We start from the raw sequence: 243,793 nt of genomic DNA, 5'->3' as shown, positions 1-243,793 counted from the left end.
CTCAGCTGAAACCAAGAGTCCCATGCACTTAACTGACTGGTCCATCCAGGTGTTCCTAAGATTTTATTTTCAAATAAGCTCTATAGCCAGTGTAGGACTCGAATTTAACACCCTGAGATCAAGAGTTGCATACTCCAACTGAACCAGCTAGATTAAATAAGATTGAGTGTAAAAACCTACAGCCTGTAGGTAAGAAAAACTTACTAAGACCTCCACAAATGTTAGAGGTTTGTTTGTTTTTAAGATTTTGTTATTTATTTATGACAGAGAGAGATAGAGAGGGAACACAAGCACAGGGGAGCTAGAGAGGGAGAAGCAGGCTCCAGGGCTTGATTCCAGGACGCTGGGATCACGACCTGAGTTGAAGGCAAACTCTTAAGGACTGAGCCACCCAGGCGCCACAGTGTTCGAGATTTCTATTATTATTGGCCAACCAGAGGAAAGAGTGGGGATCATTAGGAACATTTTCTGGACTGAGCCTTAAGTAGAAGGTTGTGAAGGAAAGAGAAGGGTGTTCCAGACTGAGAGGAAATGCCTTTACCAGGGGTTGACAGGGCATGGTGTGTGCTGGAAACCATACAGCACAGTGGCTAAGAGTGCAGAATCTGAAGTGGGGTGGCTCCACTTACTAGCTGGGTGGCCCTCAGCAAGTCACTCAGCTTCTGGAATCTCAGTTCCAGCACTGGCCGAAATGCATTCTTACTGCAGTTTCGTGCAAGGGACTCACTTGGACCTCAACAAATGCTGATTTCGCTTGGACACCATTTCTCCTCGGAACTGCGCTGGTGCCAGACAGGCAGTGGCAGTGAACCTGGGCTGGGCGGCGTCTATAATGAATAACAGCCAACACCGGGGCAGCGGCGTGGCTCAGCCAGTTGAGCATGGGCTCTTGATTTCCGGTCAGGTTCTGATTTCAGGGTCATCGGCTCACACTTCGCGGGGACTCTTCCTGAGATTCTCTTTGTCCCTCCCCCTGCTTGTGCGCTCTCATTCTCTCTAAAATAAGTAAATAAAATATTTAAAAAAATAATAGCAAAACACATAGAGGGTTTTCTAAGTGTCCCAGACATCGGTCTGATACCCTGACACCTCACGGTAGTCTTAAAAGCAGGTATTAGTGTACCTTTTTTCAAATGGGGACACTGAGGCACAGAGTGGCTAAGTAACCAATGAAAGGCTAATCACGTTCCTTGCCCACGAAGAGAAACCCGCCAAACCTCACCCGCCAGCAGCCCAAGCCCGACAACTTTACGCGCCGGCGTCTCCCAGAACCCCGGGGCGGGACCAAGTGGAGGAGGTCCCGCCCCGAATGGAGGAAGTCCCGCCCCCGGACTTCCGCTCCAGCCCTCGCTGGCCCTCCCTCACCTAGTAGGGACTCCCGGTCGGGATGGCGGAGAGCGGCGACCGCGGCGGGCAGCAGGCGCCCTGCGGGTACGACAGCTACCGCTCGCCGCTTGCCTCCCGCTATGCCAGCCCGGAGATGTGCTTCGTGTTTAGTGACAGGTACAAATTCCGGACCTGGCGGCAGCTCTGGCTGTGGCTGGCGGAGGCCGAGCAGGTAACGGGGCCACGGGGACAGGGGCCGGGCTGGGAGAGGCGGGCCCGCTCGGCACGTGCGCGGCTCGGCGCCGGGCTTGGGCTTGGACTTGGGCCTGGGTCTGGCCCCGGGCCTGGCCCCAGGGGGCAGCTGCCCCGCTATTTTCGGCCGAGTATCCCTTTTCTGAGGTGCTATGGCCTGAGGAAGGTCAGGGCAGGAGGCCCGGGAGCGACACCTGTTGCCTCCCTAGTTTAGACTCACAGAGGGTTAGGGACGCGGAGGCGGCGGCGAGAAGTGCACCCTGTGGTTTTAAGGCTTTATCTTGGCCATTCCTGCAGGAGTACTCCGCTGACCACGGACTCTGAGCGCTCCTTACGTGCTCGTGTGCTGTTCTAATTTCTTTACACATCTTTTCCCGTTTAACTCGTAAAAACTTAGCAAACTAGGTGGTGCCTTTTCCACATTATATGTGGAAATTCCACGTGGTATGGGCGAAATCAAGCCTGTGATAGCCACGCGCGTGGCTCCTAACCATTAATAGCGGAACCGGGATGTTAACTTGGGTTCATTGCCGAGCCTGAGCTCTCAGCCACTTTGTCTTCCACGGTGCCTCGATGGAGTTAGGGACAGGAGTGTCACTACAAAATTCGTATTTCCTAGGCCGCTATTTCCCGTCCATTCGGCTGCGTTTTGCCTTTCTAAGGAGGGAGAATCGGGGTAAGGGATTATTTGATGGGATTTCTGGTGTCTTTTTTTAAGAGCTGCATATAAAGCTGTTCAGCTCAGCGCTTTCAGAAATAGCTCCAGAGGGGCCTTCCCAGAGGATTTGAAGGAAGCTGAAGGTGATCCAGAGAGCTATAAAGTTTCGGAGGAAAATGCCACAACAGGCAAGATGGCAGTGTCCTCTCAAAGGGCATCAGTAAACTTGGAAACAATCTGAGTGCGTGCCTGGGACCGAGGTATAGCCGAACTCCCCAAGCAGAAAACTCACTAGATTTTCCACTTCCCCTTCATTGTGCTCAAGAAAATTAAGTGACATAATAATAGAAGACACATTTATCATGTCTACTGTATGCCAGGCACTGTCTTAAGACCTTGCGTACTGGGACGCCTGGGTGGCTCAGTTGGTTGGACGACTGCCTTCGGCTCAGGTCATGATCTCGGAGTTCCGGGATCGAGTCCCGCATCGGGCTCCCAGCTCCACAAGGAGTCTGCTTCTCTCTCTGCCCTTCTCCTCACTCATGCTCTCTCTCCCTGTCTCTCTCTCAAATAAATAAATAAAATCTTTAAAAAATAAAAATAAAAATAAATAAAAAAAGACCTTGCGTACTAATGGCTCATTAACCCTCAGAAAAATCCTGTATAGTAAGTACTGTTTTACATATGTTTGACAGACGACAGAATGGAGACACAGAAACTATCATCAACAGCACTTAATACCACATGACACTTTTACAAGTATGAAGATAGCTTCATCAACTATCGGCTAAGATGACAGTAATGGGTAGAAAAGGACCTTAATAGGGTGTTGTGATTTATCATGTACTGGCATGTACTCTTTTCTCTTTCATATGATACTCCATTATATAGATGAGGGTAGTGGCATTCAAAAACGCCAGGATCACCATAACTAGGAAATGTCTTCTAGCAGGAATTGAAATGTGGAGTCCTCTGAATATGCATTCAGATTTCAGATTCAGATTATGCATTTCCTCTGCCGAATCAGCGCATTGCCTGAAATGCATACACGTTTGGTATAATCTGAGTTTGGAATATGTTAGGGTGTCGAAATTAGCATAAACTGCGCAGTGATTTTTAGTAGCTAAGAAGAAAATTGAATAAGAGATCGGGAGGAATGCAGAAAAGCAGGGTTAGGGTAGGGGATGAATTTCAACAAGATGCCTTGCTTGGGGGCAGGAAGCAGTTCCGCCACACTGCCCCCTGCTGCTTTGCTTTGGAAGGAGACCTGAGATACCTTCTGTTGTCATAAATCTTGGCCCCTATAGCTACCTACCTGAGCTATCGAAATTTGGCTAGTGTGACTGAGGAACTGAATTTTTACTTTTTAATTTCAATCAGCTTACATGTAAATCGCCATATCTGGCAAGTAGCTACCGTCTTAAACAAGATAGGCCTTCGATGCGTGAACCTCCCCAGGGTCAAGGCTTGGGAGTTTCAAGACAGGTTTGAGTGAATTTCACCAGTCTGTGTATTTAGCACTTGAATCCAGGATTCTGACCTGCCTCTGGGCTGCAAGCTGTTTTTTGCCAGCCTGGTTTTTCCAGTGATGAATGAATGTAAGATGTTTATGTGTTTATTTTCTCAATAACTTCCTGTAGTGGTTTTCAGTTTTACTGAGTTTGCTGTATGTAATTTGTTGGCAAAACCAGTTGCAACATTCTTAATTCTCCTTTCTCAAAGTAAATCCATCTGAGTCAAATGTAAAGTTTTGACCTAGATCCCTCACTGTGGGCACTTACGGGCCAAGCACTAAGGGGTAAGCAATAAAGACAACAAACTCTCCTCTTATGGAGTGTACATTCTAGGGGGAGGGACAGGCTAATGCGTTTGTAAAAGTGTCATGTGGTATTAAGTGCTGTAGATAAATTTAGGTTAAAGGGATAGTTGATTGACATATAAGAAGGATGTTTCATTTGGGACTTGGGAAGGACCTCTTTGAGGTGATGACATTTGAGCCCAAAGACCAAAACATGTGAGCCAGGCAGAGATATAAAGGCAGAGAGAACAAAGATCAGAATATATTATTGCATATTCTGGCATTTACTTAGAATGTAATTTACATTATTTAAGAAAATCGTGCCCTCGGGTGCCTGGGTGACTCAGTTAAGTGTCTGCCTTCTGCTCAGGTCAGGATCCCAGGGTCCTGGCTGGTTGGGGAGTCTGCTTCTCCCTATGCCCCCCACACCCACTTGCTGGAGGGTGCAAGCTCTCTCTTTCTCTCTCTCAAAAATAAAAATTTTTTTTAAAAAGGAAAAAAAACCTCATGCCCTCCAGGGAGTCTGGGTAGCTCGGTTGGTCAAGCATCCAACTCTTGGTTTTGGCTTGGTGGTGATCTCAGGGTAGTGGGATCAAGCCCTGCGTGGTGCTTCCCAGGCAGTCTGCTTGGGATTCTTTCTTCCTCTGACCCTCCCCATGTACATGCATGTTCCCCCCCATAAATAAATACAATCTTTTTTTTTTTTTTTAAGACTTTATTTATTTATTTGACACACAGAGAGAGAGAGTGAGCACAGGCAGATAGAGTGGCAGCAGAGGCGGAGGGAGAAGCAGGCTCCCCGCTGAGCAAGGAGCCCGATGTGGGACTCGATCCCAGGACACTGGGATCATGACCTGAGCCGAAGGCAGCCGTTTAACCAACTGAGCCACCCAGGCGTCCCTTTTTTTAAGACTTTATGTATTTGAAAGAGGGAGAGTGAGCGAGAGAGAGAGTGCGGTGCATGAGCAGAGGGAGGGAGAGAAGCAGACTCTCCTGCTAAGCAGGGAGCCGGATGCGGTTCTTTTTTTTTTTTTTTTTTAAAGATTTTATTTATTTATTTGACAGAGATCACAAGTAGGCAGAGAGGCAGGCAGAGAGAGAGTGAGAGAGGGAAGCAGGCTCCCTGCTGAGCAGAGAGCCCGATGTGGGACTCGATCCCAGGACCCTGAGATCATGACCTGAGCCGAAGGCAGTGGCTTAACCCACTGAGCCACCCAGGCACCCCGGATGCGGTTCTTGATCCTAGGACTCTGGTATCCTGACCTAAGCTGAAGGCAGTATCTTAACTGACTGAGCCACCCAGGTTCCCCATAAATAAATAAAATCTTAAACAAAGAAAACATGGGGCACCTGGGTGGCTCAGTGGGTTAAAGCCTCTGCCTTCGGCTCAGGTCATGATCTCAGGGTCCTGGGATCAAGCCCCGCATCAGGCTCTCTGCTCTGCGGGGAGCCTGCTTCCCTTCCTCTCTCTCTCTCTCTCTCTCTCTCTCTGCCTGCCTCTCTGCCTACTTGTGATCTCTGTCAAATTTAAAAAAAAAAAAAAAGAAAGAAAAGAAAACATGCCCTCCTCCCCATGTACTTTTCGTTGCCCCCAATTTTATTTTTATTTTTTCTAAAGATTTATTGATTTATTTTAGAGAGAGTATGTGCGAGGGAGGGAGGGGTAGGGGCCAAAGGGAGAGGGAGACCAGCAGATACCCCCGCTGAGCAGGGAGTCTGTGGCAGGGCTCCCTCCCAAGACCTTGAGGTCATGACCTGAGTTGAAATCAAGAGCCCGCATGGCTCAACCAACTGAGCCACCCAGATCCCCACCCCAAATTTGAATTTAAGAATTGGGAGGTGGGGCATAAATGCTAAGATGAACCATTTTTTTTTCTTGGGGTCACTTCAAGTCGTTGTGACATTTGAGGTTATTTTTTTTGCTTTGCCTGTTCTGCAGACATTGGGTTTGCCTATCACAGATGAACAGATCCAGGAGATGAGGTCAAACCTGGACAACATCGACTTCAAGATGGCAGCTGAGGAGGAAAAGCAGTTGCGACATGATGTGATGGCTCACGTGCACACGTTTGGCCACTGCTGTCCAAAAGCTGCAGCCATAATTCATCTTGGCGCCACCTCCTGCTACGTTGGAGACAATACGGCAAGAGCCTCTGTTTAGTTTCCACTTAGGGTTCAGTCTTCATAATGGATTTATGAATTTTATGTGATTTTTGTCTAACTTTAGGAAGTGATTCCATAGATCATTAGCTCTAGGGGTTTCATAAACTCAGGAATTTTCTGCTTTTGTTATCCTTCCAATCTAAACTATAAGCCCCTAATGACTTCCGTAATGGAAGACTGGCAGATACAGTTTATGCATTGGTTGGCTGGACCCAAGTCAAGGTCTTAGTGTTTTAGTGGCAAGGCCATTGTCCAGACGGGGTTTCTTTCCAAAGTCCTTTATAACTCTTTATTGTAACTTCTGGGGTGGGGGGAAAGGTTTGCATTAGGATTCTTTCACAAAACACTTAATTGGCAGAGGAGTTTATCGTCAAACATGAAAAAGTAATATCACATTTTCTTAAGAGTTTACTAGGCCCTTGGCAGTATTCTGACCACTTTATATGTCTTACTTCATTTATTCTTCACAACCATAAGAGAGGTGCTTTTATCTCCATTTTTCGACGCTTTTTGAGGTGTAGTTTACATACCATAAATTTTTCTATCTCAAATGTGCAGTTCAGTGATTTAATAAATTGTTAGAGTTCAGCCTTCACTTCAGTCTGGATTTGTGGCACATCCATCACGCTGAGGAGTTCTTATGCCTGTTGGCAGTCAGTTCCCACTCCTGCTCTCCAGCCCAAACAACCGTTGACCTGCTTTCTTTCTCTGTAGTTTTGCCTTTTCTGGTAATGTCCTATAAATGGAATCAGAATGTGTAGTCTTTTGGATCTGGCTTTATGATTCCTTTCTCTACGGATTAGGACACTTAGGTTGAAGAACTTGCCTAATGTCACACTGCTAGAAAAGATACACGCCCAGGGAGAATGGCTCCAAAGCTGTGCTCTGGATCACACTGTGCCGGGGGGACCAGAAGTTCCATTCCAGATACCCTTCCAAGTCAGAAAGAAGCCACTGATTTTTAAATTGCCCCAAATACTAAGAGTCTCAAGTGGTACATAATTAAAGGCATCTGTGTGTAATTGGTGACTCAAATAATGGAATAACTACAATCCCTTCCCTTGGAATACACTTTATTTTTTATTTTTTACATGTACCCATTGTGTAGTTGGGCTCCGCAATTACTGTCTCATGTGAGTTGGCCTGAAATGCATATCCTATTTCCCTCAAGGACAGCTTTAAATTTCCTAAACCTTGATATTCTGGTTCATGTCTTTTTGTTGTTGTTGTTATTGTTGTTAGCAATGGTAGATGTGGACACAGATAGGGGAAACTAATGGAATGTGCCCCCTGGAAGCTTCTCTGAGACTCAGGAATTTCTCTGGGAGCTCGGTGACCTGGACATCTTCACAGTATTCAGGATGGAAGTTTGCCCCGTGACTGTTTTCCAGTCATTTTAGATACCGTCTACACTGGCCTTTGGGGGTATAAGGGTTTTCTTCCTTGGAGATTGCAGAAGTACTGCTCTCCAGGTTGATGTGCTTTTAAAACAGTAACCCGAAAAGAACAACTTCTGTTAGGATCTTCTGGCTTGCATGGAGAGGAGCTTATAGTGAGATAAGTGGCTAGCTGAGAAGCCCAGTTGCGAGGGCTAAAAGGGGTTATGTAATATTGTTTGGGCCAAGCTGTTTAATGTGAGACCACTGCATTTTCCTTTGCAGGACCTGATTATTCTTAGAAATGCATTTGACCTGCTTTTGCCAAAGGTAAGGAGTTGGCAGCAGTTTCCTGTCAGTCCTGGTTTCCCCAAGATAGGACATGGCCCCACTTTCAAATAAATCAACACAACGTGAATATAAATAGGTTGTCTTTTACTCAGGCGAACGATCCGTGTCAGATCTGTAGAACTAATTGTTTCTTTGGGTTAAAATGCTCTAAGCAAATGCTTTTTAAAACATAGCCTTTATAAATAAGTAAATAAATAAAATAAATAAAACATAGCCTTTTAGGAGTTCCTGGGTGGCTCAGTGGGTTAAGCGTCTGCCGCAACTCAGGTCATGATCCCAGAGTCCTGGGATCAAACCCCCTGTGGGTTCCCTGCTCAGCTTGAGCCTGCTTCTCTGTCTCTCTCTGTTGCTCCCCCTGATTATGTTCCCTCTTTCACTGTGTCTTTCTCTGTCAGATAAATAAAATCTTCAAAAACAATGAAAATATGGGGCACCTGGGTGGCTCAGTGGGTTAAAGCCTCTGCCTTCGGCTCAGGTCATGGTCCCAGGGTCCTGGGATTGAGCCCCACATCGGGCTCTCTGCTCCGCGGGGACCCTGCTTCCTCCTCTCTCTCTCTCTCTGCCTGCCTCTCTGCCTACTTATGATCTCTGTCTGTCAAATAAATAAATTTTTAAAATCTTAAAAAAAAAAATTTAAAAAATGAAAATAAAACATAGCCTTTTAAATGAAGGAAGTTAACTACCTGCTTAATTGTTGGACTATGTGGGTCAGATTTGTGATTTTTTAAACACTTTTTTTTTTTTAAAGATTTTATTTATTTATTTGACAGAGAGAGATTACAAGTAGGCAGAGAGAGAAGAGGAAGCAGACTCCCCGCTGAGCAGAGAGCCCGATGCGGGACTCGATCCCAGGACCCCGAGACCATGACCCGAGCCGAAGGCAGCGGCTTAACCCACTGAGCCACCCAGGCGCCCCAGATTTGTGATTTTATCCTGTTTTCTCTGCATGAGCACATAAGTGATCTTTAAATTGTGCAGAAAAAGTTCATGACTCTAGGTAGTCAACTCAATTTTCAAATATTGGTTGCTTTGAACTCATGAAGGCACTTTGGGATACAAAGATGAAAAGATATGCCTCTGCCTTCCACAGGCTGGAGATCTAATTTACATTGTCTAAATTTTTATTTATATTTATATAATATAAATTTATATTGTCTAAAAGTTTAACTCCTGATTATATAACAAGCTCACAGTGAACTCATTCTTCTCTACATGGTCTTTCCTACAGCTTGCTAGAGTGATCTCTCGGCTTGCTGACTTTGCTAAGGAACGAGCTGATCTTCCCACCTTAGGTTTCACACATTTCCAGTAAGTGATATGATTACTTCTTGGGACTTGGGCTAGTTTGTGTACATTTGGCTTTCATTTCTTTCTTCAGTTTCCCTTCTCTGTGGAAGCCTGGAGGTGAAGAATCTCAAAACATAGTTTAGCAGATAACTTGGGATGCTTATGAGGAATGAACCTTGTCCCTACCGTAAAAGCTAGATTCTTAAGAGTTCATTGGGGGAACATTGGGAAATCTGGATCAAGAGCCGTAGAAAATATTCATGCTCCTTGATTTAGTAATTCCATTTTTAAGACTCTAGCCCAAGGAAGTAATCTAAATTATGCAAAAAGCCTTATGTACAAAGATCTTTGTTAAACAACATGTTGGTTTTGGTAGTAAGCATTGGAAATAATCTAAATGTCCAGAATAAGAGAATAATTAAATAAGGTATAGTATGTACTATATTCATAGGCTAGAATAATACGCAGCCATTAAAGTGATGCTTGTAAGTCTAATACCATGGAAATATGCTTAGGTTAATGTTGTAGAATAAAGACCGCATATAAATTGTATAAAGATTGGAAGAAAATACACCAAGATATAAATCCTGATTTATCTCGTTTGTGGCATAATAGGATAATTACATTTTTCCCCTATAAAGTGTGCACATATTTTTATGATTATCAATTAAAATCCTTTTCAAAAGCAGAGAATGTCATTTTTGGAATGCTAGAAGCGAACTTCTAATGATGACATTCCAGTAGTGGCGTGTTAGCATTTGCCTTACATTTTAGTGGGATATCAAGTGGCAACAAGGATATTATCTCCTATAACTTAGGAGAGGCTGTTGAGTTTAATCTTCTCGAAGTTCAGGTCTGCATTTCTCGGTAGCAGAAAGCTGAGGGAATTGTCATGAGGAGTCCGTGTGCGGTATGTGGGGTGGCCATGACGAACGTGGCCTTCCGTTGGCTCCTGAGCTTTACCTGACTTGCAGCTCCTCTTCCGCTCCTGTGAGTAGTGGAGAGTGTCCAAGAACACGTGCATCCTGGTTGTTCCTGTGCGCGGAGCGTGATGAGGGCACCTGCTGCCCCAGTTAGCAGCATTAGGCGCTCAGAACAGTGCTGATGCGTGGGTATCACCTCAGCATAGTCAGTTCCTGCACTTAAAATGCAGCAGCTCTGGGGCACCTGGCCGGCTCAGTCAGTCGAGCAAGTGACTCTCGATCTCTGGGTTGTGAGTTCAAGCCCCACGTTGTACATGAAGCCTAGTTAAAAAGGTCGGGGGCGGGTGCCTGAGTGGCCCAGTGGGTTAAAGCCTCTATCTTCAGCTCGGGTCATGATCTCAGGGTCCTGGGATCGAGCCCCACATCGGGCTCTCTGCTCAGTGGGGAGCCTGCTTCCCCCTTTTCTGTCTGCCTGCCCCTCTGCCAACTTGTGATCTATGTCTGTCAAATAAATACATAAAAAATCTTAAAAAAAAAAAAAGAGTGGGGTGCCTGGGTCAGTCAGTTAAGCGGCTGACTTGGTTTTGGCTTAGGTCATGATGTCAGGGTCCTGGAGCCAGCCCTGCATTGGGCTCCCTGCTCTCTCGTCCCTTCCCTTCAAATAAATAAACTTTTAAAAAGGGGGGAAAGGGAAGCAGCTTTATTTATTTTTTTTTAAAGATTTTATTTATTTATTTGACAGAGATCACAAGTAGGCAGAGGGGCAGGCAGAGAGAGAGGAGGAAGCAGGCTCCCTGCTGAGCAGAGAGCCTAATGCGAGGCTCGATCCCAGGACCCTGGGATCATGACCTGAGCCGAAGGCAGAAACTTTAACCCACTGAACCACCCAGGTGCCCCAAGAAGCAGCTTTATTGAGATAAAATTCACCCTTTTTAAGTCTAAAATTAGTGATCGGGTTTTTTTTTTTTAAAGATTTATTGATTTTAGAGAAAGAGCGTGAGCCAGGGGAGGTGCAGAGGGAGAGACACTCTCAAACAGACTCCCTGCTGAGCACAGAGCCTGATGCAGGGCTTAATCCCCTGACCTGAGATCACGACCTGAGCCAAAATCAAGAGTCGGATGCCCAACTGATGGAGCTGCCCAGGTGCCCGTAATGCGTGTTTTTTAGTACATTTACAGAATTACATAGTCACCAGTACATAATTTCAGAATATTTCCATCACCTCTTAAAAAAACCCATACCCACTTACCAGTCAGACCTATTACCCTCCTTAACTATCCCCTGGCAGTCACGATCTATTTTTCTGTCTATGGATCTGCTGCTTCTGGATGTTTTATTTAAATAGAGTCATGCAGTATTCCTCTTACTATGACTGACTTTGTTTGCTTAATGTTTTCAGGGCTCGTAGCATGTAGAGTGCTTCGTCTCTCTTTGTAGCTGAAGTGGTGGCTATACCAGATTTTGTTTTCCATTCTTCTATTGATAGACATTTGAGTTGTTTCTACTTTGTGGCTGTTATGTGCAATGCTGCCATGAACAGATCAAGCAAAGCCATCCGTTTATATCTTTCCTTGTAGCAGTAATCTGCTAGCGAGAGTTAGCTAGAAAACACCGTGAAATTAATGAGGGACATACTGTGGCTCATGGTATGCCTTCATGATGCCAGCTGTTCATGTCATTAGCCTGACGGAAGTGAAAATCCATCTGGGATGAGCTAGACCATCTATTAGAACTCCAACCTTACTGTAGTATATTCATACTTATACTTTACATTCAGAAACAGACCTGCAGTAGATTGATTTAGACTTAGGACGGGGAGCAAAGCCCTCGTCTGTTACATTAGAGTCCGTTGGTTATGTCTGTTTTGGGGCTGTTCTCCACAGCATGGCTAGCTCCTTCTCAGACCTTGTCTCTCAGAGGCCTTCCTTTGTTGACAGTCTAGAGTAGCTTTCTCCAATGTCCTCATTATTTTATGTTTTCACATTTCTGACCAAAAATCAGTAGTTACTTCATTTGCTTGTTTATACCACAGTGTGAGCTCCATTGGACAGGAACCTTCTCTGTGTTTGCTGTATTTTCAAAACCAAGAACACATTGGATATTTGGCAAGTGTTTGTTACATGAGTGTATTTGACTTGCCAAAGTCTGGGAACAAACAAAACAGACATTGTGCCTGCCCTTCTATTGCCTCTTGATGATAAAGAACTATGTTAGAAGACCTTTAGTTATATAATCATTGAATATTTATAAATGACATTGAATTTCCTTAACCTTATTTATTCAGACCTCTTAGCTCTGGTTTTGTCTACACCATTTTCTCTGTCTCTTACTTTAATTCTTACCCTTTCCAGGGATAGCAGTAATTGTTCAAAAAAGGAATGAAGCTTTTATGAAGTAAGTCCTTGGTTTGAGACTTCTGTGTGTCCTTCTTGGGTCATTTTCAGGCCTGCTCAGCTGACCACAGTTGGGAAACGTTGCTGTCTTTGGATTCAGGACCTTTGCATGGATCTCCAGAACTTGAAGCGGGTCCGAGATGACCTGCGCTTTCGGGGCGTGAAGGGCACCACTGGCACTCAGGCCAGCTTCCTGCAGCTCTTCGAGGGAGATGACCGGAAGGTATTCTGAGAGCAACTGGGGGACAAGGAAACTCAGTGGTGAGAACACCAGAAACAAAGCTGACCTCCAGGATGAGAGGAGGATTGATCTTGGGATGAGTGGAGTCTTTGGACCAGAGGAGTACCACGGGTTGAAACCTGGGCAGGATGTTGAGATGTTCTCATACTGGTCACACCTGTTTCTACAGGGAGGTCTTTTTCTTCCAAGGTAGAGCAGCTTGACAAGATGGTGACAGAAAAGGCGGGATTTAAAAGGTAGGTAAATGGGAAAAGTGTTGGCTTCCCTATTCCCTGTTAAGTGATGAAAGCCCTGTGTTCAGTGTACCTCTTGATTTGACCCTAACTTTTTCTTCCTTTGTTCTTCTGCCCATTTCCTTTTATCTCTGGCCTGGGTTTTTATCTTCTTACAGTCTAGATTCTACTTTTTTACAGTCTATAAGGAAAAAGGAAAGTGTTTACTTCTGAGATTTTTAGAGTAGTCTCACCCACATCACGGTCCTCCCGTGGGTTCATCTAAATCTGACCGTTTCCACTGAGGGCCACCAGGCTTCACCATGGCTGCTTGCTGCACGCATTTCCATCAGGTTATGACAAGGCACGGGTACCCCAGGCCCACACCTCCTTCTTGGGCCTGGGTGTTAGGAAGAAGGCTGGAAGAACAGTTTGTTTCAGAAGCATGTTATCAGTGAGGTCATGGGGGCTCAGTAGGACCTAATATACCAGGGAGACCAAGCTTTTGCTTAAGGTCTATTTTTGCTCATTTGTTTGACACGGTCACATTTTGAAAAAACTTTTTTTCCCAGATTTTATTTGTAAGTAACCTCCACACCCAGTGTGGGGCTCGAAAAACAACCCTGAGATCAAGAGTTGCGTGCTCCGCCAACTGAGCCAGCAGGTGCCCCTGAAATATTTCACTTATGATTCTTTTCCATTTATTTCTAGGGCTTTCATCATCACAGGGCAGACCTACACACGGAAACTGGATATTGAGGTGCTGTCTGTGCTGGCTAGCTTGGGGGCATCTGTGCACAAGGTGAGTGGTAGAAGCAGTTTGTGGGAGTGGGGCTGAGGGCTTTGCATACCGCAGAGAGATGGAATTTGCCTCAGACTTCTATCTAGACTTAGCTCTCGAGAGATGTCAGACTTCATTTTCACTGTCTGGGGTCTGCAGGTGACAGCTCTGAAATTAAGTGTGTCAAAAGGCAGGACTAGCTCCAGCGTTCTCATTAAAGCTCATCTTGCCTTGTCTGTCCTTGGTGTTCTCCAGCAATGTTCCACACCGTTTCCGTGCTCCCTTCCTTGTTATCCCTGCTCTTCAAGAGCCAGAAGGAGGCTGAGCGAGATATTCTCCAGGAGCTCTTAGAGAGGACGTGCTCACCTCCTTCATCAGTCTAGCCCCTGCTCCCAGAGTCCTGCGCACCAGCACTGTGGGACGATGCCTGTGGCCCTTTCCCCCCAGATTTGTACCGACATACGACTCCTGGCAAACCTCAAGGAGATGGAGGAACCCTTCGAGAAACAGCAGATTGGTGAGTGTTCTGGGAAGACGTGGGAGTGCTGCAGAGATGCTGGGAGGCCGGTGGGCATGTGTGAATAGCTCACCCAGCAGTGTGCTCGGGCACTCACTGTCCTCTGAAGTCTCTGCATTTGCTTCACCTTGTACGTGGCAGGCTCAAGTGCGATGCCATACAAGCGGAACCCTATGCGCTCTGAGCGGTGCTGCAGCCTCGCCCGTCACCTGATGACCCTTATCATGGACCCGCTGCAGACGGCCTCTGTGCAGTGGTTTGAGCGCACACTGGATGATAGTGCCAATCGGTCAGTAGAAGGGGGTGCTGTGTACAGCAAGTTGCGGGGAAGACCAGCAGAGGAGCCTGAAGGATGTTTTGAGCATCTGTACATTTTCTCCTTGTTGCCACGGAGCCTAGAGGGGTCTTCTTGTCGCCGTAGAGGCTGGAGGGGTCTCCTTGTCCCCACAGATCCTGGAAGGGTCTAATAGGGAGGCAAGAATATAGAACAGTGTGATGCGTGTTAGGATCATTGTGTGTGTGAGATAATCTCTGTGGGAGCTAAGATGGGGGAGTAGAGGAGGGTAGGGGGGAGGGGGTAGAGGAGTCAGGGAAGGCTTCACAGAGGAGGTGATGCTCTAAGACTCAAGAAATAACAGACTTTTTTTTTAAAGATTTTATTTATTTATTTGACAGAGAGAGATCACAAGTAGGCAGAGAGAGGGGGAAGCAGGCTCCCCGCTGAGCAGAGAGCCCGATGCGGGGCTCGATCCCAGACCCTGAGATCATGACCTGAGCCAAAAGCAGAGGCTTTAACCCACTGAGCCACCCGGGTGCCCCAGACTTTTTTTTTTGAGATTTCATTTATTTATGTATTGAGAGAAAGCAAGAGAACACAAGCAGATAGAGGGGCAGAGGGAGAAGCAGGCTCCCTGCTGAGCAAGGGTCCGACTCAGGGCTCTGTCCCAGGACCCTGGAATCATGACCTGAGCCAAAGGCAGACACTTAGACAACTGAGGCAGTCTGGCGCTCCACACTGTACTTTTTTTTTTTTTTTTTAAGATTTTATTTATTTGTCAGAGAGAGAGGGAGAGCAAAAGAGCACGGGCAGACAGAGTGGCAGGCAGAGGCAGAGCAAGGAGCCCAATGTGGGACTCGATCCCAGGATGCTGGGATCATGACCTGAGCCGAAGGCAGCTGCTTAACCAACTGAGCCACCCAGGCGCCCCCATACTGTACTTTTTTAAAGTAGTTTCACATTACTCTGGTTTGCTTGCATTGTAGTAGGATCTGAAAAAAAAAAAATACGTAGTTAAAGCTAACTCTCTGGGATCTTTGTGTAATCCAGGGAATAAGACATTGATGGAAATAAAACGTGTGAACTCATTCCGAAGTCAGCCATTGCATACTTCCCACCAGGGTGTGACCTAATCAGATGTGCCCGCTAAAGCACCCTGTAACAGTTTGGAGAATTGGATGTAAGGGGACATGAATCTGGTCAGAACACGTTAGGAGGCTACTTTGAAAAAAGCTAGGTGCACAGTGGCTTTGTGATCAGAGAGGAAGGGTATGGGTCTAAAATTGGGGGCAGAGGGCGCCTGGGTGGCTCAGTGGGTTGAGCCGCTGCCTTTGGCTCAGGTCATGATCTCAGGGTCCTGGGATCGAGCCCTGCATCAGGCTCTCTGCTCAGCAGGAAGCCTGCTTCCTCCTCTCTCTCTCTGCCTGCCTCTCTGCCTACTTGTGATCTCTCTCTGTCAAATAAATAAATAAAATCTTTAAAAAAATAAAATAAAATAAAATCGGGGGCAGATTGGCCGACCTTGGTGGTGGAGGAGTGAGAATTAAAATCATGATGTGGTGTTAGTGCCATTTACCGAGCAGGAGCCACAGGGAGCAGAAGAGTGGGTGTGACACGTGAGCAGGAAGCAGTGGAAAAGTGGCTGAGTGCAGTTCAGGGTTTGAGGTGCCTACAGATCCACCAGGCGGAGCTCTCCAGTGGGGTGTCTGATCTGGCACGGAAGCAGGTGGCCTGGACAAGGGGTGATAGATGGCGGGGTCATCAGGATATGGGGGTAGCTGAAGTCACGAGATGAAAGGAAGTTGTCCACGTAGTACATGTGGCGTGACAAGTCAGTGAGGCAGCTTCTTGGGACACACCCTACATGTCACTCAAATGGGTATTTGTTTAAAGAGATAACTGAACGGGCTGTTTGTTTTCCAGACGTATCTGTTTGGCTGAGGCATTTCTTACTGCAGATACGATACTGAATACGCTGCAGAACATTTCTGAAGGATTGGTGGTGTACCCTAAAGTAAGATGCCTCCATTGAACAGCAAAATGTTGGGGGGAGGGGTTGAATTGTGGGAGGGGGAGTGTAATCTCTTTCTGCTCTGGAGTGAATATGTTTGGGGAGCTGCATCCTGGTCCTACCTGAGCACATTCTGGAGGTGATGACATAAGCTCTAGAGAACTAACCCTGGGATCCACAGACATGTTTGTAGAAGAGAGAAAAGGAACTCCTTTGGCTTACACTGTTCATGAGCAGGAATCATCAGCTGTGGCGTGACTAGCAGAGCAGACGATTTCCTTTGCCCGTTTTTAAGTACCAGAGGCAGATGGGTTCATTTCCGTTACTTACTTGGCTCTTCAGGTTGGGCATAGGAATTTGAACAAAGTTCCAGTTTCAGAAATCTTTATGATGAAGCAATTTTTAAAAATTTATTTAAACCAGTATTCCTTTTTTAAATCAGAATAATACTTTGAGGAGGGTAGCCGGGATGGGAAGGATGGGGTGGCCAGGCGATGGACACTGGGGAGTAAATGTGCAGTGGCGAGCGCTGTGAGCTGTGTAAGACTAGTGAATCACAGACCTGTACCCCTGAAACAAATAATAGGTTATATGTTAATAAATAATAATAATACTTTGGATTAGAAAGAAAACTGAAAAATACACTGTTAATGAAAACGATCCATTCTACTCTCTGTCTTCACAAATACGATAGTTCATGTCCTTATGTGCATTTTGCTGGTCACTTGGATCTCTTACTGCATGTGTGTGGCTTTGTAACCTTGAGCCATCTTAGGCCTGCATTCATTCTTCTAGGTAATTGAACGACGCATTCGGCAAGAGCTGCCTTTCATGGCCACAGAGAACATCATCATGGCCATGGTGAAAGCTGGGGGTAACCGTCAGGTTTGTTGAGCCCTCATGGTCCTGGATGAGTGGAAAGTGCACCTTTAGTCCTGTTCTCCTCCCTTAAGGAGAATGAAAACATTTCTTTCTTCACCCTCAATCATGGTAGTGGTACACAGCAGTAACCGTATTCTGCCATAGAACAGGCTTTTCTCTAGAGAGTGATTGTGGTGAGCTTGGGTTGTTAAAAGCGAATCACTTAGTCACCTGTAGAAAAGGTCCACTCCTAGTGAAGGAATTAGGTCTGAATTTCCAAACAGGAAATGGTGGGGGAGTGGGCAGGACAGAAGAGCACACGGTTCGTGAGGCTTTAGAGGAGGGAGTGCAAGTTGGGCATTTACTTCAGGTTCAGCCTAGGATAAGGTCAGAGGGTCAAGATCTTGGAATCAGCCTGTGAGGGGAACCACTTCAGCCTAGAAGGGCTTTGTGTACCAGCCACAGACAGCATAGATGTGATGTTGGATGACTTCTTAAGATGTTCAGATGCCCTCTTAGTAAATAAGCCAACCATACCTCACTGTCTTCCCAGGATTGCCATGAGAAAATCAGAGTGCTTTCGCAGCAGGCAGCTGCTGTGGTCAAGCAGGAAGGGGGTGACAATGATCTCATAGAGCGAATCCAGGCCGATGCCTACTTCAGTCCCATTCACTCCCAGTTGGACCATCTACTGGATCCTTCTTCATTTACAGGTCGTGCATCCCAACAGGTAAGCACCAGAACGCTTCCATAGTGCTGTAAGCCTCCCCAAATGCCCTCTTTTTAAAAATTTTTTATTTTTTAATTTTTTTTTTTTTAAAGATTTTTTTATTTTATTTATTTGAGAGAGAGAGACAGTGAGAGAGAGCACGAGCGAGGAGAAGGTCAGAGAGCGAAGCAGACTCCCCATGGAGCTGGGAGCCTGATGTGGGACTCGATCCCGGGACTCCAGGATCACGCCCTGAGCTGAAGGCAGTCGTCCAACCAACTGCGCCACCCAGGCGTCCCTATTTTTTAATTTTTTTTGAAAGAGCCTGTGCAAGTGGGGGCTAGGGCACTGGGGGAAGGGCAGAGGAAGAGGGAGAGTCTTAGACTCCACACCCAGCATGAAGCCCAACACAGGGCGTGATCTCATGACCGTGAGATCATGGTCTGAACTCAAATCAAGAGTTGCATGCTTAACCAAGCCATCCACGTGCCCCCCAAATGCCCTCTTTTTACACTGCTGGGCTACAGAATACAGAATACTATAGAATACTGTCTTCAATGTTTCTACTTTTATAAGAGGTACGATGAGAATGAGGCTAGTCAGAAAGCATTCAGAGCAGGCTAACGTGATGATTTGGTTGTTTTGAGCTGTCTTAAGTATTTCTCCCTGTGATTTCTCTGAATTCTGGTCTGGAGCATGTGGTATAATGGACAAAGATTAGGTTTTACCCTCAGGAAGATCCGTCAGGTTCCTTCCCTGAACGGATGGATGGCTTCTGGCTTTCATTGGCCGGCAGGATAAGAATACATATTTCACAGGCTGGTGGTTACATGGATTAAAAGACCTAGCACAGTGCTTAGTGCTTAGTAAGTATTTAGTAAATGTCATTTTCCCTCTTGGTCTTTTAGAGACTGTAAGAGCTAATTCAAAAAGACGTATGAGTGCAGACTAGGTGCTCATTATGCATTCAGATACTATGCTTCGTTCCGGGGGTCAAAACTTGGTGGGGAAGTCTTATAAGGAGGTCATAACACCAAGGAGGGCCTACAGGATTTGTGGGAAGCACATTCTTTGGGATCACAAAGGAGGAATAGAACAGCTCTAAAATAGGAGAGGTCCAGAAAGGCTTCCTGGAAGACTTGACATCTGAGTTGAATCTTAGGGACAAGTAGGAACTGGCATATAACATAGTTCAGCATGGGAGAGAAACTACAACCATTTGAGTGTTGCTGGAGCACCAAGTGCCCAGAAATAGTTACAGGCTTTCAAGTTGGAAGACAGACTGGAGGCAGGAGACTAGCAAGGAAGCTGCCAGAGGTGGCCACGCAGTACATGATGAGGGCGTTGAGCCAAGGTGGTGGTAGATACAGATAAGGGGAGAGATTGCAGGGCCGGTTAGGAGGTTAGTCACTTGGCAGCTGGTTGAATGAGGAGGAAAGAAGCTTGGTTTTAGCTTGGGGAACTGGGTGGGCAGTGGGGAGACCAACTTCCGCTGGGCTGGGCTGCTTTGTGGGGAAGCACATGGGTGCAGGGTGGGTTGAGCTGCCTCAGTCCAGGGCCAAATTCCTGACAGGTGGTTGAGAAAAATGGAAGTTCACTGGTGGAATAAGAGCTTTATCAAATTGGGGCGCCTGGGTGGCTCAGTGGGTTGGGCCTCTGCCTTCGGCTCAGGTCATGATCCCAGGGTGCTGGGATCGAGCCCCACATCGGGCCCTCTGCTCAGCGAGGAGCCTGCTTCCTCCTCTCTCTCTGCCTGCCTCTCTGCCTACTTGTGATCTCTCTCTCTGTCCAATAAATAAATAAAAAATCTTTAAAAAAAAAAAAAGAGCTTTATCAAATTATTTCTCAGTGATATAAACGGACATTGAAAAAAGCGTTACCAAATTTACATCTTGACATTTTCTTTTGTCTTACATTTGCTTTCCTTTTTGGCAGGTGCAGAGATTCTTAGAAGAGGAGGTATATCCCCTGCTGAAACCATATGAAAGTGTAATGAAGGTGAAAGCAGAATTATGTCTGTAGCGTTGGAAAAAATTAAACAAGAAGTCGTTAGCTTCATTAACTTTTATTGCTGAGTCTTGGCAAATGTTATTCTGATGCCTTATTTTACCTTTTACCTGTCACCTTAAATTGATACGGCGCTTTTTTCTTTGCATGGTGCCTTCAAATTCTCAGGGTTTACAAAGCAGAAATCAATCATGTTGGGGCGCCTGGGTGACTCAGCTGGTTAAGCATCTGACTCTTGTTGATTTCAGCTCAGGTCATGATCTCAGGGTTGTGAGATCAAGCCCCACGTGAGGCTCAGCTCTGGGTGTGGAGCCTGCTTAAGATTCTCCTTCTCCCTCAGCCCCTCCCTTCCTCTCCCTGCTTTTCCTCTCTCTTAAAAAAATAAATTATGTTGAATTGGACTCTTGTGTCCTACAGCAGCACAGCCTGTAGTTGATAGTTCGCTCTGTTCTTTCAGGCATGTTGTCCAGCTAGCCTAGTCTGTTTCACCTGCTCACTTGATCATGAGCGAGTAAGCAAACCCCTGGTCCTCTCTTCTGAAGGTAAATTTGATCTGTGTCTAGCAAAGTAACCTGGACCCTGATTCAGTATGGTTGGATGCCTTTGGTATCTGGTTACGTTCTGCTAGAATATGTAATGAAAGTCAGGTACAGTGAATTTTCAGGTTTACTCACCTGACGTTGTACCCAGGCTGACTTCATCTTTTGGTAAAACTTATATATCAGAGAAAAGCTAATTGGGTCTATTGATTTCATCAGGGCTTTCGACAGTCTTTAATCCTGGTTATACAGATCGATAGGTAATTGAACCAGCTGTAGCCAAAGATCATTAGGAACTGCCCTGTACCTAGAAAGGGAGCACTGGTTTATGGTCCATAAACCTCCATCCTCAGCCCTGTCCAATTCCACATAATGGTTTCAGCATAGATGAAAATGAAGAAAGTATATTTATCAGATTTGCAGATAATACAAAATTAGGACAATACATGTATTTGGTAAGATAACTAAAATTTATCTAACCTGAAATAGATTGAAATGATGTTGCCAAAATTAAGAGGAAGAAATTAAGATAGATGTAAATAAATTTGGCTTAAACTTCACTGTAGTCTTACTGTTCTATACCTATGGCATTATGTTCTAGTTTTTTTGTTTATTTTGTTTTTAACATATAATGTATTATTTGTTTTGGGGGTACAGGTCTGTGATTCATCAGTCTTTTTTTTTTTTAAAGATTTTATTCTTTATTTGACAGAGAGAAATCACAAGTAGATGGAGAGGCAGGCAGAGAGAGAGAGAGGGAAGCAGGCTCCCCGCTGAGCAGAGAGCCCGATGCGGGACTCGATCCCAGGACCCTGAGATCATGACCTGAGCCGAAGGCAGCAGCTCAACCCACTGAGCCACCCAGGCGCCCTGTGATTCATCAGTCTTAAACAATTCACAGCACTCACCACAGCACGTACCCTCCCCAGTGTCCATCACTGAGGCACCCCCTCCCTCCCACCCCCCTCCCCTCCAGCAACTCTCAGTTTGTTTCCTGAGATTAAGAATCTCTTCAGTCTTCAGGTTTGTCTCTCTCTCTGGTTTTGTCTTGTTTCATTTTTCCCTCCTTTCCCCTGTGATCCTCTGTCTTGTTTCTCAAATTCCTTATATCGGTGAAATCATATGATAATTGTCTTTCTCTGATTGACTTATTTCGCTTAGCATAATACCCTCTAATTCCATCCATGTTGTTGTAAATGGCAAGATTTTGTGTGTGTGGGTTTTTTTATGGCTGCATACTATTCCATTGTATATTTATATATACCACATCCTTATCCATCCATCTGCTGATGGACACCTAGGCCCTTTCCATAGTTTGGCTATTGTGGACACTGCTGCTATGAACATTGGGGTGAACATGCCCCTTCGGATCACTACGTTTGTATCTTTGGGGTAAATACCCAATAGTGTAATTGCTGGGTTGAAGGGTAGCTCTATTTTCAACTTTTTGAGGAATCTCCATACTGTTTTCCATAGTGGCTACACCAGCTTGCATTTCCACCAACGGTGTAGGAGGGTTCTCCTTTCTTCGCATCCTCACCAACATCTTTCGTTCCCTGACTTGATAATTTTAGCCATTCTCACTGGTGTGCGGTAGTAAATATCTCATTGTGGTTTTGATTTGTATTTCTCTGATGGCCAGGTGATGTTGACCAATTTTTCATGGGTCTTTTGGCCATTTGGATGTCTTCTTTGCAGTAATGTCTGTTCATGTCTTCTGCCCATTTCTTGATTGGATTATTTGTTCTTTGGGTGTTGAGTTTGATAAATTCTTTATAGATTTTGTGTACTAGCCCTTTATCTGATACGTCATTTGCAAATATTTTCTCCCATTCTGTTGGTTGTCTTTTGGGTTTTTGACTGTTTGCTTTGCTGTGCAAAAGCTTTTTATTTTGATGAAGTCCCTATAGTTTATTTTTGCCTTTGCTTCCTTTGCCTTCGGCAATGTTTCTAGGAAGAAGTTGCTGTGGCTGAGGTCGAAGAGGTTGCCTGTGTTGTCCTCAAGGATTTGGATGGATTCCTTTCTCACATTGAGGTCTTTCATCCATTTTGAGTCTACTTTTGTGTGTGGTGTAAGGAAATGGTCCAATTCATTCTTCTGCATGTGGCTGTCCAATTTTCCCATTTGTTGAAGAGACTGTCTTTTTTTCCATTGGACATTCTTCCCTGCTTTGTCAAGATTTCTTGACCATAGAGTTGAGGGTCCATTTCTGGGCTTTCTGTTCTGTTTGATTGATCTGTATCTGTTTTTGTGCCAGTACCATGCTGTCTTGATGATGACAGCTTTGTAACAGAGCTTGAAGCCCGGCATTGTGATGCCACCAGCTTTTGTTTTCTTTTTCAACATTCCTCTGGGTGTTCGGGGTGTTTTCTGGTTCCATGCAAATTTTAGGATTATTTGTTCCATTTCTTTGAAAAAAGTTGATGGTATTTTGATAAGGATTGCATTAAATGTGTAGATTGCTCTAGGTTACATAAACATTTTCACAGTATTTGTTCTTCTAATCCGTGAGCATGGAATGTTTCTCCATTTCTTTGTGTCTTCCTCAATTTCTTTCATGAGTACTTTATAGTTTTCTGAGTGCAGATTCTTTGTCTCTTTGGTTAGATTTATTCCTAGGTATCTTCTGGTTTTGGGTGCAATTGAAAATGAGATTGACTCCTTAATTTCTCTTTCTTTTGTCTTGTTGTTGGTGTATAGAAATGCAACTGATTTCTGTGCATTGATTTTATATCCTGACACTTTACTGAATTTCTGTGAGTTCTAGCAGTTTTGGAATGGAGTCTTTTGGGTTTTCCACATAAAGTTTCATATCATCTGCCAAGAGTGAGAGTTTGACTAATTGTCAATTCACATGCCTTTTATTTCTTTTTGTTGTCTGATTGCTGAAGCTAGGACTTCTAATACTATGTTGAATGGCAGTGGTGAGAGTGGGCATCCCTGCTGTGTTCCTGACTTTAGAGAAAAAGTTCTCAGTTTTTCCCCATTGAGAATGATATTCGCTGTAGGTTTTTCATAGATGACTTTGATGTTATTGATGTATGTACCCTCTATCCCTACACTGTGAAAGAGTTTTGATCAAGAAAGGATGTTGTACTTTGTCAGATGCTTTTTCTGCATCTATTGAAAGTATCATATGGTTCCTATTTTTTTTTTAAGATTTTATTTATTCATTTGTTTGACAGAAAGAGATCACAAGCAGACAGAGAGGCAGGCAGAGGGGGGAAGCAGGCTCCCCACTGAGCAGAGAGCCCGATGCAGAGCTCGATCCCAGGACCCTGGGATCACGACCCAAGCTGAAGACAGAGGCTTTAACCCACTGAGCCACCCAGGTGCCCTGAGAGTATCATATGGTTCTTGTTCTTTCTTTTATTAATATATTGTATCACATTGATTGATGTGTGGATGTTGAACCAACCTTGAGCCCAGGAATAAATCCCACTTGGTGATGGTGAACAATCCTTTTAATGTACTGTTGGATCCTGTCAGCTAGTATTTTGGTGAGAATTTTTGCATCCGTGTTTGTCAGGGATATTGGTCTGTAATTCTTTTTTTTTTTTTTCCCCCTGGGTTTTTAATTTTTTTTATTTTTAGGATTTTATTTATTTGACACAGAGAATACAAGCAGGGAGAGCAGCAAGCAAAGGGAGAGGGAGACACAGACTTCCCACTGAGCAGGAAGCTCAATGAGGAGCTCTATCCCAGGACCCTGGGATCATGACTTGAGCCAATGGCAGACTTCCAACCGACTGAGCCACCCACATGCCTCTGTAATTCTCCTTTTCGATTGGGGTCTTTGTCTGGTTTGGGGATCAAGGTAATGCTGGCCTCATAAAATGAGTTTGGAAGTTTTCCTTCCATTTCCATTTTTTGGAACAGTTTCAAGAGAATAGGTATTAATTCTTTAAATGTTTGATAGAATTCCCTTGGGGACTCATCTGGCCCGGGCTTTTGTTTGTTGGGAGATTTTAGATGACTGCTTCAATTTCCTTACTGGTTATCAGTCCGTTTGGGTTTTCTGTTTCTTCCTTGTTCAGTTTTGGTAGTTTATATGTCTCTAGGAATGCATCCATTTCTTCCAGATTGTCTAATTTGCTGACACATAGTTACTGATAATATGTTCTTAAAATTGTTTGTATTTCTTTGGTGTTGCTTATGATCTCTCCTCTTTCATTCATGATTTTATTTATTTGGGTCCTTTCTCTTTTGTTTTTGGTATGTCTGGCCAGGGGTTTATCAATCTTACTGGTTTTTTGAAAGGACCAGCTCCTAGTTTCGTTAATCCGTTCTACTGTTCTTTGGTTTCTATTTCATTGATTCCTGCTCTGATCTTCATTATTTCTCTTCTGCTGGGTTTATCCTTTATTTGCTGTTCTTTCTCTAGCTCCTTCAAGTTTAGGCTTAGGTTGTGTATTTGACACTTTTCTTGTTTCTTGAGAAAGTCTTGTATTGCTATATACTTTCCTCTTAGGACTGCCCGTGCTGCATCCCAAAGATTTTGAACAGTTGCGTTTTCATTTTCATTTGTTCCCATGAAATTTTTAAATTCTTCTTTAATTTCCTGTTTGACCCACTCATTCTTTAGTAGGATGTTCTTTAGCCTCCATTTATTTGAGTTCTTTCCAACTTCCCTCTTGTAATTGAGTTCTAGTTTCAAAGCATTGTTGGCTGAAAGTATGCAGGGAATGATCCCAGTCATTTGGTACCGGTTGAGACCTGATTTGTGACCCAGGATGTGATCTATTCTGGAGAATGTTCCTTGTGCACTAGAGAAGAATGTATATCCTGTTGCTTTGGGATGGAATGTTCTGAATATATCCGTGATGTCCATCTGGTCCAAGTGTCATTTAAAGCCTTTATTTCCTTGTTGATCTTCTTTAAGTTTTTTTTTTTTTTTAAGATTTTATTTATTTGTCAGAGAGAGGGAGAGAGAGCGAGCACAGGCAGACAGAGGCAGGCAGAGGCAGAGGGAGAAGCTGGCTCCCCGCCGAGCAAGGAGCCCCATGTGGGACTCGATCCCAGGACACTGGGATCATGACCTGAGCCGAAGGCAGCTGCTCAACCAACTGAGCCACCCAGGCGTCCCTCCTTGTTGATCTTCTGCTTAGATGATCTGTCCATTTCAGTTAGGGGGTATTAAGGTCCCCTACTATTACTATAGTGTTATCGATGTGTTTCTTTGATTTTGGTATTAATAGGCTTATATAATTGGCTGCTCCCATGTTAGGGACATAGGTATTTTTTTTTTTTTTTTAAAGATTTTATTTATTTATTTGACAGAGAGAAATCACAAGTAGACAGAGAGGCAGGCAGAGAGAGAGAGGGAAGCAGGCTCCCTGCTGAGCAGAGAGCCCGATGCGGGACTCGATCCCAGGACTCTGAGATCATGACCTGAGCCGAAGGCAGCGGCTTAACCCACTGAGCCACCCAGGCGCCCCGGGACATAGGTATTTAAAATTGTTAGATCTTTTAGTTGGACAGACCCTTTAAGTATGATACAGTATCCTTCCTCATCTTTATTACAGTCTTTGGTTTAAAATCTAATTTATCTGAAACAAGGATTGCCACCCCAGTTTTCTTTTGCTGTCCATTAGCATAGTAAGTGGTTTTCCACCCCCTCACTTAAAAGCTGGAGGTGTCTTTGGGTCTAAAATGAGTCTCTTGCAGATAGCATATTGATGGGTCTTTTTTTTTATCCATTCTGATACCCTGCGTCTTTTGATTGGGGCATTTAGCCCATTTACCCTCAGGGTAACTATTGAAAGATACAAATTTAGTGCCACTGTATGGCCTGTAAGGTGACCGTTACTGTATGCCGTGTCTGTTCCTTTCTAGTCTGTTACTTTTAGGATCTCTCTTTGGTTAGAAGACCCCTTTCAATATTTCCTGTAGGGATGGTTTGATGTTTGCAAATTTTTAAAATCTTTGTTTGTCCTGAAAACTTTTTATCTCTCTCTATTTTCAATGACAGCCTAGCTGGATATAGTATTCTTAGCTGCATATTTTTCCTGTTTAGTGCTCTGAATATATCATACCAGTCCTTTCTGACCAGCCAGGTCTCTGTGGATAGGTCTACTACCAATCTTATGTTTCTACCTTTATCAGTTACAGACCCCTTGACCCCAGACCAATCTTATGTTTCTACCTTTATAGGTTACATACCCCTTGTCCCAAGCTGCTTTCAGGATTTTCTCTGTCTCTGAGACTTACAAGGTTTACTGTTAGATGATAGGGTGTTGATCTATTTTTAATTGATTTTTTTTTAAGATTTTTATTATTTATTTATTTATTTGACAGACAGAGATCACAAGCAGGCAGAGAGGCAGGCAGAGAGAGAGGAGGAAGCAGGCTCCCCGCTGAGCAGAGAGCCCGATGCGGGACTCGATCCCAGGACCCTGAGATCATGACCTGAGCCGAAGGCAGCGGCTCAACCCACTGAGCCACCCAGGTTCCCCTATTTTTAATTGATTTTTTAAAAAAGATTTTATTTTATTTGTGTATTTGAAAGAGAGAGACACAACAAGAGAGAGAATACAAGCAGGGGGAGTGAGAGGGAGAAGCAGGTTTCCCACTGAGCAGGGAGCCTGATGTGGTGCTTGATCCCAGGACCCTGGAATCGTGACCTGAGCTGAAGGCAGACACTTAACGACTGAGCCACCCAGGCACCACTATTTTTATTGATTTTGAGCGGGGATTCTCTGTGCCTCCAGGATTTTTATGCCTGTTTCCTTCCCCCAGTTAGGGAAGTTCTTCGCTATAATTTGCTCCAGTATACCTTCTGCCCCCCCCCCCACCTTTTCTTCTTCTTCTGGGATCCCAGTTATTCCCAAATACTATTCTGATGTTATGTCTTATATTATCATCTCTTGAATTCTCCCCTCGTGATCCAGTAGTTGTTTATCTCTCTTTTTCTCAGCTTCTTTTTTCTCCATCATTTGGTCTTCTATATCACTGATTCTCTCCTCTGCCTTATTTATTCTAGACGTTATAGCCTCCATTTTTTATTGCACCTCATTAATAGCCTTTTTAATTTCAACTTGGTTAGATTTTAGTTCTTTTATTTCTCCAGAAAGGGATTCTCTGGTATTGCTATGCTTTTTTCAAGCCCAGCTAGTATCTTTATACTCGTCATTCTGAACTCTAGTTCCGACATCTTACTAATAATGTCTGTATTCATTAGGTCCCTGGCAGTCGATACTGCCTCTTGTTCTTTTTTTTGAGGTGAGTTTTTTTTTTTTTCGTTTTGTCATTTTGTCCAGAGAAGAATAGATGAATGTGAGAACAAAATGCTAAAAGGGCAACAATGACCCCAGAAAAATAAGCACTAAATGAATAAGAAAAGACCCCAAACTGGGGGGAAAAGAAAAAAAAAGAAAAAGAAAAAAGAATATTGTCAGGCTGGTGAACAGAACAGAGCTCCACACTAGATTTCGGGTGTATTTTGGTCTGTTAGAAGAACATGCCTCCCAAAATCTTAACGAAAAACATATTTAAGCAAAAATAAGGGTAAATATGATGAAGGGATGGAATATGACTGTAAAGATGGAAATTAAAAATTTTTAAAAAGGAATTGATAAGAAATTCGTTGAAAAAAGAAAAAAGGGAAGAGAGAATGTGATCAAGTGGGAGACTAGAACAAAGCCGTACAGTAGATTTTGGGTATGTATTTTGGTCTGTTAGAAGAAACCATGCCAAAATTTGAAAGAAAGAACATATATATACAAAAAATAAGGTTAAATACAATGAAGGGATAAAATATGACTGTAAAAATGAAGATTAAAAAAAAGATTTTTAAAAAGGAATTGATAAGATGTTGGTTGAAAAGTGAAGAAGAAAAATTCGAAAAAATAGGAAAGAAAAAAATGAAGAAAATTTAAAATTAAAAAAATTAACTTGGGTGGCACCTGGGTGGCTCAGTGTGTTAAAGCCTCTGCCTTCGGCTCGGGTCATGGTCCCAGGGTCCTGGGATCGAGCCCCACATCGGGCTCTCTGCTCAATGGAGAGCCTGCTTCCTCCTCTCTCTCTCTGCCTGCCTCTCTGCCTACTTGTGATCTCTGTCTGTCAAGTAAATAAATAAAATCTTTAAAAAAAAAATTGTGTCTCTTGGGGCAACAGCTACTTAAGTGACTCTTCTTCCTCTAAGTGGTATATGAAGCACTGATAGGTTTTCGCCTATAGGATCGAGTGCCCTAACACTCCTTTACCACTCCTCATAGCACGACACAGGACAAGGCTGGCTCTCTAGTTTATCTCTGTTCCTCAGACTGGCTGTCCAAAATGGAACATGGTAGAGCAAGATGAGAGAGGAGTAGGAGGCCTAAATTTCGTCTGGTCCCAGTTATTCAACTAGATAGTTGCCAACCATTCTGAACACCTACAAACCCAACAGGAGATCAAAGAAAAGAACAGCAGCAACTCTATAAACAGAAAAGCGACCACTTTCTGGAAGGTAGGATGTGCAGAGAAGTGAATCTGAGGTGATATAGGGAAGACAGACCGTGGGGGTTGGAAGCCTGTCAGCGGGCTCCCGGCAAGTGACCGAGCAGCAGAACACAAAATAAGAACTTTTAGAGGTCTGCTCCGCTGAGGGACGTCGCTCTAGTGGCTAAGCAGGGGGTGAGCCCTTGCAGGGACAGTAAAGGGGTCACAGAAGGACCAGGGGTGCCTGAGTGTGGCAGAGCTCCCAGGTATCAAAGCAGGGAAGGGGGCTGCAGAGGCAGAGCTAAGGTGTGGCTCTCAGCTCGGGGCTGCCATAAACCGTGATCTGCAGCTCAGTTTGGTCACTACTCTTCGAGCAGGGACCCCACAAGCGGCAGATCTAGGAAGACTCACCTTCCTCCCCGGGGAAGGAGCGGTGTGGGAGCGCACCGCAGAGATCTGCTGGGTTTCAAGACTCTGAACAGAGTCGTGTTCCAGAGATAGAAACGCTCGGTCACAGGCTGGGTGAGCCCGGAGAACAGCCAGAGACAGGGAGTGAGCGACTGCTTATCTCTGAGAATTTACTGAAGAGGGGGCTCCAAGCTCTCGGCTCCTCCTGGGCCATAGACTGGGCGGCCACCATCTTCATTTCCGTCCTCCAAAGCTCTGTGGAAAACGCTCAGGGAACAAAAGCTCCCAAGGGCGAACCTGGGCAAGTTGCTTAGCCTGGCCCCTGGCAAGGGCGGTGCCATTCCGCCTCAGGCGAAGACATGAGAATCACTGCAACAGGCCCTTCCCCCAGAATATCAGCAAGAACATCCAGCCAAGACCAAGTTTACCAATCAATGAAAACTGCAAAACTCCAGCGTGAAGGGAATATAGCACATAGAACTCATGGCCTTTTCCCCGATTCTTTAGTCTTTCCAAGTTAATTTCCAAGCGGAGGCAGAGGGAGAAGCAGGCTCCCTGCAGAGGAAGGAGCCTGATGTGGGATTCGATCCCAAGACCCTGGGCTCATGACCTGAGTGGAAGGCATATGCTTAACCAACTGAGCCACCCAAGCAGACCCCAAGAGACACAATTGAGACCCACATCCATTGTGGAGAGTCAGGCTGGTTTGGGCCCATACAGTGAAGCTGTTCTGAGTTAGTGATTCTCCCTTCTGCCCTACCTCATTCTTTCTCTTCAGTTCAGTCAGCAGCCAAACTGCCTAGTTGTCAGGAATGGGGATGTTGAGAGGAAAGAGGCTGAGTTGACTCTAACCATATACAATCAAAGGTAGTCCGGAGTAAAGAGCTCAAATATTAGAAGGGAGAATAGGAGACAATCCTTGAACCCAGATTCTAAATGCAGTTCAATGTGGTAAGGAAGCTTGGAGCCATAGAAGGTCTCAACTCTTTCAGAGACAGTTTATTATTCTTGTGGTTTTTTTATTTATTTTTATTTTTTATTTATTATTATTATTATTTTTAAAGACTTTACTTATTTATTTGAGAGAGAGACAGTGAGAGAGAACATGAGCGAGGAGAAGGTCAGAGGGAGAAGCAGACTCCCCATGGAGCTGGGAGCCCGATGTGGGACTCGATCCTGGGACTCCAGGATCATGACCTGAGCCGAAGGCAGTCGTCCAACCAACTGAGCCACCCAGGCGCCCTCTTGTGGTTTTTTTAAAAGGTTTTTTATTTATTTGATAGCACAAGTAGGCACAGCGGCAGGCACAGGGAGAGGGAGAAGTAGGCTCTCCACTGAGCAGGGAGCCCGGTGCGGGACTTGCTCTGACCCAGCTGAAGGCTGCTGCTTAACCAATTGAGCCACCCAGGTGCCCCTTTTGTGTGAATCTTGAGAGGACGTTTGAAACTGCTAGGTCTGATGCAAGGAATTAACTCACTGGGCTCTACTTCCCGAGCATTCTGTCTACTTCCTTCTGGGCCACCTAAGAGGAAGCAGCTACTGTCAATGTGTCTTTAATCAGAATTTAGGTTTTACACCAGACACACGGGGTACCGCGTACCACGGATTTTACTTAAATTTTCTCACAGAAAATAAGGAAATAAGGTGACAGTCTTGTGATGATTGTTAGACGTCTGATCTTTAGTAATTGGTGATTTTTTTTTTAAAGATTTTATTTATTTATTTGACAGAGAGAGATTACAAGTAGGCAGAGAGGCAGGCAGAGAGAGAGAGGAGGAAGCAGGCTCCCTGCTGAGCAGAGAGCCCGATGCGGGACTCGATCCCAGGATCCTGAGATCATGACCTGAGCCGAAGGCAGTGGCTTAACCCACTGAGCCACCCAGGCGCCCCAGTAATTGGTGATTTGGCTGGTTTTTCTTCCTGGGCAATTTGGGTGGCTTTATTGTGTCTTCTTTCCTTTTCTACTCTCTTTTGCTTTTATATTAACATACTGAAGTTATACTATCAAATGTAATTTTGTTATCTGCTCTTATTTTCCCATTTAACATTAAAAAATAAAAAAAAAGTTTTTAAGTAATCTCTACGCTCAGCATGGGGCTCAAACTTAGGACTCTTAAAATGAGTCACATGCTCCACTGACTGAGCCAGTCAGGCCCCCTCCCCCCCAGTAAACATTAATTAAGGGCATTTGGATGGGCTGCAGGTTGGCTGAGAAGAGAACACTCAGGCCTTCTCAAAATTAGATTGAATTCAGTTAACCAGTGATCTGAACTCCAGGATCTAAATCATGTAGAAATCAGGATCTGGGCAGCTGTGGGGTAACCATCTTCTGTTCAGCTGCAGTCAGACACCGGGTACTTAACTGCTCTATTCCCCAGGCTGATGGTAGATTTCCTCTGGTAACCCGGAGAGTCTCCTGTCCTTACGTGGAAGCACAGAGGGTACGTGCCTCCAGATTGGTGATGTAAATCCTGGATGGATGTGAGGACTAGCTGGCTGAATTTGTGTAGCATAGGGTCTGACATTTTTGAAGAAGGTACTCAGGAAATGATTCTCCTTTCTGAGCCTGGGAGAGTTCACCAGCCAGTCAGGGAGCAGCTTAAAATTTGAGGAGGAGGCTGTTGTTTGGTTTGCCCGCCATAGAAGAGAGTACTGAACTTGAACCAGCCAAAGAATGGGGAATGAGTCAACATAAAAAATAGGAAAAGTTGGGGCACCTGGCTGGTTCAGTTGGTGGAGCATGGGACTCGTAATCCCGGGGTCATGAGTTCAAGCCCCATGTTGGCATAGCATTTACTTAGACAGAAAGTAGAAAAGATAGTAATAAAGTTACATAATGAAATACTGTGTGGTTTCTTGTGGGATTAGTTTAAGGTAGTTTTAATTTTCTTTTAAGTTTTGTGTATTTTTTCAAGGTTTTTTTTTTTTCTTTTTAAGATTTTTATTTATTAGCATAAGTGGAGGGAGGGGCAGAGGGAGAAGCAGACTCCCCACTGAGCAGGAGCCCAACGTGGACCTTGATCTCAGGACCCTGGGATCATAGCCTGGGGCAAAGACAGACACTTAACCAACTGAACTACTGAGGTGCCCCCTTTTTCAGGTGTGGGTTGTTTTTGTTTTTGTTTTTTTTTTAAAGATTTTATTTATTTATTTGTCAGAGAGAGAGAGAGCACAGGCAGGCAGAGGGGCAGCAGAGGCAAAGGGAGAAGCAGGCTCCCTGACAAGCAAGGAGTCTGATGTGGGACTCAATCCCAGGACTCTGGGATCATGACCTGAGCTGAAGGCAGCCGTTTAACCAACTGAGCCACCCAGGCATCCCCTTTTTCAGGTTTTTAATGCAATTTTTATTTAAACTGAATTTTATAATATTTTTATATTGTAAAGATAATACAAAGTTTCCATATACCCCACACTTAATGTTCCTTATTAATGTCTTGCATTAGTATAGTACAGTCATCACAGTTAATGAATCAATATTATTAATATGTTATCAAAAAAGTCCTTAAGTTTTTAGATAATGTCCTTTTTTTGTTCTAGAATTCCCATTTAGAACAAATTACATTTAGTCATAATAACATTTTTTTTTAAGATTTTATTTATTTATTTGACAGTCAGAGATCACAAGTAGGCAGAGAGGCAGGCAGAGAGAGGGGAGGAAGCAGGCTCTCCGCGGAGCAGACAGCCCGATGCGGGGCTCGATCCCAGGACCCTGGGATCATGACCTGAGCCAAAGGCAGAGGCTTAATCCACTGAGCCACCCAGGTACCCCATAATAACATTTTTAAGTGCTGGGATTTCGTATATATTGCTTACAAGCTATATTCTTTATCAGAGGTGTGGTCTAATGGACACAAATTTTAGCTCAAATTTAGCTTATCTGGAACATAACCAGAAGTCAAGACAGAATTTGGGGAGCGTGACTGAGCCCAGTGTTTCTATCCATGAATGATCTAGCCTTTCATTGCTGTGGCTCTATGGTCCTGAGAAGTTTAAAACAATGAGAAAACGTAATACCTCTCCCACGGCTTTAAACACTAATTGTTTGGGCGCCTGGGTGGCTCAGTGGGTTAAGCCGCTGCCTTCGACTCGGGTCATGATCTCAGGGTCCTAGGATCGAGTCCCGCATCGGGCTCTCAGCTCAGCAGGGAGCCTGCTTCCTCCTCTCTCTCTGCCTGCCTCTCTGCCTACTTGTGATCTCTCTCTGTCAAATAAATAAATAAAATCTTAAAAAAAAAAAAAGATTAAAAAAAAAACACTACTTGTTTAACTTAGTAGTTTTCCTTTAAACTTCAAAGAGCTGTAATTAGGATTATGCCAATCGTAGAGCACAGGCCAGGTGTACTTACAATTATTAAAGCAGGGGGACCTGGCTGGCTCAGTCAGTGGAACAAGTGACTCTTGTGATCTCAGGGTTGTGAGTTCGAGCCCCAAGTTGGGCGTAGAGGTAACTTTAAATCTTTTAAAAAAAAAAAAGCAAAATTTAGGGGCGCCTGGGTGGCTCAGTGGGTTAAAGCCTCTGCCTTCAGCTCAGGTCATGATCCTAGAGTCCTGGGATACAGCCCCACATCGGGCTCTCCGCTCAGCAGGGAGCCTGCTTCTCTCTCTCTCTCTGCCTGCCTCTCTGCCTACTTGTGATCTCTGTCTGTCAAATAAATAAAATCTTTAAAAAAAAAAACAAAACAAAATATATAGGGCGCCTGGGTGGCTCAGTGGGTTGAGCCTCTGCCTTCCGCTCGGGTAATGATCCCAGGGTCCTGGGATCGAGCCCCGCATCAGGCTCTCTGCTCAGCAGGGAGCCTGGTTCCCCTTCTCTCTCTGCCTGCCTCTCTGCCTACTTGTGATCTGTATGTCAAATAAATAAATAAAATCTTTAAAAAAAAACAACCAAAAAACAAAATATATGAAGCAGAAATGCAAACATAAAGAGCAGATCTCAGAGGAATCCATTTCCTAGTTCCTAAATAAGTTGCTCATTTCTTTCAAGAAAGGAGTTAAATCATACCTTACACTTAGAAAGCATTTCTTTAGTGATAACCTGGAGGAACTAGGTATTTACAAGGTATTTTTACTCTGTTCCAGATGTCATACTTTAAGACTTATTAGAGGGGCGCCTGGGTGGCTCAGTTGGTAGGACGACTGCCTTCGGTTCAGGTCATGATCCTGGAGTCCTGGGATCAAGCCCGGCATGGGGCTCCCAGCTCCACGGGGAATCTGCTTCTCCCTCTGACCTTTTCGCTCGTGCTCTCTCTCACTGTCTCTCTCTCAAATAAATAACTAAAATCTTAAAAAAAAAAAAAAAGTTTATTAGAGAGGGGGAGAGAAGGAGAAAGTCCTCAAGCAGACTCCCTTGCTGAGCGTGGATCCTCATGAGCTCGATTCCAGAGATCACTATCTGAATCAAAATTAAGAGTCAGCTGCTTAACCAATTGAGCTATCCAGGCGCCCCCAGATTTCATGGTTTAACCCGTTTTCTTTTTCCGACCCTACTGTGTACTGGGAGTACAGTGGTGAATGTCAGTGCCCTCCTGGAGCTTATGGAGCAAAGGTCTGAATGGCTCCATGGGACATACACTGTTTAACATCTGAACACATGTAAAGTCCATTAAAGCACCACTGAGGAAAGGCGCTTTTGAAATGTAACTTCAACAGATCCACACTGCTTCCCTTGGTTTTTTATCACCTTGTAAGCCTCCCTTCGTCTGCAGATACTGCTTTTCCCACCAGCCTGGTGCCTGGCAGAATTCCTTCAATATACTTGGCTCTATCCACTCTTCCCATGGCACAAATTGAGAAGGGCTTTGCCTTGAGTGGCATCCTAGGAAGCTTTTAAGACTGGCATTTCTCTCTCTTTTTTGTTGTCTGACTAACGGAAGTGAAATGTATCTATAGAATTCTCGCACAGCACTTAAGAAAGTTTCATAGAATCATTAGGTCATCTGCCAGTTTTTAAAAGGAAGTATTGGTTTTCTATCTCCTGTGGCTGTTGGACATACCTAGTACTTTTTAAAAAATTATCTCTACACCCAGTGTGGGGCTTGAACTCACCACCCTGTGCAGAATGAGCCAGCCAGGTGCCCCCGCCCTACCCAGTATTAATCTCTGATAGATGTTCCACTAGAATGCCCCAGTATTAATCTCTGATAGATGTTCCACTAGAATGCTGGAGGCGGGGGAGGGCTAGAAGCTTTATTTGGCAAGTGTTGACAAGTCCTTAGTTCCTTATTAAGTGTGTAGGGAAAGTTAGCAAAAATGAAATGCTAATGACTTATTGCAAAAACCTGAGGGGCCTGTGCTGAAGCTAGCATTACTTAACCATTGAGTTTTGACACCTCAGCTGGCGTGACAACTGTCTCAAGAAATTGTGTTCTCCCATAAACTTAAGAAACGTAGCCCCTGCTACAGTTGTGAGATGAGAAAAAAGGATGTTACCAAATTAAAAAGGCTGGAATTCATTGCTCTAAGACAATGGGTGTTTTGGGGGGTGGGGGTGTTTTAAGAAAGAATTTGGGAAGGAAAGTGAAGGTAGCCCCAGAAACAGGGTTCAGATCTCTGCTCTGCCACTTACTGGTTTTTCCAATTTACTCTGTAAAATTCAAATTATAAAATTCACGGAGCTTCCGTAGGGATGTAAATAACGTGAAATTGCTTTGCAAAGTGAGCACAATACAGTGAGGTCCCAACTGAGATTGCCTTGCTGACTCTGTAGACTTTGCCAATGGTCCATTCCTTCACCCAGGCATCACCCCCCTGGAACACCATTGGGAGCCCATGCTTAGGTTAATAAGCTGCTCTAAAACTAAATAATCTCTTCCGGGTAGGGAGAAATTTCTAGGAGAACACTCCTGAAATACTATTGTAGCTTTTGATGACCTTCTTTCTCTTTTTCTTTCTTTTTTTGTAATTTTTAAAAAAGATTTTATGTATTTATTTGACAGAGAGAGGTCACAAGTAGGCAGAGAGGCAGACAGAGAGAGAGAGAGAGAGGGGTAAGCAGACGCCCCTCCAAGCTGAGAGCCTGATGCAGCACTCGATCCCAGGACCCTGAGATCATGACCTGAGTGGAAGGCAGAGGCCTAACCCACTGAGCCACCCAGGTGCCCCGATTTTATTCTTTTTAAGTAATCTCTACACCCAACATGGGGTTCAAACGTCAACCCCAAGATGGAGTGGCACGCTCCACGGACTGAACCAGCCAGGCACCCCAACACATTCTCTTCAGGATAGAATCTGCCGTCTACTAAGACCTGGATATCCAATGGAGATGGGCCTGCTACCTTCCTGGACTGTTCATTCGTACCGTGCTTTAACATTTTTTCAAACAACCTCTAGTTCTCACAGGCATAGGTTCACATTTTCATTTCATGGATGAGCTAAGTGTTAGCGTGGTTGAGTGACCCAAACACAGCTTTGACTACGCCCACTGCTTTACACATGGCGGGAGAGTGAATTTTTCCGGCATGCCCTCAACCAAATTTTTTTTTCCAATTTGTGGCTCCTTGCAGGGCTTGTGAATTGTGTAAGAGTGGTTCAGGCTGCTTTAGGGCTGGTTCTGTACACCTGTGAAGAAGGCACTTAAATATTTAGAAAATGAGCATCAAGTAAGAGCCGCTCTTTTCCAGAGTCCTGCCTCGTCTATTCCGCATCCCAGCTGTTGGTCTACCCCATATTGCCCTGAGCTCCTCGGGCTGCAGTGAAGACGAAGGCCAGTGGGTATCGCTGAGCTAAAAAAAAAAAGGGTTTGAAGGACTTCTGTGCGCCCCCTGTGCGCCGTTCGCCAGGGGACCGGGTCTCAGCTCGGAAAGGAGGCTCATGTGTGGGGTCCGGGAGCGCGCAGACCCCAGTGCCGCCGCAGTCCACTGTCTCCAGAGGACTACAGCCCCCAGCATGCTCAACGGCACCCGCCCCCGCCCCCGCTCGGCCCAGCGCGCGTGCGCGGTGGCGCGACCGAGCGCTGACTGGGTCCGAGCGGTGGAGCGGCGAGCCGGACCTGGGTTGGCGCTGAGGTGGCGGAGATTTGGGGCTGCGAGGCAGCTGGACTTCCCGCGCCGGGCAGGTGAGTGCGGAGGAGAGGTCGGCGGTGACTCGCTGGGTCTGCGAAGCCCGGCGCCCACACCTGCCCCTGAGGTGGGGTCGCGGGGGCGGCTGTGGAGCGACCGACTGAAGGACTGACAGGCAGACGGGGCAGACGAGGGGGAGAAGCACCGCCCGCCGCCAGGAGAGCGGCGGAGCCGGACCTCGCAGGTGCCCGCGTGGGTGGGGGCGCCGGCAGTGGGCTCTGGCGGGCGGGTGCGGGGCCTCCGGGGCGGCCGCGGAGCTCGGACCCGCGTGTCGCTGCGCCCCCGCATCCCCGCCCGGGGCGGGGGCGGCTTCCCAGTGCGGACCGCGGGAGCGGGGGCCACCGGCGCCGGAGCCTCCATTTCCTGGGGGCTCGAGTCCGAATAATACCTCCCCGTGAGCAGCTGCGAGCGGGTTTACAGAAACCGCACCTCAGGCCGGGGGCGGGGGCGGGGGGGGGCGTTTTCTTTTTCTTTTCTTTTCCTCGGGCACATTTAAGCTGTTGGCTTCCTCAGGCTTAATTCGTGACTTGACGTTGAAGAGTCAGGTCCGGGGTCAGAGCACAGGCTCAGATGCAGGCAGAGACTCGCTGTAATGCGTGTGTTTTAACTTTGGGGAAACTGAGGCATGTATTAGCCGAGATCACTCAGCGTGGTTAGGGTTGGAATTCCGAAAATTTTACTTAGTTTAATGATCCAGGATGCTTTTTCTGTGGAGGATGAAAAGATGTTTTAAAGTTTCTTTTCTGTGACGGGCGACTGTCGTAGGTTCCAGTCTCGTGCTGCACGTGAAATTTGTGGTGTTGCCGGCTCTTTGGTTTTGGTGGGTTGTCAGAGGTGTCCTGAACTATTCTTTGCCCTTCTTTCTTATTTTTCCTTGGTAAATTCAAGTTCCTGATAAGACTCTGATTCACAAAAACTGAATTTCCAACCTTGACTTGTTTACTTGTAGCTTTTATTATTATTATTATTATTATTATGATTTTTTAAGGAAGATTTTATTTAGAGAGATTGAGATGAGGCAGGGATGAAGAGAGAGGGAGAGAACCTGAAGCTGACTCCGTCTTCAGCATAGAGCCCTATTTGGGGCTTGATTCCCCCCTCCCCAAGACCACCTCCTGAGACGAACCCGGTCACACAATTAACCGACTGAGCCACCCAGGTGCCCCTACTAGTAGCTTTTAGTGATTATGTTTTGATTAAGTTTGTAGATAACACATGTATTTCCTACTTCTTTTCGTCCTCATCTTCTTTTCCTTATCTTCTAGTTTTCTCTGAACTCTAATCAGTAATTATATCATCTTTGTTCTACGTATTCATATCTGTTCTCGGTGATTTATTTGTAATCTCATTCTAAATGGAAGTATCTTTCCTGTCTTCCCATAATCCTAGTTATATGTAGGCTTTTCATCACTAATTGTCACAGTAGCCTGGGCTTTAGTCCTCTTCCCTGCGTCCCTTTTTTTTTTTTTTAAAGATTTTATTTATTTATTTGACAGACAGAGATCACAAGTAGGCAGAGAGGCAGGCAGAGAGAGAGAGAGAGAGAGAGGAGGAAGCAGGCACCCTGCTGAGCAGAGAGCCCGATGTGGGACTCGATCCCGGGACCCCGAGATCATGACTTGAGCCGAAGGCAGCGGCTTAACCCACTGAGCCACCCAGGCGCCCCTCTGTGTCCCTTTTTAAGCATGGAGATGTGTGATATGGTTAGGAGGAAGGGCGTGAGGTATTTCTGTCCATCAGATATGGGTAACAGGTGAACATGACCCATGGCCAGACTATTAACTTTAGTATATGTGCTACTGAAGTGAGCATGAGGGCACTAACTTTAAAAGGCTGTGAATAAAAAATACTTAAATATTTTTTTTTAAAAAGCGTGCTAATCTTGTGAATTTGGAAACTTATGAGATGACAGAAAAGTTGGTGAACTGGAGTAGCACTCATAGGAATGACTCTGACATGAGGGTGAAATATTGAGAAAGGAACTCAGGAGAGAGCTAACTCTCTCTCTCTCTCTCTCTCTTTTTAAAAGATACTATTTGAGGGACGCCTGGGTGGCTCAGTTGGTTGGACGACTGCTTTCGGCTCAGGGCGTGATCCTGGAGTCCCGGGATCGAGTCCCACATCGGGCTCCCAGCTCCATGGGGAGTCTGCTTCGCTCTCTGACCTTCTCCTCGCTCATGCTCTCTCTCACTGTCTCTCTCTCTCTCAAATAAATAAATAAAATCTTTAAAAAAAAAAAAAAGATACTATTTGATAGAGAGAATCTGAGGCAGACTTTGCACTAAGTGCAGAGCCCCATGTGGGGCTTGATCCTGTGATTAGGACATCAGAACCTGAGCTGAAACGAATTGCTGGAAGGCTCGGCTGGCAGATCCACTCTGGCATCCCCAGAACCCTTCCTTTTATCGGAAAGCCATCTTTCTGTGCCTGGGGTGGATGCTGGGAACACCTTGTTGGCTTAGGAAGTTAAACAATGTTCTGTGTTTGTGTTTTCGGTTTCTCTCTTCCTAGCTCTCAATGAGTTTTGGCAGGAGCCCAGAATCTTGTACATTTGATGATTTAACATCAGTTTTATCTGCTTGTTTTCCAGATTGTCTCTATTTCCTCAGCTGATGACATTAGTAATTTTCCATAGTAGCCATTCATGAGCTCATGCAGACTGTCACTAAGAAGTGGAATAGCACAGAGGGTGGTACACACAGAAGAAATAAGGATCCTGTTTCTTTGTCATCACATATTGCACATAGACTGGGATAGGAAATCCGCACTGAAGCATGAGCTATGTAGGAGGGGTTAGAAAACCAGAGTCTAGGCTTCTGCATACAGTAGTAGTCATTAATAGCATTTATTGGATTTCTTCTGTTTGCCACATGCTGTCATTGTCACAGTGAGGTGTAGGTATATCATTCTTCTTATGTTTAAGTTGAAGTACAGAAGTTAAGTAATTTGCCTACAGATGTAGTGAGAGATAGGGTCAGATTCAAATTTACGCCTATCTGACTCTGTCATCCCTGCTCTTTCTACTCTGCTATTTATTTATTTTTAAGATTTATTTATTTGGCAGTCAGAGATCACAAGTAGGCAGAGAGGCAGGCGGTGGGGGGGAAGCAGGCTTCCTGCTGAGCAGAGAACCCAATGCGGGGTTCAGTCCCAGCACCCTGGGATCATGACCTGAGCCGAAGGCAGAGGCCTTAACCCACTGGGCCACCCAGGCGCCCCAAAAATCTTTCTCATTCTTAAAAAATATATAAAACTTTCCTGTGATCACATGTCTCCTTCAGACTACTTCCATTTCCCTCCTTTTCCTTTCTTTCTTGACTTGTTCTTGGAAGAGCAAACATTATTCCCCTATCTTTCTTTGACTCATTCATTCATTCAATCTGACTTCCACCCTCTACTCTGTGGAAATGTTCTCATGAGCTCCACTCAGCTATTTATTGAATGTTTCCTGTACCGTCTTCTAGACATATAAAGAGGCTAAGACATGGTTCTTGCCCTGAGGGAGTTTAGGGACTAATGAAGGAGAAAAAGAATTTCACTCATGTCAGTATGATGTGTTAAACTGCTGACCAAGCAATCTTTGCTCATGGGACTTGGAAGAAGAACACTTCACTGAGAAAGTGACACTGGACTGCTGACAGAGATGAACCCTAAACCGTTGCAGACAGGGCTGTCAGGACTGCATGGTTAGGTGTGGAGTTTTAGGAGAAGCAGTGTCTTTGCCTGTGGGAGCTGATACCGTCAAAATATATAGTGTAGGTCTTAGAGTCTAACAGACCTGGGAACTGAGCCTCAATTTCTTTTTTATAATACCTGCTTACAATGTTAAGCTCTATGAGAGTAGAGCCTTTATCTTTTTTACCACCTCACCGCTGTCTTCTGGAACAGTGGTAGGTGATCAATAAATATTTGATGGATGAATACCTCTTAGGATATTGTATTTAGAACATGAATAGTACTCTTAGCACCCCATGACTGAATGAAGCTTACTGTTAGTGTGGCTTATGAACTGATTATGAAGACACCATTGCTTGAACAGTATACATATAATCACCTCTCCTTCTTTTTTTGAACATTAGGTTCCTTGATGGTCATATTCATAAATGAGGAGTGACCTTTTTTTGGTAGGCACAGTTAACTGGGTCTTCTAACATTATGCCTCTCACAGTTATAAACATAGTTCTACTACTTCTCAGTGTGATGCACGTGTTCTGTGGGTGTTTCTTTTCCTCTGCTAATGTGAATTGTTTGGGAGGTTAACTTCTTTGGAATCATTAAATAACTTTGTCAGTAAGAGTAACTTTAGAAATGAGATTAAGGGATGCCTGGCTGGCTCAGTTGGAGCATGCAACTCTTGATTTGGGGGATTATAAATTCAGTCCCCATGTTGGGTATAGAGATTACTTAAAAATAAAATCTTTTTTTTAAAAAGAGAGAGATTGAGGGGTCGCTGGATGGCTCAGTGGGTTAAGGCCTCTGCCTTCGGCTCAGGTCACGATCCCAGGGTCCTGGTATCGAGCCCCGCATTGGGCTCTCTGCTCATCTGGGAGACTGCTTCCTTTCTCATTCTCTGGCTGCCTCTCTGCCTACTTGTGATCTCTGTCTGTCAAATAAGTAAATAAAATCTTTTAAAAAAAAGAGAGATTGAAAGCTCTAATCAGAAGGCTTACACTTGGGAAGGGCCTGATTTCCAGTAAAGCTAAGAGAAGGCTTTTTCTTAACAAAACGATAGGAGTATTCCTCATTGTCTCTAGATACCTGGTTAGGCTTCTAGCTAATATTCTAAAGATATGTATCAGCAGTTCATTTTCCCTCTTCTTGTATTTGAGTTTTGAGTTTCATTTGTAAATACCCTTAATTTGTGTGACTTGAGTTAAGGGTTAAAGTCCAAATACCACTTTTTTTTTTTTTCCACTTTCAAAGTCTGTGGAGTACAGTAATAAGGAGTAGCTACAGCAAAGTTCAGATTCTGCTCTACCACTTTAAACTTTGAAAACTTTGGGGCACCTGGGGTCTCAGTCGGTTAAGTGGCTGCCTTCTACTTGGGTTGTGATCCCAGAGTCTTGGGATCAAGCCCTGCATTGGGCTCCCTGCGCAGTTGAGAGCCTCCTTCTCCCTCCATCTGCCACTCTGCCTACTTGTGCTCTCTCTCTTAAATAAATAAATAAAATCTTTCAAAATAAATAAATATTAAAAAAAATATTTCAAGCCAAGACAAGATGGTCACTTGGAAAGAGTAGTATGGGTTTAGTAATCTAATGGGTAGTTGTACTAAATGACCTATAAAGTTTCCTTCAATTCTGAAATCTGTGTTTTTGGACTCGGAGACATAGAGATCAGTCTAGAACAAACCATTCTTGCCTTTCCCTACTCTCCCACCTTGGTCTCCTCTGTTCCTGCCTCACTACAGCTATCTGTTGCTCTTAGCTCTGTCCCAGACCTCTGCTTCACTCGGCCCCTCACTTTCTTCAGGTCTTGGCTCAGATTTCATTTTCTCATGGAGTCTTCCCTGAACCCCTCATTTATTATTTTTTTAATAAATATTTTATTTATTTGAGAGAGACATACACACACAAACACATGCACACACACACACAGGGAGAAGGGGCAGGAGGAGGGGCAGAGGGAAAGGGAGAAGCAGGCTCCTGCCAAGCAGGGAGCCCAACATGGGGGCTCGATCCCAGGACTCTGGGATCATGACCTGAGCTGAAGGCAGACACTTAATTGACTGAGCCACCCAGGTGCTTCTGAACTCCTCATTTAAAATAGCCACTTTCTGAAACTGCCTATTCCTTTTCCTGTTTCATTTTACTCTGTAGCACTAATCACCTGGCAAACAATATAGTATCTTATTTATTTTTTTAATTACTTGTTTCCCCTCTAGAATGCCAGATTCTAGAAAAAAAGGGATTTTTTTAAAAAAAGATTTTATTTTTTATTTGACAGACAGAGATCACAAGTAGGCAGAGAGGCAGGCAGAGAGAGAGGGAGAAGCAGGCTCCCTGCTGAACAGAGAGCCTGATATGGGGTTTGATCCCAGGACCCTGGGATCAAGGCAGAGTCTTTAACCCACTGAGCCACCCAGGTGCCCCAAAAGGGATTTTTTTTTTAAAAGATTTTATTTGTTTATTTGACAGACAGAGAGCACAAGTAGACAGAGAGGCAGGCAGAGAGAGAGAGAGAGGGAAGCAGGCTCCCTGCTGAGCAGAGAGCCCGATGCGGGACTCCATCCCAGGACCCCGAGATCATGACCTGAGCCGAAGGCAGCGGCTTAACCCACTGAGCCACCCAGGCGTACCCAAAAGGGATTTTTAAAATCTGTTTTGAGCACTGTTGTTATCCTTATCACTTTAGAACAGTACCTGGCACATAATAGATACTCAGTAAATATATGTTGACATACATGAGTGACTATTTCCTCAACACAAAATCTCCATTGTGTGTGCTTTTTGTTCTGGGAGCACACCTCATTCTCTCAACTTTGGATCTTTTTCAGTTGCTTTCCTTACTCTCTGGTGTCTTTTTCTTCTCTTTGGATCATAGCACTTTAGGACTAGAAGTCTGAGATGGTCCCCTCATAAGGACTAGAGATCCCAATATCATACAGCTCAGTAATGACAGAAATGGGGAGAGGGTGGTGATTGACAGTTAATCTCTTTATCAAACTGTAATGTCCCTGAATCTTGTCAGTTCCTTATAGTGCCTAGTGCAATGTATACATATCCCTTAATGAGTTATTCAGCCAATAAATAAATATCTGTCTCCTTTATGAAGGCTTTTCCATATCAACCTATAGTTATCTCTTTGTTTCTTTGAAACTCGATTAATATTTGTGGTTTATTCTCTTATTTTTAACTGGCCTTGTGTTTGTTATTTCATGTGTGTATATTTGCCTGGTCAATGGAATTGTAATCCTGTGGACACAGACCAGATGTATCCACTATAAAACCTAGTCCTGGGAGGCAGTGTAATAGTGAAACACAATGTAGTAGAATTTTCTGTGATGATGGAAATGTTTTTGTGTGATTGTTAACATTTTCTTTATGCGGTATGTGTGTGAGTGAGAGAGAGAGAGAAAGAGATTAAGTAATCACACGAGTGGGAGGGGTGGAGGGAGAGGAAGAGAGAATCTCAGGCTGACTTCATGCTCAGCGTAGAGGCCACAGTGGGCCTCAATCTCGTGACCCCAAAATCATGACCTGAGCTGAAACCAAGAGTCAGACACTCAACCAACTGCACCACCTATGCACCCCTATTTATTTTTTATAATCTCTGTACGCAGCTTGGGGCTCGACTCATGGCCTCAAGATCAGGTGTTGCATGCTCCTCCAACTGGCACAGCCAGGTGCCCTTGGGCATTCATTTCTTCATTCATTTGGGTTTTTTTTTGTTTTTTTTGTTTTTTTTAAAGATTTTATTTATTTATTAGAGAGAGCGAGCACAGGCAGACAGAATGGCAGGCAAAGGCAGAGGGAGAAGCAGGCTCCCTGCCTAGCAAGGAGCCGGATGTGGGACTCGATCCCAAGACTCTGGGATCATGACCTGAGCCCAAGGCAGCTGCTTAACCAACTGAGCCACCCAGGCGTCCCTCTTCATTCATTTGTTAATTGTGAATTGTCCAGCTATTCCACAACGAGTATCTATGACTTTTATAACCAGAAAATGTATTAGTAGATTTGTGTGAGTGGTATTTTTTGGTGTGTTTGGTTTATTTTTATTTTGAGATTCAAGAAGATGTAGAAAATGCTATAGGCAAATAAACAGAATAGTAAACTTTGGAAGTGAGTTAAAGTTCATTTTTCAAATAAACGTAAACCACAGAATGGAAATGTATTTAATTTTATGAGGTATGTCTGTTCTTTAAGAGTTGCTACAACTTTTATTTTTATAAATTATATTTTCTTTTCACATTAATGTAAAGAACACAAGCACATTATATTCATCCATATGGAGAAAAACCAAGTCCTTGGGGGAAAGTTATAGGAAAATTTTACTAATCTATTTAAACCATTAGGAAAATCACAGGTATTTTAACAACACAAGATAACTGCATTTAGGAACTGGAAAGTGTAAATATATTAACTAAAATATATTAACTATACAACATTTAAGAGGTGAATCTAGAAGCTTACTGATACAACAAAAAAATTCCAAATTACTTTATTGTTTTTTAAAGATTTTATTTATTTATTTGACAGAGAGAGACACAGTGAGAGGGGGGACACAAGCAGGGGGAGTGAGAGAGGGAGAAGCAGGCTTCCTGCTGACCAGGGAGCCAGATGTGGGGCTCAATTCCAGGACTCTTGAGATCAGGACCTGAGCTGAAGGCAGAGGCTTAATAACTGAGTGACCCAGGTGCCCCAAATTACTTTGATAAAATGAGCAATTAAGATCTAATGGAGGGACCTGGAGTTTATAGATTTGCTTGGCCACTGTGGCCAGAAAGACCAACAAATACATGGGACATTGTTCAGAAATGTTTTGGAAACAAAACAGAAAATATTATTCCATCCTTTATTTTATTTTTTATTTATTTATTTTTTAAAAGATTTTATTTATTTATTTGTCAGAGAGAGAGGGAGAGAGAGTGAGCACAGGCAGACAGAGAGGCAGGCAGAGGCAGAGGGAGAAGCAGGCTCCCTGCCGAGCAAGGAGCCCGATGTGGGACTCGATCCCAGGACGCCGGGATCATGACCTGAGCCGAAGGCAGGTGCTTAACCAACTGAGCCACCCAGGCGTCCCCATCCTTTATTTTAAACTGAGATCGCTCTGAGTACTTTTTGCTTTTCTGGTAGAATGTAGATTTGTTTAGCTTCTAGAAGGATAACTAATAAGCATGAGAACCCTTATCACTACCTAGCATTATATATAAATTACTGTGTAATTTATTAAATTACGTTAATTGTTATTTGACATTATGGATTCATTTGGCTGTCTCTCTACCCGACTAGGCTAAGAATTTTACAAGGCAGGGATTTTGTTTTGTTCTCTTCTTTTCCAGAGTCTAAAATGGAATCTGACCCAGAGTAAGCACTCATTATGTTAAATGAAAGAATGATGCTTGCCATATGAGATTACAGTAAAAAGATGAGGTCTTGTCAGTTTGAAAAGTAAAGGGTGGGAGGAAACTGACTGGAATTTACAGTGACATTATATAAATAATAGCTGGATGTATTACCAGTTCTTTAGTTTATCTGTTGCTGTGTAACAGTCACCCCAGAACTTACTGGCTCAAAACAACAATCTTTGTTTTTTAAGATTTTATTTATTTAGGGGCACCTGGGTAGCTCAGTCATTAAGCATCTGCTTTTAGCTCGGGTCATGATCCCAGCATCCTGGGATAGCCCCCACATTGGCTTCTCCCTCTTCAGCCCCCAGGCTTGTGTTCCCTCTCTTGTTATCTCTCTCTCTCTCAAAAAAATAAAATCCTTAAAAAAAGAAAAAAAATATTTATTTATTTAAAAGAGAGAGAGAGAGAGAGTACAATCCAGGGAGGGGATGTGAGATGGGAGGGAAGAGGCAGAGGGAAAGGGACAAGCAGACTCCCCACTGACCAGGGAGCCTGTCATGGGACTCAGTCCCAGGACTGTGGGATCATGACCTAAGACAAAGGCAGATGCTTAATGGACAGAGCCACCAAGCACGTTGATCTTTCTTTTTTTTTTTTTTTTTAAGATTTTATTTTTAAGTAGTCTTGAAACTGGCTCAGTTGGTAGAGCATGCTATTCTTGATCTCAGGGTCAAGAGGTCTAGCCCCACATTGGGCATAGAGCATATGGGATAGGTTATATTCTTGTGGCCCATCTTTGAGGAAAAATATTTTCTCTAGGCTAAGTATGTATAACTGTGGTGAGGTTCTAAGTACTTTCTCTGTACTTCAGTCGGTAGGCACTATATACTGTAATTTACTTGATAGGGAAGGTGAGGCTATGAGAGATTAAATATTTTACCCAAAGGTCACACAGAAAACAAATCGTCAAAATTAGGACTTCTTGCTCCCATGGTACCATGTATAAATAAGATGAATATTGGGGCGCCTGGGTGGCTCAGTGGGTTAGGCCGCTGCCTTCGGCTCAGGTCATGATCTCAGGGTCCTGGGATCGAGTCCCGCATCGGGCTCTCTGCTCAGCAGGGAGCCTGCTTCCTCCTCTCTCTCTGCCTGCCTCTCTGCCTACTTGTAATCTCTCTCTGTCAAATAAATAAATAAAATCTTAAAAAAAAAAAGATGAACATAGATTTCTTCACCAAATCCAAAAATTCTAAGGAAGGTATATTCATGTCACTTGGCAAACATGTATTGAATCTGTATTAAGTACTAACTGCTAAAGAGGCTTGAAGGAGCTTCCACGTTACTAGAGTTAAGGTAGACACAACTAGTTAAAAATGAGAGAGATGTAACTATGTTGCATTAGATGGGGACAAGTAAATGTTGAGAGGACTCCAGAAAGCTTCACGGAAGTGGCATTTGAGTTGAGCACTGAAAGATAGAAAGAATCAGGATATTCAGAAATGGGAGGTGGCCTTTGAAGCAGGAAACAATCTGAATAAAGATCTGGAGACATGTTGAGATGGCAGTGAGTGGTCCGGTGGCTGAAGCAGAGGGCACGTGCAGAGAATATAGGAGCTGACTCAGAAGGTGGATGGGGGCCGCTGAAGAAGATGAAGGAACCCTGAAATCAGAGCTGTGCGGCAGCAGAGATTCATCCAAAGTTTGTTTAATGTGAATGGAAAGAGTCTGGAGAAACAGAAACCTGTCAGGAGATTCACCATAGCCCAGAAAAGTGAGGATCTGAATTAAGGCAGTGGAGACAGAGATGGTTAGAGATACTTTTAAACATAAAATCAATAGACTTTGCAACTGATTTAGTATGAAAATAAGACAAAAGTAAGAGAGAAATTACCCTAAAAGCTTAGAATCTGAGAGTCTTAGAAAAAGAAATAGGGGGGTGCCTGGGTGGCTTAGTGGGTTACAGCCTCTGTCTTCAGCTCAGGTCATGATCTCAGGGTCCTGGGATGGAGCCCCGAGTCGGGCTCTCTGCTCAACAGGGAGCCTGCTTCCTCCTCTCTCACTTGTGATCTCTGTCTGTCAAATAAATAAATAAAAATCTTAAAAAAAAAAAAAAAAAGAAAAAGAAATAGGAAAATCAAGTAAATCATCTGGGATAGAATAAAAATAGATTCATTTGAGAAAAATAAATTTCCATGTGTAATGGATTAAGTCAGTTGGAGCCATCCAGCAGGAAGGTGGGAATTTCAGGAGTGTTTCCATGGCTAGAGGTGGAGATTGTGGCGTATCTGTAGAGCAGCAATAGCTAAATCCCTCTTAAGAACAGGAACAGATTCTCAAGTAGGAATCCATTAGGAGTGGATTGAAAAAGAGAAGGCTGATTTGGGGAATATCTTTCTGGGGAGTCAGGGGGGAAGAAGAGGAGTCAGCAAAGAAGCAGTTAAGTAAAGAAGGAAAACCAGTGTGTTCAGTGCTCTCAGAGTCGTAGAACAGTTTCGAGAAACCCAGGTAAGTCAGCAGTCAGATGCTGCGAGGAGTTTAAGGAAATGAAGCCAAAGGAAGAGGATTCCGTATGGTGACAAGGAAACCACTGGAGACTTCAGAAAGTCTTTGTGCAAAGGGAGGAAGCTAGGTGGAAAAAGCCCAAGGAATGAGTTGACTGAGGAGGCATGGTTGCAGGATTCGACTCTGCCTTTGAAAATGTGCAGAGCAGGGCTCCTGGGTGGCTCAGGGGGTTAAAGCGTCTGACTTTGGCTCCGGTCATGGTCCCGGGGTCCTGGGATCAAGCCCCACGTCGGGCTCTCTGCTCAGTGGGGAGCCTGCTTCCCTTCCTCTCTCTCTGCCTGCCTCTCTGCCCGCTTGTGATCTCTGTCTGTCAAATCAATCAATCAATCAATCTTTAAAAAAAAAAAATGTGCAGAGCAGAGGAATAAGCTGGAAAGGTAGGAAGTTTGAGTGGGTCCAAGTGGCTTTGTTTGGGTTTGTTGTAAGCAAGGATGAGGGGGATTGGAGCATGGGCACTGCACTTGAAGCCAGCAGACAGGAAGCTGGAGATGCAGTGAGGGAAATGGTGGAAGGTTTATTATTAGTGGAGGACTTAGCCTGGGAAGGAAGGAAGGCTACTTCTTCCTCTGAGAGGAAGTTGGAAAGAAAAACTGTGAAAAGATGGGGCAATTTTGACGGAGGAGGTAGAAGTTGAGGAAGCCTAAGCCAAATGACCTCAACTTCATTAAGGTAGAAACCAGGTCATCAGCTGGAAGGGACTAAGTGGCAGCAGAGGACAGTTGGGCGCCTAAAGAAACAGGGGAAAAGTTTGAATGTAGCACTAAGGGAAACGTGGTAGAAAGTCATTTAGAGAAGAATGAAAGTCCAGCTGAGCAACAGTGAAGGTAAATCGCTTGGAGCTTGTTTCCTGACTTTGTACTGGAGTCACGTGGGCTAAGAGAGCAGTGAGCAGTTGAGAACTTACCTGAGGCCGGATGAGGCAAGAGCTTCAGTGATTAGTTCAGAGTGGTAGTGTGATTCCTACAGTGTGGAGGTTTTAACTGTGTGGGCCTGATTGTTTAAATCAGCAGTGTTTATATGAAATACACAGAGCTAGCCCAAAACGGTAGATTATCTAATGGAAGGTAGGTCCAAAAAAAAAAAAGTATGGTCTGCCTAACCCCAAGGTTACAGCAGGAGGAAAACTTCTCGTAACATCTCTCCTGGGATTTCTGTTGGTAATGATGTTGGTCTGAGTGTGATCCAGTTTGCCTGTTCTCGTGTTTTTCCCAAGTTTTTGATTCAATTTTAGGTTGGAATCGTGGAAATAGGAGACTTAGCTTCTGGTCTGGCTATGTCACCTGCTCACAGTTTGGCTTTAAATAAGTCTTTCTACTTCTTTGTCCTCAGTTTCCTTTTTGGGGGAAGAAAGAAAAAGAAAACGAGAGGGACATACTCAAAAGATCCTTCTAACTGTGTCATTCATGACTCTGTCATTCATGGCTGTGCTAAATGCCTTTGCACTATAGCTGATATCAAAGAAGCTAATGATCTCTATAGGTGCAAGTCTGTTAGAGAAATTCATTTGCTCCTATAATACGGGAATTTATCTGATTTATCTGCTTAATCGGTCTGCAAAAATTGAGTTTCTCGATCCAGGTGCTTGTGTTGTGTTTTAACTTGGTCTCCACTGGGCTTCATACCCCAAGCCCAAGGTGTTTTGTTCTCATACACCCACAAGTCTCATGGGCTTCCCTGGAGATTGTGCTGCACAATTGCCAGTGACAGCTGTGCTGGTCAATGTGGGACAGAGGGTCAGCTTAGCACTCGGCCCTGACTCAGTGTGTGACATGGGTAAGATGCTTAACCCTGAGCCCTGGTTTTCTAGCATTCGGTAAACAGTCAATAAATAAATACATTATTCCTTCTTTAATTGGCACCTCCCTTCTAATACCTCCATCCGTTCACTGCCACAGAGTAAGGAGGAGTGGATTACCACCCTTCAGAGTTATTATGTAGGTATTTTTGTATCTGCAAATGAGAAATTCCCAGTAATTATTTAAATGGCCTGGCCAAATAAATGACTTAAAGCAGTTTGTTGACCGCTGTGGTTTAACTGTATGAGGAATAAGGATTTTGTTAACTCTCTGTCTTGTTCCTTTTAAGTGCCATAAGCTCCTTAGTATAACACTTTAAATACAAATTTTTCAGGGGCCTTTTTTTTTTTTTTAAAGATTTTTTATTTTTTATTTGACAGAGAGAGATTACAAGTAGGCAGAGAGGCAGGCAGAGAGAGAGGAGGAAGCAGGCTCCCTGCTGAGCAGAGAGCCCGATGTGGGACTCGATCCCAGGACCCTGAGATCATGACCTGAGCCGAAGGCAGCGGCTTAACCCACTGAGCCACCCAGGCGTCCCAGGGACCTTTTTTTTTTTTTTTTAAGATTTTATTTGTTTATTTGTCAGAGAGAGAAAGAGAGAGCACAGGCAGGCAGAGTGGTAGCAGAGGCAGAGGGAGAAGCAGGCTCCCTGCTGAGCAAGGAGCCCGATGTGGGACTCGATCCCAGGACATTGGGATCATGACCTGAGCCGAAGGCAGCCGCTTAACCAAGTGAGCCACCCAGGCATCCCATCTCAGGGGCCTTTTTGACAGCCCTCGAGGAGCTTTATTTCCTCACAAACTCACATCACTATTTTTCAGAGCTATCCGAGCTGCAGTTGACAGTTGCTAACCGTTAGTTGTTTTACTCCTGAAGGGGTTGTCGCCACCACCTCTGGTAGTCGTACTGACAGGAGGGCTGTGTAGTACCTTGCCTTTGCTCTCCTTCTCCTCATCTGGGCACTGCCAGGCTGTAGGTCTTAGGCGTATGCTCCTGGAAAGGACTCAGGGAAGTGACTGGACTGTCTCAGATGATTATTTTATGGAAAGACCTAGAGTGGCTGAGCATGGGTCATGAGTCTGCACAGGAGAGCTGCATTTAACTGAAACTGCTGTGCTGGATTCTGGGGGGAGGGTCCTGCTTGCACAGTCTGTGCTCGGCCTTGCACAGTCACACCTGTTGCCTGAAGGAGCACCCTCTCTCTCTGGTCACAAAGAAAATATTGACTCAGGGATGGGAAAGCAGTCCCAGCTGTAAGCCTGTGGGCCCAGGAGTAGAGAACTGATTACTGGAGTCACCACGCATCTGCTGATGGCAGTTTGGAGGAAAGCAGTTGAGGAGTGTAGATGATACAGTGGATTTTCACTTCAGATGTCTTTGGCACTAAGGGAGATAAAAGCTGAAGTGAATTTTAAAGATACATTTATTTGAGAGAGGGAGAGAGTGCGAGCGCCACGGGACAGGTGGGGGGAGGGGCAGAGAGAAAATCCCAAGCAGACTCCCTGCTAAGCACAGAGCCTGACACAGGGCTCCATCTCACCACCCTAGAGATCATGGCTTGAGCTGAAATAATGTCAGAGGCTTAACTGACTGAGCCACCCAGGCGCCCCGAGGGTGAAGTGAATAATACACGTTTTCAACAAGAATGTCTGTATGACTGGAGTGGGGAGCCAATTTAAAAAGATGAGCACCGGGCGCCTGGGTGGCTCAGTGGGTTAAGCCGCTGCCTTCGGCTCAGTCATGATCTCAGGGTCCTGGGATCGAGTCCCGCATCGGGCTCTCTGCTCAGCAGGGAGACTGCTTCCTCCTCTCTCTCTCTGCCTGCCTCTCTGCCTGCTTGTCGTCTCTCTCTGTCAAATAAATAAATAAAATCTTTAAAAAAAAATAAAAAATAAAAGATGAGCACCACCTGCTGCCTTATCATGGTGTTTGGTGGGGCCCAAGTTTCAGGACTTTTCTTTACATACTGCCAAGTATCTGTTTCATTTAGCAGCATGTTTTGAGAGAAAGCAGAGGGTTCCGAGGTCTGAGAGAAGCATGTTGTGGCTGGAGCACAGAGCATGCGCTGAGGGCGAGTGAGAGGCAGGTGTTGAGAAATGAGGCTGGAATGGTGAGCGGGGACTACTAGGTCAAGAGGGTCTTGTACACCACATTAACAAACTTGGACTTTTTCCTGAAGTCAGGAGGAAGAAAAAATGTTTTATTTATTTATTTTTAAAAGATTTATTTATTTTCAGGGGACCAGAGGGAGATGGAGAGCGACAGTCTCAAGCAGAATCTGTGCTGAGTACTGAGCCCATCATATGGCTCAGTCTCATAACCCTGAGATCATGACCTGAGCCAAAACCAAGGGTTGGTTGCTTAACCAAGTGCACTACCCAGGTGCCCCAGAAAAAAAGGTTTTAAAAGGAAGGAAACGATTTTATTTATTTATTTATTTATTATGAATAAAGTAAAGATTTATTTGTTGGGGCACCTGGGTGGCTCAGTGGGTTAAGCCTCTGCCTTCAGCTCAGGTCATGATCTCAGAGTCCTGGGATCGAGCCCTGCATCAGGATCTTTGCTTAGCGGGGAGCCTGCTTTTCCCCTCTCTCTGCCTGCCTCTCTGCCTACTTGTGATCTCTCTGTCAAATAAATAAATAAAATCTTAAAAAAAATAAAAAATAAAGATTTATTTGTTATACAGATGGGGAGAGAAGAAGAGCATGCAAGCAGGGGAGGAGTAGAGGGAGAGGGAAAAAGAATCTCCACTGAGATGCTCCTGAGAGTGGAGCCCCAGGCAGGGGTTGATCCCAGGACCCTGAGATCTCCACTTGAGCCGAGTCAGATGCTTAATAAACTGAGCCATCGAGGCACCCCACCACTTGCATTTTTTTTTTTTAAGATTTTATTTATTTTATTTGACAGAGACAGATCACAAGTAGGCAGAGAGGCAGGCAGAGAGAGAGAGGAGGAAGCAGGCTCCCTGCCGAGCAGAGAGCCCGATGCGGGACTCGATCCCAGGACCCTGAGATCATGACCTGAGCCGAAGGCAGCGGCTTAACCCACTGAGCCACCCAGGCGCCCACCACTTGCATTTTTAAAAGGATTTCTCTGGCTGCGGAATAGAGAATAGATGGGGTGTGGGGTGCAGGGGGCATGGCTGGAGGCAGAGATCCCAGTTGAAAGACTTGTTAAAAACCAAACGATGACAGCCTCAACTGGGAGATAGCAATGGTTGGACAGAAGGGGAAGTTTGAAAAAACATCCTGAAAATCCTAAGAGTTGAGGGATGGAGGTGGGAAGATGGAGAATCCGTTAACAATGAGGTCCAATTCCGGCTGGAGAAGGGGGTAGATAGGTTGTGATGCCAGTCTCCTGAGATAGGGACCATTGGAGGAGGGCAGGGTTCACAGTGACTTGATTTGCGAGCGTGGTGTTTCCAGGAAATGGAGGAGTGGCCCAGGAGGCAGTTCGATGTGTCAGCCTGAAGTTTGGAGAGAAATAGGTTGTGGAGATAGAAATTGGATCATTTGCCGCTAGATATAAATTGAAGCCATGAGAGTCAGTGAGTGTGCAGGGAACTGGAGGAGGAGCCAGGACAGAACATTAAGTCATTTTAAGAACCAGCAGGGAAGGAACTGGGAAAAGAGACTCAGGAGGAGCAGCCAGCAAGGCAGAAGGAGAAGCATAGGGTCATGACCCTTGCACACTTGTATGGTAAGAACTAGTGTTGTTGCTGGATGTAATGAACATCCAGCTGCGGACTGGCCTTTAGTAGACCGGGCATGTGCTGAGGGTACTAATAACACAGGGACAAAAGATACAATGAAGAAGTGGAAGGAAGTCGGTATTAGACATTTTATAGGAACATAGCAAAAGTCATCTTGGAAAAAATCTAAATGTTGTTGGACTTCCTCATTTTTATTTTTTTAATTTTTATTTATTTATTTATTTTTAAAGATTTTATTTATTTTATCTGACAGAGAGAGATTACAAGTGGGCAGAGAGGCAGGCAGAGAGAGAAAGGAGGAAGCAGGCTCCCTGCCAAGCAGAGAGCCCGATGTGGGACTCTATCCCAGGACCCCGAGATCATGACCCGAGCCGAAGGCAGCGGCCTAACCCACTGAGCCACCCAGGCGCCCCCTCATTTTTATTTTTATAGTGATTAAAGAAGGGGAATACCTAATCTTGTTATCATATGGCTTTCTGAAGGTCTTTAAATTTTTTTTCATGCTTGACTTTGAATAGGTAATGCATTCAAATACTTTAGAATTTAAAAGGTACAGAAGTGTATTAGGTAAAAAGTCTCTTTGCCACCCAGTTACTCTCACATGCAGCCTTCTAAATTTTATGTGAAAACTTCCCCTTCTTTGTGCAGATGTTTACTATTCTCGCTGTTTTGTTCCTTGCTTTTTTTACTTAGCAGTATATCTTGGAGATCATTCTGTATCAACACATTAATAACTGACCCATTGTTTTTTGACAGTTGTACACTGTTCTATTATATAGATGTTGTGTAACTTATATAAGTTCCCTACTAGTGGATACTGAGGTTTTCTAATATTTTGCCATCACAAACAATGCTGTAGGGAGTGTCTTTCTATAGGAGTCATTTTGCTGAAGCGTAGGATAAATTACCAGAAGTGGGAATGGCTTGACAAAAGGACCTCTAAAGATGATTTTTTCCCCCACAGATTTTATTTATTTATTTGATAGAGAGAGAAAGCACAAATAGGGAGAACGGCAGGGAGCCTGATGTGGGGCTGGATCCCAGGACCCCGGGATCATGACCCAAGCTGAAGGCAGACACTTAATGACTGAGCCACCCAGGTGCCCTAGGACCTCTAAAGATTTTAATCCAACTCTGCTTATTTGGCATTTGGAAAGCCTGCAGTGAATGGTAGCTATTATTAAGATAAATATGTTATGGATAGATTTGTTATATGTTATAAATAGTTTATTAATGTGTTTTATGATATGTTATAGACAGGAAGAGGGGCATCTGACACAAACCTAAGGTAAGGGGGTGTGTCAGAGAAGGCTTCCTCCAGGAGGAAATGCCTGGGCTGAACCTGGAGAATGAGAAGTCAGGTAAAGTGGGGGGCCTTTCAACCAGAAGGAGCCTGGCACAGCAACTCACAAAGGAGCATGTTGTACCTGGGGATCTTCAGGAGTATGGTATACCCTCCTCATGCAGTCAGCACCTGCCATGGGTCAAGCTCTAGGCTAGGTACCAGATATAGGGCAGATATGTACATATGCAAATTACAGTATAGTATGAAATAAACAGTAGGAGCATGTACAGTGGTTAGTTTTATCATAGTAGGGAGGTAGAGGGCATGGAAGTTGGAAAGGGAAGGTGTTCCAGGAGGTCACATCTGAACTAGAATTTGAAAGAATGGTCAAAGGGTGGTTTACCCCAGCAGTTCCCAGAGTGTGTTCCCTGGACCATAGCATCAACATCACCTGGGAACTTGTAAGAAATGAACAGTCTCATTCTACTCAGACCTTCAGATTAAAAAATTCAGCTTTTTAGGGGGCGCCTGTCTGGCCCAGTCAGTAGAGCATGCAATTCTTGATCTTGGGATTGTAAGTACAAGCCCCACGTTGGGTATAGAGATTGCTTAAAAATAAAATATTGGGTCACTGAGGGGCTCAGTTGTTAAGTATCTGCCTTTGGCTCAGGTCATGATCCTACAGTCCTGGGATCGAGCCCTGCATCCAGCTCCCTGCTCCGCAGGAAACCTGTTCTTCCTCTCCCACGCCCCAGCTTGTGTTCCCTCTCTCGCTATGTCTCTCTCTGTCAAAAATAAGTAAAATCGTAAAAAAATAAAATAAAATCTTAGGGTGCCTGGGTGGTTCAGATGGTTAAGCATCTGCCTTCAGCTCAGGTCATGATCTCCAGGTTCTAGGATTGAGCCCCACATTGGGCTCCCAGCTCAGAGGGGAGTCTGCTTCTTCCTCTCCCTCTGCCTCTCCTCCTGCTTATATGTTCTCTCTCTTTCAAATGAATAAATAAAATCTTTAAAATATAAAATATTGTTTTATTTGTATTTTTCTTAAAGATTTTATTTATTCATTTGAAAGGGAGAGAGACAGAGGGAGCACAAGCGGAGTCGGGGGAGAGGCAGAGGGAGAAGCAGACTCCCCGCTGAGCAGGGAGCCTGACGTGGGGCTCCATTCTAGGACTTGGAGGTCATGACCTGAGCTGAAGGCAGACGTTCAACCATCTGAGCCACCCAGGTGACCCAAAAATCTTTTTAAAAAAAGAGGAAAAAGTCGGGGTGCCTGGGTGGCTCAGTGGGTTAAATCCTCTGCCTTCAGCTCAGGTCATGATCCCAGGGTCCTGGGATTGAGTCCCTCATTGGGCTCTCTGCTTAGCAGGGAGCCTGCTTCCTCCTCTCTTCTCTGCCTGCTTCTCTGTGATCTCCATCTGTCAAATAAATAAATAAAATCTTTAAAAAAAAAAAAGAGAGGACAAAGTCAACTTTTGGGGTTTTAAAAAGTCTTCCAGATGATGAATATGATACATTCCACAGTTTGAGAACCCTGGGTTGAGATTGTTTAAGGGAAAGGGAAAATATTGTAAAATTCAGGAGCCATAAACTCCATGATATTGTTGAAATGTAGCTTGTATTTTCAAAAAGTAGTTATTTTATATACAAATCTAAGGAAATGAGATACATAAAACTTCTGTGTTACATAATCAGCTGAAATCCCTTATCTTGAAATTTTAATAAAATGGATGCAAGCCCTTATAAGCCCACATTATGTGAAAATTCCAGCACCCTCCATCTAGATTTTTCAAATTTAATTCATTTAGTCCTTGTAACATCTCTGTACTGTAGGAATTATTATCCCTACTTTTAGACCTTTTATTTGGTTTTCCCCCAAAACACCTTCAAGGCTCTTAATAGTAGGGCAGGCTTTACTAAAAATAGGAGATGGCAAAGGGATTTTACCCTGCAACAACACAACTTCAGTTGGGTTTTGGATTGGCATTCTGTCCCCTCACCCTTCAGACCTCCACCCCCAGGCATACTGAATGTTAATGTCTCATAGGTCACTTTGTTCCAAAGGATGCAGCTCCTCACCTTGGTTTTGGACTTCTCTTCCTTTCCTTTTTATGCTCTGGGCCACTTCTAGTTCTCTCTCCTGCCTCCAAAATTTTTTTTTTTTTAATCTTTATTTATTTATTTATTTATTTGAGAGAGAGACAGCGAGAGAAAGCATGAGCAAGGAGAAGGTCAGAGGGAGAAGCAGACTCCCCCATGGAGCTGGACGCCTGATGCGGGACTCTATCCTGGGACTCCGGGATCATGACCTGAGCCGAAGGCAGTCGTCCAACCAACTGAGCCACCCAGGTGTCCCATGCCTCCAAATTTTTATTCATTTCTTTTGCTAGGCAATTGATAGATCACTTTTTTCTTCTGTGCCTTTAAGGTTTACCTTCCGCCTTTAAGGAGCTTATCAAAATACTTTCCAAAGCAAAGATAAACCCCCTCTCTGGGAAGCATTCTGGAGCCAACTATTAAAATAATAATTCCTTGGGGTGCCTGGGTGGCTCAGTGGGTTAAGCCTCTGCCTTCAGCTCAGGTCATGGTCTTAGGGTCCTGGGATCAAGCCCCGCATCTGTCTCTCCGCTTACGGGAAGCCTGCTTCCCCCCTCTCTCTCTGCCTGCCTCTCTGCCTGCTTGTGATCTCTGTCTCTGTCAAATAAACAAATAAAATCTTTAAAAAAATAGTAATTCCTCACTGTACTATAATGATAATATTGTAAAATTTTAAGTGTAGGGGTCATTGGGTTAATTACCTTGCTACAAATGGCACCATATTAAACTCTAATATCAATAATCTGTTATTAACCTAATCTCATCCTTTGATTTCTTTTTATAAAGCTGACACCTGAAAGTAGAAAAAGCAGATTTTCAAAAAATCCAAGTCCTCTCCCAAATAAGGATTTTTTTAAAATCTTTTTTTAAATCTTTTTTTCTCCCCCCCAAAAAGATTCATTAATTTCATTTAAATTTTTTTCAAAGGGAGAGTTCCTCACAACATTTTTTTTTTTTTTTAAAGATTTACTTTATTTATTTGACAGAGAGATCACAATTAGGCAGAGAGGCAGGCAGAGAGAGAGAGAGAGGAGGAAGCAGGCTCCCTGCTGAGCAGAGAGCCCGATGCGGGACTCGATCCCAGGACCCTGAGATCATGACCTGAGCCGAAGGCAGCGGCTTAACCCACTGAGCCACCCAGGCGCCCACAACATTATTTTTAATCCAGATATTGCTCCTAGGTGCTTAAATGTATCAACAGATGACTAGATTAGTCAGTTACAGACTGTAGCACTATAAAAACTGCACAGTTACTGGGGAAAATGCTGATTATTTAGTGTTCAGTAGAGAAAAATATTTTAAAATCTATAATGTTAGATTAGGTGTGTATATGTATAGGGAAAAACCAAAAGAAAACATAGAAGGGAAGAAAATGATTTGATGAGGTGGCAGACTTATGGCAGAATTTTAAAAAATTTTAATTTCCATTAATGTTGTGTAAGTACAAAACTCAAGAGAAGATTGCAGAACTTCCCTTCCCATGAGAAACCCAAGAACTGTCTGTACCCCAGAGATTTTCCTCTGACCTATCTCAGATCTATCCTGCAACCGTTTATCATGTGTTTGTATCTTACTGTGTTCTCAGTGGAAAAGAATGTTCTTGTGCAAAATGCCCAGAGGAAATGGAAAGAAGTGCTCCTGAGCCTTGGGCTCTAATCCCACTTGACCCCAGCTCAGGTTGCGGTGCCTGAACTGTGGAGAAATTCAGGGTATAGGGAAATATCTCTGTAAAAGTTTTGGATGTGGAAATAGCATTTTTCTTTTACAGCCTATCTTTAAAATTGCTGTGCTTTTCTAATTTCCCGGTTTATAAGCATCTTTTGTCCTTTAAACTGCTTTCAGTGGCTTTGCCTTTGGAAAGTCTTGCACTTGAATGTAATAGAAAGCTAGGCAGTGCAAGTGAAGTCAGACCCCTGGGGATTTGGTTCAGCCTTCAAAACAAAACAAAACAACAAAAACCTGGTGTCTTGGAAGTATGAGTTTTAAACTATTGTCAGTTGTTTTTCCAGTGATGACTTAGATTGTTGGGGGGAAACTTGCTAAGTTGAAAGATGACAGACTTTACCTTTTAGCAACTTAGGCAATTCCTAACTTCACATGTTGCTAAAATGCTAAGATGTAAAATTCATGCTGAGCTGTGTTAGTAAAATATTAGTTACAAATGAGAGAGAAAGGGTTCCTTTTCACAGTTATAGATCAGCTATTTCTAATAGTTTGCACCTTTTTTTCACTTTTGCTTTTTATGGTTTTGTGTAAACATTAAATCCCTGCAGAGATGGATATTTGTGGTAATAAGTAGTATTTCTGTTGGAGGAAGAGAAAGGCAGGATTTAGAGTATCTGCATAGCTGCTGTGAGTTCAAGGCTCTGTTTGTAGACCTCGGAGCTTGTGGAGGACACTGCCTTAGTCCTCAGGGTTCCACTATACGAAACTGTAATTTTTAAAATTGAAGTATGATTCATGCACCGTAAAAGTCACTTAAAAAAAAAAAAGATTTTAGTTTTTAAGTAATTTCTACGTACAGCATGGAACTCGAACTCACAACCCTGAGACCAAGAGTCACATGCTTCACCTGCTGAGCCAGCCAGGTGCCCTAAATGTCATCCTTTTAAAGTTTCCAGTTCAGAAGTTCTGTGTGCAACCATCACTGTTGTCTAGTTCCAGAATATTTTCATCACCCACAAAAGAAAACCTACAGCCATTAGCAGTCCCTCCCCATTACTCCCTCCCTCCAGCCCCTGGCAACCACTAATCTACTTACTATCTCTATGGATTTACCCATACTGGGCATTTCATATAAATGGAATCATACAGTACATGGTCTTTTGTGACTGGTGACTGGATTATTTCACTGAGCATGTTTTCAAGTTTCATGTTGTAGCCTGTACCAGTCAGTACTTCATTTCTTTTTATGGTTGAATAGTATTCCATTGCATGGATGTATCCATTTTGTTTGCCCATGCATTTGCTGATGGACATTTGGATTATCTACACTTTTGGCTGTTACAAATAATGTTGCCATGAATGTTCAGGTACAAGTTTTCAGGTGATAAAGTTATTTTTAAGCAATACCTCTGTATTTTTTCAAAAAGGAAAACATTAAAAATCAAGACCAATAAGCCCCATCCATACTCCTACCACCTAACCCAGCAATGTTGCTTTTATTAGTACCTCCAACATGTAGGTATTGTATTTTAAATGGGTGAAATCATGTACTGTCTTTATGTTGATGTCTCCACTTTTCTGTTCTCTCTACAACTCACTCCAGTTGGATTTTCACCTTCAGCATTAAAATTTAAAACTCTAGTCAAGATTACCAAAAACCTCCAGCTTGCAGAACCAGCAACCCATTCTCTGTCTTCATACCACTTGACCTCTGCATAGTGCATGACACTGATGATCTCTTCTTCCTCCTCCTCTTGATTTCTTTTTTTTTTTAATATTTTATTTATTTATTTGACAGAGATCACAAGTAGGCAGAGAGGCAGGCAGAGAGAGAGGAGAAAGCAGGCTCCCTGCTGAGCAGAGAGCTCGATGCGGGACTTGATCCCAGGACCCTGGGATCATGACCTGAGCCAAAGGCAGAGGCTTTAACCCACTGAGCCACCCATGCGCCCCCTCCTCTTGATTTCTATAGCACTACACACTACTAGTGTTCCTTCTACTACACTGGCTACCCCTCAAATTTTATTTCCTGTTCTTTTCCTACCTAACTTCTAAGTATTGGAATGTTCTAAGATTTGGTTCTAGGCCCCCTATTCTGCATTCTCTCCTTGGCCATGACATCTAGTCCTAATGATTCCCAGATGTAGTTCTGATTTCTGTGAACTTTATATTCATATATACAGTTGTCTACATGACATCTCCACTGAGAGGTCTAATAGGCATCCCAACTTAGCATGACCAAAGCAGATCTCTTGATTCCTAACTCTGAAACTTGCTCTCCCCCGAGTCTTCCCTCATCTTTGTTAATAGGACCTACACAAAACCCAGAGATCATCACTGATTTCTTTCTTTATTCTTTATTTCTGTTATCTACCTCTGCTCCTCCAGATTATATCCAGAATCTACTTAACTTGTCACTGCCTCAACTACTTTGGTTGGAAATACTGTCTCTCACCTGGACAACTATAATACCTTCCATCCTTAACCCATCTGTAGTTCATTCTTCACACAGCAGCCATTTTGATTTCTTTAAAACCTAAATCAGACCATGTCATGCCCCTGCTCAAAGCTCTCCAGTTGCTTTCCATTAAAATAAAATCCAGCATTTTTGCCGTGGGTAGTAGGCCCTGAAGGTGAGTTCCTTCCTGTATCTCCAGTGCTGTCTGCTATGTTCCCCTCATCACTCTCCCTCCAACTGGCCTGTTACTTCTCCAGTGTAATAAACTCTTGTTGTTCTTTAAGACCCTTGCACAAGCCATTTCTTCTGCTTCAACTGTCCCTCTCGGTCTCTGCAGAGCTGGTTCCTTACCATCTCTGTGGTGTCAGATAAAATGTCATTTCCTCAGGCCTTCTCTGACCATCCATCAAAAGTAGCCCTTCTGCCTATGTGTCACTCTGAAACCTATTAGTCTGTTATTTTCTTCATAGTATATACTATTACTCTGAAATTACCTTATTCACTTACTTACTTATTGTCTGTTTTCTGTCATCAATATTAATAGCCGGCATTTAGTAAGACATGCTATGTGCCAGGTATTGTGATAAGTATTTATTTACTTTTTCTCATTTGTCATCCCCTTTTACAGATGAGAAAACTGCAGGTTCACAGGAGCAAGAATTTTGTCTATCTTGTTTTACATGCTAGCACTTGTTTATTTCCTAGAACATGGAACAGTGTCTGGCACATGGTAGTTGCTCAAAAAAAAAAAAAAAAAAAGATTGGATAGATGAATGAAAGACTCCCAAATTTAATCTCTTTAGTTCTCACAGTTCTATGGAGATGTACACTTTTATATCCAGTTACCAACTTCTTGCCTCCAATTGGATATCTAAGAAACATTTACATTATCCCTCAACTCATAATCCCTTCTTCCCTCAAACCTTTTTTTTCCCACCCTCCTCCATATAAGGGCATCCTCATAATCCCAGGATTCAGACCAGAAACCTAAGCCTCACTTTTGCTGGCTTCCTTTCTTTGTTCATCATATCCCATCCAGTGGCAAGGCTTGTTGATTCTTCTGATTCTATCCTGAATCCATTCACGTCTCTTCATCTCTACCTCCACTGTCACAGCTCCCATCACTTGTTTCCTGGACCTTGCCCTTCCTCACTTGTCTCCGTGCACCTACACTTGTCTCTCTACAAGCCATTTGCCGCACAACAGTCACATCTAGGGCCCTTTGTGGATGGATTCCCAGTGTCCTTAAAATCTAAATCCTTTACCGTGACCTACAATCCCTTGGTGATCTAGGTGCCTCTACCTCTCCCATTTCCTCTTATTGCTCCTCTCGTTCATTGTGTTTCAGTTGCACTGGGCTCCTATTTCTCCAAGGTCTTACCTATTTCTCCAAGGTCTTACCCACATCAGAGCAGAGCATTTGGATTTGTCATTCCTTCCGTCCATTCCTTCCTCCACTCCTAGATCTTTGCAAGGCTACTTCTTGCAAGGTCTTACCCACATCAGAGCAGAGCATTTGGATTTGTCATTCCTTCCGTCCATTCCTTCCTCCACTCCTAGATCTTTGCAAGGCTACTTTCCTGTCCGTCAGGTATCAACCCAAATAGTACTTCCAAGATTCCTTCCCTGGATTTTATATCATGTCAGCCTTTTGTGTTATTCAGAGTACCTCCCACACTAGGGAGTTTTCATTTATTTCTCCATCTGTTTGTTTTCTGTTTGATTTTCCCCCTCTAGATTGTAAATCATTGTTGCCCTAGCACATAATATGTATTGGAGAAATATTTGGGGAGTGAATGACTGAAGGATTTACACATTTCTGGGTGTCCATTGCAGCATTATAATGTTTTCACTTATTCACTTAATGTTAGACAATAAATAGTGTACATATTTCCTTAGTCCCCACCACTGGAATTTTTATACTCTTGTGTCTGGTTTCTTTCACTAAGCATGATGTTTCTTTTCTTCTTTTATGTTAAGGTATAATTTACATATGATAAAATTCACTCCTTTTAGTGTGCAGTTCTGCAAGCTCTGGCAAATACAGAGAGTCATGTAATTACCAACAGTCAACATATAGAACAGTTCTCTCACCTCCCAAAATTACCCTGGAGAGCTAAGTAGTTAACTCTTCCTCCTCCTCCCATCCTGTAGAAACTACTGGTCTATTTTCTGTACCTATTGTTTGCTTTTTCCAGGGTATCCTAAAGATGGAATCCTGCAGTATGTATCTTTTTCAGTCTGACTTCTTTTCTTTTTTTATTTTTAAGTTTAGTTTTGTTTTTTTTTTTAAGATTTTATCTACTCGACATAGAGATCAGTAGGCAGAGAGGCAGGCAGAGAGAGATGGAGAAGCAGGCTCCCTGCTTGTGGAGCAGAGAGCCCGATGCAGGGCCCAATCCCAGGACCCTGAGGCCATGACCTGAGCCGAAGGCAGACGCTTAACCCACTGAACCACCCAGGCGCCCCGACTTCTTTTCTTTAGCGTAATACATTTGAAATTCATCTGTGTTGAGTGTGTCAGTAGTAGTTTTTTTGTTTTCTTGTTTGTTTACTGATCAATCCATTATATGAATGTATCACAGTTCTTTATCTGTTTACCAGTTAAAGGACATTGGGTTGTTTTCAGATTTTGGCAATTATGGATAAAGCTGCTGCAAACATTTACATACAGATTTTTAAAAAAAGATTTTATTTATTTGACAGTGAGGAAAGGAGCGCAAGGAGGGGGAGTGGTAGAGGGAAAAGCAGGCTTCCTGCTGAGCAGGGAGCCCAATGTGGGGCTTGATCCCAGGACCCTGGGCTCATGACCTGAGCTGAAGGCAGATGCTTAAGATTGAGCCGCCCGGGCGCCCCTACATGCAAGATTTTGGGAAGCTAAAGTTTTCATTTCACTCAAATATACCTAGGAGTAGGATTGCTGGGTTATCTAAGTTATGTTTAACTTTATAAGAAACTTCCAAACTTTCTTCCAAAATTGCTGTGCCATTTTGCATTCCCACCAGCACTGTAGGAGAGTTCTAGTTGCTCTGCATCATCGTCAGCATTTGATGTTGTTGATGGTAGTGTTTGGTTTTTTATTTTAACTGTTTAATATTTGTGAGGTAATATCTAATTGTGGTTTTAATTTGCATTTCCCTAGTGACTAATAATGTTGAGTATTTGTCTGCATACTTGTCATCTGTATATCTAATTTGAAAATGTTTCTTTTATCTGTCTATTCATTTAAATAATCTCTACACCCATTGTGGGGCTCAAACTCACAACCTGGAGATCAAGAGTCTTGTGCTCTTCCTACAGAGCCTGCCAAGCACCCCTGAAAATGTTTCTATTTGAAACTTCACCCCTACCTTTTAAAATTTTTTTTTTCTTACTGAGTTTTGAGAATTCCTAATATTCTGGATACATGTCCCTTACCAGATATCTGATTTGAACATATTTACCATCTGTGACTTTGATTTAATAAAGTCAAATTAATCTTTTTATGTGTGTATATGTCTTGCTTTTAGTTTAAAATCTAAGGAATCTTTGCCTAACTAATGTCACAAACATTTTTTCCTGGTTTTCTCCTAGAAGTTTTAGTGTTTAGAGCACCTGGCTGGCTCAGTCGATAGAGTATACAATGCCTCATTTCAGGGTCATGAGTTTGAGCCCTACATTGGGCTTAGAGCTTACTTTAAAAAAAAAAGAATGTGTGTGTGTGTGTGTGTGTGTGTGTATGCGTGCCTGGGTGGCGCAGTTGGTTGAGCGTCTGACTCTTGGTTTCAGCTCTGGACATGATCTTATGGTGGGAAAATCAAGCTCCACATTGGACTCCATTCTCAGGGCAGAGTCTGCTTGAGCCTCTGTCTGCCCCTCCACCCTCCACTCTCTCTCGGTCTCTTTCTCTCTAAAATAAATAAATAAATAAATAATAAATAAAGTTTCAATGTTAGGTTTTACATTTAGGTCTGTGAGCCATTTTGAGATTAAATGGATTAAAAAATCCATTTAATTTTTTGTATATAGTGTGAGGTATGGAGTAAGGTAAATTTTTTTTTTTAACCAATGGCTATCCAGGTCTTCTAGGACCATTTGTTGAAAAGACTATCCTTTCTCCATTGTATTGTCTTTATATTTATATTTATTTATGTTTATATATACTTATAAATATTAATTTATAAATTTATATATATTTATGTTATATATATATTTATGTTTTTTGCTGAAAATTGATTGTAATCATTTCTGGGGCTGCCATAATAAAGTGTCACAGATGAGTGATTCAGAATAACAATAATATTATCTCACGGTTTTAGAAGCCAGAAGTCTGAAATCAAGATGTCATCAGGGCCTTGCTCACTCTGAAACCTTTAGAGGAAGGATCTTTCCTTGCTGTTTCCAGCTTCTGCTAGCCCCACATATTCCTTGGCTTGTTACAGTGTAGTTCCAGTCTCTTCTTCCCACAGTATTCTTCCCACTGTCTTTCCTCTGTATATGTCTATGTCCAAATTTCCCCCTTTTATAAGGACAACAGTCATATTGAATTAGGGCTCACCTTAATGATGTCATCTTAAGTTGGTTAAATTATAAAGACCCAATTTCCAAATAAGGTCACATTCTGAGGTACTGGGGATTGGGACATCAACATATCTTTTTTGGGAACACAGTTCAACCCATAACATTAATTGTCAATATGTATGGATCTATTTCTGTACTACTTATTCTCTTCCATTATTCTTTATGTCTGTCGTTATGCCAGTGCCACAATGTACTATAGCTTTATAGTAAATATTGAAATCAGGTAGTGTGAGTTCTCCAACTTTCTGCTTTTTCAAAATTATTTTGAGTACTCTGATTCTTTTGCTTATTCATTTAAATTTTGGAATCAGCTTGGCCTGCTCCTATCAGCTGCCCAAATGTCTCCATTCTTTAGTCTCTAATGGTCTTCTCCTTATCTGTCAGGTAGACTCCTGTTCATACTGACTCAAAGTAACACCTTGTCATAGAAAGAAGCCTTTTACAGTAGCCAGCCTCCAAGATGGCACCAAATGTTTCTACCTCCTAGTATTTACACTCTTGTGTAGGCCCTCTCCATAATGAGCCACAGTTAACCTCTGTGACCAATTATGGCAGCAGTGACCATGTGTAACTTTCAAGGACAGGCCATAAATTGCATTGCAGCTTCCATCGTCTCTTGAATCACTTGCTCTGGAGGAAAGTCAGCTGCCAAGCTGTAAGGACACTCAATGGCCCCATGGAGGGGCACCACCTTGAAAGTAGATCCCCAGGGCGCCTGGGTGGCTCAGTGGGTTAAAGCCTCTGCTTTCGGCTCAGGTCATGATCCCAGGGTCCTGGGATTGAGCCCCGCATCGGGCTCTCTGCTCATCAGGAAGCCTGCTTCTCCCTCTCTCTCTGCCTACCTTTCTGCCTACTTATGATCTGTGTCTGTCAAATAAATAAAATCTTAAAAAAAAAAAGCTTACAAAAAAAAAAAAAAAGAAGAAGAAAGTAGATCCCCTAATCTCAAGCCTTCAGATGACTGTAGGCTCAGCCAACATCTAACAGTAATGTCAGGAGAGATTCTCCTCTTTCATGAGCCAGAATCTCCCTACTGAGATGCTCCTGAATTTCTGACTCATAGAAACCAATAAGAGATAGTAAATGATTATTTCTGTATTAAGCCACTAAGCTTTAGAGTAATTTGTTATGCATCAGAGATCCCTAATATACCTTCATGATTCTTCCCTGCCTTGAGTTGGGGTTTTCTCCATATGTTCCTATAAAGTATTGTGAATTAAGTCTATCACAGACTTACCTCTTAGCATTTTTTTTCCTTTTTTTTTTTTTTTTAAAGATTTTATTTATTTATTTGACAGAGAGCATAAGTAGGCAGGCAGGCAGAGAGGTAGGCAGGGGGGTGGGGAAGCAGGCTCCCTGCCAAGCAGAGACTATGATGCGGGGCTTGATCCCAGGACCCTGGGATCATGACCTGAGCCAAAGGCAGAGGCCTTAACTCACCGGGCCACCCAGGGGCCCCCTCTTAACATTTTTATCCCTTTTTCTTTTTTGGCCAACTGACACCACATGACTAGGCTGCATCTTGTTTCCCTCCACAACCCTGGCACTCAGAAGTCTCTCAATAAGCATGTGTTAGATATATTAGATGAATGAATGAACATCAGCGAATGAAAAAAAAAAAGTAAATAAAAGTCAAATTTATAAGTAATCACTAACTGGTGTTTGATTTACCCCATATTCTCCCTTCTTCTGGGGGTGTGGAAAACAACAATCTCCCTACCACACCTGAGCCCATACTTTTTGAGACTGCTTCCTTTACTCTTTCTGACTACATAATTCTAGGAAGCTATTTACATTTATGTGACTTCATTTCTCTGAGCCTAGTCATTTGGTTCTGGGTGAACGCAGACTTGAAATGGACCAATCATTAACACTCAACAGCCACTGCCAAACATGAAAGACCAGGCATGAGCACTTTTCCCAAAATGGCCTAACGAGTCCCTTCTTAGATATATTGAATTTGAGACCTAGAGGCCCACGGGGGGTCAGCCCCTTTGGTGATGGAAGCATTCATATATGTACAAGCACAAATGAAGATATATATATATATATATATGACAGCCTCTAGGATCTGTAGTGATATATCCTCTTTCATTCTTGATTTTGATAATCGGTGTCTTCTCACTTTTTTTCTGGTTCACTCTGTCAGAGGTTTATAGACTTTTTTTTTTTTTTTTTAAAGATTTTATTTATTTATTTGACAGAGAGAGATTACAAGTAGCCAGAGAGGCAGGCAGAGAGAGAGAGAGGAGGAAGCAGGCTCCCTGCAGAGCAGAGAGCCCGATGCGGGACTCGATCCCAGGACCCTGAGGTCATGACCTGAGCCGAAGGCAGTGGCTTAACCCACTGAGCCACCCAGGCGCCCAGGTTTATAGACTTTATTGATCTCCTCAAAGGAGCAGAATTTGGTTTCATTGGTTTTTCCTCTAGATTTCTGTTTCCACTTATCTAATTTCTATTATCTTTGTTACCTATGATTTTTTTTGTTGTTCTTTGCCTACTTTGCTTTAAATTCACCAATACATCAAACAACTTAGATAATGGACAAATTCCTTGTAAGTGCACAAACTACCAAAACTCAAGAAGAAAAAGACAGTCTGAATTGCCTTAACTCTATTAAATAAGTTATTTTTGGAAACCCTTCCACAAAGAAAACTCCAGGCACAGAATGCTGGTATCTCCCACTGCTCTTCCCCTGTTTGCCCCCCCCCCCAACTCCCTTTACCTCTGGCAACCATTAATTTGTCCTCTGTATTTACAGGTCTGTTTTTGCTTTCTGTTTGTTTTCTTGTTTTATTTTTTGGAATCTACGTAAAAGTAAAATCATGTATTTGTCTTTCTCTGGTTTATTTCACTTAGCATAATATTCTCCAGGTCCATCCATGCTGACATAAGTGGCAAGATCTCATCCTTTTTATGGCTGAGAAGTATTCCATTTGTGTTTGTGTGTGTGCATGTGTCTCTGTGGGTGAAGAGTACGTCGCCTTTATCCATTCATCTATCAATGGACAGCTGGGTTGCTTCCCTATCTTGGCAGTTGTAAATAATGCAGTAAATATAGGGGTGCATATATCTTTTCAATTGAGATTTTTTTTATGGATAAATACCCAATAGTGTAATTAGTGGATTATATAGTATTTCTATTTGTAACTTTTTGAGGAACTTCCATACTGTTTTCCATGGTGACTACACCAATTTGCGTTCATTACCAACACTGCACAAGGATTCCTTTTCCCTGCATCCTCATCAACAGTTGTTTCTCTTGCCTTTTTTATTCTGCCTGTTCGGACAGATATAAGGTGATATTTCATTGTTGTTTTGATTTGCATTTCCCTGATGATGAGTGATGTGGAACCTCTTTTTGTTTGTCTGTTGACCATCTGTATGTTGTCTTTGGAAAACTGTTCAGGTCCTCTGCCCATTTTTTAACCAAATTATTTGGTTTTTTTGGTGTCAAGTTGTGTAAGTTACTTGTATAATTTGGATACTAACCCTTTATCAAATATATCATTTGCAGATGTCTGCTCCCATTTAACTGGTTGTTTTCTTTTTGTTGATGGTTTCTTACCTCGCCCAGAAGTTTTTTATTTTGTATAGTCCCAATATTTCTATTTTTGCTTTTTTTCCCCTTGCCTCAGGGGACTATCTACAAAAATGTTGCAAAGGCCAATTTCTTTCTTTCTTCTTCTTTTTTTTTTTTTTTAAGATTTTATTTATTTATTTGACAGAGATCACAAGTAGGCAGAAAGGCAGGCAGAGAGGAAGGGAAGCAGGCTCCCTGCCTAGCAGAGAGCCCAATGCAGGGCTCTATCCCAGGACCCTGGGATCATGACCTGAGCTGAAGGCAGAGGCCTTAACCCACTGAGCCACCCAGGCTCCCCACAAAAGCCAATTTCAAAGAAATTACTGCCTATGTATTCTTCTAGGAGTTTAATGGTTTCAGATATCATATTTAGGTCTTTAAGATTTTAATTTTTTTTTTAAAGTAGGCTCCACATCCAGCATGGAGCCCAAGTCAGGGCTTGAACTCACAGCCCTGCCTGAGATCAAAAGTTGGACACTTAACCAACAGGGGCACCCACGTGCCCCAAGATTTTAATTTTTAAAGCATTTATAGTAGTTCCGTTATTATCTTACTCAAGCCATTCTTGGGACTTTCCTGGCCTTGCACTTCTTTCTCCCAGTTAGTTTTTATCAATAGTTTTTCTGTGTCCTTTCATTTTCTTACAGAGAAAAATAGTCTTTAGGATCTCAGCCATTTAGAATACTTATGGCAACCCTGAATTACTGTCAAGAAAATTAAAATAGTAGGTCAAGAGTGGATGAAGTATAAAATATCCTTGATCTGTATCAAGATTGAGCACCCCTTGTCAACACACACAGATTTACAGCGATATCTGACAGTCTTTGCTTTGTGAGCAAAATTTGTCTTACAGGAAATCGTAAGATTGGCAGACTAGGGAGAAATATCCTGGAGGCAGAGTAAAAAGATGCCTTTAAGCATGTAAATTTAATTTAAAAAATTCCTTCTGTAGCACCACAAAGTTGCTTGCGTTTATCCTGGTTTTCAGAAGTTTGCCTCTCAGTACCCTTGTGACAACAACAGGGCCACTGGTGACGTGGCTAACTTCTTAGCCGGTTTTTTCGGCTTCCAGATGGCTGCTTTCAGGAAGGTTTCCATAGCAACCAGAGGCTGGAAAAACCTGCCCGCCCAGCTTAGCAATATCATATCCGGCTCCTGCTGGGAACTTGGAGACTCAGAGCAGTCGGTGGGAGATGTGGCAAATATATATTGTTGCAGAGACTCTTTAAAACAGACCTAGAATCCGACCATCTCTTGCTCGTCCCATCAGAGCAAAGCCAGTGTCATTTCCACCAGCGACACAGGCAAGCCTCCTGTTTGCAGCCTTCTCTGCACAGCAGCCAGAGAGCTTTTAAAACCCAAGTCTTATTCAGTTTCACCTCTGCTCAGAACCCTGCTGTGATGCCCACCTCACTGAGAATAAGATCCAAAGTCTGCACACAGTGGTCCCGTCCTTCGTGACTCCTGCTGTGTCTCCCACCCCAGTTTGCTCTTGCTTTCCTTATTCCCAGTCCATTGGGCACCTTGCTGCTGTTCCAGCCTTCCAAGTATGTTCCTGCCTCAAAGGCTTTGTGCTTGATATTCCTGCTGCCTGGATCCCTTTTCCCTCTGATGGCCACATGACTTGATCCCTCCTTTCCTTCTGTTTTGGACTTTGCTCACATGCAACCTTACCCTCAGAGGCTTTTCCTGACCATTTTATTATACATAACCCCAGTCTTCTCTACACTCTAGTTTTACCTTCTTTATTTTTCTTGTACTGTAGTTATCATGATCTGACTCAGCTATTTTTATGCTTATTGTCTGATTCTCTAATGTAATGCCTGGGGCTTCTGATTTTCACCATTGCATCGCAGCCCTTAGAACCATGCCTGGATTGTGGTGGCACTCAGGACATGTTTGCTGAGTGAATGAGTGGGAGGCAAGCCAAGATGAGAATTGTCTTCATGTTCCCCTCAGTTCTCCACACCAGAGATAGCTCATTTCCTCCACTGTCAGCAACTCCTGCCTCCTTCACAGTTTCTGTGTCCCTCTGGGAGAAACCTCCTCTGTGGTGTCAATGAGGAAGACGCTGGTGATGATCTAGCTGGTGGCTGTGTGACATCTGTTCACCAGGCAGGATAGAGAGGTGGCATGGTTTTGTAGGAGGGCACGTGGTTGGAGTTTATTATGTGGGTCTCTTCTCTTATTTTCTTCTGTATAATGAATGTAGAGGTACCTACTTCAAAATGTGTTATAAGGATTGAATGATGACGGGATTTTAAAACTTCTAGTTTATTCCCTTTAATGTAAAAATAGGAATTGCTCCATCCAGCATGAAATTCTCATTTAAACCTGGCCCTACATATCTGTTAAACTGAAGGAAAACATTCTTTTTATTAAGATTTATTTATTAGAGAGTGCATGCAAACACGCAAGTGGCGGTGAGGGGCAGAGGGCGTGAATCCTCAAGCAGACTCCCCAGTGAGCATGGAGCCCCACGCAGGGCTCAGTCCCATGACCCTGACATCATGACCTGAGCCAAAATCAAGAGTCGGACACTTAACCACTGAGCCACCCGGGTACCAGGAAGACATTCTGTTTTCAGTATTATCCTTATGCAGAACAGACAAGCTTAGGATGGCCAACCTGTTAGGGAAGTTGATTCTGCCATCTGGCTGTCAGTTCTTGTCTGGAAGCAGGACAGAGCAGCTCTCCTATTGGGCAGCAAGGCCTCCCTGATGAGCAGTTAGTCCAAATGTGGCATGGTTGGGTTGTGTCTGAGGCAGGAGGAGAGGTTGGTCACGACCTGAGCTGTGCCCATATGAGCTACAAGATGACTCTTTTGCCCCCAGATTTGCAAATGTGTCTTTAAAGAGAACGGGGATTTTGTCGCCTGCCCACTATGAACATATATGCTCAAGTTAAGGGTCCATAGGGTGATGTTTTCCCAAAGCTCCCTTTGATTTTTCTTTTTTGCTTCTTTGTCAGTCATCTGATACTTCTGGTCTACCAGAATTCTGTGGCAGAGGGTGTGCAGAAGGTGAGGTACTGCTATGGGCCAGAGTAGCAGCAGCCTCCTGAAAAATGGAAGCAGAAGACATTTCTTGAGGTCTGGATCTGGAGGAACATAGTTTCAAACCTGGAAGGCAGCTTGTCCCAAAATATTTCAGCTACCTTCGTTTCTTTCTTTTTTAAAGATTTTTATTCATTTATTTGATAGAGAGAGATCACAAGTAGGCAAAGAGGCAGGCAGAGAGAGAGGAGGAAGCAGGCTCCCTGCTGAGCAGAGAGCCTGACGTGGGGCTCGATCCCAGGACCCCGAGATCATGACCTGAGCCGAAGGCAGAGGCTTAAACCACTGAGCCACCCAGGCGCCCCTACCTTCGTTTCTTTTACAGAGTCCAAGCCTTTATTCCCTACTTGGGAATGAAAGCCTTAATATTCAGAAAAGACTGAGGAAACTGCTCCAGAAACTACATTTCTGTTGAAGCTCAGGTAATAATAGATTCTTTCTAGATCTACTAGGAGCAGGTTACAAATGAGAAGTTAGAGAGTTAGAGGACACCTCAAATTGATGTTTTTTTCTTTTTTAAAATTGAGATATAATTTACATGCTATAAAATTCACCATTTTATTTATTTATTTATTTTAAAGATTTTTTTTTTATTTATTTGACAGAGATCACAAGTAGGCAGAGAGGCAGGCAGAGAGAGCGAGAGGGAAACAGGCTCCCTGCTGAGCAGAGAGCCTGATGCGGGACTCGATCCCAGGACCCTGAGATCATGACCCAAGCCGAAGGCAGCGCCTTAACCCACTGAGCCACCCAGGTGTCCCCACCATTTTTACTTAAAGTGTGCAATTCAGTGGTTCTCGTATTTCATGCTGTTATGCAACTATCACCAGCATCCCATTCTAGAACATTTTTCATCACTCCCCAAATGGAAACCCTGTTAGTGGTCATTCGGTCTCCCCCAACCCTTGGTAGCCACTGGCCTACTTTCTACCATTGGATTTGCCTCTTTTGGGCATTTCACTTAAATAGAATCATACAGTCTTCACCCTCTTGTGAGTGGCCTCTTTGACTGGACGTAATGTTCTCAGGGTTCATTGGCAGAGCCGCATGTGTCAGTACTTCGCTCCTTTTTTCTTTTTTAAAGAGTTTATTTATTTATTTGACAGAAACACAGCAAAAGAGGGAAGAGAAGCAGGCTTCCCTCTGAGCCCGGAACCCAATGTGGGGCTTGATCCCAGGACTCTGAGCCAAAGGCAGATACTTAACAACAGCCACCCAGGTGCCCCTGGTACTTTGCTCCTTTTTATGGCTAAATAATTTTCCACTATATGTGTATGATCCAAACATTTTGTATATCCATTCATCAATTGGCTTGTTTCTCCTTTTTGATTATGATGAATACTGTTGCTGTGAACATCCATGTCCAAGTTTCTGGGTGGTTGGACATGCTTTCATTTCTCTTGGGTGAGTGACTACAGGAGTGGAAGTACTGGGGCATGTGGGAACTCCGTGTTTACCTTTTTGACAGACAGCCAGACTGTTCTCAGCAGCAGCTTTTTCATTTTCCATCTCACGCAGCAGCTGCAGTGTAAGTGTTCTGCTCTCTCCATGTCCTCGTCCACACTTACGGTCTTTCTGGTCACAGTCTTCCTAGCGGGTGTGAAATGGCACCTCACTGAGGTTTCAGTTTGCATTTCCCTGATGAATGATCTTTTTACCTGTTGATTGGCCATTTACATCTCTTTGGAGAAAAGTATGTGGAACTTTCACCCATTTTGTCTTTTTATTGTCGAGTCCTCATTTTTTGAGAGGACAAAAAAGGGACAGAGGCAGGAATTTCAGTGGTAATAGGAGAGATCTGGATTAGATCACAGCCTCCTGGTTTCCCAACTATAAGGTTAGCGGAGAATGTGGTAGATGTCAGTGCTGGGCTTAAGTCGAGGTACTGACTCCCCAGTGGAAACCCCTCAGAAGCTAAGTAGTATTCTGCTAAATGGTTCCTCAAAGATTCTAGCTCAGAAAACCTATTCATGGAGGTTTGGCTGTTTTGTCTTTGCTTTTGAAAAAGCATTTGCCTGAGCCTAGGGCATCGGGAAGCCTGTGTGTATAATTCTTTCCTTTAATAATGAACGGAGCAGGCACTCCTCTTGGCTCACGGAGCTGGTAACCTCGGTTTTGTAGCTTCTTCAGAGTGTTTCATGTATCCTGTCCTAGACAAAATGTTCAAAATAGGAGGCGTTTATTTCAAGTGTGACTTTTCCTTCTCACTGCCCCTTGGCCAGCAAAATCAGTAGTGGGTGGAAAGAACTCCCAGGAGAGCGGCTGCATTATAATGACTTTCCCCTCTACTCTCCTACCAGGGCAGATATTTCTGGACCAGATGAAGCCCGAGGAAACTTCCAGCTGTAGAATAGGCCAGGAAGCCTTCTGATTGTGGATTTGCAGAAGACTTGCCCCACCTCTCCACACAATGTCAGGTGGGAGGCAGGCCCTGGGCTGGAAATGGGTGAGAGGCTGTCCAGAAAGAGGGGGGGGTCTCACTCTGGAGGGCCCACCCAGTGGAGTGGAAACAGGATAGACCTTTGAGGATGAGAGGGTAAGAAAGGAGGAGGTCCTCCTACCGGACATCAGGGTTACCACAACTTTTCATGGCTCAGATCTCCAGGTTCTCTGAATCCCTCCCTCCAGCCTGCAAATCCTCACACTTGGGGGGAGAAGAAGCAAGGAGATGAAATGCTCCTTTTTTTCTTTTCCAGAAAGTTGCTTATTTTTAGGTGTCTTCCCCTCCCCCATCCATCCCACTTTCAATGGAGTAGTCCCTTTTCTGCTGAGGCCCTTGTTAGGGGTTAGTGGGGGATGTCCCACCTTGAATTTTCCCCCTGAATGCCCTGCATTTGCTCAATTTCCTATTCCTGATCCTCCTTGATTTTAGGAAACCACATACCTTCTGCCAGTGGCCCCTTCTCAGCCCTGACTCCGAGCATGTGGCCCCAGGAGATCTTGGCCAAGTACATGCAGGTACAGCTCTGTGCCCAGGCTGTGGCGCCAAAGGGAACCCACTGCTTTAGGCTTCCTGGGAGGGTAGGGGGTAGCCACCCCACTGTGTTCACTTGGGCTCAGAAGCGACCATCAGAGATGGCATCTTAGCTCCATGTCCTCTGGGAATTAGTCATTAGGTTGGAGGAAGAGTATTAGGCACTGTGTGCTCAGTATATTATCGAGACACAGAAATGCATAAAATCTCCTCTTTCTTATCTTGATTTTATTATCTTTGACCTCTGAGGATAGCAAGGAAAATGCTGGGCCAGTCCAAGGAGGTGGCGGCCCCTGCAGCTGAGTGATGACCCAGAGGCTTCAAGGAAGGGGTAGCCTTTGATCCGAGTCTTGAAGGCTGGTGGGATTTCAGCAGGCAGCAGTGTGGGGGGCACCTTCCAGAATCGGTGGTCCCGGACTGGTGGCCACACAACTGACTCTTCCTAATCCTGCTTCTAGAAGGAAGAGTCAGTGGAACAGCCAGAGTTCTGCTACGATGAGTTCGGTTTCCGCGTGGACAAGGAAGGTAAGATGGAGCCCCTGGTGTGTAATCCTGCTGCTCTCCGTGGGGAGGACTCTGGTGACTCTGCCTCGTGCCGCTGTGACCTGGGCTCTGGGGGTCTCATCTGCTCCTGAACTGACCTAACAGTATCCCCCTCAGAGCAGCTCTAAATGTATGGAAGCCTCCGAATTAGGTAAATTTTATTGATCTACTGAATTAGGTAAATTTTATTGATCTTCATAGGACAATAATAGCAATAGTTTTATTGTAGTGAAGTTGAAAAATACAGAAAATACAAATTAACCCATTATCCCATAACCTAAAGATAACTGCAGACATTTCACTTTGTTCCTTTCTTGGCGGTGTGTGTGCGCGCGTGCATGTGTACTTCTCATAACATGTTACCTACATGTTTTTCTACAGCTCTTCTGTCTCTTAATGTTATTTACCATGAGCATTTCTTCTGTCAGTTAAGACCTCTTTAAAGCTTAGTTTTCAGTGGCTGCATAATATGCCATTACAATGCATTGGTCATAATGTTTTGTAACGACTCTTCTCTGACTGGGCCTCCGGGCCATTTCCGTTGTTTTCTACTCTAAATACACCTGCTGGTTTCCACACGGGCTGTCAGGAAGGCTGCCTGCCAGAACCCGGGACAGCCCGTCACGGGGATACAACTATGACTAGAAGATTCCAGTGGGCTGAAGCTGGTCCTCTTCAGGTCACGCTTAGTCCAATTCTGACAGAAGTTTTCCTTAATCTTTGGTTTGTAGGCGGGTACTTGGAAGTTAAAAAGCTGGGCCTGTGAGAAACACAGGGAACTCTCTGGCATAATGGAAATATTCTCTATCTTGATGGGGATGACATTTAGACATTTATTTACTGATAGTCACCAGAGCGTACAGTTAAAATTTGTGCATTTTATTGCATGTAAATTCACTGAAGGTGAAGTTTGGCCAAGTTGAGGCTGAGGGCGTGGCTGTCGGACGAGTGAGGACGTGGGAGGCTACCGCGCTCTGAGGCCGCCTGGTGGGCGCAGGAGCTGTGGGCCGCGTTCGTGCCAGCACTTCGGGGACTGCCTGCGGCTTGTCCGCTCTGCCCTGCTGCATCCCCCGTGCCTCGAACAAACCTTAAAGTGGTCTTGGTCTTCTGGAATTCCCGGGCAGTGAACAGATACATGCCGGCAGCAAGAAGGGCCGTGACGAAACCGGGAGCTGTGCAGAAGGGGGGTGGGCTGTGTGCGAGGGGATAGAAGGGAAGGCCTCTCCCGGGAGCCATGGGACGGAGACTAGGACGAAGCGAGGCGGGGAGCACAGCTCGGGGAGAATAACCCATGCCCAGGCCCCGGGGTGGGAGTGGGTTTGGCGAGGCACAGCTGGAGCCCGGGCAGCGAGGGGAGAGCCGGTGGCGGACGGAGGGGCGGGGCTGAGAGCCCGCGGTGGCGGGTCGTGCGGCCTCTCGTCGGTGAGCCCGGGACGCCGGGCTGTGTCTGAGCGCGAGCGCTTCCTGCCGGCTGAACGCCTTCGGGGAGGCACGGGTGCAGACGAGGGTGAGAAGGCTGGACGGTGACCCCGGTGGAAGCTGATGGCTTCGTCAGGGGCTGTAGTGGGAGGTGGGAAGAGCAGGGAGAATCTGCCAACAGGACTTTGCTGGGGGATGAATGTGGGGGAAAGCGGAGGAGCAGCCAGGGGCGCTTCGGAGCTCGCAGCGCGAGCAGCTGGAGATGGAGGTGGGTCTGCGGACCTGGGAGGGACCGGGCCGGCCAGCTTTGGGGCCGAAACTCAGGAGCTCGCGTTCGCTCATTGGTCTGCCTGTGGGACGTGCGGCCGGAGCCAGGGGACGCTGTCGGAAACGTGGCTCTGGATCTCAGTGGGGAGACCTGGGCACTGGACGCAAAGGCCACAGCCCGCCCCTGCTCACCGCTGCCTCTCCCGGCTCTTTCCGGGCAGATGGCGCCGACCTCGGTCCCAGCAAGCTGCCGGGGGCGGCTCTGTTGGAGGACCCCCCGCAGAGGCTGCGGTGGCAGGCCCACCTGGAGTTCACCCACAACCACGACGTGGGGGACCTCACCTGGGACAAGATCGCCGTGTCTCTGCCCCGCTCGGAGAAGCTTCGCTCCCTGGTGCTGGCCGGCATCCCACACAGCATGAGGCCGCAGGTGAAGCAGGGAGGGACCCGCTGAGGGCCCGCATCGGGGAAGCGGGGGGGGGGGGGGGCGCAGACGTCCCACCGAAGCTCATGCTGCCTCCCGCTGCAGCTGTGGATGCGGCTCTCTGGGGCCCTGCAGAAGAAGCGGAGCTCCGAGCTGTCCTACCGAGAGATGGTGAAGAACAGCTCCAATGACGAGACCATTGCTGCCAAACAGGTGAGGCTGGGCCAGCACCAGGGGACCCTCAGAAAGAACTTTCTGGTCAGAAACTGTGTGGGCCTGCAGGAAGGCGGTGAGCTGCCTGGGGTTATCGGAACCTGCCCTTGTTGGTCTCTTGGATCACGCCTGTACTTCCTGGGTCCTCCGTAGGCAACAGGGACAATTGTCAAAAAGACCAGCCCTGGGTGCACATGAGGATCACCTGGACATTTAAAATACCCATTTCCAGGCCTCATTCCAGAGATCATAAATTCTGTAGCTCTGCTTTGAGGCCCAGGGAGCTGGAATTTTCTTTTCCTAAGTGACCCCTGGTGAATCTGGTGGCATCCGCTACACACTAGCCAAGCTCTAATCCTGAAGACAGGTCAACTTGGACCCAGAGTTTAGGAATCCTCATTCCTGGGTGAAAGGCCTGCCTGGGGTTTGTTCCGCACAGGGGCTCCCCAGCCTCCCTCACAGGGGTGCCTTAAGATGTCTTCAGCGTGGAGGGCGGTGTGCGCCTCCAGGCGTGCAGCTGTGTCTCACAGGGGCTCTTTGTGGGTGGGCCGCTGGCAGATTGAGAAGGACCTGCTCCGCACCATGCCCAGCAACGCCTGCTTCGCCAACGTGAGCAGCATTGGGGTGCCCCGCCTGCGCAGGGTTCTCCGAGCCCTGGCCTGGCTCTACCCAGAGATCGGCTACTGCCAGGGCACAGGCATGGTGAGCACAGCCCAGAAGGGCCAGGGGGTGTCCCCAGGGGTGTTGGCCAGGCCCCTGCAGGTGAACAGTGCCATCCAGGGCAGTAGGGTGGGCGGTGGGGCTAGGAGCTGAAACCCCACGGTGGGCTGGGGCTGCCACATGCGTTGGTTCCACCCGAGAAGAGCCCGCATCTGGGATGTGACCTCCGGGGCGGGGGCGGGGACCTCTTCTAATTCACATGGAGATCTGGGTACAAGCCCCTTGTCCTCCTGCTCTGGCCAGGTGGCTGCCTGCCTCCTTCTGTTCCTGGAGGAGGAGGACGCTTTCTGGATGATGTGTGCCATCACTGAGGACCTGCTCCCTGCGTCCTACTTCAGCACCACTCTGCTGGGCGTCCAGACCGACCAGCGGGTCCTGCGCCATCTCATTGTGCAGTACCTGCCCCGCTTGGACAAGCTGCTCCAGGAGCACGACATTGGTGAGGGGCCAGTACCCACCCTCTTCTTTGGAGTCAGGGGTCCTGTGACTGTGGCTCAGACGCTGCAGATCTGAGGCCTCCGGACCCGGCCGGCAGGGGACCGGGTAGCTGGCCGTGTTGGGAGAAAGAAAGGAGCTCACCTGACAAGGGCCAGGCCCTGAACACAGCAGCACACGGAGTCTTTGTGGTGCTCTTGTGCTCTGATGCTCCCTGACAGCCTGTCGCCCTTCCTCTTGGAGAAGGCAAGGCCACTTGCTGCTTTTTGGGAGCAAGCTTTCTCCCCAGCTTGTGGACCTGGGGAATGCCCCCTCCCCTTCAGGCTGCCCCATGCTGGTTGTCCCTGGTTCCAGCCACGGAGGACACAGAGGCTTTGGTCTGTGTCCACAGAGCTGTCCCTGATCACACTGCACTGGTTCCTCACGGCCTTCGCCAGCGTGGTGCACATCAGGGTGCTGCTGCGCCTCTGGGACCTGTTTTTCTACGAGGGCTCCCTGGTGCTCTTCCAGACCACGCTGGGCATGCTGCGGCTCAAGGTGCTGCCGGAGCCCTGTCCTGCCTGGGGCCCCTCCTCTGGGGGGCTGCCGTGGGGTTTCGCCTTCAGCATCGTGTGGCCTGACCACTGGCCCCTCCTGGGAGGCCCACGATGTGGTGGGGTCCCCCAGGGCCCGGAAGTCCTTGTGTCAGCTTGGTCATTGGGAAGGTCACCGGGGCCGCTTGCAGGCCTGGCATCTGGCAGTGACGGCCCCTCCTGTCCTCCTTCCCTTGCATGGCCCAGGAAGAGGAGCTGATCCAGTCGGAGAACTCGGCCTCCATCTTCAACACACTGTCAGACATACCTTCACAGATTGAGGACGCGGAGCTGCTGCTGGGGGAGGCCATGCGGCTGGCCGGCTCCCTCACGGATGTGGCCGTGGAGACGCAGCGTCGCAAGCACCTGGCTTACCTCATTGCAGATCAGGGTCAGCTCCTGGGGACCAGTGCCACCACCAACCTCTCGCAGGTAGGCCCGTGAGGGAGGAGTCCCCACCTCACCCACAGGGTAGGGGTCCCTGAGGAAGCCCTGAGAGAGGCTGCGGGGAACCCACCAGCCTTTCCTGCTCTGCTGCCCCCTCCCTAGCCTGGCCTCTGGGGGCCCGGCCAGACCACAGCTGTGCCAGGACCCGCCGCCTGGGCCTCTGTGCATCTCCGCTGTGACCTGACCTGTGTGGGCGTAGGACACACCTGGCTATGAACTGACCACATTTCTGATGCTTGGAGCTGGCCGTGGCCATTTCAGATGAGGTGGCGTGCGACCCTGGCCCCGGGAGGAGCTCTGCTAGTTCCCTCCAGTGCTGGGGCACCCGCCACCCCACCCGGCTACCCCCGACTGCTCCCACCCTGCAGGTTGTGCGTCGCAGGACCCAGCGGAGGAAGTCCGGCATCACCTCCCTGCTCTTCGGTGAGAACTGCTGCGGGAGCTGGTTCCAGGCTGGGTTCAGTGGCTCCTTCCCTCCCAGGGACCAGAGTGCTCCCCACCCCAGTCGGTGGGATGGGAGCGTAAACTGGGGACATCCATCCTCAGACCCCTGCATGGACCCGCAGCTTACTTGGAGCTGTAGGGGGAGGCTGGCGGGGGCCACGCCTGCCATAGTTCTCTGGGGCTTCCAGGGGAGGACGACCTGGAGGCGCTCAAGGCCAAGAACATCAAGCAGACGGAACTGGTAGCTGACCTCCGGGAAGCCATCCTGCGCGTCGCACGCCATTTCCAGTGCACAGACCCCAAAAACTGTAGTGTGGTGAGTTGTGGGCTCCACGTGGGGGCTCTGGCTCCCCAGCCTCATTCTGAGGTGCCAAGGCCCCGGCAAGGAGGCACCTCCCCCTTAGCAGGCCTCTCTGCTATTCGGGCAGGAGCTGAGCCCGGACTACAGCATGGAGAGCCACCAGCGGGACCACGAGAACTACGTGGCGTGCTCACGCGGCCACCGGCGCCGGGCCAAGGCCCTGCTGGACTTCGAGCGACACGATGACGACGAGCTGGGCTTCCGCAAGAATGACATCATCACGGTGTGTGGGGCGTGGGGAGCAGGAGCCCCTGGGCTGTCCCCCGCCCCCGGCTGAGGGTGCAGCTGTATGGCTGCGGGCCCCGGGCCTGGGCAACCAAAGCTCTGCTTCCTCCTCTTCTCCGCCGGCCGAACATGCAGATCATCTCTCAAAAGGACGAGCACTGCTGGGTCGGGGAGCTGAACGGCCTGAGAGGTGAGGCCTCCGTGTGCAGGAGGGGCGGGCTGGGCAGGGACCCCACGAGCCGGGCCGCCCTCCCCGCCACCTCTGGCCCCAGCAGGAGCTGCCCTCTCTCGGCCGGCCAGCCTGCCCTTAGGCCCTTACGCCACGGGAGGTGTGGGGACGCCGGCCGGCCGCTTCTCACGGGGACTTGCTTCTCCCACAGGCTGGTTTCCAGCCAAGTTTGTGGAAGTCCTGGATGAACGGAGTAAAGAGGTGAGGGGGTGCACGAGGCTTGGCTGCCCGTGGGAGCTGCTGCTGCCTGACCTTGGCACGTGCTGTCTTGGGACAGTGGCTGTGGGGATGGGGAGGGGGTGGCTGGCACCTCTCAGACCCTGTCCCCCACCGTCAGTACTCCATCGCGGGGGATGATGCTGTGACAGAAGGCGTCACGGACCTTGTACGCGGGACCCTGTGCCCAGCTCTCAAGGCCCTGTTTGAACATGGGCTGAAGAAGCCGTCCCTGCTCGGGGGCGCCTGCCACCCGTGGCTGTTTATTGAGGAGGTCAGTGGATGGCCGGACCCCAGCCCCCACCATCCTTCTCCTTGAGCCCCCGGGCCCTCTAGAGCTGGCGGGGGTGGCAGGGTGCACTCAGCTGGACCTTGTGGCTTGGACCCAGTGCCTTCCCTGGTGTCCCTTACACTCACCTTGCCCCCCAGGCAGCAGGCCGGGAGGTAGAGAGAGACTTTGACTCGGTGTATTCACGCCTGGTGCTGTGTAAGACGTACAGGTAACGGGCCCCGTCCCCTACCCCGTGGCCCCCTGGCGGTCCCCGTGCGTGGAGGGCACAGCCCGGGCCACGCATCCTAGGGCAGCGCCGGCAGCTGCAGTCCCTCCCTCAGGTTGGATGAAGATGGCAAAGTCCTGACCCCGGAGGAGCTGCTCTACCGGGTAAGCGGGGTGCTGGGTGGGACCGGCCGTCTGGGTTGGCAGCTGGAGCCCCCCGAGTGACAGCCGTGCCCTCTCAGGCTGTGCAGTCTGTGAACGTGACCCATGATGCCGCACACGCACAAATGGACGTCAAGCTCCGGTCCCTTATCTGCGTGGGGCTCAAGTGAGTATCTCTGCCCACTGTGGGCCAGTGACGGTCCAGTCCGACGAGCGGCAGCCTGGGCTGTGGCTCTGGGGGGCAGCGGGGTGCCCGTGAGGTGCCCCCCAGAGCCACAGGACCTGGAAAGACAAGGCAGCAAGGGTGACTCCCAAAGGCCTTTCTCTAGTACTCGACCGGCCGCTGTTCTGTGGGCCGGGGAAGCCACTCACAGGTTTTGTGCCCGGAGAGGGGGGCACCTGCCTGAAGGGAGCTTGGGCATTTGAGGCCCAGACCCAGGCCAGCGTCAGTGCTTCCTGCGTGTGGCTCCCCGCGGAGGGGGGACGGCCTCCGGGGAGACGAGCTCAGAATGTGGCTGTGGGCGTCACTCCTGGCCCGACCAGCAGGGCTGAGGTCCCTGTGTGCAGCAGGTGGCGGCCGAGTGTCAGAGGAAAGAGCTGGGATGGGACCGAGGGGCACGGGGGTGGGGGGATGTGGGGGGCCGTGGGGACAGCGGGCCCAAGAGTCTTCCAGAGGACCGAACCCGGAGCCACCCCCTCTGCAGAGACCTGGCTGAGAGGGAAGGCGCGGTCCGCTGAGGTGTCGCAGAGGGGAGGGAAGGGCTGGGGCGGGCGGGGCGGCCCACTCTTGCCCCCTGTCCCCAGCGAGCAGGTGTTGCACCTGTGGCTGGAGGTGCTGTGCTCCAGCCTGCCGACCGTGGAGAAGTGGTACCAGCCCTGGTCCTTCCTGCGCAGCCCCGGCTGGGTCCAGATCAAGTGCGAGCTCCGGTGAGTGCCCTGCCAGGCCGCGGGAGCCCCTGCCCCGTGCTCCGGGGTGGGGCTGGTGGGGGCAGAGCTGACCTGAGCGCCACCGACGGCCTCCCCGCTCCCTTCCTCCAGCGTCCTCTGCTGCTTCGCCTTCAGCCTCTCCCAGGACTGGGAGCTTCCTGTGAAGAGAGAGGTGTGTGCGCTTGGGGTTGCTTCTCGGCCCCCCAGCCCGCCGTCCCCCTGTGGGGTCTGCCTGGGGCGGGGCAGGCCAGGCGTCTCGTGGCCGATCACCCCAGACCCTAGGTGGGTGGCCGAGGCAGGGCCTGGGGGGGCGGACCCCGAGTGCCGGCATCCTATGGTCCCTGAGCCCCTCTGGCCCCCCGCCCCCTTGGGTTCCCTCGCTGTGGGCTCCCGCACCCCTGCCGCGCGCGCAGAGGCTGTCCCTGTGTGCAGGAGGAGAAGCAGCCACTGAAGGAGGGTGTTCAGGACATGCTGGTGAAGCACCACCTCTTCAGCTGGGACATAGACGGGTGACGCTCTTCCTCCAGCGGCCTCGTCAAGCCCGGGCTTCCCCCACCCCGTTGGCTCCCGAGCAGCCCCTTCCTCAAGCAAGAAGAGAACAGCACGGTCCTGGCCGGCCTTGGGCCTGCTTGGGGATGGGGTCCAAGGCGGCCCGGGCCCACTCCGGGCTGTGGGGGTGAAGGGGAGGCGACCCTGGAGCTCTGGCCAGGCACCGCGGCACGGTGAGCGGGGACCCCACCTGGGACGCGCGGAGTGGCCCCAGAGGCCAGCGGGTGGCAGGAGCAGAAGGTGGGGTTGAGTGGGCTCCTCCCAGCGCCTAGGGGAGTGCTCGGCCCGGGTCTCTGTAGAGACCCCGGCCCCAGTTTCAGAGTTTGTACCAACCAGAAACCGTGGGAGGAGGTGGACAGCCATCTCGGTTTTGTCCGCTTTTGCTCAGGAAGGGGATGGGGTGGCTCAGGGCTCCTTGGTCTCTCTGGTTTGTCAATAAATTATGTCCTTGGGAAAGCATCTCCCGTCTTCTGTCCAGCTAGGGCCATAGAGCTGTGTGTCCCAGGTTCTGTCCTTCCCGGAATGGTCTAGAAAGCCTAGGACCCAGCCATACCACCCGCCTTTTCTGTGGATTGAACAAAATGGACCCAAATCAGTGTTTTTTAATTTTATTTTAAAAAGTCCACACAGCTTCCCAACCTCTGTCCCAGCCCTGGTTTGGGGCTCCATCCCTAATCCCGTTAGTGACAGTGACCCGCCAGAAGGGAGGCTGGGCCCTAGGGCAAGAGGAGGCCGCAGCTTAAGGGCCGCCGGCCCTCCGATCCCAGGGCCACGGTGGCTGCAGTGAGGCAGCGGGACGGAATGTGGGTGGGTGGCCAGGAAGCACCTCTGTCCTCGTGGCACTAGTACGGAGCAGGACACAGGCGGGGCACAGGCCGTGGCAGGGTGTCTGCATGTCAAACACGCGTGACGGGGCTGAGGTAAGCTGCGTCCAACGCAAGGAGCGGTGGTCTGCAGGCCCTTCTGTATGGTGCACAGGACGGGAGGGAGCGCCAAGGCCCCCCCAGCCCCCAGGAGAGACGGACAGGAACGGATGGCGGTGGGGGGTAGCGCGGTATGTACACCTGCCCAGGAGCCGCCCGCCACCAGCCGCTGAGGGATACACTACACCAAGACACTAAGATGGCAAGGGGCTCCCCTCCCAGGAAGCCCGGGACCCTGGGGTTGGCATCACGGAGAGCGGGGACGTAGAGGCCCAGCTCGTTTCTTCCCTCACAGGGAAGAGGGGAGAGAAGGAAGGAAACCCACCCCGGGCCTCACGGGCCCGAGCACACGGTGGCCGGACCGCACCTCCGGCCTCACAGGAGGTCGGCGGAATGGCCCTGGCCTGTCCCGGCCGCCTGACCGCAGGCCGACCCCAGAGCTGGTCCCGGGCGGCTTCCCTCCCTGCTGAGCCCAGCCAGGCGGCGGCTCGACCTGCTCCAGCCTCCCGGGGAGGGGAAAGCAGGGCTCGTGATTGTCGGGACTCGTGACCACGTACAGGCGGGATCGGGCCGAGGGAGTGGGGCTCCCAGGAGTTCCCGAGGCTCCCCAACTTCCAGCCCCTCCCGGCCCGGCCCCGCAGCCCGAGAGCTACAAGCAGGAATCCCAGTGGAGCTGCAAGTCGTGACCGTCGAGGAAGTCCGTGGAGAAGAGGCTGGGCGCGGTGGTGCCGAGCGGGGCCAGGCTGAGCACGGGGCCGCCCGACGACAGCTCCAGCCAGTCCATGCTGTCCAGGTGGCCGTCGGCCAGGTCCAGGCCCACACCGCTGGGCTCAGGGGCAAAGTGCAATTCCGAGGTGTCCATGGGAGAGGGGGGGTGGTCCAGGATGGCAGAGCTGCTCAGCATCTGGCTGTGGAGGTCGTCGATGAGGGAGAGGGGCTCTGGCCCCTCGTGCCCGCCCGTCAGCAGGGGCAGCCCCGTGCTGCTCTCCAGGAAGTCCTCCAGGCGCCCAGGGAGGGCGGGTGAGCCCGAGGGAGGAGGCGGCGGCGCCTGGGGGAGCTCGGCAGAGGGCGGGGATGGTGTGGCCAGGGGCGACCCGCAGGTTGAGGGGGGCTTCTCTTTCCCTGATAGGGAGGGTGGTGGCTCCTTGAAATCTGCTGAGATTTCTGGCAAACGAGAAAGTGAATGTGTGTCAGGAACCAGGCCGGAATAGGACTGGGGCTGGCCCTACTTCACTTCACATACAAAACGCGAACTCCAAATGGGTCAAAGATCTAAATTCAGGAGCTGAAACTATGAAACTCTTAGAGGAAAACGGGAAATCTTCATTGGATTTGGTAATGATTTCTTGGTTACGACACCAAAACACAACAACAAAAACATTAATTGGACCATACAAAAATTTCTAAGTTTTATGCACCAAAGGATGCCATCAAGAGCAAGACAACCCGCGGAGAGGGAGGAAATGTCTGCACACCACGAATCTGGTGGTTCATGCCCAGACTAAAGGGCTACAGCTCAACAACAAAACCAAACCGGAGAAGGACGCCACCATTTCTCCAAAGATCTGCAAACCCCTAAGGCCAGAAGATGCTCGACCTCGTTAGTCCTTAGGGAAATGCAAATCAAACCCACAAACGAGGAGACCCCTCCCCACACCCAGTAGGGCGGCTTTTTTAGCCATCGGTGATAACAGTTACTGATAATAGTATCGATAATAGTATTGGTAATCGTGCCTGTGAGGACGTAGAGAGATGTGAGCCCTCGCGCACGGCTGGTGTGAACACGGCGCAGCTGCCGCGGACGTGCAGCGTTCACAGCAGCGTTAGGTGCAACGGCCCCAGGGAAAACCCGAGTGTCCCTCGCGGGGGAGCAGATCAGCACAAGGTGTTCTGTCCCTACAGTGGGATCTCATGTGACCATAAAAAGGCAGGAAACTCCCGACACCTGCCACAACACGGATGAACCTTAAGCATGCTGTGCTCTGTGAAGCACGCCAGAAACCGAAGGACACAACGGGATTCCACTGAGCGGCGGATTCCGAGCAGGAAGTACGACAGGTTCCCTGGGGCTGGGGAGGGGAGGCGGGGCGCTCCTGCCTAACACGACCCAAGTGTCAGTCCAGGATGATGGAAACGTTCCACTGACAGATGGTGGTGACGGCTGTACCACACTGGATGTATGTAATGCTACTGAATTAAAATGGCAAATTTTCTGGGCGCCTGGGTGGCTCAGTGGGTTAAGCCGCTGCCTTCGGCTCAGGTCATGATCTCAGGGTCCTGGGATCAAGTCCCGCATCGGGCTCTCTGCTCAGCAGGGAGCCTGCTTCCCTCTCTCTCTGCCTGCCTCTCCATCTACTTGTGATTTTTCTCTGTCAAATAAATAAATAAAATCTTTAAAAAAAAAAAAAAGTCAAATTTTCTGTGTATTTAACCACAATAAAAAAAAGTAACGCAGAAGCAAACCAGGCTTGCTCCCTCCCTGGCCCTCTCCTGCCTCTCACTCTCCTCCCAACCCAGCCGGAGATGCCTGCCCGTCTCCCCACGCCGATCTCCCCACGCTCAGTCTCCCCAGATGCCCACGCAAGTGCCTTCTCAGGGCCTTGGTGCCTCCTCTCTGGCCAGTTCCGTGTTCGTTCCTTAGGGGGCGGGCAGCACCCCCAGCTCCCTTTCTCTGCTCCGTCTTCAGGGCTGGCGCTCCAGGCCCGGCGTGCTGGCCTGCTCCCTCTCTGCTTCTGGCGTCACCTTTTTCCCCCAAGAAGCCCGAGCGCTCGCAGTTTGGGTTCCTGTCCGGACACCGGGAACTCCCCAAGTCTGCTCCCAGGCCTCTCTCCCCGGCTCCAGACTAGCCTTTGGGGCTGCCCGCGAGCACCGCCGGCCCAGCAGCCTCAGTGCCCGCCTGCGCTTGTTAGAAATGGGCCTCGGGCCCCACTGCAGACTCTAGAATGCGAGGAGCCTCCGTAAGGTCAGAATCCGTGACGCTGGGAGTAACATCAACTCTTCAACTCTGGGGGATTTCTTTTTTGCGATAAAACTCACCATTTTACTTATTTAAAAATCTTTAAAAAATAAACGATCCCTACACCCTACAAGGGGTTCGAACTCAGAATCCTAATCTCAAGAGTCGCATGGTGCCCATAAAGTTCACCATTCTGAAGCCGCAGTTGCACGCCCGAGCTCTCGCTTAATCCGTACCGTCTCGCGAACCCCGTCCCTACCGCCTGCAGCCGGGCACTCCGAGAACTTGCACACGCGCTCTGCCTCCTTGGCCGCTGCCACCTATGAACTCCCCCCAGCTCCTACCAGACGCCGAGCCCCCCGACCTGCCCTCTGCCCTCCCTGCACGCAGGGAGCCCCTCCGTCAGCATGCGAACAGGCCGGCTCCTTGGTCCCTTGGCAGGAAACGCTGTGCAGAGAGCTCTCCGGGCTTGCTGGCTCCTACAGCCCCAGGCCCTTACCCACGGTCCCACGGCAGCAGGCTGAGGTCACTTCTCCCCCGGCTGCCCCTTGACAGCCCCGGACTTTAGGACTTCACGGTCTCGAGGGCACCCTCCCACTCTGTCCACTGCGGAGCGTCGTCTGCTTGTGCCCCGGGACTATGCCTCATCCTCCCCAATCTCACCCAAGCTCATGGCTCCAAATGTCACTCTAGATGCCAACAACTGCCCCGCTTGCCTTCATGTGACGCCCCTGCTGGGCGGTCTCAGGACACATCAGCCCGAGGCTGCACGGGCGCACCCCCAGTGCACGCCCTGGGGCGCCCCGGGGCGGTCTTAACAGCCGCATCGGGGCAATTCAGGCTAAGCCCCTGGTGACCTCCATGGCTGCCCTCCTGCTGTCTCGCCACATCACACGCCTGGTCCAGAAGGAAACTGACGGGCTCTCTGAGGTACACCGAGACTCCGGTCCTTCTCCGCCTCCTGCTACGGCTGGCCCAGGCCCCCTGGATCCCCAGAGCTGCCTCCTGGCTCCTCCCCTTCCGCCTGAACCACCCGCGACTTCTCTCCCTCCTGTGCCCGTGCCACTCCGCCAGCATTCCTGGCCCCCCAGGTGCCCCCCAGGGAGCTCGACGAGGTCAACTCAAATGCCCCCGCACACCTAAGACCCTCCGCGCTCCCTTCCCAGCTTTCTGTAGTTACTCCCCACACACGGCATAAGCTACTTGTCTACTACGCATTTCCTCACACAACTGTGCAAAGGCAAACACCTGTTTTGCACATCGTTAACCCCCAGGCTGCGGGCACGGGGCCCACCACGCAGGCGCTGCTGGGTAGAGCAATCCCTGCCGGGGGGCCGCACCCCAACCGCTGCTCTTGTCCAAGCCCTGGAGACGGTGTACGTCTCAGCTGCTGCTACGTCCAAAGGACAAGACCCGTGGGCCCCTGACGCGTTCCGTGACGGAACAGAAACCAACACACCGAGCAGCCAGGGCTGAATGCAACCCACGGAACAAGGAGGAGGTTGGCTGGGGAGTCGGCGCAGGGAGGCCAGGCTTTACCTCCGCTCTGAATAAGAATGTCAAACAGGTCGTCCATCTGCTGGCTGGAGGAACCGTTCTCCTGCAGAACAGAGGGGGAAGAAAGGTGAAAATCTAGAACAGGAGGCCCCCAGCCAGGCTCAGGGCAGAGCCCCTCACTTGCATCCTGGAGCTGAGAGCCGGACCCGCAGAGCCCACCGGCGGGCTCGTGAGGGCTCCCAGAGCTCGCTCCTCGGTCGGGCCAGGCTCTGGCCCATCTGCCCGTAATGCCCCCTCCACCCGCCCGGCCTGGCAAGGCCTCCTCTGCCCCCGTTTTCCAGCTGGCTTGGTGGGGGTAGGGGGGTTGGGGGAGCCCAGCCCAGCAGCCTAGGCGAACGCCCCCCCGCCGGCCAGGCCTCAGTCTACCTTCTTCACCTGCTGTCTGGGCTGCTGGCTCACGGCTTCCTCATAGCCAGGCGGCTCCTTCTTCAGCAGCAAGGCAGGAGTCCCAAAGAGGGGCTGTGATGGCTGCTCTAGGTCCATTTGGGCGGGCGGGCCAGGGGCTGGAGAACCAGGCTGGGACGAGGGCTGGACGGGAGAACGGGGAGAGAACCGGTGGTGGGGATGAGGGAAGCAGGCCCGGGGCCCAGCACGTTCCAGGAAGGCAAGGCGGGAGGCGCCCAGCTTCTGGGCCAGGACAACCAGCTGCGGCACTGGCTTTTGGGAAGCTTCCATGGAAGCCACTGAGGAAGAAGGGGTCCGGGCTGGGGGAGGCCCTGCCGACCGCGGACGCTGTAGAGGACAGGGCCGGCATGTGGCTGCCTGGGTTTGGTACAAGGCACATGGGACAGGGAGGGGCGCTGGGTCCACTGTCCCGTCCCCACCCTTCCTGCTGGAGGCTGCTCAAGGGCCATGGTCTCCCATCCTGAGGTGCCCAGTTCCCGTCACAAGTCCACTGTCCCCTCCTCCAGCCCCGAGCTCTGCAGGGCTGAGAGGCCACACGAAGCCTAAAGTAGCCTCACCTCTGGCCCAGGCTGGGCAGAGGGGCTGGGCTGAGAGGGTGGCAGCAGCAGGGAGTCAACTGCCAATGACGGCTGGGCTGGGGACAGCTGGCCTCTCCCCGCCCCTCATGGGGCCTGGCCCACCCCCACGGTGCGAAGGCAGGCCTGGGTGGCGGCTGCTGGGGGGCCCTCCGCCCGGGCACAGAGACGGGCAGACCCCGATGGCTCCGCCTCACGAGCGCGGGGCCTCTGGCGGCTCCCTCCATCCTCCCGACTCTTAGCACGTCCCCTGGTCGCACGGGGATGGCAAGCGCTCACGCCGGAGGACTGAGTGGAAGGGGACGGAAGCGAGCACAACCTGCCCAGCCATGGGGCTGCCCAGTCGACGGGGCTGTCACCCTCAGTGTCCTCACGCTCCCCTGCGGCCGCTGCCCCCCCCCCCCACCCAGGTACCTGCTGGGGGCTCCCGCTGGCCAGGCCGGGGCTGTCCGCGTTCTTATTGGTCACGGTGAGGACAAGGTGGGTCCCTGCGGAGTCAGTGATGAGGGTTGGAGGCGGGACCCCCTCTATGAGGCCGGGGCCCTGGGGGCCCAGAAGCAGCTGCGGAGCGGGGGCTGGCTCGGGCTCTGGCGGCGCGGCTTCCTGCTTCACTACCACGGCCGGGGGCGCCGGGGGACAAGTGTCTGCGTGGTGGGCAGCGGGGGCCGCCAGGCTGGGGCTGAAGGGGTGAACGGGCCCCGGGGGCTGCCGGCTCAGCTGGCAGCTGGAGAAGCTGTTCTCCTGCTTGACGGGGGCGCCCCGCGGGCTGGGGGCCGGGGCCGGCTGCTGGGCCCGCTTCTCCTGCTCCAGCTGCAGCCGCAGCCACTCCACGAGCTGCTGCTTCTGGCGCAGCATGCGCGTCAGCTCCTCGATCTGCTTGTCCTTCTCCTGCAGCATCTGGTCCTTGTCCCGGCCCTCGAGCTCGGCCCGCACCCCGGGGCTCAGGCAGCAGGAGCCGGCCCGGGGACTCTCCTCCTTCACGAGGATCTGCAGCGGCGAGGCCTGCAGGGTGAGCTGGGTCAGCGGCGAGGTCACCATCTCGCCGAAGGCATCCCCGGGCGTGGAGTTCTCGTCGCCGGTGCTGAGCAGGGAGCGCTCCGAGGGGGTGGGAGACACGGGGGGCGTGGAGCCCGTGCTGCCGAACTTCACCACGCCGTTGCCGGTCACCGTGGCCACCACCACCTCGGCTGGGGCCAGGCCTGTGGCCACCAGGGCAGGCCCCGTGCTTAGGCGGGCAGCCGGGAAGGCGACCACCACCTCCCCAGCCTTGGGCAGGATGGAGGGGGTGGCAGGGCCCTTGGGGGCTCCCGGGGCAGGGCCGACTTGCTCCTGGTATGCGCGCAGACGCTCGATCAGGTCCGTCTTGGTGCCTGAGACGGGCAGCGACCGCAGCTTTAGCTCCTGCTTCAGCTCCGCCACCTGCAAGGGGCGAGAGTCAGGGGGGCAGGGCGACAGGGACCACTGGGTCTAGGCAGGAGGGCAGCCCCGGGGGGTGGGACGTGTGCACCCCGAGCCCGGCCTCCTCCCTCTCCCCGTCCTCACCACAGGAGGGGCCTGCCTGGAATGCCTGCCCCCCGGTCCCCCACCCCGCTCTGGGCATGACATAGCCTCAGCTGTCCCCAGCCCCAGCACGACAACTGGTGCTCGAGTACTTAAATACTTAATTGAATCACCTGGATTTTACGGATGAGAAACCCAAACTCGCAAAAGTCAAAGAATTTCAGGACCCCCACTAGCGAGCAGCGGAGCCGGACATTAGCCCCAGTCTGATGGGCTCTGAAGCCGCACCCGGCCACCAGCACAGGGGCTGCGCCTTGCTGGGGTCGGAGCCTGACTCAGCGGGGGTCGGTCTGCTCCGGAGCACAAACACTCCAGGGAGAACATGCTCTCTTCCACCTTCTGCCTGGGGCAGAAAAAACAGGCCACGCGCCAGACAGGACCCACCCTCCAAGGCCACAGGTCCTGAGCAGGGTCCGTGCCCCAAGAATGGGCCATTCTTTTCCCGAGGAGATGCAGCAGATTCAGTGGGCGTTAGCGGACGGAGTGGAAATGGAAAAGTTTGGGGAGCCGAAGCGGACAGCCCCAAGTGTGACTCCTGACCACCGCCAGCCAAGCTCTGCGACCTCAGGCAAGCCCCTCGGCCCTCAACACTCCGCCTGCTCGCCCTTCAGCAGGGGCGACACTCCTGTGTCTATGCTGCACAGCAGACACCAAGGAAGACAAGCCGTACAGACGAGGTCGGTGGGCCCCAAGGCCCGAGGCGCTGGCTGCACGATTGATGGTACCGACCACCATGACAAGGCAGGCGTCGTGGAGGAGGGGCCGGGCAAGCCACGGAGCAGGCTCCAGCGGCCTCTGCTGGAGGAGACCAGAGTCTGGAGCTCGGCTCTGCCTCCCATGGCCGTGGGCCTGGCGCCGGCCGCTCTCCCTACGGACAAACACTGGGCCGGGCCCGTGGAGATGAGGCTGCTGGCGGCCCCCGCGGGAAGGGGACGCGGGAAGGGGACGCGGGAAGAGGGTGCCCATCTACCTTCATGTCGTCCAGGTTGGCGGGCAGGGCTCCCGGCTTGCCGCTCAGCGAGGCGCTGTTCTGCCGCGCCAGCCCGCCGGGCCCCGGAGCACCTGAGCTGGAGCCGCTACTGGGAGCTGAGAGGCTGCGTATTGGGGGGGCCCCGGCGCTTCCGGGGGCCTCGCCGGCTGGCCTGCAAAGAGAAGGCAGGCGTGAGCCCCGGCCGGCAGCGCTCTCGGGGAAGAGAGGGGCGCGGGGCAGGCGGATTCAGACCAAAGGGCCCTTAAAGATCTGGGCTTCACCCGCCCGGGCCTGGCACCGGCCGCTCAGGGCGCCTCCGGGCGGGCGCGGCGGGGGCGCGTACTTGGGCGGTGCGGGCAGGATGGTCTGGTAGTTGTAGTGCTGCTGCTGCTGCTGGTTGAGGATCTGCAGCTGCAGGAAGAGCTGCTGCTGCTGCAGGATCCGCGCGTAGGACGAGTCCATGGGGGGCGCCCCCTTGTCCTGCTTCTGGTCCGGGGGGATGTACTGGTGGTACTTGAGCTTCTTCACCTTTGGCTTCAGCTCCTTGGCTTTCTTGCTGCGCTGCGACTTCTCGCTGGCAGACTTGGGTTGGCTTTGCTGGGGACACAGAAGACGGGGGGCGGGGGGGGGAGCGGCGCCATCAGGGAGCAGTGAGGGGCTTCTCAGAAGGCCCCCGACCTCTGCCCAGCTCGGTGCCGCTCTCCGCTCCCGGGCGGCTCCTCCAGCAGCAGCGGCCTCGTCAGCGCCCACAGGCGTGCCAGGGATGGGGGGTGTGCAGCTTAAGGGGGGGGGGGGCGCCATGCGCAGCCCCACTGACTTAAAAGAGCCTCTAGCCCGGAGAGAAAAATCGAGCAAATGCCACTGTGACCATGGCCTGGAGCAAAGTGTGGACAGGACGAGGCAGCAGCAGCCGGCTGGCGGGATCCTGCCCTCCGCAGCGGCAGCTCAGGGCGCAGGGCGCTGGGGGGTGCCGCGCCGCAGAGGCCAAGGCGTTACTCGGAACAGAGGAAGGGTCCATGATCTAGTCACACCAGTCTCTCAAACACGCAGTGCTCAAAGAAGGGCACCAGTTGTGTGACAAGAGCAGAGTTGGGGACGGATTCTGGGGGCAAACACTCTGACCTCGGTGGCCAACCATGAACACACCAGAGAGGCCGAGAAGGGCCGTGATGAAGGACGGCCTGGGCACTGGGACCCCAGCGCGGCTCACTGCCTCCTCTGGGACGGGGGAGCCACAAAACCTGAAGTTTCCTGCCAGCAGCAGGGCCTCAGGGCCTCGCAGAGATGGTGCAAACAGGGAAGGCCTGGGGGTGGGGGCGCCACCCAGAGGGGCACCAGGGAGCCCCACAAACACAGAGGCAGCAGCCGGAGGCCCCCGGGAGGGCTTGGCTCCAGCAAGGGAAGGGGAACCAGGACGGCTCCCAGGCTGCGAGCAGCCACAGAAGAGGCGCACGGCTGGCTGGAGACCCCCAGCCGGGCCAGGGTCTGTGCGGGGGGCCAAGTCCCAGAGACCCTGGAGGCAGGCGGCAGGCGGCGGGGGGCGGGCGGCGGGGGCGGGGGGCCCTGGGCCTTGGTGCTGCTGCACTTAATTCACCTCAGTGCCCGACACAGTGTCCCCCCCACGAAGGTGGCCTCTCACGGGCTGGTGGTGAGCCCTGCCCCTCAGACGTGTTCTCTTAGACCTTGGAGAATAAAAAATGCCCAGGGGCACCTGGCTCCCTCCGATCTTGGAGTTCAAAGTTCAAGCTCCACGTTGGGTGCAGAGATTACCCAAAATAAAATCTTTCAAAAACCAAAATGCCCGAAGTGGCCTTCCTGTGACCTCAGGCCCATCATTTCCCTTCTCGGTTGCGTCCCTCACAGAGCAGACTACGACTGCTGCCCGGGGTCGGTGGCCCAGAGGCGGTGTACCGGGGGTGGTTTCATGGGCGACAGTGGAGTAAGGGCCAGGAGGGCCCACCCAGATCCAGGCCCGCCGCGCCCAGTAAGCAGTGGCGTGTGACAGCCGCAGAGAGAGGAGAAACTCCCACATTACCTCAGTGACCTTCGCCAGTCCCCGACCCGGGGGGACATATACACCCCACTCCCTGCAGCTATCCCCTGCACTGGGACAAAGTCACAGCAGGGCCTGGAAGGGCCCTGAAAGGGGAGGGAGGGCAGTCGGCTGGGGACCTGTACCTTAATGAGCGTCGGGGTGGGCTTGGCCGCGGGGGCTGTGGTTCCGTTGGTGAGGCTGGGAGGCAGAGGCGGCTGCTCTGCCAGGAAAAGTGTTTCTCCGGATTCCGGGCCCAATGGGAGTTGAGACACAACCTGACAGAGGAGGAGGTGGCGTGGCCCCATCAGGCAGGATGGGGCCGCAGGCGTCTCCCCCAGCACCGGCACTGCTGGCGGGGAAGAGGGGGAGCAGGTGGTGCAAATGGTGGGCAAGGACCAGGGGAGGTGAGAGGAGCAGCCCGGGGAGGGGGGCAGGGCAGAGGGAACGGGAACACAGAGACACAGAGGGCAGGGAACAGGTCACTGAACTGTACGAAGGAGAAGCGAGCAGGTCTGGGTGGTGCAGGGACAGGCCAGGGAGCCTCAGGGATCTCACTGGGAGGCAGCCCCAGGCAGGCGGGCTGACTAAGGCAGCCGAAACGGGGCCCACTGCCAACATCTCCGGGACCCAAGCAGCCGAGGCAACACCCCGGCTTCCCCGCCCCACCTGGCCCAGGTGAGACCTCACTCTGGGCAGCTCCAGCAAGTCTGGGGCCCTCGGGGAGCAGGGAGAGCATCAGAGGGGTGAGCTCACCTGAGGAGGGGATACAGAGGTGGCACTGGGCAGTGGCTCGCTGGCTCGGGCTTCCAAGGGCGACGGCACGGAGCCCTGGGATTCATGGCTGGCAGGCTGCTCAGGGGATAAGGCGTCACTGCTGTCCTCGTCGAAGGAAGAGCTGTCCGCTACTTTCGGGTAATTCACCTGGCCCACTGAAAGCCAAAGCCGGCGTAAGACTCCTCCCCCAGCCAGGCCTGTCCCAGCAAGGTGCCTGCCCTGTCCCCTCTGCCCCCACCTCCACTCCAGTGAGGCAGACAGGAGAAACCCCAGCAGCTGACCTGCTTGCTGGGTCCAAAAGAGCTCCAGGAAAGCCCCTCACCACCCGGAAACACAGGCAGGAGAGCGCTACTACCATGCTGTCCAAGTGCTGCCTCGTCTTTGACTCTCCACTGTGTCCAATCCTCAGAGTCAAGTTCCACGCTCCCTCCCTGGAGCCTGTAACCTCCACCATCTCATCTAGATGTTTCCCTGCTGTTAAAGGCACTCAATGTCCATCCTATAGTGGCACAAACTCTCCTCTTCCCTCAGAGGCTCGTGGACCCGGCAGCGAAGGCTCAAAGGGACCAAGAGCCCGAGCGCCCAGCTCCTCTCCAGGCTGCCTCAACCCCCTGAAAGGCAGGGACAGGCTAAGGGCCTCCAGGAAAAGGTACGCCTCCCCGGAGAGGTGGAACAGGGTTACTGGACTAGTGGTGACTTCCTTTTAGTGGCCTGTGGCTCCTGGATATCGAAGGCCCGGCAGCGGCAGCCACCAGAAGGAAACCCATCCCGCTGGCTCCAAGTGCCCTGCCCTCCTGCACGGCCAGGGTTCTGGCTGGGGCCGGGAGGGAGGAGCAGGATGGCCAGGGCCCTGGTGTGGACATCCCAGGTCACAAAAGGAAGGAAAGACAAGTAGGATATTTCAAAACATTACATCACAACCACCCGCACGGCACTGCTGGGGTAAGAAGTTCTGCCTGGGGCCTGCTGTTCACACGGGAGGAGTGGAGGCGGGGGTCAAGGCCAAGGTTAGCTGTCTGAGGTGTCTGGGCAAATCCACAGCGGTGAGAAGACCGTCGATAGGGAACAAGAACAAACCAGGAACTCTCCCAGCAGACTCTTCCTCTTCAGAGCCACGACCGGAGGCTCCTCCCTCCCCTGGCCCAGGAAAAGACAAATCTGGGCTCGAACCTGCACCAGCCAGCAGTGGCAAGGGCGCCAGTCACACCCACTGCCAGGGCTGGCTCCCACACTCCCTCTCCTCCGTCCTGTCAGGGGCCGCACACGCCGCGCGTGGGGGGCATGGAGCGCCACGACTGCCGTGTAGCCCAGGTCACTGACACATCTGGGTTCTCCCGGCATCTCGTCCTCCCAGCAAGGAGATGTGCCACCGGAGGTGCCACCGGGCCCTTTATACACGGCTGCAGGCAGGGGTGGTGGAATCTGGGACGGCGGGGCTCCTCCTCTGGCTCCTCCCCGGAGCGCGGTGCAAGCGGAGCCAGCGGCCGGCCAGCGGCCCAGCAGAGTCCATTTCCCTCCCTACTATGACTAGCTTCAGGCCAGGGGCAGGCTGGGGAGAGACAGGGTCCCTGCCCTCTGATTTTGGCCCAGTCCCCTCTGCTCAAGGGAGACACAGACTCTGTGGAGATGCTCAGGGCAGACTTTTTGGAGAAGGGGCCTTGGCACGAATCTCCAGATCAGCTGGGGTGGGCCGGAGGCGCGGGCGGTGGCGGGCTGTGGGGACCGTGCGGGTAAGACAGCGGGAGGTCGGCCTCTGCGAGCCCCCGTCCTGCCCCCATCTTTACCAGGGCTTAGGACCGCCTCGGGCCCCTACCCCTTCTCCTCCTCCTCCTCAGACCTGGCCGAGTCTCTCCCCTCCCAGGACCCATCTCCTCCTCTGACTCCTGCCTCTCAGCCACAAATCTGCACTTCGCCTGGCCTGAAACTCCTTCGCAGACCACTCGTTCCACCTCGTTCTTCCCTCTCCACTCACTTCTTGAACAAACGGCCCGCATCTGCTGTCACCACCTACTCGCTCCCCAGCCCGCAGGATCTGGCTTTGGCAGGCAAATGCTCCTGTCCCTCAGGTCACTAAGGGTTAACAGCTGCTTACCGAACTAGCTTACACCCCCTCCTCAATCAAGCCCCGCTCCCCTGCACCTCCAGGCCACTGTTCACACAGTCCCCTCTGCCTGGAATGTCCTTCTGTACCTTCTCCACTGGGCAAGGTGGAGCCCACACGTGTCCTACCGTCTGCCCGACTTCTCCGGGCCTTCCCACCATACCCGTCTCTGAGAGAAGCCTGCGTGGGCCCGGCTCGCACTGTACCTGACACACCATTACCCCCACGCCCTCACCACAGCGCCTGTCCCCTGGTCCGTAACGAACGAGACTGCTAACGGCAGCAGCCCTTCTGTGAGTCCCTCAAGACGCCCAGGACCTCCGGGCCCTTTATACCCATTATAGCCCGTGGCCCTGCAGCCTGTCCCGTGAGCCAGGTGACTCAGCTACTAGGTCACAGGACCGTGGCCTTCTCATTACACAGCGCTGGCATCTGACCAGGAGCCAGGCTCGGAAATCGCATGTTCCTACGACAGTCTTCTCGCATCAGACTGAATTCTTGGAGGGCAGCGTCATACCGTGTTGATCTTTGTAAACTGCGTGACTTCACACAGGGCCTGGCGCCATGCCGACTCTCACAGTCTGGGTGGCTGAAGAGTCCAGAACTGACTTTGGCCTAAACACAGGCCCGACATTAGGGGCTGCTACGGAATTCAGTGAGGACCAGGGCAGGAGAACCTGGAGACGTGGTGGGATGAACGCCGGGCGAAGCCGGGAGCCAAGAGGGCCACGGGCCCAACTGGCAGAGCGGCTGTCGGGGCACACTGGCTTCCTCCCACAGCGCAGAGGCCCGAGAAACCAAAGCCCCCTCTGACCCTGAGCTCACAGCCCAACTTGGCCTGCTCTGGGGTCTGTGGTTCCCCCCGCCCCGCCCTGGTGCTCTGCCCAGATCTAACTCCTTACACTGGAGGGAGCAGGTGAGCCTCATGGCAACCTCCCAGGGGCAGGAACGCACAGCCTTGCCCAGGTCCAGGTCTTAGGCCCGCTGGGGCCAAGAAGACACACTTGTACTAACAATGACCCAAATCTTAAGGAATCAGGTCCAAACACCTACCTGTGGCACACAAGGCCCTGGCACGTCCTGGACTCTGCCCACCTCCCACCTCCTTCCAGCTCCGTGCCCAGGCCGCTCCTCGCCCTGAGAGGCTCCCCATCCCTGGAGCCCATAGTGGACTTGAATTCCAACTCATCCCGCAGCCCCAGTCCTGGCCGTCATCTCTCCCGAACCAGCCCCCTGGCAGGGCCGGGATGGGGACCCTCCTCTGTGTGCCCAGAGCAGTCGGGGATCCATCTGGCACAGCTATTGCCTCTGGCATGGTCCTTGAGGCCGCTGGGACTGTTCCAAGCTAACACAACCTGCTTCTCAGGCTCTCACACTGTGCGCCTCAGTTCCCCAAGGTGAAGCAGGAGGTCAAGCAGCGAGAAGCCCAGAGCCCCTTCCTCCTGCATCCAGCCCGCACGTCCACTCAGGGTGCCTGGGGCCTCCTCACCAATGATGGCTTCTTTCAAGCTGGACTCCACAGGCAGAATGTTCTTCTCAACCAGCTCCATGGGGCCCGGCCTCTGTGCAATCTTCTCGTTGAGATCATCAGCCAGTCTGGCTCTCTTCAGCTTTAGCTGCTTGGCCTGGAGGGAAGGCTCGGCCGAGGTCTCTGCCCGTGGGAGAGAATGGAGTGCAGGAGGATGTAGGAATGGACCTGGCTCTACCCTGGGAACTCCAGAGCAGCTCTCCTTCCCTCTGGGGAAGGAGCAGAAGCCATCAGGATGCAGAGAGTGTCCCAGGCAGAGAAGAGCGGCCCAGCCTTAAGTTCTACAGAAGGGGCCCTGACTGCAGACAGAGCGTGGGCACAGCCAGTCAAGGTCACTGGGCACGGGGGCTACAGAGCGGAAAGCCAGTAGATGAGGGAGCCCTCCTCGCCCTCCCTCAAGCCTTCTTGGTTACGAAGGCAATTCAGTCCCTGCTCTGGGTCTCAGTGTCTCTGTCTACACGATGCAGGGCTCAGACTAAGGAAGTTCTCCTCCAGACTCAAAGCTGAGTCAAAACTAAAAACAACTGGATACGTTCACACTGCTTTCAGCAGCCAAAACAGTTCCTTCCCTAGAACGTGGACAGAAGTGTGCGCCTGGCCAGGCGGACACACCCAGGACGCGCTCACTCGGGTGTCGCAGGTGCTCACATGAATGCCGAATGGATGTGAGAGTGAGGGAGTGAATGAACACAGAAAGGAACTGCGTTTTCAGAAGATTCTGGAGAAAAGGCTTTCATACCAAGGGATGACAAGATCCAGGGCCACCACGTGGCGAGGGTTGAGAAAGGGCAAGGCAACCCAAGAGAACGTGACTGTGCTGCTCCGGGAATCTGCAGAACCAGTGTGGCAACACGGCTCTGCTGTTCTACGGTGTAAAAGGCCTGGCTTATGCATTGTGCACAGAAATGGGAGTGGTAAGGAAAAGGGACAAAGAAATGTGGGGGAAGTGTGGTGGAAGCAGCAAGGGCATGGGGAGAAAGCAGTTCGAACCTCACATACCTTCCAAAATATGCATCCTGACCAGCTCTGATCTCTCCGGCCGGGAACGAATCTTCCGTTTCAGATAGTCCTCTGTCTACAGAAAAAACATATCAAGAGGATCTCAAATCCAGGATACAAGTTATGACATGGATCCTCTGTGGGCTCCCCCCCGCACCCCCATCTTAGCCTGGAGCCGCCAGGGTTCTGAGGCAAGGGGAGGTCTGGGGGCCCTGCATCTACTTCCAGTGCACCTGCCTACCCACCCCTCTCCCGTCAAGACTACTCGTTTCTCTGAGGCTGAATTACTAAAGTGTTTCTTAAAAATCTACTACTTGTACTATCATAAAAGTAATACATGTTCATTAAGGAAAATGTAGAAAACTACACGGTAAAACAATAATAAAAAATTCAATCACTCCCTGTATTTTGGGATATTTATTTCTAATCATTCTTCCATGCAGATGTCTCATTTTGCAGAGTTGTAATCATAGTGAACATAATTTTGTATCTTGTTCAAAAACTGTAACGTATGATATCATGAGCATTTTCCATTCATTCTGAATGGCTGCCCAACAGAATACTAATTCTGATACATGGTGTCATTAAGTGTAGTTTCTCCAAGTCCAATGCCCTCATTTCTGCATTTCTGAGACGCCAGGCGAACTGAAGCGTCCCCTGACCAGTCTCCGCACCAGCCCACTGCTGAACACCCAAGAGGCCCCAAGTCCGTCTGACTCCAGAGTCTGTGGCTCTTAACTACAGCACCAGAATTTTTCAAACCACAGGTCAAGACCACGAGTAGGTCAAAGCCAGCACAGAACAGGACAGGACAAGGCAGACTAGCGTTGAGCAGAAAATAACAAGCCAGAGCGCACTGCCTGTGGGAACAGTAAAGCCCGGGCGCTCGCCTGCTGCCTCGGAGCCCTGACCGGGCAGCGTGGAGCCCTGCAGGGGACAGCTTTGCATCTGTCACTCTGCCCCACCTGCAAAGGGCACTGAGACTGCCACAGCAGCTGCAGAAGATGGCAGAACAGGAGTCGGACACCACAGGTCTTCCCAGGCATCAGAGGGAGCCGTGTTTTCTAAGCCACCCGACATTCTGAACTGTGGACAAGCTAGAATGCAGCACTAATTAAGAAAATACCTGAAGTCCACAGACCAAGCTTTGAGTCTCAGCTTTGCCACTTACTAGCTGGACAACTGAGTTAACTTCTCCCAGGTGCAGCTATGAAATGAAGAGAAGAGAACCTAACCCCTAAGAGCCCAAGTGAGCAGAACCAGGAGAACGATATCAATTGGCATGTGGAAGTAATCGGTAAGTAACAGCGGTTCGACCGAGTTTGTTAGCTCCTTGCCGACTCGCGAAGCAGGCCAGGTAATGGCACCAAGTCTTACAGCTGGGTCTGGGGTCCAGACGAGGCCCCCCGCCCTGTATTCTCCACTCCTCCCAGTAACTACACCAGTGCAGCTTGTTACTGCTTTGGTTCCTGGTGTATGACCTCATTCTTCCCACTCACTCTAGGAATTAATCATAATTTTCCTTAGAAATTTTAAAGAAATAAAATAAGAAAGACAGAAAAATGTCTCACAAGTATTTCAGTCTCTGCAAGAGCTGTGGGTCTTAGGGAGCCTGACCTGTATGGTCCTCTACTAGGGAGGTTCTCTTTCCTTGTCTTTTATGTAAAAGAAAAAAGTGAAGGGAGTGGAGGGGAAGCATGGCTGGTGACTTCCCCATCTCTGCCCACACTGGGCAGCAGAATATCCCCCTGAGGCCCCTGAGGGAACTGAAACCAAGGGGGGACGAGGCAGCAGGCCAGGTGCTGTAGCAGGAACTGGGGCTCAAACTGGGGGCTCAGCTTCTGCATCCACTGCCTCCAGTGGACACTGGCTACTCAGGGCACATGGAGACTGGTGAGGTTTCTTGCCCCTCGGAATGCCCTTCCTGGAGAGGCATAGGCATGGCAGCTGAGGATGTGGAAGACCAGTCCTCAGCAGGCTTTCCCGTGGCTGGTGTTCGCGCCCCGACAGCTATAAAAGGGCAGGTGGGATGAAAGATGGGAACAGACCAGCGGTCTCCAAAGCAACAGAAGGGAGGACTACTGATACACCCTTAAATGCAGAAAAGGAGAAATCTTGATCCCGTATCACTTCATGCTGTGAGACGGCGGGGGTGGGGACGGAACAGAAAAAAGCAACGCTTTGTGTCTGGAACTGAGGTGTGGGCTGGCTGGAAGGAACACACCAGCCATGGATGCACTGGGCTCTGCAGGCCCTCGGGGAAGAAAGGCCTTACCCTGGCCCTCTCCAAGCTCCTTCTCTGTTCATGAAACGCAGCTGGACTTTTCAAAGCTGTTGGGAAAAGAATCATAAAACAATTACTTTTATGAAGCATCATGTGTACAGCTATAATTTACACTGGAGAAAGCATCTTAATTCAAGTTAATTTTAGCAACACCAGATCTTATCAGCGGAAGTGAAGAAGAACATGGCACCTGAGTAAGCACGTATCTTTCACGGTTCAGCTAACCCCATTACAACAGTTTTGGTTAGTTCATTCCTAATGAGAACAGTCACTGCCTACGCTCGGGCTCTATAAAGTGCACAAATGGAATACAACGTAAAAAAATATCCTGGACCCAAGACTTGACCATTAGCTGCATAATCCTTATTGACCAGTCAACCCTCCAAGAATGTGTGCTGGGCCCCAGCTCACTCTGGTAAAGACAGGGACACAGACAGGACCACGGCTGTATGCTGGGTTCACCTTACTTTTTCGACCCAATTCGGAATCATGAAGTGACCAAACTTCCACCAGAAAGACCTACGTCTGCTTGGATGCCATTTCCTTCTTCACTTCAGCTAATATAACAGTGCTGCTAAAATTACCTTAAATTTCATCTCTGAGGGCTAAAAGAACGTCACAGTAAGTATATGGTTGACCCCGGCGCACACAACCAGCAGCTGACAGGAAGGGCTCCCTACAGACCCTGAAGCCTACCGCTACACAGACCACAGCTCTTGAGGCAGCAAACCAGACCAAACCAGGACGAAATCTCAAATGCGGCACAATGAAGAGAGTTTTGTATCAAACACTTGGCTATAAAGACAAAGGATGAACTGGGACACCATGAGGGTGAGAGGGAAAAAGGCCTGACTCACTTCAAGTAGGGAACAAGAGCAATAAGAGAGAAATGTACAAGACAGCGGTCAGTTTCACTTCTGCTGCCCTAGGATTTCAGAAGGGCTGTGACACTGTGTGTGGAGGTAACTTTTGATAGGCTGCTGGCCGTGGTAGGAGCACAGGGGAGACGCTAAAAGTAGCAAAAGCACAGATATGACCCTATCCTGCCTGGGCCTTTGTGCTTCCTCCCCCCATCCACTCCTGGGGGTTGGGCCTCAGCAACAACAGTCCCAGCGGAAAGACCTAAATGTCCCAGCACTCCTTATTTAACAAACATTTCTGAACTCCTAGGATGAAAAAGAATCATTTTAAAAGATGAGTTGAGAGCCCTCCCTGTCTTCTAACGGCAGGGGGAGCTCTAGATTTAACAAAAAGTCTCTTAAAACCAGCAGGGCCGGCCTCCCTCCCCACCTACCACAGCATTCCAAGGCATTATCCAGGCTATCTCTGCCCTAAGCTGGGGAGGTCTTGAGCATTTCAGGGGGTAAGCAGACAGCTCCTGCACCTGCTTCTACTGGGTAAAGCTGGTTCACCTCTTAAAACCAGTCTCCAAAAGTCCTGACATGCCAGAATCTGGGGGTAGGGTGTGAGGGACCACTGTCATGGAGCAGACAGTAAATACAGAGAATCAAAGTGAAAACGCAGTGCCGGCCCCGTCCCACCCCCAGCTTCCCTTCCGCCTTATTCCCCTGCACCGCACTCATCACCACGGACACTCTTTAACTGGTTGATTGTCAGCCTCCCATGAGGACACACTCCATCAGGGCACGACTCTTTTCCTGTTTCTGACAGAATCCCTGGTGCCTATGGAGCCCAGCACATAATTCATTCAATGAACTAATGAATATTCTGTAAGAAACGGTACAAGGTATACACTAGTGACAGCAAAGCAAGAAGGTTCTGTGGTAGAGCTCTACACCTTCTAAACTTTGACCTGAATGGCCAGAATTTGGGCTCTTATCTGGGTTCAAAACTTCACAGAAGTCCCAGATAGAAAAATCAAGGCAACTGTGATGTCTTCCTGGGTTCTACCAATCATTACTAGGGTGACACAGGGGACTGTGTTCTGGGTCTCATTTTCCTCTTCTGTAGAGTGAGAATCTGCCTGCCTCTCAGGACTCTTGTAAGAGCTGGATGGAAGCAGAGTGCTCGGAAGCAAGCAGAGCACAGATAGATGAACGAGAAGCGCTGCTGTCATCGGATGCATCGGCATAGCTGAATCACAGGTTCGATTCCCACACACACCTGCTAGTGTTGGTACCACAGCCACACACCTATCTAAAACCCCGGTTAGTCTGCTGCCCCAACAACCTACCTTGACTATCCCAAGGGTTAAGGCACAAATCCAATTTCTGGAAAACCCACCCACAACGCACAGGATTTCTAGATGGAAGGAGAGTCCATCAAGGATGATGCAGCGTGAAGGGGGTAAGAGGCAGGAGCACTGGCTGCTGCATATATGACTTCCTGTTTGGTAAGGGAATTTTCATGTAACAGCAAAGGAGAAATGAGTATTTACGGAGTGCTTACTTATGTGGTCGGCCTGTCCCAGATAACTTGAAACATACTATCTGATTTAATACTCCTAACGATCCCATGTGGTAGGTAATACTCCACTTTCTAGAGAAGGATATGCTTGAGAGGAGAGGAAAGGCCAGCAGGCGGCAGAGTTAGGATGACAACCTCACTCTACCACACCCTCCAGCAGACTTCTTCCCACTCCTCTGGGTGGATTTCTTAACTTCAGAAAGTAGAGGAGGACGACTCTGTTGGATGGGGAGGCAAGGAGGCTTCAATTACGTGGACTGCCCGAGCGGAGGGCTGAGTACAGGCAATTGGAAAGGTCAGCTTGACCACAGCACTGAGCACAACAGGTGTGAAGAGGGGTTCAAAGCAACCGCAGGCACAGAGAGCCACGGTTTGAAGCCTGGGGCTCACTGTGGAGCTTCAGGGCAGCCTTCAGCACTGATACTAGGAAACAAGTGGGAGGGGTAAGGAGAGACCAGAGGAATTTATCAGCTGCTCAGGGCCTGATCAAGAAAACCAGAAATCAGGACAAGAAAAGAATTCAAGACAGTCAAGAAAACCAGAAATCAGGACAAGAAAAGAATTCAAGACAGTCATTACCAATCCCACAAAACTATTTCACTTTTTAACATTATCAGCACACTGGATCCTCTTACCAACCCACAAGGATAGGACCCTTCTTATTTTATGTGGTGGAGCTAACAGCACAGGCACCTGCGCGGTCACTCACTGAGAGGTGGGCCCCAGCCCAGCTCTAGTTCTGTCCGCCTTCTCTTCTCTGGTCTCAACCTTCTGACACGTGTGCTGGTTCGTCCCAGTCCGAGAGCAGCCCATACTCGCTCTGTGCTACTCTTTCCCCATTGTTAACTCTCTCTGAGAACAGGTTCGGCAACTTCCAGAGCTATTTCCAACAGAAGAAGGGAGCTATTCCTCCTCCAGGTCGCTGTCAGGATTCCTGTAGGATGTTCCTTGGGCTCCCGTGGGGAGAGACTAGAGTTGGGGCAGCCAAGACACAGGGCTCTAAAGGTAAGCCCTGGGCTTCCTGGGAGGAGTGAGTGGCAGTGTGCAGTCAAAATCACCTGGGGCTTCACAAGCCAAGAGCAACAAAGCAGAAAATAGTTTTTAAAGTTTAGGCCTCTGTTTGTGGAAAAACCCTAAAAGACTCAAAGTTAACCCATAAATGTGTGTCTGATGAGGAGGGCTACATTTGCCTCGGACCTCCATCTCCCGCCTCCTTGCTGTCTTAACGGCTTTGCCACCAGAGCCAGGATGTTACTCAGAAATTTCATTTCCCCAGAAACTCCTAGAAGGCAGTCTTTGAGAGAAGCCCCCAAAACCAATGCATACCCAAGAACTATGCATGTGGCTTGTGACATGTTTGGGGTGAGGGCACTTCTTGACCCTTTACTCCCATCGTCTGGAAGCCGGTTCCACTGGGACCCTTTACTGCTTTGTGTGCTCAAAGGGAAGTGTGCAGCACGTACCGAAAGGAAAAATAACCAAGCTCCTCACGGAAATCCAATGTACAGAAGTGGCTAAGAGGTGTGACGTTCTTCATCACAGTTTCAGTTCTAGATGTGGGTCTCACCCCTGGCGGGCTATAACACCCATTTATATTCTGTTCCCTCTCTCCAATGCTCATTTTCTTTCTCTCCTTACATGTTTGCTGCCTTAATTAAATGAGGGCCTTGTGAACTAAAAAAAGAAAAACGGTTTAATTTTTCTTTAAAGATTTTATTTACTTGAGAGAGTGAGTGAGACAGAGAGCATGAGAGGGGAGAGAGTCAGAGGGAGAAGCAGACTCCCCACTGAGCAGGGAGCCCAGTGTAGGGCTCAATCCTGGGATTCCAGGATCATGACCTGAGCCAAAGGCAGCCGCTTAATCAAGTGAGCCACCCAGGTGCCCTAGTTTTAATTTTTTGAAAAATATACTGCCATCAGCTTCCAAGGGGGAGTTCAATGCCATGCTCAGTGTGTCCACTGAACTTTGTGACCTACAGTGCAGGAGCACAGAAATCGAGCAGTCCGGATTTAATCTAGCACTTAGGGAGTATAAGGACCCTTAAAAACCAACCTATAGCATTAGGACATTAAACAACCTGAGATTTACTTAAACATATAGGCAAGGGAATATCTTCTGGGATCCACAAAACAGTTCCGGGAACAGCTCTGTTCTTTCCTCCCATCTCAGCAAGGAAAGACAGCAGTTAGCCATCAAGACTCATTTCCTCATGATCACTGGGGAGTATTTACTAAGTGCCCGTGTCAGAATGCCGCTTAATTAGGCGCTGGCATAATAAAAATGATGGTTCCCATCCTCGATAAGATACTTTTGCCAGAAGCTCACCACCAAGTCTACACTCACAGGAACTCAAGAAGCCTATGAACACAGTATAGCTAATAGCAGTCAATGGAGTGCCACGGTCTGAGGAGACCTTCCTTCAGGAAAGCCTGCTGGATTTCTTTTTCCACTGTAGAAGCAGCAGGCAAACACACATTGGATACGTAAGTTGGGGGCTTGGGCAGGGGATGGGGTACAGGAGATAAATGCATTTAATAACCCGGGAAGGAAATTAAAAATATAGTCACTCATCCACCCATCCAATAAACAATTCTGAAGTATTATGCTAGTCACTGAGAGTAAGGATAAACAGAATAGGGTCCCAGCCCTCAAGGTAGTTCATGGTCTGGTTAGAGAAAAAGACAAATAATTACAACACAAGATGGAAAGTTGTGTTTACAACTACAGAGGTAATTTAAAGTGCCACATAGGGGGTGCCTGGGTGGCTCAGTGTGTTGAAGCCTCTGACTTGGGCTTGGGTCGTGGTCCCGGGGTCCGGGGATTGAGCCCCGCATTGGGCTCTCTGCTCAGCGGGGAGCCTGCTTCCCTCTCTCTCTGCCTGCCTCTCTGCCTACTTGTGCTCTCTCTCTGTCAAATAAATAAATAAAATCTTTTAATAAATAAATAAATAAAGTACCACATAGGACAGAAGAGGCAAAATTCAGCCCAAGGCGAGAGTGTATGAGCTGTCCAGGTAGATCTGACAGAGATGTTGTACCCAAACAAACAAAACAGAAACAACACAGATAAGAACGGAAGTTGGTGATGGAGGGGAGCACCTGGGTGGCTCAGTGGGCTAAAGCCTCTGCCTTCGGCTCGGGTCATGATCCCAGGGTCCTGAGATCGAGCCCCACATCAGGCTCTCTGCTTAGCAGGGAGCCTGGTTCCTCCTCTCTCTCTGCCTGCCTCTCTGCCTACTTGTGATCTCCGTCTGTCAAATAAATAAATAAAATCTAAAAAAAAAAAAAAAAAAGCGAGTGGGGAGGTCATCTGAGGCTAAGGAACACCCAAGAGCAGGAAGATAGAAAGGAGCACACCAAGTTCAAGGGGCTACAAGTAGTTTGATATGGTGGGACCAAGGAGGACGTCATGTGGCAACAATGAGTTTGGAGAGGAGGACAGCCCAGCCCACGAAGACCCTTCATGTGCTACTGCAGGGACTTCTGCATCTGGGAAGATGGAACAGACATACTGTTCTCTACTCCTCCCACTAAGTACAACTAAAAACTCCAGATGCTATATATAAAACAAACATAAGTAGGGGTGCCTGTCTGGCTCAGTGAAGAAGCATGTGACTCTTGATCTTGGGGTTGTGAGTTCAAGCCCCATATAGGGGGTAGAGTTTATTTAATTAAAAAAATAACAATAAAACAAACCAACCTAAGTAGGTTTTGAAAGGTGAAGAGAAGAAGGCAAGCTGGCTAGAGACTTGGGACCCGAAGAACGATGCAGTGGTGAGTTCCCTGGGTTTCCTCTTTATCTCATACATCCCAGACTTGGAGCTGAAGAAACCAACAATCTGGAAACGCCAATGGAGGCAGACGAAAAAGCCGCAACAAAACCTACTCTCACTGCCCAAAGCACCAGAAAAAAGGCAAACTCGCCAAACAAAACTTTTAGACAATAATCGTTCTATTCCAGACAGACACCACAACAAATGCCTCATCTGCCACCAGGAGTCTAGACTCCCCCGCCTTGCAAGGCTATTATAATATAGCTCTCCAATTCCCTGCCCAAAGGTGTCAAAGAAGGCCAAGTATGAAGCTGGGGCTTTCATTCTCACCAGCCAGTACCAAATACCTTCCCCACACCCCAAGGAATAAGTGGAGACCAAACAGGGAGCCTGGACTTATAACCCACCTAGGAGAAATAAGACACCTCTCCCCTCCCTGCTGTCAGGGAAGGGCTGAAGAGACAGGACTTTCACCGTGGCTCAGGGATAACAAGGTCACCTGTACTCATTAAAAAAGAAAAAAAAAAAATCTAACATCGTATCATCCAAGCCCTGGATGAAGAAGAAAAAAGGTGGGTTGAAAAAAAGAAATAAATGCTAAAAACTCCCCAAATGTGGCAAGAGACCTAAGTCTATAGATTCAAAGGATGAGCAACCTGGAAGAGAGAAACCCAAAGAAATTCATGCCAGGATACATCACAATTAAACTTTTGAAAATGAAAAACGTGAAAGCAACCAGAGGGAAAACAATTTGAATGACAGCAAATTTCTCATCAGAAACCAAGGGGGCCAGCAGAAAGTGGCATGATATTTTCAAGAATTGTATCTAGGGGTACCTGGGTGGCTCTGTTCGTTAAGCAACTGCCTTCAGCTCAGGTCATGATCCTGGAGTCCCGGAATCAATTCCCGCATCGGGCTCCCAGCTCTACAGGGAGTCTGCTTCTCCCTCTGACCTTCTCACTCATGCTCTCACTGTCTCTTTCTCAAATAAATAAATATTTAAAAAAAAAAAAAAAGAAAGAAAGAAAAAAGAATTGTATCCAGAGTTGGGTGCCTGGGTAGCTCAGTGGGTTTAAAGCCTCTGCCTTCAGCTCAGGTCATGATCCCAGGGTCCTGGGATCGAGCACCACATCAGGCTTTCTGCTTGGCGGGGAGCCTGCTTCCTCCTCTCTCTCTCTCTGCCTGTCTCTCTGCCTACTTGTGATCTTTGTCAAATAAATAAATACAAACTTTAAAGAAAAAAAAAAAGAACTGTATCCAAAGATCTGTATGTGGCCACCACATTAACCAAGGGAGTCACAAAAACAGACCTGCATGGAGGGTGGGTGGGGGGTACTTCTTACTTGATGTTTTATTTTTTAAATATGTATATTTTTTTTATTATCTATGCTGACCTTAGACAACTTTATTTGAATAGACTTAAAATTTTTTTACAGCAATTTTGGATTAATATATTTTTTAAAGATTTTATTTATTTGACAGAAATCACAAGTAGGCAGAGAGGTGGGTGGCGGTGGGGAGGGGGGGAAGCAGGCTCCCTGCTGGGCAGAGAGCCTGTTGTGGGCCTCAATCCCAGGACCCTGAGACCACGACCTGAGCTGAAGGCAGAGGCGCCACACAGGCGCCCCTTACTTGATGTTTTATATGAAAAAATAAAATAAGCAGAAACACAGCTGGTAATTGGTACACACTCATTCCACCCCCTAGGTCTACATGCTCCCCTTCCTTGTATCCCCTTTTAATTCTGAATCTATGAAACTTACAAATACACCGAAAGAATAGTGAACAGCTATTATAACTATGACCTAGATCACCCAGCTATCTTTTAGCCATATTTGTTTTCTCTCTCCAGCATACACGCACAAGCATATACACACACGATTTTTGTTTATAGAATTACTTAAAAGTTGCAGATACCGAGACATTTCATCCCCAAATTCTTTAATGTGCATTTCCTGAGAATAAGGACCTTCTCCTACAGAACAAAAATACCTTTATCATACTCAAGAAAATTAAGACTGATTCAATAATATAATCTAATTTACAGTCCATATTTGAATTTCCTCAGTTGCCCCCCCAAGATGTCTTTATAATCTTTTAGATTTCCCCCCAATCTAGGATTTAATTGAGAACCATGCACCTTATTTGGTTGTTCTTCAGTCACAATCTAGAATAGTCCGTCTTTGCCTTTTTTCGGTTTTTGTGACACTAACCTGAGTATCTAAGCCATCTGTCTTGCAGAATGTCCTATATTCTGAATTTGTTTCTCATGATTAGATTTAGGTTAAAAATTTCTGGCAAAGAGACTCCAGGTGATGTGTAACTCTTGGTTTAGAAAACACATATACCATGTTGCCCAACCCCTGATGGTGCTTAGAAGTTCGAAAGGTGACAGGAGATGTCTCCATCTTAAAAGTAGCACTTCCTCCTTTGTAATTAATGTAATTTGTGGCCATGTGAAAATCCTGTTCCCTAACCATCACTTACCTCATTGTTTCAGCATCTACTGATGACCCTCGCCTGAAATCAATTATGACACTGGGAACTGCAAAACAGTAAGACCTGCATCTTTTCAAGATCGTATAGTAGTGATCAAGAGGACACTGGGAAGAATCAAGTGGAATGACTGGGTGAAAGGTTATGCCATTAACCCTCTCAGACTACAGGAGGAGCAAGCTTGGGATAGGGTGGGAAACTGTTCAGTTAGGGGCACGCTGGTACAAGTTGATCATGAGACATCCTACCAAGAGATGTGCAAGTGTGTGCATGTGTGTACACGTGTGTGTATGTGTGTGTGTGTGTGTGATATCATTCAAAGATAATCTGATAGGTTATGTAGAAACAGAAGAAAACCCTTGCCAGTGCTGAATCTTAAGAGAATCCCAGAATTTAAGTGATTCAGTTCATCACTAATGATGAAGAGAGCCCAGCAAAGGAAACAGAGGTGGTGGCTCTCTGAGGCAGAAGAGAGCTACGCAAAGCTGCTCTCAGGAGTCAGCCTCAAGAACAAGAGTAGGGGGATGCCTGGGTGGCTCAGTTGGTTGGACGACTGCCTTCGGCTTGGGTCATGATCCTGGACTCCCGGGATCGAGTCCCGCATAGGGCTCCCAGCTCCCAGCTGGGGAGTCTGCTTCTCCCTCTGACCTTCTCCTTGCTCATGCTCTCTCTCTAATAAATAAAAATAAAATCTTAAAAAAAAAAAAAGAACGAGAGTAGGAGAAGAGAGACAGCAGCAGTGGGCAGGATAGACAAAGGAAGGCTTATACAGTGTCCACAGGATTACTGACACTTAGGAAGTGGCCGCTGGTCTCGGAGCCAGGCCAGTAGGCTGCTGGGGCACACAACGCACCAGGTGGAGAAGAGGTGAGGAAGTAGGGTCCAGAGGTTTATGTCTCCTAAGAGGTTAGGATGTGCTAACAGTTAATTACTCATTCTCCCAAGAAATATTTACTTAGAGCCCATGCGTCAGACTCTGTTTTGGTGCTAGGACAGCCATGTTCTCCTCAGCCTACACTCTAGTGAAGGAGGACACAGAAAACAAATGAACATCGAACACTGCAGGAGGTGATATGGGCCACGAAGAAATATAAAGCAGGAGTTGAATGAGAGAGAGTCATTCTGTGGGGGCAGGAGCATTTCTCTCTCCGGAAGATCAGGAGATGCTCTGGAGTACCCTCTGAACAGAGCCCAGAGGAAGGAGTGAGCCCCACAGGCATCCATGGAAGAGCCTCCAGGCAAGGAGAGCAAAGGCCCCAGGTGGGAGCCAGCCTGGGCGACAGAGGACATCCAGGCCAGGGCAGCAGAGCAGAGTGAACAGGAGCGGCAGGAGATACAAAGAGAAGGCCGAGAGAGGGGCGACCACCGGGACTTTGTAGGACTTCGGGCTTTATTCTGTTTTCAAGTGCTACTAGAGGAAATGACATGGGGAGAAGAAATAAAGTAGGACCGTGTCTGCCAACCTAGTAATGGACAAAAAGGCTCCCAAGAGTAACACAGAGTTGCTGCAAACGGCCTCCCGTTCTCCCTGATGTTTGTACAGTATGTTGGGAATTATCTTCCTTGAGCTTCTTGGAACTTATTATTTTCCACAATTCATAATGGAGACTTGACTTGCCTGAGATCACATCCTAATCAACTACAGAATGGAGATTAGACTTTGGTTCTTCTGATTCCAAAATTTGTATCTTTTTACTTGTCTCTATTTCAGCATAACAGAGGTAGGAGGAGGGGATGGGGACGGGGACACAAAGATAATCTCTGATCAAGTATCTACTCCCCCAGCCCCAAAATGTGATAATTACAAAACAAAACAAAAACACACAAAGAAACAAAAACCTCGGTGATTTTAATCTGACCTTTTGCATTCTGCTTTCATCTCCCAGCCAGTCCTCTAAGAGATGCTGCCTTGTCCTTTTCTCTAATACTGGCAATGGGACAGAGGGAGGACTTCAAATAGAACCTCAAAAAATGTCAAAGTGGACACACATTCTGCCATTCCTCTTCCCTCCAGACCTCCCTGAAGGGGCCTACATAGCAGAAGGGGTCTCTATATAAACAAACTCTTTCCAAAGTTAATGGAGCCTTTTGTCCCATCCCTTGGCCTAGCACTAGTCTGTCACACCGCTTCAGGCGCTTTGTTAACTTGGTCAAGGGACCACTGACATGGTATGGGGTCCCCAGCCCTGGAGACAAGGGACTCAAAAGCTGTCCAAACTGGGTCATTGCATAAGCAGCAGCCTCACAGGTCCTAGAAACTTGTCATCACTCTTGAATCACACAGACAGGCTATCCTCTACTTGAGAATTAGTGCAAGAAGACAGTAACAGTGATCTATACTGCCACTAAAAATGAAAAGGGAAAAGATCAGCAGCCTTTGGTCCAGTGTCCCTCTGGGTGCAGCTGGAGAATCACTGGCATTAGCTTGACTCTGGAGTGCAAGACTCTCTCTGGGATGCAGATTCCTGGGCCTCAAGACTTTTACTCATTAAGTTCTCTGAGGATTCCGGTGCCACTAAAATTCGAAACCCACTGTTTCCTTAAGTCCAAAAGGCAGAGGAAAGGTGTCAGCACAGATGAGAAAGGATTTTCATTTGCTCACTCTCCAACACCAGGGGCTAAGTGACCATAAAGTACACCTAGTAAGGACTTGATAAATCCTCTTTTCAACAGCTTAGTTCCAAATTTCAGCTCTGCTAGCTATGTAGGTGCCCACAAATTAGTAGAGTTTAATCTCCTGAGCCCTTTACAGATTCACCGCCCTCGGTTGCAAAGCATGCATTTTTAAGAGTCAAAGGATCAGGTCTTTTGCAATTCCCCTCCCACCCCAGTGAGGGCCTAGTACCCTACTGTTTGCATCGGGAGCCTGGCGAGCACACTCTATAGAAGTCAGCTACAGAAAGGAAGTGTGAGGAGCCCAGAGGACTGCTGGAATCAGGGGAGGGTCATTTACACACCTGAGTGATGAAAGCACAGAGGTCAGCCATGCCACTGGTGAGTGAGCGTTTCCACCACCTTTATATGCAATCAGAATCTAAGGGCTCTGTATCTGGGCAGAGCAGGGCCCCCTGACCTGGGGTACACTGTACTGCCGCAGAGCATCTGTGAAGCCCCACAACTGTGCTGAACCTCGGGAACCCACGCAACTGTGCGGCGAAGGGACAATGTAAGATTGTCTAAGGAGCATCAATGGCATCAGAGAAAATCAAGAAGCTCTGATCTACCTAAAGGTTATTATGACAGAAATGGAAAGATGCCCCCGGCCTTCAACCCTCCGCCTTCAAACAGCAGCAGAAAGGGACGGCAACTTGGAAGCGATTTTAGAGCTCCTGTCACCGCCCACTACCAGCTTTCACCTTACCTCACTCGCTGTGGGTCCTGATCTGATGCTGTTTTCAACTTTCACTACTGAAACTGTGGGGGGTGGGCAAGGGAGTACAGCAGGCTAGCACCATAAAATTCCCGTCATTTAGAACCTTTAGTCTTGGGGCGCCTGGGTGGCTCTGTGGGTTAAAGCCTCTGCCTTCGGCTCAGGTCATGATCCCAGGGTCCTGGGATCGAGCCCCGCATCTGGCTCTCTGCTCAACAGGGAGCCTGCTTCCCTCTCTCCCTCTGCCTACCTCTCTGCCTGCTTGTGATCTCTGTCTGTCAAATAAATAAATAAAATCTTTAAAAAAAAACAAACAAACATTAGTCTGTGACTTTCAGGAGTTAGCATGGACTTTGGAGAAGCGAGACAGGACTGGCTCTGCTTCTGTCTTTCAGTGGTGGTCACATGGCCCCTCTGAGCCTCAATGGCCTCACCTACGATATGGCAATTGTACGAACCACTGCGCTGACGGCCGTTGGTACTAATAAAGTGAAAGTGCTTTGCCAGCTGCTAGAGGCTCTGTTAAACCTGAGGCACCGTTGCTGGTTCAGCTTTTCTCTGGGCCATCCTCCTGCAGGAAACAGCATGCATGTGGAATCCAATGCTGACAGCTAACTGGGCCGGACTTCCAACTTCTGTCTTACTGTTTCTCAGCTTTCATACCAAAATGCCTACGGTATTATCCGGCAACAAAGACACTAACTGAAGAGTTGTGTCGACAGTTCCGGGGGCTGGCCGTGACAACAGAAACCAGAACTAAATCCATGTGAACTGAAGAAAGAGCTGGGTTGTGGCATGTGTGCAAGCGAGAATCCAAACAGTCAGAAAACGTGCTGCGTGCACATCCTGTTTTGGTTCTCAGACTTGCCACCACCCCTGTTTTGGCACCGGGGCTGTCACCGCCACCCAAACCAGCAGGAAAGCCAGCAACCAAGAATCAATGTAAAAGAGGAGACTCAGGATGCTGAATCTTTTCCTTCCCAGAAACGCAGGCTGTTCCAGAGTGTCACAACCTTGACCCCAGTGAGAGAGATTGAGACTAGGGAAAGAAGGTCAGTGTGCGATCTTCGACGGCATATGCGTAACAGCAGGTTCACTGAATTCCAAAAGGTTAAAATATGAGGGGCTAAAGATGGTTAACTTGGTCTTAGGAGTTTCCCTTTGACATCTACGGCGAGCACGTTCATACCCAGCTCTCCCATCACAGCCAGCCTGACGCTCTGGATCAGTCAGTTATCCGCCGCGCCAACACTCCCCGCTCCCCGGGTGAAGCACACACGCCCCCAAAAGCCACTACCTCTTACCGAGTCCCATTATCAACAGGCTTAAGTCATCTGTGTAGATAAAAACTCCAAATCACTTTTGCCCTTCTACAGATCGCATCCCAGTGGGCCCCAGTGGGGGCTATGAGGATCCCCCCCCCACCTCGCCTATGTGATTCTTTAAGTCTGTAATGGTGCAGGTGAAATCTGTGAGTAGTTTCAACAAGCAACTTTATAAACTCCCTCACTCCCTTTACTACCTTGAAAAGAAGTTGGTCTTGGATATCTCAGGCACTTTGAGAATTATTATTATTTTTAAAGATTTTAAAAATTAATTTATTTGAGAGAGAGCGAGCAAGCAGAGGGAGGAGCACCGGGAAAGGGACAAGAAGACGTGCTGTGAGGGGCGCCTGGGTGGCTCAGTGGGTTGAGCCACTGCCTTCGGCTCAGGTCATGATCCCGGGGTCCTGGGATCGAGTCCCGCATCGGGCTCTCTGCTCGGCGGGGAGCCTGCTTCTCCCCCCTCCCCCGCTCTCTGCCTGCCTCTCTGCCTGCTTGTGATCTCTCTCTCTGTCAAATAAGTAATAAAAATATTAAAAAAAAAAAAGAAGACGTGCTGTGAGCACAGAGCTTGAGGCAGGGCTCAGTCCCATGACCCCAAGATCATGACCTGAGCCAAAATCAGGAGTCAGACACCCAACCAACCGAGCCACCCAGGTGTCCCCACTTCAAGAACTATTAAATAAAACTGAATATCTACTGAACTTTTTAGATATTAAATTTTATCAAGAACTCTTACCAAGAAGACTTTTTGATGGCCTGTTCAACAGGGCTCCCTGTTGGATTCTTCTTCTTCTTCTTTTTTTAAAAAATTTTATTTATTTATTTGGCAGAGAGATAGAGAGCACAAGTAAGCAGAGCAGGAGGCAGAGGGAGACAGAAAAGCAGGCTCTCCACCGAGCAGGGAGCCCGATGTTGGCCTTGATCCCAGGACCCTGGGGTTATGCCCTGAGCCAAAGGCAGAGGCCTAACCAATTGAGCCACCCAGGCACACCTCCCCTTCTTTTTTTGGATTCTTCTTTAAATTCAACAATGAATATGCTGAGGACATGAATATACAACTCACTCTAGAGTCCTATTTTGGGATTTGTTACCAACTGGTCAAGGAGGATGTATGGTGCTAGTCACTGACCACTGAGTGAATATACCTTATGACAGCAGGGAAGAGGTCGCAGTATCTATCAGAAATGAAACATATGACACCCCGGAGTGACACGATCAGCTGATCTCCTGAGATGAAAGAGAGTACTCCTGAGTCCACATGCCTGACACAATTTTCTCTGGGCTTCAGATCTAGGGTCAGGTTAGCCCCAATCCTAGGACACACATTTTACAATGGTATTTCTCAAATGCCATGTCACCTTGGTATTCAATTACAGAGAAAGGGTCACATTTTTGGGCTAAAGAAACATCATCTCAATTAGGCAGGGTTCTCTGCATCTTAAAAAAAAAACAACTATATTGTACACCCGAAACTAACATGTTATGTTAATTACATATCATTTTTTTTTAAGATTTTATTTATTTGTCAGAGAGAGAGAGAATGGCAGGCAGAGGGAGAAGCAGACTCCCTGCTGAGCAAGAAGCCCAATGTGGAACTGCATCCCAGAACCCTGGGATCATGACCTGAGCCGAAGGCAGATGCTTAACTGACTGAGTCACCCAGGCATCCCTAAAATCTTATTTTTAAAATATTTAAGTCATCTCCACACCCAGCATGGGGCTTAAACTCACGATCCTGAGATCAAGAGTCACACACTCTTCTGACTGAGCCAGTCAGGTGCCCTAATTTTACCTCAACTTTACAAAGGAAACAGGCGACTAGCTCTCTCATACAAAGCTATCAATGATCCAAAGGAGCCAGATGGACCACAGGAACATTTTTTTTTTTTAAGATTTTATTTATTTATTTGACAGAGAGAGATCACAAGCAGGCAGAGAGAAAGGAGGGAAGCAGGCTCCTTGCTGAGCAGAGAGCCCGATGTGGGGCTCGATCCCAGGAATCTGAGATCATGACCTGAGCCGAAGGCAGCGGCTTAACCCACTGAGCCACCCAGGCGCCCCCCACAGGAACATTTGTGAGGGTCAGCATCTAGAAGCATGAACCTGAGGGCATGACCTGGACCGGAGGCAGCAGGCAAACCGTGGGGTTTAGGGGACGCCTCTTCTGGGCTCCTACCAGAAAGGGATGCAGGCCACAGAGACTACCAAAGAGCTTCTAGCAATTCCCAAGTGGACTGGAGCAAATGGGAAATGATGGAAGCTGGGGTGAGGATCTGCTCTCACCCCAGCCCCCACCTAGACCGAGTAGCCGCTGGGACTAGCCTTGAACACTGTAACACTCTGCTTTAAACTAGACAAATGACATTTCCTTGAAGCCAATGCTTTTGTCATCCTAAATTCAAGTTTTAAAAGAAAAGAGCAATTCAGCCTCAAACCAGACCCTCATCCGCCCTGGAATCACCACCGTATCCCCACGGGTGAACATTTCTGTCTCTTGGCAAGTTGCCCAGAAATTTAAAAAAAACATTTCCAACCCAGACACATAATTGTTTTGTTTAAGAGAGGTTAAAGAAGAAACATCCACTGCCACGAGAGCTTAAGCTAATAAAATCATAGTCCTGCTAATATAGGACCAAAATAGGAACAATCTTTAACAAAATAGTAATAGTCTTAACAGAACACTATGTTATCCAGTGGTTCTTTGACTCAATAATTTTCAGCAACTGTTTTTTAATCTGTGGGTAGGAAGAAAAATGGAAGGAGGATTTATTGAAAAATAGTTCCTATTCCCAAACACTGGTTTTGAGAGAAATTAATGAGATATATGTGTGGGGGGCATAGATCCCAGCTAATGCTCCTCTCATTCTTTTTTTTTTTTTTAATAAAGAATTTATTTGAGACAGAGAAAGAGAGAGAACATGAACAAATGAAGAGGGGCAGAGAGAGGAAGAGCGAGAAGCAGACCCCCAGCTGAGCAGGGAGCCCGATGCTGGACTCAATCCCAGGACCCTGGGATCATGACCTGAGCTGAAGGCAGATACTTAACTGACTCAGCCACCCGGGTGTCCCAAATCCTCCCATTCTTAACTGAGAATAACACTGCCTATATTTCAAAAGCATGAACACCTCATTTATTTCCAAACTAACTTTGTGAGGTAGGTGAGAAGGCTTATTTCCTTTTTATAAAAAGTAGAAGTTGAGTGCAGAAGTTAATAGGGTTGCCCAAACTCACCTTGTTCCTAAGTGGCACAATAAGGTCTAAAACTTCACTAATATAATAGCTACAGTCACATGTGACTATTTAAATTAATTAAAATTAAATTAAATTAAATTGTAAATTCTGCTCTTCAGTTAAGCTAGCCACATTTCAAGTGCTCAAAGTCTGTATGGCTAGTGGCTAGTGTTATAGAATATTTCTATTGTTGCTAAAAGTGCTAAAAAAAAATAAAAAAAATAAAAGTGCTATTGGATGGGACTGATCTTATGGCTAGTTCTTTTATTTGTTTTTATTTTTATTTTATCTTATTTTGCAGGGTGGGGGGGTGCACAGACAGAGGGAGAGGGAGAGAGAAAATCTTAAGCAGACTCCACAGCCAGTGTGGAGCCTGATGCGGGACTTGATCTCACAACCCTGAGAGCATGACCTGAGCCGAAATTAAGAGTCAGATGTTTGGCGTGTCTGCCTTTAGCTCAGGTCATGATCCCAGGGTCCTGGGATCTAACCCTGCATAGGGATCCCTGCTCAGGAGGGAGTCTGCTTCTCCCTCTCCCTCTGCCCCTCCCCTGGCTCATGCTTGTTCTGTCAAATAAATAAAATCTTAAAAAAAAAAAAAAAAGTCAGATGCTTAACTGATTGAACCACCAGGCGCCCCTGTTTGTTTTTAGATTTTAAAGATTTTATTTTTTTAATTTAATTTAAAAAAAATTTTTATAAACATATATTATTAGCCCCAGGGGTACAGGTCTGTGAATCGCCAGGTTTACACACTTCACAACACTCACCATAGCATATTACCTCCCCAAAAGATTTTATTTTTAAGTAATCTCTACACCCAGTGTGGGCCTCGAACTCACAACTGGGAGAAGAGTTGTGCACTCCACCAACTAAGCCAGCCAGGCAGCCGCATGGCTAGTTCTTTTGAATTCTAGTAATGGGGGGAAAGATCCCATGCTATGTCTCCAAGTCACTAGATGACAAAACTAAATTGTAGCCTCCTTCTCATTACAAGAAACTCTGGGGCTTCAGGAAGTTGGTTTATCCTTGCAGGGGTTACAAAAACAAAAATCAGGCTTGTTTTATTTATTTATTTATTTAAAAGATTTTATTTATTTGACACAGAGATAGATCACAAGTAGGCAGAGAGGCAGGCAGAGGCAGAGGGGGAAGCAGGCTCCCCGCTGAGCAGAGAGCCTGACGCGGGGCTCGATCCCAGGACCCTGAGATCATGACCCAAATCAAAGGCAAAGGCCCAACCCACTGAGCCACCAGGCACTCCCAAATTTCGGGTTTTTGTTTTTGTTTTTTTAAGATTTTATTTATTTATGTGACAGAAATCATAAGTAGGCAGAGAGGCAGGCAGAAAGCGAGGGGGAAGCAGGTTCCCTGTAAGCATCCCAGGACCCTGAGACCATGACCTAAGCCGAAGGCAGAGGCTTAACTGAGCCACCCAAGCACCCCACAAAAATCAGTTTTAAAAGAGCTTTACAAAAATGGATTTGATCCACATATACTAAGGAAAGAGAATACTCAAATTCAGTTTGTACATTTGGTGAAGAATAATATAAGTACTAATTCCTAAGTTACAAATAAAAATATTAAGAAGAAATTTAGCTTCAGAAGGTAAAAGATCATAGTGCTCAATCCTAATACTTTAAGCCATTAAATAACCTCTTGTCAGAGTTTAAAAGAAATTTCTTCTTGGTGCAGAGATTGCTATAATCAGATGAACAGGAGGTTTCCAGCTAACCGTGGGGCCCTGTAAATTGACAGATTAGCCATGAGTGCTACAACTGGGCCACACGGTCTCTACATAGATCACTGAGCTGACACTGACAGCTGAAACATGACAAAGGAAGGGATCAGACTGCAGAACTAAGGGTTAGGAAGTCAAGATACAGCCAAGTTTATTGAAAATACAGAGTGGTGGGGATTTGTTACATAAAGCCATTCTTTACAGATTCAATCTGAGATATGCAGCACCTATCTGCACACCCACAAGTCAGTCAAAACTAGCTGACCAAATGGTTCACTTTTTCACCTAGCAACCCATTTGAGTACCTCTCAGGAGCTTGGCGGTTTGTGAGTCTTCTGGATTGACAGCAACTGGCTGCCCTCTCTGAACTGTGATGCCCTCACACTCTTTGGATTCTTCTAACTATTCGGTGGTTAAGGTCACCAATGACACCCACTTGGTGCACAAAAACGCCATTTAAAATGAGAACAAAAACAAACAAACAAACAAAAAACAAGCTCACTCAAGCAATGGACCAAGGTCCTTAGAGAATCTACTGGACAAAACTAATGATTTCTTCACATGCTTGCCAAGGTGCCAAGGTGTTTCCACTATACACACACGGGAAAACAGTGAACTAGGGGTTCACACAAGCACAGAAACATGCAACTCTACGCTTTTCTCAAGGACTCAAAAGAGAATAACAGAAGGCTGAGAAGGAAGAGACAGATAAGGTTCTTCTTTCAAATCCAGAAAGATTACAGGAGACTTTTCCTCATTTTTCTGGGTCAGAAGAACTTCAATGTTTTCCTAAAAAAGGTTATTCCTCTGCAGCAGTGCTCAGAACATTTTCTTCATTTTCACCTAAACCTTATGACCTAGTACACCTTTAAATGTCAAAGAGAAAGGCTGTGGGGGAAAGCTGTTTGAGAACAGAGTGTACCACACATGACCCGTGTTTTCTATGAATCTTCACTCTGGCTACAGCAGCATTTCTGGTCTTAATCTTGGACTTAAGCACAAGCTTCCTATCTGTGCCATCTTTCATCTCCCTCAAGATATGCAGAGCTTCAGACATTATTAAAGAAGGCTCAGGGCCTGGCATATGTAATCCTTTGCTATCTGCCACTCTGTATTTGGTAGGGTTTATATAGTGTTAAATTTGAGACACAAGTTTACATGAGGAGAGTGACAGATGCTGGTAAATGATCCTGTTTAAAAACACATCAGAAACTAACTTCCACACCCCATAGTTTAGATGCCATGAAAAGAGCGTATCAAACAGCAGAGAGGGGTATGTAGGAATTGGGAGATGCTTTAATCCCCTGCACTTTATCAGAGGCCATACCTCAGCTCTGAACGATATGCAGAACATGAACAACTCTGAAGGTAAGGGAGCCACTGAAGACATGGTGTCCTACAGATTATGCTGTCAGAACTGAAAGGCAGTCCTACATGGGAACTGTGTAGGAGTATTCTGGAAGATGAGGTGGGTGGGTTTTCTTCCCAGAGCTATAAATAAGACTGGAATGAGAAGAATTTGATAAAAGATATAAACAGAGAAATGATGAGGCAGAATACAGCCATGACTCCATCACTCCCTTCCAACAGTTCGAGGGTGTACCTACTTCCTCAGTTGTACAACAAACTTATGTATAAATGCACTTTAGAGAAACCCCTCAGGCCAGCAAGATGGGAATGGAAATGGACCCTTCGAAGCAGATGTCACTTTTTCAGGCCTCCAAATCTCCAACAATCAACAATTTGCTGGTCACTTACAATCTGCTTCCAGTCCTGCTCTATTTTCTTCGGAAGCTGTGGCATGGAGGGTGAGAGGCTGGCAGGTGGTGCGGAGGTCAGGGTGGCTGAGGGTGCTGGAGTCTACCACAGGATAAGGGTAGAGAGTGCAGGGCTGTGATGAGGAAGAATTTACTCACAGGGTGCAGGGCTGACTCTGCTGACGGCAGGGCGGAGGGGAGAACCTCAGGACCCTATCCATGTATCACCTGGTATGTAGATGAACAGGGAATTTCACACCTGAAACTAGTGCCAGGCATTAACAGTCCCTCAGAATCTAAGATTGTGACCTACTTCCTTCACTAGAAAAGCTGAAAGCCAAGACTGTGTCCGCAGCTGAAGGCGACCCTTTGGTAGGAGGAAGATGCGGTGTTCTCACGGAAACAGGTAATCCCTGTTCCTGTAGGAAGGGCAGCTTCTCTCACTTCACAGATACAGAGAACAGTGCAGAGGATACAATCAGGTATTCAGCACATCTTAGAATCTGGGCTTCTAACAGAACAGAAGCATTGTTCCAAATTCCATGTCTAGAATTCCAACAAGTTTGCAAGAGAGTTGTATCTGTTCCTGTCTGTCATTCTCTCACACACACACACACACACACACACACACACACACACACACACATATCACACTTGAAAACCGGCTGTCCTGAGTCATTCATTCAGTGCCCAGTTCTGGATAAGACACTTTCTCAAGGAGTTCAGAGTATGGCTGGAGGGAAATGTATAAGCAGGTGACTCCAGTAATGGAAGCATCACCTGTCTTTAAACAACACAGAACATGACAAGAAATGCTGAGCAAGGACACCATACTCCATCAATTGTATTAAGCAGTGAGCTCTAGTAGTCCCTGGTACCAAGTATGAGACAGGCACAGGAATGCAGGGCCCTCATCCTCTCTGCAAGGCTTTCAGACCCTAAACATCTCCCGGATCTTGAGAAATAGCGTTATGCTCTCAGAACTAGTACTGTAATTAGTCAGCATCCCCACAGGATGCTGAAGGGCTCTTTATTTTGTATGTGGGTAAATTTTAGCTACTCAAATAAACTGTTAAATGTCTGAGGGCAGGTACCTTGCTTGATATTTCTTTAATCTCTCCAGGACTAACTACCCTGGGCACAAAGTAGACATTAAACATATGATGTCCCTGGTGAAAGGGACAAGGAGATGAGAGTCTGGGTGACTTGTTCTTCCAGAAGGGTTTAATGAGGCAGATCTGGAGTGTTCTGTAAAGCAAAGTAGCGCCCTACCTGATCACATCACTGACCCACCGCACAAGCAGTCGCTATATCTGATTCTTTAGGGCTGCGGGTGGGAAGTCCTTCACAGAAAGCCAGAGAAGACAGCAGCATAATGTGGGTAAATGGTTTGGAAGTTAACTGCAGTAAATAAAAAGCTGAATTTGAGACTTAAGTTCCTGGCTGATGCTTAGGATTAAAACAGACCTCACCTTTCTTCCACCTGCTATACAGTTCTAGCCCTTAGAAACAGACCTGCCATCACCACGACATGAATCAAATCCCATTCTCACTTGCTTAAAAGGTTTCAAGGCTTCCCATTGTACCTAAAATAAAATCTACCTCTTCCCGTAGTTGGGAAGCCCTCTTCCTAGCCCCGCCCACCCTGCCGATCTTAACTTGGCCTAGGCTCTCCTCACTCACTAGGCCCCAGCCATACCCACTACCTTAATGTTTTCAAACATGTCAGGCTCTTACCTGCACTAGGTGCTTACATTTGTTCTCGCTTCTCCCTGACCCTCTGCCTGCTTCTGCATGGCTGACTCCATCTCATCCTCCAGACCCCAGCCCAAATATTTCCTCTTCAGGGAGGCCTTTCCTGATCATCCTATCCAAAGAGATCCCATCTCATTCCTATTTCTTGTTAACACGCCAACTGCTAATTAATTTACTTTGTAACATTTACCATACTCTGAAAGTATCTTATTTGTCTCTTTGTTTATTATCACTATTCTCCTTTTAAACATAAAACTCCTGAGGGCAGGAGCTCGATTTTTCTTGCTGCATCAAGGACACACACCAGGTTCTCAAATACTCTGCATGAGTAAGTGAATGAGGATTTGGAAAACACAGTGGCAGTAGGTCAGCACTGAGTTAAGGAGAAAAACATCGGTTCTCTCACTCTGAGGCTAGAAGTTGTTGTAGGACTTTTTTTTTCTTTCCACTTTGTAGGGTGTGTCCAAGCAATGCTCAAGAGAAAAGAAAGAAGAGGGAGAGCCTAAGCTCTCTGCTGATGACTTCAAAAGAAATGTCAAAAAGTGCAACATCTCGCTCTTGGTGGCTTCAGCACCCACTCAGTTTGTAACGCTACTGGTATTAAAACCAAAATTTCTTACTTCTAAGAGATTCCAGTGTTGGTTTCATTTCTCCCCAAGTGTAGCTGTGCACCTACTACGCCCAGCTCGGCAGGAAACCCACCAAGCACACTCACACCCATGCCAGCCGCAGGGATCAGAGAATGTCACTCTAAATAAAACTGCAGTTGATTCAAAACACCAGGTGGAAAAGGGTTTTCTCATCCCAAGCACCCGAACACAAAGGCAAAACACATGCAAGATGTGGGTTCTTTCTCACACTACCCCCGCTCAAGATGCACTCCTCCTGTAAAGGGAAGTGAGGGTAACAGGGAGCAGAAACCCCTGAAAGGAGCAACTCAGAAGGGGAGGATGGTTCAACGGCACCATTAACCCAGTGCGGTCTGTTTCACTGAACTTAATATGGGCAGTATCTTAGCATTCGGCGATCGAAAGTCCTTGAACTTGGAAAAGCACAAGTAAGAGAGGGACAAATGAAACGTGTCGCCCCCGTTTTCTGTTAGATGCGGCCCACGGCACAGCAGGCACACACGCACTGCGGAGCCCGAGCTCCCGCAGACGCGGAGCGCGAGGGAGAGGCACTTACGCGGCATGATCCCTTGGCTCACCAGTTCTTCTCGCGTCCGGCGCTGCTGGAGCTTCAACTGCAGCACTGCAGGGCGGCAAAGAGAGAGGAGAGACCGAGGCTCAGTTGGGCATTCCACCATAAAAGACACATTTTCAAATACAAAGAGAGTCTCAGAACAGAAGGGTGTAGTGTGAAAGAAGGATCCCTTTAATCGTGACTGTCTGTAATTGCAGAAGTGGCCTGATACAGCAGGGTTTCCGTATTCTGCTGTGGGCGGCGAGAGGAAGTTGCGAAGGGTCTTGCAGGGCGATAACAATCCACAAAGTACCCAAGTCTTGTCTCTTGCTCAAAACCTCCTACAACACTGTATCCTCCTCCAAAGACTAAAAAAACACAAGTTCTTAACGCAAAGGAAATATAATGAGGACCAACACCCAGCAGGAAAAGCTTTCTAGATGTTCTGCACTGTCTTCCTGGCAGCACGAGTTTACCATCGTGCGTGTCCTGAATGACACCGCGCTCACACAGATGAGGAAGTACAGGTTATCTGCAAAATCTTGTCTTTTGTACCTAAAAATTACACCTATTTTCACTAAATAATTCATTTCTCTACACCAGAAACCATTTTACCATCAGTATAACTCACTCTTCCTCTCACTGTTCACGTCGAGCTTTGTCCTGTTGGGGTGAAACCACCAAGCGACAGGAGTCAGAGCGCACCCGGGACAGGGGAGGGTGACGAGTATGTCTCCCGTTTCCAGTCTGGCAGCACTACCTAACCAAACACCTGAAAGAACTTTTCTAAAGTTAAAAGTAAGTGATCTCTAGTTCAAATGCCAATGAAACGTAAAGGGCATTACCACCGCATACCATGCGGAATGACCATGGCAAGGCCTGTATACGAAGGCTAAGTAACTGAGCAAACATTCAGAGAAGGAGGGTTAGGAGCCAGGGAAAGCCCGTTGACATGCTAAGTCTTCAATTATAAGGTCTCTGCAAGTCACATCTGAGGGACACCTGCATCTAACAGGAATACCATTATCTTAGGTTACCTGCCTTTCCCACTCCTAGAGCAGTTTTTTTTTTTTTTTAAAGATTTTATTTATTTATTTGATAGAGAGAAATCACAAGTAGATGGAGAGGCAGGCAGAGAGAGAGAGGGAAGCAGGCTCCCTGCTGAGCAGAGAGCCCGATGCGGGACTCGATCCCAGGACTCTGAGATGATGACCTGAGCCGAAGGCAGCGGCTTAACCCACTGAGCCACCCAGGCGCCCCCTAGAGCAGTTTTTAAGAAGGCCTCCAGGAATGGCAGAACCATAACTAGGGTCCCAAATACATGTCAAAGTCAGCAGGTCCAAAGTAGAAGCTGTCTTTCTCCCAAAAACCCAACCCACTTTCCATCTTTCTTATCTCTTTAAAAAATGGAATCACGATCTGCAATCCCTGTACCTCCCCACCCCCAAACTCGTATTCAGGTTTCTGAGGCACCTTCGACTCCTCCACCTCCCTCACGCTCTTCCTCTTACCAAGTTTCTGGCGCCACAGCCTCGCCATGTTGCACAGACAGCCTCCTAGCTTGCGACCTTACTTGTGGGGGACCCCTCCCGCTGCGAGTGCCCCCGTCAAGCCTGTCGGACTACTCTTCCTCAGGTACCATGTACTGGCCCAACTGTTTATTCACTCACTTGGAAATGCCTACACTTTTCACCTACCTTCTTGACTCCCACGCATGCAGAACTACTCTAGACCTCCTGTGAGCTACCGTTCGTCCGTTCTAAAAAGTATAGTTGTGGGGCCCCTGGGTCGCTCAGTGGGTTGGGCCTCTGCCTTCGGCTCAGGTCATCATCTCAGGGTCCTGGGATCGAGTCCTGCATTGGGCTCTCTGCTCAGCAGGGAGCCTGCATCCCACTCTCTCTGCCTGCCTCTCTGCCTACTTGTGACCTCTGTCTAAAAAAATAAAATCTTAAAAAGAAATAAATAAAAAATAAAATAAAAAAAGTATAGTCGTATTTTACCCTGTGTAATAGTTACCCCCTGAATATAGCTCATCTCTCCTACCAGTTTATAAACTCCTAGAGGGCAGAGAATATACCTTATTAATATATGCCCTCCATATACACTCAATACACAGTAAGTATTTAATAACTGTTTCTTGAACTGAACTGTATCTCAAAATGGTAATACAGTCTGAGAGATCTTATCAGGAAGTTATAACTTTTACTATTATTTTTACAAATTAAAACTTAAAAGCAAAGACTTTTAGAATAAATGGATAAAACAACAGACACACTCGTGGCTAACATTTTTATAGACGATGTGCTCAGTGCCAGACACTGTTCTGTGTACTCTCATATTTTAACTCATTTAATCTAACATACCTATGGAAAGACATGGACATTACTAATCCCATTTTACAGATAGAAAAATAATTCCCAGAGTGATCCAGTAATTTACCCAAGATTATCCCACTAATAAGAGGTACAACAGAATCTGAACCTAGACATTCTGATTCCAGAACATGGGATTCTTACTTCTCTGCTTCTTCAGGGTCCTCTGCAGCCTACGCTGCCAAGACAACAGGCATGGAATGTGACCACCTGGGTTGGTTCTCTGGTGAGATAGACAAAGGGACTAAGGAAAAAGGATGTGGTTCAGGCCAGGGTGAAATTAGTTTGAGTGATACTTAGTAAAATAAACTTAAACTAACCTACAAATGTGATTTCAGATAAATTAGAACCACAGATTAGCAGCAACACTAATAATAACAATAAAATGCAAATAGTTAACTTCCAGAAATCACTGAATGTCACTATGTGTCAGGCCCAGTGTTAAGTGATTAACACACTTTTAACTTAAAAAAAGGGGGGGTCCTATGAGGATGGTACAATTATTATCTCCATTTTACACATAAAGAAACTAAGGATCAGACCTTTAAAACTTTGCCTTGGGTCACACAGCTCAAAAGTAGGGGCATAAGAATTCGTACCCAGCCCTTTGTGATTCTACAGTGTGGGGCACTTAATACTATGCCATATGCCTCCTTGGAGAAAGGAAAATGAGAGGAAGAAAGGGAAAATATCTGTCATCTTTTATATGTACTCTTTCTTTCTGAGATTTTATTGATCTGTTTGACAGAAAGAGCACAAGCAGGGGGAGCGGCAGGCAGAGGAAGAAGCAGGCTCCCCACTGATCAGAGAGCCCAACGCAGGGCTCGTTCCCAGGACCCTGGGATCATCACCTGAGCTGAAAGCAGATACTTAACCTACTGAGCCACCCAGATGCCCCCATATATAGTGTTCCTAAAGCCCAGTGTAATATGCGTTATTAGAAAACAATGAAATATAACAAGTTGATTTGATTTCTGAGAACAGAGAAACCTAAATACAATTCAGTAAGTCTGAACACTTCAAAGAAACAATAACTAATGAAAACTCTGGCCATTATCCAAAAATAATTTTGAAATACCAATCAGCAGACCTCCTAAATAGCCCATCTACAGATATGGGCATAAGGGGTGTTATGCAAACTTCTTGACTGAAAAGCTTATTGCCTCATGAGAGCAAACATTTAAGACTATGATTCAAGTTTTTTTATGAGAACACAGTAAAGGTTGATTTAGCCTTTGTTTTTCAACAGGTCTAGCTCAAAGAGGAAGGCTTATCTAACAAATCTTTCCATCTGTAAAACTAAATGAAATTAAAGTTCAATTATCTGAAAATTCTATCCTGTGCCCTCTCAGCGGTGAACTCCCAACTCCGTGCTTATCTGAAATCCAACCAAGTTCCGCATTCACATAATAGAATTCACCCTTTATCAGTAGCATCTTGGGGTATTGCTACAACCTGACTACAGGCATGTACTTTACACACTGCCAAACCCTTTCCTGCTAACTCAAACGTTTATAAGGAGGAAAAGAAAAAAAGACCTAGGCAGTAAACTCTAAATGATCGTTGTCAGCCTCTACATCATTGTACCTTGGAAATGATCTGTTTGGCTGTGTATAGATGCAAGTCCCCACTTCTGAAACTTACAACTACAAAGAAATAGATATATATGAATTTCTGCTTTCCTTAGTCTAGCTCAATTCCTCTTAATTCTAAACACTCTAAATGAAATGCAGAATGTTTCCAGAATGCAGGGATTATTCATGTTTATGTTTCCAGAATGCAGGGATTATTCATGTTTATGTTTCCAGAATGCAGGGATTATTCATTTTACTTATTTTTAATTCAATTAGCCAACATAACTAATATCCTTTGTTTCAGAGGTAGCATTCAGTAATTCATCAGTTGAGGATTATTCATTGGAGAAGAAACCATTTAATAACTCACTTTCCGTACACAGCGTAAGAGCCACATGTGCTGGGTCTACTACAGAAGGTACTCCAGCCAGGGGTACATTTCAGAGGCCACACGTTTAGTGTACATCCACCATCACCAAGGAGTACCGGGCACTAGTTTCAGATGGTTACACTCCTCGATGGTGCTAGACCAAGGAGATTCAAAAGAGTAGGGATTCGACAAAATCTTTCTATTCATTATACTCACTTAGATTTCCTCTCCACTCCCCACATGGATAAAAACTAAACAGAAATACCTATTTGTGTACATGCACGAGTCTATACTTTCACTGTTATTGAATTCCACAAATTTAATGTATCATCTGTTTCTAAATGGGGCTGTGCAGGCAGCCTATATATAGATGAGCAGATGTCTTTAAAGCTGATGGACGGTGCATCGACTGAGCTGCCTGCCAGAAAAAGGACTGGAATAAAAAGAAACCAAATCAATAAAGCGGGGAACCCTAGGTTCCGCACTCCCCACAGAATTAATCTAATTTTCCATCTGTTTCCAACAAAGGTGATTGATCCAGTGCTGTCTGAATAACTGGCTTCTTGGGAAATCAAAGTAAAGGAGTAAACTTCATGTGCTTCTGCCCTGTAAAAACCATGGAAGTATGTTGACGGCATTCAAGAGGAATGCCAAAGAAATGGCCACATCAAACAAACAGATCAATCAGGACTGGAAAGAAAAAGCCAAAAATAAGTGGTATGTCCTCAAGCCCAGCTCTGTGGCTTCCACTGGTTGGTAGTCCTGGATTTCACTGGGGAGGGAGACGTGCAGCTTGGCACGCTGTTCTCAGCTTATTGATACTTGTCCATTACGGATTCCACAAAGGCTTCTAGAATTGGGAGATGAAGTATTTATGAGGGAAGCAGAAAAGAACAGGAAAGAGATTAGTATGGGAACGATAGCAAAAGAACAAAAACCCTCCCTTGGAACCATCCTTTGCTCAGGAAGACCTCTTCAAAGACGATTCTAACGGCAAGGGTATTTCCAAAGCCTGATCTCCCAGTAACTCATCCATTGTTTTCTCCTCAATAACCTTTAGGTCCCAGTCCTAGAATAAATAAGCAAACACAATTTAATTCAGCAACAGACATCACTACCTCTACCTCCAAACTGGAGAATCTGTCTCATTGGGAAGATCAGAGAAGGAACAGAGTAGGTTTTAGCCTTAGGTGAAGCTTAGCATGCTAATAATTCAAATACTCATCTGTGTAGCAATGAATTATACCTATTGGTGTACTTTATACTTCAGTTTATCCTGTATGCCTTAAAAAATCATTTAGTGATTTTATAACTTATAAAAACACATCACGTATCACTTAGAACCAAAGGCTACATTCTCCAAGTACTTACTAGTTTCATCCTTAGAATACAGGATTAAAAGCATGTGAAGGGTGCTCCCAGAAGAGGGGATTAGCCCACATGTTCTGCTGCCTGGGTTACTCTATAGCATCATGAGCAAAATACAAACTCAGAGTTGGGATAGGGGGACGGTTCTCCATTCATCTAACAGATGTTTACCAAACAACTAATATGGGGCGCCTGGGTGGCTCAGTTGTTAAGCGTCTGCATTCAGCTCAGGTCATGATCCCAGGGTCCTGGGATCGAGCCACGCATCAGTCAGTGGGAAGCCCGCTTCTCCCTCTCCCTCTCCTTCTCCCTGCTTTGCCCTCACCCAGGTGCCCCTCTCATGGAATTCTTAAGAGAGAATAAAAATGAGTAACTATGATGCTATAAGAAAAGATCTGATGCCTGTAATCTAGACTTTTACTTAAAAAGCCATAGGAAGGGGTGCCTGGGTGGCTCAGCGAGTTAAGCCACTGCCTTCAGCTCAGGTTATGATCTCAGGGTCCTGGGATCGAGCCCAGCATCGGGCTCTCTGCTCAGCAGGGAGCCTGCTTCCCTTCCTCTCTCTCTCTGCCTGCATCTCTGCCTACTTGTGATCTCTGTCAAATAAATAAATAAATAAAATCTTTTAAAAAAATAGTTATAGGAAAATGCAACTTAGCTAATACATATGCCCTACTATATTAAGGGTCCCTATCAAATTCAGTCATCTGGTCTTATGTGTGATATACATGTATACATATATAATAAAAAGAAGTGTTGGTATCTTAAAAATAATAAAAATCTAAATAGTTTTATAGATCTATATCTATATATTTTTTTTAAACACACATTGAGAACACAAAGGTGACAGTGCCAACACTGGAAGTCACGAAGAAACAAAATCTTTGCTACATGGGGTAAGAAGAGTGAATACAACAAATGGGGCCTTAAAAATTTTTATCCTCATGATCAGTTTTACTAAAGTTTCAATTAATTTCTTGAGATTGTTCCCAAAAAGTAAAACACTTCTCTAAGTCCCTATTTATTCTAATTTCCCACAAATCTTTCCTGAAAGAGATGAGAAAGATATAAAAAGAAAGTGAGGTATCTACGCTCCTTTATTCCTTCCCATCACCTCTCCTGCATTCTGGTTCTCTGCCCCTACTCTGTCTTCCAGCATCCCTGGGACTGTTCTCTTCCCCTGCACTTTCTCACCTCTAAGTTTCTCTAGACCCTTTCATGACTAATGTTCTCCCTTTAACTTGGGGACCAGCCTGAATGTGTTAGCACAGTGTTACTGCACCAAAAATGTGTTTCTGGCTTGTGCTTTTGATAGAAACAAGACCCTTTTTTAAAAAAAATTTTATTTATTCATTTGACAGAGAGAGACACAGCAAGAGAGGGAACAGAAGCAGGCGAGTGGAAGCGGGAGAAGCAGGCTTCCTGCCGAGCAGGGATCCTGATGCAGGGCTTGATCCCAGAACCCTGGGATCATGACCCAAGCTGAAGGCAGATACCTAACTGACTGAGCCACCCTGGCGCCACAAACAAGAGCATTTTAAAGTCCCCAATGTATTCTATAATTAGTCCTACCCTTAACCAGAACGGTTTACTCTTAACCAAACTATAATTTCTAGGGAATGGGGCAAGCAATGCATACTGGGTTGGTTATATGAATATTTTATAAGTTGCAAGTGAATACAATACATTTACAGAACTGACCTATAAGGAAAGAAGAAAGAACATTAGAGAAAGAATCGGAAAACACAAGTTCTAGTCCTGGCTCTGTTGCTACCTAATCAAGTCACTTAACCTCTTTTAGCTTCAATTTTTCCTTCTATGATACAACTCCTAAAAGTAAGTCCCGTGCTTTGAGCTAAAAAACAGAAAACAAAAACAAAAACAAAACAAAAAACTACAACGTATGTGAAAACTGCTCTATAAAACCATAACACGGACTATAAACATTCTCCTAGAATATAAATCTTTATCTCAGCTAGCTTTTCTTTAGGACAGGAATGGACACTGCTAGTAATTTGGTACCACACTTCCAATTACATGTTCTACTTTGCAAAGTAAAAGGGCCTTCTATCAAAACATCTTATTTAAAATCATATTCTATGTGTTCTGGAGCAGGGGGAACCAGGAGGGAGCTGCAGTTGGAGGGGAGGGGAAAATGGAGGGGGGAAGGGTTTTCTTTTGGAAGACAGTTTTGGCAGCGAAGACGCACCCTCTATTCCCAGACTCTCTTCAATCTGTTATGTCTAAAGAGTTAAGACCCAGAGAAAAGCAGAAGGATCAGTACCGTTCATTAATAAAACTGAATGTATGATGATTGCTCAAAGCATGCTGCTGAAATTCCAAGCTGTCAATACAGAAATAGTGGTTAAAGGACCCAGAAAGATCATTCATCTGTTGCCAGAGAAAAAAGGATGCAGATCCAGAGTTAAAACAAAAGGAGGTGGAGGTAAGAAAAGTAAAGGTAATTCTCTCTAGGATCCTAACGATTCACCACTAAAAGTCATATGCAATGAAGTATCCTGGACTAGATCTTAGAACAGAAAAAGGAAATCAGTAGGAAAGCATATGAAAGCCACAAAAAGTTTGGGATTTACTTAGTAGTATACCAATGTTAACCTCTTAGTTTTGACAAATGTACCAGAATTATATAAGAAGCTAACATAAGGGCAACTGGGTGAAGAGTATACGGGAACTCTCTATACTATCTGTGACTTTTTTGTAAGCGTAAAGTTATTGCAAAATAAAAAGCTTATTTAAAAAAAAAAAACATGGATTTGCTCTCCCTTCAGAAAATTTATGAATCAATTACTAAAATCTTTTAAGGGTCAGGTTTTTCAAACTGAAACGTTACCATCTACTGGACAGAAGGAAATTATGGATTCATTCCTATACATGACTAATTATTAAGAATAATAATGGGGCTTCTAATAAATTCAAAATTTAAAACGATTGTGGCATAAACAAATAGAATGAGCCACAATGTAATCCTGAAGAGAAAAATTCCTAATTCTAAAATTACACATACGAGGAGTGCCTGAGTGGCTCAGTGGGTTAAGTGACTGACTTCAGCTCGGTCATGATCTCAGGGTTGTGAGATCAAGCCCTCCTCTGGGTTCCCCACTCAGGGGGGAGTCTGCTTCCCTTCTCCCTCTGCCTCTGCTCTTCTCCCAACTTATGTGCTCATTCTCTCTCTCTCTCTGAAATAAACAAATAAATCTTAAAAAAATAAAAAATAAAATCACACATGCAAAACACCACCTATGAGATTTCAAGTTGGATTATTTTATCAATATCCTCAATTATTCAACCCTTTCACAATCCTATATATAAATTTCTCTTCTACCTCTGTATGTATTGTATAAACATGAGTTAAGCGATCTCTCAAATAATCTGCTTTAGATATCAGAAGTAATACCAAAAAATGATAAATATTATCTATTTAACCTGAATACTCTCAGACCTTCAAGCAGAGAGATCTGGTATCTCCCTGGGGTGGTAAATGTAGGCTACCTGTGTATCTACCCTGACATGTATTTACAAAGGATAAGCTTATGAAAATCTAACTTGAGCCACTGAACTATGTACAATATAAAAGGTCTCTGTATTATGAAATAATAAAATAGTGAAAACATGCATGTGGCAGCTTAATTTTTTTTTTTTTAAAGAGAGGGCTGGGACCTCGAGGAGCATAAGGAGAGGGAAAGAGAGAATCTCAAGCAGGCTCTGTGACCAGCTGGAGCCTGACATGGAGCGCAATCTCACACCCCTGAGATCATGATTTGAGCCAAAATCAAGGTCACGTAACTGACTGAGCCACCCAGGTACCCCATCTTATTCAATTCTTAAAACAAAGCTATGTGGAAGGTGCTATTATTATACTATTTTGTAGCTGAGGAAATTGAGCATAAAACACATTAAGCAACTTGCTGAGGTCACCCAGCTCCATTTCGATCTGCAGCCAGAGCTCTCAGCCACTATTATAGGTTATGTTTCTCTTCCTTCATAAAACAGACCAGTTCCTCATATTTAAAAATGACACTATTAAAAAAAAAAAAAATGACACTATTAATAGTGCTTTCTGCATGATGTGGCTGGAAAAAAATTATCTACTTACTAGTAGGGAAAATCCAGGTGATTTCAGTGAATAGCACAGGGCATTTCAGAAATCTAGAATCTAAAAGCCTCCTTATATTAAAATTCCAGAAGTAATAGAGACTAACAGGATGATAGTGGCCAACGTGTAAAGGTCATTCAAAGGGGCTCCTCCCAGAGACAGAAGGTGAAGGACACAAGAGAACTTCACAGGCCTACTTCCCATTTGGCTCTCAGTACAGAGATGTCCACACTGAAAAGCAGAGAGCACCTGCTTCCTGGTACAACTTCATTCCTGCATTCTGCCAGGGGTTTTTCCTGCTGTCGAAGAGATTCTGAGTTGATTCATTCATTCACTGAACTGATACTCAGTGTGCACTTACTATACGCTGGGCACTATTCCAGGTGATATGGCAGGAAAATGGATAGATGAAGTCCTTGCCCTCACAGACATATGTTCTAGTGGGAGAAACATAGTAAGTTATTTATGTTATAATTTCCAATGGTACATTATGTGAAGAAAAGTACAGCCGACTAAAAGACCAGAGAGTGACTGGGGGTGGTAATTCTACACAAAGTACACATGGAAGGCCTGTGGAAGAGGAAGAGACAGATGACTCTTACACAAAATCCTACATAATATGATAAACCTTGAATAGATCTGGAGAGTGTTCCAGGCAGCAGAAATAGAACATGCACAAAGGCACTGAGTGAGAGGAGGCCTGTCTTGAGAAGGAAACTCAGATATAAGAGATGAGGAATCTAGTCTGTTGAACTCTCAGTGGGATGTACCACTACGGTGACTCATTTCACCTCAACAGCTATGTGAGGTACGTATTACCTCCATTTTACAGATGAAGAAACAGCAGTTCGAAGAGGTTAAGTAACTGTGTGCACAGCTAGTAAGACGTAGAGGCCAGAGTTCAAACACAAGTTGGCCTGATATCAAAGCCTATGCTTTTTCTGCTATAACACATTTAATGCCAGAGCCATAACAAAAATAATATGCGTAAGTAAGTAAGTAAATAAATCAAACTCTTTCCCCTATCCTCAAAATCTGGGGCTCACCATTTCATTTTGGTAGCTGTTCATCTCCCCCATGAAGTAAGGTCCTCCTTTAACTGCAGCGGGCAGATCTCAAACTGCCAGCTACTTCAATGTCATCGGTCTCTTTCCTGAGGATCCATAACACAGTGCTCAGACAGCTAACTCCATCACACAAGATCTGAGCATAACACATACTTGCATGAGGCATCTGAATGGGGTGAAGGTACACTGGGAACGTGCTTCCTTTAGACTGGCAGGGCCATCTGAACAAACCCTTCCAAAGTTAAAGGCACCAGGAACAGTGTTTTCCCTGCAGCATTAGTTCTGCACGTTCACCCAGGAAATGTGGGCAGCCTTGAATCTCATCTGCTATTCTCTGTGGGTATTACTGGTGCTGACATTTTGCACCCAACTTTGCTAAGAGTAGGTGACAGGTGAACAGATTCAAAACTTGGAACAGGGCATGGTTATTCTACAGCAAGCCACAAGTGACAAAAATTCTTTCCCTTAAAACTGTATTAGAGTACTTATTCTTTCTAGATCTCTAATAATAATGTGGCCCTGAAAGACATAGCATGGTAGAATACTCAGGACTGAAATAATGAGGGAGGCCTATATCCCCATATATTTCTGTAAATATTTAGTAAGTTAGTTTTTTTCCTACCAAAGTACTTTAAACTCTCCCGACAGGCTTATCCTATTTAGCTTCTTCCCATTTTTAAAATTAACTTTCAAGAGTTTGCAGTAATTAATGACAGCTTATTTAACCGACATTTTGAGAAAAAAATAAAAAGGTAAATCCTGATTTTTGTTGTTGTTTGAAGAGACTAGATGCCCAGTGTGGAGCCCAATGTAGGGCTTGAACTCACAACCCTGAGGACCAAGACCTGATCTGAGATCAATAGTTGGTTAATCGTCTGTCTGCCTTTGGCTCAGGTCATAATCCCAGGGTCCTCTGACAGAGCCCCACACTGGGCTCCCCACTGAGCAGGGAGCCTGCTTCTCCCTCTCCCACTGTTGCTCTCCCTCTTGTGCTCTCTCACTCTCTATCAAATAAATAAAATCTTAAATAAATAAATAAAATGAAAACAAATTTCCTCTAGGGCAAGGATTAGGAAACAGGTGATTAGAAATGAGAAATTTGGCCACATGTGCTAAAAATAAACACACAAAATCTGAAAGTTCTTAAAATATTTATATGTAAATTTCTCTATGGGTACTTAAGGGAAAAAAAATAATAGCTTATCTCCTTAAGTCCTAGGTGATGTAAAATTTATCTATTTGTCTCAAAAAAAATTAAAGTATTTTAAAATTAACTTTGGCAAAGCTACAGCAAAATTGTTCTTTTCTGTAGAAGACAGAAAGGCAGAAAAGAGGGAGAGTTAAATTTCATGCAGCATGTGAAGTATGAAAGCTATAAGTCTATCAGCTAAAATTGTTGCAAGAGTTACAATTCTCAAGATCAAATACATAAAGGGAAAGCCAATCTATTAAAATACAGCAGCCCATTTAACTACTGAAGGATTTTCCTACTCCCCATTCTCCGGTTTAGTGGAAACATCTCAGAAGTAAATGTATATGTAACTGTACGAGAGTTCATGTTGTTTGAAGAACTGCAACTTTGTATTTCCTGAAGTTTGTGTGGTCAAATTTGCAAGTAGAACATATCATTACTACAGGTTTTGCACAAAATTTTACGAAACAAACCTACATTAAGTTAAAGCAGAACTGAAATCAATGCCTTTTCTGGCCACTTCAGGAACGATTTCCATACATTTGCCTATCACAGAATCCTTTGGATTATGATTAGATGCTTGATTCCTGCAACACAGACCAGGGGTGGAGGGGGCATTCCAGCTCCAAAGCTAAAATGGAAGTAGTATGCAGAGTAATGAAACAATTACCCAGTTACCACATACCACATTTTTCTAACATAATTTTGAGGGATGCAGAAGGTGCCACACCTATCAGCAGAATGCTTATTTTTAAAATGTCCCGGAAAGACTAGCTTGTAGTTTCCCTCCTCCTGCATTTTCAAATCATCCCAGTATTAACAGCCTTCTTTAAGAAGCCTCGCCCTAGCTGTTTTGGAAAAAAGAAAAAAAAGCATTACATTTGTCTCACACTCCGTGTGATACCCAAGCAAGACCCCTCTTTTTCTGGTTCTTCTGCCTCATCAAAGCATGAAAACAGCCAGAACTACAGCAACAGCTGGAGATCATTAAACCGACAGAAATAGCATAGGAGACTCCATTGGTGTGTGAGTGGGGGGAGGAGAGGCTCAGTATCAGATTAAAAAAAATCAAAAGGGCAACAGGAAAGGCGGGGCGGGGGGGAGAGGTGAAGCCTAAGAAGTGTATCATACCCAATTTCCTTTACACAGCACACAGCCAAAGGGATGCCCTGGAACCAAAGAAGGGACAGGTGACTGCAGCTTATCTTGCCTAGCCCCCACCTACCTTTCCTATGAAAGGCTTAGTCAAACCTAAAAATGTGAGTTAGTCAAGACAGGTTGGGGTAGGAAGGTAGGGGAGTCAATGCATCTCAAAGGCTAACGCTGGGTCATCCCCAGTCTGGAGGAATCTCTTAGAGGATGTGAGTCATTTCTGGTGCTGTGCTGACAGTGAAAGTCAACTCCAAGAGGGAGAGGGGTACAAAAATACAGGCCAGTCCCTAAGTGGACTCGGATACCTACCCAGTCCCAAGGCATCCTTTCAACTGGGGAGGACCAAATGCTGGATGAAATGCAGGCTGTTGGGGCTGTTCGTGCCAGAGCACAACCACGCCTCCAATGCTGGCTTTGTAATCTGCCAGGCCTCCGAAGGTCAGTACAGGAATGTGCCATCTGCCTGGCCCGCTGCCCGAGTGTGTTCAGCACATATCTGAATGCCCTAGAGGAGCTTTATTCAGATCCCTCCATGGGAGTGGGCCTGCATATCCTGATCTCCATGCCTTGGTCTGGTTAGTTGTAGGATCCCGGGGTACCCTCTTCGCCCTCACACATGCTAGGTTGTCATTTAATGTCAAGGCCTATCCCACCAAGGCATCTTCTGCATAACTAATCTCACAGGACTGCAGTTTCAGACAGTTCCCCACCTGCAAGCCCGAACAGGAAATGATTCGATTGCAGATATTTTGACTGCAACTCTCTTTAGCAAGAGTGTTTGGTAACTGTGGGATTGCAGGAACTTCAGCTGAACATTTTATTTGATGCATCTAATGATTTACTAGAGAAGGCTCCATGCTGATACCGGATACCTGTTCTCAACAAAAGCAGCCCTACGCTGCCCTCTTCTAGAATGGCTTTTCTTTTTCTTTTTAAAGATGTACTTATTTATTTATTTATTTATTTATTTGACAGACAGAGATCACAAGTAGGCAGAGAAGCAGGAACAGAGAGAAAGAGGAGGAAGCAGGCTCCCCGCCAAGGAGAGAGCCCGATGCGGGGCTCGATCCCAGGACCCCGGGATCATGACCTGAGCCGAAGTCAGAGGCTTTAACCCACTGAGCAACCCAGGCGCCCCTGGAATGGCTTCTTTTCTAACTCACAAACCTGTAGGAAAATATGTTCGCGCGTATTTCCAAACTACATCAGTTTTGGCTACATAACTGTATTTGAACAGGGTTTTCTATGGTTTCAAAAAAAACCCCGCAATAATTGGCTTATTCTGAGTATTTTAACTTAATATTAGGAAGGGTAAGACATCTACAAAATAAATTCACTAGAGAGGAGACTAAAAAAAGTTTATACACATATTTAGTTTATACACACCCATACAGATCTATCTCACATACAGCTCATTTTAAGGCTGCATAACACCAAAGGACAGGATATGTGTCAACCAAACTATTGTGACTATAGTCACTTCTCAGTGTACACAGCCTAGGTGGGAGCAAATGCATCTCTCATCAGCCTTTACCAGAGTATATTCTTTACAGAAAATATTAAAAAAATGTCATAAATATTTATAATCAATCATTTACTATGTACGTGCCTTGGTACTAAGTTATACAGTAGGAACTGAGAAGAGAAATAAGAAATATAATAAAAATAGCTCTTAAAAATAATATATAATACTTTACAACGTTATTTTCATACATATGATCTTATTTCACTCTATGAGTTAGGATGGCAGACATTATACCCACGATACAACAAAAGAAACTGGTTTGCCAAGCTTAGAGTAATTTAGCCAAACTCACATTGGCAAGATCAAACCAAGAACTTCAGGTTCTTGACTATCAGTTCAGTGCTGGAACGCTAGCTGCCTACCACAAAAAGGCTTTCAGCCCTCAAGGAATTATCTCTGACACCTAATGCCTTGGCCAGTGTTTCTCAGATGTACCAAGTTTCTTCCCTGTGAGAATCTCACCAATCTCCTGGACCAGGGTCATATTCTAAATCTAATTCAAGACAATTTTGGGGAAAGGTTATTTGTTAATATCATTGACAATTAAAAGATCTGAGGGGCGCCTGGGTGGTTCAGCCGGTTAAGCGTTTGCCTGGGCTCGGGTGATGATCTCAGGGTCCTGGGATAGAACCCCACGTCAGGCTTCCTTCTTGGCAAGGAGTCTGCCTCTCCCTCTGCACGCCCCCCCATTTGTGCTCTCGTGCGTGCGCTCTCTCATTCTCTCGAATGGGAAAATATTTTTTAAAAGGATCAGAGTTTCTTTTGAAGGCCAGAATTATTAATATGAAATACTGAATAAAACTCAATTAGGATGGAGTACTCAAAATGTATCTCAATTAGGATGAACACATTTTTGCTTACGGGCATGATACTGCCCTCTAGTGCCAGGAAGCACAGTACCCTCAGCAGACTAACTCAGCTGATGCATTATTAACCACCTACTGTGTATAAACACACTTCACTATGAGCACTTTCAAAGGGAGAAAAAAGAGAAAAGGGTAAGCCAATTACATACATACAACCATAAAAACTAAACCCCTCAAGGAATTTATAAATATAATAGGGAGGATAAAAAAAAATCACTGTAATCAAGGACAGTGTTGTAAGTGCTATGAGTTTGCAGAGAATAAATCACTAGAGTACAAAAAGGATCAGGCAAGCTCTGTAGGAACAGCAGCATATAAACCTTCTCTGGAGGACTTTATACGCTAGGTATGAACAAAACCCAAAAACTAGCAAGGAGCCAAAACCCAGAGGTAGGAAATATTATAAGGTTAAGAACATATATACATATGTTCTTATATGTATATGTTATATACATAACTAATGTATTCCAATTTAGATGGAGAATGAAGTTTGTGAAAGGGGAGTAGAAGGTAGCCAGAAAGGCAGGTGAAGGTCAGGCTGTGAAGGGTCTGAAATTATGCTATCCAACATGGTAGCCACTTGCAACCTGTGCTCTTCAAATTCAGTTAAAATTAAATAAAACCAAAAATTCCGTTTCTTAGTCACTCCAGCCACATTTAAGGCTCAACAGTCACATATAGCAAGTAGCTACTGTACTGGACAGTGCTGATACAGTACTGGGCAGTGCTGTACCAGAAAGCTGCATTAAAATTCAAGACATCAATCTTTCAAGACTTCTTTTTTTTTCTTTTTTTTCCCAATTTATTTATTTTCAGAAAAACAGTATTCATTATTTTTTCACCACACCCAGTGCTCCATGCAATCCGTGCCCTCTATAATACCCACCACCTGGTACCCCAACCTCCCACAAGACTTCTAAAAAAAAGATACAGTTCTGATCCTTGCCAAAGTCAAGAAAACCACAGGTCCTAAGGCCATAAAGGGTAAATTAAAGTGTGGTCTCTATCCTTGTGCTGTCAACTGCAACAGCAGGAACAGTATCACACATAGCCTCCTATGGTCCTAAACAATTCTCTTGAGAAATGTGTGCCACCTTTCAAAATCCTTTTTTTTTTTTAACTTAGGAAAAATAAAGAGCTAAGAAAAATATGAAAGAAGGAAAAGATTATCATCAGGCATTGATCTATAATAATAAAACACAAGACTGAGAAGAGTCACTTTCACTGGGTAGTTTTGTGTATCTGAAGGAAGAACTGTCTCTATCCCTCAAACACCTGCTTCAGCCCAAAAGGAGTAATCCTGGACATCCTTTATACTTTCACTATCTAATGCACAATGTATTTCTCCTGTGCAGCTTATAAAATGACAATCATTTTTAAAAAACAATGTGTACTGGTAGAAAACAATGTGAGTTCTCTCAAGATCCAACAGATACAAATTTCCAAGTACAGTATAAAATCAGAAAAACATATAGTCAATTGCTGTGGCTAGCTGTCTAAAATTGCCATTCTGATCCTACTTATGCCAATTCTGCATCTCTATTTCCTATACACGGCTACTCTTGAAACAAAGCTATTTAATATTCATACTGGGAATCTGAAACACTATAATCTTCTGGTTACAAAAAGTCAACAGCGGCATCCCAAAGCTTTAGGTCCTAAGCCATACTGTCTCTCCCTTTCAAATAACCTTCCCTGAAATGTTACTGTGGTGTTTCTTTGACATTATAACACTTTTAGATATTAAAAAAAAAATCAACTGCCTCTCAGTCCATTTTTTAAATCATTCTTTGCAAACTGGGCATTGATAATCACTCATCTCGTCAGTGGATTCATTCACTGCTGATACCACAAGCTCAAACCATCCTGTCAAATGTTAGTAAAGTCCCAAAGAGATCTTAAGAAATCAAAAGAAATGTCTAAGTTTTTAGAAAAGTAGCAGTTATATAAACAATAGTGGAGAAGTTTCCCAAGATAGGAGCGAGAAAATGTTGACAATTCTTCTCCATTCATATCTGTTAGAATTTGAATGAAGTCTCTACTCCCCCCCACATATTTTTTCATAACTTAAGAGTTTTTCCTGAAAGAATTATTGAACTTTTTTGCAGAATTCAAATGTGTCCATTCTACTCCCAAACAATATTTTCCCAGCAGTTTCAAAACACAAAAGAGGGATGTTTACAAAGGAAAAATCCTTCATGGGTATTAACCTAATAAACAGTTTCCTGCTATCTTTCATACATGTGGATGTAATTCTAATATAACTCTACAATTACTAAAAAGATTGGTAAGGCCAGCCCCAACAACCCAAACTAACATTCAGTATAAGTAAAAAGAAAAAGCCTTCCAAATATTATTTTGTTTTAAATTATGATATCTTACTGTTATGAGATCTCCTAGGTTATCTATCCACTTTCAGTATTTAACAGAAGAAACTAAAGTCCTCATCACTAGCTCCCTATTTATTTGTCTAGAACCTATGGCCAGAGTATGTTTTATTGCTAAAACACTGCATTTGACCTACATAAATGGGAAGAATCCCACCTTATAAAGTTTTTTTCTTCCTTCTTCCATAATCTGGGTTCAGTATGTGAGCTCTGCAAGGGTGGAAGCAAGGGAGCAAGAAAAACATCACCAACACTATCGCCATCAGGGCATGAAGTGCACCCTATGGTACCATGCTCAGTCGTCTACCTGCTGAGGGCTCTACAAGCTTCAGTAAGAACTCTGGGAGAGTCAACTACCCAGAGTCAAAGCTTGGCTGGCTGCAGAGGAACAGGGCCGAGATAAAAAGCCTACAGTGAGTTAAGGAGGAAACAAAAAGCATGCAAATCCCAAGAGGATAAATATGCCAACCTTCCCGAAAACTGTGATAAGGGGCCAGTCGCACCGCGGAGCAGCTGTCCCTTCCGGGCTCCAGGACAATCCATGAGAGCGGCAGAATCCTGCAGGCGGGTTGATGAATCTTGGTCTTCTCCTCCAGCATGCTGGGGGAGATGTGAGGCTCCAAAGGCCAGTGTTGCAATAAACCTGTCTTCCTTACCTCAGTCCTTAAAGAGGCCATTTATTATTTGCTGAAAATCTGATTAGCATTGTTCTTTAGCTTAAAGTGGGCACCTCGTTTCTGCAGGGCTGAGGGTATAAGAACAGCTAGATCCCTAGTTTACTTAGGGAGCAAGGCATTAGAAGCAGTGACAGCAGAAGGTCAGAATCAGTAAGTCTCCTGGAAAACATTTCTTCCTGTCAGCACTGGGCCTCGACACAGACACCTCCCTCCTCTACCCAAATGCCAAAAAGCAGGACTGGGATGATTTCAATGTGTAGAGCTGGAAGAGAAGAGGGTTCCCTTAGAGAAAATGCTCGTAGCAACCAACCAACCTCATTCACCCAAAATAGTAAACAGTTGGTTTCTCTGCTCAGAACCAAAAGGCTTCTGCCAGACAAGTGGTATCACATGACCAGGTTCCCTCTTCTCTCCTCTGCCTCCCTCCCTTCCTGTGCAAAGTCTGCACCAAAGTAGAACAAGGACCTGTAACACTGTACTATTTTATTTTACTTGACATTTGTTTTAAAAATGTTTACAGATGAAAGATACCAAATTGGGAGGAAGGGCAGTACCAAGGGAAAAACTCGGGAAGAATTTACTTTGAAATAAGCCACATCACAGCAACAAGAAGCAGTACCATAAACGTAACGGTTAATTAGCAAATGTGCTCAATGAACAAATAAATGAGTGAACAGACACTTCTTGGCAATTTGCAGATGTTTTAGTGACAAAGTCTATAAAAAAGATACAGCTCAGTACATATTTGACTTTTTCACTTACAAAAAAAATTAATAAAGCCTCTTAAGATGGTAGCTAGTGTCAGAGACAATATACTGCAACGGCAAAAATTTGAGATTCACACCCTTATCCCTCTCAACTCAGCTCACCATTTGATTCTACTACTTAGATGTCATAACCCCATCATTCAGATCACTGGGTAGAAAATCAGGGCAGCTACACCAACAGACTAAACTGAAAAACCTACACAGCTCATTATGGGGAGAGCTACCATCCTGACACTTGTGGGCATTTTCCCCTAAGGTGGTCAGTAAGGCGGACGGCACAGCTAGGGCCAGATGGGCCACCATTTTCTTCTCCCCACAAGATTCCCCAGCACTTGAAAGCTGAGCAAGGCATAAAACGTAGAGGCATGGAAGCAAAAACCTCTAGTGAAGCAATCTGTTCTAGGGGAAAACAGGTGTCTCCATCCTCGGCCACAGCCCCTACCCACAGGGCCGACCAGGGGGCTTTGAGGTAAGAGTTGCTCATACTCATCCATCCCCTTGCACTGTAAGATGTTCAATAAATATCTGTAATATGGAAAGGAAAGAAAAAGAAAAAGAAAAAAGAAAAAACATATCAGAAAGCCTTAACATAAGCAACACCTTTTCCCCCAAAAGACCATGTGAAGGTAATTATTTGGCCAATGTCAGAAAACAAACACTACCAATAAAGAATTTGCTGGTGAGGGTGCCTGGGTGGCTCAGTGGGTTAGGCCGCTGCCTTCAGCTCGGGTCATGATCTCAGGGTCCTGGGATCAAGTCCGGCATCGGGCTCTCTGCTCAGCAGGGAGCCTGCTTCCCTCTCTCTCTCTCTGCCTGCCTCTCTACTTGTGATCTCTCTCTGTAAAATAAATAAATAAAATCTTAAAAAAAAAATTTGCTGGTGAGGATGAGGAGCAGTTGAAACTCTCAGACATTACTGGGAGAATACAAAATGATGATCTGGGAAAACAGTCTGGAAGTCTCTTACAAACTTAAACATGGATTTACCATACAACTCAGTAATCTCATCCCTGAATACTTACACAAAGGGAAATGAAAACATATGTCCACATATGGAGCTGTCCATGAATATTCATAGCAGCCTTATTTTAATGGCCAAAAATGAGAAACAACCGAAATGTCCTTCAGCTTATGAACAGAATAAAAAATGGTGGTACCTCCATATGAAGGAATGTACTAATGGTGAGGAAACACATGAACTACTACAGACAACATGTACGAACCTCAAAAGCATTACGCTAAGTGAAAGAGGCAAATGCAAAAGGCTACAACACTGAATGACTGCACTTATATGAAATTCAGGAAAAGACAAAACTATAAGGGCAGAAATAAAATCAGTGGGTACCAGGCTGGGGATGGGCGAGGAGAGACTGTCTACAAAGAGGCATGATGGGACTTCTTGATGGACCTATTCCCTGTATCTCGATTATGGTGCTAGTTTACTTTTTTTTTTTTTAAAGATTTTATTTATTTATTTGACAGAGAGAAAGCAATCACAAGTGGGCAAGGAGGCAGGCAGAGAGGAAGGGGAGCAGGCTTCATGCTGAGCAGAGAGCCTGATGTGGGGCCCAATCCCAGGTCCCTGAGACCATGACCTGAGCTGAAGGCAGAGGCTTAACCCACTGAGCCACCCAGGCGCCCCGGTGGTGGTTTACTTTTTATCAAAACTCAGCAAACTGTACCTGTAAAGGGATTACTTTTACCGCCTATAAACTGATCCCAATTTTTAAAAGAAAGTAGATTGCGAAATAACATGCATCGAGGCAGAATGGAATAGCAGTTAGGAATACATGCTCTGGAACTAGATAGCCGGGATTTAAATCTTGGCTCTACCACTTACTAGCTGAGTGACCGGAGATCCTTAACATGCCTGTGCCTCCATTTCCTCATCTGTAAAGTGGGGATAATAGTATTTACCTCATAGTGCTGCTGTAATAAATGAGTCGACACATATATGGCACTTAGAACAGTGCCTATCCACCAAGCATTCACTAAGTGCCAGCTGTTGTCATCACCCAATTACGTAACGCATACATACACGTCACTGTGCACAGAAGTGACTGGAAGGATAGTTACCATCTGCGTGTCGGGAATATGCTGATTTTATTTTCTCCCTTCTGTTTTTCTGTATCTTCCAAATATTCTACAGTAAACAACTATTGCCTTTGTAATAAATTAAAAAAAATTTTTTTTTCTCCAAAAAAACCATTTTTTCAAAACGAAAGAAAGAACACTGGGCTGGGACTCAGCAGTTCTGTTTTTCAGCTGTGCTAATTACTTCATTGTATGACCTCAAGGTGTCACCTTCATCTCTAAAAAGGAGGGGCTAGAGCAGATAGGGTGTCCTCCATCCCGAAAATGGAATGGTTCTCTAAGATTTATGGTGGGACTGGGCAAGCTACACACTTTATTTTGTTTCATTTTTCTTTCCATATTTACTGTCCGCCTACCATGTGCCAGGCTGTGTGACACAGATGAAATGGCCAAGCCCCTGCCCTCATGGGGCTTACAACAGGCTCGTAAACAGAGACAGACTTGTACTTAATCATACAATCTGTCAGCATGATACATGCTCTGATGGGAACTCAAAAAGGAGACCTAGCTGGGTTTGGAGGAGTTAGAGAAGACACCTGACCTGAGACCTGGCTGGATTAAAAGGGGAAAAAAAAAGTCAAACTATGGGGAAGGGACCTGCAACCAAAGGGAGAAGAACACACAAAAGCAAAGGGTGTGAAAATAACAACTTCTTGGGGAACAGAGAATAGAGAGAAAAGAAAAAGAGAAAGGGCATTTTGACAGCAGTACGGTAACAAAGAGGGCCAATCCCAGTAGGGGGAGGTTGGTCAGGAAAAGGGAAACGGGTACTCAGACTGTACTCAGACTGTTGATGATTTCCAGAAATCATATGGAACCCTGAATTGTTTATTCTTATTCAAATGTCTATATAGGCAACAAAGAAACCTGGCAAACATGAGACTAAGACGTACTTTACTATAGTCAGAAATATAGCTATACACTTACAAAAATTTTACAAACAAAAGAAGTCAGTTCATTTCCATATTCCATGGTTAACTGAATATCCTTGTTTATTCAGTAAATAGCTATTGTATGCTCTACATATGTGTGGTGCTGAGGAAGAAGGGAGACACAGAAAGCAAGAGCACCAGATTCACTTTTTCTTCTACCCAGGACCCACTGCGATCTTCTACCTCTCAGAAGCAGGACGGGGACAATGTGCTATAGTGGCTGAGAACTCTGACTTGGAACTGGAAAAACCTTTGTATAAATTCTTGCTCTTACCACCTACCTCCAGTCTGAGTTTGGGTAAGTCACTTAACCTCACTTAGCTTTCATCTTACCTGAAAATGGGCATAACATCATCAAATTATTATGATTTAGGATGAATTTAATGAAACAAGCAATAATCAGTATATCAGCCACCCAGAAAATGTTCCGGAAGTGGTTCCTTTTACTAATTTTAATTTTCCATCTTGGGACAGCTCAAGATCTCCCACTATATAGACACAAATATACTAACAAGGTAGAAAACAGGGGAGTAATGTATAAAGGTGTATTAAACATTATTGAATTTACATTTCAGTGAATTCACAACTGTTTTCTCATAAAGGTGTCATGCTTGGAACTAACATTCCCGAAGGATTTCTCAAACTGTTAATATCTGCCTATATTACATGACCTAGGAAATTAAATAAAAACCATCACCCAAAATAGGGAGCCAGTTACAATCTCTTCTGGGATTCCTCGTTCTGACTCTGACTAACAATGAGTCATTTAAAGAACAGAGACAACGCAGAGTACTGACAAGCAATCGGAACACAAACGCGGAGCAGGGGTGCCGGGCACATTGCAGACCGACGCTTTACTGCAAGCCAACTTTCTGAAACAGAGAAACTAGCATGGAAGGAGAGTCTTCTACTGGCTGCACCTTTTAGTAATCCTGTCTTTCAGGAAAGCGATTAGTTTCTCAACTGCTGCCTCCCTATAATCACACGTACTCAAAAATACTTTACTTTTTAAAAATGTTTATTTCTTAAAGATGACTTCCAGAACTAGAGTGGTCATTTTAAAATTTTAAAAGCAGAACATAGCACAGAAAAAGAAAATGTCTGTGTGATATTAGAACATGATCCCATTTAAACTGCTCCCCATAAAGTTCCTTTTGCAATGAAACCAAGCAGTGATAACTTCAGTCCAAACAGAAGATTTAACAAGCAGAGGAGAACCTGGGTAGGATTTTCAAGTACAGTTTTTCAAGTCTATACTTTCTTATATGTAAGTAAAGTCTATGCCTATAAGCAAAAGAACACCATACTTTCATATCTTCCTCTTATTAGTGTACAACCAGTCTCTGTAGAGAATCCTCATGCTACCAGGGAACCCCAGGATCTTTCTGCCTACCTAATCCTACAGAGGACACCCTGTTACTCCCCTTCACTCTCCCTCCTGTCATCAGTGCCCAAGGCAAGCTGGCAGCTAGTGAAACTTCTGAATCACCCAAGCTCCCTTGCTATGCTCCACTCTGCTTAAAGGTGCCTTGTACTGTGTACTGGCAAGAAGAATCTAAGGAAAACACAAAGACAGGTTCTTCCTTGTAGGTGCAGGAAAGCTGAGCTAATGAGATCTGTTCGTCGGGGCTTCCCTGTAGCTGCTTGTGATAGGTCCAGAACACACTACCGTTTACTCTTTTTCAGTGATCCAGGTGTCACCTGCCAAACAAGCTCTCTCCACATCACGAACTGGCAACAAAATCAGAAGCTCGAAGCTGAAAGCTGCTAGAACTCCTCTAGCATAAGGCTGTCTCCCCTCACTCATCTCCTCTGAAGCAAGAGTACTGCAGGCTAATTTTTCTGCCAGTCTAGACAGTCTCCCTAGAAATCGGCTTGCCCAGCAGTCACTTGCTCACCAGAGTTACACACGCTGCTTTACAGACATCAATGCTCTAGTTCACAGAATATGCAGAAGCTCCAATCTCAAAACAGTGCAAGCAGGAGAGCCACTTACCTACACAGTGTCTGCAATCTGGGAATCTGCAACAAGTTTTGGCCCTTTAAGATAATGAGTTTAGGGCGCCTGGGTGGCTCAGTGGGTTAAGCCGCTGCCTTCGGCTCAGGTCATGATCTCAGGGTCCTGGGATCGAGCCCCGCATCGGGCTCTCTGCTCAGCAGGGAGCCTGCTTCCTCCTCCTTCTCTCTCTGCCTGCCTCTCTGCCTACTTGTAATCTCTCTCTGTCAAATAAATAAATAAAATCTTTAAAAAAAAAAAAAGATAATGAGTTTATTGAGCTCCCTAAAATGTACTCAAGAGACTTGGTTCCTATGGAATGGTTCATAATTTTAAAAAAAGTGACATCCTTTGTCACACGTCTTGAGACTCTGATACTATTCAACAACAACAACAAATTTTTTTTAAAGTAGGCTCCAGAGCCAGTATGGAGCCCAGTGCAGGGCTTAAACTCACAACCCCAAAATCAAGTCTTGAGCGGAGATCAAGCGTTGGATGCTCAGGGCACCTGGGTGGCTCAGTTGGTTAAGTGTCTGACACTGGTTTCAGCTCAAGTCATGATCTCAGGGTTCTGGGATTGAGCCCCATGGCAGGCTCCATGGTCTGCAGAGTCCGCTTGGTATTTTCTCTCTCCCTATCTCTCTGACTCTCTCCACCCCCACTCACTCTATCTCAAATAAATAATTGAATCTTTAGTCAGATGCTCAACCAACTGAGCCACCCAGGTGCCCCCCCCACCAATTTTTTTTATCGAGACAGTACTACAAAGAAGGTACCAACATTTCCCAGGATACTTTTCTTAAAAAATAAAACATCTAAGGCTGCATAGGCCCACTGTAAAGATTCAGTGAAATTTAGATAAAAATAATACATTTCATAGCTTTAAATGTAAATGGTGAAGAACTCAAAGTTGGACTGGGGATAATGAGCCTTCTTTGTAAAAGTTCAATATTTAAGAAAACAAATATACTCGGGGTGCCTGGGTGGCTCAGTCATTAAGCGGCTGCCTTCAGCTCATGATCCTGGGGTCCTGGGATGGAGCCCCACATCAGGTTTCCTGCTCAGTGGGAAGCCTGCTTCTTGCTTCTCCCTTTCCCACTTCCCTGGTTTGTGTTCCCTCTCTTGCTGTCTTTCTGTCAAATAAATAAAATCGTAAAAAGAAAGAAAGAAAGAAAGAAAGAAAACAAACATTATTTTACAATTGAAAATTGATTTTAAAAATTAAAAAAATGACCACCATTTGCTTTGTAATTTTAAAAGATTAATTTAGATTTCTCAGATTTCTTAGGTCTCAAATTCTCAGATAATCTCAGGATAAATGCTGCATCTGCTCAGAATTCAGGCCATGATTCTGAACATATCAACACATCAGCCTTTCTATTAGGAAACAGTAACTTTTCAATTAATAAAACTAGGTAAATGGTGAGAAACAATTAAAATGATCTTTAACCCTTTTATTTTTATGAAAAACAACAGAGAACTAAAAGTTATTTTCTGAACCCAGATCCTGTATTTAAACTTCATTCCCACAAATTTAAGTAATCAAAATGACAAGGGGAAGCATAGCAAAGCCGTCACTTAAGTAAGGAAAACCTTAGAAAAGAGTCTGGTCAAACAGAATCTTCAATTTAGAAGTACAAGATGTGTGATAAAGGACACTCCCTTCTTTTTAAAATTATGAAATATTCCAACTTGGAATTGACTGAGTATAATCTTTTAAGAAACACAGATCTGCCACCTGTTCATGTCCATCATCTTAAAACCCTGGCTCAAAACTTAACTTTTCCAAGAAACTTTCCCTAATTAACCTCAAAAAACTCTGGTCACTCCACCTGCTATACTTTCAGCATAAAATTTTCTTTTATTTTGTAGCATGACAACATCCATCTCCAACTGACTGCTAAGCTATTTGAAGAAAAGGATTAGTATCTTCTTTCTTTTCTTATTTTGCCACAAAATAGGGCTCTGCCTACCATAGGGCTCTACCCAATGGATACTCAATAAACATTATTAAATATCCAGAGTTTTCAGTCTACTATCTTTCACCCAATGCTCACCAATTATTAAACATTTGGTACTATTATTTCATTGTCAGAGTCTAGGGGAAGGGAAATGGAAGAAGATCATATTCAATTAATTCAATTAATCCCTGGGTACTGATAATGCCTGTGATGGTCTATATTTATGTTACGATAAAGCTTAAAAACTAGCCATGAGTCTTATCCCAGCTCATCCATACTATATCTAATTAAGAGACTGCATAGTATTAATAGGGAAGTGCTTTGAAGTCGAAGGTGTGACCCCTACCTCCAGCACTTAAAACGAGGTTCTAGTTTCTCTCAAAGTACTTACCACGCAGGATTGCCGTTAAATGAGATAACTAAGTACCGACTACTGGGGAAGAAGGGTGTTAGTCAATATGGGGTAGTTTTAATACTGTTAAAATTATGACTAGTTAGAAGGCTAAGAAAAGTTATTCATAATATGAACTGTACTGCATTAAAGTGTACTCTGGCATCAATTTTCTGGTTAAATATGGTCCATAAATGTAAACCTTTCTTGAATGTGATCTCCTTACCACTGTGATAAACTTCCACAGAAAGTGATCATTTGCCGAGGATCTGGGGAAGAAGGTTTTGCATAGATGCAAAGACATATTTTCCAGCAAAACTCAGTTTTATGCAACATTTTCATATTAATAGATGCCTTAAAACCTGAATACCAGCTTCTCACTGTTAACAAACTACTGCATTTGTCCCCTGATCCCTCACAATCCACATCTCAACAGCATTTCAAGATGTGGCTACAGTGTCCAAAGAGCTTTCATATGGCTTATTCAGCAAACTTGTTCAGAATCCTAATTAAAGGGCTGCCTGGTTGGCTCAGTGGGTTAAGCCTCTGCCTTCAGCTCAGGTCATGATCTCAGCGTCCTGGGATCGAACCCCACATCGGGCTCTCTGCTCAGCGGGGAGCCTGCTTCCTCCCCCCATCCCCCGCCTGCCTCTCTGCCCACTTGTGATCTCTGTCAAATAAATAAATAAAATCTTAAAAAAAAAAAAAAAAGTAATTTGGCTACGGCATATAATGAACTGGAAAATACATGTTCTCCCTAACTCATCAGTTCAATGCCTAAGAAAACGCATGACAGAACTACACACATAAAACATATGTAAAAAAATGAAGTTTATTGCAGTGTTTTTCATCACAGCAAAAGAGGAAAGAAGTAAAATGAATATATTATCCATAACTAACATTCAGTCATGTAAAATAACTAATTTGAGCTATGTCAGATGATGTAGGATCTCATGAAGTATTGTTGAGTGAGAATAATAAAAGGTAAAAAAAAAAAGGCATGTAATTTCATTTAAAAACAAACCATTAAAAGAAAAAACACTGTGTGTATTTGTACGTGCATGTGGATCTATAATAGGATTATGTGTGTGCAGAGAAAAATATGGAAGGATATACACTAGGTTGTTTACATGGTTTGGGGGTAAAGATTCACCAGTGTGCAGGGAATGGCGAAGAAGTGAGGGCATGCTAAGGGAAAAAGTCTGCACTTAAAAAATAAGGATGCAAATTTACAGATTTATGCATCTATGTAAAATTGTTTACATGTAGGTTGAGGTATAAGGACTTAAGCCAATTTTGAAAATAATAATAATCCCCTAAATGTGGAGTGACAAATCATGACTTTAAAGAATTTATGCAATTACCTCATTCTGATTGCTGCCTTTGTTAGATGATGGTTTTTACACAGTAAGCAGAACCCACAGCTACCACCACCTTCACAGCTTCCCGCGGGAAGACCACTTGCAAATGCACTGCATTAGCTACCAGCAAGCACAAGTGATACACAACAAAAATTTACTTTATAAATTATAACCATGAAACACTGTTGAGTACACTAGTGTTTCAGTTCTTTAGTGGCCAAATACAGTAAATACCGATCACATTTATTATGGTTGGTGAGTTCTGACTAGAATACATGTTGGCCTCCATCAGCACTTTGTTGAAACCTACCACACACCTGAAGAGAAGCATACTCTTAGGTACAAAAACGTGTCCCCAAACCCTAGTTAGTATAGAAAAAACTATCACGACTGTTCCTCCACCTTAAATAAACTTCCAATTGAGATATATCAGAAGATCCACAGAAAGTGGCAGAGTGCAGAGATAAATCTTATTGGGAATAGATAAAACCATTTTTTCACACTCCATCAGCAACTGTGCCTTAAGTTTCTCTTACTAATCAAATGGGAGTTGAAAGTGTCCTCAGCCGCTGCTAGGAGAAACACTCTTTCCCAGAAGCCGCTATGCTCAAGTTAACAACAGTCCGTGCGCCGGATACCATTCTGTGTGCTCTACATGTATCAATACTTTTTAACCCTCACAAAAGCCCAGTGGTTCTTAATCCAGGGCAATTTTGCCCCCAAGGGGACAAATGGCAGTATCTGGAAACACTTCTTTTTGTTACAGCTGGAAAGTAGCTACTGGCATCTAGGAGGCAGTACCATGTAATTCTGCTAAACCCTGCAACGAGGACAGCCCCAGACAACACCCCAAATGTCACTAGTGCTCAGGCTGAGACACCCTGCAGTGAGGCCATGAGGGAGGGGCTACTGTTGTTCCCATTTTTCAGATAAAGAAACTGAGGCACGGAGAAGATAAGTAACTTGGCTAAGGTCACAGATCTCGCAGACGGCAAAGCCGAAATTTGAACCTAATGGTGTAGCTGCTCCAGAGTCTCTCTTCTTATCCTTTCACGAGAAATAAAGATGCTAGTTAGGAAGCTTACCCACAACTTTCTCTCCCCTTCCTAGATATCAGGCTTGTCTGGAAGAATGATTTATCTGTACATTCATTTTAAATTCTGTCTGACCATCAATCCATTCAACGAGTATTCCCTGAGCATCCACTGTGTGCCAGACACTGCTCAGAGCAATTCTAGGTGCATGAGGTCCCTGTCCTCCCTCATATTCATTCCCCCACCGTCCTTATTAGACTCTCACCACCCATGTCTCTTCCCCTTCTAAGATTTTATTTCATTTATTTTTTATTAAGATAGACTGTATTAATAGTTTTAGGGGTAAAATTTAGTGATTCATCAGTTGGGGACAACACCCAATACTCATTACTTCCAGCGCCCTCTTCAACACCCATCACGCAGTTACCCCATCCTCCACCCACCTCCCCTCCAGCAACCCTCAGTTTGTTTCCTACAGTTAAGAGTCACTTATGGTTTGTCTCCCTCTCTAAGGTCCTTTTTTTTTTTTTAAAGTAATCTCTACACCCAATATGGGGCTTAAACCTACAACCTCAGATAGAGTCGCCCGCTCCACCAAGTGAGCCAGCCAGGCACCCCTCCTGCTTTATTTTTCCTAATAACACACATCATTCCTAATAATATGTTACACATTTGCTTGTCGTTACTGACTTCCCTTACGAATAGAACTCCACGAGTACTCTACGTGCAGAATTGAGAGGTCTACCCGGCACACAGTAAGCATTCGATAATTAGGTGTCAAATGACTGGAGGAACAAATGTCTTTTCAATCTAACCATTCCCTCATGACAGCCACCTCTCGCCTGCACTTCTGCAACTGCCTCTTATTTGGTTTCCCTGCCCCCTTTCCTAGCCTCCTTCAATTTATCTTCTACACTAAAACCAGAATCATCTTTCTAAAATGCAAATCTAATGCCACATCTCTACTCCAAACCCTTTAGTGACCTCCCACTCTTAGGATAAAGTCAGAACTCCTAAAGTTGCTTCTAAGACCCCCGTGAATCTCAAAGTTATGTTCTTACCACTTATCTTCTCAAATTTAATTACTACAGTCATGGAAGTAGCAGTAACAGCTAACATGTATCGAGCACCTGCTGTGTGCCCTGCTGTGTGCCGGGCCCTAATCTAAGGGCATTATATATCCTAGATAATTTACTCCCAAATTGAGGTAGGAGTTATGTCTATTTTCAGATGGGGAAACTGAAGCACAGAGAAGTAACTGTCCAAGGGCAACTAGCAATTGGTAAGGCCAAGATGTAAACCCAGGCAGTCAGGCTACTGAGCCCTCACTCACATCCATGATCCTATGTTCTCCATACCAATTGTAACAAAAGTCCCTCAGCTCCTCAAATGCACTATTTCACCTGACACCTCCAGGCCTTCACATCTCTCTCTGTGCTAGAACATCCTTCAGGTCACAGCGTCACCCTTTGCAAGGCCTCTCTGTGATGTTCCCCAGCATTGTTTGGATCACCCTGCCCTGTTCTCTCATGGCACTCTGAATTTCCCATTATAACCCCCGTTCTGCTTTACTATGGTTACTTGTCTGTTCTCACCAGTAAGTTTCAGGCTGCACAAGGACACAGACCATGTCTGTCTTGTTCATACTGTATCCCTAGCATCTGGCCTACACCCTGCAACACACGAGGGGCCAAGGGAACAATTCCACATGGCGCCAGCACCATGAAGCTTTTCCTAAGCACCTTGCAAAAGTCACTCATTGTTTCTCTTAAGAACTCTGCTCAGACGACACAAGTTTTATGCATCATATTTTGTCATATAGCTATTAAAAAGCACATATATACATATCATTTTTCTGTATGCTTGTGAAAAGCAGGTTATTGGGGTGCCTGGGTGGCTCAGTTTGTTAAGCGACTGCCTTCAGCTCAGGTCATGATCCTGGAGTCCCAGGATTAAATCCTGCATTGGGATCCCTGCTTGGCGGGAAGCCTGATTCTCCCTTTGATCTCCTCCATCTAAAGCTCGCTCTCTCTCTCATTCTCTCTCTCAAATAAACAAAATCTTAAAAAAGAAAAAAGAAAAAAGAAAAGCAGGTCATTTTATACATTGATAAGAACTCTGAAGTGACTATTACAAACTTAGCACTTAAAATACTGTGTACAAGGGATGACTATTATTTCTTACAACTGCCTATAAATCAACAATTATCTCAATTAAAATGCCAATTTAAAAAGTAATTATGGAGGGGCGCCTGGGTGGCTCAGTGGGTTAAGCCGCTGCCTTCGGCTCGGGTCATGATCTCGGGGTCCTGGGATCGAGTCCCGCATCGGGCTCTCTGCTCAGCGGGGAGCCTGCTTCCTCCTCTCTCTCCCTCTGCCTGCCTCTCTGCCTACTTGTGATCTCTCTCTGTCAAATAAATAAATAAAATCTTTAAAAAAGAAAGTAATTATGGAAAGAAATAGATTGATAAATATATTACTCAGGAGCTTAAAATAACCCCCACTATGTCCTGGTGAAGGACAAACTCTGTGATTTAACATTCAGGGCCCTCAATAATCCAGCTCCTTGTTACCTATTAAACCCAATCTTCTCTTGCAACTACCCTACAGCTCCTTTTTGAATCAAGTGAAAACTTTAGTCTTCCTCACATACCATGCCTAGTCCAGTTTCCACATTCTATCTTAGGATACTCTTCCTATCTGAATACCATCTGATTAACCCTTTCTTCCTCTGACTCCTCTTGCCTATTCAAACTGCACTCTTCCCCCTAAAGTCCAGCCTTAATCTCACCTCCACTGTGAAGTTTCCTTGACCTCACTGACATCTTTTTTCTTAGGAACTTAATAATCTTCTCTAACCCCTGTACCTCCAATAAGCATATAAATTTCCTGAGTTTCTGAATCATTCCTTCCACTTCTTGGGAATCCTCCAAGAGTACCCATCAGAGTGCTAAATATATGATCAACAATTAATAAATACTTGCTGATTAAAGTTAGTCTCACACTAGTCACACATATTATCAACCCTCAATCATCCATGCTAGCAGGAAAGCCACTGCACAGAAAGACAACCTGCTGGAAGAGTCCAACTATCTTTCAGGGTGGGAGGAATGCCTGTATTTGGATTAAGTACTGTGTACTTGTTTCCAATTTTCCAGGAAGTTGCAAAGCTGCCACAAATGGTCTAACTGCACAATTCTTCTCTTGTCAGGGCCCAGAGTCTGCTCAGCTTATCATTCCATACTGGCAAACAACTGTATAACTTTTTCTCATCTGTGACACAAAGATAAAAATAAGCAGAGGTAGTCATATTCTAAACATTTGCTGGTTCACACCTTCTCCTAATAGGGAGATCATTGTTTGGACACAAAAGATCAACTATTCTAACTCTTACTGGGCAAATATCTTATTTGTATCAACAAAATGCTTTTGTAAATAGAACACAGTGACAATACCGATAAGAATTTTGAAAGAGAAGTTTGCCAAAGAAAACCCCTGTGATGATCTACTATTAGGATAATTCAGAATTGATAAAAAGCCAAATTCTTTCCGGAGTCCGTAGAGATTTGCCTCGGCCTACAGCTATTTTCCCTAAGTGAGAGTTTCTGAACTAAAATTCTTTTTGGTTTGCTTCTCTTTCTCATCCAACTGGTCAAATTTTCTTATAACAACATATCCACAACTGAAAAGCTAAATTTCTCAGCCTGAATTTTTGTTTATACCTGGTAGAAGCTACAGTTTTCTCCCAGAAGGATTTTTAAATGCCTGAGCTTATCTCCTGAAAACTCTTCAAATACTTTTAATAAACTAATGGCAACGGTTTTGCTACTAAAAAAATTTCCCAACATCTTCCTCTTTTGGCAGGCTCTGCTGAAATCCCCCTCCCCATAAGGGGGAATCTGAGTAAAAACACTGCCTGCTTCAAGTTCCCTTAGGCAAATTTCCAGCCTCAGTCAAGGCCATGAGGTTAAACATTTCTCAATGACGCAGGCTCCCTCAGAGGGAGGAACAAGAAAAAAAAAATTAGAACTTATTCTTCCCAGTGCAGTAAATCAAGAGGCAATGCCAAGTCCTGAAAAAAAATGAAGTATAAGTTAAACTACATACTGTTTGCTCTAAGGCCCCCCAGGAGGAGCACAGAACTGGGATGAGAGCTGTGGGGTAGAAGAAAAGGCAACCACAGAGCCATCAGTCCAGCCAGATCAATAGATAAACCTCTAGGTTCTCTAGGGAATCTCCAGAATATTAATAATGCGTACATTTCCGGTCATGATATAACTTATGATAACTAGAGCAGCTAAAGCAAAGTGACTGCATTGGTGGTGTGGGGTAAGGAAATGGAGTCCTACATGACACAAGTGATCATTCAGGATTCAAATGTGTATTAGGTAGAAGGTGGGGAAAACTAAAGAAAAGAACACTTGGGAATGGACTATGGGGCTGATCATAGAGAAGGCAAGCTCATCTGAGGGGCTATTAGGGCTCTTGGACCTCTGGCCACCTGCAGAGATAAAAGAATGAAATAAAAACAGAACTGATTTATAGATCATAGAACTTTAGAGTTATAAAGGGTCTAATCCTTGGGCACCTGGGTGGCTCAGCTGATGAAGCATCCAACTCTTGATTTCAGGTCAGGTTTCAATCTTAGGGTTGTGAGTTCAAGCCCCCCGAGCTCTACACTGGGGGTGGAGCCTACTTTAAAAAAAATTTTTTTAAAAAGGTCTAATCCTTATAAGAAAATGCCAATGATGAAAATACTGTTAACATTTGTACAGTGTTTTACTTTTTGTTTGTTTTTTAAGATTTTATTTATTTATTTGACAGAGAGATAGCAAGAATAGGAACACAAGCAGGGAGAGCGTGAGAGGGAGAAGTAGGCTTCCCGCAGAGCAGGGAACCCAATGCGAGGCTCAAACTCAGGACCCTGGGACAATGATCTGCGCCAAAGGCCAACGAAGGCTCCACAACTGAGCCACCCAGGCACCCCTACAGTGCTTTACTTCTCAAAGTGTTTTCATGCACTTAGTTCTTAAATAAAAACTATCTTATACTTGCTGTGTGCCAGGAACTGGGGATACAGAATTAAGACACCACCCCTGCATTCAAAGAACTTATTTCTAATGATGAGACCCACTAGGAATAACTAGGTAATAGTCACTCTGATGATCTGTACTAGATACAGGGAGAACATAGTTGAAGGAGGACGTCAGTCTGTCTGGGAATGAAAGACCACATGCATCTCAGAAGAGGCAGTCCTTGCTGGGACTTGAAAGAGGAACAGCTGGTGGGCAGGCAAGCAGAAAAAGGAATGGTCAAGGCAGAGGGAAGATTATATGCAAAGGAACAGAAAATTAAAAGAGCACAGAATGGTCTGGATACTAAAAGCAGTTCAGCATTGCTGGAGATTCTGAAGTTGGAAGTGACAGAAGATGACTGAATAATTAGTCAGAGGCCAAAGATACGAATATAATAGTTTAAATTTTACCCCAAAAGAAATGGAAGAAGGGGCTCCTGGGTAGCTCAGTCAGTTAAGAGTCTGACTCTTGATTTCAGCTCAGGTCTTGATCTCAGTGACAAGAGTTCAAGGCCTGTACTGGGCTTCACACTGCGCATGGACCCTACAAAAGAAAGAAAGAAAGGAAGAAAGAAAGAAAAAAAGGAAGGAGGGAGGGCAGGAATAAAAGGAAAGAAAAAAGAAAAGGAAAGAAAGGAAGGAAGAAGGAAGGAAAGAAAGAAGTCTGAGAAGATTAAAAATGATTCGAAGTGATTATTAGAAAAAGCATGTCGGCAGCTATATGTAGGATAGGTTTGAGAAGAGTCCAACTACAGGCCAGGAGACCAATCAGAAGGCTACTGAAACCACAGTGAGAAACGAGGGGAATCTGATGAAGAAGAGTGAGACAAAATATGAGAAGTCAAAGCAGAACTAGCATCTACAGAACTCAAGAGACCAAACAGATGAGGAATTGAGAATGACTCCTAATTTTCTGCTTAGGTAACTGGTACCAAGTTAGGAGATGCAGGGGCAGTCTTGGGGAATGATGACATCATCTTTTAATATGTAAAAGTCTGAAGTACATATGAGTCACCCAGATGTCCAGGTAGGAAGAATGAGTGGATTAAATGAACCCAGAGCCCAGGAAGTAAGCTGGGGTTAGAGATACAGATGCAGACATCCTGAGTAAGTGGTAGCTGAAACCACATACTAGGATGAGATTGCTGGAGAGAATGTGCAGACTGAGGAGAAAAAAGGGTCAAGGACTAATGCTGGAAAATACATTTGAGGGACAGGAAGAAGAGAAGACTGCAAAAAGACTGAATAGTATACAGAGAGGCAGAAGGCAAGCTGGAAAAAGAACAGTATCTCCAGTTTACCTGCCCAGGATCTGAATACCTTTCCTATTTGGGGGAAATTCCAAGATCGGGGGAGGCAGGCCCTCTTCCTAGTACAGAAACTGAAGAGGAACATCCCTCTCAGCCTCTTGGCCTCTAGCTCATAAATATGACCCAAGTCTGGCCAAACAGACCCTCCTATCTAGAACCCTGAAAATTGGGGGAATGACACAAAGGTTGAAAATACAACCAGAAATTATTCATGGCACAGTGGCAAATGTCTATTGGTGGCAGTGCCAGTGGCACCAAGTGTTTGTGGGACATCAAGACAGCAACAGTAGCAGCAGAGAAGGTCCAGTGAGCAGAGCCAGTGAGAGTCCTCAGCAGACTGGTCCCATGACACGTTCTTCTGTGTGCTGCCTCACTCAATTTCTGCTCATTTCTTCTTAAGACTGTGTGGTACACAATACTCTTCCCAAAAATGTATTTTATGCCTAAATTAGCCAAGATTACACAAAGAACCCTGAACACAGAATGAGGAGAGAACATCAAATAGGGTCAAATGGTAAAGAAAGGTCAGGTAAGAGGAAGCCTAAAATGGGCCTCCTGCATAGGCTAACTAGCAGCTCAGCTGGTGATCTTGGGGAAACTGTACGCATGTTATTTCATTCCATCCTTCTGTGGAAAATAAAGCAAGTACTACATCTTTATTTTAATGATAAAAAAAATGAGGCTAAAAGACACTAAGAGGATTGCTTAAGGTCAGAGAGTTCTTACTATCTAATGTTGCCCTCAAGAAAGTTACTTTATGAATCTTCATGAAAGGAGATCTTAAATGTCAATACTAATTCTTTATACCATGTGTCAACTGAAACTGATGATGACCACACAGACTTCTCAATCCTAGACTTCCAGCTTCTGTAATTTTGGTAATATAAGAGGATCTTAGTAAAAGCACTAGGATCAATGTAGACAACCACCCAGAAACACACTTCAAGGAGCATAAGGCTCCTTGCCACCAACCTTCCACAGCTCATTCGGGGTGCTGTGGTCACTACTTAAAGAATACATCATCAGCAACAAGAAGTCTTCTATCCCTGACCATGAGAACCACTGTGGGAATGGGAGGCTGAGAGCTTTCAAAAGAAGATGATTATTTCTCAACTTCATTCCTTTGGGATATGTCACAGCCAGGAAGGGAGAAATTGGAAAAAGCAGCTTTCACAAGCTGCCAAATCCATGTCCTAGTCCCAGGGGATAATTAGCCAATAAGGTTTTGTGGAGTTGATGTAATGCTGGCAGAGGCTAATGTTTTATGGTTGAACATGTAGCCTCTTGATATTTAGCTACGGGGCTGAAAGGATGACATCCTGAAAGGCCAAGAAACTCAAACATATAACACCACCACTTAGCAATTTGCATCTTAAAAGTAATTTCTAAACTTAAACGACCCATCTTTTTCATGAATAGTTTACAAGAGCATTTGTTAAACTGTAAATTTTCTGAACCTAAATTTCTAAATCTCTTTTACTAGAAAAAGAAAATTTTAAGCACCTCCAACAAACAAAGACAATTTAGAAAGCTTAAAGTAACAAAAGAAAAGAAATCAGAAGAAAGGGAAGTTTTCCAAGAAATAAAGTTTGTTTGTGGGATTTTAATCCCACTACCAGCATACCAAGTTTAAAACTGTCTGACGTCTTTATGAAAACAATTTGTGAGACTGAGACATTAAGCCAAGAGCTTTCCGGAGCACCACATATCTCACCGAAAACTGTCAATCTTCACCTTGAAAGTACTCTGAGATGAAGAAAGCAGTGGGCAGGGAACACAGCACAGAGACACTAACACTGTTGGTTTGAGCTTGAGCTATTAAATTTCAAAATGAACACCTGCCATTTTAATGAAAACTGATAAGTCCTCTGACTTAAATATGCCACAATGATCTCCCAAAGCCTGAAACAAAACTAGTATATTAAAAAGAAAACATTTAAGTCTCTAACTAATGAGCTGAACCACACAGTGCTCCCAAATATGTACTAGCTCCTTACTCGAAACAGGAAAAAATTTTTGGTTCAACCCCAGACATATACCCAGTGACAGGCATAGAATACTCCCCCTAGTTTATATAGCTCGACATTTCACAAAAATTGAGAATGACTTTTCTCAAAATGAATGAGGGAGAGGGAGAGCTGGTACCAAAAAAAGATGACCCTCTACATTTTATAAAGGAACCAGAGGGTCATCCATTAGCAGGATGGTCTGTACTTGCTCTACGAGAAACAGGGTTGGAGCACCTGAATACTGAATGTTCCGGGAGTGGTTTTCTTCTTCCCAGTCGCTCCAGTATTTCATGTTCGTATCAGTCATTCACCAACATACATTTAATCAGTAATTTCGCATCAAGCTAAACAGATGCTGGATATAAAATAGTAAAACAAAATTAACAGTACCAGGGGGGAGGCTGGCTGGCTCAGTTGGAGGAGCATTAGACACTTCATCTCAGGGTCTATGAGTTCGAGCCCCATGTAGGATATAGCGATCACTTCAATAAATAAAAAAAATTAAAAGCAAAAAAAGAGTAACAGGCAGATACATTCTTCACAGAGTTTATAATCTACTGAGGGAAATACCCACTGAACAAAAGAATCCCATAAATAAACATATAATCTCAAAGTATACGTACATGAAGAATGAGAAAAAATGAAAATAACCAGAGGGGAATGGGGGGAGGTGGCTGAAAAGGGGAGGAGAGGCAGGGCATCTCGGAGACCTATGGATAATAGGATAATAAATAAAGCAGATGGGAAATAGGAGAGAGAGAAGGAAGGAAAGGTAGATAAAACCCAGAAAACCAAAGGGAAAAGGGTGGTAGAGAGGGTGATTAAGGAGGTAAGCTGGTAAAACTAAGCACACTGGGAAACTTACTATTCCAAGAGTACGAGTGTCGACTGCAGAACTGGGTATTACCTAAGCTCTTACTCTGAACTACCTAAAATGAAATATGATCCCTATGCAAGTGGGGACCTTGTGTTTTACAGGGTTCTCAAACACCTTTCAAGTAATACCTAGAAAATTCTATGAGTACATCAAAAATAGACTTCTTTTTCAAATTAATCAAGGTTTTTCTAAAAACATTCACCCTGCCACGTTAGTTGGGATTAAACATAAAGTTAGCAACACTGAGAGAGTTGACCAAAAGCCTAACTGCAAGGGGATCTTCAGGATAAAGTTAATGGAAAAGAATAAAAAATAAAAATAAAGTTAATGGGAGAATATTTGCAAACATCTCATGGACAGACTTCAGCAGACGTAAAACTCACCTTTTAAGAAGTCCTAAAAGCTCTGTACTACAGAGCTCAGCAGGAAAGGGAGAAGGAGGCAAGGGACCTTTTTCTTAACAGAGCCAACAAGGACCTTCACATGGAAAATGTTCCTACTCTAAAGATATACAGGTTTAAATTTACTTCCTATCCACAGAAACTATTCGCTACATCGGAAAAAATTTCTAATGCACATTTATGGCAAGACACTCAAGAGGTTTTGCTTAGTTTCAAACATATGACACTAGTTTTTTGGCCATGGGTAGAGAGTCAGAAATCTTACTATGCTGTAATTCAAAACAGCATCCTTTCCAATCTTCGTGAACAGGTACAAGACTCACTGTTAAAAGCACATAAACTTTCTAAATAGGGTTAACTGTAGAGAAAAGGTCATCCCTATGCAGAAAGGAAGTCAAGGACAACAGAATTTAAGACAAGCATTACAGGGGTGCCTGGGTGGCTTAGTCGGTTACTCATCTGCCTTTGGCTCAGGTCATGATCTCAGGGTCCTGGGATCGAGCTCTGTGGCTGGTTCCCTGCTCAGTGGGGAGTCCGCTTCTCTCTCTCCCTCTGCCCTCCCCTTCCCTCACTCGTGCTCTCAAATAAATAAAAATCCCTTCAAAAAAAAAAAATACAAGTATTATAAAAGACAAGGAGGTTAAAGGTTTTTTGTTGTTGTTTTTAATGGTTATGTCACAGAATTCTGGGAAGAGGGATAAGGAAGGAAGAGAAGGGGGCAAAAAATATAGGTAGGCCAAGTACTCCAAGAACAGGACAAAGGAAGTTAGATAAGTTGGGTAGGCTGTCAGGAGATACTATATACATTTGGAGGATAAAAGGATTTGAAACTCCCGTTGAAAACAATATAATGTGGTGATGAAGAGCAGAGTTTCTGAAGCCAGACCACCTAGGTGCAATCTAAGCTCTACCACTTACCAGGTGTGTGGCACTGACCGAGTTCCTTATCCACTTTGCCCTTCAATTTCAGTATTTGTAAAATGGGATAGTAAGAGCATCCATCTTACATAGTTGCTGCAAACATTAAAAGAGTTAATATATGTAAGGAGCCTGGAACACTGTGGCACATGGTAAATCCTACTTGAGTGCTGGCTACTATTATGTTATTTTAAATATATTTTCATGTTTTTGTTGGAATTCTCACAAAATCCACTTAGAATTCCATACTCTAGAAATATGCCTCTGAATGTTTTGGGATTTGTCTTTGCATTTTCCTGTTTGGTCTCTACTAGTTTCTAATGGTTCATTTTTATTTTATTTTATTTTTTAAAAGATTTATTTATTTATTTGACAGATTACAAGTAGGCAGAGAGGGGGGTGGGAGGCAGGCTCCCCGCCAAGCAGAGAGCCCGACGTGGGGCTCGATCCCAGGACCCTGGGATCATGACCTGAGCCGAAGGCAGAGGTCTTAACCCACTGAGCCACCCAGGCACCCCAACTAATGGTCCATTTTTAAAATATAAGGCTGTCTCACAGCAATCAGGCAAGAAAAAGAAACAAAAGGCATCCAAATCCATTAAGGAAAAAGTAAAACTTTCACTATTTGCAGATGGCATGATACTACACAAAGAAACCCTACAGACTCCACCAAAAAACTATTAGAACCGATAAATGAATTCAGTAAGGTCACAGGATACAAAATCAATATACAGACATCTGTTGCATTTCTATACACTAATAATGACATAGCAGAAAGAGAAATAAAGAAAAAAATCTCATTTACATATGCACCAAAAATAATAAAATACCTCGGAAGGAACTGAACCAAGGAGGTGAAAGATCTGTACTCTGAAAATTATAAAATACCAATGAAAGAAACTAAAGATGACACAAATGGAAAGATATTCCATGCTCGTGGATTAGGAAAACAAATCCTATTAAAATGTCCATACTACCCAAAGCAATCTACAGATTTAGTGCAATCCTTACCAAAATACCAACATTCTTCACAGAACTAGAACAAATAATCCGGAAATTTGTATGGAACCTTTAGCCAGAATAGCTAAAGCAATCTTGAAAAAGAAAAACAAAACTGGAGGTATCACAATCTCAGATTTCAAGATACACTATAAAGCTGCAGTAACTAAAATAATATGGGGGCATGTAGGTGGCTCAGTTGGTAGGTGGCTCAGTTGGTCCTGGGATGGAGACCCACATTGGGATCCCTGCTCTTTGGGAAGCCTGCTTCTCTCTCTCCCTCTGCCTGCTGCTCTTCCTGCTTGTGCTTCTCTCTGTCAAATAAACAAATAAATAAATAAAATCTTCTTAAAAAATGAAAAAAAAAAAAAAGTATGGTCCTGGCACAAAAACAGAGGCGTAGATCAATGGAACAGAATAAAGAACTCAGAAATAAATTGACAACCATATGGTCTATTAATCTTCAACAAAGGAGGCAAGAATGCAATGGGAGTGGTATCAAATAAAGCCTTGACAGGGCCCTGAGCCACTGCTGGTTTGAGGGAAAAAAAAAAAAAAAAAAGAATATGCGATGGGAATAAGATAGTCTCTTCCACAAAAGGTGTTGAGAAACCTGGACAGCTACAAGCAAAACAATGAAACTGGACCACTTTCTTACACCATACACAAAAATAAACTCAAAATGGACTAAAGACCTAAATGTGAGACCTGAAACTATAAAAACCCTAAAAGAGCAATTTCTCAGTAATTTCTCTGACATCAGCCAGAGCAACATTTTTCTAAATATGTCTAAGGCAAGGGAAACAAAAGCAAAAATAAACTATTGGGACTACATAAAAATAAAAAGCTTCTGCAAAGAAAAGGAAACAACCAATAAAACTAAAAGACAACCTGCTGAATGGGAGAAGATATTTGCAAATGACATCTCCAATAAGGAATTAGTATCCAGGGCGCCTGGGTGGCTCAGTGGGTTAAGCCGCTGCCTTCGGCTCAGGTCATGACCTCAGGGTCCTGGGATCGAGGCCCGCATCGGGCTCTCTGCTCGGCAGGGAGCCTGCTTCCTCCTCTCTCTCTGCCTGCCTCTCTGCCTACTTGTGATCTTGCTCTGTCAAATAAATAAATAAAATCTTTAAAAAAAAAAAAAAGGAATTAGTATCCAAAATATGTTAAAAAAAAAACTTATAAAACTAAACACCCAAATAATCCTATTAAAAAATGGGCAGAAAACACAAACAGACATTTTTCCAAAGAAGACATGCAGATGGCCAACAGAAAAATGAAAAGAGGCTCACTATCACTAATCATCAGGAAAATGCAAATCAAAACCACAATGAGGCAGCACCTCACACCTGTCAGAATGGCTAAAATCAAAACACAAGATGTAACAAGTATTGGCGAGGAGGTGGAAAAAAGTATCCCTCATGCACTGTTGGTGGGAATGCAAACTGTGCAGCCACTGTGGAAAACAATATGAGGTTCCTCAAAAAATTAAAAATAGAATCACACTATAATCCAGTAATCACACTACTGGATATTTACCCAAAGAATACAAAAACACTAATTCGAAATGATATATGTACCCCTATGTTTATTGCAGCATATTCAAAAATAGCCCAATTATGAATGCAAGCATCCACTGACAGACGAATGGATAAAGAGGATGTGGTATACATAGATACAGTGGAATATTAGCTGTATAAAAGAACAGAACCTTGCCATTTGCAACATCATATATGGATCTAGAGGGTTCAATGCTGAGTCAAATAGATCAGTCAGAGAAAGACAAATACTGTATGACTTCACTCATATGTGGAATCTAAGAAACAAAACAAAGAAAAAAAAGGACAAATAAAAAAATGGGCTCTTAAGTACAGAAAACTGGAGGTTCCCAGAGGGGAGGCTGACAGAGGGATGGGTAAAACAGGTGAAGCGGGTGAAGAGTACACTTTCCATGATGAGCACGAACTAATGTATAGAATTGCTCAATCACTGTGATGTACACCTGAAGCTAATATAACACTGTACGTTAATTGTACTGGTACTGGAATTAGAAAAAAAATATATATGGCTATCTTGGTTATGTTTAAGGGAAATAATAGATCTGTCCACCTGTAGGGCAGAATTTTCAATAGGAAACACTCTTCCCAGGGTTAGGTATTGTCAGGCCCAAGAACTGAGTGAGGGCAGGGGAAGGAAACCTCAGGCAGAAAATTCAGAAACCAACTAACAAAGCTGGTTTTTCTAACTTAGAAATTATCTCCCAAAACTGTTCCCTTGAAGGGTTTTGTGCAATACAGCACATTTCCTCACAACAGATCAGGGGCTGGGAGACAGGGATGGGTGCAAGTGGGAAAGAAGTTCACACACTTGTTTGGTTTTATTTTAAGTATTACCTAGCTGTGCTACCAACTATTCTCCTTTTGCTTACTTCCTTCAAGAGTGATTTTAACTCCAATCTCCTGGTGCCCAAATTAGCTCTGGGTACTCCAGAGTGGAGGTGAAAGGCAATCAATCTGGTATGTTATACCCAACGGAACATTCTTCTGTTGCACATAAAAGGAAAACAGCAGTACAAACCAACAGAATGTTCCATAAACTTAACAAAAATTACAACAATTACACCCACTCATAGTTTTGAAAAGAGGAGCAACAGAATCATACTAATTCAAAGCACAAGAGTGTAGTATGACTGAAACTGATCAATCTAATTTCACTTTGTAAATTGACTAGGTGGAAAAGAGTAAAAGAAATTAGCAACAGAAGTCAGAGTCCTTGGGTTAATTTTCCTAACAGTTGTTAAGCCTTACATTATAAGAGATAAGCTAAAGATCACTTAAAGCTTATAACAATTAGAGATAATTTTGTAAGTTTTAAAAATCAATTTTAGTTTAATTTAGATATAATAAACTTCGCCCATTTTAAGCATGCAGTTCAATGCGTTTTAACAAATGCATACACCTGCACAACTACTATGACAATAAAGACATACAACATTTTCAGCCCCTCAAGTTCTCTTATACCCTTTTGCAGTTAACTTCTCTACTTCCGGCCCCAAGCAACAACTGATCTCCTGTCTGACACTCCAGAGAAACCTGCGTTTTTTTCTTATACAATTTTTAAAATTGAGACAGAATTCACATACCACTCAATTCACATATTCAAAGTGTATAATCCAGTAGTTTCTAGTACACTCTCAAAGGTGTGCAACCATCACTGTCTAATTCTAGAACATTTCCATTACCTCCCCACAAAACCCCTTATCCTTTAGCAGCCAGCCAAACCCCATCCCATCCCCCCAACACCAGGCCCTGACAACCAATGGTACATTTTCTATCTCTATGAATTTACCTATTCTGGACATTTCATATAAGTGCAATTTTACAGTACGTGGCCTTTTATGTCTCTCTTCTTTCATTTGGCATAGTATTTCCAAGGTTCACCCATTTTATAGACTTTATCTGTACTTAATTCCTTTTTATGGCTGAGTAACATTCCATTGTAAAGATCTAGCACATTCTGTTTATCCATTTATTGACTGATGGACACTTGTGTTGTTTCCTTATTTGGCTAACACCACTACAAGTTTTTGTGCGGATGAATGTATTCAATTTTCTTGAGTACACATCTAGGAGTGGAAGTGCTGGGTCACAGGGTAATTCTATGCTTAATTTTTTGAAAAGCTGCCAAACTGTCTGCATTTTTCAAGTAAACTTTCTATGTTGAAGTAATTATAGATTCACATGCAGTTACAAAAAATAATACAGAGAGATCCCATGTTTCCTTTGCCCAGTCCCCTCCAATGACAACTTCCTGCAAAACTATAGTGCAACATTACAACTAGGATACTGACATTGATAGAGTCAAGATACAGAACATTTCCAACACTACGAGGGTTCCTCATGCTGACCTTTTATAACCACATCTACTTTCCTCCCAGCCCCCCCGGTCTTTAGCCCCTGACGACCATCAATCTGTATCCCTATCCATAATTTTATCATTTCAAAAATGTCATACAAATGGAATCATACAATACATAACCTTTGGAATTGGTTTTTTCACTCAGCATAACTCTCTGGACAATCACCCAGGGTGTTTTATGTATCAATAGTTGGTCTATTATTATTATTATTATTATTACTGAAAAGGATACTGGAGTCTGTATTTTTAAGAATATTATATAAATGCTATAAGCCAGTATGTACTCATTTGAGTACAGCTTCTTACATTCAGCATGTTTTTGAAATTTGTCCATGTTTTAGAATATATCAGTAGTTTGTTCATTTTTATTGCTACTAATTTTTCACTTTATGGATATACCACAATTTATCCATTCATCTGTTGATGGACATCTATGTTCTTTCCAGTTTGGAATCACTAATAATAAAGCTGATATCAACCTTCATGTGCAAATGTGAATGTTTCCATTTCTCTTGGGTAAAGACTTAGGAGTAGAACTGCTGCGTCATGTAATAAATACGTTTAACTTTGTAACAAATGCCAAATTTCTTTTCCAAAGTGTTTTCCAAAAGTGATTATACCATTTTATATTTCACCAGCAGTGTATGAACTCCCATTGCTCTGTAGCCTTGTCAAGACTTGGTATTGCCAGTCTTTTTAATTTTAATCATTATAGTGGGTAGGTACTGGTGTCTCACTGTAAAATTTATTTTATTTACTTATTTTTAAAGATTTTACTTATTTATTTGACAGATAGAGATCACAAATAGGCAGAGAGGCAGGCAGAGAGAGGAGGAAGCAGGCTCCCCGCCAAACAGAGAGCCTGATGCCCTAATGCCCTGATGCCCCGATGCTATAGGACCCTGGGATCATGACCTGAGCCAAAGGCAGAGGCTTTAACCCACTGAGCCACCTAGGCACCCCTCACTGTGGTTTTAATTTGCATTTCCCTGATGGTCAATGATGTAGAGCATCTTTTCATATGCTTATTGGCCATTTCCGTACTTTCTGAAGTGTCTGATCAAGTCTTTTCCCATTTTCTTTTTTTTTTTAATATTTTATTTATTTATTTGACAGACCGAGATCACACGTAGGCAGACAGGCAGGCAAAGAGAGAGAGAGAGGAGGAAGCAGGCTCCCCGCAGAGCAGAGAGCCCGATGCGGAACTCGATCCCAGGACCCTGAGATCACGACCTGAGCCAAAGGCAGAGGTTTAACCCAATGAGCCACCCAGGCGCCCCCTTTTCCCATTTTCTTTCTTTTTTGGGGGGGGCGGGGTGCAGAGGTTATCTTGTTATTTGAGTTCTAAGAATTCTACAAGTCCTTTGACAGACGCACCTAAATATTTTCTCCCATTCTATAGCGCGTCTTTTAATTTTCTCAACAACGTACAAAATGGAATTAAACAAAAATTAAAAAGTATTTAAACCTGATAAGGTCCAATTTAAGAGTTGTTCTTTTGGGGTGCTTGGATGGCTCAGTGGGTTAAAGCCTCTGCCTTCAGCTCAGGTCAAGATCCTGGGGTCCTGGATCAAGCCCCGCATCAGGCTCTCTGCTCAGCGGGGAGCCTGCTTCCTCCTCTCTCTCTGCCTGCTTCTCTGCCTATTTGTGATCTCTGTCAAATAAATAAATAAAATATTTAAAAACAAAAAAGAGTTTTTCTTTTATAGTTCATTACCTTTTGTGTCCTTTAGCTTTCACATTTAGGCCTATGACCCATTTCAAGTGAATTTTTGCATATGGTATGCGAAAGGGGTCAATTTGAGGGGAGTACAGAGTTAGCCCAGTTCTTTCAGCATTCTTTGTTGAAAAGTTTCCTTTCCTGAATTATAGACTTGTATTTAAATAAGAGATATAAAGAAAAATAACATTACTTTTAAATACTCAAAACCACTGTCATCTCAGCAGAACAGGAGATTACCACACCTTCCCCCAAACTCCTGTGCCTTCCCACTTCAGGGAGCACAGGTCTATTGCAGCAAGCTCACCTGGTTCAGAGAAGAAGCAGTTTAACTTCCAGACAAGTAACATCTTCTTCTGAAGCTATTCATGAGCTCACAAAAAGGAAAAGAGACATAAGCCCCCACCATTTTCCCACAATGTTGTGAGGCATATTAGATATATTCTCGTAACTGTTCAGTATGATTTCAACCAACATCAACAGAAACAACTAGCAATATAGCTTTCAGCAACACAGAGGGGTAGCACAGGAGGTATCAAGAGCAGCGCTCTGAAAGTCAGGACATGGGGAACCCAAGCTATGTGATCTAGGTAAGTCGCTTAACATTCTTAGCTCCCAGTTTGCTCATCTGTAAAATGAAGAATCATCTTCAAGATCCCTTTTCAGGTAAACGTTCTAGAATGCCAAGGAGAAACCTATTTGTTCTTTCTCTCAAAAGTCAAGGAAAAATGGCTAAGAAAGTGGAAAATTGTGAACATTCTCAGATGCAGAATACTGTACTGGAAGCAAGTTTTCTTCTTTTTTTTTTTTTTGTTTCCTATTTTATCCAATGCTTTCATACTAAGTACACATCATACAATTTTTTCAACCACTGCATTATCATCTTCTCATTTTTATCATTTTTGAATAGTGCTTCCTATCCAGGAAATATACCAACAAGTCAAAGTCAATAAAAATGTCTGTTGAAATAATACTTCTCAACTTTGACATGCACTTAAAGACACTGTTCAAATGAGGCTTTGGACTGTATGTGCTGGGGAGCCTGAGACTGTGCATGCCCTAACAAGCTCCCAGGTGATACAGATGCTGCTAGTCCTTGGAACACACTTTGAGTAACAAGGTGTTAGAAGATGGAGGTCACAGTTTCTGTTTGGGCAGCCTAATTAATGTTAACACTGTAAGTTTCAATACTCTCTACGCAACCAAATATTTTATAAATTAGTCTTACAGCACTGATTTGAGAAATATAATTTAACTGATTCTCAAAAGAGTAAACTAAGATAACAGTTCACAAAATCAAGGTCCACTCAATTAACATTTTAATTCTTCATCAAGGGCTCCAGGTCCTATTTACAAGATAAAGATGAGGCAACAGGAGTTTTGCCTTTCTGATAAAGAACAGATACTGTAAAGAGGATTTCACATGTACCCTAGGGTCAAAGAACAAAATACATAATGAAGATGCACTATCAAATAATTAAAACATTTTATGCTAATGCCATTATTAAATGCCTAGAGAACTCAGATTCTTCTTACCATCAAAAACAAAAAAATGACTTAGTGTGTTTTTGGTTTATAAAAACTTCAGAAAGGTTCAGCAAATTGAGAGTAATTAAGCATGCACAAGAAGGATCTATAGCTCTGCCAAGAACATGGTCTAATATAAACACTGCAAAGATCAATTTCAATAAATCTTACAAAATAGAAACAAAGACAAAAAATGTAAAAAGGATTTATACAAAGTAGACTGGTCACAAGGAACAGTTTAATGGGATGGAGTGCCTCCTTAGCATGCATTGTTTGGTCAATGCAGTGCTCTGACTTCAGAAGTCCCAAATCAGTTTCAGTTCCAAATCCAAGATACTACACTTTCAGCCATTTTCTTCCTCTTATAACTAACTGTACCTACATGTACACACACACACACACACACACACACTTAAATATGGCTTTTATTTAAATACAACAGAAATGTATGCTTATGATAGAAAATCACATAGAGGAAAACAAAGACAAAAAAGACCCTTATGAAATCTTATTACTCAGCAACAGCTACTAATATTCTAGTATATATCCTTACATCCATTTTTAAAGGATTAAATGGATAAACAGTAAATATTTTCCCACATCTTTAAATAATCTCATGACTACATTAGTTTCCAATCACATGAGTGCACTGTGAGTTATTTAACCAATCTCCTACTGTTAAAATTTTGGTTTCTGTTTGTTTTAGGTTTTTTTACTACTATAAATAATACTGCTATAAACATCCTTATACATAAATCTTATATCTTCTATAATTTCCTAAGAACAAATTCCCAGAAGTCTTTCAAGTTTAAAGAAGAAACATTTTTTTAAAAGTTCCTAAGAGTTGCCAAATGTCAAACATTTGTAGCACGTTGTCAGAATGTACAGGAAGAAATAAAAAACTATCTGCATTTAAAAGTGTTCAAAATCCCAACAACAAAAGACAAAAATAACCACAATAACATAAAAACATAAAGCACTTACTATATGCCAGAACCTTTATAACCATTTTACATATATTAACTCATTTAATACTTATAACAACTATCTAGGGTTGGCACAATTACTGTTGCCATTATCATTATTATTATTACTATTTTATAGATGAGATAGCAGGCACAGGGAAGCTAAGTAGTTTGTCCAAAGTCACACAGTTAGTTAGGGGCAGAGCTATGAAACCTGGGTTCCAAAGTCTTAACTCTTAACTCTCAAAACACTACACCTACTCTTCTGGAACTCTGATGTCACAATTCCTTTACCCTCTTATAGTTACTGAGAACTTCAAAGAGCTTTTATGTGGATTATATCCATCAGTATATTTCAGGTAAGAAATTAAAACTGAAAAAATTTTAAATATTTGTTACTTCTTTACAAATTTTTTTAAAGATTTATTTTTATTTGAGGTGGGGTGTGGGGAGAAGGAGCAGAGGGAGAAGGACAAGTAGACTTCATGCTGAGCTCAGACCCCAAAACAGGGCTCAAGGATCCCGAGACCATGCGTGAACCAAAATCAAGAGTCAGATGCTTAACTAACTGAGCCACAGGGAGCCCCTGAAATATTATTTCTTTAAAAAATAACAATAAACCTACTACGTTGACATGCTTCTATGAAAAACATGATGATTTTCCAAACTGAGAAAAAGTAGTAAAAAGAGTACAACCATTTTACCATTTTTGCAAATCTCTCTAATGTATAATTTACTAAAAGACAGCTGAATTTTCCTATATACTGCATTCAACCTGTTGAGATACCATACATCATGTAGTTCTGAAAAACTACAGTGTTCACTCATGAGGACAACGTACAGGTAAATAGTATTTTAATATAAATGTATAAAAAGCCTTCTTCTTGCACCTACAGAAAAGGTCTCAGGAACACCTAGGGGTTTCCCAGACCACACTCGGAGAACTACTGCACCAGTTAGTATAGTGCCTACTACACGAAACAGGTGAAAGGCCTGGTCTCAGGAACATAATCTGCCTAAGGGCACTCACGGAAGGCCCAAGTAAGCGATGTCTCAACAAAGACCTGAAGGAAGTGAGCGAGCAAGCCACGAGGCTACCCAGTAAAAAGTGCCCCAAGTGGAAGGACTATCATCAAGTACAGAAGCCCTGAAAGAGGAGCATTCCTTAAGGTATGCAGGGGCAGCGAAGAGAGTGGTAAGGCTGGGACAGGTCAAGCGAGGGAAGAGGAACAGATGCGGTCTGAGAGTTACAGAGCCGCGGACAGATCACATAGACTCTGCAGGCACTACAAGGACTTGGGCTTTTCCTGTGAATGAGAACCACTAGAAGGTTTTAAGTGAGAAGGAAGCTGATCTGACTTTCATTTTAAATGGAAAATATAAGTCACTAGGGCTTAAAGTAAAAAACCTGAATAGAAACATCAGTTCCATCTCTTACTGTGTGTCCTGAAGCCTCTCTGAGCTTCAGTTTCCTCCTTTGTAATATGTGAAGACACAGAGACCTCAAAGAGGTGTTGTCAAGATCAAATAAGGTAATACACATAAAACACTTTAACTATTTCATGACTAAGTTTATTTTCACTATGTAATTGACATGTATTCCTCTTTGCTAGGCCCTCTATACCTACCCAATTTCTGCAGCCACCTCCCCATTTATGTGACTGCTGTGAGATTAAGGATGCCCCAGGCCCCTGAAACTATGAGTTCTGCTGGAAAATGCCCTTGAGCTTGTTGAGAGAAAGGCAGAGAAAGATATTTCTTGTTGTTAATGGCAAAGCAAGGGTTTTTAGTCTTTTTTTCCTTGTTATTATAAAAAAAATCCTTTCAAAAACAATGCATGTGGTAATCATAAAAATGAAGTTCCAAAAAAAACAAGACTGTATGAAACTCATCTTTATTTCATTTGGCACTGATTTAATAAAGCTAAAACTGTGGCTCATGGTCTTGACAGTTTGCCTCATACAAAAGGAAACAAAAAGGAGGAAAAAAGATAGAGACAAACAGATGAATTCAAATGCCTTTGATCTGGGTCCTAACTCTACAGGGATCCCAGATAAATCAGTGAGTCAGAGAAAAGGCAGTAAGATGTAATCCAGAATACTGATGACAAAAGCCGTCTGTCTGCCTACCTGTCTTCTGAGATCACCATCAAGGTATGAGATCATCAACCAGGCCAGAGAAGAAAAAGCCAAGATGGAGACAACCATTGGGCCTGTAGTATCTGACTCCACTCCTCAGGGACAGGTGCTAGACACTCAGGCACTGGTTTTTATCCCCACCGCTTAAGATGCAAGTCAATCTGAGCAGTGATAGAAACCTGCAATGGAAAAACCCAAGGAAAACCAAGATCTCCAGGGAAAATTATGAACAATCTCATATATCAGAGATCTCTGATGGTTTCTTGTAAGTATGTTACAGCACAAAGAGCACAGTCAGGGGAGTAAGGAAATGAATTCTCCTTCCATCTCTGTCACTAATTAATTACGTGGCTTCAGGAAATAAATTATCCTCAATGGACTAATTTCCTCACCTGTGACACCTAAGGGTTCCTCAAGCTCTAAAATCCCTTGAATATAAACAAACTTGTGTTTTTTTAAAAGCCCACATTAATATTTAGATTAATAGGAGATTCTAAAGAATCTTAAAAGTTCTGAAGTTTTTCACCAGCTCTTATAGATCCCTGAGTGACATGAACCCAAACAAGGGGCCCTTCATTGTGAACAGAAGTTAACCTATTACCAAAAACGGCAAAAGTTATTTGTCCGCCATCTTCCTTCAAGCTTATTTTTATGAATTACTACTCCCCTACTTCCAACCTGAACTATTATAAAATATACAGTTTAGAGGCAAATTAGAATAATCAGGGATCTAGAAGTTAAAGAAATATGCAAGAATTAAGAAGGGGCACCTGGGTGGCTCCATTGGTTAAGTGTCTGACTTCAGCTCAGGTCATGACCTTGGGGTCCTGGGTTTGAGCCCCTCATCAGGCTCCATGCTCAGCAGGGAGTCTGCATGTCCCTCTTCCTCTGCCCCTCCACCCCCCACTCATGTTTTCTCTCTCAAATGAATAAAATCTTAAAAAAAAAAGAATTAAGTATTTAAGCATCACGTGATGAGGGAGTAAATGGACTGAGGAATGCTATTCAATTACCAATATTTTTAAACAGCTTGCATGCATACAAAATATGAAAGATTCAAAAGGCAGATACGGCTAAAAACAAAGAAAACAGTTTTCTAAGGGATAACTCAAAAAGGGCACTAAGAGGACTTCAGTGCATATTGTGCTCCATTTCTAGGGTTGGGTAATGTACCCATGGGTTTATGTACTCTAAATATTGTTGTAATACATACTCTATATGTTCTTTCAATTTATGTGATATTCCATACCATAATAAAATTAGAAGAGAACTCAACTGTTTTGTGGAACAAAAAGAGTCTTCCATCCCAGTTCTCTAGCTCTCCATTCCCCTGCCTTAAAGTAGTTAGTCACTGTTACAAGTTTCTTTTTTTTATTATTATTATTTTTTAAAGATTTTATTTATTTATTTGACAGAGATCACAAGTAGTTAGAGAAGCAGGCAGAGAGAGAGGAAGAAGCAGGCTCCCCACTAAGCAGAGAGCCCGATGCAGGGCTCTATCCCAGGACCCTGGGATCATGACCTGAGCTGAAGGCAGAGGCTTTAACCCACTGAGCCACCCAGGCGCCCCTGTCGCCAGTTTCTTATGATCCTTCCAGACATAACCTATACACAGACAAGCATTGGGGTTTGTCTGGGTCCAGTGTATGGGGGTTGGGGGGGTGCACACATATGTGCACAAAAGAGAAAAAACAGACTCCCTAATTGTGCCTCTTCAAGATCAAGTGTATGTCAAGGGACTAATAAAAACCTAGGGAACTGCCTTAATCCCCTTCACTACAAGGGAACTCTGTCCCACTGTTGTAGAGTTAGAGACTACAAAGACCACACTGGCTAGATACAGGGACAAGGCCTGCCTGGTCAAAGTCTTACATATTTGTTGGCAAGAGCTGAGCCCCCTCATTCCTCTGTTGTAAACTACATCAGTTGGTGCTATGCCCCAACACACCCTTACTCTTAACTTCAAAAATCCCATATATCTATCTCAGATCATTAGTTTTCTAATCATGGTCTAGATAGGTTTGCACAGTGGTGATGGAGGATTTAATCCTCTAATCGTGGCTTGATCAGAACAGTTAGATTTAACAATACATATCACAGGAAGACAGACGGCACACTGCACATCCAAAGATGTGGAAGATTTTCAGTTTTGAAAGCCATGCTTTCAACAGGACCAGCTCTGGGCAAGGACTGGCTAAGGTATGAAATGGTATTTGGAGGATTCTTTTCTTTTCTAGGATTTTTTTTTTAAAGTAATCTCCACACCCAATGTGGGGCTCAAGCTCACCACCCTGACATCAAGAGTTACCTGCTCCACCAACTGAGCCAGCAAGGTGCCCTGGAGGATTCATTTCTTAATGAAAAACAGATTTCAAAAATTTCTGATAAAATCTTGATTTAAAGACTTATGCTATTTAATAGGGGAAGTATGCCAAATGAAATTTTTTCATTTATTAAAAAAAATACTGAGTGTCTACCATGTACCTATATACAGATGAATATAATGCATTTGAGAAGCCAATGATCTAATAATTAGAGAGACAGGTAAAAATGGTAATTAGTCTACATTGTAAAGATGGTGCTGTAGGAACAGAAAGAAGGAAGGGCTGACTCTATTCAGAGAGAAGTCACATAAAGGCAACATCTGAACTGGATCTCAAAGGGTCAGTAAGAGACCATCAGCAGGGGCACCTGGGTGACTCAGTTGGTTAGGCGTCTGCCTTCCACTCGGGGCAAGATCTCAGGGTCCTGGGATCGAGCTCCACATTGGGCTCTCTGTTCAGCAGGGAGTCTGCTTCTCCCTCTCCCTCTGTACTCTCTCTCTTCCTCTCTAATAAATAAAATCTTAAAAGAAAAATGAAAACCGTCAATAAATAAACAACGTACCTTGAAACTTTGCTCTCATACTCAGTAACCTAATGTTTAATATAGGGTAAAGACTGCATCTTGAATCTTGTCTAAAAGAGTTTATTTTTAAAATCTCATTAAATTGTAGTTTCATCTATAAAGTATAGATTCATGGAAATTCAAATATTGTATGTATTGCTAGAATAACCTATGGCTCATACAGTCTAAATGTCTTGACTTTTTTTAAAGTTTTTTTTTTTAATTAAGATTTTTATTTATTTATTTGACAGAGATCACAAGTAGGCAGAGAGGCAGGCAGAGAAGAGAGGAGGAAGCAGGCTCCCTGTGGAGCAGAGAGCCAGATCTGGGACTCGATCCCAGGACCCCGGGATCATAACCTGAGCTGGAGGCAGAGGCTTTAACCCACTGAGCCCTAATGTCTTGACTTTTTAGAAAGAATGATTGGCTTCTAGCTCATCAAGGCTTCATAGTGTGCTTTTTCATTTATCATAAATACAACTGTCATATTACTGTTGCAGTACAGCATAATGACTACAGCTTCAGAAGAAAACCGTAACAATTTTACAAAAATTTTGAGCATTTAGGAAACACACGTACTAGAGAAATCAGTTTGCTGTACCCAGTTTCTCTTCTATGAACACAAGCAAAAGACAGAGGTACACATACATGCTATTTATTCTCTGCAGATCTTTCATTCTACCTGTACCCAACACCCTTGTCAATTTTATCCATACTTGTCTTACATATTATTATCCTCTGAAAGTTTTATGAAGTAGTTTGTCCAACAGATGGGTGGCTAGCCCTGCCCAACATATGTCACATGAAAACCAGCTCTTAGGCAAGACAAGTAAGTCCCTTTCCTTTATCCAGCTGGGAACCACTGAGACCCCCTTAGGGAAAGCAAAAACTCTTTTAACCTTTATGAAGAAAAGTTACTGGACTGAGATAATCTGTAAGCAACAAAGCAATGAAAGAAGGGAGAGAGAGTTCAAATACTAGCTTATATTGCCTAAGATAAAATATCCACTTGCCCACATACAACAGACAACTAGAACACAGAGAAGGGAAACAAAACAAAACAAAACAAACCCCGCGAGTCTGTTTAACTGGGACTTATTTCATCAAAGACAGGTAGGAAACAGTCAGATAATACTATCTTGTTTAGAACACAGAGCTCAACAGATCCGGGAAGAAAAAGGAAAGGCAACAACCTAAAAAGTGTAGCATATATGAACAGAAGAACTCAAATAATAAATGACTCATCATGGTCTTATTTGTAAAACCAGACAAAACAGAATGGTAGCAGTATCTTTCCTCTTTGCCCTTCCCTGTCCATAAAGCCTAAGCTGATAGCATCTGATCCTGTCTTCAGATGGGTATCTGTCTCTTTCAAGATACTATCTAAGTGTTCCCCAAGGAGAACAGTAAGACCAATTCTGCCCGAGACAGTATCTGCCAAAACTAAGCAGCCTATCTCATTCCAATGAGTGAAAGCCAGGGGATGGGAAGAGGCCCGCAAATGCCACTTGTATGAATCTTTCAAGATATGCTCTCAAACAGGAAAACACTACAGACTACATTTTAGCAGAAGTCTAAAAATAACAAAAGAACATTCCCTATTTTTAGATATCGAACTTACAAGTTTCAAAACACTAAAAGTAAAGGAAACCATTAAAAACAAACTGGAATTTTAAACTGTCATAAAAGACATTTCTGAGTTGAGAAAACTGTTTTTAGAGACAGAATTTTAAAAATCCTACATTTTTTCTTTTGACTACTTTCTTGCTCAAACTTCTCCATCTCCAAAACTTAGAGTCCCCATCTTCTGTATTATCAAGAGCATTTCCAAGAACCAAAAGATGATTCAGAAAGGTTATACCACAAAATGAGATAGAAGGAAAATTTTAAAAACATTCTTTCACGAAGAGACATAAAAATAGAGCGTGGACTAGGGATTAAAGACAGTAATGTATAAAACAGCAAAAGCAACTCAATTATCCTATGTTAAAAGCAGTGCTACAGATAATAATAAAACACTTAACTAAAGGGAAATGTTTTCTTCCCCTCATTGAACAGTCTTAAGTCAGTAAACATCTAAAGCAAAGCTATGTCTGAATAACTAGAGTAACCAGAGTTTGCAGCTACAAAAAATTACTAATTATTTTTTACAGCAGAAATATGAACATGCAGTACAGTCACTGGACACTGTATGTTTGCTCCCATCGATCTTCCTCCCATCTCTATCCGATCCTAGTACAGACATACCCAACCTTATTAAAGAAACCTGTGGCAAAATAGAATCGGCAGGAAATACGGAATTACCGGACTGCACAGCCATCATTAACCTCTCGGGTTCCAGTAGAGTCATGACAGATGCTTCTCAGAAACAGCGGCCCACAAATCAATGAAAAAATTCAAAGTCACAGAAGATGTTGTCTTCAGAGGCTACCAAAGCTTTCATAAATTCAGTCTCGTGCCTTATGCTCGGACTGAGAACTCACTCCTCTTCTCAGTGCAGTTAGCAATTCATGCACCCTTCACGCAAGTCAAGATGGCACAGAGTTGAATTACTGCTGACAGGAAACCAAAAGGCGCTCAAGCTAAGCCCTGTGAAGTGTGGTTAGAACAGCGAGCGAGCTCCTCCTCCTTGCTGTTCGTCTCTGGGGGGAGGGGAGAGACATAGAGACCTTCAGAACACAGATCAACTGCTTTTTGCCCCTCTTTTCAGAAAGAGAAGATGAAGTTTTGTTCTAAACCTTCAGCATAAGGGACTTTGCTGCTAATGCAGTTTAGAGCAACAGATTAAACACAAACTAAACTCAATCTTTTGAAACAAACAGCCCAATTACTGACCCATTACTGGGAGGTGGGGATGGGACTTAGGCACATATACATACATGCCTACAGGTGAGTATGGATGGTGACTTAGTTTTCTGAAAAAGAATTCTAGGGGCTTTTTCAGCTGTGATATTTATAGATAACAGGCTAAGGAAGTTGAATATTTAACTACAGAAGCGCAATTATTTCTCCACCTGGACTTCAATTAAAATATCTGTTTCAAAAAGTCATCTGAATACATTCTGGAGCTGTAATCTGTCGTTCAGATCTGCCAATCCCCTGTGAAGAGCCCCTTAACTTGTTCCTCTGTGAGACATGTGGGCTGTCAACAGTTTACTGATGCTATTTGACTTTTCTAAAATGCGTATGACCTTGCTAGACGTATGGAACACATAAGACAACAGTTCAAATATATAACAATTTCCCTTTTCTGAGGAAGAAACTTCAACTCCTTTTCCACTAGCACAGAGCAGGCTCTTCTGAATCAGAACAAACATGGGCATTTTACCTTCCACTGCAAAAACAAAAACACACCAAAATCCTTTCAAATCACAGCAATTTCATTTATCTAAAGTGAAAAGCTCATTCATTTCCTTTACAGTCCTTTTTACTAACTGATCATCATAATAAGGATATAAAGATGCCTTTTGGCATATCTGATTGACTTCTAAACATCTGAAAACTAGAAATCCATGTTTGGTATGTTAGAATTCCTCAATCTTTCTGGTTAAGTAGCAGCCCGTGTCTGGAAAGCCTGCTGCTGCAAACGAAGCCCAGCAAATGCCAAAACACTCACAGTCAAACTAATGATAAATGAGAGCACCAAGAGACCTCAGAAGAGAAAACAGCCTCAGAATGATTGAGGGCAATATTCTGTTGTTAGAAAAAAGAAAGCAATGCAGATCTGGGGTGGGGGAGATTTTGTGGAGGAGAGAAAAAACTTCCTTTCTTTCTCACTCCAAGAACACCATGTTTAAAAGAAAAGCCAGAAAAGCTCTATACAGCACTGTGGGAATGACTCAACAGGCAGCCGAGTGGCAGCCAGTGTGGGCTAAATGTTGCTCTGGGAAGACAGAAGCGTTCTCACTGGCCCCTTCTGGCAACCAAATTCTCAACTGTCTTATGAAAAATGGGTAAATTTCAGTTCTCAGGCTATGTGGTACTCTGGTCAGAGGTTAGCAACTAAAGTAAAAGCATCTTTAAAAGGGTGAATCATTCTATTGTCCCTATGTGGGCTGTACAGTTTGCTGTGTGAGGGTTTTTCAAATGAAACAAGTTCTCACAGTTCTGTACTTACTGGAAAATAAACATAAAATTATAAGATTCCTGTACAGAGGATGACAAGAAGGGCAGAGGGCTATGTCCTTTCTGCCAAAATGCCTCGCTTGGCTGTAGAAGAGTGCCAGAAGGCCACGACTGTCAAGACTGCAGCCCGACAGAGACGCTGACAGTCATATCGTGGTGGGAGCAGGAAGACATCACAATACAAGTGATGGCTAGCTTTTTCCTGGGAAATCCACTCCCATTTTCCCCTCTGCAATGTGGGATAAAAAGAGCTAAAGAAAAGGAAAACAGTTTTAAAGACAGAAATCTTAAAAATTAATCTTTAAAAGAAGTAAACAACAAGGTACATCATCTTTGCCTACTGCTAAGATTTTGCAGTTACCCTGAAGAGTATCCACGCAGCACCAGATTCACTGGGAAACTGGCTTTAAGACAGGTTCACAATTCTAAGTCTGAACTCCTATGACAACCTCAGTGCCACTATCTTTTGTGCCAATTAGCAAAGTTTCATAGAGAACTAAAGTGATAAGATCTTTGAACAAGTGAACATGATTTTCAAATTAATGGCACCAAGGGAATGAAGGGTAATGATCTTAATTTCCAATTAAATAAAAGCTCTTTTGCTTTTAGTCATAACTCTAATCAACACAAATATGCTACAGCCTCTATTAATCCACACTAACGGGACTTGACAACTACAGAATATCAATACAGTATATTCACAAAGCTTCCCCTCACCCCCATGATCAAGAGGAACTGGAAAAGTTCCTGTCCTACTACACTTCCTACTGGATTTGTCATAGTTCCTATACTCTTCTTAAAGCTTCCTATTTCCTTGATTTTCTTAAAAATCGTACTTCCTTCGCTCACTGACCTCTCTTCTCAGAATCCTAAGTAGCTCTCTCTTTTTCTGCTGCTATCAGGGGCATTCCTTCCCTCTTTTACATATTCTCCCTGGGCAACCTCATCCTTTCTTAGGGTTAACTAATACCCACATTTTCATCCACATCTAGCTCTGAATTTACTGTGCATCTCTATCTGGTTATCTGAAACTCCGTATGTCCCAAAACAAGCACCCAATACCACCCTGCACCAACCATTCAAGATACATCGCTTCCATTTTCCCTATGTTAGGTAACAGTTCTCAGGTCCCAAACCATAAACTTAGACACCCCTCCCTCCAGCCCCAGGCCTCTAAGTATAACTAATTGTCTCATAACTTATTTCTCAAACCTATCCTTTCTTTCGTCTTTACAGCCAGTGCTTTATTTCAGGTCCTTCAAATTTCTTGCCCAGAGTATAGCAACAGCTTTAAAAAAAAAAAAAAAAAAATTACAGAAACATTCAAACACAAAGGTGGGAAGAATGGCATAATAAGCTGCTTATGGAGGGCACCTGGGTGGCTCAGTGGGTTGAGCCGCTGCCTTCAGCTCAGGTCATGATCTCAGGGTCCTGGGATCGAGTCCCGCATCGGGCTCCCTGCTCAGCAGGGAGCCTGCTTCCTCCTCTCTCTCTCTGCCTATTTGTGATCTCTCTCTGTCAAATAAATAAATAAATAATATTTTTAAAAAAAAGCTGCTTATGGACCTCTATCACTTAGTTTCAAAATTCGTGGCCCTTCTACCCTCCCTACCCACTCCCACCACACACAGCACCCAACCCACACTCAGTATCTCTGGGGCAAACTCTAGTCATCATCTCATTTCATCTTTATTCTGTACGCCTAAAAGAACTATTTTTTTTTAACATAACCACAGTATTACTGCCACCCCAATTTTTAAAAATCCCCTAATATCATCAACTATCCAAACAATGGTCAAATTTTCCCAACGGTCTCATAAATTTTTTAGTGTTGATTTACTCAAATGAGAGTCCAACAGGGACAATATACTGCATTTCACTTGTGTCTCTTAAATCTCCTTTAATCCATAATCCCTCCCTTCTTTTTGCAGTTTATTTGTTGAGAAACCCATGCTGTTTTCCCACATTGTGGACTTTGCTAACTACCCCCATGGTATCATTTAATGCTGCTCCATCCCCTAGATTTTCAGTAAGTTAGTACGAGTTAAATACAGAGGCTTGATCCACTTTAGCTCAAAGCTTTTCACAAGAACACTGCAAAGGTGGTAGTGTGTACTTCAGCGATAGCTTCAAAACTGTGCTCCGTCTCTCCAGCCTTGCCTTGATTAAAAACCATCCCTGTTACCGAATAATTCTAATTAATCTTTCAAAACTTGGTTTAACCTCTGCCTTCCAATGATCCTGGCACTTTCCCCACCCTCTTCACACTCTCCATGGATAGGCTAAGTACCCTCCATCTATGCTCCCCCAGAACCTGTGCGCCCCTCTATCACTGCTCTTTACCACATGGCTTAATGCCTCTGCATTAACAGAGCACAGTGTCTGACATGTGACAGCATTCACAGATGCATGCCAAATGCAATGAAGAGTCCTATATAGCGCTGAAAAGTCTAACAGTATGGGAAAAGTTCATAACAACTAAAGAATCCCTATCTATCCAGAAAAGGCAGTTGTCTGACAATTTTCAATAAAGCACATGCTGAAGGTGCTACTGTTTGGAAAACTACACGAGGAAGAAGAAAATTATCCACAGCATTCAAGTCTAGAGTTAACATAAATAAGGACAACCACAGTAATACCCTTAGGAATATTAAGTGATCATTGACAATGAAAATGCCCAAACCGTACAGAATGAGTGGGAGAAACCAGAAAAACAGAGAGCCTAGCTCCCTACAAAATAAGCAATTCTTTAACCATCAAAAACCGTCAACTTCTCCAATAACTGGTATTAATTTCTATGATGGAATGTAGCATACACAGGTACTATATACAAAGTAACAAATGCCTTTTATGATCTCTGTGGGATTTCAGTACATTAACATGTAATCTTGTTCCTATGTCCATATCTGACTTCGATTCTCCCAAGTGCATGCTGAGGTTCTGCTCTACAAAAATCCAATCATCATAATGAAATTGTACAGGTCCCAACCAGTTCAGTCTCTCCCCCAGATACCTGGTTTTGGGTAAAGTGAAAACACCCAATGATAACACAACCTAACACCTAAGCAAGTCACTACAGGTCCTGCGCAGCTTCCATCTCTTGTGACCAAAGTCTACTACTGATGGAAAACCCAGCTGAGACCCGCCAACCCTGGGAGGATCACACATTACTACCGGTATGTTACTCCCTGGCCTCAGAATACGTGGAGGCTATATTTTCAGGTAACTTTTCAAAGAACAGTAAATGTTAAGGGCTATCATAGCTATAAATAAACAGCCAGGTCCTTCACATTGCATGTCTGAAATATTGTCCTCAAGACAGTGGGGGCACAAAGACAGGGGTGAATCAGACTGACACTGCCTCTGCCCTTCAGGGCCTTCCTTATAAAGAAGTAGGGCAGAAAATCTCTTACCAACAATTTAAAAAAGAAAAAGGAAAAAATGAAGTACCAAGTAAGAGTACAAACGAGTTGCTAAACAAATGTGAGAGAGGCAGCAGTTGGTTCTGGTTACAAGAGACTTGGATTGCTTCTTAGAGGAAAGATTATGTGAGCTGGTTGCTTAAGAAAATTAAGGGGCCAGAGTTTATCAGTTTCTTTCTTTCTTTTCCTTTTATTTTTTTAAAAGATTTTATTTATTTATTTGAGAGAGCATGAGCAGGGGGACGGGGGGGGGAAGGGTGGGTGGCAGGGAGGGAGAAGCAGGCTCCCCTGAGCAAGGAGCCAGGTGGGCGTGGTGCTCCATCCCAGGACTTTGGGATCATGACCTGAACCAAAGGACCCTGGGATCATGGCCAGAGCCGAAGGACCCTGGGATCAGGACCTGACCCTAAGGCAGATGCTTAAACGACAGAGCCACCCAGGCACCCTATCAGTTACTTTTTGAATTCCCAACTCCACAGATGTATACCCCATGAATCAAAAAATGACAAAGACAGGGACGCCTGGGTGGCTCAGTTGGTTAAGCAGCTGCCTTCTGCTCAGGTCATGATCCCAGAGTCCTGGGATCGAGTCCCACATCGGGCTCCTTGCTCGGCAGGGAGCCTGCTTCTCCCTCTGCCTGCCTCTTTGTCTGCCTGTGCTCACTCGCTCTCTCTTCCTCCCTCTCTCTCTGGCAAATAAATAAATAAAATCTTTTAAAAAAAAAATGACAAAGACAAAAGAAACCCAATCTTGACCTGATCCAGCCCCTTATCCAGAGTATATACTGAGAGACACGTAAGAAACTCTTCCAAAATTCCCGACAAGTGGTCCCCCATCTGTTAAGACAGTACTTTTAGAAAAACTTTACAAATACTGTTTTAATGGACAAGGAAACAAACTGAATGGTCAAAAACAATGAAATACCCACTGGCTATAAATGGGGAATGGTTCTTCCTCACTAGTAATCAAAGAAAGATGAATTGAAATGAAAATATTTCATTTATCACATTAGTGAAGTCTTACACGAATGAGATAGTCAATGCTAGTAAGTGAGCCAGGCACTCACACAGGGTTGACAGAAGTATAAATTGGCAGGCAGCTTGGAAGGGAACAAGGTATTTCCCAAGAACCTCAATTCTTCACCAGGCCTACAAAGGCTTGGGTGATCTGGCTCCTATCTCCCTACTCATTTTGCATCTCTTTCTCCCCTGTGCAGTGACATACTGGTATTCCTTAAGTTCTTTTATGCTGAGTATTCCCCAGCAGTCCTTCCCTGTTCCCTGTCCCTTTTCCTACTTCCCGGTCTCCCCCAGCTTTAACACAAGCTATTCTCTCTTTCCTTTGTTTGGACAACCACTACTTGTGCTTTGGCTGTTAGCTTAAATATCCCTTCCTTAGAGGCCCCGGTCAATTCTCCTCCCTTTCCCCACCTAAATTAGAAAGATCTCTATGAGATTTGCTATGCTGTTATAATATCTTGTGCTCCCCCCACCAAAGCACTTATCAAAGTTTTTAAACTTTGAATTGACTTATAACTCTAATCTTTCACTAAATATAAATTACATGACAATGTGAACTTTGTCTTATTCCTTACTGTCTCCCCAATACTTAAAAATACAGATGGTACTCAATAGACACCAAATAAAATTTTCAACACTGAAATGGTGGAACTATTTAAGACAATATTTCCACTTCTAAGGAAATAATCCAAAATGCAGAAAAAGGTTTTTAAAGGATTTTACTGAATACTAGCGTTACGTGTGAAAAATAGAAAATGATTCAAATGTCCAGTGAGGGGAAAAATTAAGTAAGTGATGGCACAGAATGTAATGTCATACACCCATTATAAAGGCTAATTTTAAAAACATTTCAATGACATCTGAAAAATCTTAAGGCTGCAATGCTAAATGAAAAAAGCATAGTATTAGTTCAGTTATTTTTAAAATGTACATTTGGCAGAAGATGAGGTAAATAAGCTATAGGCTAACAGCTATTTACTCTGCGAGATGAGATCTATTCATTTTGTTTCTGTTTCACTGATTTTTTTATTTTTAAAGATTCATTTATTTATTTGAGAGAGAGAGAAAGAGAAAGTACACATGAGCAAGAGAGGGGCAGAGGAAGAGGGAGAATCTCAAGCTGGCTCCACCCTGAGTGTGGAGCCGGACACGGGCTCCATTTCAGGACCCCAAGATCATGACCTGAGCCCAAACCAAGAGTCAGACACTTAATTGACTAAGCCGTCCAGGCGTCCCTCGGTTTCACTGTTTTAAAAGGGAGATTCTACCTGGTATCTGTTTTTCTCCAGGAACCTAGAAAAACCTTCGATGAATGCCTGAGAATGAGAAACTATTTCAAAGTGCTGAGATGAAGTAGGTTGAGAAATTCTCTAAATCACATTTTAAACAATCACTTAATGAATTGACATACTTAAGATTTGGGCATTTTCACATTAGCTGGGAGACCTACTCTAGAAAATCCCTGACAACCGGGCTTCCTGAGGAACATAAGTAACAAATCTCTTTCCCCATGAAAAAACTGTAATTTAGATCAGAAACAGCCCACTCAAAATTTTTACCTCTCTCAGCAGTTAATTAGTACCTCTTGGCAACACTGAAAACTGAAAGGATACAGTGCGTACCCTTACAGAGAAAGAATATATGCTCTGCCCTTTCTTCCACAGGCTATAACACTTATGGAGAACAAATGAGTACTTCCTAAGCTTTACACAAAGAAGGAGAAAAGCCTATGAAGGGGGACCTAGTATGTCCTTTCCACGGCAATTCTCTCCTTCTTACTTTCTATCCCACCCAGCATGGCAGAAAACAAATACAAACTCTGTTATTCCTTTTATAAAAGGGGAGAAGGAATCAGCAACAGTGAGAAAATAAAAATGTTTCAAGGGTAACACAAAAGCATTAAAATATATGAAAGCTCTAAAAATAAATCTAGTAAGAAGTATAAGATCAACATACAAAAAATTATAAAACCTCATCAGGAGACCTCACAGAAAATCTAAATGAATGGAAAAATATATCATGTTCATAGTGTAATACTCTGAAGATATTAATTCTCCCCATATTGGTTTATAGAGCTAATGCAATAAATCCTAATCAAAATCCCAGTGATTTTATAATTCATATGGAAATGCAAAGGGAAATGAATAAGCCAAGAAAGATACTATTAGAAAAAGAATAATGTGAGAGGACTTACTTCTCCCATATAACAGGGCTTATTGCATAATTATCATAGTTAAGACTGTGAGGTCCTGGTGCAGGCACCAAAAAACAGACCAATGGAAACAGTCAACTCAAAAACACACCCACACATGAGGTTAAGTCCTTGGTATACCAAAGAGGTAGCTTTGCTGATCAGTGGTCGAAGGAAGTGGGAGTATTTTCAATTAAGGGGAGCACATTTAGAAAAAAAAAAAATTAAGGGGCACCTGGGTGGCTCAGTCAGTTAAATTCTTGGTTTCAGCTCAGGTCATGTTGGGGTCCTGGGATAAGCCCTGCATTGGCTCCATACTCAGGGTGGAATCTGCTTGAGAGTCTTTCCCTCCCCCTCTCCTCCCCCTCTGCTCCTCCCCACCACCCCAATGGAATGCTCTCTTTCTCTCTTAAAAAAATAAAACTAAAATATTTTTTAAAAAATTAAGTTGGGCCTTATCTTAACCCCATACAAAAAAATTAGAACACAAAACTTACCATGAGACTCATAAATCAAATCAATTACATTAAATTAGAAATTCTTCATCAAAAGATACCATAAAGAGAATAATAAAAACAAATCACAGAGTGGGAAAAGATACCTTTAACACATTTAAGCAGCAACAAACTAGTATTTAGAATATACGAAGGATGTCTATTAGTCAACAAGAAAAAAACAACAAAGATTTAACTAGACACTTCGCAAAAGAAGAAATCCAAATGGCCAATAAATATCAGAAGAGATATTTCATCTCATTAGAAAACAGTAAAATGGGGACGCCTGGGTGGTCAGTTGGTTGGGCGGCTGCGTTCAGCTCAGGTCATGATTCCAGTGTCCTGGGATCGAGTCCCACATTGGGCTCCTTGCTTGGCAGGGAGCCTGCTTCTCCTTCTGCCTCTGCCTGCCACTCTGTCTGCCTATGCTTGCTCTTGGTTCTCTCTCTATGACAAATAAATAAATAAAATCTTTAAAAAAAAGAAAACAGTAAAATGAAAATTAAGAACATATGATATTCATACAAATAGCAAGTAGTGAACATTAAAAATCTAACAAATCCAAGGACAGATGGACAGACAGGCTAGAGAGACGGACGCCCGCACTGGGCCGCATGTTAACCATGACTGAAAGAACTGGTGGACTCACAGAGCTGCACTTAACTGGGTCTCTTTCCTGCTACTTTCTGTTGTTTGTTCCTTTGTGTTGACTTTGTCCCTGGCATAATTTTTCCACTCTAAGTAAAACAAACCTCCTAAAAAAAAAAAAAAAAAAATCTAACAAATCCAAATGCTGGCAAGAATATGAAACAAAAGAACTTTCATATATTGCTGAAAGATATATAAACTGGGTACAACCACTATGGAAAACAGTTTAGTATTACCCAATACTTTTATATTACTAGACATATTATAGGAAATTCCATTCCTGTGTATGTATGCACATACTGAGGTACCAGGATAGCTGAAGAACATTCCGAGCAACACTGTAATGGCCTACACCTGGAAACAACCCAAATGTCCATCAGCAGATTAGATTTCTTAAAATTATGGGGTACTTTTCCACAGCTGCAGCCACTATACAGTAATGAAAATGGATGAGCTAAAACCATATATGTAAATGAACACCACATATGTTGAGCAAGAGAAGAATAGAGAACTCCATTCACATAAACTTCAACTAAACTATGTTGTTTAGAACTACAAAATTGGTAAAAGGAAGGATGGGGTTGTGTTCAGAGAGGAACATATAGGAGGCTTCTCTGGGGCTCACAGTGAGCTGCTGTTGAGTAGTGGTTACACAACTCTTTTTTTGGTTTATGGTTATTCTGTAAACTATCCTATGATTTACATACTTTTCTCTATATATGTTATTATCTTTCCCCCAAAAAAGAAAAAATACTTGAATGGTAAAATATATATCACCAATCTAATTTCAAGGTGTGTGATTAGTATAAGATTTTTCAGCTCCAAAGACATAATTTTGAATGTTCTATCCCATTGTTCTCTAAGTATATTCGTATCTGTAGGATCCTGCTTCAGAAATTAAGGTTCCTGTAAGTAAAGATACATGCAATTTTTTTGTGGGCATTATTTCAAGTCTTTATTTATTCAGTCCTTGGTGAGTTGGAGAATAATGAGAATGAGACCTCCTTCAAAGTGCAAAAATTCAAATCCTACAAATTTCTTATCAGCTTTAATATACAAGCAAGGATTCTTTGACCAGAACACAAGAAGTGCAGGATAGCTGCCTATGGGATGCTTACGAAGGGGACAAGACAGCACAGTGGAAAGGTAAATCTCATCATTTTCAAAAAGGTTGCTTGGTAGTCAACCGCTATCAATGTCCCAAAGAAATTATCCCCCATAAAAGGCCACTAGCCTCAAATTTAGTCTCTAGCACAAAATGGCCGAGGCAGGGGGCGGGGTGGATCACACTGATTAGCTCTGAGAAAAGCTACTGGTTTGTTCATTAAAGGAACAGGAGGGAAGAGAGCAAAAACTGGTAACTGGAAAAACTTACTCCTCTTTATACCTTTGAACATTATTCTCAGTGTTTCCCTTACTACAGGCACTTTATAAGTATCTGCTGAATACTAATTCCCATAGTGGTCATGGCAATACCACAGCAGAACTGTAGGAAGGTACAAATGACTGTATGAAATAAAATTTTAAAAGTCAAGGACAAAATAAAAGGTCAAGAATATAATCTCCCAAATATGAGCTTTCTCTTAGAAACCTTTATGAACTTATCATCATTAATTTATCTATCTTTTGCTGCAGTGCCTCCTGAGTAACACATTCCAGCTAATTATTATTCACTGTGTCTTAAGTCTATGATTCCCAAACTTGAAGAGGCACATCTCTTAGGATATAAGGAAGTCCTCAACTTATAAAGAGATTATATTTCAAAAGTCCATTTGTAATTTGATCATGTGGAACATGGAATGCACTTTCCAACAGAAGCCTTGAAATACGAATTCTGGCAAAATTCCCATGCTTGCCCACAAAAATCTGTAAGATAAGTGAAATGTAATATATTTGTAATAAGGGAAAGAAGCAAAAACTATCTCAGCTCCCAACCTAGAGGCTCTTGAAATAAGCCTTAAAAAGACTCAGCCAGTTCTGAAATGAACTCATACTTAAAAAACTAGTAATATCAGATTAGTGTTAAGAGTGGATATGTAAGAATAGCCAAAGAGCACCATGCCATTAAAGGAAGAAGCAAAGTGAAACTTAAATTCCGCTTTGGATAAACTCATTTAACATAGGCCAGAACTCTTAGTTGCAGCCAATGGGATTAATCATTAAACAGGTACTTCCAGGCTTCTCCAAGTCCAGATTGGAGAGGATCCACAGGTAGATCAATTTTATCTTTTTTTTTTTTTTAAAGCAGGCTAAATAAATAAAATCTTTAAATAAATAAATAAATAAATAAATAAAGGTAAAATTGAGCATGGATGGATCAGTGAGTTAAACACACAGCTCTTGATTTGGTCTCACTCAGGTCTTGAGCTCAGGGCTGTGAGTTCAGATCCATCCATGCTCAATTCTACCTTTATTTATTTAAAGATTTTATTTATTTGTCAGAGAGAGAGGGAGAGAGAGCGAGCACAGGCAGACAGAGAGGCAGGCAGAGGCAGAGGGAGAAGCAGGCTCCCTGCCGAGCAAGGAGCCCGATGTGGGACTTGATCCCAGGACGCTGGGATCACGACCCGAGCCGAAGGCAGCTGCTTAACCAACTGAGCCACCCAGGCGTCCCTCAATTTTACCTTTAAAAGTAACTGCTCAGCCTAGAAGATGACAGAGGAATAATCTTAAAAAAATATATCTTGAAACTTCTCTACTAACTTTTTCCAATTAGGCTAATAAGGGCTAGGTTAATGATAGGCTCCTCTTCTCATTAGGGCTCCAACTTCCTCTGTTTAGGAAACAGAGGCATCCGGACCTTCACTGCCTAATGCCCTATAAAGACCCTTGCTAAACCACTGAATTTTCATATAAGATACGGTTCTAAATTATCATGTAGGAAAAGAAGAGAGAGAAAATTCTAGGTCAAGAAAAAAGGAAAGGTATTACCAGAATCTAAACATCTTTGGCAGGCCTTCTAAACAGTGAGTGAACTACATATCCAGAATAAATGAGACTTCATGGAAACACGTCATTAGAAAGTAAAGTTGTACTTAGATTAGATTACCATATACATATTTACAAAACTTTCGCTAACATCAATCCCATTAAACAGCCCAGAAGCTGGGGGGGGGGGGGGAAGATACGGTTCTAAATGAAATTGATCTGAGAAGAAAGAAATTTCTCACTCCATTCTTCCAATACACAGTATACCATCCATGAGAAAGCACCTAACTCTAGAATTTATTCTGGTCTAGAACTCTACACTTTCCAATTTTGCAATCTTCTCAAGGATTTTCCATTTCTACTCTTATCTTTACCTTCCTATAAACAGCCATGTAAAGAACACCTGGCGTAGAATATAGTAATGATCTCACTGGCACATACAGCAGTCTCTTACCCCTCTCTTGACAGGAAGAAGCACCATTAAGGTGCACAAGTAGAAGGCCCTGCAACTAGACACTGACAATATTGCCCCTGTCCAGACATTTAACTTGTGGCTGCAGGATGGAATAAAAAAGAAACTTGATCAATATTTCCTATTTTTTCCCTATAGTAAAAGAATCTTATTTTGGTAACTACTGATTTTTTGTTAAGCAATTAGTATTTCTGGTCACTGGCATACATTCTATCATGTAAGTTATTTTGTAGTCATCAACCTTCTTAATAAGAGTATTTTCTTAAAAGATTTTATTTATTGGGGCGCCTGGGTGGCTCAGTGGGTTAAAGCCTCTGCCTTCAGCTCAGGTCATGATCCTAGGGTCCTGGGATCAAGCCCCGCATTGGGCTCTCTGCTTAGCAGGGAGTCTGCTTCCTTCCTGTCTCTGCCTGCCTCTCTGCCTACTTGTGATCTCTCTCTGTCAAGTAAATAAATAAAATCTTAAAAAAAAAATTTATTTATTTATTTGACACAGAGAGACAGCGAGAGAGGGAATACAAGCAGGGGGAGTGGGAGAGGGAGAAGCAGGCTCCTTGCAAAGCAAAGAGCCCGATATAGTGCTTGATCCCAGGACCCTGGGATTATGACCTGAGCAGAAGGCAGACACTTAATGACAGAGCCACCCAGGCATCCCTAGAGTATTTTTTTATTAAGCCCCTTTCCTCCCCTTCAATATTGTTCTAATTATCAGTTTCCCCCCACTATTTCTTTTCTAATGTTGAACACAATTCCACTTTCTTGGGTTTCTTTTCTCTTGCCAAAATGATAATTATGTATACAACGTTATATTTGTCAGTTTCACGTATCCATATTCCCTTCTAAGCGTGATCACAGGTAATCAATTTGGGATCCCAGGCAGTTAGGAAACCATTCTAGCAACTGATGTTGTATCAGACACAGCTCAAATTATAAGGGATATGCATCCAGATCAGAAGTTTTCAACTGGTGCTTTTTCAAGAATTTCCTGAGGAGCAAGAAGGATGACAAGTAAGTGGGGGTCTGGCTTCTCCATTCAGGTTTCTTCAACCAGAACAGCTGTTTTTACACACTAGGATTATACTGAAAATTTCAAATTTGGGTTGTCTGAGTGGCTCAGTTGGTTGAGCATCTGACTCTTAATTTTAGCTCAGGTCATGATCTCAAGGTACTGAGATCCAGCCCCACATCAGGCTCTAAGATCATCAGGATGTCTGCTAGAAAAGCGCTCTCTCTCCCTCCCTCTGGCCCTCCCTCCAATCGTGGGCAAGCTCACTTTCTCAAATAAATCTTTTTTAAAAAAAGAAAATTTGAAATTTATAGGGATCAACCTAAAAAAATAGTTAAGACTTGTGATCTAAATGTTCTATCACTAATTAAGAGAATAAAAGAATTATTCCATAACATATTTCACCTATATAGGAATGGATTCTAAACCCTGAATTAAACTGGTTTGTCCCCCTCTGTCCAGCAACAGAGTCAATAATCACCTTAACTGCTTAAATCTTAAAAAAAAAACACAATGTTTCAGTGCATTAGTAGTTTCAGTTTCACCATTTATTCATACATTCAACCAACATTCATCAAACTCTTTTTACATTCTAAGACTGTGTTACTCAGAGTGTGGTCCTCCAGACCAACAGTCCTGGCATCACCCGCATGCTGGTTAGAGACGTGGAACCTCAGGCCTCTCCCGGATTTACCCTGGAGTCTGCATCTAACGGGCACTCCAGCTGATTAATCAGCACACCAGAATTTCTGACTAGGCACTAACGATACCATAATAAGTAAAAACAGACATAATCCCTGTGTTCAGAAAGCTTCTCTTCTAGTCAAACACAGTAACAACCAGATATTACTCGTAGGGTAGTTTGGAAGAACGCTGTCAGAACAAACCCTCCCTCGCTGGCAGTGGGAGGAAGAATCCTGAAGGAAGCGGCACCTTCCCCTAATTCTTGACTACGTGGAAATGTAAGGAGGAGAAAGGTCATTCAGGGAAGGGGGAAAGAAAAAATAGGACATGAAGTGAAACTGAGATATGAAAGTCTCTCTCTCTTTGGGAAATCCCAAATCTTTTAGTGTGAGTGGGAAGAGATGAGGGGGGGGGCAGAAGCTGGTTCTGAAGGACCTGGTTTACCATCCTGAGGAGCATAATAAGCTTTACCCCAGAAAGGGAATCATGAAGTGATTTCAACCTGGAGAGTAGGAACCTCATATATCATTTAGAAAAAATCATCCCAGTGGCCAAAGGGTCAAGATTAGAAACAAGGTGAGACCAGTTAAAAGGCCGTCATTGCAGTAATCCAAGAAAGGCATTATCAAGAGTCTGCACTAAGTGGCAGTAATAAAGATGGCAAGAAAAGAATGAATTCAGTAGATATGAACATTGCAAAATGTAAAAAAGGTGGTGACTGGTGGCTGGGAAGAAAGACAGAGGAAGCAGGTAGAAGGGCAATGGAATAAAAAAATTACTTCCAAAATTAGCATGCTATCATCTTTCTGCAGGACAGTTTGGAAACAGTGACTTAAAGAAAGTAAAAACTTCACACTCAAACATGTTACTTTCACAACAAGAAAGGAAAATGTTCTTTATGTCCATATCTTGTCACCCACTTCTGAGAGTTTGTTCTTCAGATACTTACACCAAAATTTATACACCAAGATGTTTCTTGCAGTATTATTTAGAATAGAAAAAAATAAAAACAATTAGGGGTCTCGTAATAGGAGACTGGCTGTTATAGATACACAATTCAATACACAATTCAAATATGAAGCAGAGGAAATAATGTTTTTTTAAGACCACTGAATGATAAAGGAAAATCTCGTGAACATAAAATCACATGAAAGTAAGTTATACAATATGTATTTGTGTAAGAATAAATAAATGAGCACACAAAAGCTGACAGAAAAATATATTAACTGCTGCTATTGGCTCTCACTGAACTGTGTAACTAGGAGGGAACTTTCTGTTTCCTACATTTTATCTGATTATAAAAGAAAACTCTTAAAAGTTTCCATTGAGGAGGAAAACAGAACAAAACAACCCCATATCTAAATGTCCAAGTGGAGGGAGGTACCAACTCCTACAACAGAGAACCCAGCAGGAACCGCAGGTAGATGAGGAGTCGGGCTCTGAGCACAGGGAGTCCGCGGCCTATCTTACGGAGGGGCTGGACTGCTGAGCATAGGGGTCTGGAGCTCAGGGGCAAGACAAAACAGGCCTGGAGATGTAATACAGGCATCGACCAACAGCATATGATGGTGGTTAGAGTCAAAGTTCTGGGGGGAATCATTCAAAATAAAAATACAGAATAAGAAGTAAAAGAGCCCTAGAGCCCAACACTGGGGAATAACAAAATTTAAGAGCGGGTAGAGAAAGCTGGCAAAGGTCTGAGCAGAGAAGAGTGGCTATAAAAGCAGACTTGAAAAGTCAAGAAGAGTGATGTCACTGATGTCAGTGGAGGAAAAGCTGCAGGTCAGAGGGAGCGGCCAATCAGGTCAAATGCTACAGGGAGGTCAAACAGGATGAGGAGCGCCTATGTGATCTAGAACACTGACGACTTCAGCGTTGGCAGCTTCTGAAGAGAGAGACAGGGACAGAAGCCAGAACAGTGAAGTCTCTAGAATGTGGGAAAACAGAGAAAGGGATATAAACTGTTCTTTCAGGATCTTGGGAAGGTTAGAGAGTTGTTCAAAATGGGGGAGGGGGGTTACCTCAATTGATTTATATGCCGAAGAGTTGAGAGGGAAAGGCTGCAGATGCACCAACACCTCTGCCCCGACAGCAACAGCTGCTCTTGACTCCCCTGAGACCATCACAGCTGTCAGCATCAATTTCCTCCACTTCCTGCCCAAGATTTTAGGTTTGCTGTTTGCTGTCTGTCATCACCTTCACTGCCATTGCTCCTATTCCAGAGGAATCATGGACCTTACCCCTGCTCAAGGCAGAGCCAATACCTTTAAATCCCATCCTCTCACATCTCCTTGTTTATCCTTTCTCCTTTTCAGTCTTCAGCGTTCCCTCCGGACTAACTCTTTCCCCTTAGCATATAAATAAGCTGAAGTCTCTGCCACCTTGGGGGAGAAAAACAGCAATTAGAAATGGGAAAAGAGGGGCACCTGGTGGCTCAGTGGGTTAAGCCTCTGCCTTCGCCTTAGGTCATGATCTCAGAGTTCTGAGCAGAGTTCTCTGCTCAGCGGGGAACCTGCTTCCCCCTCTCTCTATCTGCCTCTCTGCCTACTTGTGATCTCTCTCTCTCTCCGTCAAATAAATGAATAAAATAAAATCTTAAAAAAAAAAAAAGAAATGGGAAAAGAAAACCAAAAAAATGCATGAGTGTCCATTATTTCCCAAAAATAAAAACTTTGAGTTTCTGTTACACTGCCCGCTATGGATTTAAAAACAGAATTCTTGCCTCTAGTGGAACAAACAAGTAAACCATTCATCTATTCATTTGACAAATATTTATGGGCCCGTTGCCCACTGGCCTCCTGAAACATACTATCAAAGGCAGGGGAATATAGACAATAAACATAGACACACATATACAAACATACACACACATCATAATAATAAGTGCTTGGAAGAAAACAGAGAACAGAGAGTAATGGGAGGTGCCATTTTAGGTAAGACAGGTAGGAAGCCTTCCCTAAGGAAATGACATTTGTGCAGGAACTTAGGTAAATGCACAGCAAGTACCAAGGCCCTGGGACAGGAACATACTTGATGTGTTCAAGAATGTCAATGTGGCAAAAGCAGAGTAGAGCAAGGGGACAGAAGTAAGAAAAAAATCAGGTCAGAGAGGATACCAGGCCCACGTCATTAAAACTATGATACTGGGGCGCCTGGGTGGCTCAGCTGGTTGAGAGGCCAGCTCTTGATTTCAGCTCGGATCGTGATCTCAAGTTTGCGACATCAAGTCCTGCGTCAGGTTCCGCACTCAGCAGGGTAGTCTGCTTAAGGATTCTCTCTCCCTTCCTCCCAGGCCCCCCCTCCCCCACTCACGGGTACACAATCTCACCTTCTCTCTCTCTAAAATAAATAAGACATATCTTTGGAAAAAAAGCAAAAAACAAAAAACATGATTTCACCATAACCCTCACAGAAAGACACTGAGGATTGTGACAAGCATAAGAGGGTCTGATTTCGGGCGCCTGGGTGGCTCAGTGGGTTAAAGCCTCTGCCTTCGGCTCAGGTCATGATCTCAGGGTCCTGGGATCAAGTCCCGCATCGGGCTCTCTGCTCAGCAGGGAGCCTGCTTCCTCCTCTCTCTCTCTCTCTGCCTGCCTCTCTGCCTACTTGTGATCTCTGTCAAATAAATAAATAAAATCTTTAAAAAAAAAAAAAAAAAAGAGGGTCTGATTTCAGTTTCCAAAGGCTCACTTGTGTTGCTGACAAGAGAATTCCAATTATAATATAGTGATGAAGTATACCGATAAACAGTAATCTGTCAAATCGAAAGAAGGACACCAAACACTGACTGAGTTAGGATGGGCTTCTCAAAGGCAGTGATGCCCAAACAGAATACTGAAGGACAGGTAAGAGTTGACAAGAAGAGCAGGGACAGAGTGGTAACTCAAATAGAAGGCACAAATGTAGAAAAGTCAAGGGAGTTTTTAAAAAGTTTGGTATTTCAATCCCCAGCATCGAACAGTCAGAAAATATTTTATAAAAATATACCACTGATAATGTCTACCCCCCCCCAAAGAAGACACCTGGGAATAAACCTAATAAAATATTTGCATGATCTTTATGGAGAAAATTGCAAAGCTCTGTGTAAAGACATCAAAGAAGACCTAATTAACTGGAGAGAGAAAACTAACGGACAGATAAAACTAGTACCCAAAACGTAAAATGTGTGTTCTCCCAACTAACCTACAAATGATATGTTCCAATCAAAATCCCAAGAAGTACACCAAAAGACATACAAGAATTTTATAGCAGCATGATTTGTAATAGCTCCAAACTAAAAAAACCCAAATACCTACTAAAAGTAAAATAGACAAATTCCACTATAATCATAAAACAGATGAATTATATTCCAATGAAAACAAACTAGAGCCACACACAATTTAACACAAATGAATTTTAAAACAAAGTAAGCCAGGGACACCTGGGTGGGTCACTGGGTTAAAGCCTCTGCCTTCAGCTAAGGTCATGATCTCAGGGTCCTGGGATCGAGCCCCACAGAGGCTCCCGTGGAGCAGAGAGCCTGCTTCCCCACCCCGTCTCTCTCTGCCTGCCTCTCTGCCTACTTGTGAACTCTGTCTGTCAAATAAAATAAATAAATAAACTGTTTAAAAAAAAAAAAAAGCCAGAAACAGAACATATATAGCATGATTCCATTTACATGAAGTTTAGAAACTAGCAAAACTAATTCATGGTGTTACAAGTCAGGATGGTAGTTTGCTTTGGGCAAAAAGAGGGAATATTTTGAGGTTTTGGGGTGCTGGAAATATTTCCTCACAAAGTAGCAATTATACACAGTAGTCACTCTGTGACAATTCAACAACCAGGACACTTACAATTTGTGAGGTATTCTATACTAATGTTATATAGTTCAATAAAATTATAAACAAAAATAAAATAAAATAAATAAAAATAATAAGTAAATACAATATAAATAAATAATAAATATTTAATATATAAATATATATTTATATACGTAAATATATAATCGATGAATACAATAAATAAAATATAAATAATAAATAAATAATAAAAATAATAAAGATAAAACAGCTAGTGTCTGTAATTTCCTTGGAAATGCATCCAAAAAAACACAATGGATTGATAGAGGGATGAACAGACATGTGACAAAGCAAGTATAACAAAATGTTAATGGCAGAATTTAAGAGGCAGACATAAAGATCTTCATTGTAAAACTCTATCATTTATTTTGAAACTTTTCATAATAAAATATTGGAGGAAAAATAATCCCAATGAGGTTTCTGGTTTTATTTTATTTTTGCATAACTCCACAAGCTGGTTCTAAAGTTATGAAAAATTAAAAAGGGCAAGAACAGTCAAGACAACTCTGAAGACAGAAAAGGCAAGAAAAAGAACTACCCCACAGAGCAGTCACTGAAAACTATTAAGCTAGGGAGGTCTAAAAGATTACTCTGACAAGGTATAGGATAATTTTCCTAATGACAAAGGCTTATTTATCATTTAACTCCTAATATTAGTACAGTTTATGATAGGAATGTTGAATAAATAGTTTTATCTGTCCTAACAAATAACAAAACTAATCATTAAGCAGTAGTAACTAAGATGACTAGTTTCATTAGCTTCTAGTTTCATTAGTAACTAAGATGACTAATAGTAACACAGATGAACAGAGACCAGTGAAACCAGAACAGAAGACATAAAAACGAACTCATGCACACTGAGAAACAGATAAGGCTGACACTAAAGATCAATACAGACGGGCACCTGGGTGACTCAGTTGGCTGAGCCCCTGCCTTCAGCTCCAGTCATGGTCCCGCAGTCCTGGGATCCAGTCCCATATTGGGTTTCCCCTACTCCACAGGGAGCCTGCTTCTCCCTCTCCCTGCTACCCCTGCTGCTTGTGCTCTCTCTGTCAAATAAATAAAATCTTTTTTTAAGATTTTATTTATTTGTCAGAGAGACGGAGAGAGTACAGGCAGGCAGAGTGGCAGGCAGAGGCAGAGGGAGATGCAGGCTCCCCAAGGAGCAAGGAGCCCAATGCAGGACTCGATCTCAGGATGCTGGGATCATGACCTGAGCTGAAGGCAGCCACTTAACCGACTGAGCCACCCAGGCGTCCCCAAATAAATAAAATCTTAAAAAAAAAAAAAAATCACTACAGAAAAGTAAGACTTTTTGATAAATAATGATTCATAGATTAGATGACATGCACTTACAGAATACTTTTAATAACTCACAGGAAAATAAAAATTGAACAACAAACACAAGTTTCAGAAGAATACACATAATTCTCTCTCTCCAATAAATATTTATGTGATATAAAAAAGGAGAAATAATATTTTACAATTATTAGGAATATATTCATATGTTAAAAAATACAGAAATACTTGGCAATAAAATATCAAATTCAGGGCAGTAGTTAACCCAGGAATGGATGAAGATCCATGGAGAACAGTGCATAAGCCAGATGGCATGTGTGTATATAAATATTTGCAATATTACTATTCACATCTTTTCTGAAATCTTGTTTTTATAACAAATTACAGTTTTTTGAATTAACAAAAGTTTGAAGAAAGAGTGCATTCTTTTAGGGGCGCCTGGGTGGCTCAGTGGGTTAAGCCTCTGCCTGTGGCTCAGGCCATCATCTCAGGGTCCTGGGATCAGGCCCTGCGTCAGGCTCTCTGCTCGGCGGGGAGCCTGCCTCCCCCTCCCTCTCTGCCTGCCTTGTGATTTCTGTCTGTCAAATAAATAAATAAAATTTAAAAAAAAAAAGTGAATTCTTTTAAACAGAACTAAAAAGCAAAAACTGGGGCACATGTGTGGCAAAGTTGGTTAAATGTCCAACTCTTGGTTTTGGTTCTAGTTATGATCTCAGGGTCGTGGGATTGAGCCCCATGCAGGGCTCCACAAGCTCAGCTTGGAGTCTGCTTGAAATTCTCTCTCTCCCTCTTCCTCTATGCCACCCCTGCCATGCTCACATGCTCCCTCTCTCTCTCTCAAAATAAATCTTTAAAAATTAAAAATAAAATAAAATAAAAAGCAAAAACTACGGGTGCCTAGGTGGCTCAGTCAGTTAAGCATCCGACTTAATTTCAGCTCAGGTCATGATCTCAGGGTTGTGAGATCAAGCCCTGAATTGCCAGGCTCGGTGTTCAGTGCCACATCTTCTTAAGATTCTCTCTCTCTCCCTCTGCCCCTCCCCCTACTCACACATAAGGGTGTGCGCGCGCTCTCTCTCTCTCTAATAAGTAAATAACTTTTTTTTTTTTTAATTTAAAAACCAAAGACTAGGAATGGGGGAATGAAAAGAGAAGCTAATGAAACAGCAAGAGACCAGACCCTGCAAACCTTGTAAAACATGGCTTTTGTTTTTACCCCACAGAGCAGTCACTGAAAACTATTAAGCTAGGGAGGTCTAAAAGATTACTCTGACAAGGTATAGGATAATTTTCCTAATGACAAAGGCTTATTTATCATTTAACTCCTAATATTAGTATAGTTTATGATAGGAATGTTCAATAAATATTTGCTGAATTAATGAATTTATGAAAGGGGTTGGGAGGGAGAAGCAGAGAAGTAGAAAGACAAATCAGAAAGCAGTTGTAATAACCCAGGCAGGAAATGCTGGGCTTATAATGATCACCTAAACTTACTATTTCTCTATTCCATAAGGATAGTAAGAGTAAAGAAACTTTCAAGGACGTGAAATAAAGTAATGATCACGAACATGAAGACCTTGGTTCAAATTAGGCAATGCAATAATTCCATATGTACTCACCATTCTTGCGCTCACTAAGTGGAGGCAAATTGGGATTCCTGGCAGGGTGGAGGCCTAGGGTCAGCTCGGGCTGCAAGGAGAGCTCCTGCAGTTCATTGGCAACAGCTTCGCTCTGGGGGCTGGGGGCTGCAGACAGGGACACCAGCACTGGTTCATCATCATTTTCGCCAGCCCCTCCTCCGTCCAGCCCATTCACAGCAATGACGGAAGGGGGCAGGCACACTACACTGGAGAAATCCACTTTGGCTTTCGTGATGGCAATCTGGAAACGGAAGGGCAGACAAAAGTTGAGATGTCACTGTGAAGCGACAGACTATTCCACCGGACATATGCTGAATACTATTCTAAATTATACTACTGGCAAGCTACCACTGATCTTAAGCATTTTCTCTCAAGTCAGAATCATTTTTAAATTAATGTTTACTGGGGTGCCTGGGTGGTACAGTCAGTTAAGCATCTGAAAATTGATTTTAGCTCAGGTCATGATCTCAGAGTCGATCATAGGGTCGTGAAATCAAGGTCCGCAATGGGCTCTGCATTCAGCGGGAAGCCTACTGCAGATTCTCTCTCCCTCTCCTGTCCCTCCTGTTTGTGCTCTCTCAGTCTCTCTCTCTAAAATAAATAAAATCTTTTTTAAATTAAGTAATTGATATTTACTATGCTCACAGAGTGCATGTGATTTCAAGTCTGATGCTGTCCCCAACTGTATCTCTCAGGAGGACAATATACAAATGAAATAAAAGCAGCACGCACAACCTCTAATGGGATAAAAAGAAACAGTGGCCAAGCAGAAATAGTTACGGAATAGATGTTATCCTCCAACTACCAACGGGAAGTACCTTGGGAAATAATCCTTTTAATGAGAATCCAAAAGGTACTGAAGTCTTATAGTGTACCAGCATTATCTAGGGGAGAAAATTTCTTTAAGAAAACAATCCCCGGGGCGACTGGTTGGCTCAGATGGTACAGCAAGTGACTGCTGATCTTGGGGGTGTGAGTTCAAGCCCCACACTGAGTGTATAGCTTATTTGGAAGAAACAAACAATGTCCAAGCCATTAGATTTCATAAGAAAATATAGAGATGTATGTTTGATGATAAATATTTGTCCAAATATTTTAACTTACATGAATATTTAATCATAATATCCAGAAATGTGTTATTAAACAGCTGGCAATGTAAGAACGAGAACTTTAAAAATGATATAGAATACATTATAACATGAAAGTCTTTTCTTTTTTCTTTTTTTGAAGATTTTATTTATTTGTTTGGCAGACAGAGATTACAAATAGGTGGGGGGGGGAAGCAGGCTCCCCACTGAGCAGAGAACCCAATGCGGGGCTCAATCCCAGGACCCGGAGATCATGACCTGAGCCAAAGGCCGAGGCTTTAACCCACTGAGCCACCCAGATGCCCCGAAAGTCTTTTCAATAGCATCTTTTCATTAAATCATAGCATGGACTAATGGTTAAGTGAATTAGGAACTTATTCATTCACTGAATCCTACTATGCAGTTAAGAAAAAATTTTATAAAGCATATAAAGTGTGGAAAATGCTGACTAATGTGTAAGAAAAGATATGAAAATGCATACTCATATATAAAAATATCATCCAGAGGAAAAAGAGATAATAAGGAAATACAACAAAAACACAAAATGGGTCTTGACTGGACTATGAACAATTTTCTTTCTTTTTTACTTTCTTTCGTTACAAAATTTTCACTAAAACACATATATATTGTTTGTATATTGAAAAAGCTATAGTTCTTTTTTTTTTTTTAAGATTTTATTTATTTATTTGTCAGAGAGAGCGAGCACAAGCCTGAGGGAGGAGCAGAGGGAGAGGCAGAAGCAGGCTCCCCACCAAGCAAGGACTGGATCCCAGAACCCAGGATCATGACCTGAGCTGAAGGAAGATGCTTAACTGCCTGAGCAACCCAGGCATCCCAAAAACCTATAGCTCTTCATCTAGAAAAAGGACCTAGGAGTTCCCTGAGACTTCAGTGAACACTTTAATTTGGAGATGAGGAAACCAATAAAATACTAGAAAACTATGAAATGAAGAAAGGCATTAAAAACTAAAAAATAGGGGCACCTGGGTGGCTCAGTGGGTTAAGTCTCTGCCTTTGGCTCAGGTCATGGTCTCAGGGTCCTGGGATCAAGCCCCGCATTGGGCTCTCTGCTCAGCAGGGAGCCTGCTTCCCTTTCTCTCTCTCTCTGCCTGCCTCTCTACCTACTTGTGATCTCGGTCTGTCAAATAAATAAAATCTTAAAAAAAAACAAAACTAAAAAATAAAAAGACCATCACATCCTATCTTCATATAAGGCTACAGTGTGCCCAACTATGGCCGTAGTTCTGACTGATACACCTCATAAGTATAAAATGAACTAGAAAAGATCCAGATTACAGCAATGAAGATGGGGGACTGACATAAAGAAGAGTGAAGATATTACGAAGGACTCTACTCCAAAAAGGCTGGAAGAAGACTTGAATGAGGCAAGTTCAAGAGAAAAAATATTAGGGATTCAATACCAGGAACTTAATATTCTAAGCGGTAGAAGGGGCAAACAATGGAAAATGATTTTTTTAGGGTTTGAACAATTTTAGGAATTACAAAACAATAAATGTCTAAGCAAATTCAGAATCTAATCTTCAAAGAATTTTTTCCTATCTTGCCTGTGACTTAACCATTTAAGCTGTGTCTCTGTGTGCATTAGGGGAAAAGCTGTTATACGTGATTAGTCCATCTGGCTCAGTACTCTTTGCAAAAGACTCTGAAAGAGCATGTTTGCTTTCCTTAACAGCAGACATTTTTTACTTAAAGTGATATGCAAGGATCCTTTGAGACCCAAACTCCTTAGGACTGCAGGCCTCAGACCTCAATACCCTTCTCTGCCCTGATACACACGCACATGTGCTCACACATGCACACACACGCACATGGATGATGTCACTGAGACGTGTTCTTTTTGCTGTTGTTGTAGATTATTTATTTATTAATTTATTTGACAGACAGAGATCACAAGTAGGCAGAGAGGAAGGCAGAGAGAGAAAGGGAAGCAGGCTCCTGCTGAGCAGAGAGCCCGATGCAGGGCTCGATCCCAGGACCCTGGGATCACGACCTGAGCCAAAGGCAGAGGCTTTAACCCACTGAGCCACCCAGACGCCACGAGATGTGTGTTCTTTTAAAAAACAAGAACTCATAAGTGAGTCCTAAACTAAAGTAGGACAGTACAAACCTTCAGCCCTAAGACAGAGGAAAAGGAGGTTCATATACAGTAACAGGGTTTGTATAAACAATTGGTAATATATAACACGGTTCAGCCATAAGGAAAGAAGGAAATCCTGCCATTTGCACAACATGGATGAACCTCAAAGGCATTATGCTAAGTGAAGTAAGTCAGACAGAGGAAGACAACGTATGATCTCGCTTAAGATTTATGGTTACAAGGCAGAGGGTGGTGGGAAAACTGGATGAAGGTGGTCAAAAGTACAAACTTCCAATGAAAGATAAGTACTAGAGATGCAGCATACAACACGACGACTACAGTTACACTGCTGCATGGTGTACCGACAGCTGTTGAGAGTAAATCCTAAAAGTTCTCATCACAATGAGAATGTTTTTGTATCTATATGAGGTGATGGATGTTAAAACCAAACTTATGATTGTAATCACTTCACAGTATATGTAAGTCAAATCATTATGCGGTACACTTTAAACTTACACAGTGCTGCATGTCAATTCTATCTCAATAAAACTGGGGAAAATTATGAAATTATTCCTCATTAAGAGTTCATACCTCTCACTAGAAAACTGAGAAATTTAGCAGAGATGGTAACAACTGCGTATGACAGACCTTATAAAACAGTATTTGCATATTAACTAGCACTCAATAAATACTTGCTGGGGGCACCTGGCTGGCTCAGTAGGTAGAGCATGCAACTCTTAATCTTAGGGTCATGAGTTCAAGTCCCATGTTATGGACAGAGTTCACTTAAAAAAAATAATAAACTACCTTAAAAAAATAATATATATATGCATTAATACATACATACAAACATACTTGTCTGAACAAAGACAGAAGCAAATGAAAGATACCTAAAGATAATCTGGGGACCAAGAAAGGGAGGTCTTGAGGAAAATCTGAATGGTATAAGGAAGAATGCATGAAAGATATGAAACATTAAAAATAATGCTTGGAACTCAAAGGCAGGAACTCCTGTTAAATTTCTGGGCTAGAATCATAGTTTCATACAAAAAGTTCTTCACCAAAGAGCAAAACCCCATGATTTCAGACTTAACTAATATCTGGGGCATTATAACTTGAGAACTAAGCAAAATTTTACACTTCTTTTTGGGAAAGGATGACAGAATAAAAGAGTGCCAGCAGTTTTAAGAGAAAAACTGGGGCACATGGGTGGCTCAGTCATTAAGCGTCTGCCTTCAGCTTGGGTCATGATCCCGGGGTCCCGGGACTGAGCCCCGCTTCAGACTCCCTGCTCAGCGGGAAGCCTTCTTCTCCTTCCCCCGCTGCTCCTCCCCCTGCTCATGCTCTCTCTCTAATAAATAAATAAAATCTTAAAAAAAAAAAATTCTTTAGCAAGTGATGTATTTTTTAAAAAAGATGAACTAAAATACTGCTTCATTATGTATAATTCTTCCCCTGATTACAAAGGAAATGAACATATTGAACATTATTACGTACATAAGTATTTTTTATTTCAGATGAGTTATCAGTTCATTAAAAAAGGTCTGATACTAGTACTTACTGGATATAGAGTCTCAGTCCTTTGCAAGATAAAGTTCTAAAGATCTGTTGTACAACAATGTGAATTTATGTAACACTACTGAGCAGTACACTTAAAAATGGGTAAGATCGTACATTTAATGTTATATGTATTTTACCACAATTATTTCAAAATGGTCTGTCAAGATCTCTCCTAAAAAAGTAATTTACTAGGCTAATTCATATTATTCACTGAGCTTGAAAGAATAAAACATCTATTCTTTAATTTAGGTCTCACTAATTCAGAACAACCTTCCTCCTATTACTTTGGATTAGATGATGATGATGATGATGATGATTGCTGACATTCAGAGATTCAATATTTATGCATGTTACTACTCAAGGGACAATAAAGATCTATCAGAGAATACCAAGCTTTTTTTTAAATGAAGCCTGAATTTAAACTGTATCAGTCTGTAATTCTGGCATACACTTAATGCACATAACCAGTACTTGCAGAAAATATAAAAAAAAATTGAAGTGTGGAAAATGGCCCCCTAAAAAAGTCAACCCAGGTCTAGCATTAGGCATGAAGGGAAAAACTGAGCTTATAAAGTGATTTTCTTAGAATACATACATTTTTAGGGACGCCTGCATGGCTCAGTCGGTTAAGCGTCTGCCTTCAGCTCAGGTCATGATCCCAGGGTCCTGGGATTGAGCCCACATCAGGCTCCTTGCTCCATAGGGAGTCCATTTCTCCCTCTCCTTCTACCCCTCCCCCCGCTCCTGTTCACGTTCTCAAATAAATAAAATCTTTAAATACTTATTTATTTATTTTATTTAACAGATTAAATAAAGGCATGTCAAATTCTGTAGTGATGCAGTTATGTTTGTGCCTGTCAATGTCTGGAATGAAAGAAAAAGCAATCTGAAAAACCGCTTTATTGAGAAAATCTGAAAAACTGCTTTATTCCATTCAGAATTCATTTTAATAGCTTAGTAACTGATTAAGTTCCATACTTATGGAATCATTAAGGGCTTGGAGATCACTTTAAATTTTCATACATATACTTCACATAGTTTTATTGGGTAAGTTACATGCTATGGTGGTTATCTACTAATGTTTTCAGTAATTACTATTTCAATGATTTCAAAAGCTTCAGGATATATACTTTTTAAATACCATTATTAAACTGTATTACAACAAAATTCTTCCATAAAATCATGGGCCACGGGATGGGGAGGTAGGTGAAACAAGAGTGGCAATGTTGGTAACCACTAAGGCAGAGTACTGACTAGGTACATGGAGACTTATTAAACTATCATTCTCTCTGCATTTGTGTATGCTTGATAACATGCTTATAATGCTTTTAAAATATATATATATATATATATATATATGGTTATTGCACAGAACAAAGTGAAGACCTGGTAAGACATAAAGCAACGTGTCCTCAATCTTGACCTTAGAAAATAAGCCAAACAAAAGTCAAAATTAAGCACTGACAAAAGAAAAGAATATTTAGCATAAAATATATACATATATATAGAAGATTTATTTCTCTAGCAAACATATTACTTCTACTCATTTTTAAACAGCCCACAGAAGAAAGTCCTAGTAAACTCTGACAATCTAGAGACAATATCCAAAAGTGTGGAGGTACAGTCACTATGGATTACCTCTACCAATTCCTAAATACTCCTAAAATTTTATTTACTGTATAACCTGCAAGAAAAAGAATCTAAAAGCATCATATTTATCTTAGACTATACGTATTATGTTATTTAGGAAAATGTAAAAGTTGTATCTCAAACAAAATACTTTCTTAAATGTCTCAGAGGAAAAGTAATTAAAATGACCAAAAGGACGGGGTGCCTGGGTTAAAGCCTCTGCCTTCGGCTCAGGTCATGTTCCCAGGGTCCTGGGATCGAGCCCCACATGGGCTCTCTGCTCAGCAGGGAGCCTGCTTCCTCCTCTCTCTGCCTGCCTCTCTGCCTACTTGTGATCTCTGTCTGTCAAATAAAGAAATTAAAAAATAATAATAATAACCAAAAGGAAAAAAATCCGCGCCATGTTTTGGTGTTGTAAATTTATAATTCCACTCAGTCCGAGATCAAACTTTCTTTTACATCACAGGATCACCAACTCCAATTTCTTGGCTGCTGACTCGCATACAATCAGTAGCAGACAGAACGAAAACAACACGGGGGCAGGGTCATCTCCCACAACCCATCTGTTCACTCTCTTGCTGGCCTGATGCCGCCTCATCTTTTCTCCACCCCACCCCCTTTTGGGGCTGCATGCCTTCTGCTGGTGCCCAATGGCATATGTAACTAGAAGCAACAGCACAAAATGTGTTTGAGAAATGGAAGAGCTCAGGCAGACAGCTGGTAACGCTAAAAAAGTATGTATTAGCAGGATTTTTAAAAAGTATGACCTATGACAGAGTTCATTTCATGCAACTAAATGATATGGTTCTCCTGAAAAAAATTTTTCTGTATAAAAACTGTTTTCAGGGGCGCTGGTGGCTCAGAGGGTTAAGCCTCTGCCTTGAGCTCAGTTCATGATCTCAGGGTCCTGGGATCAAGCCCCACAGCGGGCTCTCTGCTCAGCAGGGAGCCTGCTCCCCCACCACCCCCGCCCCCATCTCTCTGCCTGCCTCTCTGCCTACTTGTGATCTCCCTGTCAAAAAAATTTTTTAAAAGCTGTTTTCAATCAATTAATGAATTCCTTTTAGATGGATAGGTTATTTTCCTTGATTTATCTTCAATAATAGAGAAACCAAAATCTTAGCAGACATATATATACATTTATACAGATGAATCTGACACAAAGGAATTCGAGAACATGTACTCTCTGACAGCATACTAGGTATGCACTAGGCACTGCCCTGGGTCCTACAGGGAGTGAGGAAAGTATCAATCTTGCCCTTATCTCTGTCACTATCACCCCCATCATCTTCAGCTGTCTTAAAAACTACTCAGACATCTAGGGATGGCAGTAAAAGGCCTTTCTGTTCCCTCTTCATCATAGAAATCATCTAAAACCAAGGAATACAAGAAACAGAAAAATACAACATCTGCCTAAAAACAGGAGAAGGCACACACGGAAGAGTGGTGTGGCTATAAATTCTCTGACATTGTCCCGTTGGTAGAAAAAGCTCTATTTTCCCTACAGTGAAAGTAAGCTGGCCTAACTGCTTTCACCAACAGAGTACAGTGAAGTGATGCTATGCCAGTTCCATGTACAGACTTCTGAGAAACTACTAGCTTTTTTCTTGGTCTCTTGGAGCCCTGTGTCCCCATACAGAAGTCTAACTACTCTGCTGGAGAGACCAGACTAAGAAGAAAAGGGGCACGCCAGCTGGCTCAGTCAGTAGAGTACACAACTCTTGATCTCGGGGTAGTGAGTTCAAGCCCTACACTGGATATAGAGATTACTTAAAAATAAAATATTTTTTTAAAAAAATTTTAATGTTTTTCTAATCTTAAAAAAAAAAAAAAAAGTCTAAAGACTATCCTAAAAGGAACAGGGATCCAGTTGAGACTAGCTTTATAGACATGCCCACCAAGGTATCAGGCATTTACACTCTTGGTCTGTCCAGATAAGCCCAGTCATTTGCTGAATGCCACCATGTGGACCCCAGTTAATACCATGTGGAGCAGAAGAATCCCCAAGCTAAGTCCTGCCCAAATTCTTTAAGCCACAAAACTGGGAGATATAACAGATGACATCAATACTGGAAACAGAAAGTAGAGTATGCCTTCACATTCTGAAAAAAAAAAAAAAGTACCTTCAAATGAGAATTGCTTATACAGCCTATCAATCAGGTGTGAGGAGACACTCCAAGCAACAGAAGTTCTATCTCCCAAGTAAGTTTTTCCAGGAAGCTCCACGAAGCTACGGCCTTTGCTCACTTCACATTTTCAGCTCCACCTGGTCATTCTATAGGGAATCAGTCATCCAAGTTTTCCCTCTTCTCCCAACAAAATGGATAATGGTAACAATCTACCACTGAAACAGTACAAGCAACAGTAGTTGCTTCACTTCTCACCACTTCTCTCAAGCTCCAACCATATGTACCTGCTATGCTGCTCTCTACATACCATCTGTATTGTTTCTTCCTCCACAATCTACCCTCATCCCCCTCATCTCCCTCTTATCCATCCCCTTCTTACAGATCGGCTTCCCAGATCCTAGGCTCGCTACTGCTACTGCTTACTTTTACTACTATTATAATGGATTGATCCTCCACTAGATGGTAAATTTATTGAGCAAAGGCATTTGGTTCCTTTGTCTTTTTTAACTCAAGTACCCAGACAGGATATTTGACACAGAACAGGAAATCAATAAATATTTGTTAATTTACTGACCATATTATCCTTACAGAAACCACATCACATACATGATCAAAGTCAGCACTAATACAGAAAAAAGAGGGAAGAGGGGCACCTGGGTGGCTCGGTCAGCTGAGAGTCTGCCTTTGGCTCAGGTCATGATTCCAGGGTCCTGGGATCAAGCCCTGCGTTGGGTTTCCTGCTCAGCGGGGAGTTTACTTCTTCCTCTCCTCCCCCCTCATGCTCTCTCTTTCACTATTTCTCTCTCTCTAATAAATACATAAATCTTAAAAAAAAAAAAAAAGAAAAAAGAAAAGAGGGAAGAAAGTTTTGTCACAGGTGGTTATTCATGTTTAAATAGAAATATACAGAAGATCAGAAAAGGCTTCCTAAGAGAGGTAATATTAATATTTGAGAATAACCATAAAAAATGAATAGAATTGACAGGTTTCACTTAATTTTCATTTACTTTTTTTTTAAACCATTTATTTTTTCAACAAATATCTACTGAGTCTGTACTATGTGGCAGGTATTATTCTGGGTTGTAGAGATACTACAGTGAATAAAACAAAGCTCCTGTCCTCAGAGAGCTTATGTTATCCCAGGAGACAGAACAGCATAAATAGGAACATCATGTGAGAAAGTGTGTATTTATGTTCTAGAAGGGCAATCTAGTCAAGTACAAGTTATAGGAAATGTACCTGGACCAGCAAGCTGGGTTTAACATCATCAAATCTGCTTTAGAGAATTAATGTGGCAGTGAGATAAACACTAGGTTGAAAAAAAGGAACACAAGACTGGGGGAAAAGTTCCAAAGCTACTTCGTACTTGGCACAGAGCAGGAACTCAGATCTTTGTTGAATTCATGTGGAATGAATAAGACAGAATTTATATGTGACAGGATATGTTTGTGTTTGGTTGCAGAGGGTGAAGGAAAGGAAGGTGTCAAATAGGACTTCATAGTTTTAAGCCAGAGTGACTGCTAAGAGGGAAAAAAGGAGAAGGAATTTTATCTGAGGAGATGCCGAATTTGATTCTGGATGCTGGGTTCAGGAGCCAAACCCAAATAAGAGTTACCTCCCAGCTTTCAAAGTTTGCATTATGACACCTGCTTTCACAAAAAACCTGCATTAGTTCCTGTTTTTGCTGACCTAAAGAAATCTGAAGAGGAATGTTGCTTTTAGGAAAAAGGTGAAAACTGAAAAAAGGGCTCAGTGTTTGTCTTCCAGGCAGCCCATACTCAAGCGGCGAGAGCAGCACACCAAGTTCCTTCCCTGGGACCACACTGGGCATCTCAGCATCCAGCCGCCACAGCTAGAGCTCTGTCTGAGCACTTCTGTACTTGACCACAATTTATTTTGTGCATCCATTGGTAAAATGTGTCCTAAGGTGTCAGAAAAGCCTAAGCAACATTATTTTTGGGGTCTGGGAATGCTAAAAAAATGTTCCTATATAAATTAATTGTTTCTTCATTATATGCTATTTCAGCTTACAAAAGGTTTCATAGGAACACTCTACTTCCAGAGAGCAGGGGAAATCTGTAATGGCAACATATGTGAGCTTCCATTAGGTACATGGGAAGGAAAACATGGAAACGAAAGTAGGATGGGAGAAACAGAAAAGGATACAAGAATAGGAAGAGAACAAAAGAAAAAAAAGTAGGGAGAGTAAGAGAAAGAGGAAGAGGTACAGATATAAGGGAACAATAAATTGCTAGCACACCTGACACCCTTGGTAACTCAGGAATTTCTAGTCTCAGATTGCCTACTCTGAGTCTTAGACCATCCCTCTGACTACTAAAATTATCATATACAGCTGAGTATCTAATTATGTATCAGTACTTTCTACTCATACTATTTTAGAAGAAGCTCAATAAAGCTGTAACTCTATAATGCAGAGGGACAACCAGCTGTCCCCAAACTTAAAGACACAAGTAGGCTCAAGGGCTTTTATGAAGGGACATGAATTTACCAGCTGGAAGCAGCAGAAATTAAAAAAATAAATAAATAAATAAATAGAATACGTGCAATAAATATACAACAGAATAATTTGAGATAACTAAGTATCAAGTGTAGGGGCCAGGATGGCTAATTTTGATGAAATGGGCAAAACAGGTTTCACTGAGGAGGGAGTTATCTGAGGTGACTTATTAATAGCCCACACTTAATGAGCACTTACTCTAAGTGAGACACTTCATGTGTATATATTCAATTTTTAAAACACCAAGATGGATTTACTTTTCTCAACCAATTTTTAACAGTTGAAGAAATGAAGGCACTGAGAAGTCACATAACTTGAAAGTAGGCAAGGGGTTTCAGAACCTATGCCCCAGCCCCCACACAATCTGGCGCTCCCGGATTTTGATAAGCAGCAGCTAGCCAAGCAGAGGAAATAAGTTCAAAGGCCAGGAGGTGGGAATGAGCTTGGCATCTTCAAGGAAAGACCAGCATGGCCAGCGAGCAGAGTGGGAGGCAGAAATACAGTCTTCAAAAAACTGGATGACAGTGGGAGGTTTTTTCTAAGTAATAAAGTGACAGGACCAGCAGTCTATTTTTAAAAGATCACTTTGGTGGCTGTGTAGAAAACCATAGCCTGAGGGTGCCTGGTTGGTACAGCAGGTGAAGCATCGGACTCTTGGTTTCAGCTCAGGTCGCGACCTTGGGGTCCTGAGATCTAGCTCCACATGGGGCTCCCCATTCAGCTTGGAGTCTGCTTGGGATTATCTCTCCCTCTCCCTTTGCCCCTCCTCACCGACAGGCATGCATGCTCTCTCTCTCTCAAATAAATAAATCTTTAAAAAGGGAAGAAAAAGAAAACCTTAGCCTGCTGCCCAACTTTGAACTTGGTATATAATTTACCATTTTGCTAGGCCCCCTAGTAATTACTGCAATAATGTTTTTGGGAAAAGTTATGACATGTGATCTGTATCTTAAAATATTGTATTACTGGGGCACCTGGGTGGCTCAGTCATTAGGCGTCGGCCTTTGGCTCGGGTCATGATCGTGGGGTCCTGGGATCAAGCCCCGCATCTGGCTCCCTGCTCAGTGGGAAGCCTGCTTCTCCCACCCACTCCCCCTGCTTGTGCTCTGTCTCTCCTCACTCCCCTGATTGTGTTCCCTCTCCCACTGTCTCTCTCTCTGTCAAATAAATAAATTAAATCTTTAAAACAAACAAACAAAAATGTCATATTACTGAGTTTGCTGATATGACCTTGAGCATATAACTCTGAACAAAAATTAAATTGTCGGGGCGCCTGGGTGGCTCAGTGGGTTGAGCCTCTGCCTTCGGCTCAGTTCATGATCTCAGGGTCCTGGGATTGAGCCCCGCATCAGGCTCTCTGCTCAGCAGGGAGCTTACTTCTTCCGCTCTCTCTCTCTCTCTGCCTGCGTCTCTGCCTACTTGTGATCTCTCTGTCAAATAAATAAATTTAAAAAAAAATTAAATTGTCATCCCATCCTGTTATCTTAAAGGGTCTTCTGGAAGTTACTTCGAAAAGTACGAAGAGTTTAACTACAAGGTGGTATTTTTTTTTTTATTTTATTTATTTATTTGAGAGAGAGAGACAGTGAGAGAGAGCATGAGCGAGGAGATGGTCAGAGACCGAAGCAGACTCCCCATGGAGCTGGGAGCCCGATGTGGGACTCAATCCCGGGACTCCAGGATCACGCCCTGAGCCGAAGGCAGTCGTCCAACCAACTGAGCCACCCAGGCGTCCCACAAGGTGGTATTTTATTGGAAACATTTAACAGAAATTTGACAGTATGCCTTAATCCCTAATCCAAACTGCCCCTTCACCACAAAATGTCTGCTTGAAATTGAAAGCACTATTTTGACAAGGTGATTTGTTATATTCCAACACTACAGCTTTCCTTACAATTCCTAATCCCACTTCTGTGGTGTTCAAATGCACTCGCATTTTTTTTTTTAAAGATTTTATTTATTTATTTGACAGAGAGAAATCACAAGTAGACGGAGAGGCAGGCAGAGAGAGAGAGAGGGAAGCAGGCTCCCTGCCGAGCAGAGAGCCCGATGCGGGACTCGATCCCAGGACCCTGAGATCATGACCTGAGCCGAAGGCAGCGGCTTAACCCACTGAGCCACCCAGGTGCCCCTGCACTCGCATCTTTAAATGTGGAATTATATTTTAGAGATTCCTTCTGTAAGAGGAATAGATGGATGATGAATGATGTGTTTATGAGTCTACAGGCTACGTATAAAAGACCAGATTACATTTAAATAGGATCTGAATGTATCTTGTGCAGTCACCTTCAACATCATGTAATTCATCATGAGACAGACCAGGAATTTTTTTTTCCAAGCTAGGAACTCTTTGGTCACTTCCACTCTTGCAACAAAAACATACTCCAATAAGCCAGGACAACCTGAAACACTGCCAGGCCACAATGTAGAAAATTGCCGTAGTTATCCTGTTCAGGTATGAATAATGTGAAAAAAAGCTACAATTGACTGTTGAACGATGCAGGGGCTTGGGGTGCCATCCTCTACATAGCTGAAAATCCGCATAAAACTTCTGATTTTCCAAAAACTCAACTACTAAATAGCCTCTTAACCAGAAGCCTTCTGGATAACATAAATAGGTGATTAACTCATATTTTATATATTTTCTATACTGTATTCTTACAATAAAGTTAAAGAAAATATTATGAAAATCACAAGGAAAACAGAGTATGTATTGTATTTATAAAAAAAATCCACATTTAAGTGAACTTGCACAGTTCAAACTTGTGCTTTCAAGCATCAATTGTAGTTATTTTTGAACATACTAACTTTGGAATGAAAAACTTGTTGAGACAAACCTCACCTAGGAAGAAGACATGCAGCAGTTGGGGGAAAGGAAAGACATTTACAGTATTGTGCTTTGTTTCCACACTACAATGGAGTGTTTGAAGAGAAGCCCTATTTTCCAGTGCCAGAGCCTCATATCCTTGGGTTTCCCAATGTGCTCTCCCCCCATATATCGATATACTTCCTCTTTGTAAAAGGAGCCATGAACACTTTCCTGAACCCTTTATCAAATATTTTTTAAAGATTTTATTTGTTATTTATTTATTTACTAAGAGCAAGAGAGTGGGCGGGCAAGTGGGGGGAGGGTCAGAAGAAGAGGGAGAGAGCACGGAGCCCAACATGGGGCTCCATGTCACAACCTAAGGTCATGACCGGAGCTGAAACCAAGAGTGGGATGATACACCAAATGAGCCACCTAGGCACCTCCAAATATTTCTTAACACTGGAACACTGGAAAAGAAATCCAGAAACTGTTACAATTTTTAGGAAAATCTAAACACAGAAACCCTCACTCTGAGAAAACGTATACTTAAGACTAGCATGTCTGTGGGCTAAGCAGAAGAGGCCAGGCTACAGCTCCTAGGCATATGCTGGTGCCACAGTGAGGGACCCTTAGGACAATGCACATTCCTATGAAAGCAACTCAGAACTCCCAAATACCATCGTGTATCACCAGCATACTAATCAATTATTTTTCTGAATAATTATAAAAGCATCCTTATTAATTAAATTAATCTACTCTAGGGGTGCCTGGGTGGCTCAGTGGGTTAAGACCTCTGCCTTCAGCTCAGGTCATGGTCCTGAGGTCTTGGGATCAAGACCCACATCCGGCTCTCTGCTCTGCAGGGAGCCTGGTTCCTCCCCTCTCTCTCTCTCTCTCTGCCTGCCTCTCTGCCTACTTGTGATCTCTGTCAAACAAATAAATAAAGTCTTAAAAAAATAAAATAAAATAAATTAATCTACTCTGGCAAGATCCATTACCATACAAAAGCACGAACTCATTATATTACATTCATGGTCTACGGTGCAGATTATGTTTTAAAATGCATTTTAGGGGGCACCTGGGTAGTTTGGTCAGTTAAGTATCTCTTTTTTTTTTTTTTAAAGATATTATTTGTTTATTTGACAGAAAGAGAGATCATAAGTAGGCAGAGAGGCAGGCAGAGAGAGGGGAGAAGCAGGCTCCCCGCTAAGCAGAGAGCCCAGTGCGGGGCTCAATCCCAGGACTCTGAGATCATAACCTGAGCCAAAAGCAGAGGCTCAACCCACTGAGCCACCCAGACACCCCTAAGTGCCTGACTCTTGATCTCAACTCAGGTCTTTTATCTCAGGGTCAGGAGCACAAGCCTGACACTGGGCTCCATGATAGGGGTGGAGCCTACTTAAAAAAAAAAATGAATTTTTAGATTCTCACAGTCATAAAAAGATTTCAGTCAAGGTAAAATCTCTGCAAACCTAATGAATCTCAGCAAAACTTAAATAAAAACAGCTCTTAAAAGGAGCCTAGGTGGCTCAGCGTGTCTGGCTCTCGTTTTGGCTCAGGTCATGATCTCAAGGCTGTGGGATCAAGTCCCACCTTGGGCTCTGTGCTCAGTACAGAGTCTGCTTCAAATTCTGCCCCCCCCCGATAAACAAAACTTGAAAATTAAGAAAAAACAAAAACAGTTCCTAAGTCATAGGTCATTAATCTTCCCTTCCAAATAGCCTCTTGCTTCAAAGTGTATTACTCTCAGCCAATTGTTATTTCTAAAAATGTGCTGAGAATTTCTGATGGAGTAAAATATAAAACATAACTAAATACAATTTCAACTTCAATACAATTATATTTAAAGCTTTAAAATAAAGGAGAGAGAGTAGACACAAGAAGATTCATTTCCCAAACAAAGCAAATAATAACAAAAGTTTTCTCCAAAGCACTGCAGGAGTTTCCACATTACAACTACATGAAAAAGCAATTTATGGTGAATTTATAAAATGCTAAGACATACAGCAGCAGCAGTCAGCGCTGCACATTTTGAAGGCACCTGTACGGGCAACATGCACAGTGTGGGTAGCAGAAAAAGAAAAGGTATATGCACACCAGCATGAAAACCTTCAAATATCTTTGGCGTATCTTAAAATAGCAAGGTTCTAAATCAATCAAGGAGAAAAGAAAGCACACTGGTGATTTGTATCTCAAAGAGAAGAAATCATCTGAATATAGTAACTCAGAAGTCTTAGATGACGTGAAAAGAAGAATACAATGAGAAGAGAATTATGAGCACTTTTAAATATCAGAAACTGCCAATAAGCAGGAAGTAAAAGAATCTTACCTGAATGATTGTGGTAGGCACTGGAGGTTGTTACCCAATAGCCACTTTCCCCTTTCTAGCAGCAGATCACCTGAGCTTTAGCTAAGTGCATGCCAGAATAAAGACTGCAATTCCCAGCCACTCCTACAGCGAGGCCATGTGACTGAGTTTAAACTAATGGGACAGTAAGAGTGAAAGTACTAAGTGTGATTTCCAGGAAATGTCCTTAGAGAAACCATGTGCGATATTCTTTGGCCCCTCATCCTTCCTGCTGACTAGAGCATGGATGTGGTGCTGGAACAAGCAGCTGTACTAGATTATGAGAAAGAAGCCACATGTGAGAATGGCAAGGCAAATAGAGAAAATAGGAAAAAGATGGTTCCCTGACATTAGAGAGCACCCCACCAGTCCACCTCTGGACTCCCTTTACAAAAGAAAAAAATAAACTTGTATCATGTTTAAAACCACTACTATTTTACTTTTGGGGGAGGGTCACATATGGTTGGATATAATCCTAATACAGAATCTGGTGCTATGAATGAGATGCTTCATGAGAAACAATGTAACATATGTGGCACTGCTTCATAAAATAGAAAGTGTGAGCACTCACAACTGAAGACTGAAAAGCTAGCGGTCATTGTTATGCAATGGCAAAACACCTGATTAAACCACTGCCCAATTATTTATCAAATAAATAAATAAAATCTTTAAAAAAAAAAAAAGTTCTGGAACAGCACAGTAGTAACAGCTACACAACCTCGTAATATGATAAAAACCACTGAACTGTATGTTTTTAAAAATGTACCAGGCCGCCTGAGTCAGTGAAGCATGTGACTCTTGATCACTGGGTTTTAAGTTCAAGCCCCACACTGGGTGTAGAGATTACTTAAAAGTAAAATCTTAAAAAGAATGTGTATAATGTGTGATTTATGTATATGTGTAACTTACATCTCAATTTTTAAAAGACATGGACACTAGAGGGTCCAAATTTCATAAAAGTTTTTACTGCTGCATCAAGGACATCTGTAAGTGAAACTGCTTTTTTTCCACACTACAAGCACAAGGAGGTAAAAAAATCCAATGACTCTTAAGTGCAGTCTGGTGCCACTCCCTCAATTCATGTTAAGGTACTAGCAAGTTTTCCCACCATGGCTTTTGAACACAGTAAAATGAACATCTTAGTATATACATCTTAGTATTATTATAAAAATCATTTTGAACTTGTGACTTTCTGCAAGTTAAACCAGGGACTTCCACAAGTCCATCTACATACAGAATCCTCTTTGTGAACCCTTGGACTAGATTATACACTCCTAGAAACAGGGAACAGGGAACACACCTTAAATTTACACAAAAGAAAGCACAGATGAGGGGCGCCTGGGTGGCTCAGTGGGTTAAGCCTCTGCCTTTGGTTAGGGTCATGGTCTCAGGATTCTGGGACCAAGCCCCGCATCAGGCTCCCTGCTCAGCAGGGAATCTGCTTCCCCCTCTCTCTCTGCCTGCCTGTCTACTTGTGATCTCTCTTTCCTTGTCAAATAAATAAAAATCTTTAAAAAAGACCCATGATCCCAGGGTCCTGGGATCAAGCCCCGCATCGGGCTCTCTGCACTGCAGGGAGCCTGCTTCCTCCTCTCTCTCTGCCTGCCTCTCTGCCTACTTGTGATCTCTGTCTAATAAATAAATAAAATCTTTAGCAAAAAATTAAAAATAAAATAAAAAAATAAAAAAGAAAACACAGATGAGTCAGAAAAGGAGCACAGTCTTTTTGTCAGGCAGACTTGGGTTCAAATTCTACAACCGCCAAAAAAAAAAAAAAAACCAAATTCTACAACCGCCATTTGGGTTATAAGAGTTTAAATTCTCTATGCCTAAGTTCCCTAAAATGAGAATATCTATCTAGATTAATTACTGTATGGATTAATGAAATGAAGATATAAAGTCATCTAAAACCGTCTAAAATATAACAGGTGTTCAGTAAATGTTAGTTCTCCTCTCGATCTTGCTCCCAACCAGCTACTATAGTTCCTTGTACACAGAAGATGCTCAGTTGCTCAGTGAACATTGGTAGAACTTAATTTACCTCATAATTAATTTCCCTTAAGTTACCTCATACATATTTATATACGTCCAAGTTCTAAGATGAAACTTAAATGCTTGATTAAGATACTTGGAGATAGGGGCGCCTGGGTGGCTCAGTGGGTTAAGCCGCTGCCTTCGGCTCAGGTCATGATCTCAGGATCCTGGGATCGAGTCCCGCGTCCGGCTCTCTGCTCAGCAGGGAGCCTGCTTCCCTCTCTCTCTCTCTCTCTGCCTGCCTCTCTGTCTACTTGTGATTTCTCTCTGTCAAATAAATAAATAAAATCTTTAAAAAAAAAAAAAAAGATACTTGGAGATACATCCAGACATTTTTCACAAAAATACTATGTTCACCTTACGGTAAACTGAAAAAGTATTCCTCTTTAAAATTAGTCCAATTTTGGGGGGCGCCTGGGTGGCTCAGGGGGTTAAACCTCTGCCTTCAGCTCAGGTCATGATCTCAGGCTCCTGGGATGGAGCCCCGCATTGGGCTCTCTGCTCCACGGGGAGCCTGCTTCCTCCCCTTTCTCTGCCTGCCTCTCTGCCTGCTTGTGATCTCTGTCAAACAAATAAAATCTTTTTAAAAATAAATAAATTAAAGGCAGAAGATATGAACAGACACTTCTCCAATCAAGACATACAAATGACCATCAGACACATGAAAAAATGTTCATCATCATTAGCCCTCAGGGAGATTCAAATTAAAACCACATTGAGATATCACCTTACACCAGTTAGAATGGCCAAAATTAACAAAACAGGAAACAACATGTGTTGGAGAGGATGTGGAGAAAGGGGAACCCTCTTACACTGTTGGTGGGAATGCAAGTTGGTGCAGCCTCTTTGGAGAACAGTGTGGAGATTCCTCAAGAAATTAAAAATAGAGCTTCCCTATGACCCTGCAATTGCACTCCTGGGTATTTACCCCAAAGACACTGATGTCGTGAAAAGAAGGACCATCTGTACCCCAATGTTTATAGCAGCAATGGCCACGATCGCCAAACTATGGAAAGAACCAAGATGCCCTTCAACGGATGAATGGATAAGGAAGATGTGGTCCATATACACTATGGAGTATTATGCCTCCATCAGAAAGGGTGAATACCCAACTTTTGTAGCAACATGGACGGGACTGGAAGAGATTATGCTGAGTGAAATAAATCAAGCAGAGAGAGTCAATTATCATATGGTTTCACTTATTTGTGGAGCATAACAAATAGCATGGAGGACAAGGGGCGTTAGAGAGGAGAAGGGAACTTGGGTAAATTGGAAGGGGAGGTGAACCATGAGAGACTATGGACTCTGAAAAACAATCTGAGGGGTTTGAAGTGGCGGGGGGGTGGGAGGCTGGGGTACCAGGTGGTGGGTATTATAGAGGGCACGGCTTGCATGGAGCACTGGGTGTGGTGAAAAAAATAATGAATAATGTTTTTCTGAAAATAAATAAATTGAAAAAAAAAGTGATGGAACGAGAAAAAAAATAAATTAATTAATTAAAATTAAAAAATAAATGCCTACTCCTTAAAAAAATTAGTCCGATTTTTTTTTTTTAAGATTTTATTTATTTATCAGAGAGAGAGAGGGGGAGAGAGCAAGCACAGGCAGACAGAATGGCAGGCAGAGGCAGAGGGAGAAGCAGGCTCCCCGCTGAGCAAGGAGCCCGATGTGGGACTCGATCCCAGGATGCTGGGATCATGACCTGAGCCGAAGGCAGCTGCTTAACCAACTGAGCCACCCAGGCGTCCCAATTAGTCCGATTTTTAAAATGAGTTGTTCTCCAGGTGATATAAACAATCTATGGTAACTTTATTAAGCCACTATGGTGAAGAAGAGCCTAAGTACTTTAGTGAAAGAGCCTGATTTTACATGCCTACACTACTACTTACCAGATGATGTGACCTTAGTTTAATTATTACTCCTCATGGGGATAATAACTCTCACAGTTACAGTGAGGATTAGATAACACATGAGAAGTACTCATAACAATGGTGACACAGAGTAAGAACTCAACAATTATTTTTAAGCAATTTTTTCTAATTTAAGTATATTATAATCCAGTGATACTCTTTTGTATAGTTCTTATATAGTATCCTGGCAACATATAGAGACGTAATTTTAAAAAAAGAAAAAAGGGGCGCCAGGGTGGCTCAGTCGGTAGGCTAAGCATCTGAGTCTTGAATTCAGCTCAGGTCATGATCTTAGGGTCCTGGCACTGAGCCGCATGTCAGGCTCTATGCTCCGTGGAGATTCTGCTTGGGAATCTCCCTTTTTCTCTCCCTCAGCCCCTCTTCCCACTCGTGCTCTCTCTAAAATAAACAAAATCTTTAAAAAATAAGAAAAAAAAAACCCAAGGTACTCTTTGATAAGTTATGGATCTCTGTAACTTTTGGGTGAATGCTGATAAACCTCTTATGGTATTAAAGTTTTCCATCTATACCATAAACTTACTTTCCCCGCCTTTCAGTGGAACAATCCAAGAGATTCTAAATGATGGTATTAATCTGGAATTCCTTAGATTACTCCTTTAAGAAGAAAACTATGTTCCCAAATCAGTCTTTGGCTGCAACTTCAAATTATTCCAAAAATGGGGCTTGAGGAGATTACACAAATTTTCCGTGCACACTAACAGATCCCTACCTTTAATTCATCAAGTGTAACTTTAATTGTCAACTTGGAAAAAAAAACTCCAATATAACAGTCAACTAAAGTAGTTTGTTTGCTGTCACCATTAAAATCATAATGAAACAGAACACAACAGCGAGAAGCACAAACATCCTGAACATGAGTATGGTTCCAACTTGAAGGACCTGATTTTGGAGTGAGAGAGAGAACATTTTTAAAGAATGTTATGTACAGGGGCACCTGGGTGGCTCAGTGGGTTAAGCTGCTGCCTTCGGCTCAGGTCATGATCTCAGGGTCCTGGGATCGAGTCCCGCATCGGGCTCTCTGCTCAGCAGGAAGCCTGCTTCCTCCTCTCTCTCTGCCTGCCTCTCTGCCTACTTGTGATCTCTCTCTGTCAAATAAAAAAAAAAAAAATCTTTATTAAAAAAAAAAAAAGAATGTTATGTACATAGCAGACATTAGCCATTTCAGTTGATAATGACTATATGCAGGAAAATGCATGCATAAATAAAATACCCCCTTGGCCCCAACATGGCATATTTATGGAAACACTTCTTACACACCTCCAGGGAAATTAGACATTAGAAATGTCATTTCTAGACATCAGAAATTACCCATTTCTGACATGCCTTCAAAACCTAGACAGAAAACGAAAGAACGGAGACAGAAAATCCCTATTCGACCTAAAACTGATTTCTTTTCAGTTACAGCCCTGGAAAAACTCTGCTCAAAGTTCATGATCTTTTCAATAGTACTACCACCCCCCCCACCCACATACCCTAGCCCCAAAACACTGCTCTAAAGGAGCCAACAACATACAGTGTGGAAAGAAAAGTCTCTTCAATAAATGGTACTGGGAAAACCAGATAGCCACATACAAACGAATGAAACTGGACCACTATTTTACATCATATACACAAATTTACTAAAAAATGGAATCAACTTGAATTAAGACCTAAAACCATAAAACTCCTGGAAGAAAACACAAGGCAGTGAACTCCTTGACATCAGTCTTGACAATTTTCTTTTTTTGGATTTGACAGCAAAAACAAAGGCAGTAAGAGCAAAAGCAAACATGTGGAACTATATCAAGAGAAAAAGCTTCTGCACAGCAAAGGAACCCATTAATAAAATGAAAAGGCAACCTATTGAAAGGGAGAAAATCACTGCAAATCATATATTTTACAAGGGGTTAGTACCCAAAATATATAACAACCTCAACCAGCTCAAAAAAAAAAAGAACCAAAAATGGTCAGAGAGGGGAAGCCTGAGTGGTGCTGTCAGTTGAGCACCCAACTCTTGGTTTTGGCTCATGTCGTGATCTCACCATTGTGGATCAAGCCACACATCTAGCTCTGTCTGAACTCAGTGTGAAGTCTGCTTCAGATTCCCCCTCCCTCTCCCTCACACTCTCACTCACACTCTCAAATGAATAAATAAAATATTTTTTTAAAAATGGGAAGAGGGGCACCTGGGTGGCTCAATCGTTAAAATGGCTGCCTTTAGCTCAGGTCATGATCCCACCATCCTGGGATTGAGCCCTGCATCTGGCTCCCTCCTCAGTGGGGAGCCTGCTTTTCCTTCTCCCACTCCCCCTGCTTGTGTTCCCGCTCTCGCTGTCTCTGTCAAATAAATGAATAAAAATCTTAAAAAAAAAAAAATGGGCAGAGAAGCTAAATAGACATTTTTCCAAAGAAGACATATAAAGAGCCAACAGGTACATTTAAAAAAAAAAAAAATGCAAGGGCGCCTGGGCAGCTCAGTGGGTTAAGCCTCTGCCTCCAACTCAGGTCATGATCTCTGGGTTACTGGGATGGAGCCCCACATCGGGCTCTCTGCTCAGCAAGGAGCCTGCTTCCCTCTCTGTCTCTAACTGCCTCTCTGCCTACTTGTGACCTCTCTCTCTTCTGTCAAATAAATACATAAAATCTAAAAAAAATTTTTTTAAAAAGACAAGAAAAAAACAAGTGTTGGCAAGGATATGGAGAAGAAGGAATGCCTGGGCACTCTTGGTGTGAATATAAACTGGTGCAGTCACTAGGGAAAACACTATGGAGGTTCCTTAAAAAATTAAAAATAGAATTACCATATGATCCAACAATTCTACTTCTGGGTATTTATTCAAAGAAAATGAAAACACTAACTCAAAAAGATATATGCATGTCCATGTTCACTGCAGCATTATCTGAAATAGCCAAGACAAAGAAACACCTAAGTGTCCATCAATGGATAAATAAAGAACATGTGACACACACACACACATGAATATTATTCAGCCATAAAAAAGAATGAAATCTTGTCATTTGCAACAACATGGAAGGACCTTGAGAGCATTATACTAAGTGAAATAAGACAGAGGAAGACAAATATCATATGATATCACTCATAGGTGGAATCTAAAAAGTTTTTTTTAATTTATTTTTTAAAGATTTTATTTATTTGAGAGAGAGAGAGAGAAACTTTTTTTTTTTTTTTTTTTTTTTAAAGGAGAGGTGCACCTGGGTGGCTCAGTCAGTTGAGCAGCTGACTCTTGATCTCAGCTCAGGTCTTGATCTCAGCTCAGGGTCATGAGTTCAAGACCCATGTTCGGTGTGGAGCCTACTTTAAAAAAATTTTTTTTTCTTTTAAAGGAGCTCATAGATACAGAAAACAAACTGGTGGCTGCCCGAGGTGGAGAGGTGGAGCAAATGAGTTAATAAGGGGTCAAAAAAGCACAAACCTCCAGTTATAAAATAAGTCATGGGATGTAATGTATAGCATGGTAACTACGGTTAATAATACTGTATTATAGGGGTGCCTGAGTGGCTCAGTGGGTTAAAGCCTCTGCCCTCGGCTCAGGTCATGATCCCAGGGTCCTGGGATCGAGCCCCACATGGGGCTCTTTGCTCAGCGGGGAGCCTGCTTCCATCTTCCCTCTCTCTCTGCTGCTCTCCCTGCTTGTGATCTCTGTCTATCAAATAAATAAATAAAATCTTAAAAAAATAAAAAATAATACTGTATTATATATTTGAAAGTTATTAAGAGAGTAAATCTTAAAAGTTCTCACCACAAGAGAAAATACTGTAACTATGTATGGTCACAGATGTTATCTAGACTTACTGTAGTGATTTTTTAAAAAAAGATTTTATTTATTTGACAGAGAAAGACGCAGTGAGAGACAAGCAGGGGATGGGGGTGCGGAGAAGCAGGCTTCACATGGAGCAGGAAGCCCGATGTGGGTTTTGATCCAAGGACGCTAGGATCATGACCCGAGCCAAAAGCAGACGCTTAACGACTGAGCCACCCAGGCACTCTATACTGATCATTTTACAACATTTGTAAATTATCAACTCATTATGCTGTGCACCTGAAGCTAATATAATACTAATGCCAATTATACTATAATTTAAAAAAAAAACTGCTCTAGAGGAAAGTCTAACTTGAAAACTCAATCTAAAATACAAAGACTCAATCACTTCTTGGGAAAAAAGGAAACTAAGAAGGGAACATTTTCCATAGTAAACAGAAGAGATCCTAGTAACATTCTTTCCTCTAAGAATGACAGAAAGGAAACTGACAGTATTTGGGAGAATATTCAGAACCAAGTCTGCTCTTTAAAAGATAAATACTAAGGAATCCCCAACTTTTATAAAGACATGCAAATCTTGTGCTAAGATTTAAGATGAGTAGCTAAAACAAATACCACCCTTCATTCCATTGTTCAGTTCTAAAAAGTTCTACTCCAAGAAGCTCTACAAAAAGCACACTTCCATATGGTAATTTACACTTTATTATAAACAATAAATGTTTATTAAAAATATTAGTAGCAATAAACCTTTAAGTCATCAAACAATTTTGTAACTGCCTGCCAACACCATACTAGTGCACAGCCTTCTTTAGAATCAAAGCATGTGAAAGAATTTAAGGGCACACTTGCAGGCAGCAGTCTCATACCACCAACCAAAAGACACGGGGCTCGCACAGAGGAAAAGCCAGGTCCTAACTATAAAACATAAAAACCTATGTGGGGGGTGCCTCAGTGGCTCAGTAGAGCAGGCTCAGCGGGAAGCCTGCTTCTCCCTCTCCCACTCCCCGTGCTTGTGTTCCCTCTCTCACTGTGCCTATCTCTTTCAAATAAATAAATAAAATCTTTAAAAACAAACAAACAAAAAACCTGTGTACATTTAATAAGAACTCAATATGCCAATAACACAATAATGTGTTCTTGCACTGATCAAGCATTTTTCAATCAAGAAAAAATATGGATGTGAAGATTTTAAAATAAAAATATGATATAATCCACAGCACTTACACTGCACTTCTTCAAAAACTAATGTTCATGACCTTTAGGACGAATTATTTCTATGACAGTAAATATGAAAATATCTGAGGAAACATGTATAAGCTGATTAGTTTTTTAAAAGCCAATGCCATACAATGTTCCCACTTTTCTTTTTTCATTTTTAGTTATGAAAGAGTCTAAAATTCAGAAAAGTGAAATGATACATAATCCAAATGTAACAATTATAACATACTGCCATTTTTGCTTCAGTTTTTTTATGAAACAGAAAATTGCAAGTTAGTTGATTTCCCTGCTCATTCCACTGTCTTCTCTCCCCTTTCAGAAGTAAAATTCCTACTGAAATTAATGTATCTTCTTCTAATCCATGGGTTTTCATAAATAATTTTGCAGGAGTGCCTGGGTGGCACAGTAGTTGAGGATCCAATTCTTGGTTTTGGCTCAGATGGCAATCTCAGGGTCCTGGATCAAGCCCCACACCAGGCTATGTGCTCAGCACAGGGTCTGCTTGGAATTCTCTCTCCCTCTCCCTCAACCCCTCCAGCTCGTGCAAATAAATCTTCAAAAGTAGTATTTTGCAGCATACATGTATGGATCCATAGACAACACAGCACTATTTTGTTTTTAACATTCAGAAGGGGTATCACATTTAATTTCTTGTAACTTATTTTTTCCTCGACAGTTTCCAGGATTTATCTGTGTAGACACACAAAAATCTCATTTGTCCATTCTGTTACAGTAATGAACTGCATTAAAATACTACTGCTTACTTATCCATTCCTCTACAGTTGGGGCAGTTTCCAAATTTTTCCTCTTACAAATATAACTGAAGGGGTGGCTGTGTCTCAGTGGGTTAAGCCTCTGCCTTCAGCTCAGGTCATGATCTCCAGGGTCTTGGGATCAAGCCCCACATCCAGCTCTCTGCTCGGCAGGGAGCCTGCTTCCCCAGCCCCTGCCTGCTGCTATTTGTGATCTTGATCTCTCTCTCTCTGTGCCAAATAAATAAATTAATCTTTTAAAAAAATACATAACCGAAATAAAAAATGCTAGTGCATGTTTCCTGTTGTATAAATCCAAGGCACGGGGCACCTGGGTGACTCAGTCAGTTAAATGTCTGCCTTCGGCTTAGGTCATGATCCCAGGGTCCTGGGATTGAGACCTGCATCGGGCTCCCTGCTCAGGGGGAGACTGCTTCTTCCTCTCCTCCTCGCTTGTGCTCTGTCTCGCTATCTCTGTTTCTCTCTCAAATAAATAAATATAATCTTAAAAAAAAAAAATCAAGGCTCCACTATAGGGTATATATACCTCACAAAATCTTGCCAAAAATTAGACACCCTTCAACAGTGTATTAGGGTTTCTCTTCCCCACCCTTAACAATTGATACTATTAGACTTGATGAAATTTGCACAAATTGAAGTGTTTGAAATAGTATCTCGGGGGCACCTGGGTGGTTCAGTGGGTTAAAGCCTCTGCTTTCGGCTCAGGACAAGGTCCCGGGATCCTGGGATCAAGCCCCGCATTGGGCTTTTTGCTCAGTGGGAGCCTGCTTCCCCCGCCCTCCTGCCTGCCTCTCTGCTTGCTTGTGATCTCTGTCAAAAATATAAATAAAATCATGGGATGCCTGGGTGGCTCAGTTTGTTAAGCAGCTGCCTTCGGCTCGGGTCATGATCCCAGGGTCCTGGGATCGAGTCCCACATTGGGCTCCTTGCTCGGCAGGGAGCCTGCTTCTCCCTCTGCCTCTGCCTGCCTCTTTGTCTGCCTGTGCTTGTTCGCTCGCTCTCCGTCTCTGACAAATAAATAAATAAAATCTTTTAAAAAAATGAAGAAAAAAATATATATATAAATAAAATCAATTTTAAAAAATTTAAAAAAAGAAATAGTATCTTGTTATTTAAGAATGACCCAATTTTTATAGTTTTATTAGACAAATGGGCTTTCTCTTTGTCATATTTCTATTTCTAGATTACAGATATCCAATATGCAATATACAATTTCTTCCTCTCATGTTCACCCATAAAGACATATACTATAGAATTTTAAATTTCACACTCAATCTTTAAACAAAACAAAATTTTTTCTTTATAATTATGATTTTCAAGTTGGCATGAGCCTAGGAAAATGATGATACAGACTATCTTTAATAAATGCATCCCAAGGGGGCGCCTGGGTGGCTCAGTGGGTTAAGCCGCTGCCTTCGGCTCAGGTCATGATCTCAGGGTCCTGGGACCGAGTCCCGCATCGGGCTCTCTGCTGAGCAGGGGGCCTGCTTCCCTTCCTCTCTCTCTGCCTGCCTCTCTGCCTACTTGTGATCTCTCTCTGTCAAATAAATAAATAAAATCTTTAAAAAAAAAAAATGCATCCCAGGGACACTGGGTGGCTCAGTCAGTTAAGCATCTGCCTTCAGCTCAGGTCATGAATCAAGCCTTGAGCTGGGTATAGCAACTTGTTCAGTGGGGAGTCTGTTTGTCCCTCTCCCACTGCCCCTCCCCACGCTTGGGCTCTCTCTCATTTGCTTGATCCCTCTCTCACAAATAAATAAATAAATAATTGGCGGTGGGGGACATTCCGTGTTTCAGATTTTCATACTGTTCTGGGGCTCCTGGCTTGTTTAGTCAGTAAGCTCAAGCCCCATGTTGAGTACAGAGATTACTTAAAAATTAAAAATCTTTTTAAAATTTTTTCATATTCTTCTACTGAACAAAGGAGGTAAATATCTTACTGAGACAAATAATTTGGTCCTATCTTTTTAAAATAACAGTTTGGGGGGGATATAAATCACATACCATTAATTCTACATTTTAAAGTGTACAATTTGGGGCGCCTGGGTGGCTCAGTGGGTTAAGCCGCTGCCTTTGGCTCAGGTCATGATATCAGGGTCCTGGGATCGAGTCCCGCTTCGGGCTCTCTGCTCAGCAGGGAGCCTGCTTCCCTCTCTCTCTCTCTCTGCCTGCCTCTCTACTTGTAATCTCTCTCTGTCAAATAAATAAATAAAATCTTTAAAAAAAAATAAAAAAATAAAGTGTACAATTCAGTGGGTTTTGGTATAGTCACAAAGTTCCACCACTACCTAATTCCAGAACATTTTCATTAGCCTAAAAGAAACTCCATGCCTGTGAGTAGTCACTCTCCATTATCCCCCTCTTCTAGCTCCAGCAACCACTCACCTACTTTCTGTACAGAAATTCATCGATATATTCTTATTCATAGTCTTAAGAAACTTCTTTGGGTCATTTCCTTCAATTAGCCACTGACTACCACTTTTAACTGTTACACACACACCTTTCTTTACTAGGGAGGCTGTCTAATAACTTAGACTCCCTGAGGAAAAGGCACAATTTGTTCTAAAATCAGGGGTAAAACCTACCTATCAACATATGAACACTATTACCTCCTTTGCTATTACAATTATACTTGCCCCAAATTCAGTTCATTAGTTACACAGCCACTGTATGCACATCACTATTCTTTCTCTCGAGAAAGGCTGACGGTAATCGGGCCACTCGTACAAAGACGTGAGCTGAACACAACGCACTGCCATGCCCAGTGCCTCGCCGGACGAGGCAGCTCAGAGAGTTTAGGACATATGTTCTATCTCTTTTACCAAATGAGATTTAAAAAAAAAATGCCTTTAAGAAATAGTGCTGCAAAAGAGCCTGAAGAGTTATCTAAGGGCCACTGAACAACTCACCCGATTAAAACACCAGAGCCTTGTTTTGCCTATTTTCACAGGACTTGAACAGATGTCTACCAGTGCTCCCAGTAACCTGAAAGCAAACACAGTCACAAGACAGCTCACCAGTATCTCAGAAAACAAGCTACCATGTCTAGGGAAGAACAAAATGTGCAATAAGGAAACCACAGCTCCCTACATGACACCAGGGGCCCAGCTCACAAACAAGACAGCCATAACATTGGTAACCTTGTCTTTTCTGGTGCCTAATTTTCCTGCAAAAACTGCTTTGGGATAAAAGAGTAAGGTTTCCAATGCCCAAAGCAATGAATTCCTCAGCCGTACTACCTCTGGCTGAATTACACACACTCTAGGCACAAAATATAATACGAAGAGAATACTGCAAGGAACTAGTCTTGCAAATCAAGGAAAGCATAGTAAAGTCCCAGAAGCTCTCTGAAGTGGACCTTACAATTGCGACCATAGAGTAGTTCACAGAAAGTAGGCAGGAAGGGACTGCTTATCTACATTTTTCACCATGGTGATATGTAATCATCTGTCATCTGCATAGTACTTTATTATATGCCCAGACTTTTCTTATAATCATGATTCTGGAGTTACTTATCATAATAGCTGAGTATGACAGATTAAAATTTATTTTCCTTTTTCTAGGTATTCGGATTACAACAGATAGGAGAACATCAGCATGGTAAAATAGATAAAGAAGACTTCCTTTGTTTCAAAACCCTGTCAAAAAGATGGCAGAATTGCTGAATTTTAGGGTTTGAGGAAACCTAGAGTATCCAATGACTTCAGTAGATGAAGAAAGTAAAAGCCCGGAAGAGTTATAAACAATTTCCTCAAAGTCAGCAAATTAGGGGCAAAGGCAAGAGGAAAACCCTGGCCTCCTGATTTCCAATTCAGGATTTCCACATTAGTACATTCCTTTTCTATAAATAACAGAATAGGTAAGGAAGACTCTGGGCTGTTTGGTTCAGCACACTATCTTTTGTCTTTTTTTTTTTTTTTTAATTTATTTGACAGACAGAGATCGCAAGTAGGCAGAGAGGCAGGCAGAGAGAGAGAGAGAGGAGGAAGCAGGCTCCCTGCTGAGCAGAGAGCCCGATGTGGGGCTCGATCCCAGGACCCTGAGATCATGACCTGAGCTAAAGGCAGAGGCTTTAACCCACTGAGCCACCCAGGCGCCCCTCTTTTGTCTTTTTTTAAGTTTTATTTAATTAAGAATCTCTACACCCAATGTGGGGCTGGAACTCATGACCCTGAGATCAAGAGTTGCATGTTCTTCCAATTGAGCCAGCCAGAAGCCCCAGTCTTTTAAAATGCCAAATCTTTCCTCATACTGGCTTACCAAAAAAAAAAAAAACTTACAACAAAATCCAGACCTGTTATCATTTCTGCCAATCTGAAAGGGAAGAGTAGCTCAATAAAACAGACCAGGCAATGCACTGGAATTACAATGAATCCAGCAGGATTATACGGATAGCAAATGAAACAGAGATGAGAGATTCTGTTTAGGCCTCAATACTACTGAGCAAGAGAGTTCCATGGTATAACTTGTTCTAGATATCTGAGGTCAAGGATTATTACTTTAACTTTTGATTTTTAAATTTTTATTACAATATGATATAAACTTTTTTAAATCACATAGGCTCGATTTTTAACCAGAAAACAACAGACAGCATTTTTAAACCATCATTTAGAGCAGAAAGGACAGAGCTGGGTGGGAACAAAGCATGAGAGGAAACCAGGAGTACAATAAGAATCCTACTGAAGAAGTCCGAGAGACAGGTGAGGGTGGCTCAGCCAAGGGCAATAGTGGAGGAGATAGTCAGCAACAGTCAGACTTGTTTATCCCTGTGATGTAAAGATGGTTCAACATATGAAAACTATTTAATATGATGGAATACATTAATAGAATGAAGGGCAAAAACCACATGATCGTCTTGGGGTGCCTGGGTGGCTCAGTCAGAGCATCCAACTCTTGATTTTGACTCAGTTCATGTTCTCAGGGTCCTGGGATCCAGTCCCATGTCAGGCTCTCCAATCAGCGAGGAGTCTGCTTTTGTCCCTCTCCTTCTGCCCTTCCCTCTGTGGGTTAAAGCCTCTGCCTTCAGCTCAGGTCATGATCCCAGGGTCCTGGGATCGAGCCCCGCATCGGCCTCTCTGCTTAGCAGGGAGCCTGCTTCCTCCTCTCTCTCTGCCTGCCTCTCTGCCTACTTGTGATCTCTGTCTGTCAAATAAATAAATAAAATCTTTAAAAAAAAAAAAAAGATCATCTCAATAGATGCAGAAAAAGCATCTGATGAAATCCAATACTCTTTCATGATAAAAGTTCACAACAAGGGGCGCCTTGATGGCTCAGTCATTAAGCGTCTGCCTTCGGCTCAGGTCACAATCCCCGGGTCCTGGGATCTAGCCCCGCATCAGGCTCCCTGCTCCACAGGAAGCCTGCTTCTCTCTCTCCCACTCACCTTGCTTGTATTGTGTTCCCTCTCTTGCTTTGTCTCTGTCAAATAAATAAATAAAATCTTAAAAAAAAAAAAAAAAGACTTAAATGTAACACACCTGAAACTGTAAAACTCCTAGAAGACGACATAGGGGAACAGCTTCATGATATGAGTCATGGCAATGACTTCACAGACATGATACCAAAGCACAGGTACCAAAAACAAAAACAGACCAATGGGACTATATACCAAACTAAAAAGCTTCTGCACAGCAAAGGAAACAATTAATAGAGGAAAAGAGCAAGCTACAGAATGAGAATAATGTATCTATAAATCACATATCTGGTAAGTGGTTAATCTCCAAATATATTGGGAATTCCTACAACTCAAAAACTAATAACCCAATTTAAAAATAGGCAAAGGACTTGAATAGACAGTTCTCCAAAGAACAGCATAAAACCGCAATGAGTTATCACCTCATACTGACAGGGATGTCTATTATCAAAAATACAAAAGACAACAAATGTTGACAAGGATACAGAGAAGCTGGAACATTTCTACACTATTGGTGGGATCGCAAAATGGTAGCCATCATGAAAACAGCATGGAATTTTCTCAAAAAAAAATTTTTTTTTCCCAACTCAAACTTCATCTATTTTAATGTATTATTTACCTCCCACTAATAAACCTTTATTTCACTCATTATAACTGAGCAATGAATCTTCCACACTGAAATATCTTCCTTGCCCAATTAATCCAAAGGAAAAAAACTGAAATGATTAGTAAAGAAAAATGTAGGGACTAACACACCCTTTTAATATGTTTTTAAATATTTTTAAGGTTTAAAAAGTGTTTAAAGTTTGTAGTTCCTAGTAGGAAAACATTATCTGAATGAATACCCTAATGGCAAACCATTGTAGAATGTTTCAGTTGCACGGGGAGCAGAGGGGTAGGGACTCTCTTCACAGCACCCCAGCTTTCTTCATGAGAAGGTCGGAGGTACACTGGTTTGTATTATTGTGACATCCATTAGGTGATCGAAGTTGCTTTTCCTTCAGCAAGGGCTTTCTTTGTCAGAAGGGCATTATGCTTGACCTCCAAATTTGGCTGACAATTTACTGAGGAGATTCATAACCTTTGGGTTGCTCTGATATTTTGACATATTCGCTGGGTTCTGGGCCACATCCTGGAAGGCCACCATAACTTCTGGATCCTGCATGGCTGCAAGAACTTCTGGATCACTAAGAATTTCATTGAGCCCAGGCATTCCTGCCATTCCAGGCATCCCCCCTGCCATTCCAGGCATTCCTCCAGGAAAATTACCAGGCATTCCCCCAGGAAAGCCACCAGGCATTCCCCCAGGAAAGCCACCTGGGAAAGAGCCATACTGAGCTCCTGCTTGTCGTCTGGCTTCTTCCTCCCTCTGGGCTCTCTCGTGTTCTTCCCGAGCCTTCTTAACCCTTTCTATTCTTTCTTTGATCTCTCGCTCTTCACGTTTTCGCTCATATTTTCTCCGATGTTCAGCAATTTTCTGGGCCCTCGGTTGAACTTCTTTCAGCATCGCACTAGCATCTTCATCATAATCCAGTTTGCAAGTAAGGGCAAGATCATGCGCTGCTTCTTCCCAATGGCCCAGAAGTCTATGTGCTTTCCCGCGCCACTTATAAAGCTGAGCTGAATCAGGATTTATTTCAATAGCTCTGTCACAGTCTCGAATGGCAGCATTTGGCTTCTGTAATTTGATGGACACTGGCTCTCTTGGCATACAGAATGGCCAAGCGAGGATTTAGTTTGATGGCATCTGTGAACAAGTCAATGGTTTTCTGTAGTTCACCATTATTTAGGGCATCAATGGCAGCCACTTTTTTATCATTTGCCTGATCCATCATTTCCTCGGTTATCTCTGCATTTTCATCTCCCATTTCTTGAGGGGCATCGGTATCTGGTTCAATCACACCTTCATTGTCAATTTCTAGATCACTCTCCTCACTTGATGGTTCATCTGTCTTTATGTTTTCCTCCGCCTTCTTACTATCTGGTTTTTCTTCCTTGCTACTGTCTTCTGATTTAGTTTTATGAGTGGCAGGTGGTATTTTACCCCCCATGCTCTCCACCCACTCCCGCAGGAAACGCATTTCCTCGGTGTGCAGAACGCTCGGATCCTGCTTACACATTTTCATGAAAGCCCGAAGCTCGCTCACTTTGTGGGGGTCCATGGTTCAGAGGCAGTGGCAGGCGGCAGGCGCAGCCGGGGTTGCAACCCGATTCCAGGCGCGGGTACTAGCTCAGCGTGATCGTGTAGAAGGGGGCCTCTCAAAAAATTTTTTAAAAAAATTAAAAATAAAACTTCTATATGGGGGCACCTGTGTGGCTCAGTGGGTTAAAGCCTCTGCTTTCAGCTCAGGTCATGATCCTAGGGTCCTGGGATCAAGCCCCGCGTTGGGCTCTCTGCTCAGCAGGGAGCCTGCTTCTCTTCCTCTCTCTCGGCCTGCCTCTCTGCCTACTTGTGATCTCTGTCAAATAAATAAATGAAATCTTAAAAAAACAAACAAACAAACAAACAAACAACTTCTATATGATCCAGCAATCCCACTTCTGGGTATCTTTACAAAATAACAGAAGTCAGGATTATGAAGAGGTAGCAGCACTACCATGTCAATGCAGCACTGTTCACAATAGGCAAGATATGGAAACAATCTACAGATTAGTGGATTTAAAAAGTGGTATATACACACAAGGGAATATTATTCGGTCTTAAAAAAAGAAGGAAATCCTGTAATATGCAATGACACAGATGGACCCTGCAGAGTTTATGCTAAGGAAAATAAGCCAGTCAGTCACAGAAGATAAATACCACCACAAATACCATGGTTTCACTTATTTGAGGTATCTAAAATTGTCAAATTTGGGCTCCTGACTGGCTAAGAGTATGTGCCTCTTGATCTGGGGATCATAAATTCAAGCCCCACATTGGGTGTAGTGATTACTAAAAAAATAAACTTTTTTTTTTTTGAGAGAGAGAGGAAGAGAAAGAGAGAGAGGGAGAGAGCATGGCAGAAGGAGAAGCAAACTCTTTGCCGAGCAGAGGGCCTGACATGGGGCTCAGTCCCAGGACTCTGCGGTCGTGACCTGAGCCGAAGGCAAATGCTTAACCGACTGAGCCACCCAGGCGACCAGTTTATTTATTTATTTTTTTTTTTAAGATTTTATTTATTTGGGGCGCCTGGGTGGCTCAGTGGATTAAGCCACTGCCTTCGGCTCAGGTCATGATCTCAGGGTCCTGGGATCGAGCCCTGCATCAGGCTGTCTGCTCAGCGGGGAGCCTGCTTCCCCCTCTCTCTCTGCCTGCCTCTCTGCCTGCTTGTCATCTCTCTCTGTCAAGTAAATAAATAAAATCTTTAAAAAAAAAAAAAGATTTTATTTATTTATTTGACAGAGAGAAATCACAAGTAGATGGAGAGGCAGGCAGAGAGAGAGGAGGAAGCAGGCTCCCTGCTGAGCAGAGAGCCCGATGCGGGACTCGATCCCAGGACCCTGAGATCATGACCTGAGCCGAAGGCAGCGGTTTAACCCACTGAGCCACCCAGGCGCCCACGACCAGTTTATTTTTAAATAAACTTTTTTTTAAAAAATTGTCAAATTCTTGGGGTGCCTGGGTGGCTCAGTGGGTTAAAGCCTTTGCCTTCGGCTCAGGTCATGATTTCAGGGTCCTGGGATTGAGCCCCGCGCCCCGCATCGGGCTCTCTGCTCGGCAGGGAACCTGTTTCCCCAATCTCTCTCTCTGCCTGCCTCTCTGCCTACTTGTGATCTGTCAAATAAATATTTTTTTTAATTGTCAAATTCATAGAAGAATAAAATAACGGTTGCCAAGGGGCTATAAGGAGAAGATTAAAGTGGAAGCTGCTAATCAATGGGTATAAAATTTCAGTTATGCAAGATGAATACATTCTGCTGTACAACACTGTGCATATAGATAACATTACTGTGTTGTACACTTAAAAATCTATTAAGAGGGCAGATCTCATCTTAAATGTTATCATAATAAAACATAATTTTAAAAAGAAAAATAAACAGTAACAAGTGGGATATATTTTAAAGCTTGGGTTAGAATCTTATGAACATGTATCTTAAAACAGTATTTTTCAAATTATAATTTGTAATATCTTGGTCACATAATCAATTTAATAGGCTAAGATCAACATTTTGCAATTAAATAAAGTTAAAACTATCAGATTGCACCACATGTAGTAAGGGTATTATTTCATAAAACTTTTGTTACAGCTATCTATATACTTAGGCATACAATTGGGTACCGATATAAAATATGTCTCTAATTATGAGTTATAGCCCAAAAAAGCTTGAGAAACTTTGACTAGAAGCTGAGAATACTTATCTTCCTTAAAATCTCTGTGAAAGTCCTTCATTAGGCTCAAGTAAAACAAGCTACAAGTTTAATTACATTCCTACTATAATCTTATTGATCTGCCAAAAAAATACATCATTTGGTCTTTGGAGGGAAAAAAAAAAAGAAAGAAAGAGAACAGTACAAGCAATATTTAAGCATCACTGGAATGCCAGGCATAAATTATGTTATTTCTACCAATCATGGAGATACACAGATTACTAAAGAAATAGAACACCAATTTTCTTTAACCACCACACAATTTTTTTTTAAAGATTTTATTTATTTATTTGACAGAGAGAGATCACAAATAGACGGAGAGGCAGGCAGAGAGAGAGAGAGAGGGAAGCAGGTTCCCTGCTGAGCAGAGAGCCTGATGCGGGACTCAATCCCAGGACCCTGAGATCATGACCTGAGCCGAAGGCAGCGGCTTAACCCACTGAGCCACCCAGGCACCCCCACCACACAATTTTAACCATTCAACTACTCCTAATGTTAGGGAATAAACACCACCAATGTATACTTACTTTCTGATTTTTCAGGAAAATACCTTACTCTCCCAAATGAGAAAATATGACCTAATTCTCCTTGAAGAATACAGAGTATATACTATAGCTCTGAAATATTCCTTCAGAAAACTTCCTGCCTTAAGCAATAATCTTTTTTTAACAACAGATAAAATAAAACTGTACCTACCAATTCACCAAGTCTTTGGGTTTGAGTAGTTCACTCTCTGAGCAAGTTATTGGCATGTGAGGTAGATAATTCTTTGCTTTGGACTATTACCCTTGGCCCCTGACACTAAATGCCAGTGGTGTATCCTCATTCCTCTATCGTCAATGCAACAACCAAAAATGCCCCCATACTTTTCCAAATACTCTCTGGAGATAACAGCACCTCTGCCATTAAGAACCTCTGAAAAATTTAGCTGATACCCTCCTTGGAGTGTCTCCTTAGATTGTCACATAATGAACTGTGGCCTCCAATTCAGGGTAGAGATGTCTGTCAGTCAGCTATCAATGCCTTGAATTTAACCATTTCCAAGGCAGCATTAAGATCATATGGTCTAGGGGCGCCTGGGTGGCTCAGTGGGTTAAGCCTCTGCTTTCGGCTCAGGTCATGATCCCAGGGTCCTGGGATCGAGCCCCACATCGGGCTCTCTGCTCAGCAGGGAGCCTGCTTCCTCCTCTCTCTCTGCCTCTCTGCCTACGTGTGATCTCTGTCTGTCAAGTAAATAAATAAAAATCTTTAAAAAAAAAAAGATCATATGGTCTAAAGTAGAGAGAATATTTACCTTTTTTTTTTCCTAGCACAGGCAGTCCTTTGGGTGTTATTTTTAAAATGGTATACAGCAAATGTAAACATTTAAGAAAGAAAAGGTTAACATATGGATTCTACAAGTATTCTAAGTTAAATGTTTATCTCCTTTCCCTCAAGTTTCACAAAGAAAGGACAGGACAGAGAGAATTATAGAAGAAATGTCTAAGATCATTTCCTTGAACAAAGTCTATAAGTACATGTATATGTTCATGTCTACATGTCTAGTGCACAGATTTAAAGGAAAAGTCACTGAGTAATACCTAACAAGTTTTATCAGGTTGAAAAGAATATCTAATACTTACTAAATACTTGTGACCAGAAACAGTAGCCACTGCTTATTCAATCCTTACAGCAAGCTTACGAGGGCATTATTATTTTCCACAGTACACAGAGGAGAATACTGAGGTACAGAGAAGTTAACCTGTTCAAGATCACCTAGTGATTAAGCGGCTGAGCCAGGGTTCAAACCCAGATTAACTCCAGAGCTCTCCTTAAGAGCTGTATTGTTGGGGCGCCTGGGTGGCTCAGTTGGTTGGACGACTGCCTTCGGGCTCGGGTCATGATCCTGGAGTCCCAGGATCGAGTTCTGCATAGGGCTCCCACCTCCATGGGGAGTCTGCTTCTCCCTCTGTCCTTCTCCTCGCTCATGCTCTCTCTCACTGTCTCTCTCTCAAATAAATAAATAAAATATTTTAAAAAAAAAGAGCTGTATTGTTTCAAAGGACACATAAGAAGGTGGGAGGAAGAGATTTTAAAAGCAAAAAGAGGGGTGCTTGGGTGGCTCAGTCAGCTGAGTGCCCAACTCTTGATTTCCTCTCAGGTCATGATCTTAGGGTCAGGGGACTGAGCCCTGCTCTGTGCTAAGCAAAGAATCTGTCTCAGATTTTTTCTTCCTTTGCCCCTCCCCCACCTAAAAAATAAATAAATAAAAATAATAAATGGGAAAAATAAAATAAATAAAAGCAGGAAATAATCTGTCTGAAAACTATGAAAAGGTTATCAGCAAAAATTCCTATGACCCAAAAAAACTAGATTTTCATCCCAAGGCTCTTCAGCAACAGTATTTAAACTCTTCACTTAGTTGTTCATATTACAAAGAAGCTCAAATTAAATGAACTGTGAACTCCATTTCATACATATCACCTTGCACATAATACTAAACTTTTAAACACCGTTAGCCTATTTAGTTTACTGCTTAGGTGTCATTTCTATTGTGATAACCACATGGTACTTCTGTACAAAAGGTATTTTAAAAATCAGTATTACTCTGGGGCACCTGGGTGGCTCAGTGGGCTAAAGCCTCTGCCTTCGGCTCAGGTCATGGTCTCAGGGTCCTGAGATAGAGCCCCACATCCGGTTCTCTGCTCAGCAGGGAGCCTGCTTCCCCCTCTCTCTCTCTGCCTGCCTCT

The 243,793-nt window shown here is 44.2% G+C and overlaps 3 protein-coding genes and 1 pseudogene across 6 annotated transcripts; 2 read left to right on the top strand and 2 right to left on the bottom strand.

Moving 5' to 3' along the window:
• The first annotated feature begins 1,356 nt into the window (after positions 1–1,356).
• On the top strand, positions 1,357–20,205 carry ADSL (adenylosuccinate lyase). The gene is made up of 13 exons (XM_044227492.1): positions 1,357–1,558; positions 5,974–6,177; positions 7,859–7,903; positions 9,153–9,232; positions 12,580–12,751; positions 12,959–13,005; positions 13,693–13,783; positions 14,210–14,279; positions 14,421–14,568; positions 16,480–16,570; positions 17,363–17,452; positions 17,982–18,158; positions 20,073–20,205. The coding sequence occupies exons 1-13, from the start codon at positions 1,388–1,390 to the stop codon at positions 20,157–20,159; spliced, it is 1,473 nt and encodes a 490-aa protein (XP_044083427.1). The 5' UTR covers positions 1,357–1,387; the 3' UTR covers positions 20,160–20,205.
• Positions 20,206–37,460: 17,255 nt separating this feature from the next.
• On the top strand, positions 37,461–85,036 carry SGSM3 (small G protein signaling modulator 3). The gene is made up of 22 exons (XM_044229287.1): positions 37,461–37,566; positions 75,654–75,770; positions 76,226–76,311; positions 76,786–76,852; positions 78,778–78,986; positions 79,086–79,193; positions 79,752–79,895; positions 80,157–80,352; positions 80,740–80,885; positions 81,128–81,352; positions 81,736–81,790; positions 82,000–82,127; positions 82,240–82,395; positions 82,533–82,587; positions 82,778–82,827; positions 82,964–83,116; positions 83,272–83,342; positions 83,455–83,503; positions 83,581–83,666; positions 84,305–84,427; positions 84,539–84,599; positions 84,860–85,036. The coding sequence occupies exons 2-22, from the start codon at positions 75,764–75,766 to the stop codon at positions 84,938–84,940; spliced, it is 2,256 nt and encodes a 751-aa protein (XP_044085222.1). The 5' UTR covers positions 37,461–37,566; positions 75,654–75,763; the 3' UTR covers positions 84,941–85,036.
• Positions 85,037–85,568: 532 nt separating this feature from the next.
• Positions 85,569–183,186, bottom strand: MRTFA (myocardin related transcription factor A). Of its 4 annotated transcripts, none has more exons than XM_044229283.1 (13): positions 182,947–183,186; positions 126,705–126,770; positions 103,635–103,690; positions 101,360–101,435; positions 100,322–100,483; positions 96,711–96,886; positions 96,101–96,232; positions 94,266–94,519; positions 93,923–94,094; positions 91,807–92,811; positions 90,779–90,940; positions 90,395–90,455; positions 85,569–87,063 (listed from the first exon to the last, which is right to left on the bottom strand). In XM_044229283.1, exons 1-13 carry the CDS (start codon positions 182,990–182,992, stop codon positions 86,549–86,551), a joined length of 2,883 nt encoding a protein of 960 aa, XP_044085218.1. In that variant the 5' UTR covers positions 182,993–183,186; the 3' UTR covers positions 85,569–86,548. The 4 variants fall into 4 exon arrangements, with proteins under 4 accessions (XP_044085218.1, XP_044085219.1, XP_044085221.1 ...); XM_044229284.1 differs by having other exon boundaries at positions 90,788–90,940; XM_044229286.1 differs by lacking the exon at positions 182,947–183,186 and adding an exon at positions 129,218–129,313.
• A 54,271-nt stretch (positions 183,187–237,457) lies between these two features.
• LOC122892594 lies at positions 237,458–238,893 on the bottom strand (annotated as a pseudogene).
• Positions 238,894–243,793: the final 4,900 nt, after the last annotated feature.

This window comes from Neovison vison, chromosome 12 (assembly GCF_020171115.1).
Source record: "Neovison vison isolate M4711 chromosome 12, ASM_NN_V1, whole genome shotgun sequence".
In the NCBI taxonomy this organism is placed as follows: domain Eukaryota; kingdom Metazoa; phylum Chordata; class Mammalia; order Carnivora; family Mustelidae; genus Neogale; species Neogale vison.
This window is presented reverse-complemented; position numbering and strand designations above follow the sequence as displayed.

Coding starts and splice junctions, on each gene's coding strand:
- ADSL (XM_044227492.1), top strand. CDS start 1,388: ATGGCGGAGAGCGGCGACCGCGGCGGGCAGCAGGCGCCCTGCGGGTAC. Junction 12,752..12,958: donor TCGAGGGAGATGACCGGAAG/GTATTCTGAGAG, acceptor TTTTCTTCCAAG/GTAGAGCAGCTTGACAAGAT. Junction 14,569..16,479: donor CTGGATGATAGTGCCAATCG/GTCAGTAGAAGG, acceptor TTTGTTTTCCAG/ACGTATCTGTTTGGCTGAGG.
- SGSM3 (XM_044229287.1), top strand. Junction 76,853..78,777: donor TTTCCGCGTGGACAAGGAAG/GTAAGATGGAGC, acceptor CTTTCCGGGCAG/ATGGCGCCGACCTCGGTCCC. Junction 80,886..81,127: donor TGGGCATGCTGCGGCTCAAG/GTGCTGCCGGAG, acceptor TGCATGGCCCAG/GAAGAGGAGCTGATCCAGTC.
- MRTFA (XM_044229283.1), bottom strand. CDS start 182,992: ATGACTCTACTGGAACCCGAGAGGTTAATGATGGCTGTGCAGTCCG. Junction 101,436..103,634: donor GGAGCTTGGAGAGGGCCAGG/GTAAGGCCTTTC, acceptor TTTTTTCTGTAG/ACAGAGGACTATCTGAAACG. Junction 94,095..94,265: donor ATCCTGCCCGCACCGCCCAA/GTACGCGCCCCC, acceptor TTCTCTTTGCAG/GCCAGCCGGCGAGGCCCCCG.